General features: G+C 39.4%; 3 protein-coding genes and 2 long non-coding RNA genes across 6 annotated transcripts; 2 read left to right on the forward strand and 3 right to left on the reverse strand.

Annotated features, from left to right (window-relative positions):
* The first annotated feature begins 591 nt into the window (after positions 1-591).
* Positions 592-39999, forward strand: LOC310729368 (uncharacterized protein). The gene is made up of 9 exons (XM_083547464.1): positions 592-3711; positions 7271-7381; positions 9556-11940; positions 15273-15279; positions 22970-23068; positions 23254-25733; positions 30868-30926; positions 35301-35398; positions 37918-39999. The coding sequence occupies exons 1-9, from the start codon at positions 1276-1278 to the stop codon at positions 38175-38177; spliced, it is 7935 nt and encodes a 2644-aa protein (XP_083403590.1). The 5' UTR covers positions 592-1275; the 3' UTR covers positions 38178-39999.
* An 11310-nt stretch (positions 40000-51309) lies between these two features.
* diaph1 (diaphanous related formin 1) lies at positions 51310-190820 on the reverse strand. 2 transcript variants are annotated; one of them, XM_083546945.1, is made up of 27 exons: positions 190032-190820; positions 150134-150160; positions 146855-147016; positions 146251-146352; positions 145511-145641; positions 145255-145338; positions 144648-144717; positions 143476-143615; positions 142917-143022; positions 142572-142682; positions 142115-142233; positions 141212-141328; positions 137548-137663; positions 133770-133834; positions 128950-129129; positions 125849-126400; positions 119351-119474; positions 71346-71441; positions 71104-71198; positions 70896-70997; positions 69699-69938; positions 69421-69550; positions 68293-68418; positions 67890-68053; positions 67064-67205; positions 63294-63383; positions 51310-53553 (listed from the first exon to the last, which is right to left on the reverse strand). In XM_083546945.1, the coding sequence occupies exons 1-27, from the start codon at positions 190149-190151 to the stop codon at positions 53366-53368; spliced, it is 3699 nt and encodes a 1232-aa protein (XP_083403071.1). In that variant the 5' UTR covers positions 190152-190820; the 3' UTR covers positions 51310-53365. The 2 variants fall into 2 exon arrangements, with proteins under 2 accessions (XP_083403071.1, XP_083403072.1); XM_083546946.1 differs by lacking the exon at positions 150134-150160.
* Positions 57841-63281, forward strand: LOC310729200. The gene is made up of 3 exons (XR_014534496.1): positions 57841-58756; positions 58856-61037; positions 61101-63281. It is a non-coding gene; the product is annotated as an uncharacterized lncRNA (long non-coding RNA).
* LOC310729196 lies at positions 177998-189428 on the reverse strand. Its single transcript, XR_014534492.1, has 4 exons — positions 186309-189428; positions 183624-186061; positions 178790-180448; positions 177998-178659 (listed from the first exon to the last, which is right to left on the reverse strand). It is a non-coding gene; the product is annotated as an uncharacterized lncRNA (long non-coding RNA).
* Positions 190821-193100: 2280 nt separating the features above from the next.
* Positions 193101-195804, reverse strand: smim32 (small integral membrane protein 32). Its single transcript, XM_083547621.1, has one exon. The coding sequence runs from the start codon at positions 195077-195079 to the stop codon at positions 194741-194743; it is 339 nt and encodes a 112-aa protein (XP_083403747.1). The 5' UTR covers positions 195080-195804; the 3' UTR covers positions 193101-194740.
* Positions 195805-209155: the final 13351 nt, after the last annotated feature.

The raw sequence follows: 209155 nt of genomic DNA on the forward strand, positions 1-209155 counted from the left end.
AGAGAGGAGTTGTGGTATTGTATGAGGAAGGCAGGTGTGACAGAAAAGTATGTGAGGGTGGTGCAGGACATGTATGAGGACAGTGTGAAGGCAGTAAAGTGTGCAGTAGGAACGACAGACTGGTTCAGGGTGAACTGCATCAAGGATCAGCTCTTAGACCTTTTCTGTTTGCATTTGTGATGGACAGGTTGACGGACGAGGTCAGACAGGAGTTTTCATGAATTATGATGTTTGCGGTTGATATTGTGATTTGTGGTGAGAGTAGGGAGCAGGTGGAGGAGAGCATTGAGAGGTGGAGGTATGCACTGGAGGGAAGGGCAATGAAAGTTAGTAGGAGTAAGATAGAGTACATGTGTGTGAATGAGAGGGAGGGCAGTGAAGTGGTAAAATTGCAGGGAGAAGAGGTGGAGAAGGTGGATGAGTTTAAGTACCTAGAGTCAACAGTGCGAAGTAATGTAAAGTGTGTTAAATAAGTGAAGAAAAGAATAGAGGCAGGGTGGAGTGGGTGGAGAAAAAAGGCAGGAGTGATTTGTAATAGGAGAGTATCTGCAAGAGTGAAAGTTTATAGGACTGTGGTGAGACTTGACATGTTGTATGGTTTAGAGTCAGTGGCATTGACTAGAAGAAAGGAGGTGGAGCTGGACATAGCAGAGTTGAAGATGTTGAGATTTTCATTGGGAGTGACGAAAATGGACAGGATTAGAAACATGTTAATAACGAGTTCTAATTAGAGGGACACCACATGTAGGAAGTTTTGGGGACAAAGTGCGAGAGGCCCGATTGAGATGGTTTGGACATGTGCAGAGGAGGGACATGGGGTATATCAGTAGGAGAATGCAAAGGATGGAGCCACCAGGATGGAGGAAAAGTGGAAGGGAAAAGAGAAGGTTATTGAATGTGGTGAAGGAAGACATGCAGGTAGTGGGTTTGAAAGAGGCAGATGTAGAGAACAGACTAGTATGGTGATGGATGATCCGCTATGGGGACCCCTAATGGAAGCAGCCGATATAAGTCTTGATATAATTCGTTGTAATTACATTCTAGTTCTCTAAGAGACGCTGTTGGTCAACCCGTGCAGGTTTTAAATGTTGTTTATAAGTTCCTCCTCCGTAATACGACTCTGGCAAGACAGTATTTCGCTTCACTTTAGACTGTCTGTCGCTTAAACCAAGCATCGTGGAAATATTTTTCCAGCACTTCAACTATCATTTTATTTTATTGTATTTAATTTCGATCTAACACCCTAAATCCTTTTTGCTTCGGAATAATTGCAATATGGATTATCGTTGTTTCTTACATGCCCGTGGAAGAGACACTGCTGTTCGGGTATCGACATGGCTGACAATATTTTTGCTTAAATTAGCTTTTTTCATGGCTGTTGCGCACGGGCAGGTCCGTTATTCTATTCCCGAGGAGATGAACAAGGGATCAGTGGTGGGAAATATTGTTCAGGATCTCGGATTGGATGTAAAGAGACTGAAATCTGGCAGAGCTCGGATCTTTACGGAGGACAGTCGTGAGTACATCAGTCTGAATGTGGACAAAGGCACTCTGATAGTGAGAGAGAGGATAGATAGAGAGGAGCTGTGCGCTCAAGTGTCTCCATGCTCTTTACCATTTCAGATCATTCTGGATAATCCAGTGGAGATGCATCGAGTTGATATTGAAGTAGTGGATATAAATGATTATGCTCCTGCTTTTAACAGAAAAGAAATCAGTTTTGAAATAGCGGAATCTGTTGCCTCTGGTGCTCGATTTTCTTTAGATAGCGCGCATGATCCGGATGTTGGACTGAATGCACTGCAGAGATACACCCTTAATCCCAGTGATCATTTTAGTTTAAAAGAATTATCTCGCAGCGACGGAAACAAATATGTTCAAATGATTTTGAAAACACCTTTAGACAGAGAGATTCAGGAAGAGCATAATCTAATTTTGACGGCATTTGATGGTGGAAATCCTCAGAAATCTGGAACAGTTAAGGTAACTGTCACTGTTCTTGATGCAAATGATAATTCACCTGTGTTCAGTCAGCCAATATACCGAGTGTCTTTGTCAGAAAATATTCCAAAAGATAGTTTAGTATTGACAGTCAGTGCTACTGACAAAGACAAAGGATCTAATGGTGAGGTTACATATTCACTTTCACAAAGCACCAGCAATGAAGCCATAGATTTGTTCAGTATTGATTCGGATAATGGAAAAATCATAGTAAAAGGTGATTTGGATTTTGAAAAATCTAAGCAATATGAATTAAATGTCGAGGCGATGGACAGGGGCGGACAAGCTGATACCAGCAAAGTGCAGATTGAAATAACAGATGTTAATGATTATTTCCCTGTTATAAGTGTAATTTCATTTACCAACCCGATCCCGGAGGATTCTGTTCCAAACACAGTTATATCAATACTAAATATTAAAGATATCGACTCGGGAAACAATGGACAGATTAAATGTACAATTGACTCGAATCTGCCATTTCGCATTAAAGTCACCTCCTCGAATTTCTATAGTTTAGTCACAGACCGTATTTTAGATCGTGAAATGTTTTCTGAATACAATATAACGATCACAGCTACAGATGAAGGATCTCCATCTTTATCTACAAATAAAACACTGAGGCTTAAAATATCGGATGTGAACGACAACGCCCCTGTTTTCCAGCGTCATTCATACACCGCTTATGTGATGGAAAATAATTCACCTGGAGTTTCTATATTTTCAGTAACAGCTACAGACAGAGACTCTGGTAATAATGCGCGCATTTCTTATTTTTTAGAAGATCTTTCTGTCAACGGAGTTTCTGCTTCGTCTTATATTTCTGTTAACGCAGAGAGCGGGGAGATTCTTGCTATTCGATCTTTTGATTTCGAGCAAACAAAAGAGTTCAACATTCGCGTAAAAGCGCAGGACGGAGGAAACCCGCCGCTCAGTAGCAACGTGAGTGTGAAAATAATTATTCAGGACCAGAATGACAACGCGCCTCAGATTCTGTATCCAGTACAAACTGGTGGCTCTGTGGTGGCTGAAATGGTGCCTCGTTCAGCAGATGTGGGATATCTGGTCACTAAAGTGGTGGCTGTGGATGTGGACTCTGGACAGAATTCCTGGCTTTCATATAAACTACACAAAGCGACAGACAGGGCGCTGTTTGAAGTGGGCTTACAGAATGGAGAAATCAGAACTATGCGCCAAGTCACTGATAAAGATGCTGTGAAACAGAAGCTCACTGTTGTAGTGGAGGACAACGGACAGCCTTCTCGTTCAGCTACAGTCAATGTTAACGTGGTGGTGGCGGACACTTTCCCTGAAGTGCTCTCCGAGTATACTGACTTTACGCACGACAAGGAATATAACGAGAACCTGACTTTATATCTAGTCCTGGCCTTGGCTGTAGTTTCATTTCTCTTCATCGTGTCCATCATAGCTATAGTGTCAGTGAAATGCTACAGATGGAGACGTGAGCGGATGTTTTACAAATCCGGTGCCAATCTGCCAGTTATTCCGTATTATCCACCTCTTTACGCAGATGTAGGAGGAACAGGAACTTTACAGCATGTGTACAATTATGACCCTTACAGAACCACTGACTCTAGAAAGAGTGACCTGAAATACGCCAGACCTCCTACTGAGAGCATCATTAGTTTGGACAGCAGTGGAACACAGACGCTTATGCATGTGCAGGGAGCAAAAAACAGGGACTCTTATCAGGTGAGAGTTATTTATTATTGAGATATTTTCAGAGGACAGTAAATCTATACCGCTATACCAGCTGCATATTGACTATTTAAAAATATATACAACTTTAAATTTTATAGTTTTTTCCTTTGAGAAGATATACTTAAATGGTTGCTAAAAGGTGAGGGGTGTTCTGATATGATATAGTGTGTGTGTGTGTGTGTGTGTGTGTGTGTGTGTGTGTGTGTGTGTGTGTGTGTGTGTGTGTGTTGTGTTTATCTTCTTCTTCTTCTTTCGGCTGCTCCAGTTTGGGGTCACCACAGCGGATTATCCTTCTCCACACTACCCTGTCCTCTACATCTGCCTTTTTTAAATTAAACATTTGCATGTCTTCCCTCACCACATTCATAAACCTCCTCCTTGGCCTTTCTCATTTCATCCTTCTTGGCAGCTCCATCCTCAGCATTCTCCTATCGATATTCCTGATCAAACTCCTCTGCACATGTCCAACCATTTCAATCTAGCCTCCCTAACCTTGTCTCCAAAACATCCTACATGCGCTGTCCCTTTAATAAACTTGTTTTTAGTCTATCATCGTGGCTCCCAATGAAAATCTCAACATCTTCAACTCTGCTCCCTCCAGCTCCACCTTCTGTTTTTTAGTCAATGCCACTGTCTCTAAACCATACAACATTGCAGGTCTCACCACAGTCCTATAAACCTTCCCTTTGACTATTGCAGACACTCTTCTATCACAAATCACTCCTGCCACTCTTCATCCACTCCACCCTGCCTGCACTCTTTTTTTTTACTCCTCTAACACCCTCTCCATTAATTTTGCTTTCTTTAATTTGCTTTCTCTAAATCCACAAACACAAGATGCAACTCCTTCTGACCTTCTTTATACTTCACCAACATTCTCAAATCAAATATTGCATCTTTGGTGCTCTTCCTCTGCAAGAATCAACACTGTTCCTCACAGATGGTCACCTCTTCTCTCAGCCTGGCTTCCACTATTATTTCCCATAACTAACCATGGTGTGGCTGATGTGTGACTTTATTCCGCTATAGTTACTGCTGGTCTGCATGTCTCCCTTATTCTTAAAAATTGGTACCAGCACACTCCTTCTCCATTCCTCAGGCATCCTCTCAAAAATTTTAATTGCAGTCTCTCCCAAACATCTCCTTGCTTCTACTGGTTTGTCATCTTGGCAAACCAAGTTTCCACTCTTCATCCTCTTAATAGTTGCTCTTACTTCCTCCTTACTAATCCTATCCACTTCCTGCTTTACCATCTTCACATCATCCATCAACCTTTCTCTTTCTCTCATCCACATCCCTCGACCTTCTTAATACATTCTCCTCACTTGTCAACACAAGAACTTGCAGCACATCCTTCCCAGACTCAGCAGTAGTTGCCTATCCATCCAGCACCTCTTTACCCCAATCTTTACCCCAAACCCATATATATATATATATATATATATATATATATATATATATATATATATATATATATATATATATATATATATATATATATATATATACAGTGAGGAAAATAAGTATTTGAACACCCTGCTATTTTGCAGGTTTCCCACTTAGAAATCATGGAGGGGTCTGAAATTGTCATCGTAGGTGCATGTCCACTGTGAGAGACATTATCTAAAAAAAAAAAAGCCAGAAATCACAATATATGAATTTTAAACTATTTATTTGTATGATACAGCTGCAAATAAGTATTTGAACACTTGTCTATCAGCTAGAATTCTGACCCTCAAAGACCTGTTAGTCTGCCTTTAAAATGTCCACCTACACTACATTTATTATCCTAAATTAAATGCACCTGTTTGAGGTCATTAGCTGCATAAAGACACCTGCTCACCCCATACAATCAGTAAGAATCCAACTACTAACATGGCGAAGACCAAAGAGCTGTCCAAAGACACTAGAGACAAAATTGTACACCTCCATAAGGCTGGAAAGGGCTACGGGGTAATTGCCAAGCAGCTTGGTGAAAAAAGGTCCACTGTTGGAGCAATCATTAGAAAATGGAAGAAGCTAAACATGACTGTCAATCCCCCTCGGACTGGGGCTCCATGCAAGATCTCACCTCGTGGGGTCTCAATGATCCTAAGGAAGGTGAGAAATCAGCCCAGAACTAGACGGGAGGAGCTGGTCAATGACCTGAAAAGAGCTGGGACCACCGTTTCCAAGGTTACTGTTGGTAATACACTAAGACATCATGGTTTGAAATCATGCATGGCACGGAAGGTTCCCCTGCTTAAACCAGCACATGTCCAGGCACGTCTAAAGTTTGCCAATGACCATTTGGATGATCCAGAGGAGTCATGGAAGAAAATCATGTGGTCAGATGAGACCAAAATAGAACTTTTGGGTCATAATTCCACTAAACGTGTTTGGAGGAAGAAGAATGATGAGTACCATCCCAAGAACACCATCACTACTGTGAAGCATGGGGGTGGTAGCATCATGCTTTGGGGGTGTTTTTCTGCACATGGGACAGGGCGACTGCACTGTATTCAGGAGAGGATGACCGGGGCCATGTATTGCGAGATTTTGGGGTACAACCTCCTTCCCTCAGTTAGAGCATTGAAGATGGGTCGAGGCTGGGTCTTCCAACATGACAATGACCCGAAGCACACAGCCAGGATAACCAAGGAGTGGCTCTGTAAGAAGCATATCAAGGTTCTGGCATGGCCTAGCCAGTCTTCAGACCTAAACCCAATAGAGAATCTTTGGAGGGAGCTCAAACTCCGTGTTTCTCAGCGACAGGTCAGAAACCTGACTGATCTAGAGAAGATCTGTGTGTAGGAGTGGGCCAAAATGTGTGTGCAAACCTGGTGAAAAACTACAGGAAACGTTTGACCTCTGTAATTGCAAACAAAGGCTACTGTACCAAATATTAACCTTGACTTTCTCAGGTGTTCAAATACTTATTTGCAGCTGTATCATACAAATAAATAGTTAAAAAATCATACATTGTGATTTCTGGATTTTTTTTTTTTAGATTATGTCTCTCACAGTGGACATGCACCTATGATGACAATTTTAGACCCCTCCATGATTTCTAAGTGGGAGAACATGCAAAATAGCAGGGTGTTCAAATACTTATTTTCCTCACTGTATATATATATATATATATATATATATATATATATATATATATATATATATATATATATATATATATATATATATATATATATTATATATTTATATATATTCACACTTGTAGGATATATACACACTATATATATATGCAGAAATTGCACAGAAAGTGATGGATATGTGTATGACAGATATTGACAGAAGTACAAATTAAAGTGATCCAGTCTGATTTGTCTTTAAATTCTTAATGTGCTGGTATAAGGTGACATGAAGTGACATTGTGCTGTGCCAGTCCCGAGTTAAAGTGAAAGTGTATTCAATAGTGCAAAAATAATTGTGAAGCAAAATAAAGTGAGATGGAGAGAGAATTCCAGGTACTAGTTGCTGGGTGTTTACTGGTTTAGACACCGAATTGCCAGTGGGAAGAAGCTCCTCCTCATTCTCTCTGTTTGCTTTCAAGGAGCAGAAGCGCTTCCCTGAATGCAACAGAGAAAATAGTCCATTGTTGGCTGAGGTCCTTCACAATGTTCCTAGCCCGAGTCCGGCACTGTGTGCTGTAGATGTCCTGCAAGTCAGGGAGCTTGGTGCGGATGGCATGTTCATCTGAACGCACCACCCTTTGGAGGGCTCGCCTGTCCTGCATAGTGCTGTACCCGAACCAGGAACCACTATTAACTCCTCAGTCTTGCTGACATTCAGTAAACTAAAAGAGGAAGACTGTAGTGTAAGGTTCTGGGAAGAGGTCAGACAGGGGCTTGGTGGTGGTGAAGAGGTATTGGATGATTGTGCAACTACTGCAGAAGTGATAATTGAGACAGCTGGAATAATTGCTTTGAGAATGTTGATAGAGAAGTATAGAGAAGGTCAGAAGGAATTGCATTGTGTGTCTGTGAATTTAGTTGTGGTATTGTATGAGGAAGTCAGTTGTGTTAGAGACGTATGTGAGTGTGGTGCAGGACATGTTTAAGGACAGTTTGACAGCAGTGAAGTGTGCAGTAGGAACGACAGACTGGCTCAAGCTGGAGTTTGGATTGCATCAAGCATCAGCTCTGAGCCCTTTCTTGTTTGCAGTGGTGATGGACAGGTTGACTGACGAGGTCAGACAGAAGTCTCTGTTGACTATGATGTTTGCGGATGATATTATGATTTGTGGTGAGAGTAAGGAGCAGAAAATAGTCTGGAGATGTGGAATGAAAGTCAGTAGAAGTAAGACAATGTACATGTGTGTGAATGAGAGGGAGGGCAGTGGAGTGGTGCAGTTGCAGGGAGAAAAAGTGGTAAAGGTGGTTAGTTTAAGTACCTGGGGTCAACAGTGCAAAGTAATTGAGAATGTGTTAGAGAGGTAAAAAAAAATAAAAATGAGTGCAGGCAGGGTGGAGTGGGTGGAGAAGAGTGGCAGGAGTGATTTGTGATATCAAGGTATCTGCAAGAGTGAAAGGGTAAATTTATAGGACTGTGGTGAGACCTGCTACAGTATGTTGTATGGTTTAGAAACCATGGCAAAAAGACAGGAGGTGGACCTGGAGGTGGCAGAGATGAAGAGGCTGAGATTTTAATTAGGACTGACAAGGATGGCCTGTGGGGGATTGGTGGCTCCAGCGGTTAAGGGGCTGGGTTGCCGATCGGAAGGTCTGGGGTTCAAGCCCCGGTATCACCAAGCTGCCACTCTTGGGCCCTTGAGCAAGGCCCTTAACCCTATATGCCCTGGGGGTCCCTAACGAGGGAAATATCGAGGTCCGTGACGTTGGAGTGACGTGGGGCAGCCTTCCCGTGGGCTCACCACCTGCAGGAGGGACCGTAAGGGACGGTGCTGTGAGGATTGGGCAGCTGTCGAAGGCTGGACTGTGTTAGAAACGAGTTTTGGAGACAAGGTGAGGGAGGTGAGATTGAGATGGTTTGGACCTGTGCAGAGGAGGGACATGGGGTATATCATTAGAAGAATGCTGAGGATGGAGCATTCAGGAAGCATGAAAAAAGAAAGACCAAGGAGAACGTTTATGAATGTGGTGAGGGAAGACATGCAAGTAGTTGGGGTGAAAGAGGCAGATGTAGAGGAGACGGACGATCTGCTGTTGCGACCCCTAATGGGAGAAGCTGAAAGAAGAAGTAGAAGAAGATATATATACATACACGTGCACAGTGCATTTATTGAACCCCCTACACGTTTTTCAATTTTGTTATGTATTAGCCTGCTATTGCAATCTTTAGAATTGATTTTTACTTATTAGTCTACACTTAGTACACTCATTGAAAATAGAAATATGGAAATATGGCGCTGCTTTATCACCATATGTAAAAAAAAAATTATAAAATACTGTGACAGTATGAGTATATCTGACAATATACTTTTTCTTCAACTCATTTTACTAGTTATTATAGTATTGGAAACAATATATCTGAAATAATATATCATTTGACCATTCTTCTCTGGTTACTTAAAATTTTAACCTCATTCTCTGCAGAAATGTATATATTTTGTGTACCTGCCTATTTTTATCTATGAGTGTCGCTGTTGATTAGTGAAGTTCATTTTTCTGAAGTTTAAAAAAAAAACCAACACGTCTCTTATTGACATTTGCGCATGTCCACTGTCTTTGGATTCCATTTCAGTTGTACATCGCCTGGGTATAGGATTGCTTCTTATGCTCTTTTTTTCATAAATACTATTAAATGTTACAAATAATTCGGGCTATTCGTGAACAATTGTTTGCATATTGTACATTAATCTGGGTAAAGACTCGGTAACGCCGCTGCGTCGTCATGGAGGAAAGCATTTTTGTCTCATGGGGTTCCTGTATGGTTTTTCTCTCTTTGCACTTGCTCAATGCCGCATCCGGGCAGGTCCGTTATTCCGTGGCTGAAGAAATGTCTCCTGGTGCTTTAGTCGGAGATGTTGTGAAGGATCTGGGTCTGGAGCCTAAGCGGCTGCTTGAGGGAAAAGCTCGTATCTTCGCTGCGAGCGGGCGCGACTATTTGCAGTTGGACAGGGAGAAGGGACATATCACTGTAAAGGAGAGAATGGACCGGGAGATTCTGTGCTCTTCTTCAACGTCTACGTGTAGCATCAGCTTCGAGATCATTGTAGAAAACCCGATCGAGCTCTACAGGGTCATCGTGGAAATATTAGACATGAACGATAACAGTCCTGCGTTTCCACGAGGGGAAATGAAATTAGAGATCAGTGAATCAGCGTCTGTCGGCGCGCGCTTTGCTCTGGACAGAGCTCTCGATCCCGACCTGGGAATCAACAGCATCCAGAGCTACTCAATTGATCCTGCTGAGCATTTTACACTGAAAACCCAGAGTCGAGCAGGTAGTGGGAAAAATGTCGACCTTGTTTTACAGACGCCGTTAGACAGAGAAAAAGAAGAACATTTGTATCTAACAGTAACCGCTATGGATGGAGGCAACCCTAAACGCTCTGGCACTGTAAACATTTATGTCGTTGTTTTAGATAGTAACGACAACGCCCCCGTGTTTCAAACAAGCTCTTATAGAGTATCTGCTCCTGAATCCACAAAAAAGGGGGAGTTGTTGATTAAAGTTAACGCCACTGACGCAGATACGGTATCAAATGGGCAAATTAGCTATTATTTTGAACATACATCACCTAAAATCAGAGAGCTTTTTACAATCAATGAATCCACTGGCGAGATAAGGCTGTCTGGAGAGATGGACTTTGAGGACACGGCCGTTCATGAATTTAAAATCCAGGCAAAGGACCAGGGAGGTTTAGCCGACTCGTGTGAGGTTGTGATTGAAGTAACTGATGTGAATGATAATGTGCCTAAAATTGCCCTTATGTCCTTTTCCAACACATTGCCCGAAAACTCTCCTTCAGGTACTGTAGTAGCAGTGATCAACGTACAAGACGGCGACTCGGAGGAAAATGGAAAGGTCACATGCTGGATTATTGGTAATCTCCCATTCAGAACCGAATCGTCTCTGTCCAATTACTACAGCATAGTGACAGACTCCAGCTTAGACAGAGAGCAAACTGCGGAATATAATATCACAATCATGGCAAAAGATGGCGGTCTTCCGGCGCTGTCCAGCACAAAAACACTGCTAGTAAAGGTTTCTGATATAAACGACAATTCTCCACGTTTTGAACGGGAAACATACGATTCGCACATCCCTGAGAATAATTCACCTTCTTTAATTTTACGCGCCAACGCACGTGTTTCATACTTTATTGTCGACAAAGATGTGAACGGCAGACCAGCATCATCGTTAGTTTCGATTGATTCTGACAATGGCAGAATTTATGCGATTAACTCATTAGATTATGAGCAAATTAAGTCGTTCAGCGTTACTATTAGGGCACAAGATGGTGGTTCACCTTCTATGAGTAGCAACGCAACCGTCAATTTTTTTATTCAGGACCAAAATGACAACACTCCCCAAATTCTGTATCCAGTACAAACTGGTGGCTCTGTGGTGGCTGAAATGGTGCCTCGTTCAGCAGATGTGGGATATCTGGTCACTAAAGTGGTGGCTGTGGATGTGGACTCTGGACAGAATGCCTGGCTCTCATATAAACTACACAAAGCGACAGACAGGGTGCTGTTTGAAGTGGGCTCACAGAATGGAGAAATCAGAACTGTGCGCCAAGTCACTGATAAAGATGCTGTGAAACAGAAGCTCACTGTTGTAGTGGAGGACAACGGACAGCCTTCTCGTTCAGCTACAGTCAATGTTAACGTGGTGGTGGCAGACACTTTCCCTGAAGTGCTCTCTGAGTTTACCAATTTTAAACAAGACACAGAATACAATGACAATCTGACATTATATCTAGTCCTGGCCTTGGCTGTAGTTTCATTTCTCTTCATCGTGTCCATCATAGCTATAGTGTCAGTGAAATGCTACAGATGGAGACGTGAGCGGATGTTTTATAAATCTGGTGCCAATCTGCCAGTTATTCCATATTATCCACCTCTTTACGCAGATGTAGGAGGAATGGGCAGTTTGAAAAAAAACTATGAGATGTATGGAACCGCTGACTCTAGAAAGACCAATATTATATTTGCTCCATCTTCCACTCAGAGTCTTGTGAATGTTGACCTAGGAAACACAAGAACTGTGCCAAGACAAACCAAGCATTTCACTAATCCAGATGTTAATGCTGAGGTGAGAACCTTACCATATTTTCTATGAATGAAAGTTGTAAATTTAAATTATTAACTGTGGCAAGTCGGATTAAAAGGTAGATCTAATAAGAGAGAGAAGCTGTGTGTGTGTGTGTGTGTGTGTGTGTGTGTGTGTGTGTGTGTGTGTGTGTGTGTGTGTGTGTGTGTGTGTGTGTGTGTGTGTGTGTGTGTGTGAGAGAGAGAGAAATGTGAGTTCAGATCACTTTTCAGTCATGCTCACGTTATTAGGATAAATAAGGCCTTTTAACCCAATTTGCTTGGATTCACCCTCAGCTTCAGTTTTCACAATGTTATTATTTGTTTATAAAAATACTTGTAAATGTAAAGCCTGGTATCTTGTAAAATGTAGCAGGAAACTGGAAATAGCAATTAGGCTAATAATGTTGATGGTGCCTTTGTGTGTCTAGTTTCTTGTGTTTATTTCCCATAACCACAAGCTTCTACTTTGAAATCACCCAAATGTGCTTTGTTGCTTGGTGATTTGTGGAGACAGTGGTACATGTGGCAGACAGATGTGGAGGTAATTTTCTACAGGAAGAAACAATGTTGGTTATTTTGTGTGTTCACACTGGCTTTTATTAGTGTTATAAAGTGGATGTTCACACTGGCTTTTATTAGTGTTATAAAGTGGATGTACACATGTTTTATCTGTGTGTGTGTGTGTGTGTGTGTGTGTGTGTGTGTGTGTGTGTGTGTGTGTGTGTGTGTGTGTGTGTGTGTGTGTGTGTGTGAGAGAACTTGTGCATTCCGAGCTTTGAACTTTTTCACATCTGTTTTAATTTAGCCAGCTTCTGTACTGTACAGGTACAGTATCTATATCCAATAGCAATATAAATGTTTATGGCACAAGCCACTTTCTCTATTAAATCATAGATGTAAATAGTGTTACACTTCTTATTCAGTCGCCATGGCTGCTCATCAAGGATAAATGCACACCATTCACCTTGACTGTTGATTTCTGTAAAGCTGCTTTGAGACAATATCTGTTGTGAAAAGCGCTATACAAATAAACTTGACTTGACTTGACTTATTAAAACCGGAATTCACTAATCAGACCCTACTGAAAAATATATATGCCAACACTTCCTTTGTAACTAGATTTAATAAATGTTTTTGTTGTGCATTTCTAGAGATATTTTGAGAGGTTTAATGTAAGCAAGGTCTGCTTTTTATTAATGCATGAATGGGTTGGTGGTGGGTTTGTTGCTGTTGGTGGTGCAGTGTGTGATTCAGGAGGGCAAGGCAGGAGTAAGGCTGATCAGTAATCTGAACATAGTTAATCCAAATATATCTTCAGCAAAATAAGTAAGAAAGTCAAACTGCAAGAAAACTGTATTAATCAGGAACAAAATCCTACACATATATAGAGTCACATTTCACTGCATGTCGTACTCTGTATGTATGTGTATGTGACAAATAAAATTTGATTTGATTTGATTTTTAATAGTCTTTATTTGTCACATATACATTACAGCACAGTGAAATTATTTTTATCTTGGCGATCCACGGTCTTGTATTGCCAACCTTACGATCAGTAACACAGTGCCTTAACCACTGAACTATCACTCTCACACCATATATTCTGTGCAGCATTTTGCATATACATCATATATAGATATACAATATTTGTTTATATTGTCCAGAATTTATTGCTGTTTTATTTGCTGGGTTTTTAATTATTTAATTTGACTCTATATTTGAGTTTGCTGGCGCTGTTTCTTATGTTTATTGTACTTAAGGCTATTTTATATACTTAGAGTTAGTCAGAGTTGATATCAGAATTATATAATTTACTCTTATGTTGCTCAGTGTGAATTTGTAAATGATATTTCAGTTTTTGTCTTTGTTTTATTGAGCAAGTTGATAATACTACAAGCACATAGCACATGGTGTGAAGTATAATTCTGTTTTGCATCATGCAATTCCACTGCAGCATGTGCACGGATGGATGGATGGATGGATGGATGGATGGATGGATGGATGGATAGATTTGATGAAACTAGGTCATGGTTATTTGTACCTTAAACATCAAATTATTGCTGATGCACAAAGAGTATTAATAACATTTTTTTTATTATTATTATTTTAATAAGATGGTATTGTAATTGCTATTTATTATTTAAAGAGGAGGAGTGGTGCTTTTCCAGCTTTGATTTTACTCTTCATCCCTCCTCCCTTCCCCCTCTTCAGCTGCATCACCCTGCATTCTTTGTGCTGTACTGTGTGTGTCCAACTGCTCCTTATTCAATATCGAGAAAAACAGACAAAACACATTACATTTTTGCATCAGTTCAAACTAATAATCTCTCATGTGCAAATTCATTTCCACACTTCTCACAAAAAGGTGGTCATGAAATAATTTATACAAAATTTTCATTGTTTGGCAGGGGATTAATATTGGTACCTTACATCTTCAGTGATGAATGATGATAATGAAATATACTCATTTAAAATTTTGTTTTGAGGATTACAATTTGAGTTGCCCTGATACATAGGCCTAAGCACGTTGTGCTTTTCTGTGCTGCATGGATACCTTTTTCCTCAACCCTAGCTCAGTTTCATCCTTAGAGGGAGGTGTCGCCATAGAAACAAGCTGGCTCATGTGTAGCCTGTACCATCATGTTACAGGCCACAGGGGGGCAGTGAGAAACTCAAAGCCATGTTTAATTGGTGGAAAAGCATAGGAGATGATTTTGTGGGAGATTAAATGCCCCTGCAGTTTATAACATATTCCAGTGGCCTAGGGCTCAAGTCTAATGTGAAGGGGGAAGGGTGTGTGTGTGTGTGTGTGAGAGAAGAGAGAGAGAGAGAGAGAGAGAGAGAGAGAGAGAGAGAGAGAGAGAGAGAGAGAGAGAGAGAGAGAGAAAGGAAGAAAGAGAGAGAGAGAGAGAGAGAGAGAGAGAGAGAGAAAGGAAGAAAGAGAGAGAGAGAGAGAGAGAGAGAGAGAGAGAAAAATAGGACAAAATATGTTCTTTTTCTTATTCTCTCACAGTATGTTGCAAACAGTATAGAGCATAAACACTCTTAGAAGTACAATGTAGAAACCTTAGGGGGCTCTTCAATTATTGTTTTGGGGAAAACCACTGTAAATGCATTAAATGTAATACAAAAAAAAATAAAAATCTATCTATCTATCTATCTATCTATCTATCTATCTATCTATCTATCTATCTATCTATCTATCTATCTATCTATCTATCTATCTATCTATCCTTTGTATGTGACTCTATTATGTGTACTGTGTTTCTGGATACATGCCTTGTCTCCAAAAAATTTGAAATATGAATACATACATGTTTTGTAATTGTGCAGAGGACAGGTAAGTGTCATTTGGTTCCCAAAGTGTCACAAGAACTTAATTCCTTTGTGTTTAATCTTGTTTTCATGCTGTCCTCCTGCCTATCCTGCTGTGTTTGCCTTCCTGGTCCCCATTCAATTCCTGTCCAATGTACATGGCTCAATAAAGGTAAGAAATTATTTTATTTTTAAAATCATTATCTTCTTCTTCTTCTTTTTTTGGCTGCTTCCATTAGAGGTCACCACAGCGGATCATCCATCTCCATACTACCCTGTCCTCTACATCTGCCTCTTTCACCTCAACTACCTGCATGTCTTCTCTCACCACATCCATAAACCTCCTCCTTAGGCTTTCCTATTTTCCTCCTTCCTGGCAGCTTCATCCTCAGCATTCTTCTACCAATATACCCCATGCCCCTCCTCTACACATGTCCAACCCATCTCAATTGTGCCTCCCTCACCTTGTCTCCAAAACGTCCTACTGTCTTTTAGTTAGTGCCACTGTCTCTAAATCATACAGCATAACAGGTCTCACCACAGTCCTATAAACTTTTCCTTTTACTCTTGCAGATTTCCTTCTATCACAAATCACTCCTGCCACTCTTCTCCACCCACTCCACCCTGCCTGCACGCTTTTCTTCACTTCTCTAACACACTCTCCATTACTTTGCACTGTTGACCCCAGGTACTTAATCACCTTGAACCTGTCTGTCATTACTACTGCACACTTCACTGCTGTCACACTGTCCTCATACATGTGCTGCACCACCCTCACTTACTTCTCTGCCACACCAGACTTCCTCATACAATGCCACAACTCCTCTCTCGGCCCGCTTTTGTACGCTTTCTCTAAATCCACAAACATACAATGCAACTCCTTCTGACCTTCTTTATACTTCTCCATCAACTTTCTTAAATCAAATATTGCATCTGTGGTGCTCTTCCTTAGCATAAAATCATACTGTTGCTTACAGAACATCACCTTTTCTCTAAGCCTGGCTTCCACTACTCTTTCCCATAACTTCATGGTGTGGCTGACCAACTTTATTCCCCTGTAGTTACTGCAGGTCTGCACGTCTCTCTTTTCTTAAAAACCGCTACCAGCACACTCCTTCTCCATTCCTCAGGCATCCTCTCACCTTCCAGAATCTTGTTAAACAATCTTGTTAAAAACTCCACTGTCATCTCTCCTAAACATTTCCATGCTTCTACCGGTATGTCATCTGGTCCAACTGACTTTCCACTTGTTATCCTCTTAATTGCTGCTCTCACTTCATCTTTACTAATCCTATCCACTTCCTGAATCACCATCTTCACATCATCCACCCTTCTCTCACTCTCATTTTTCTCATTAATGATATTTTTGTAATCATTACATATGCACATTAGCCTTGTTAATTTTTAAAATCGCATTTTGTATTACATCACTAATGTAAATCTAAATTTATTTCTGGCCATTCATGCTTTAGCCTTTTAACATTCTTTTGGGTTTTATTAAGTTTTTAAGGTGTTTTGAAGCTTTAACAAGGAAGTGGGTTGTATGTAATAAAGTGGACGAAAGGTTACCAAATGAACTATTGAACTTTTCTCAACTTTTTTTTACATTCTTTCTCAATTAAGAGGTATATTGCAATTTTTTCAACATGTTTATTTCTTCTGCTTTGAATTTATGCATTCAGTAGTATAGGGTCACTTTTGTGTGTACTTATGGAGCAGTGATAAGGATCTTACTTAAAGATCCAAGATCCTTTTTTGCCAGCCCTCTGCTTTCTAAACAGTTATCTTGTCACACTGCCTAGCAATATTTTTTCTTCTAGAAGAATATAAGGGCATAATTTTCCATATTACTTATTATTGAAGCAAAGTGTGGTGCTCTCACTTGGTTGGATCTTTATTGTTTTGTTTTGTTTTGTCTTGTTTTCTTTGGTACCAAACACAGGAGAAAAAGATTAACCTCCGCTCTGAGTGGCGCTGTTCGCTCACGTGGTGCTGAAAGTCTCTCTCCGTTCACTCCAGCACCTGCTATTTCGCGCTATCATTTATGGCTTTTTTTTTTCCTGCGGGTATTTTTATTGATCGTACCCAGGGTTTAAACAAACGTTTTTATGCAAATGATAAACGCAACGCAAACAAATTCTTCGCTCAGTGTGTGTGTGTGTGTGTGTGTGTGTGTGTGTGTGTGTGTGTGTGTGTGTGTGTGTGTGTGTGTGTGTGTGTGTGTGTGTGTGTGTGTCGTGCATGTTGTGCGCCGCACCCTGGTGCTGCACTGCACCCTGTCTGTCTCGTGCACATACAAAGCACGGTGTTGTTTTTGAGTTACACCACAAGGCGGCCCCAAAAATACCTGATCCACTAGCAGACATGATTACTTAATTATTATAAATTATTATTATTATTATTATTATTATTATTATTATTATTATTATTATTATTGTTATTATATGTATACATACATACATATGTACACGCACCGGCCACTTTATTAGGTACACCTTACTAGTACTGGGTTGGACCCCCTTTTGCCTTCAGAACTGCCTTAATCCTTCATGGCATAGATTCAACAAGGTACTGGAAATATTCCACAGAGATTTTGGTCCATATTGACATGATAGCATCACGCAGTTGCTGCAGATTTGTTGGCTGCACATCCATGATGCGAATCTCCTGTTCCACCACATCCCAAAGGTGCTCTATTGGATTGAGATTTGGTGACTGTGGAGGCCATTTGAGTACAGTGAACTCGTTGTCATGTTTAAGAAACCAGTCTGAGATGATTTGCGCTTTATGACATGGCGCGTTATCCTGCTGGAAGTAGCCATCAGAAGATGGGTACACTGTGGTCATAAAGGGATAGACATGGTCAACAATAATACTCGGGTAGGCTGTGGCATTGACACAATGCTTAATTGGTACTAATGGGCCCAAAGTGTGCCAAGAAAATATCCCCCACACCATTACACCACCACCACCAGCCTGAACCGTTGATACAAGGCAGGATGGATCCATGCTTTCATGTTGTTGATGCCAAATTCTGACCCTACCATCCGAATGTTGCAGCAGAAATCGAGACTCATCAGACCAGGCAATGTTTTTCCAATCTTCTATTGTCCAATTTTGTTAAGCCTGTGCGAATTGTAGCCTCAGTTTCCTGTTCTTAGCTGTCAGGAGTGGCACCCGGTGTGGTGTTCTGCTGCTGTAGGTTCAAGGTAGCCTCAAGGTTCAACGTGTTGTGCGTTCAGAGATGCTCTTCTGCATACCTCGGTTGTAACGAGTGGTTATTTGAGTTACTGATGCCTTTCTATAAGCTCGAACCAGTCTGGCCATTCTCCTCTGACCTCTGGCATCAACAAGGCATTTGCGTCCACAAAACTGCCGCTCACTGGATATTTTCTCTTTTTCGGACCATTCTCTGTAAACCCTAGAGATGGTTGTGCGTGAAAATCCCAGTGGATCAGCAGTTTCTGAAATACTCAGACCAGCCCGTCTGGCACCAACAACCATGCCACGTTTAAAGTCACTTAAATCACCTTTCTTCCCCATTCTGATGCTCAGTGTGAACTGCAGCAGATCATCTTGACCATGTCTACATGTCTAAATGCATTGAGTTGCTGCCATGTGATTGGCTAATTGGAAATTTGTGTTAACGAGCAGTTGGACATGTGTACCTAATAAAGTGGCCGGTGAGAGTGTGTGTGTGTGTGTGTGTGTGTGTGTGTGTGTGTGTGTGTATGTATGTATGTATGTATGTATGTATATATATATATATATATATATATATATATATATATATATATATATATATATATTTATACATACATACATACATACATACATACATACATACATACAGAATCTCACAAAAGTGAGTACATCCCTCACATTTCAGCGACCATTTTATTATTATGTACAGATTATGTACAGCAGTACAGATTTACTGTCCTCTAAAAATAAATCAACATTGATTGCTGCACAAGTTGTTGCTGGGATCCTCTTCCACTCCTCTATAATTAATATCACAAAGCTGCTGGATGTTATGCTCAAAGAGCCCCAATAGGGTTCAGGTTATGGAGACATACTTGGCCACTCCATCACCTTTACCTCCAGCTTCCTCTGCAAGACAGTTGTCATCTTGCTGGTGTGTTTGTTGTCATTATTATGTTGCCAAACTGCCGCTTGGCCCAGTTTCTGAAAGGAAGGCATCATGTTCTGCTTCAGAATGTCACCGTACATGTTGAAATTCATGTTTCCCTCAATGAACCGAAACTCCCCAGTACCAGCAGCACTCATTCAGCCCCAGACCATGATGCTACCACAACCATGCTTGACTGTTGGCAAGATACAATTTTCTTGGCACTTCTCACCAGGGCGTCACCACACATGCTGAACACCATCTGAGCCAAACAAGTTCATCCTAGCCTAATCAGAACACAGGACATGGATTCAGTAATTCATGCTCTTGGACATGTTGTCTTCAACAAACTATTTGTGGGCTTACTTGTCAGTCAGCTTTAGAAAAGGCCTGAGACGATGGCCAGCAAACCGACTAGTTGCTGTGTGCAACGTATGGTCTGAGCTCTGACAAGCAGACTTTCCACTTTTCAACTCTAAAGCAATGCTGCAACACTCATGCATCTGTTTTTTGAAACCAGCTGCTGCACCTGATACACAGCACAACCCTTGCGAGGCTTGTTGACAAGTTTAACCTGTCTTGGAGAACCTTAGTATGACCCTGGCCACTGTACAGTAACAGTTTCAGGGTGTTACAGATTTTCTCTTAGCCTCGGCCATCTTTGTGGAGAGAAACAATGCTAATTCTCAAATACTCTTTGCCATGAGGTGCCATGTTGAACATCCAGTGGTCAGTATAAGGGGAATTGAACTCAAATCACCAATTTTTAACTACTCTTATACAAGATACCCAAATATGTATTGTCCTGTCAAGAAGACAAAAACATGAACATAATGAATAGAACATGTGGCTTTGCATGGTTAAACTACACACTGCTGCTATCACTTAGGGTGTACTCACTTTTGTTGGCAGTTATTTAGAAAATAATGGCTGTATGTATATTTTTGAAGGACAGTAAATCTATACTGATCTTATATATATATATATATATATATATATATATATATATATATATATATATATATATATATATTTATATATATATATATATATATATATATATAAATATATATATATATATATATATATATATATATATATATATATATATATATATATATAGAGAGAGAGAGAGAGAGAGAGAGAGAGAGAGAGAGAGAGAGAGAGAGAGAGAGGGGTGCTGAATAAAGTGCAAAGTGCAAAAGGCAATGCGCAAAGTAGTAATAAAATAATAAAATTAGAGTTAACATAAAAGTAATAAAATATAGCAATATCACAACAGAAAAATTTTAATAAAGAACTAAAACAGAAAAAAATGTGAGCATAAAAACACAAGAAATAAAATAAACCTTAAGAAGCTGAAGTCAAAGTATACACTCTACTACAGTAGAAAGTAGTGTGTATGTATATATATATATATATATATATATATATATATATATATATATATATATATATATATATATATATATATATATATATATATATATATATATATTGTGTGTGTGTGTGTGTGTGTGTGTGTGTGTGTGTGTGTGTGTGTGTGTATATATTATTCATATTGGTTTACTCACTATTAAAGAGTATCAAAACATCTTTATAGCTGCAAACTTTTTTTTGCTCATACAAATAATTATTTGTTAAAAAGTATTAACGTACAGCATTTATAAATCATAATTAATTTTAGAATATTTACATTTAAAGAAATATATATATATATATATATATATATATATATATTATTATTTTTTTTTTCTTCTTCTCTGTTTTTACTCTCTCTGCTTGAATAATATTATTTAGTTCCCATTGTGCCACCAAAAGAGCTCTGTACCAATAAGGCATGAAAAGCCTGCTTTATCAAGGCTTTTTTCATGGCTCCTTGGTCCAGTTCGAATGTCCATTTGCCCATTGTTAGCACTGTTGTTGGTGAACAGATTTCAGCATGGGCAATCTAACAGGTCTGGCCTTACATTTCAGGTTTGCCCAATAATTTTAATAGGGGATTGATAAAGTATTTTGATTCTGATAATGATTCTGACATATCCCCTTTTTCAATGCTCTCTGGGTTCTGACACTGTGTTCTTTTCATAGTCAGCATTTTTTAGCAAATTGTGCTGACAGTAGCCCTAATGTGAAACCTCGGACAGGCTTATCTTTGCTCCACATGTTCACCAGTGAGATTTAGATGCCAATGACAATGGTCCTTTTTGGACAATTTTGGTAGGAACTAACCAGTGAATACAGGAACACCCTACATGACAATGTGTAGAAAAATTTGAATTCAATGAATGTATTGTATATATTTGCATTATATAACTTTATATATTAGTGTTGGATCAGAACATAGTATTAGTTTAATATAGCAAGTTATGCTGGGATTTTGTCTATAAAGTATGTCAGTTAATGCAGTATTTTATCCTTCAGTTTGTTAAGTAAAATACCTTATAGCACCATAATAATTTCAGAAAGCTCAAACTATTAAAGATCCAAAGTAAAAATATGACATAGTGTGTTATTCTTTACATCGTTGCAGATCTTGATTTGTTTTCTTCATTGATCATTGGTCAGATGTAAAATGAAGTATTCCATGATTTGGACATCAAATTGACGCATCTATACAAGTACAGCTGAGAGCATGGATTTGGTTTCTATTCAACAGATTGACCCCCTTATCTTCCTAAAAGCTCCTGCATGCATCTGGCAGAGCTCTTGAGCTATAAACTGTGTCTAAAGTTGTAAGTAGTATTTCAGCGCAGATGTAAAACAAAATCATTTCAATATGAGAATATGCATACATCGCTGAATGCTTCCTTGAATGTTGCTTGTATACTCACTGTAGAAGTTTTATTAAGCAACTGTGAATATTTTTTAAGTTTTATATCCATCTAGTTAGCCATATGTCACTCTTTGAATTATGTCATAATAGTTTCAATGTTTTTACACAGGACACTTTGACCTATTAGTAATATGAGCCGAAAAATTATTTTATTGATTGCAATACAAAATTGATTGCACATTTCTTGTGTAACTTATGGCAAAGTGTGCATGATTTACCTTTTATTAGCTTTTAGGTACAATAGTCATCCTTAGTCCAATTATGAGCCATAAATAATTATACCTATGTTATTTATTTATGGAAAAAGATAAAAAAATTTCCCTAGTGAACGTATTCAAACTATAAAGATTTACAGATAGTCTGTATGTTCTTTGAATGGGTGCTTGTCTTAGTGGAAGTTTGAATTCCTGATTTCCAAAATGAAAATTTTAAGAAAGCATAAATATAATCACGGCCTTTGCAAACTTTGTAAATAAAAAAACGTCGAGCTAATTAAGGAACAGCGCCGTCCGGTGGATAACTGTTCACTTTGCAACAGTGGCAATAAACTTGTGGAGTGGGTTATAACCCTGGATGTGTTTTGGCTTCCACTCTTTTAGTGACGTATATAACAACAAACAAATACATGAAACAAAATCACATAAAATATGCTAAATAAAATTAAAGTCGAGTCAAAACACAAAGTGCTAAAAAGTTTTGTGTCTCCCAAAAGCGTGCGTGTGTGTGTGTGTGTGTGTGTGTGTGTAGCCTCACTCTCAACCAATCCAAATGGGACCTTTGTGGCCGAGGCTCCTCCCCTGTGCGCGCTGGAGAGGCCCCAGTCAGCGCGCAGAGGTTTGGGAGACGGTCGGATGGAGTTTTGCGTGTTTTTTTCTTTTTCTTTTCTATAATTTCCCGAAACGCGTCTGGGTGCCATGGATTGTTTAAGTCCCTCAAGTTTTCTCGCGGGCAAAAGGATTAAGTTTCGAACGCCATGAAGGATTAATATTTGACGACAAATATGGTTTGATTAAGAGGAAACTTTTGACTAGACCCGTGTGAGCTCGTGATGGAGCGGAGAAAGAGGAGCCGCTGCTCGGAATGGCACGCGCTCTGGCTCGTCCTCTCCACCCTCAGCTGCCTTTCATGCGCGTCACCAGAGCTCCGCTATTCCGTGGCCGAAGAGCTACAACCGGGCTCTTTAGTCGGGAACATAGCGAAAGACTTGGGTCTCACGGTTCAGAAGATTAGTGAAAGGAAAATGGTTTTCTCGGAACTCAGCGCTCAGAATTTTGAGATAAACTCAGTAAGCGGTGCCTTAGTCATTAAAGAGACCATCGACCGGGAGCGCATGTGTGGGCTGAGTTTAACATGTTCTTTACACCTTAAAATAGTTCTCCAGAATCCTTTAGAGATGAAGCGCGTCGTTGTAGACGTTGTTGATGTAAACGACAACTCGCCGCAGTTTCCGGCTCGTAACTCGTCGCTGGAGGTCTCGGAAGCGGCCGCGCCGGGAACCCGGTTCCGGCTGGAGAGCGCGCGCGACCCCGACGTGGGCGTTAACTCGCTGCGGACTTACCGACTCGAGCCGAACCACTTCTTCTCGTTGAACGTCGAGACGAAAAGCGACGACAGTAAGGTTCCCGAGCTTGTGCTGGAGAAGGCTCTGGACCGCGAGATGCGCGCCGGCTTTCGTCTCCTGCTCACGGCGGTGGACGGCGGACAGCCGGAGAAATCCGGAACCACACTGCTGCTGATCACCGTTTTGGATGTGAACGACAACGCGCCCGTTTTCGCCGAGCCTGTGAAACTGGTTAGCCTTTTGGAGAACTCCCCAATTGGAACTGTTGTGGCTAAATTAAACGCCACTGATTTAGACTCGGGGACGAACGGAGATATCTCTTTTTTATTTAGCAAATACACACCAGAGAGGATTCTCAAGGTTTTTGATGTGGATGCGAAAACAGGAGAACTTCGGGTTATAGGCGAAGTGGATTATGAACAGGCGAATGTATATGACATCACTATTCAGGCAAGGGACGGGGGATCTCCTGCCATGGAGGGTTCATGTCACATCAAAGTGGAAATATTGGATGTGAACGATAACAGGCCGGAAGTGACGTTAACATCCCTCACTAGTCCAATCAGCGAGGATGCACCGACAGGCACGGTCATTGCTTTGATCAGTGCAAAGGACTTAGATTCAGGTAAAAATGGAGAGGTGACATTAAAAGTTTCTCCGGGACTGCCGTTTAAACTGAAATCTGCTTTTGGGGAGCATTACACCCTCGTTACAGATGGCCCTTTGGACAGAGAAACCACCCCCGATTACACAATTGTTTTGACTGTGACGGATGCTGGTTCTCCTCCATTGTCCTCCACAAAGACTTTTGTTGTCAGTCTTTCTGATGTGAATGATAATGCTCCAGTATTCTCACAGCCATATTACTCTGTTGACATTATGGAGAATAATGCCCCCAGTACCTCCTTAGTGACAATGTCAGCCTCTGACCCAGATTTAGGTGATAATGCCCGTCTGACATACTCCATCTTGTCCTCTACAATCCATGGCAGCCCTGTCTCCTCTTATGTCTATATCAACCCAGAGAATGGCAATATCTTTACCATGCGTGCATTGGACTATGAGCAAATGAATGCATTTCAGATTGAAGTACAGGTGCAGGACAGCGGGGTCCCACCACGTAGCTCCAATATTACTGTCCATGTTTTCGTCATCGACCAAAATGACAATCCGCCCATCATACTTTATCCTGCTAACTCTGGTGACTCTGGCCTCCAGCTCACCATGCCCCGCTCTGCCCCTGTCGGCCATCTTGTGAGTAAGATAGTTGGTTATGACCCTGATAGTGGGCACAACGCATGGCTATTCTACAGTATTGCACCCGGCAAGTATTCAGAATTTTTCCGTATTGGAGTGCACACAGGTGAGCTTCGGACTTCAAGGAAACTGACTGAGGTTGAGGCAGGGAGCCATGATCGCTTATCATACAGCTTTGTGGTAGTTGTTCAGGACAATGGACAGCCTAACCAGTCCACCAGTGCTTCGGTCACCATCACCATAGAGGAGAAGAGTGTAGACCCAGATGTAGATAATAGTAAAACATCATCTCGTAAAACAGGTGGAATTCCAGACATAAGCCTGTACCTCATAATATCACTGGGCTGTGTGACTCTAGTATTTCTTGTGACCATTGTGGTGCTGCTTGTGCGGTGCCTTAGAAGCAAAGATGACCTGACCTGCTGCTACTCCAGGAAAGGCTTCCGTTCACGCCATGGCTACCAGCAGCGTTCCCATAAGGACCTTCACCTCCAGCTAAACACAGATGGGCCCATTCGGTACATGGAGGTGGTGGGGGGGCCCCAGGATCCCCACACACGCACATACAGGCCTTGTTACTCTACACTTTCCAGCAGGAGCGACTTTGTGTTTGTTAAGACTCCTCTACTGAGCCATAACAACACGTTAAATATGACTCTTACCCGGAAGCACTTATTAAACTCAGCCAATGAGGTGAGAGCTCAGCTTGGCACAGAAGCTAACATTTAAAATTCCTAATATCTCTGTCTTTCTGTTGCTCCATGATTGAGGCAGATTTCAAACCATATCATAATCAAAAAATGTTTTATTTATTGTTTTTTTTTGCAAATACCAAGTGGTATTTATCCTATACACTTTCATAATTAGCTCTAGGAATTTCAGGCTTTCTAGAAAACCAGGATATTTTTACATCAGAAATTGTACACACTTTAAAGCAAAGAAGAATTAATAAACCCAAATGTGAGATAATTTGAGACAAAATCTGTGCTGAATTTATTATAATTAGACATTCTTAATAAAGAACAGAAAAGCCAATTGTCCTGTCAGAATAAACATAAAGGGAAAGAATCAATAGTAGGAGAAAAGTTGTAGGAGATTAAAAAAGGCTAGCAGATGAAAAAAGGACATGGAAGACAGAAATTATGTTTGAGATGAGAAGGACAAATGGAGATTGGTAAATGAAGAAGGAGAGAAGGACATAGTGTTGAGATGTCTGTCTGTCTGAAAAAGAAATTGGTGGATGAAAACAGGATTCCAGAGGTCATCCTGTGACCTAGGATTTCCTGTTGTGGTGGAGGTCAGTGATTGGTTCCATACCTCAATGTGATATGACCTTCAGTAATGTGCCTGTGTGTCACCCAGGGGAAATCCCAAAATGAATTTCCATAGTAAGCAGGATTCAGACCACAATGTGATTTAAATGTAGACATTCAGCTAAACACAATGTGTATAATAACATTACGTGTGTTTATTGTATGTAGGAAATGATGAAAGTCCCTCGTCTTCCTTTTGTAATCATTATTTTAGTACTTTTTACGCTATTCTTTTTTGTTCTACTGTGGACTGAAAGCTTTTTTAGCATTCAGAATATGATATGTAAGGTGACAAGCTTTTGGGCCTCAGAACAATGTTATTTATAACTGCTGTATGTCGAAGCTGGACTTTGTTGAATTCCTTTTCTTTGTATAATGTTTTTAATGTTTTAAAAGGGGGAATAGAGAGGGAGGTAAGGCTATATAGGAGAGATTTCCCGTTCATTCTTTCATTCTTTTGATCCACCAGTATTTCCCTTGTGTGTTGTCTCTATGTCCTCTGGGAGTGCTTTTGGCCCTCAGGTCATGAAGACACCATCTGGCACCTCTGGCACGACACGTGCGATTTGTGAGTTTTGTGTTTTGCTGGGAGGTCATGTGAGCTACAATATCGACAGAAGGATGGGGTGTTATCTCAGACCTCAAAAATGCAGTCAGAGATAGGGAAGTTTCAGCCATGCGCATGGTTTTGGAAGTTCTACTACTGCTGTCTGTTGTTACTTACTGGGTTTGTTTTTTCTCAGGTTGAGCCATCATCATGTAAAGAACAGCATAGATTCCCTTTCTTGTACGATCCTGTGAATCGTAATAGCCAATTGTCCTTTTGTGGTTCCTGGCAGCCATTTCCTCTTTTACTTCATCCTTGCCGTGTGTTTTCCTGCTGAGCTTCCTGCTCACTTAAGGCAGCCATTTTACTGTCACCTCTGTTCAGATGGTAGTGTTCTGATCAAGTTTAGTGTGTATGTAGGTGTAAGCCTGCTTACATGTTTAACGTATCCATCTTATCTCTCGTTGCAATGTAAGGGCAATCAAAAAGTTAACTTATATGCAATCTAGTATTACTGATCTGGTGCATTTTATTTAGCTCACCTTTTAAAATCGTATACATCGGATAAATACTTCACTTCAAAAATGTTACGTCGATAACATCATTTACCTTCTAACATCAAATTCTAAACAGTACATTCACTTAGCTGAGCTGTAGATGCTGATTTTTGTTGTAATTTCCCTTCAGTGCAGTCTGCATTCAAATGTAACAGCTTTCAAATTGCTTACAGCTGTTAAGTTGTGTATAAAAAAAAAAACTAGCTATAGTGATTACAGGATCATTGCAGGCATATTTTGTTTCTACATTGCATAAGAAAAATGCAAAAGCATTATTAAATTGTTCATAATATCCACTCCTGCAGAAAATGTCTGTCCAGGGTTTAGGTAAGAGGAGCATCGTCAATGGTGTAGAGAATGAGTTAGCGATTTGTCTTTCATGAGCTCAGTAAGAGGATGTGTGTATAATGCAGAGAAGCAGCTGTTTTCCATGCGTTCCTTCTGTAGAGCCGAGCCTTGGCGGGAAGCCTAAACATGTATCCGGTTTCAGTGCAGTGGCACACAAAGTGTTAAGTTCCAGTTGAACTTTGTAGTTGCATTTTAATGTCATTTTATTCATGGTCATACATTAGTCACCAGCTCAGTAGCATTATGGGCGTGAACTGATCTGGTATTTTCCCAACAAGCATTTTACTTCATGAATATTTCAGTATTGTTAATATATATCTCTGGAGAATTTTAAAATGATGCACTCTGCCACCCAACTTTTTACCCAACGTCCCTTGTGAGTCGTCTGGCAGGTGGCTGTGAGCTGTTATCCCCAGTTGTTGTAATAATCTCCCATACCTCGGTAAAAACACAGTAAGCCCAGAAGAACTGAATGCTTTTACTTTAGGTTAACCTCATGTTGGAAATTTTCTACAGGTTATGTAAGACAGAGTGCTACTTTAATAGCATGCATGCCAGGCATGGGCCATGGCTGGGCCACTGTGTGTGTGGCACTGAAACCACAGCCCATTAACATTTAAGTTCCTGGTCATTGTGGCTAAACAGATGTCTTATGTGGTCATTAGTTACTATATTTATTAGTTATCAGCTCTGCTATATATTATGTCTGTCTGAGGCTGTCAAAAGCAAATGTAATGTTCAGAATAGGCAAATACCTTATATATTTTACATATTTAAAAGCAAATAAAATCCACATGGAAATATTTAACTTTTAGTGTGTGGAAACACATTTTCAAAACCATTGGCTATGTGGTAGAATTTTATTTTGTGAGTGAGTGAGTGAGTGAGTGTGTGTGTGTGTGTGTGTGTATATAAACCTTTCTTAAGAAGCATATAAGTAATTAATTGTTTGATTAATTGAAATCATAGTCCAGGACTCAAGAAATGTAAGAGCCTCCCCAAAGCCTCTACTTGAAATGTGTTGTTGTATGACCGTTCTTGTGCGCCAGAGCAGCTCTGAATCTACACAGTAAACATTGCTGAGTTGGAATGTTGGACTTCAAGGTGCGCATTGTGAAACACAAAAATGATTTCAATCTTCTTCATTTTCCTTTCCTATTTTTCATTTGAAAACTGAAAGTGAGTAGAAAGAGGAAATGCATAAGGAGATAACAAAATAGATCAGAGAAAAGGAATAAGAAGACTAAAAATAAATGAAGAGTGTAGACTTGCAGTTTCTGTCTCGTTGTGTGCTTTGGGTTTTCCCCCCCAACCTTCATTTTTTTCCCCCTTTCATTCTCCTCCAACTCCTGCTGTCTCACTCAGAGCAACTTGGTCTACAGGTCAGTGTGCATGCTGACGTGTGAGCTGCCTCTTCCTACATAACTTTCCCCATTACTGCCTTTAGTTTCAGCACACACACTCAAACTGGGATATACAGAAGTGACTTGCACACAGTCTGACCTTCAAAGAGAAATTAACAATCCAGGTCAAAGATGTTTTGTACACATTTAGAAAGAGAGGATATTTAGACTAATAATATAAAGATCTCGTGTATGCATTGGGTTTGTGACCTTTATGAAACTGCACCTGCGTGTATTTTATATTTTATTGTTTTGTTTTAGTGTACACGTCCACATATACAGTGTCACGTACACGTACAATATTACTTTAACAGTGTAGTTCTCACTGTGCAGAGTTTTAGTCGCGGGGCTGTGAACAATGCTTTATTCAGTTTTTGGTGTGTGTGTGTGTGTGTGTGTGTGTGTGTGTGTGTGTGTGTGTGTGTGTGTGTGTGTGTGTGTGTGTGTGTGTGTGTGTGTGTGTGTGTGTGTGTGTTAGGGGTGTACTACATTGTAGTTCTAAATGCTCATGTGTTTTATGTATGTAAAATGTGTAGATGTCATTTCATTTCACAGCACAGAACTTTAAACTTCCACTCTTCTTCTAAATCTTTAGGAACGCACATTGCTGAATAAAATGTTTAATTTACTATAACAATTATTAATTCAGCCATTCAAATAATTTCGAGACAAAAATGTTTTTACCATCAACATATCATTTTCATTTCCAAAGATACAGTCTGTATATTAACATGCTAATATTTTTTTTTATATAAACTTGCAAATCTTTGAAACAAAATACTGGTCCTGATACATGTAATGCTGAATATGAATAAAAGTAGACCTACAATAGAATTAATAATTGAGGAGATAAATGATGATTTTATAAAATTTGTAAGTTGCTGAATGCAGCTTATAAGTTTTTACTATTTTAAAATAAAAAAAAGCAAAGATTGCAGTCATGATTAATTTTGATTAACTACACAGCAATTGGGTCATGACTGTCCAGTTTGCTTCTTGCCCGCTGAGTATGTCCTTTCCATCCAACCTGAGAACAATGGTGGCTTTGTCTCCTAGCTGATGTTTCATAGAGTCAATCATTTAGCACTACTGCTTGTTCCAGAAACAGTCCTGGATTGAGTTGAAGACTCACAGCATGTACTACCCATAGCTCGTAGCTGTTTTATTCTTTTAGTTTGAAACAATTTAAGTGCTGAGAGGCTTTAAAAGCACTTATTTTAGAACATGATTGTTTCTGTCATTTTGAGCTTCTGTGTGTAAATGTAGTGACAACAGCTTTGGTAGACAAACACACACAATGCGATGGACTCTTCTATGTCTCTTGATAAATGAGTAAAACAAACTAAATTATTGGTCCTTCCAGATCAGTTCAAGCTGACCCTGTAGTTAATTACCTAGAAATGCATTCAGAATGTATGTTATGCATCAGTATTCTATGTCTGTGCCGTCTGTGAGTTATAATGTGACCTTACCTGTGGCCCTGCAGGTGCACAGTTCAGCCCTGTCACGACACTATATATGTCCCAGGAACCCTGTGCACTGACTGTGTATCAGTACATAACTTGAACTACATGCCATTTAATGGCTGAAACTGACAGATGTACATGTATAAAGTCTTCAGGGTTAAAACTGTTTTGTTTTTTTTCTTTCTCCCTGCAGCAAAAACCCCCCAATGCTGACTGGCGTTTCAACCAGAACCAGAGACCCGGACCCAGTGGGTAAGTTAAAGCACAGATTTGCATATTAGAAAAATGTTGTATAACTGAGTATTTGTATAATTGCAGTTATACACACACAACTGTTTGATGCCCCATATTTGCACTGCATTAATACACACTCATATATAGCAGGATTATTTATGGTATTTTAATTCTCGATCTTTCAGTTTGTTAAATGTATAAACATTCAGAGTAGTAAATAAATACATTTGGTTTAAAGTAGTTTAGGGGTGGTGTGTGTGTGTGTGTGTGTGTGTGTGTGTGTGTGTGTGTGTGTGTGTGTGTGTGTGTGTGTGTGTGTGTGTGTGTGTGTGTGTGTGTGTGTGTGTGTGTGTTTTGGATGATATCACAGAGGGCACTGTTTGAAATTAGGAGAGAAATATTGTGGCCTAGATGCAAACTAAATGCATAAATATGAAGTCAATACCACCCTATTTTGTGATGCATTAAATGTTTATGCATTCAATTATGGTCTCACAAGTAGACACATCTAAACTTTAAAAAGAATATAAAAATAGGTACACAAAGAAAGAGGAAAATCCCGTATCTCAAATCCGTCACATAACCAACACCAACACAACAGAAATGAAGGCAAAAATGAAATCAATGTTTGCACTTTGGATAAAGACATGCTTGAATAGAAGTCCAGGTCGATCACCAACACATAACAAGACACAAAATATACAAAACACATAACATAGGTTTAATATGGTGAAATATACAGTATGCAGTAAAAATACAAATAAAAATTAGTATTTCAAAATGGAAGTACTAAACTGTGTTGAAATTGTGTGAAAATTGACTGAGATGTGAAATGTGTTTAAAGGTAAGAAAGTATAATCAAGTATAGTATAAAGAAAAAAAAAAGCAGTGTTGTGGTGCTTGTAGTCATAATAATGGCGCATCTGTGGCTACAGCTATAATTGACTGTGGCAAAGGCGAGAGCGCCAGCAGGAAAACTCCCTTCTTATGCCACTGTCAGTAACTTAGTTTTCTTGTATGAAGGCCCTCAGAGCCAAAGGCATTCATCCCCTGTCTCATGCCAAGCAGCTCTGGTCCTTACACTGCACCAGATTCCCAAAAGACATTACATAACACATTCCTCCCTGAGAAAAAGCCATTTGGAAGACATTAAAGCTTTTTTTCCCCCCACTCATTTTAAACATCAGCTCCACATCTACAACAGGGGAACGACTTAAACTGCTCTGCTGCCATTCAAGGTTGTTTATAGAATTATCAAAGAAAGAAAGTGCACATTTATGTTTTGTTTAGTGAATCAGAAAGCTAGGAGATGGGATTAAAAAGAAGACTTTGCTTCACTACATTTAGCACAAGAGGCAGATTTCTCTCTCACACTCTTTCTCTCTGGATACTGGATATGTGTTATACTATTATCTTTCGCTTATTGATTCAAATGATGCATCAATGGTCTTTATTTCAGTCACCACAAGCTCAGATCTGCCTTTTTAAGATCAGCGTCCCCCCACAAGCCAAGGTACAGGGGAATAGCACAATCGTGTGTGCTCATAGACTTAGATCCCATGTAGTTGTTCCTTATTTGCCGTCTATCCTCAGAATGTGATCCTGTAGTATTTTCAGCTCTTTATAGGCATGCCACTGGCTTTGCTGCTTGCTATTTAGACGTGGTGATTTGGAGTAGGTGAGTCTTATTAGTAATGGTGTAAATAAAGTGAAAGAGACTTTTTCACAATGAATAAACGTTTTATTTACCCTTTGGAAATCTTTCCTAAAAGTGTTATAATGGATGCCACAAGGGCCCACACAATGATAATGGAATCATTTCAGCACTCTGTGAGCTTTACTTTCGGTGGAGCATTGTAGGTGTCTTAACTGCCACGTGAATTTGTAGTTATGCGTGGCCTATATTTTTCCCCCAAACCCCTTCCATAGTGTGTTTGTCGATCAAAAAACATTTTGTTTTTGTGTTTTTTTTTTTAAGCAGCAAGCAGCAATTTTTGTAATTATAATTTTTTTAACGATTGCTTATTACCATTAAGGACAGTTTTGCATTTTAGAACTTTTAGAATGTTTTGTGTGTCTGTGTGGTTGGTTTAAATTTCTCTTGCTCTGAACTTGAATCCACAATCTATAGCCTTTACCACAGGAAGTGCTAATCCAACCACAGGATATGATAATGCTGACCAAGGGAAACACTATTTCCCTTCATAAGAGCGCTACGCTAATTAGAAACAAACGAAGCATCTTATTTTCCCCAACAGACAAAATAAATGTGTGATGATAAGCATGATGAGTCATATGTCCCAAATTTTGATATGAAGCTGCTTCTTGTTATTTTGAGCCTATGCAGTGTTTTGATTTTAGTCTTATTGTCAAAGTTCGAGAATAAGGTCTGTTTTATTTGACACTGCAGTTTAGCATGTGTGCATGGTCTGGGCAGCACTGTTTCCTGTGAGCAGTTTCTGTCCTTATGTCGAGGTTTCTTATTTCTTCTTTCCTCTTCTCTCTCACTTTCCACTTTCCACTCCTCTCTTCTCCAGTCTTCAATCCAGAATCTTCTCTTGTGGCCCATTTGTCTCTCGTTTTCCTTAAGCGCTGTAATTTTTTTTTCAATGCCTTGTTGAACTTTTAAACTTGTATTTGCATTATTTCACTGTTCTTTTTATTACTCTCATAGTCTCACCATTTTCTCAGCCCTTGTAAAAATCTTCTTATTCTAGTCAATGTCATGACATCAGATTCCCAGAAAGTGTAATGCACTTTGGGTTCATATAAAGCAGAAAGTGAGACCCCATTAGTTCCATGCAGGTGTGAGAGGTGCTGGTTATGGTGCTGTAATATACATGAGTTCATGCTCAGATCATAATACACATTAATTTCCTCCTTAGCATTTCTGATGAAACCTTAAATATACTAAAACAAATGACAAATCTTAGGTGTTTCTTTAAGTTCCTTCTTCTAAGTCAACGTTAAAATATACATTTTCTCCCAACTAATTTCTTTTTCTACTTGCCTGTTTGTTTGTGTACAGCAATTATTGAATAAGTGAAAGAAGCTTCTGTGCCACCGGTATTGCTGGGGATTTTAAGAGCTGTTTGCTCTCTGTTTATGTCATTAATTAAAGCTTTCTCTTTTCCTTTGTAAATCCTAATTGTGTCATAAAGTCTGTCTGGTTTACATTGAAGCTGCATGGGTGCTTTAATCAGTTCAATGTTTAAAGCTGAGAGATTCTGTACATAAGGTAGTGACAGTAAAGAAAAATAGCCTAAAGTGAGTTATTTCCTACAAAACATTAAAAGAACTATAAATGAAGACTGAGGACTGAAGATTATGATTTTGTAATCATTATGTGATCCTTGTATGTGTGTCTCTAATGAGGTCAATGTTACAGAGACCTGGCTGACTCCTGAGTCTATAGATGCAAATTGGGTTTAAAAAGCAAAGCTTTGAAGCTCAGCTCAGGCCAGATGGAAATGATCAGTGTTTGTGTTTTTTGTGTGTGTGTGCCTGTGTGTGTGCCTGTGTGTGTGCCTGTGTGTGTGTGTGTGTGCCTGTGTGTGTGTGTGCCTGTGTGTGTGTGTGTGTGTGTGTGTGTGTGTGTGTGCCTGTGGAGGCTTACTTTCATGCAGCTGCTACCTCTCTGTTCCTGGTCTCATTAACTTTTTAGTTTATGAAATGGTCAGAGTTTGTTTGTGTATGCATGATAGTTTTATTTTTTTATTTTTTATAATGGTAGGATTCAGTGGTTTGGTCCAGTCTGGTGAAGTGGTTATAATATGACTACCCTCCAACCATTTTAACACACATTACAAATTATTAGTTAAAGTACAAATTATTGGTAGCAGATCTACCAGACGAAATGTGTAAATTTTAATGACCTATTTGGGAAACAATGAACACCAATGCACAAAAACCACAATGATTAATGACTTTGCAAATGATTTTATTATTAGTAGTAGTAGTAGCAGTAGTAGTATAATTATAATTAACTAAAATAGTTTAATTTGAGATAATTTATCAGCAATTTATCAAGGCCTTTAACCCCATAGCTGCTTGGTTGTATGAATGAGATAAATGTACGTCTCTTTGGAAAAGGGCATCTGCCAAATGCCATAAATGTAAAACTGAGATCATAATACACATATAAGATATGAATGTCGAAAGATATGTTTTTGCATGCGGGTGTGTGTGTGAATGACTAAAAGATAGATAGTAGTAAAGAAAATCTTTATTGTGCCCTATTTTGATCCTCTAGGCCATGATAGAGTGTCAGTCTTGTGACAGAACCAAAAAAGAAATAAATTATTAAACGACCCATGAAGAGAGCAGGCAAGTTCGGGGAAACAGTAGAACAAAATGGCTGCTGGATAATTCAGTCCTCTGTCTCTCCCACAGAGCTGCTGCCACTCCAGAGGTTGCCATGGCAACCGGACCCTGGCCAAACCCCCCATCTGAGGCTGAACAGCTCCAGGCACTGATGGCTGCTGCAAATGGTCAGAACCACACCTCTAAATCTCTCTCACTCACACACACACATCTCACACTCTCCATGTAATTTAATAGTAAATAATTAAACATTTTAAGTATAGTAACTAAAATGACAAAACCTAGAAAACTTTTCTAAATGTTCACAGCTTGCTCTATACATTACCTTCTTAATTAAAATAATGACACTTACATCTCTCCCTGTCTGTCCCCGCATGTCCCTCCCCTTCTGACATTTTGTTAGCTGGGGTGACAGCAGCTGCACAGGCTTGCTGATAATGCCTGCTCTGTGCTCATCAGTGCTGGTGTTTTTTTTTTATGCTACTCACACACACACAATCCTTTTTCTGTTCCTTACAGTCTTATATTTCCTGCATGGTTACAGATTAGTAGTAGCTACTTGTAAGATGCCAAAAGTTTTGTATAGATTATGCTCGTCACTTAATACCATTAGTAAAACAAATGCACAGGAAAATCAATCAAGTTATTATTAGTGCTAATTTAAACCCATCATGCTTTAAATACTACATCATAAGCAAGGAATAAAAGTGGTTGCTAATTCCATATATCATATATTATATATTATATGGTAGCATGTCAACTCCATAAATACAGATTCTAACAAAGGTTCTCATGTAGTATATCATGCAATCACCCTGAGTTTTAGTGTTCTGTCCTCACATTACATGCACGAAATACAAATTGATGAGGATATTTTGCTTTTATATTCTTTGTATGTTCAACAAAAAAAGCTGGTTGTAGAGTTCTGGATCATTGCTTAATGCTTAGTAATAGCTTTGAAGAAACATTAGTTTGCATGGATTTGGCATCGTTTGTACACACATTCCTGATTCCTGGGGAAAAAAAAATCTATCATCCTTGAAGATGGTATGTCTACAAAAAAAAAAAAAAAGTTACCACCATCAACAAGATTACCAACAGAGCACTGGGTGCAGATCTGTGGATTGCTCACATGAACAACTCCATTTCTTAGTATCATACAAATAAATGGAACTGCCGGCGGTGCAGATGTGCATTACAAATCATCAATATTTTGGTGTTTTTACAATAACATTGGGAGTTTTTCTACTATTGCTATTATCATATCTATGCATTGCCTTTAGCAATAAACCAAAGGCATTTGACACACACACACAATGTATGTTGTGTGACACAAAAACACACAACGTTCTTTGTCACAGTGATGAGGAAGACTGAGAGACACATGATAAACCCCGCCCCCACGTTTTGTACTATTATTATTATTGTGTTATTTCTGTCTCAAGACGTGATGGTCATAGTAGAAAATTAGACTGTAGAAGTACAATCATTAAGTGTTTTGTCGTAGCAGTACAGACTGCAGTAAGAAGTGCCAAGTAATGTGAGTCAGGAAGAAGGAGCAGCGATCATTATTTCCATTGTTATTGCCTCACTGTTCTCCTACAGAAAAGGCCTCCAGAGTTTCCATGAACACAGTTCTGTGAGAGGACGACATGCGCTACAGTGTGTCAGAGAGTGGAAAAGGGAGAGAGGAGGTGTGTGTGTGTGGGGGGGGGGAGTTGTAGGAATGACATTATAGCCAATGTTAGAAGAAAGAAACTGGTGCAAACACAACTCTGAATCCTGAACTGTGTCAGGGGTCTTGAACAGATTTTAGATGGCTATGTTTGGATCATGTAGCTATGCTTTTGTGTGTGTGTGTGTGTGTGTTCGTTTTGAGCATAACTGGCCATGTTGAATATTGGGGGAGGGTTTCATTCTTTTTCTGGTTCAGTTTTGCTCAGGGTGAGAGTTATGACTCAAGTACTGTATCATCCAGACAGAAACAGGAGAGAGAACAGATCCCCTTAAACACGTACAGCTGAACCTTCTCACACGCATCACGCTTTTGTCTTCAGTGTTTTGATCTCTAATTTTGACTCGGCTATGGCTTCGTTCGAACTTATACAAATAAAAGATTCCAGTATAAATGTATGAACATGTGAAGATTTTAGAGACTATTTTCCAAGGCTGTACTGTGCAGGCTTTCTATTCAGCTCTAAAATCAGAAAAAACTTTTTACTTGGCTAAGTTTTAACTTTGCTAAATCCTGTCTTTCAGGGGACATTTTATTCACCTGCACACTTGCAGTCTGTGGCTTAAGAGTTCTTTCCACATTCTGTAGTGTTACAACCTGGAGCTCTAATGCACTTAATTGGGATTGTATGTCAAGAATCCAAGGATATTCCATTCAACAAGTGATGTGAATTCTGATCATTTTGGTGCAACCAGTTACCAATGCAGTGGTTTCACACAAATGGGATGAATATTTATGCTACCACAGAAAAGACCATATTTATGCAAGTCAGTCTTAATCTAACATTGTATTTGTATCACTAGCAGCTTAGATATACTTTCAGCACTGTATATTCCTTCTCTAACACTTATCTTAACCTGTGTTTATACTGAATGAAATCGATCACTTTAATTCTTTTTTTTTTTATGTAAATAATGTATGGCCTGTTTTTTCCTTCTCTTTTCTCTACAGAAGTGAGTGAAGCCACTAACACACTGGGTCCTGGCACCATGGGCCTGAGCACACGCTACAGCCCCCAGTTCACCCTGCAGCATGTTCCTGACTACCGACAGAATGTCTACATCCCAGGCAGCACTGCCACACTCAGTGCCAACTCCCAGCAGCCTCCTCAGGCACTGCCTGCTCCACAGATCACCAGCGCCCAGGTCGAGCCACCCAAAGCACAGACCCCTGCTAGCAAGAAGAAGATCATCAAGAAAGAGAAGAAATAAAGTGTGGTGTCTAGGATGAGGTTTTGCTTTAGGTGATTTGTTAAAGGCAGAGTATCAAGGTTCTGGATGGATAAATACTTGTGTTTCTGCACACATTGGTGAGCTTTTGTGCACTTATATATAAGTATAAATAAGAAACCAGTGTGCAGCTCCAGCTTTTTTTTTTTTTTTTTTTTTAATCATCATGATATTCTTTGATATTGCATTCATTTGAAACCTACCACCGAATACTATGTAGTATAAGCACCTGTGGCTGGATTAGTGTATGTAACAAGCTCACATTGGGATTAAGTTTTTATTTGATTTCTGATCAGTTTGAATGTTCCTGAGGTTGAAAGAGTGAACTCAGATGCTGGTTGATATATATTTTTTAAGCTTTTAAAGGACAGAACTTTAGATATATCTAGTCATTACAGTATATAACAGTAGAGAAAGAACCTGTGGCCGTTATCCTAATGACAATAATGTGCTTGGATTTGCATTAAAGATATTTCATTTCGAGCTGCATTTGCTGCTCATATTGAGAAAGATGATGTGATGTTACAGGTTTTATAAAGAAAAAAAAAAGTTTATTTTTGTGCTGTGCTTTGGTTCTCATTTTTGGATTTTATGATCATATAACTTTTTTTTTCTTTTTGAATCTTTGCTGGAATTACAGGTAATCATTTTTGCATGATGCAGAACATCATAAAAAAACAGTAGGTTTAACTATGCATTGCATGCCTGAGGGAAAAAAATTAAAAAAAAAAAAAAGTAGAGATTTGATAGTATACTTTTCTTCCGTATTTGAGCTCGACTTTTATCATGGAGTTTGTCTGTAGAAATTTGCAGACAAAATAGGACTCAAATGCTAAAGAAATTGCTGCCACATACCCCACAACATCTATTATGGAAAAAACGTATACACATTTATCAGCTTTAATGGGGAGGTGTTTTGTTCTGGCAGAATAACCCATGAAACAGATGCTTATAGTGAAGAAATCTGTTTATAAAAAATTAATGTGACTGATTAGTGCTGATTAATTACCCGCGAATCACAATGTCTACAACTTCCTCTGATCACCAAATAATCCCTTCTCTTTTTAGTTTTTTCTCCCCTTTTATTATGATCGTGCCCCTAAATCTACATTTGGTAAATAATAACTTCACCTGTAAATAGGTCAGTCAATGCAGACACATCCATAAAAAACAATCAACTCTATTTTTTCTTTTTTTATTTGAGCCTGAATCACAGGCTTACTACTGGAATGTGTTACATAGTGTTGTTTTTTTTTTTTTTTTAGTAAAAATGGAAAAAATAAATAAACAAATATATAAATAAAGACAAGGAGCATAAAGAAAATGATCAGGCAAATTGTTGCTGTTGCAAAAGTAGTTATTTAGCACAAGAAGGCCGACTAACACCACTTGTAAATAAAGAGATTAACTTTTTTAAAAAGAAAAACACGTAGTCTAGATACCTGTGATGTTTGTGCATATATTTGTTTTTTTTCCCCTCTCCTTTCTCTTTTCTCTCTGATCAACCTTAAATGCATAGACACTAAAATAATAAAAGCCTTTCTAATTCCAATTCATTCTTCTTTCAGGATTTCTGTTGTGCAAGATTGTTTCCTAATGTCTATATAAAGAAACAAATATAAATATTATGTGTGTTTGTGTGTCCTGCCAATGGCATAATGCTCTGTACCCAGTTTAACACCATCCTTATAAAATGCTAATACTCCCACCTGCTCCTCAGTGTTACACTTATTTTATATGCTAATATTTATATTGCTGTTTCATTTCTTGAACACTGACATTTCAAATAAAATGTTCTGAAAAAGGGTCTTGTATCATTTTTGTACAGGATGCGCCTGTAAGAACTGGCTCGGTATTTTAAAAGATTGTCTCATACATGAAGATTAAAATGTTGTATTTTTTAGCATTTCAGTGTCAGTCAAAAGGACAGTTAATTGAGAAAACTATTTCTACAGTGTATTTGATTTTTATATATATATATATATATATATATATATATATATATATATATATATATATATACATACATACATACATACACACACACACACACTAAAATAAAAAAGACTAGAAAATTGTGCTACAGGGCTCTAAACTTCACTTCACTAGCTGCTAGTATAAGTGTAGTATCTCTAAACTATTTCCTGTTCCTGGTCTAAAAGCATGCAGAAGCTGTGCGATTCAGGCACATTTTTCCAGGCAGATATTTATGCATGCTCAGCAGCCCTCTAAGGAAAGGGAGAGACTTGCTCGCTAACACAGTGTCCCCTTTCAGACCCTCTTTCACTTGTTTTTGATTCATTCTTTTTTTTCCCCCTGAAAGGCTCTGGCCTAACTACTTCTGCCAGAATGTCAGCGTGTTTTCTCAGCTGTGAGCTTAGAATACAGATGAAGTTTCACTAGTTTTCAGGGAATACAGATAATGAAGGTGAAAATATATTTAACACAGTGACAAAGCTGCTAAAATACTCATCTAAAAACTGTCTCTAAGCTTCATTTATAGAGGATAGATTTCTTACAGACAGTTATAACAAATTCCTTCTGAGGATAGAAAGAATTGTTTGTCGTTTCATTTCTAGGAGAAATTTAAACAAGAATATAAAAACTTATTATACTTTTATTTTTATATGATAAATGTTTTTGGTCAGTCTTTATTCTTTCTTGTCTTATACGTACAATTATTTACAGTATATTAAATTATAAACCTCAAATAATAAATATAATATAAAACAGTATATACTAAGATCTTGCTGAGTTTTCATGCAGTTTGACTGTACATCAGTATAAAATAAATCTAAAAAAAAACATAAAATCAAGCAATACAGTGGGAGTAACCATGTTGCAAACAGGGACAACACTGAAAGATTACTTAAAGGTAAAATAATACAAGTTTTAAGAATCATAATCTAATTTTTCCTTCATGCTTGTAGCACAGAAAAGCACTGGTTTGTTCTTCCTGAAATGAAATTTCTACCCACCAGTAAAACTAAGACAAATCCAAGCAGGACTAAGCTGGGTGTGATCATCAGCACTGAGCACAACTCAAAGATGTTTGCAACTGTGGAATCAAAAAGCAATATGAGGACAAGAAGTTCAGAGATGTGTTAAAACAGCAGCTTACAACCAAATTTTAAACAAGAGAGACAGAGGAAGTGGGAGAATGTGAGGGAGTGTGTGTGTGTGTGTGTGTGTGTGTGTGTGTGTGTGTGTGTGTGTGTGTGTGTGTGTGTGAGTGAGTGAGTGAGTGAGTGAGTGAGTGAGTGAGTGAGTGAGAGAGAGAGAGAGAGAGAGAGAGAGAGAGAGAGAGAGAGAGAGAGAGAGAGAGAGAGAGAGAGAGAGAGAGAATCCGCATGTGAAAGCGTGTTAGTCATGCAGACTTAAGAGACAGCCATGTTCACACTTCAAGCTGACAGGTGTTTACATCTCCTGCAGCTGCTAATAGGATATACTGAGCTTCTAAATTATTTTACATACATTCATAATTATTAATTTTTTTTTTTTAACAAAGCAAAAATTATGAAAATATTACATATTGTTGATACTCAAAACATCTTTTTTAAAAGTAATTACAGCAATTACCTCATAGGTCTCACATGCAGAATGATTTATAGTATATTGATTCAAATACTTTAACAAGTCTGTTTTATAGACTGGATGTTTGATGTTTAAATATTGCTTAAAAAAAATTATATATATTTAAAAAAGATGAAAAAAATTTAAAAAGCAAAAGCAAATGTGTTTGGATTTTGGTGCTAGTTAACTAGTTATAGAATATTTGATGTAGAGGATTTTTATGTAATGCCATTTTTTATGTTAGTATTCTGAGTTTTAATGAGTGTACACAGCAATGGCTGTGTTTTTGCCCGTGTATATTGGTATATTTGTACCATGTTCAACTCACAGCACGGCTGCCATTCTTAAACTAAGCACCACTCTTGTGGCCTTCTCTGCTACATGAGACTCACCCAAACCTCAGCTCCAAACAAACACAGTCTATGGCCTCATAACAAGAAAATGTCCAGCCTCTATCTTTAGAAAATTATGTTGGATGCAGTGACGTGTGCAGTGAGTCATAAGCAGGATTTTCACAAAAGCAGTCCATGCGAAGGTTCACACATTTTAATGAAATCCAGACACTCGCAGTGATGACATTTCCCACTCACTACACACCGTGCACTTGGAGATCAGAACCAAACTTATAATAAGAGCAACGTGTGAAATCTGCTAGGTGCTAAAGACATTCCAGGAATGATTCCCCATGTGTTTACTCGACTTTCATTTCTGTGTGGATTTCGTGTTTCTACATTTATTCCACACACACACACACACACACACACACACACACACACACACACACACACACACACACACACACACACACACACACACACAGCTACTGTAAAGACAAACATCAAAGTTCACAGGAATCCACTTCCACTCCCCATCACGTCCACTCTCACAATATTTAGCTCACTACTAACACACAATATAGGGATGCTATAAACTCTGTAAGACCCCTAAAACATTGCCAAGGGCTCATGGATTATACTAAAATGCTTGTAAAACCACAGGCGAACAGTAATTTTGAAGAGCTTGTTGGTCTTTATTCTCTACTGTAAAACTGGTATCAACACTATGTTACACAACATTACACATACACACAGTTTTTCGGTAAATGTAAACTCCACAATGGTAATGAATGGACTAGATGAAGATTAAGGGAAAACACACAGACACTTTACTAACAGCAGTCATTATAAATGTGTGCTGTATATACACACTAGACCACCGAATACTGTACAATCAAGTGAGCTCAGCAGAATTACAGCATCCGTCCCAAATTCCACCTACCATGTTTCATCTTACTGGTCAAACATTTGTGGGAATGAATGGGTTTAGTCAAAAGGTTTGCTTAAATAGTTGGAATTGGTCAAACCTCTGTGGATATGAGTGGGTTTGGTTAAAAGGTTTGAAGAAGTGAACAGCATTAGACGAACCTTCCGTATATATGGGTGTAGTTTTTGTGCAGAAATGGGTGGGACTGGTCCAGTTTTCTATGACATTAACTAGGACTGCTTAAACCTAATGCAGAATAAACGTGGGTGTGGTAAAACTTCCTGTGTCACTGAGTGAGATTTTATCAAATCTTATGCAGGAATGCACTGCAAAAGAAATGGGCAAGATTTATTAAGAAGAAATGCCCTATAAGAGTAGATAAACGTAGCACAACTACAGTCTGAAAAGTAATTTTATTAAGGCATCTTTTAAAAAGACTTTTAAGGTGTTTTGCCTGCGTGTTCTTTTAGTGTATATTTTACTTTTGGATCTACATCACCATTGCATAGTGATGTATGTCCCTATAAAACAACTGTTCTAAATGTACATCTTCCAAGTTTGTAAATAAATTACAAGTACCCAAGTCTCGAAATAAATGAACTGTGGCTGAGAAAGAGAAGGAAATTGTTAAGTCTGCAAAATATTTGTGAAAGAATGTGGTAAAAAGAAGAACGCTTGTTGTATCTACCATTCTGAACTTGCTTTAGTATGACACTCGAACAGGCCTCCAACAGGCTGTAAAGGACAGTTTCACCCCCAAATCCCCCCTCCCCTTTATCGCTCTTGCTCTCTCTGACATACCCATGCACAGACAAAGAATGTAACACACACACTTAAAGTGAATGTAACTAATTAACTCTGCGTTTCCCTCACTGCTCCCTTCATCTCTGTCACATCCTTTGTGTCGCTGGTCCCCATTGCCTCCCCCCTCCAGTCTATCCCCTCTTTCTCTCTCAGATTTTAGATGGTAGAGTGAGAATTTTCAGCATGAAGACTAGGATAGCTCTTGTGTAGGAAGGAAGGCCAAGGTATTGAATGACCAGAGAAAAGTGGAATGCTGGATATGAAGGTGGTCATGGCAGGTCAGATAAGAAAACAAAATGCAAACATTTGAAGGTAATGAAAAACAGACCAATACCCAGATAAAACATGGAGTGGGTAAATTGGTGATCTCTGGGATACAGTATAATGTAAGTGACAATGCTGTTATATGATATTATAAGAAACTAAATAAATGTTTGTGCGTTAAGAGAAATAAACTACAGGATCTCATGCTAAACTCTCACAGATCAAACAAAAATACAGGGTTAGCAAGAGGAACCCTTGTGTGTTGACTGAATTTAAGGTTTTATTTTTATTTTTTTACCTTTACCACATATATACAATACAGCAAAACCAATAGTGATGCAAGAACCCATGGTGCTCCATCAACTGTAAACATATGACAGACCAAGAGGAAACAATAATATACATAGCTAGATCTAGAATAAAAACATGTAAGAAAACTGTACATCGTATCTTTTATAAATAGCAGTGCAAATGCTGGAGGGGGGGGGGTTATAAAATAAAATCTGTAAGAAAATGAGTATAGTCTGTGAAAATACATTCTCCTTGAAAATGGAGGTGCTAAGAATGGCTGTGGGACAAAACCTGATGAGGGTCTCTGTTGTTTTTACTATTTGCTGCAGAGCCTCACAGTCTAAGATGGTGTAATTCCCATGCCAGACCATAATGCAGCTGTTCCAGATGTTCTTTATGTATCTGGTATATTATCTGGAGAGTGCAAGTGTGATGAGAACTGGGTGAGAATAGTCTGTGAAAGGAAATGGAAAGGAGTATAAGATTTTTGTGGTATTGAAGCAAATTTTATTTTTATCTACATTAAGAAAGAGAAAATATTCTACTACAGTATACAACCTGAGCCATAGCTTATCCTTTTTATTCCAATTGGCCACTGATCATCACGATGTACTTTGATATATGATTCACAAAAGAAATCACCAGCATGAAAGGCAGTGGACTCTGCTTATAGGCCTGAGGACCCCAGTGATTAGTGTGGCGCTGCTGAAGCTTGTGTTGCCAGCAGGAAATCTAGGATCCAGTTACAGAGGAAGGTGTTCAAGTCCAGCAGGCCTTTCCATTAGATAGTGATGTCATCTCTTACTCGTCTAAACGTTCCCTACTCCAACACTCCAACCCCCTGATTCACTCGCTCTGCCGCCTGAACGGAAGTGAGTCAGATAATACAATGAACAGAACACTGAAGCTGTTTCATAAAGAGTTTCCTCAGTGCAACTAGAATAGAGGAGGCTTTTAAAAAAAAAAGCATGAGAGAACGCATGGAGCTGACTGACCATTTACACAGGCACTTAAATGTACAATTGCAGTTAGTAATGTCCTACTTCTGCCAGTTCCTGTAACTTTTATGACCCAGTAGAAAATTCTTCCACACACTAAGTGCAAGAGAGTAGGTCAATCAACTACTGACCATTCAACACAGATCAGCCTCTGTCTCCATTGCTTCTCAGCTGTCCTGTTACAGCCTCTACAGATGGACACCCTCAAGTACACATGCAGACAATAAACCTGCTTCAGCTGACCCTACACTGCTCCCAGAAATCCAGCCAGACATACACACAACTGCAATTATTAAGGGAAGCTACACATCTAGTGTTATGAATCTCAGCTAGCTTGCAGTTCCTGAGCAATATACTGTGACTCTCGCCTTGAGGGTTTTATCCAAAAGCAAGTTTCATTTAAGACATTTGAGACTCATTCAGTTATCATGCAGTTAGTATTATTTTTTTTTGTATCTGAATGCCCTGTGCGCATGATTTATGTTGACGTACACGATAAATAAAGCCTGAAGATCCTTATAAGACACTCATCAAAGTAGATGCCTTCATTTAATCTTTTTTTATGCATCATGATGCTAGTAATAGGCTTTAGTGGGATCAGCATTAGGATCTTAACGCAATAAAAAACTATTCTAAAAATAACTGAAAAGAATCCCCAACCTTTTTATAACACTGCCTTACCATTTACAAGAAGCTGAAAAGCCATCTTTCCTCATCTTCATGCAACATTGTCTGTGTGGTTTCAGGTTCACATCTCCAACAAACTTCCAGCAAACACGTTATTCATCCCCAATTTGCTGACCTAACAAAACTACCTGCCCGAAAATCTAACGTCTGCAATAAATAAATCCAGTTTTGGATATGAAGTATTTAATTTTTTTTTTTTTTTATCTTTTATCCAAAAACAGGAACTGAAATGTTGAGACTTACTTACAATGGATGTCTTACTGTGTTGGGCGAGTTCCATAAATAATCGTCCCACTTTACAGTGCTGTAAAGTACATGTAATAAGTATAAAGCACCTTTAATAATAAAAGATGAGGATGACATGAAAGAACACCATTCCAAAGCAGATATTATTTAGGTTCACCTGACTTTCCTGCAATACGTTTCCTGAAGGTTTTGTAGTATCCACACACAATGGTCTTTACATTTTCATGACAGCGTTCTGTTCTTTGCATAGTACGGTACAGGAAATTGCTGTCAGTGGTAACGACTTCAGCTACAGATGCATTGAAGAGAGATAATCCCATGTTCAAGCTACAAATAGAAAAGGGAGATAACTGTATGTTTATGCCCGTATGAGACACAAAGAGAGAATTTTCATCAATAGCTGCAACTTTTTAGGAAAACAATGAATGAAGTTCTGTGAAAACTTTCCAGATGCACTGTAGTTTCCCCTTCACCTCTCATTATACGTGAATTAAAAATGTGAATAGAATAAGTATGTAGAAATAAAGCTTGAAAGAAAATACCAAGCCCTTTTGGTGAGTATACAATGCTAATACAATTGACTGGCTTTGCTACTAGGTTGCTTTAAGGGATATATATTTAGGCTATTATTCAATTGAAATATTATTTGGATAAATTCTTCAGTATTACACACAAAGAACATTTAAAATGCAGCTTTACAAACAATATTTATTTTACATGTGGAAATGTATCCCTTATGAGCAAACCAGAGGTAATGGTGGTACGGAAAACCACCAAGACATCATGAGGATAAAACCTTTAGAGGAACCAGACTCCAAAGGGAACACATCCTTTTTGGGTGACACTTGATAGTGCAATTATGAATAATTTCCCTTTGATTGCTGTATACTATATAGTCAAAAAGTGCTTTTTTTTTCACTGGGATGTTATGAGTGTATGCACATCAGAAGTATTTTTGAATTGTTTACAAGTCTGTTGTGATGGATTTCTGAACTGTTCAATTATCGAGACTTCTTCATAGTAAATTCTTCATAGTAATTTCAGCTGTAAGCTTATCCAAGTAAGAACAGCCAAAATATCTATATAGCTTTCATGTACTAACATCAAAAAATGTAACCTCATGACACTGTGTCAGACTGAAACTAAAACACTGGTCAGTACACACCCAGGCAGCAAAAATGACAGTGACTCACCAGCAGTGACTGCTGGTGAGAAATCATTTCTTTAGGTAATGGTATTTGAGCTCTTCATAGCCTCCTTCATACACGAGACTTGACCAAAAAGCTAGTCAACACTCTAGAAAGTCCACACACATACAGTACACACACACACCACTGTAACCCAAAACCTACAGTGCATAATTTCTGGTAATTGTATTATGCATGGCAACAGACTGACAGTAGGATACAGCAAATTTAGCACTGGCGCAGGTTTGAAACAGAAACATGACACAAAATTAGACAAAAGGACAAGCATTTTTTTTACACACCACAATAAATCAGAACATTTTTCTACACACCAGAGAATGAGATGAAATAGATGAAGAATGAAATAGTTTCACGTTACAAAGCCGGAGGCTAAAGAGGCTAAAAGAATTCAGACCTAGAATATTGAAAAGGCTGCTACATTTGTGTTACTCTTTTTCTATTTAGTGTAGATAAAGGAATGGTAGAGTGGTGCAACCTGACATTAAGAAGTTACTTATCCCCTGGCATGTACTAACAAGTACATACTTTTTAATCATGTAATATTTACATTTAATATTGTGGATACGAGAGAGACAATATGAACAAAATGATTGGGACACCTGAATTTTCCACCCATTTGCGGTTCTTGAAGGCAAACATTTGCATAGGAATCCGATTCAGCAGCATTACATTTTTCCTTCACTTGAACTTAAAGCTCCAAACCTGTTCCAGGATGAAAATTCCTCTGTACACAAAACCAGGTCTATGAAGATATGGTTTACATGGGTTGGAGTGGGTTTTGAATGGCCTGCTTTAAAGCCTTATTAAACATTTCTGTTATGAATTGGAACGCTGACTGCACCCCAGCCCAGGCCTCCTCACCCTAGTACAATTCTTGACTTTACTAACACCTTTGTGGCTGAAGAAGCACAAATTTCCACAAGCAGACTCCAAACAGCAAATGGGGACTCAATGTGGCTCAAATAGTACATACCAATCTTATTTTTAAGTGCCACAAATTCTGTCTGTATCGTGTATCAGAAAGAGAATACTAATTAAAACCTGTGATTTGAATTAGAGCCAGTGTTACTGACAGAGCTGCTGATAGAGGAAATGAGTCAGCACTGTCTGAACAGTCTGAACTGAACAGTGGAGTGGCAGAAGAGTTTTTCATTGAAGGCATTTCTTATGTTTACCTCTAGCAGACACGTCTCACTGTTTTGAAGAAAGAATTTTAGAGGAAAGATAAAGCAAATCACATTTGTCAGGCTATTTTTGTTTTATTTTTTTTTCAAACTAAATTAAAAGACAGCAAATTAAAAGACAAAAGAGGATCAGAGAGAGGGAAATGAGAATTTAATTTAAACTGAATAAAAAAAAAAAAAAAAGACGTGTATAAATTAATTACCAAAATGGAGAACATGAAAAAGTCAGTGATGGACACCACATTAGGCACTTGTCTTTTTCTCCCTGTGTGAAATATTCTTCACCACTTACCCGGATACCTGGAAACCACAAGGACACAAAGCCAGCCAATCAGCCCACATGGGAACTGGAACCTTGGCCTCTGATTGGTCATGTGTGTCCTCTAAGCTCATTATTATATCAGCTTGTCCTTCACTGTGTCTTCTGGCCATGACCGGGCCAATTATGTGCCGGCTTGCTTCACCACAAACAACCTTTTAATGGAGGAGAGGGAGAAGAAATTAGTGACAGCTAGAGAGTAGGAAAGAGCATAAAGATGTAGAAAGGAAAAAATTGATAAACGTGCCTTAGAATAAATTCATATTCAAAACTTCGAGGTTGCAATGCATATTTGCCTAGCATGCAAATATCTGTACTGTGTCCATGCTCACAAACATTAAACACACTTCCTGCGAGGATTTACGCCTACAGCAAAAATCTAACTCAACCTCATAACTAAAACTAACCATTTTGATTTTTAATATAAAAGCTGCAAAGTAAAACAATATCTGGCAGATATTCCTCGCCTTGTGGCACTGGCGTGCACACACACACACACACACACACACACACACACACACACACACACACACACACACACACACACACACACACACACACACACACACACACACAGCTGTTGTGGTCGTCTTGAATAATGGAACTCACACACATGCTTTTATCCTTTGCCTTCTCTAAAGTAAATGAGCTACAGTAATTGTTTCATTATGACTGTCTATTGAAGTCATTTCCTTTTTTTTCTTCTCCTTCTTCCTTTGTTCTTTAGATCCGGGCTCCGTATTTTAGTCCTGTCCTGTGTTGTTTTTACTACTTACCTGTTCACCCCCTACCAGACCTCCAACACACACACACAATGCTGTCTGTAAAAGGAAATTGCAGGAGTGTGTTTGCATTTTGAACAACGTCTTAACTAACAGAACTTGAGTCACATCCTGGTTAATTATGATTTCCTCCACAACTGGATAATCCACATAAACTATATGGACAAATTTATTACATAGGACTAGAATAATCAGGTGTTCCAATGAGTTTCGTTCCAAAATTGTTACCACAATGTTGGAGGCACATGTATTGCACATGATGTCTTCGGAAGCCGTAGCATTTGATTTGCTCTCAACTTGAACTAGGAGACCCCAAACCTGTTTCAGCATGATGATGCTTTTGTGCACAAAGCCAGCTCCATGAAGACATGCTTTACTTTGGAGTGAAAGATTTTGAGTGGCCTGTTAGTAGAGCTACTAAGCATTTTTGGGATGAATTGGAACACTGAGTGCACTTCATTCCTCCTCATCCTAAAATCTGGTGAAACATCTTCCCAGAGGAGTGGAGGATATTAGAACATCGAATTACATCGTGGACTAAATGAAGAATAGAAGAATTTGTACCTATATTTTATATACAATTTATACAATAACACAATTTTGTTTTCTTCCTGCTCTAACACTACTGTCTCAGAAAAAAAGTTGAGGAACTAACTGATTATTTGAATAACGTGTGATAACGCAGGAGGAAAACAAACAAAACGTGCATACGGCTCGTCCCCACCACTTCGTCTTCACTCCGCCAGCCTTCACATCGATAATCCTCTTTTCTGCTAACCTTGAGACCACACAAGCATGTACACACAACCATATGTTTAGCACATGCTCTGGTCAGCAGGAACATAAGCGTTATTCATAGTTTAACCGCCAGCATTATAATAGTCATGAGCTTCCAATAGGCATTGGCCAAATAGATATTTTTCATGTGATTTGACATTTTTAAGACACCATACATGCATATGTCTTAAATTTTGGATTTAAAAAAGCCTGATTCTAGAATGAAACACGTCCTTACTTTTATTCAGGAAAAAAAGGGATGATTCACAACTCAAAATATTAGCTGAATATTACCTGTCTCTCGTGAAACCACAGCACCCAAAAGAGGAATTGTTATGGAAAATTGGCAACCCAGAGTGGGAAAGTGGTTATAAACAGTGAGAGAACAAACAAGAGCAGGATGAAATTAGGAGTGTAACAATACACTTTAGTCAACATTCGATTCAGTTCTCGATACGGCGTTTTCGATTTTATTCAATGCAAAACTTTTCCTTTTTTATTTCTGTATCATAAATAATGCAAAACAGTCTGCATTTTTTTCGAGGCTTACCAAGCAAGAACATAATAAGTGCGCTCTTTATGTATTTTACTTACATGTGCAGCCCAGATTGGAACATCTGATGATTAAAACCATGGTCACATTTTTGCAATGTGATAGATTGTGCCAGAACTTGTCGTTTAGAACACACACTTTCAATCACACACACAAGATGAGATATACTACTAATGTTTTTTAATGGCAAGAGTCGAACAGAATTGGAAATTCATTTATCTAAAGACAATTCAATATACACACAAATTACCAAGAGTATTTCTAATTACATTAATCTTAAAAATAAAACAATCAATAAAAATGTATTTAGAAAATGTCTGTAAAATGGAAAAAAAAAGTCTATGCACTGTATTTCTTACTGAATCCAGTGATGTAATGATGCTCTCCAGCATGTACATAAATCAATTCAGTTACCATACTGTAACAGGAATGTTTAATAAATGCCATGTGAAGCTCTAATCCATCCATCAGTGATCTACAAATAGAACCGACACTTGGCTAATAGCAGGTTCTCCGCCCACCCAAAAGCCTTCACTTTGTTGTATGAATTCGTTTGAATATTTTAATAGTTATGGTGTAAAACTACCTTTTCTCTACCCTTCCTTTAGCAGTTCACTAAATTCTACACAGAGTTCATATTCAAAATGGTTCTTTGATATTAATGTCAGATGAGTGAGAACAAATGTAGGATTGAGAGAGTCAGTTCTATGGCTAAATCTTCCTCAAATTCTTTGCGCTTCACACAAGCTAAACTGCTCGGCCCGATGTGTATAGGCTTCATGGTTGCTAAACCATCATGTCACACAGAGTCGTCCAGATAGTTCTTACTGTTTTACTAAAGACTTCGTCTCAGGACCCAAAAGAACGCTAACCTGCTCAGTATCAAGCATCAAATTGAAAGCAGCTACATATTCACACAACTGGGGCAGAACATCCAGAATGGCTTGCAGTCAATAGACGTGTGTCCAGTGTTTTAAGACCTATGATTACGCAACGCTACATTCAGGACAAAAAAGATGTCATTCAAAAACAGACATGAGAAACATGTATATGGTTTCACATTGTTGATTATATGTCTAAAAGTTGTGAGGAAGCAAGTGACCTTCAGCTACATTTGAGATCATTTCCAGAAGAAATACTAAAACTATTTTTCTGAAAATCGAGAGAGCAGTAACAATTATTCTACTGATACTTTTTCTTCCTGACAGCTAAATATTTCCCCACATGCAGAAAGTGAACTGTTTGTTCATCTGGCACAAGCAAACTCAAAATCTGTCTTGAATCAAACATGGACAGGATCGCAGGCGAAGACTGCAACATTTTCTGGGCAGTGATCAAGTGTGCGGGAACTTCGGTACATGACTATCTATAGCTTTCAGACAAACACAAAATAGAACAGGGTATGAGATGTTTATGAGTTTATCCAGTGCAGTAATTATACAGAGCAGTGTGTAAATGCGCAAACACACAGGCTCCATCATTGTGGTGATATAATAAGAGACTACCCTAGATTTAGCTATGAGATGTGCAGCTTGAGTTTTCTAAAGGACAAAAATAGACAAAAAACATCTGAACTGTTGGGGGGGGGGGGGGGGGGGGGTTCCTCACAATGAGGTACCAGACATTACAAAACAAACACACACACACACACTCGCGCACACACACACATGCCTGTCGGTGTTTGTTTCCATTTCACTTAAGGCACACACTTATTGAACAGTTTGCTGGTATGTACATATCTAACCTATCAGTTGGCACTTGTTTCCTCATGCTAAGGTAATGACTTTATACCTTTAACACTCTGTACACAGTAAGTTTTGCATAGTAGCTCAAAAAAAAAATAAAATAGATGTGTGTACAGATATGAAGTACTAATAAACAACTAACAATCAATCGAAACTAAATATAAGTGCAGAAATATCAGTGAATGTATCACCTGCTATGTGCCACAATTTAAGAACAGATCTTTGGATTTATCCAATTTTACCTTTAAGATATGTTGAGAAGAAAAAAAAAAAAGTAATGAAAAAAGGGCAGTGGATAAGTAGATACAATTATGGGCAGGGCCAGCAGAGACCCTCCTCTACAGTAAAAATTGGCCATGAAGGCTTACATGGGAATGCAGGCCAGAGAAAGATCCCCAGTATCACATTTGACCCAAAAAGCAATGTCCAACCCCCTGATTCCTTCAGCAGGAAAGAGAAGGTCAGCACATAAGTTCCTAATTAGACCGGGGTGGAGCAACGTCCAAAAGATCCTCCAGTGAGTCCGTGTCTTCTGGTGACTCTGCCTTTTTGCTCTCATTGTCCAATCGGGTCTTTTTGGTTGTGATGCTAGGCTTGGGGTCTTCCTGCAGCAGTTCTTTGGCGAGAATGTTTGTCACTGCATTTCCAGCTCCTCTCCGATTCCCTGAATGAAAGAGATAAAACAGCAATATTCTCTTGAATGTTTTTGTTCTAGATTTATAAGACCTACCACAGACTGCATTTATAAGTCCATCCTAGATGAAATTTGACAACAAACAAACAAACAAACAACAAAACATTGATTTTTGTAATTTTACTTAGTTATATATGATTTATTTTGTTTGTTTTTTTTAACTTGGAGATATTTGCTTTGGACAAGAAGAAAGTCTGCCAGGCTTTTAGCAGCCAATTTGTATAACCACTAAGATCCACAAGTATAAATTTAACAAAAAGTGCAAATAAAGCACATCAACTTGTTTTGTGTGATAATTTGCCAGTGTTCTGGACATTTTTTTTTAAATTTTAAAGTTATTCTGAACATAATTATTAATATTATAAGTAAAAATAATATTTTATATATATATATATATATATATATATATATATATATATATATATATATATATATATATATATATATATATTTATATATATTTTTTTTTACATACTTCGCCAATTTTGCATATTTGTCTCCCCCCCCGACCTAGAAATAATTTGATTCACTCAGCATATTTTGTCACCTCTGTAGAAACCCTCAAACGACTGAATTGTCAGTAGTCAAATAATGCTTTACATTCAGCAGTTACTCTGAGGCTGTAATGAAGTGTTACTAAAGGGCTGAAAGTCAAATAGTGTATGTTAAATAAAACAGAAATTAGATTAAAACATCACATTAAAAAACAGCAACACCTCAATACCACACTTGTGCTGAAAACAAACAAAAAAAGTACAATAAACCCATGCAACAGATGCTAAAACAGACACAAACAAAAGTGTGTCCACAAATGAAACAGGCTTACACAGGTTACTAGAATGAACAAACATTTTGTAAAGATGAAACGGTTCCGATTTGCTTTTGTGTACTGGAGCTCCAACAAATTCAAAATGGCTACAGGCAGATCAGGAAGCTGAATTAATGGCATCATTAATGCAGACTGCCTGAGGCCTCACTTTCACTCTGTACACACTGCCCTCATTATCTCAAAGACTAACAGCTCAGACAGTAAACGAATCCCTGAAAACCATTTCTGAGTTATGTTAATACATGTTTGTGGAGTGAAATTAATGGTAAAATTTCAGCTAGTACAAACATGTTGGTAATAGAAAGCTCAGTTCGATAATGCAGGAGGATGGTTTTAAATTCCCTGGCCGTGTTTTACTTCATGGAACAGTTCCTGTATGATATTAATGCATCACATTAATTACATGCAAGAAAAAGAAAAAAAAAAGAAAAACTATGTAAAGTCAACCATGGATGAAAATCAATGGCTGGCTGGTGTACACCGAAGCACACACCCAAACTTCCACTGATCTCCATAAACCACATGCTTCACTAAACAAATAAGACCTGCAATGAACACCGCACTGCATAAACCGGCATGCTCGCGACACACACAGGTACACACAAGTTACCGAGCAGGTGTCCAATATGAGCTGGGACAAAGACAGCACTGAGTCTGTTGGAGAAAAAAAATAAAATAAAAGCAGTTACAGGATATGCGAGTGATAAAGGAGGATGAAAGGAAAATTAAGGGAAGGAAAGAACAAACAAAAAGAAAGAAGGGAAACAGGCTGAGATTATCAGAGCTGAACTTATGGGCAGTGTTTCTCATATAGATGTGATGTTCTGTGTGAAATGAGAACATGACCTTCTCAGAGAAACTCAGGACAAAGTGTTGTGTGTATATGTTCATGTGTGGCAGTTTTTCTCCGACACCTCCAATAATAGATATAATTAACTAACAGCCCCAGAGGCAGAGCTCCCACATAACAGCAATGTTCATCGTATTCTAGACATTTTTTAACTTTTTTTTTTTTTTTTTTTTTTTACTTATTACTCCACCAAATGAGGTAATCTCTCATATTTGGATCAGGGCTCTAATATTAAAGGTGCAGAGATGAGATGTTTGAAGTGATGCTCAAAGAGCGTTTATTTTACAGAAAGTAATGTACATGATGTACTTAAACCAGACTTTTCAGTTATTATATGTGACAACTGTCAATCAGAATTACAGCTTAATCACTAAAAGGGGTGCAGGATTTCACTAAAGAATGTTTAACATCAGATAAGAGTTCAACATTTTTAATAAATGACCTCTGATAAGACAGTGGTGAATTTGTTTGCACGGTTATAGAAGGCCCCTTGGTTTTACAATGTATAAGAGCGACTTGGAACAGCGGTCTAAAAGGAACTTCCCTAACTTCAGGAAATGTGAGAGGGGATAGAAGTGAAAAAAAATAACCAAACACCTCTCTATTCCATATTTCAGTGGAATGTTCCATGATAACATTCTAGTGTAGTGTATATGCACAGTAACAGCAGTGCACATGGTACAGTATGGTATCACTAAACATGGGAGATAAGGAGCAGTTGCAATGTTTAACACTCATGTCACTCTGCTTGCTTGTCATTACCCTTGTTTTGATCTCTTTCCCACCTGTCTGTTGGCACATATTCACCTTCTGAAAATGCTCATCTCAATGCACTTTATGTAAAATTCTCCAAAAAAATAAATAAATAAAAGTAAAGCACTATTTTCAATTGCTGTTCATACAGAACAACACTGCCTAATTCTATTGCTGATATTAAGTGAGATACTGCTGCAGCATTGAAAGAATCAACAATGATTCTTTAAATGAACATTTACAATTTCTTAAAGAAAAGAAAAGAAAAAAAAAGGTGGTGTTTCTGGTTTCTCAGCCAGAGAAATGATTATTTCTGTGTGCAGAACGTGCCGCTGTGCACGGATGAGGGCTGTGCTGTGTGACACTTTTAATCTTTGTTGTGTATATATAAATATAGGACCAAATACACTTTGAATGGGTTTGTAACTGTTTACTTTGAAAATCGAGAAACACACTTTGTATGACCCAAGTTCAACCTTTTCACTTTCAGCCGGGTGTGTGTCCAAAACAAACACAACACGCAATGTGTGTATGAGGGAAAGCCATACACACAGTCCTGCATTTAAAATTTTTTTAGCAACAAAGATAATGACAGCAATCCATTCTGATGTGATCATGGCTATAAAGTGCTTCTGTCAAAAACCACATACTCCTACTTCATCAAAATTGATAGAAGTGTTTTAAAGTGCCACAAACACTCGGAAAATCCTAAACAAACTTTCTAATCTACCACAAAATTCTTTATCCAGCTACAGTCAAAATAACTGAATTTGTAACAGATTACTTGCAAAAGCAAATGGTACATCTTCCTGATTATTTCACAGAATCAGTAACATCCGCCCACCCAGGGGAGTGCTGGCTTTTATTTTGTATTATGATTGCTGCTGATTCAGTTTTGCACAACATTTTGTTTTTATATTTACAAGTACACTGTTGTATACAGTTCTTTTTTGCACATTGTACTGTATAACACATTATTAAGAAACAAGTTTATTAGAGGGACAGCGCATGTAGGACGTTTTGGTGACAAAGTGAGGGAGGCGAGATTGAGACGGTTTGGACATGTGCAGAGGTGGGACATGGGGTATATCAGAAGAAGAATGCTGAGGATGGAGCTGCCAGGAGGGAGGAAAAGAGGAAGGCCGAGGAGGAGGTTTATGTATGTGCTGAGAAAGGACATGCAGGCTGTTGGTTTGAAAGAGGTAGATGTAGAGGACAGAGGGAAATGGAAACAGATGATCTGCTGTGGCGACCCCTAATGGGAGAAGCCGAAAGAAGAAGACGACTGTATAACACATTATACAGTAGGTTAACAGTAGGCGGCGCTATTTTGTGTATGTTTTCGTGTTGTTGTTTATCTGCACTAGATTACACACGATGCACTTTATGTGGGTGGGACAACTTACTTTAGTCCTTTGCTCTGTGTTCTGTATGTAGCTTGATGTGTGATTTTCACTGTGTACTGCGTCATGTATACATTTTTGAAATGACAATAAAAGCTTCTTGACTGATGTTCTTTGTATTCTAGACATTTGTATCCTTCATGCTTTGGGAATAGTTGACAGTTTTTTATGATGTGTTTGGTTTTGTGCTGTCTGATCTACAGGTCATTATAATCAATCCATACCTAGCTCTATATTCATCCATATAATAAAGTATTACTCCACCAAATAATGTAATAGCTCTTATTCCAAACAGGGCTCTAACCAATCTCTTAAAGATACAGAGATGACAAAGTGTGTTTGTTTTACAGAAAATAATTCACATTTGTAAATATATATATATATATATATATATATATATATATATATATATATATATATATATATATATATAATGAAATTAAACTTGGCTTTCCAGTTCTTATGTGCAAAACCTGCCATTCGGATTTACAGCCTAATCACAATTGAACATAAATAATAAGAGAGTAAACACAGCTGAAAAGTGTTTCAGAATTGTAAAGTTAATGCCCATGAATACATTTCATTCATTATAATGTTTTTTTTTTTTTTTAAGATAAACTCTTGTACTCTTCAGTCCCTCAGGGGAACTCTTAAAGATTGCATGTAGAACCCTACAACAGTGTGTTTCCCCAAAAGAATGAGATCCAAGTGAAAGCTATTAAACCAATAATACACTTGAACCCTTTCCAACAAAAAAACAGGTTTATTCCCTAAACAATATTATTAAGAAGCTCAATCTGGTTTTACATGAAGCTTCGTGAGTAAAATTCCTCAGGAAGCTGGTTAATTAAAAAAAAAAAGCCTAAAGTGTGCTTTATTGGGTTAAAAAGGTAAATCAGCGTGAATGTTTTTAAAGACTTTTCTTGACTATATGAATTGATTCATAACGTTAGTCTTTTTCGCGTATTACAAATGAAATAGAAAATAGAAATAGAAAAATATACTGTTTATATAGATTATTAAATTTTAGATGAATGGATCATTAGAATTTGTTGTGAAATTTATAATTTTTGAGAGAGACAAGGCTTGTGCTGGATGGTTATGTGGTTAAGGCAAAAGGAATATAGTTCTGTGTTCAAGTAAACCTTAGGCTATAAATAACTGTTTTTGTGGGTGTGTTTAATCAAAACCGTCTGTTCTGTTAAGTGTCATGTGAGACAGTTAGCACCCCCTAGAGGAAGCAAGGTAGATGTGTTACCTCATTGTGTGAGTGAGTGAGTGAGTGAGTGGTGTTCTCAGCAGCTACAAAGTTAGAGTTTGTGGCTGCTCACTTTACTAGTGGCTACAAAGGGTGTTTGAAGAAATACTGGTTTGAATGAAGGGGGGGGGGGTCTCTGTGTGTGAGTGAGTGAATGAGAGAAAGAAAGAGTAAGGTAGATAGTCCTTTGTACTGCAGCCATTTTGGTCTTTGTTCATTCTTTTGTGTAAAAGTTTGGTGAGTGCTAGTCTTTTAGAGCAGAAGTGTGTGGTGTGTCTTCTCTTTTGTGACGTGGTGTGTATGCCTAGTCATTGATAGTAGGATCATGTTGGGCTCTTTGTGGGGTAGGTCGTGACCTGGCAGATGTGTGCAGCCTATACGACGAAAATAAATGCGAGCAATCCCGCATGGGCAGAAGTGTAGCCTTTCACAAAACTTGGGATGTTTTTTAGACTAAACACACCCTTTTTCTGATTGGCCACACCAGCTGAGTGTAAGTTTTGCCAAGTTTTGGCAAAGCTGCTGACATTAGAAAAAATATTAAATATAAACCAGGTGTTTGTTTATTTAATAATGTAAACACTTTTGGAATTGAATTAATGCATATGAACACCAGGAATGTAATCCAGCACAAACTGTTTTTAATAAAGACTATGAAAAGTGTAACAAAATGTGCAGGCGTAATCAGATCGCACCGCTTTGGAGTTCAGAGAGATTTTTCTGGCACTATTATTAGTGTTCCAGTTCACTCCCTGGTACATTTATAAAGGGGAAAAAAAAAAAAAAAAAGGAGAAATTCAATAAACATGCTGTTCTCATTATTCTGCACTGTCACTGATAACCAGGCAGAACACTTTAACTCTATCAATTTAGATAGAGACACTACATACTAACATACTTCAACAATCAATACAACAGTTATAAGCATATATAACTTTTAGACTCTAGGATTTGAATAGCTGCATAAAAAACTATAACTAATTATATAAATAATGATGTAGACAGTAAATATCAATATTGTATCTATAATAAAATGAATTGCGTTTAATCAGCTGTTGGGGGATGTAGAATGACTACACTGCTATAAATCTACACTCAGTAAAAGGGGAAAATACACTGTGAAACAGACTATACGTCTTTATTGTCTTTTGCTGGATCGGATTTACTGTTTTATGCTCAACTGTATAAATTAAATAAATAAATAGTGTGTGTGATATGCGTGTGTGTGTGTGTGTGTGTGGGGGGGGTGTCACACAGCTGTATTGCATTTCTCAAAAAGAAATAAGAAAAAACATTAATTGAAGCTTAAGACTGAAATACCCTATAAATCAAGCTAAAAAGTGCTTAGTGCCACAGAATCGGTTCCAGCTTTGACCCTAAAAGGTAAAACTGGTCCCCAGCCAGACTATAAATCGTGGTCAAGTTCTATAAATAGCAAGTACTGTAAGGGACATTGACAGACCCGGATTATATGATTTGTATTGCATGACAAGATCTCTACTAGATGTACATGGCAATCTGACCACTTTTATACCTTGAAGAAACAGTTTTTTTTTTCAGGAAGGGTTAATTCCTGATTTTGTGTGACTGAACTGGTCACTGACATTGTAAAACTAAGCTTTCAGAGTGTTTCAGCAGGCCTGATCCATGTTATAGAAAATAATGAAGCAGTAAAAATGGGACATGTGTGGCTAGCACCTCCTCCTCCACCAAAATGTCTGTGGTATTGGCCTGAACATACATGCGTGCCTCTGTGTGTGTGTGTGTGTGTGTGTGTGTGTCAGGAGCTTGGCAGCTGCTGCGAGTCTTTCACTTGATTGGTTCTAAGTCATTACTCTGGGTCAGGGGTGATAGGTGAAAGACTCCCTTCCGCATGCCTGCAGTCTCCCTCCATTTATTCAGTGTCTATTCAGTCAGCCACAAGTGTGTGTTTGAACAAACGCGCTCCTGCCCAGGATGAACATGTGGTTTGTAGGAGTCACTGTGGGTGTGGCTGGCATGTGGGGATGACTGCTCAAAAAAAGTTCGGACACACCAGAGTGAATATAGCTTGTGCAGCCTTAAATGTGATTCAAGCTGAAGTTAGAAACATATTTCTAACTTGTAGGAAATCACTTCTAAATTGTTTCCCCAAATTAGTAGTTTTCATTTAGAGAACAGGAAAACGCAGTGTTGGCCAATTGGGGAAAAGCTTTTTTGGGGATAAGATACCAAAACATGCAGAGATTGTCCTCAGGAAACAAAAATATAAATGATCAAATAAAAATATCAATATAAATCAATAATAAAAATATCCAATTTAAAATCATTTTGATTAATTTAGTTCTTTCATGGATGCTGCACCATTCTACATGCATCGATGTATTGATCGTTATATACATGCTCCATGTACATCGGTATATATCGTCACACACATGCTTCCAGGAGTTATTTATTTATATATTTATATAAATAAATAACTCCTGGAAGCATATGTGTGACTTTTACAGTAGATAGTGTGTGTTTGATGGATTGTCGGCGTTACACTCAGAGTCATGGTGTCGGGTGGAGTTCAGTAACCCCTGACAGCGTTAGTGTTTGTTCTGGATTTATTTTTTAATGTTGGGGTCATGTGTGGGTCTGAGTAATCAGGAAGAGTCTGTGCCGTCAGTGACGTACGGTACAGTCAGAGGAGGTTTAGTTACCAGGGAAACAGGCGGTTGGTCTGTCGTCATCTTCCACAGGCCAAAAATATGCACAACTATGACTCATGACAAAGGATGTATGTTGGGAGTGGGAGAGAGATTCCCATATAGATGGCAGATGGAAGTAAGCTGGATGTATGCATCTACATTTAGTCACAGTTCCCCACCTCCGCAAAAATAGACACAATAGACAATTAATCTAATAACTCGTTTCCAGCGCAGAGGTGTTTATTCCTGTGTATTATCTTGAACCACTCTGTGCTCTATGTCCTGCATAGGAGCCTCTGGCTGAATTAAAGCTTCATTGCTACAACTGTAAATACACACTAAAGGGTTTGACTTTAGACATTGAAGGTATTACACTAATTGGACATTTTTAATTTTGTTTGCTTCTTCCCAGTATTTACTTTATAACTACTGGAGCCCCATATAATGAGCTTTAAAAAAAAAAAAAAAAAAAACTATAAAAATTAATAGTCAACATAACATACTCCCAGGAACCTACATCAGTTTGCACCTAAAAATGGTGCAGTTATTTTGTGTCAATCTAGCATTTACTTCACCATGTGGTCCCTATTGTTTGTGTTTAACTGTGTCTTTAATCAGAAGCTCTGGGGGCTCACAGCTACAGTGCTAATTCTCCCTACTTCTACTGTTAATGCAGTCAAGGCTGACGAAAACATAACCCCTGTTTAGTTCTCTCGTCTCAGTCTGCCTTCTTTTTTAGCAGTCTGTGATTACCAGAGGAGGAGTAAGAGGAGCCCAAAAAGCTGCTGCGCAAAAGCAGAAGAAAAAGTGGAGACAAGGAATTTGAGACGGAGAAATTAGAAAACAGAGAGAGAGAGAGAGAGAGAGAGAGAGAGAGAGAGAGAGAGAGAGAGAGAGAGAGAGAGAGAGAGAGAGAGAGATATCAGTTTTTTCAACACATGCCGTAGTTACACATCTGGATTCTTTCAGTCAAAGATCAGGTTACAACTCACACACAGGCAAACGCACATATAAACAGTCAAATACACAGCGATGTTCCAAACCAAATCCTTAGCTAGTAAAAGTTACATTTCCAGACAGACATGGTGATGTAGACCTTATGGAGGTTTTGCTCTTGGCAGGAATTGTACCTGTATAACCCGGATAATAAATGGAAATGAGTAATCACATAGTACATTTTAAACACTGTTAATACCATAGTTAATCAAAGCTACAACCATTCTTTCTTTTTGCTTTGTTTCGAAACTTCTGAAACTAAATATCAGAGATGGGGGTTATTGACATTGCTTTACTTTTAGTCTCCAAAATATGTTTCACTTTGGCAAAGGAACTTTGTGACAGGAGTGACTGGAAAATTCTTTTGGCATCGGATTTTACTTGCAAGGTTAAAAAAAAAAAACAATAAAAGGAAAAGAATTCTATAAAAAATATACTATAAATCAAAATCTTGTTTCATTGCAATTGACACAACTGTCCAGTTTTAGACAATTTCTTCATTTATCCTCTGTTAGAAAATGTCAGTAACTTAATGATAAAGTTATAATGTACACCTCTAAGACCTCTACACTAATACTAATCACTGAAGCAAAAACTTTACTCTGCATGAAACTAAACAGAAATGGTCTGACACCAAATAAAAAAAAATAGAAATGCAATTTCCAGTCCAGAAGGATATCCTGTCCTTATAAAGAAGGTATAAAGTTTAAGTGCTTTTTTTTCTCTACTGCTCCAACAGATTCTGCAGATACGCTGTAAGACAGTCGGTGAAAATCTCTGGGAATCACTACATGATTGCATATATGACTGTGCAAACCATATAATGAATCATCTTGACTGTGCGATGAGGAAAACGTGTGGCTGTAAAAGCTTTCTCAAGATCATATATACGCTTCAATCCAATTGTGCCTTGCACTAATATGCACCAGTTGAGGTGTGTGTGTTTTACCTGCTTGCCGTGGTGCTCTCTTCCTCTTGAAAGCAGCTCCTGATTGCAGCGCTTCCAACAGGCCATCCATGATACCCGTCTCATCACCATCTAACCAACACAAACAAACAAATCTTTAATACCATGTATGCACACAAAAATCACATTAATTACTAACCACGCGCTTTATTTCCCATGCATTCACTCGTCATGGCCAGAACAAACACGCTTATCCACATGGATACAAAAACAGGAAGTCAGTCTGTGGACTCATGCAGGGTGACAACAGATTATAACAGGCTTAATAACCTTACGTACTAGAGCAGGCAAGTCCAACACACTAAATAGAGACTTTAGGATGGAAAGCAAATGCCATTCTGGTTTCTTTTATTGTCCTCTGAGGGACAGCTATGTCCCACCCGGCACTGCTTTAAGCAACAGTATAAACCCAACAAATTCTCTGTCCCACCTGCTGTCTCACCTTAGTAACTTTGCAGCAGGAATTAGTCCTGAAACTAAAATTATACTTGTGATTCTGTTTACTTTTCTGTTGGGAAAGCTTTGATTACACTGTGGGTATGATGTCTCAGTTATAAAATAAATAAATAAATAAATACTATGACTGACTGTATGACAAAAAAGAAAGATCAATCAACGAAATTAAATAAGGAAGGACTCATACAATAAGTACAATCCAGATGGACGCTGACCTACTTCAGTTGCTGCAGACATTTATTGGCACTCACATAGGAGAGATAAGGGCAAGAATTAAGAGTTAGTGTGCGCAGGGGGTAAAATTATCCCTGTGTTTTTGCTGCTTTAACCAGATGGTTTTGATCATTTCCTCTTTGAACAGGTTAGAGTTTTATGTCTCACCCTGTCTCTTTCCTACACACACACACACACACACACACACACACACACACACACACACACACACACACACACACACACACACACACACACACACACACAGTAAAATGTGATAAAGTGGGACTGATCCCTTTCCGCCTCTTTCCCCCCTGCAGCATGCTCTACTCAGGCCCAACAAGCACGCAGGAGACAAACACAGGCTATAATCTCTTGCAAAGCGGATGCCAGATGGCTTCATGTCTGAGCTGTCACACCACGCACAGAGGATCCATTCACACACACAAAGACACAGCAGACTCACACTAGACACAAACACTCCCACACCTACAAACAAACAGGAAGCCCTGCACAGTTCAAACACGCCACCAAGAGGATTGAAAGAAAAACTGCAAGAGATCTGATCTTATCATCATTCAGCAAATCTATACATTACATTTTGGAATGAGTTTTCATTCCATAACGTAAGCAATAAATTACACTAATAATTATAAAAAATCTATGGTTCTAATACTGTATCTAAATTAGTTCAGAAAATGGAGGGTCATTTGAACAACTAGGTTATAATATTACACCAAGATTATTAACACTAATTTAATATTAATGAACACAATTAACACTATATTAATATACAATATTTTATATGTAAACAGGAAATGTAACAACACACTGCATGCATGTGGAAAAGGTATTAGTGGATTAGAAATAGGTCAGCCTAGTCATCCCCTTCAGGCACGTGAGCTTCCCACACATCCCCTGCCAACACTGCATCCGCATCCTCACATCCTCTGCTCACGTAGGCACATGCAGAATCCTTCCTATTTTTCACACAAGCCTGACACCTAATGGTCAAGCTGTGAAATAACCATGGCGCAGTGTTTTATATATATATATATATATATATATATATAAAAAAAAAAAAAAAAAGCTCAAGGGCACAAAAACAATTTATCTGGTGAGCAGCGCCTCTCAGAGCCTAGCTGCATATATAACCATCTGTACTGGTCTGAATAGACAGCATAGAGAAGACCTCACATACCACATGTTCCAAAAATAATGTATCAAAGGAGCTGTTCGATTAATCCTATTTTGTTTAACAACAAAAGATTAATGAAAATTATGTATTTAAAAAAATATATAATCTTACAATGCACAACCTCAAAGCCTGTTTTGTCAGCTGATCTGAGCAAATGCAATCGTTCCAAACCTCCTGATGCTGATTATATACATGTGCTGAATTTGAATTTCATGCGATTCCTAACTCTGATTAACCTCATGTGGTCAACTGAACAGAAGCCTCCTAAACAAGATGATTTGCTATTCATCACTTTTCTGACAAACAATAATAGATCTTCTTGCTATGTATTACCCAAGTTACCCACAGTTGATCTCCTGTATGCAAATTGTACACTACACAGACTGAATTTGGGAACAGCCCAGAGCACACACAACCAGTGGTGATTCAAAAACAGAGCACTAAGACTCCCTGCTGATAAACTGTTAAACACTGCAAGTCATTACTTTACTGAATATGTGGTGGGTTTACATGCCGGGAAATGACAGGGACATTCCAAACATCCACTGACCCTAAGAGGGCACTGAACCCTGTGTGTAAAATCAAATGTGTGCGCGAGAACGAGAGAACACAAAAGTGAGAGAGCAGGAGACTCAGACACTGAGGCCTTTGTTTTGAGGTTGCTCTTTTCTCACCATGTGTATGTGTGTGAAGCACATTAGACAGTTCTCACACTGTGACAAATCATGTATATAAAGTGTACAGTGTAGAGCTGAAGGCAGTTCTGTCTGGTGTGTTAGTTAAAGAAATATGCAGCAGTTACTAGTGCTGATTCTCAAAAGTCTCGGTAGACAGAAGTTCTGGCTGTAATTGAAACCACAGCTTTAATATGACTGATAAATCTAACGCATGATAACTTCCACTGTGACAATCATTCGCAAAGACGGTGAACGCTGATACCAGTCTCTGATCTCTTTTAAATGTGTCAAATTTTGACAAAGAAAAATGTCTAATTGTTTTCTCATTTATTATAGTTGCTTAGTATTCGTGTAGAAATAGAGAAAATCTTGAATGTCAGTGCTTTTTTAGCAGTTTTTTGCCACAAAATGCTTTCCACATTTTTCAGAGTGTAACTATAAATAGTGCACAACATGCTCTTAAATAAAACCCTGGGATGTACTGCTACAGGAAACTAATCAACAGCAACTCAGCAATTTATGTCGGGAGGCATCATACCACCCTGTCATTATTTCCCTATAACAGAATGTCCAACCTTTTTTTTTTTTTTTTTGTCCTCACATTATTTTTCACTGCTGCTCAGCTTTTTCACATTACACTACATTAAATTAGTTAGAACACTGATTCTCAGTGCTAGTCCATAAACCTAACTCATTTGCTGAGCTTAGTCTGAGTGCAAGAGATGAAATACTGATTTCGGAAATTTGGCATGACAAACTGCAGCCGAATGGAGGAGAGGAGGAACTCAAAGTAGGTATCTGAGAGAAAAAATAAGTCAAAGAGTGAGCAATAATGTTTGTGTCTCTGTCTATGTGAAAAAAGTTAACGGGTGCATGTTTATTGACAGCCTTGCTTTCTTTGCCTCTTTTCTGTTCCTGTGTCTTAGCTCATACTTATATAAACTAGAATAAGAATACTTTTTTTTACATATGAAACTGCAATAGTCTTTTCCTTCTCGCACTCATACACAAACACACACCACTTCTCCATCTCTCCTTCCATCACACACACACACACACACACACACACACACACACACACACACACACACACACACACACACACACACACACACACAGGTTGGGAAAATCCTTTCATGTGGTGTGACTGCCCTCGGTGGCTGATCAACAGAACTACAGATACCCCTATTAGAAACACAAAATCATACCGTCATTGATGTTGAGTGAGTGTCCGGCAGTCATTTTCTTCTGTCTCTCCTCTTTCTCCTTCTCTGCTTTCTCTTTCGCAAGTTTGGCCTTGCGCAGTCTTTCCTCTGCTTCCTTACGTTTTTGATTCTCTTTCACAGCTTGCTGTAAAACACACACACACACACACACACACACACACACACACACACACACACACACACACACACACACACACACACACACACACACACACACACAGCAGCTATAACAAAGCCAATAAGTGACAATTCATAAGATGAGATGTTGTTTTAAATGTGTTGTGAGTTTAATGTGGAGGCTGATCTGTTGTCAGTATTGGTACATTTAAATACAAGCAGCATGAGTATGAGTGAGGATGCATTGAGTAAAAGGGGGGGGGGGGGGGGTGGTGTAAAATCAGCATCTTTATGAGGTCTGTGTTTAATGCACTGAAAAACAAACAGTGGAGACATAATGGCCTAAACACCTGCTGCTCTCTCTCTCTTCACCTCTCACACACACACACACACACACACACACACACACACACACACACACACACACACACACACACACAGCATCTGGTTATGCAGGTGTACTAATGTCTAAATACATCTTCCATCTGTGTGTTTGTTTACTTATATGACAAAAGATCTCATAATGGCCATTCTTTCACTCCTCCACTTTTTATATTCACCATAAAAGTAAATACACGTGCAAAGAAACCAATCTGTCTGAATCGCCCTCTGACCACTGCTTTTCTACAATCATGATTATAAAAAGTATTATGTTCTAGTCCCAGAGCCTAACTGTGACCTCTGCCCTTACCTGGAACATGTTTTTGAAGTTGTTGAGGTCTCCAAACATCTCCTCGGGGCTCACTTTCTTGGGGTCAAATACAAAGTACTTGCCCAGATCTTCATACTGTTTCTCCATGTTGTTGTGCATCAGCTGGAGCTTCTCGAACTGCTCTCGTGCGGTCGCCACAAAACTGTACTCGGATCAGTTAAAGAATATAAAGGGCACATCCAGAGGGGTCATTAAAAAACAACCCTCTAACTTATAATCAGCATCTCTTTTTTGATAATTTCCACCACTCATTCAACATGAAAACGATTTTAAATGTCTCAACAAAATCCATACTGTAAGAAGCATTTTATCCAGTACACACGCCTGCAAAATGGACAGTCCTGCAACCCAATATTTGAACAAAACCTATATGTGAAGGATATGGTCATCTTCTCGACAAACTTGTCCTTATCACTTTGAGGAGGAGGGAAAGTCTCAATGTCCTTCTCCAGATTCTTGATCTGCTTCCCCATTTGATCCAAATTCTTCTGGAGTGTCTCTGCTGAGACTATGAGAAAGAAAGAGGTCTCATTTTACATCTTGTATTAATAACTACAGTCCATGACCTGGAATACTTTAGCATTTTAAATCAAATCTCTATTCAGTGCATATGTAGCACAGGTGAGATTACTAGTGATAAGAACATATCTACAATGATGGTTTAACTGTGGGGAACATTATTCAGAACGCTCTTTTAATGGAGGTCTGGCATTTGCCAATGCAGTTAATGAACTTAAAACCTATTTTGTAAAATGCAGCAAAGAACACACATTAAAGAACACTTGTTAACAAGCTTTAAATGTGTAGAAGCAATTGTTTTGAAGAGTCTAAGTTTTCCACTGGCAAGAAATTCATAACACTTAACTGAAATTTAATTCATTGGTCAAACTTTGAAATGTCTAATTAAAAAAAAAAACCCTAAGCAAGACACCTTCTCATGTATGTCTCCGCCTAAAACCAACCTCATGTGCTCTGGTTTATTTAAGGTATTTTAAACTCTTGTTGATATCCCTGCTGATAAAACCAATACTTCCATTGAAAGCTAATAATTTAAGTTTATTTCTATAGCGCTTTTCACAACAGACATTGTCTCAAAGCAGCTTTACAGAATTTAACAGTTAAGGTGAACGATGTGTATTTATCCCTGATGAGCAGCCATGGCGACTGTGGCAAGGAAAAACTCCCCTTAGATGTTATAAGGAAGAAACCTTAAGAGGAACCAGACTCAAAAGGGAACATCCTCATTTATGTGACATCGAGAGTGAATGTCTGTTCTGCACTGCTTAAGTTGGACAAACTTAAGGAACAAACTTGGGCACTAAACTTATACATTCTTTTATACAACTTTATAACCTCTTATAACCTCTGTAATCCAAGTACATCTGCTTTGAGACGTCAATTGTTAAAAGCGGCATACTGATAAAAAAGAATCACTAAGGTGTGTGAAAGAGACAGAAAGTAAAGAAACGTGTATTATTGTGCTATTGTGCTAGGTTTCAGAGATACGCACCTCTACTGGCTTTCTCCAGGTGAATGAGCTCCTCAGCGAAGTGCATGACACTGGGATGTTGCTCCTGACACATATCTGCCAGAAAATGCAAGAGGGTCTGCTTCTGATCTGCAGACTTGGTGTCTCTGAGCTATGTGTGAAAAAAGAAGTATTACTCATTACAGCAAAACAGCTGCTTGCTATGCATACATGCACACTACACAACAGATGTTTGTTTGTGAGCTGATATCTGGTGGGGGTTGTGTGTACGTGTGTGTGTGTGTGTGTGTATGTATGACCTTGCACAGGTAGCTGATGCTGAAGCCAAAGGCATTGGCATTACGTGAGCCGGCATTCATGTAGTTGCCTACAAGCAGGATGATCTGAAGAAGCTGGGAAAAGTTTTCGCTATTTATTAGCTCCTCACATGCTGCGGTCACAGCGACAATGTCTGGCTTCACGTTAGTTATCTGCTCCTCAAACTGCAGCCGGAACAAGATGGCACTGAGCCGCGGCTTCAGACGCTTCACCGAACTTATCTACAGCACACACAGAGAGAGAGAGAGAGAGAGAGAGAGAGAGGGAAAAACTGTTAATGCTACGATTAGTCATAGGTCCTGCTCACGTTTATTTCCTTTCACTAACGTTTACTATTCTAACTCATTCTCCAACACATTTCATTACCTTGATATAAGACAGTGCAGGCACTGAGAACGATCAATGTTGTTGACTACAAAAACGACGAGGAGCGACAAAATGTGTAATTTAAGTAATTAAATTAATTTTATTGTAGTTTTAATGAGATTACTATTTAATCTTGCCCAAGTTCATATATAAAGACAGTTTTTTCCACTACACATGGTTTAAAAGTACACTTACATTATATATAACATCTTTTATATATTTTTTTTAATTTGGCTTTCAAAAAAACCTAAAAAAAAGTTATATTATTGTTTCTATCCATTATAAACATTATTTTCATTAACCATGTTAATTAGTCTAGTTAATGTGTGTATGGGGGATGAATGTGGTACTGGGGGACAGAATTAGCGGTAACACCAGGGACACTGGGATGGCATTGTTTTAATTAGTCACAGGTATTGCTTTGCTGATTTACTTCCCTTCGGATTACCATTTGATTAAAACCATTATCTTGCTTAACATTTTTATTTGGTTATTCCAGCAATATTTCATACTTTCTTCTCTATATCTTTTTACATGGGATAATTGTGTCACACTGCGAAACGTGTGAGTTTGTGGGATGAAGTGTGAAAACTTTGCATACATGACTTCAATTCTGGCAGGATTTTAATTCTGTTTCACAAGAATTGGACTGTGAAATCAATTCAATAGAATAATTGAAAAACAAACATACATGCAATCAAATCTTTACACATATTGTGTTGCCACTGGCATGTTAAGAGTGTGACTGTACCAGAGGATTGAGCAAGTGCGTGTGCGTGTGTTTGTGAGTGTGTGCATGGATATAAACTGACCACCACTCCAAACTGTTCAGCCTCTGCAAGGTCGTCGTATTCATCCTTCAACTCTAATAATACATTTAGCTGCTCCTCCTCCGGCAAGAGCTTCAGCAAACTCTGGAACACGTGCACACACACAAAAAAGTCAAATCAGATGCAAACAAGGCCCCATTGTGCATGCAAACTACTGACAAAATCAAAACAAACACACACACACACACACCTGCACCATGTTCTCTGTAAGCACGTTCTCGTTCACCTCCAAAATGACGTTTTTCATCTCCTCATATGGCAGTCTGTTTGAGCCAAGGAAAATAGCTGCAACACACACACACACACACACGTTTATTCACTGATTCTCAACAGCCTGGTCCTGCATGTTATATTTGAGATGATCAGAGAGAGATGTGAAATTAAAAACAGTGCATTATTCCCTGCACTGCTGATGTATGTGACTGTACTCACAGAGGTTCTGAGATGTTTTGGAATCGAGAACTTTCAGCTCCTTCACTTTCTTCTTCTGAACTGCTTTTTCTTCACCTCCATCCTGATCTTTCTTTGCTAAAAGAGAGAGAGAGAGAGAGAGAGAGAGAGAGAGAGAGAGAGAGAGAGAGAGAGAGAGAGAAAAAAGAGCCGTGTTCACATACATATACAAGTTCTTTATTTCAGACTGCCACATATACAGTAGCTAATCAGTGGTGTAAGCAAATAGAGCAGAAAGGTACAGATAAATGCGAGAGCTAGAACAAGATAGAGGTACTTGATCAGAAACAGTGAAAGAGAGAATAAACAGAAGACAAAGTAAAGAACATATAGAGTTATGAGTAGATTAGGACTACAAGAGAAAATAAGGACGGTCAGAGAGAAATTAGAATGAAATGCCCGATATCTCTGGTGTTTGTGCTTCTGGCTGAAAGGAAAAAAGAGAAACACAAATAGCAGAGCTAAATCAGAGAGGAAATGTTACTCATGTCACACCACCCTGTGACTAGACTACCACAATCTTGTAACTTTACCACCCTTCATTCATTCATTCATTCATTCATTCATTCATTCATTCATTCATTCATTCATTCATAGCAAGGTCAGTGGCCATGCTGTGCTGTGGAACATGAAGGAAACGCACACAAAGCCTCCTCGGCAAGTAAAAACAATCACAGCTTCCACGCAAATCGCTTCAGCTTGTCTGTGCGTATATATATATATAGTCATGTTAATGTAAGACCTGCCTTCCTCTGATGGAGATACAGATATGTCTGTACTCCCCTTTAATTCACTGTAGAATTTTTCTACTGTAATAAACAAAAAGTGCAGCAAAACAGCCACATGGCCTCCTCTCAATGCGCAGTGTTTACTGCCCCTTGTGCTTTCCTTTGTACCACTGTGCTTTCTTGCTTTGCCATCTGCTTGTCTTTTCTTTCATTCCTTCACCCCTCTCTCGCTTGGAGAAACTCTGTCAGTGCTCCAGATTTTTCTCTCATTTTCATTCTTTTTTTTTTAGCCTGTTCCCTCCATCCAGTCCTGCCTGCCCTGCTCCCTTTTCCCCCCTCATAAGCACTGAATATTGGATTACAGGGACATATGGAATCACTAAAGGAGGCTTGTGAGTTACACTACAAGTCGACCACGCGCCATCCCTGCTAAACATTTAACACCATCACACACAAACTTTCACACACACAAAATGCACACTAGACCCAACGGATGTCGTCTTCTCCGTCTAATCAACCACCCCGGCTAGTCTTTTCTCACCCACTCTGTCCATCTCTGTTCTTAATGAGAGCTCTGCGCTGTTTAACTCGCTCAACTGAGAACTTTTGTTTTCCTTGGCACTCACTTCCGCCCTTACGAAAGGCCTCCCTCGCTCCATTCCCGCCATTCCGTCTCTCTCCAGGCCTGCGCTCTTTCGTCTACTTACTTTGTCTGCCAATCTTTCCGTCTCTCTCTTTATTTCATTCTTTGATGTTATTCCGTCAGCTGCAGGAGATCAGCAGCAGAACCGCAGTGCCTTCGCTGCTCTCCCTTACCCACAATCTAACTATAATACATCAGACGTGTTACTGGAACATAGACATGGGGGCTTGGAGGTGAAAGATCAGGCCACATGGCAAATGTTTAAATCAAAGCCTGGCCTTCATTATCACCTTCTACACACTCTATCGACTGGAAGGGATTTTAATGCCAGAAAATAGTTCTTTTTCTGTTTAGTTTACGATTTAGTGGAATACACCGTTTTATAAATCTTACTAAGAATGTGTTTTTAACAGGCAACATATTATACAGTGATCAATTTAAATGCTCATAATACGCCTCTCCTAATGCAGAATAGCAGGATAATGTATGACCAATATATTCTTAAAGTTACCATCAATCACCTGCTGATACAAATGTCTTTCGTTCTAGCTGAAATACATCTTCTGTCTAATAGAACTTTTTAAAAAATTTTAAAAAAACCCTATCTATGAAAAGCACTAAATATAGTGTTCTTGGAAAGCAAAATTCAGTAAAAGCGGGTAAAAGGAGTCTTGCTAGGATATTGCGTCTGTTATTCCATTTTATTACACGCCATATGTACATCATAGACAAGTGTATACTGTGGATAAACATTTACAGAACAGAACAACGGAAAAACTCGGAGGAATCCTATCGATCATCTTACCAACCAAAATAAAAGTGTGTGAGAGAGAAAAGAAATAACCACACTATCCAGACCCTCTGTTGAGAGTAGACGCGTGTGGGATTTATAAAATGGGACCCATGTGCAAAATGGCTGCCGCCTGCCTCCTTCTCTCTCTCTCTCTCTCTCTCTCTCTCTCTCTCTCTCTCTCTCTCACACACACACACACACACACCACGCATAGAAGTTATTTCTCATTTATGAGCACATGGCACCTCTGGTGGTGATAATGAATACTGCAGCCACAGCTTGAGCCACATCTGGAGTACTCAACATTAACATTAACGATCCATCCATCACAGGCCGTGTGTGTGTGTGTGTGTGTGTGTGTGTGTAAAAAAAAACAACACAAGTATGAATTTTTGTAAAAGCTTCAATTTGCCTCAGATGCAGCTTCCTCTCAGACCCCACTTTTCCTTCCCTTTGCCTCAGTAAACAGCTGCCTGCTGACACCAAAGCCAGACAATGGGGTGAGAGGGGGAGAGCTGTTACCAAACACACTCACTCACACACACACTTAATTTGCAGTGGCCAGCCAGCTGTCTTACTCAATCACACTCTTACAGACACAAAGTTGCACTCACTCACTCTTTTCTAAAACAAAAACTCGAACTTAATGTGCTGAACGAACCTTTCTGAGAAACTCAGCAAGAACACACACGGTTCCTTTTAAACTTCTTATAAACACTGTAATAAAGAGAGGAAAAAACGAGGGAGAAAAAGATAGTGGAGGGGTTAATGAAAACAGTTATAAATAGTTAAAAACAATGAGTAATGAAGTGATAAAGTGACAGCAAGAACAGAGATGGAAAGAGAGAGAGAGAGAGAGAGAGAGAGAGAGAGAGAGAGAAAGCAAGAGGGGAAAACCAGACAGGTGAAAGAAACAAAGCGATCTTAGAGAGAGAGAGAGAGAGATGCAAACAAAGTGATGTGGTAAGAGTAAGACAAAGAACATGAGAAAGAAGGAGAGATGTGCAGGGTATAAATCAGCCCCCTTGCCTGATCAGCAGGCGCTACACACTTTCTCTCTGAGAGACCTGAACACTCATAAACTTTATATTCTCGTCTCTCTGTCTTTCATTACAGCTAAAGCAGCTTGTGCTTGTTTTCACTCTAAACGCTTACAGACGAGAGCCTCCATTGTTCACAAAAAAAAAAAAAAATCAGAGTTTGGTGGCGCACGTATGCCTCCGGTGGCCACATGCAGACATAGCAGGCTGAACTTTCAGCAAACTTTACTTGTTTCTAAAAACTTTTGGCTCCCTGGTGGTTTTAAACTTAGTAAAACGTTTCCAAGAACGAACAAATGGGCTTGATGATCCAGCTTCAGGATGCATGAAAGCCAGGTAGAAACCGAGTCGAGTGTTGAGATTGAAAGAATGTTTCTCTTTGTGGTGAATGGAATGTTGTTGCTGTGAAAACATGGTACTTCGACACAAACACACACTCGAATGTCTAAGAAGGCAGATGCAGCTCTGTCTGAATTTGACAGATGATTGCAGACTTTGTCCCTTTAAACTTTAAATGTCCACATGGCCACACTTCTGTGCCCCTTCAAGTGTATGTCTTTGCGTTCTTTGGGTGTTTTCACAGCTCTAGTTGCCGAGGGTATCCTTGGACCTGAAAGAATCCCTTCTTTGTGTTTTTACCCTGAAAGGAAGTGGAGAGAATGGAGGAAGTGAGGGAGGGGGACGGGGGAATGACTCAGGGCCAGATGGCAGGGTGTGGTGGTAGAAACAGGAGACTGAGGGGAGGGGCTGGACATGAAGAGGGAGGAGGATGGTCAAGGGGGTGGGTTATGGGCGGGGTTTGGGAGCTGCTCACATGCGCTCCCCTGGTGTATGAAAAATGCAACTGCAAAAAGTTAAAATTTAAGGATATAATTTGGGTTATTTCTGATTAAAACTCGGTCTTCAGGTGGCTGATCAGTGATCAGGATTTTTTTCTAGACCAATAAAGATCCAATGCATTGATCAAAAAAGCAGATGATCCAGTCTATGCAACACATCAAATGAATAAAATTATTCAAACGACTGCTGCTGCTCTTGTCCATTCTGTGTGAATGTCATAATTGAACACTTTTTAGACCAACGGCAGCAACGAGTATTTATTTATTTTTTTTCCCAAACAGAAGAAAGAATTTGTTTTCAAGGCTGCACAGCTTCTATAATTCTTTTAAAAACTACTTTTGAAGGAAAATCTTCAAATAACGAAATGAATGAAGCAAAAAAGTGTCCTTACAGAAATGGATAAATGCATAATAAAGATACAAATTTGCCTTCCTTTATCAATCAAATACATTTTAATTAAATGATTTGACTAAATGACATGATTTTTAGACATATTTCAGGTTCCTATTTCATGTATTCAATATTAAAATAGTCTTATTTATTTATCAGTGAATAAAATGATTGCATTAAGAATATGAAATATACAATTTGATTAGTGTTATCTTGTCTCACCTTGTAGGAGTCTAATAATCAAATGATATATTATTTGTCACACACACACACATTCATACTGAATACATGTACTGAAATGCTTTTTACGACTGTCCAATACAATACGTGTACATCATAGTGCACAGAAGAATGTGCATAATCACACCTCACTCCGAATGCTGAACTGATAAAGTGACAAAAAAAACACTGTCTACAGTTGGTGAACAATCGGGACTCCGACACCATGTATGACAAACCTGATCACAATAAGCTAAAAAGATCTGCTTGTCTCCCAAATGTGTGTGTTTATACAATGAGGAGGAGGAGAAGAAGAAGCATTTGTACACTACACACATACAAACAACAAATAACAGCCTATTAAGATTTCACACTTTATTTCCCATGTTTAGCACTGCATATACCCAGAGAAAAAAAATCCATGTGTGAGAACATACTGCCACCTACTGACCAATCATGTGAACTTCACCCAATAAAAACAACAGGAAATGAAGGGGCAGATAAAGACATATTTACTTGTATATCAGAAATAAAGCATCTTATTTCCATTGGTTCTGTATGTATTTAATAAAAAAAACTGTGTATGACCCGAACTCGTACACAATATGCAGAGTTAGATCTCCACATCGGTGTGATGAATGATTAACATGAATGCGTATTCTCTTTGCTCTATTTGCTGTGGAAGATTATCGTGGTGACGCATGAACAACCTACCAACAAGATGTAAAGCTGAAACAATTCCACATACTCTTTCACAGTGTCTAACAAACACACACACAAAAAAACCCCCGGCACTATTCTTATCTTGTTGGACTTCACAACACGCCACACACACAAATCCAGCCAGCTTGTTTCACAGAGAACTCTTCAACAGTAAGAACTTTCTGATCTTGCACAAGTGTCGGGTCACTTGGCATAGCACTTCTAACAATACATTAATGTGGTGAAATCCTATGCACCATCACACACACACACACACACACACACACACACACACACACACACACACACACACACACACACACACACACACACACACACACACACACTAAATGAAAGAGGACGAGATAGAGCACTGGTGTCCTGTGCCTGCAAATGGCTATTAAATCACGGTGCTATCGGCACTCTCTCAGGGAGACGAACTGAGATTTACTACTGCAATTAAAGGAACCTAATTGCGTGCGCGCGCACACAGACACACACACACACACACACACACACACACACGGAAACTGTCAATAATCGTCTCACATTCGCCTTTTAAATAATAGCTAACTAAGGTTTCACAGGGACAGTGTGTGTGAGTGTGTGAGAGAGAGAGAGAGAGAGCGAACAAAATACTCATCTATGACTCAGACTCGATCTGTTGTTCTCTCACATCTCACAGAGCCCAAGAGAGCAAGAACACATACGCACAATATACGCTCTAGCCACCATAAAAGCGTCAGTGTGTACAAAATTAAGGCCATTTGGTAAATACACACTGCATGCTGAGTATAAAAAAAATTCTAAAGTGCAAGGTTAACGCAGCACTGCCTCAAACGAATGCGCACACACTCAGCCACTGACATGCCCGTAGGTCATCTGAAGCGAGGGTGGCTTTCTGCTCAGTATAAAGAGACCAGTGCTTGTGAGGGGACATGATGAAAGCAGAGTGAATATAATGTGTATATGTGCGTGTTTGACTTGAGGGAAGGTCAGAGGCTCGGTTTGCGTGTGACACTTCCGCCAGACAGGCTATTGATGCTTGCTGACACTTTGAAACCCAGAGCAATTAGAACTAAATGCACTGCTTTAAATGCGTGTTTTAGAGAGAGTGGGTTGCGTTGATGGCGCCCTCTAGTGGAGAAGGTGGGAAGGGGGAAAGATGGGAAATCTTTTTCATGATATCTGAATGAAATGACTAATTCCCAAATGCATAAAAATCCCCATGAAATGGTTCGAGAGTCAGGATTGGAAATGTCCGTTTACACAGCAGCGTTCAAGTTAAAACACACCCCTGCCGCATCTAAACAAACCTGACAGCAGCCTAGACAACAAGCTATATATTTACAGAAAAGCGTTTTATATAACCCACTATAACCCACATGCACTACCTTTGAAAGGCGGAGGATGATATCCTAGACACAGAAAGCTTTGACAGAAAGAGAGAAAGTGAAAAGAAAAAAAAAAACACCAATAAAAGCATATTTCCTGCTAAGAAGCAGATGCTGTAGAGGGCAGGACATATTCAGTCTGGAGATCATTCCACTGAATTAACACAATAACACATTGCACATTAAAACAAGAATCCGGCCCAAAACTTGTATTTTGTACAAATATACCATGCTGTTGACCGTAAAACAAAGAAAAAAACACCATTTTTGATCTTTTCAGCATCAAACCAAGCCAGTCTCAGAAATGTGCTAAATGTCTTCTTCTTTACAGTCCAGTAAGTACATTACTTCCTGCAGTCTTCTACTTGCAAATTAGTCGCTCATTCAACCTCCGAATTATTTCAAAATCTTTTAAACAGGCCATGACGCAAATGCATATGTGAAAGTACCCCAAAAATAATTCCAAAGTTTACAAGAAAATTTTCGTATCTTGTCTGAGCCATCTGCCTGACTGGTAATGAGTTATTAGACTGTAAACACAGCTACTGAGGAGAAGATGAGAAAAGAGAAAAAAAGAAAAACGAGCGAGCGAGAGAACGAAGAAAGGAAGAGGGGAAAAGGACATGGGAACAGTGAAGACATGCCAGTGAGGGGAAAAGTGGGAGGATGGTGAGCGTCTATCACCGAATCACACGTACATTAGACCCATGCACTCAGCAGAACACACAACTCCCCCAGGACGGACACACACACACACACACACACGTTTGCTCTCTTTCTCAGTAGAGCAGCCCCAGTGGGATTGCACTGTTTCTGCTTGCCTGAAAGAGTTACAGTCAAACCCTTATCCACATTCACAGCAAACGCTCTTCCTCAAAAACAGCACTGCGACACACACACACACAAAATACGGAATGAGCAAGTTAAAAAAGCTGTAGGTCAGTGAACACACATCCAAAAACAAACACACACACACCCACCCACACTCATCTGGATTCTAACCACAGAAAGGACAATACACCTGTACCTACATGAATATTTTCAATGTTCATACAGTCCAAGTGCGCTGATTATTCACAATAAGTCACATGATCATTTTCGACATTCGTGTTAACGTGCAACACCTCTTTATACGATAGATTTCTGTGGCTCGATTCTGAAAGTGTTACCCTAAATACAGCTGTAACAGCACTTCTAATGAGAGTGTAATACACAATTGTTGCTATAGTAACACCATACACAAACACTTGCATGGCAAATGGGACATTTGTTTTATTGATTTATTACCCTTTTTTGTGTGCAGGTCCGAGACAGATTTTCTGATAAGAGTCTTTAGAGTGAAATGATTTATGGATTCGCACTGATTCGTTACTTCGTTTAAGTATGTAAAATAGAGGCTGGCAATCGCTCGAGTGTATCAAATGCGGTTACAAAAGAAATGTAATAAGCAACCCTAAATAAGTACAATGCATGAAAATGATGAGTGGTATTTGACGCAGGACATGCTGTTACAGGAAAACAGACCGTCATTGCACGATGGGCCGTTTCACACCACTAGTGATTATTCTTCTGCAGCAGCACCCCCCCAAGTGCCTTATTCCTTAGTTAGAACACACAGCCCGTCTTCTCTGGAGCCTCTTTTACACATGTACCTGTTTACTCTAGTAGAAATAATCAGGAAGAGGTTCGATGTGAATGTACGACAAGATAACTTCAGCCAAGACTGGCACATCAATCCACCCGAACAAGACCAATACAATTCTCCAAGTCCTGAGAGCAAAAAGAGTCAACAATGAAAAGCAAAAAGCCAATATATAAACGAGTGATTGGCTTTTTGGGATTCCTCCTTAAATGAACAGCAAATGAGAAGATACAAGATGCTGGTGATTAAGTTTGTAACATACACCAAAGTATTGGGACACCAGACTTTTACAGCCTTATGATTGTTTTCCCCAAACTATTATCACAAAGTTGGAGGAGACCCAAACCTGTTTCTAGAGGACAATACCTATGTGCACAATGAAGCTCAATGAAGATATGGGTAGAAGTGGAAGATCTTGAGTGGCCTGCTATAGAGCTCTGACCTCAACCCTACTGAACAACTTCAGGATGAACTGGAGCGATGACTGCACCCCAGGCCTCATCAGTACCTGACTTTACTAACACCCTTAGGGTTAAATGAGCACAAACCTCATTTAGCACACTCCAAAATCTAGGGGAACTCACCCAGAAGAGTGGAGGTTATTATTACAGCAAATGGGGACCAAATGTTGAATGGGATGTTCAAAAAGCACATACGATTCTTATGCTCAGGTGTCCACAAACCTCCTGCTATCTTCCTGTTACATCTTTATTTAAAGGCTGCAGCACATTACTGCTAAAGCAACAGAAATATTATCCTGGGCTTTATGTATGAAACGCCATGTGACATGCACATACACACACACACACACACACACACACACACACACACACTGCACTAGACCCCAATACTCTACAGAGGTACTTATTGTGTTGACAGTGTGTGTGCTGACCTTCTTTTTCACCCTGATTGTGCTTTGATCCTTCACACTCCATCACCGGTGTGGATCGATCCAATTAGCAGAAGCAGGGGAAAGTGCATGGGCCCCACTGAGCATCAGTCTACAGCTGAGCATCCCTCTCCTCAACCAGCACTTCTCATCACACCGTAAATATACTGCTCACACATCTGAACACCAAACATCACAACCAGAGAGAGAGAGAGAGAGAGAGAGAGAGAGAGGGCTCCATCACGTCCCTGCAGATTTTTATCTGTTGTTCTGCACGCTGACTTTGCGCACTGTGTCCTAATCACCTCTGTGTGTGGATGGGGCAAGATAGCAGGCAGCCCGTAGTGACGGCGAGATTAGCTGAATAGCGATTAGCACCAGCCATGCGTGCGTCAAAACAGACGAGAAGAAACACTTGGCTGACCATTTCCAGCATCGACATTTTACATGATTTTCATTTGCAGCACATTTTATTTTGCATAATAAATCCTAGACATGGGGAAAAGCCATGAAAGGAAATAAAAAGAAGAGTGCAGGGTCAGGCATTTACAGGGATTTAAGTGGGGAGAAAAAAAAAAAAAAAAAACACTTCCTGACTCAAACTTTGTAGAGGTGAGGAAGGCGGGTGCCAGGGATGGTCCTTCTAGGACAGATTTCAGTTCAGTGGGTGGGGCACAGCATGTTTCTGTTGCTTCATTGCTCTCCCTTTTGGTGCACACAGAGGTCTCGATCGAGCTTTGCTGAAGCAAATAGCAAACAGATACACCTACTGCTTTCTGCTTCTGGGCTGTGTAGAGTGCTGCGCACGCTTCAAAAACTGATCTCAGGGTCTTGTTCATCCTACTGAGCATGTACCACCTTTGCTATTTGAAACATCAGAAAGCCACGTCGTTATAGGAAACCAGAGGTAATCATCTTACAGACCAGAATAGCATGAAATTTCATTGGACTAAACCAGGTAATTAAAAAGCTGCAGTAAAATCAATGGTAAAAATAGCTGGTCGAAGTTCCAGGTTCTGCAGCAGATCCTCTGTAGGGGCTGATCATACCCACTCATGCAAATTATGTAGCCGAATGGAGCTCATTGTAGCAGAGATCTGGCTAGGGACATAAAAAAAAGTTTTTCACACTTTTAGATATTTTTTTTAATTTTATTTACCCTCTGGTCTGATTAAAAAAAATGGCAATATGGCTCATTTATAAAAAAGAAAAAAAAAGAAATTGAACTGCTGCTTCATCAGTTCTCAGAAGTATTTTGGTGTTGGAATCGAGTCAATCTTGCCAGCCAATTATTGAATCATCTTTTAAGCTGTGAAAAAAAAGTGTGAAATGGTTTGAAATTAAGCATTTATAACTCTGAGGAATGTCACAATTTGAGATCTCAAGCTTTTGTCCCCTGGCGTTGCAACTTAACCACACAGTCAGTCAAGTTCACCTCCTCATTGAGAGCAACAGCAGGGAGGATCGAATGCTACAGAAAAACACCAGTTTCTCCGTGGGTGCAGGAATGTCGGCCTCTGTAGAAGCTCAGGGGGATTTCAGATGTGTTGCGTGTGTGCATGGGATAAGAACGAAGAGCGACAGACAGAGAGAGAGAGAGAGAGACAGAGAGAGAGAGAGAGAGAGAGAGAGAGAGAGAGAGAGAGAGAGATGGACTGCTGTGGGGTTCATTCCTCTTGGATGTCTTGTCATCAGTGCATAACTCAAACCTGTCATGGTGTCTGACCAGGCCAAGCCAATGGTGTTGCCACCAGCAGTGCAAGCATCCACCCCCTCCGTCTCTTTCTCTCTCCCACACACACTACAGAAGTAGTCTGATATTTCATGCTCATGCCAAATTTGAGTACGTCATTCAAAAATGTATAAATGGCATCAGAACACACCTGTGTGTGTGTGTGTGTGTGTTTTTGTGCGTGTGTGTGCGCGTGTGTGTGTTAGAGCTGTCAACCTCCAAAAATATATTGGGATTTAGCTTTGTTGAAATATTCAACTGGGTACTTGGCTCTGCTACAGAACATTAAGTGTAACACTGTGACCATATGGCATAAAGCCAAGAAGGTGAAAAATGAAATATGCAGGCTGATCATTTAACTATGACCTTTACTGTTCCTTTATTTGATCAGGGTCACCATGGATATGAATACACCCTGAATTGGTAGTCCATCACAGGATACATGCACATGCACATATTCACAATGTCAATCAGAAACAAAAAGTGATTTAAGGGTAGCCAGTCTGCCTACTTACAAGTTTTTTTTTAGCCCTGGAGATGTGAGGCCTAATTTTCTGCATCATATTGAGTCAACAAGAGTAATGAGTTCTTGTTGATTATATTAAGTTCAAGCTTAAATAACACAATGAGGTGTCCGTCAACTACAAACTTCAACTGTGATCAGGCATAACATTATGACCACCTGCCTACTATTGTGGTGGTCCCCCTTTTTTCCTTCGAAAACAGTCCTGTTGAGTATTAACAGCATTTACTTCTTCAGCAATATGAGCTACAGGAGCTCGTCAGTTGGATCGGACCACACAGTCGAGCCTTCGCTCAGCCCACGTGCATCAGTGAGCCTTGGCCGCTCACGACCCCGTCGCCGGTTCACCACTGCTCCTTCCTTGGACCACTTTTGATAGATACTTACCACTGCAGACCGAGAACAAAAACACCCCACAACTGAATTTTCGGGGGACCTCTAACCAAGTCGTCTAGCCATCACAAGTTGGCCCTTGTCAATCTCACTTAAATCCTTATGCTTGCTAATTTTTTCTGCTTCTATCAAAATGTTCAATCGCTGGATAATATATCCCACCCACTAATAGGTACCGTGATGATAATCAGTGGTATTGACTCGCTGGTCATAATGTTATGCCTGGTAGTTGTATACTGAATTTAGGCGAGTGAACTGAACAAAAAAACTGAAATCTCTAATGGTAGCCTGGTGACACTTGCAGACTGATGCTTTACGACTAAGTCACTTATCCAAAAAGTTAAGGAAACTGTATGCAAATCCAAAAAGAACTGCGCAACACTAAAACGTTGCTATTCTGTCTTTGAAGGCATTTGAAACAAACAAATGTTCAGCAATTTGATCTTCCAGTCCCTGTATGTCAGTCTAAGGCTAAAGCATGCACTACTTACATACTCTCCTTTACATGTCTTGAAGAAAAAGTAAAACACTGCTAATAGTAGACATCCCTGTCCATCAAATACAGAGAATTCATATCTATTCTGGGACACACATTTGTCACTGTGCACTGAGATATAAAGCACACAGACAAGCTCTGCTTTGTTTTTCTCTCTTTCCATCACTGTTGTTAATATCAGCGTTTCAAACACTCGTGTCAAAGGGAATATATTTCAAAGTGCATACCTTATGTTTTAAAATCTTTGCCCCATCAAGAAGATCTCTGAAGACTTCAGGCAGGTTTGTAATACGGAAACCATCACTGTTAATACTTCAAACTATCCCGAGTGTGAGACACGGCTTTAGCTTGTGCAACACCAGTGTAAAACTTCTGTGCAAAGAAGACGTGCTGCATTAGTGCACCATACATGAGCCAGCCATTTTACTCATGTATAGACCTTGTTAAAAGTGAGCATAATCCTGGCGTATTTAAGCCTGAAGCATGCATCGGGTGAAATTTTGCAGTGTGACAGGCAATATCTACTGCCGCTACTCAACATTCTTTGGGTCAGTGTTGTAGCATTAACTGCCTGAACATGGCTAAAGCCTCCTCCTGCAGAGACACCCAGAGATTTAACTCTGCATGCTACTGTGTGTAAAACCAGGCTCTCACTCAATACATCAACACTACACATAAAACACATTAAACGCTGACTCGGTAATCAGGTACAACAGCGGAAGGAACACACAGCAGAGGTAAGTGCACTGTGGAGAGACATGTCTTGGTGAAAGCTTATGTATGTGTGTGATATATATATATAAATATATAAAAATGAATGTCTGTATTTGTGCTTTAGCAAATGTGTCAGCTCTGGTTAGGCCTCAACAGAATCACTGAGCACTGACAGATTTATTAAACTTTAAACCTGCACGTAACTGCTCTGAAAACACACACACGCTCGACTGTGCAAGTCCAGTCACGATGTTCAAGGAATGAAGAGCGATGAAGCAGAAGTGCATATGCGCTCTAAGAAAAGATCCACAGATTAGACACCCTCCAACACCTCTAAGAGTACAGATCTTTGTGTTTGGACCTTGCTCTCTCTTGCTATATACACATGGCATACAATACATGTAGTTTTCAGCTTTTATATATTTTTTTTTCATGCATTGTTTCCGACCAAGCATGAAAACTAGAACCAAGAACGGGGAACAAAAGCAGTTGTAGGTGATGAATATGTGATGTGGTACAAAAAAAATATGTTCGCACCTCACCATCACACACCCATCTGTATAATGGTATAATTCTGTAGCAGGTTAATTCCACTACAACAGGCTGCAGCATGGCAATGCCCCAATACACAATATACGGACAAAAGTATTTGGACACCTGTGTGGTTCTTCCCCAATCTGTTACCACTAAAGTCGTGCACAATTGTACACAATGCCTCTGGATTTGGCAGCATTACATTAGGAAAGCTGAACCTGTTCAAGCATGACACTGCTCCAGTGCACAGACTGCACCCCAGACCCCAGCAATAAATAAAACCCTACAGCCACGCTAGTGCCACGGAAGTAGGACAAAAAAATCTTGCCAGAAACCTTTGGTGTCTTTTAAACAGATGAGGAAATAAATCTGGAATGGGATGCTAAACAAGCAGGTGATGGACAGGTGTCCACAAACTTTTGGCCATAGAGTGTAACTTTAACCTGACAGGAGTACTTGCGCAGATTTGCTATTTAATCCAATTGAAACAATCCAGAATTCACATCCTTGTTAGAAAGAGACAAGTTTTAAATCTTTATCTTTAATGACATCATAGTTACTGTCATTTTAACTTTCTGAAAACACTGAAAATGTCCTGTTATACAAGCCGACTCAAATCCGCCTTATACACGCTTCTGCCACGCAGCTCCTGCTTGAAATTTTATTACTTTATTTCCAAGTCGAAAACTTTTCTTCATGGTGTGGATCGAGTTTACACCTCACCGCAATCCCATGATATCTCGCACACCTACTCCAGTGAACAGGTTTAGGCATGGAGTTGCACTTTCAGTGCACACGGACCCTTAAACTCTCCCTCTCCCCTCGCTGTCCTTATTTCTGTTCTTATGAGGGCACAAAGAGCAGGAGAGGAAGAATTAGTGTACGCGTGTGGGTGTGCAAGAGCAGCCAGCGGTCTCTTAATTAAGAGGCAGTCCATAACGAGGCTCTAACGAGGTTGTTCTAATGAGGTCATGGGCCAGGGGAGGATTCGCCGTCGCTCATCAGCAGAGACACAGCGGGGCGTGTGCACAACCCTCGGGCCTGAGGCTGACACACACACACACACCTCAACTCTGACAGACACAAACACCTTCAGAAGCCTAGTGCACAAACAACTACTACTCATAACTCTGACACATGCGCACACACACAAACACACCACAACCTATAATTCCTTTGTCTGCGTACAGACAAAGAAAATGTGCTCAACTGTGTGTGTGTGCGTGTGTGTGTGTGTGCGCGCGCGCGCGCGCGCGCGTGAGAGAACACCAAGTATACTGCCTTTCTATTTTGAGCATGTGCAGTAAGGGAGCGAGTAAGACAGAGAGAGATGGAGACAGAAAGAGAAAGATGGAGAGAAAGAGCAGGAACGAAGGACAGGGTGAAGTGAAGGTGACTGGGCACAGTGCTTAGTAATTGGGTACACGTACAAATGGCTTTTTTTTCTCTCTCTCTCTCTCTCTCTCTCTTTTCCAGACACTGTTCTAGCCATCTTTCTCTTTTCCATTTTCCTCCCTCTCCGGCCTACTCTCCACTTTTCTTCGTTGGATGGAATGGCGAAGGCCAAAAACCCACGCGTACAATTAAAAAAGACGCACTCGACGTGTAGGAGTGCCACTGTTGGTCCACTGAATCTTATTTTAGATGTTAGCACTCCTCCCATCTCTGCCACAATGATCGAATTAACATTCTTCCTCCAACGCTGTCTCCATCTCCTCCCTGCCTCCCCGACTTTGCAAAAACAGAGGGGACCAAAAGACAAGAAATTACCATGATGATCTCATTTCGAGGGCATCTCTCAAAAATAGGCAGCAAGTGAACAATCCGTTGTCAGAGTTCATGTGTTTTCAGAGTTCAGGCCAAATATGCAAGAGCAAGAAGTGGACACGACTAATTGAAGCATGTAGGAAGTGATTGCTAGTCCGTCTGCTCCGATCCTACAAAAGAACCGGACCCTAAAATCCTTTGTTCTTTCAAGCTTCTTATCACTAAACTTGCACTTCCCTACAGCTGAAAACATAAAATCCGTTTTTACTTTCGTGGTACAATCCAAGAGACATTCGCTCCGATAACAGAAATCTGATTGGCTGTTGCATGTGGGTCTCATTTGTTATCGTAATACAGCACATTTTATTTGGACTGTGAAAGAAAGAACTACAACCACCACAAAAAACCCTGACAAAAACATTCTAAAGTGCTGCGAAAGCATTTTAAATGTACATTAGAGGAAGTACATAGAGATCGGAAAATTAAGACTCGTTTTAAAAAGATTTAAGACCCAGAACAGTGAATTTAAGACTTTTTATGGCCTAAAATGTCTTGACTTTTTAAAAGCGTGGAGAACTCCTTCCCATGCTGCTGAATGCTGACAATGACAGAAAGGTGGCAGGACACACATCGTATTGCAGCTCGGGGCGGGCCGGTGTAGCAGCACGCTGGTCAGTACCCATGCTGACCCTTTTCCACCACCTACAATGGGCACATGGGCATCGGAACTGGATCATGGCGCAATGAAAAAGTGTGGCTTGGTTGGACGAATGACATTTTCTTTTCCATCATGTGGATGTCTGGGTGAGGTAATGTTGCAGAAGCAATGAACCAGGATGAAAAAGGCGTCTAATCAATTAACATATTGAGATTAGGCCATCATATTGTTTAATTATAACAGTGCTTTATTTAACGGTTTATAAAACATGGATGCATGTAATATAAGGAATGTCATAATTGCTATGACCGTATTAATAATAACTCAGCTTTAATAATAATCGCCAGTCAATAAATCAACCCCAGCACCAAAGCTGCAGTCTTATATCCAACAAATGTTATGACAGAAAGCCGGCTAATTAACAGCGATGATGCCGCGCGTTAATGAGGAGGCAGAGAGCACAAAGTGATGCCACAGCAACCACCTGGCCTTAAATGCCAGCCAAACAAAAGCGCTCATTACCGACTAGAGCAAGTCCAGAGAGACCTGCGGCCGGGGGGGAGGGAGGGGGGGCAGTCAGGGCTGTTAGCTGCTTCAGACTCTGCTCATTCTGGATGTGTGCTGCACTCAAAAACAGCACAGTCATCCAAAAAAGGGCACAAAAAGCTCTTTAGCCTCTGTTGTGAATAAGGAGGTGATGAGCAGCTTCTAATAGATCAGCATCGCTGCCCTTTTCAGGCTTAATCTGTGCTTGTCAGTGCTAATTATCAGCAGCTTCCACACACATTTCTGTAGAGCGCTGGTGTAAAAAGGGAGTTATTATGATGATTCTAAGTGGTGGCGTTGGCCTCCGAATCAGTAGGCAAAGAGCTACTGTTCAGTCCACAAATGGAGAGTGGAGGAGGACAAAAGAAAAGAAAAAAAAACTCATTCGAACAAGAACTCTGTGCATGAAATATTTAAATCTACCTTACGTTTTTATTTTTTTGGTGTTTTCTTATAAAATGTGTAAATAAAATTATATATGCTGCTATACTGAATATCGGGCTCATACCGACAGAGAATCATCACCAGGCTGATATCCCGTTAAGTCGCAACTGCGAGTGTGATATTACTTTTCGAGTAACTGACATTTCAGACGCAAATGATTCGCTTATTTTTGCCGGCACCCACGGTGACTGACAGCCTTTAATAAGTGGAGGAATGGGCGCAATAAACTGTTGCTCGGATTGAAATTTTATGACACAAACACAGACGAGTGGAGCGATACGCACGGTGAAATTGAGCCGTGCTGTTTTACTCGATATCAGCACTCTTGGAGCGCAGCTTGTCCAATCAAATTAGTGAAGCAGAACTAACTGTCGTATAGTGTTTGTTTGTTGTAAAATGTCAGACTCGGTTTCAGTCTGTTGCTACACTGCGGTGGACAAATCAGACGTTGATTATCACGAGCACCAGGCAAGTTAAAGCTCCAGTGTGCTGCCTGGTTCTAGGCTTTGGTTTTGCAGTAACGTAATTGAGTAGAGGATGTTCGAAAGCGCTGGCTAATGTCAGAAAATCAGTAGAATTCTGCTAGTTATTAAGTGCACTGGTACAGAGTAATGGAAATAAATGTGTACATGAAATCCGGGAGAGGACAAGGATGTGTAGCTAATCCTTATCCTCTCTTGATAAAGGTTACAATGTGGTAGGAGCTTGTCTCTAAGCTCAATAACGAGGTTTTTCCCTCTTTCTCTGGTTGTTGGATCCGTGTGTCTGATGGGCAACTAAAAATAAAAAACTAATAGTCCAGACACAATATCTGCTTGGGGCCCCTGGTTACTGATGCCCCTGTCCCCGACCTGCCCTAGACATCCATCATCGCCTGTTTGGTCCTCCATAAAGTGTTCTCAATGCTCTCTTTCCCGATAACCACAGACTTCCTCAACCCTCTCCTGCTGCACAGTGAACTGTACTGAATATTAGATCATAAGGCTTCACACCACGTTCGTCCTGCTTTCTTCTCCTGCTGTTTTGGCGGATGGGAACAGTTAATGAGTACGAAGCCGTCACAGATAAAGGAAGTTAAGCAGGAGCGTTAATTTATTACAGAGGAGAAGGGAGAAGCAGGGCAGAGTGGGTCATCAATTAGGAGATAACGCTTTCAGCATTGTAATTAGAATTTGTGTAAGTTTGGGAGTCAATAGCGGATTTAAACAAACAGCCAAGAACATTCTTATCAGCAGGCCCAGACCTTTATCTTACAAACCCATTCCCTGACCTGAGAGCGCTGAGAGAGCAGTCATTACACTGTGGCTGCGGCTGACAATGAACCGGCACTCTGCAGACACACTTAGTGACTGCGTGAATTGTGTGTGTGTCCGAGTGAGACGCAAACTGTAAATGTAGGAAGAAGGAGGTGAGAGAGAGAGAGAGAGAGAGAGAGAGAGAGAGAGAGAGAGAGAGAGAGAGAGAGAGAGCAAGTGCAAAAGAACAAACTAGTAAATACAAGCATGATGGAGAGATTTAGGGGCCAACACTGCCAACAAGTTCAAGAAACACCAGAACTGTGCTGAAAGCTATTTAGCAGTTGTTGAACTGACAAGGCTGCAGCATCAGTACACAAGAAATTCACACAATTAAAACAAACGTATCCAACAACAGGAAGCAAATAGGAACATGAAATACTGATTACATCAACAGTTTTATATATATTTATATACACACACTATTGGCAAAGGTTTGCGGACACTTGGTCATAAGTACGGTATGTGCTTTTTGAGATCTGCATTCCACATTTAATCCCAATTCTCGCTTATAATTCCCTCTTCAGGGAAGGTGATCATCTAGATTTCAGTGCGCTAATACATTTGTGTTCCTCAGCAACAAGGGTGTTAGTAAAGGCAGGTACTGATGTAGGTAAGGAGGCCTGAATATCTGCAGAATATCTTCATGGAGCTAATTTTGTGCACAGGGCATTGCCATGCTAGAACAGGTTTGGTTTTTCCAAGCTCAAGTGAAACGTACAATTGTGTGCCTCCAGCTTTGAGAAGAACCACATATGTTCTGCGAGAATATTAAATGCTGATGCACAGAACAATCAACTCCACTCTTATTACTGAACAATGTCATTTGTCAATGTAATATAAAACTTGACACAACTTCATTGCTTTCCATGCTGTCAGTAACTGCAGTTTCTCACTCAGCTCCAGCTTCATTTCCTCATCACTGGTGTTAAGAGAGTATAAGTTTAACCAAAGTCAGGTATTTTAATTCAAGGTTTTTATTCCAGGTGTGCATCTGTAACAGCAAGAAAACAGCATGCTAAAAGTTCGGTGACCGCTAATTAGCAGCTCTTCCATTTTTATAGACCAGAGACCACAGTCCCACGCACTTGTTCCTTTATTTATTCATTTATTTATTTTTGTGCTGCTCATGAGATATAGGCTCACAAATTCACAAGTTAAAGTTCAGCTAGATAAAGCTGGTGTTACGCAAAAAGCAACGTGTCTTTCAAGTCCCTATTTCTTTCTCCCTCAGTGAATCGCCTTCTCTGCCAGGTGAATTTTAATTAACTGAAAAAGCAGAAAGGAGTCGTTTCTTCGGGTGGCTCTGGTATTGCTGTAGCAAAGGGTCGACAATCGTAAATGCTGTTCCTGAGCTGCAGAGGTCGCCGATCGGTAGAAGGGAAAAAAATACACATATAAAGAATGTGATGTAGAGAAAGATTGAAAGAGGACTAGAAGGAGGGAGCAGGGGTAAGAGTGAAAGAGAGACCAGCAATAAGAAAATAAAGAGCGAGTGAGGAAAAAAAGACAGACCATGGCAGGGTGAAGAAAGGCGAAATAAGGGAGAGAACAAGTGAATAGTGGAGAAAGAAAAGAACAAATGATGGCCAAAAAAAAAGACAGATATCTAGATGGATTGATGGATGGACAGATAGACAGATGAAAACATGCATATAATTAGGTAATTAAATAGAGAGATTGATAGAGACAGAGACACTGTGGTATGTGTTAGAGTGTGTGTGTTAGAGTGTGTGTGTGTGTGTGTGTGTGTGTGTGTGTGTGTGTGTAATGGAGAGAGAGAGAGAGAGAAAGAAAGGAAGAGAGAGGGGGGGAGGGGGGGGGGGAGACTGTGGGCCCGGAGCGTATAATTAAGGCGGAAATACTCGTTGTCCTTGGAAAGTGAAATCACAGCTGAGACATTGGGAGAAAGAGAAAGACACTTTTTACTGACGACCTTTATAAAGGCACAGAATGAGAAGGAATGACTGATGAAGGAAACCAAGAACTTAGAATAAAAGGTCAAACAGTGGCCCTGAGTGGATGACAAAAAAAAAGGAGAGAGATGACAGGGAAAAAAATAAAGTGAATCAGAGAGGAACACTAAGAGCGTGCAATCAAGAGAGTGAGAAAGAAGGTGGGGGAAGAAAAAGGGAAAAGGCAGAGAAAGGGAGCGAGGGCAGAGGGAGGTCGCTTCTTAATCAGCAATCGGAAGGGACTCAATAATGAGTGCATCTGACAGTAAATGTCAGAGGAAGACAGGATACAATGACAACGGGAGGAGGGAAGGGCAGACGAAGAATAAACCAATACAGCCGTGTCCGAGATAGAAAGAAAAGAACGATGAAACATCTCGGTCAATTTTCCGATGAGAAATACAGCGATGAAGATAAGAGATAGCATACAGAGCTCACAGACTTCACACTTGACTACACCAGTCTTAGGACCTGAGCATCTTGTAGAGGCACATGACATATGAGACTTCAAAATCCAACAGCCTCTTTGTTTCTCAAAACTAGATTTCTTTTTTTTCTTTTTACAGACATGAACAAAAAACTGAAGGAGAAACAGAGACGAAATCTGCTACAGACAGATGGCTGATAAAGACACCAGTGGATTCTAAATGACAGCCACTGCAAAATATAGCGCACACACACACACACACACAAACTTTAGCTGCAATCGAAATCCAGCCAGCGCTCCCAAAGGCGTAGAGATCATAACGCTGAATGAGGCTCAAAGTGACAGCTACCTACATTTGTCCTTCAAACTGCACACACACACACACACACACACACACACACACACACACACACACACACACACACACACACGCCACCCACCCACCCACCCCTCAGGTCACACACAGGGTTCTTTTGCTTCCTTTCTCTGCCAGGGGGATGAGTAATAGTTGAAGCGAGGGATGGTGACAGAAGGCTATAAAAGTGTAATTTGCTCGTCTTTCTTTACCATGGGAAAGCAAATTCGCTGTGCCGCTCTTGCACCTATCTGAGGACACTCGCGCTAAAATGTAGCATTAGAGAGAGAGAGAGAGAGAGAGAGAGGGGGGGGGGGGGGGGAATGCAGGAGGAACGAGTGCGACAGCCAGGTGGACAGGGAGCAGAGGTGGAAGAGTGTGGGCGAGTGTGATTAAGGCAGGGAGTCGTCTCCTACTCCCTGCTTCGCTCTGCCATTAGTTCACTCCTTTGTTCCTTTGAAGTGCAGGGGAACAATATATATGTGTGTGTGTGTGTGTGTGTGTGTGTGTGTGTGTGTGTGTGTGTGTGTGTGAGTGAGAGAAAGCTTGCGTGAGCGTGTGTGTGCGTGTGCTAAGAATACACTCGGCTGCACTCGGCTGTGTGAACAAAGCGCCGCCAGGGCTGGAGTTGTTAGCAGGATAAAGGCACCGAGACCTGTGGCTGATCACTAATTACATCCTTCTCTCCACACCCTGGTATTACAGACCTGCTCTATAGTAGAAAAAGAAGAAGGCAGGCAGTTGAAAAGAAAAGAAAAGAAAAGAGAAGAAAAGACAGTGTGTGAACGGGTGAGGAAGGGCGTGGATGAAGAGGGCGGCGTGTTCTGACATTTTACGCTGATAACCGAGAGCTGAAGCGGAGCGTGAGAGAGCTGAACTGTTACTGTGTGCCAGTTTAAATCAGAAATGCCTCAGCACCTCTCACACACACACACACACACACACACACACCAGCTCCAACATTACTGAGCTCCTCGAGATCCCTCAACTTCCTCTCTGCCATGACCCGCTCTTCTCAAGCTGAATTTCAGTTCTATTAAAACTTCTCAGCATCTGCAACAACCACCAGGATACAATACAACACTCAGCACGTGTATCTATGGAATTAATGAGTTCCTGATTACTACATTAAGAAATCTTTGGCTTTCTAATAAAATGAAATAAAATAAATTGTTCGTATTTTTTAGACTCAGAATTCGCAACGAGTATAGCGCTTCTAACTTTCTCCAGAAAAAGAAAAAAAAAAAAAAGCCTTATAGAATTGCTGGGTCTGGATCCAGGTCTCTAATCAGCAAGCCAGGGACTCTAACAGTAAGAGAAAAAACTCCCCAAGACAACATGAAGAAATCTCAAGAGGCAACTGTTTCAAAAGGGAACTCTTTCACTTCTTGGAGACAGAAGATACTGGAATTGTGATCATTACAGTCGACACTCGTATACGCCCATATAGTGGAGGCTTATTGTCTGAGGTTCAGTGATTAGGGCTCTGGGTTACTGATCAGAAAGTCCCAAGTTCAAATCCCTCTGCTGCCACTGCTGGGCCCTTAAACAAGGCCTTTAATCCTCTCTGCTCCAGGGACACCATGTCATGTCTCACCCTGAGCTCTGACTCCAGTTTCCTAACAAGCTGGGATCTGTGAAGAACTGTGTGTATATGCAACAATGAAGCCCGTCTATGGCTTTGAATATGGACATGGGATGAGCAGAAATCGTGGGTTGAGCACAAGACAGTCATTGTGCTTATAACATCAATTCATAGTCAATTGAAATCTACAGGAACCAGGGGAGATTATTCACTGGAGCAGAAGTGGAAGTAGTAATATACTCGCTGTTTTATAAAGACTAGGATTTTTAGGACGTTTTTCTGCATTTCTCAGATAAATTTTTAACTTGAAATATTTTTAAGATGCACAATGTATGAGTGATTATTTAATGAGAAATCTCAGCATTTTATTTCTCTAACTAATGGATATCCTCAGCAGTCGAGGATATCAGTAAATCTGTTGCAACAGGCAACTGAATAATAATAATAAAAAAAAACAAACACCATGTTCACCTGAAAACCTGTGTCTCATCACAGCAGAACACTTGCTGACAAAGAGAGAGAGAAAGACGTTTGGAAAGAGACAAATGAGTAAAAAAAAAAAAAAAAAAAGGATGATTGATGTATAGAAAGTGAGAGACAAGGGGAGGAAAAGCAGAGAAAGTGAAAGACAAAATGAAAGATAAAGAAGTGGAGTGGGAGAGTGAAGCAGCAGTCACTCAGCTGTCAGCGCCAAAGCGTTTCTACATTAGTGCATGGCCGAGAACATGTGTTTCTCTCAGCCGCTCTAAAATATGCCGACATTATTCATACTTATCCACTGCACTCTCTCTTGAACGCAGGTGGAAAATGAGGGGTTTAAATGAAGCATGGATCTTCACCCGTGACAACGTGGCTCACTTCGGCACTTACCTAAAGAGCAGAATCGTGCGTTGATAATGGGATGCACAATATCGATCATTAATGGGACATGATGAATGCTGCTTGAAGATACTGTTGTGGTGTGTGTGTGTGTGTGTGTGTGTGTGTGTGTGTGTGTTGTGGGGGGGGGGGGGGGGGATTACACCACACAAACTTCTGTTTAACAGTTCAACTGTTTAACAGTTTTAGGAGACAGAACCCTTTCATAGTTGAAATAGTTGGGGGAAGAATAAAATGTGTTCGTGTAATTACATCATACCAGACTGGCAGCATGCTCATCCTCTGACACAGCGATGTAATTCAGCAGTTCCGTCCAAGTGCACACTCATTTCAGAATTAGCATCCAATAAATGTCAAAGAATGAATTATACTTTCACTGACTCGAACTACATAGAAGGTAGTCAGTGATAAGCAATATGGTCAAATCAATAAAAATGTTATTATGCTTGATGTCGGCACTTATTAATGCGTTCTTTACCTATAGTCGTACCGACTCCATCAAGCACATTAATGAAACCCATGCATCAAGCACTCCACCTCAGCCACCAGACACATCCCCTCCCCGCTAACATCAGAGCTGGAGTGAGAGAGCGAATGAGAGCTGCGAGAACAAAGACTGTGAGTGGGTGTTAAAAAGAAAAGAAAAAAAAAAAAGAGGAGAAGATGAAGATGGACTGACAGAGACAGATTCCTGCTGAGGACACAGAGACAGAAAGAGAGATGAAGCATGAAAAAGTAAAACAGATGAAGAAATAAAAACAGCAGAAATAAAGATAAAAAGGCCAATAAGAAGAAAGTGAAGATGGCAGAGATGAAGTGAAGAGAGGGGGAAGATTTAAGAGAGCCATAAAGCAATGAAATGAAGGCGGAAGAAGAGAAGGAGGAGGAGGAGGAGGAGGAGGAGGTGGTAGTGACGGGGTGCAAGTGTTTCGGCACCAACGGGCAGATTAGAGCTGGAGGCAAAACAACCGTAGGCAATGAGTGCCCTCGATACGCACACGCCTAAAGGAAAAGCCCACATCATACAGAATGACTATGACAGATGGCAGAGCGGCGTATCTGCCTTCTAACCAGTTCTGCTCACATGAACCGAGTCTGTAACCAGCCTGACACTTGTATCCTCGCAAACTTCTTTGCGCTGAAGTTAACAAAGCTGACCAGCCTACGACTTGGGCGGTGAGGTGATGGCGTAGTTAATCAGACCAGCGCGGTGCGTATGGAATCATGTCGCTGTGCGACGTAATCGTAAACGTGGCGACGAGATTGTAATTTTACGCCTCACAAATCCATAATCAAATTCATAAATCCGCAAAAGGGTTTCTCAATCCGCAATTTACAAGCAAGCGCCCTGCACAACGTGCGTCAGGCAACCGCGATGTAAATCACCATTTACACACGTACTACTTTCATGCTAGAGCAGGGACTGCTGATGAAATCAGCTGTTTAGCAAGTTTTTTTTTGCACTTCTATATTAAATGATGTCTCTAACTTCTTCTAAATTCTAGAGAATATTATGTATATTTATTAAATCCACTGCACTGCACCAGCTCGGATACTCGTGCCGACTGTGGTATCTACTTTCCTCCAGCGTAAGTCTGATGTCTGTGAATTTCTCTGCATTTTTACCACGGTGCACAATTACATGTTTACCTGATACATAAATATACGTAAAATAAAACTTTACTTAAATGTCATGACAGCAGTGTGTCCCGAAACACAGACAATATTCGCAACTGCTTAAATAATTAGTTATGGTTCTGTTCCTCTGCTGATTGATTTAGAAATCACTAGTGGGTAAAAGATCGATTTTAATAAACACATTGTACAATTAGAGCAGAGAGAGCAGAACACTGAGTACAGCCTCATCTCACATACCCCATGGTTTTTTTTCGTTTGTTTCAAGACTGAACAAATATATTTGGTTTTCATTGTTTCTTCTTGAGGTTCTTTGATACAACACCTATGGAGAGTAGCAGCAATTTCTTTTATGTAATTGCTGCCCAAGTGTACAGTAAATAGAACTAAACGTTTAGACTACCACTAAGAGGAGGGGAAAAAGTCACTATCAAGTTATAAAGTGAAACCTGAAGTACAAATGAAATGTGTGAATGTTTTGTTTTAAATAGCATGTTTACAAGAATGACTATTGATTTGCTGGAAAGTGATGATTACTGCTGATTCGAGTTTAACTCCACACAACCTGCTCAGATTCTTCTTCCACTAAGATTACAAAAAAATCCCTATTGCCACTGGTTAAATCATTTCATTGTAATTTGGATAAATATGAGCATAAAGGAGTTTTACATTTCTGTAATTATTAATAATCTGTTTATGCCTGCACCTACATGACTGTGTTGACCCTCAACAAAAACACTGCATCCAAAACCAAACTGCTTTTTTTTTTTTTTTTTTTTTAAGCCAACTCAATTTATAAACAGCTTCGTAACTGGTCGGTGAGATTACCCGGGTCAGTCAGACTGGAGAAACCCACCACACCGCTGCATGCAGTAAAGACACAGAATTAAGGCCGTAATCTCTTATTCAGTTGGTTATTTATAAAGATTTACTCGATCCTCCTCAAATGTTCCCATCATTACTCTTTCAACACAAAAAGCAGCAGCTTCGTTATGTTATGGGTGATTTTGTTTTGAGTTCTCATACCTCTTCTAAAAAGCATCACTGCAAGGTGATCGCCATGATCCTATTATTTCCATCCCATTGGATTTGTTCTCTTATAGAACCACAAACCCCAGATGACACGAGGGCTCAGTTTTACAGTTTCACGAGTATAAAAATGATGCACATCGTATGCCTTTGCCTTCATAGTCACCAGGGGGCCTGCGGACCATTTCACCCACGTCTGTGTGTACGCATAATTTTGTGCGATTACACTATTTGCACGTTTCTCTGTATCTTATTTCGGGACCTGAGGATGTGCGTGTATTTAGAACAACCCCTAACCATTTACATACAAAAAGCCCTAATGGCAGAGAAGTGCAATAACAAGTAAACTGATTATGAGGAGCTCCCAATTCACCTCATGTCAACAAAGTAATTGACAGTAATTGTAATAGTGCTCACAACAGAGTGGAGAGAGAGATGACAGAGGAATAATATGTAAAGTAAAATCATTTAAAAGGCACCAGGAGGCATTTAAGGACTGGATTCAGTTCATGCTGCTTTATACAGGGAACGTGCTGGTTTTAAGGGCGGAAGGAAACTCTTTGCTAAGACGCTCAGTAAATTTAATTTTACAGTAGTTCATTTCAAATTTAAACAAACCAACCAAGCAACAATGGCATCTCTGTGAGCAGTCAAGTCAATGAGTATTTCAGCCTGGAACTGGAGACAGGTCCGTCTTTTCCCAAATGGCTACGCAACGAATAATGCTAGACATCTTGCGCACTTGTATAACAATCCGATTGCAATCCATTACATTTGCTAAATACAGCAGAGGACAAACAACATGGTCTTATATATAAAATTGATGTGTTTGGCTGTGCATTAATAAAGCAAATTAGAATGTGTGTTATTTACCAATGTTCACTGAGTAGAGCTGTGTTCTGTATATGGGCTAAATGTTTTATAGTAAAGACTGGGGATTCTTACATGCAGAATTATATGATGTACAGAATGGAGTAAATAGAAAAGTAGACATGTATTAGACAGAGGGGATATCTTTTGGAAGAATGATCTTCAAACTTCAGTGGAGGTCCAAAGATGTTCTGGAGGCCCCGGGAAGCCCAACACATTCAAGATTATTTTTTTGTGTGTGCATGCGTATGTGAGACAGATATATATATATATATATATATATATATATATATATATATATATATATATATATATATATATATATCTATATCTATATATATCTATATCTATATATATCTATATCTATCTATATCTATATCTATATATATCTATATCTATATCTATATCTATATATATCTATATCTATATCTATATCTATATCTATATATATCTATATCTATATCTATCTATATCTTTATCTATCTATCTATCTATCTATCTATCTATATATATATATATATATATATATATATATATATATATATATATATATATATATATATATATATATATATCAAATGACATTCTTAAGAAAGTAAGTTAAAGTAATAAACACCTGATAGAGAGAAAGAGGCAAGACAGAGGGCTTAGGGTTCATGGTGTGAAGGAAGAGGAGGAGTGTGGCAGGGCCTGCAAGCCGAGGATAAATGTTTAATTACACATTAATAAAAACCGTATCATTAGATGCAGCCCCTGTCTGCTTGTCCAAAACGCAGACACACACGTGTACAGAGACCCACACGCAGACACACAGACAGACACAAAAGCGCATGGCACCCTGTACTAATTCAAAAAGACAAACCCATTAATGGGCAGCACCAAAAATAAAGCCATCACAAAAGCATCCAGAGCAGCGGCTTTGTGTCCGTGACCAGCAGCTGCAGCTAGCAGGAGAATGATGGACAAACAGAGAGACAGCAAGAGACAGAGGGAGAGACAGAATGAGCAAGAAAGAGACAGAGAGAGAGACCGAGAATAAGCAAGAAACAGACAGAAAGAGCAAGAAAGACAGACAGACAGAAGTAAATAATGAAAGAGAAAGAGAGGGAGAGAGAGAGAAAGACAGCAATAGATAATGAAAGCGGGGGATCGGGGGAGACAGTAGAAGAGAGAAATAGAGAGAAAGAAGGCAACATATAATGAGAGAGAGAGAGAGAGAGGAGACATAGAAAGAGAGAAGGAAAGTAAACATATAATAGAGAGAGAGAGAGAGAGAGAGAGAGAGACATTGTGGTGGAGAAAGGGAGGAGGGAAAGTGAAAGTTGCATGGTGAAGTGAGAGAGACAGCTGAATAGATCTAATACTGTGTGTATGTGAAAGGTTTGGAGCCTGAGGGCTGGATATAATGAGACTCAGTGAGCAAGTGTACTATACCTCACACATGGCCTTTAACCACCAGCCTAGAAAATGCTCTCCTCCACACACACACACACACACACACACACACACACACACACACACACACACACACACACACACACACACACACACACACACACAGATTTAACCAGCCACCATTGGCAGCAGACGATCACTCTATGTCATGCTCACGTCTAACTTAAAGCTCAAATCCCCACCCTGCACAATATTCCCAACCACAAACGCTCACAAGCATACAGTCAGTCACACTTAGCTCTATTCTATCAACAAGGTGCCAGGGGGCGCTCGGGGAACCGCCGACCCTTTTCATGAACCGGGCCGTGTATAAAGGCCAAACCATCAACTTATCATATGTCGAAGCTTTAACATCAATGGCATTCAAATAGAACATCAATGGCATTCTTTCTTTGAAAACAATGTACCAAAGCCAGAGAAATCCTTCAAGCTTTTATACACATCACAGACACACTGTCAGAGATGAGAGATTGTTTTCAGCTGCTTATTTTCAGCATGTCATTAAACAAATCAGAAAGGGAAATTTAGTTGTACAGTCTAACGTGGCTGCTGGAAAAAAACAACAACACTGTTTTTGGAGCTGCTGTTCTTCTGAAAAACAATAATAACCACCTTAAATCAGCTGCACTATAGAGCTTGAAGGGAGTCGATTTTGCCAAAAAACAAACAAACACACTAACGCTCGACATTCGGCTTTATTAAATCTGAGAGCTCTGCTTGCGTGATCAAAACGAACGAGGGGTGGCTGCTACAAGGATTTGTCCAATCAGATTATAGAATAAAATCCTAATCAATGCAGATTAAAAGGATTACGAGCAGAAAGTAAGGCCCTCGTTGCACAGCACATGACACAAACACAGACAATGAGAGACTCTGTATCCCATCTGAGCAAAACAGTTATGGTGATATGAGCTGGATAATGACTCTGAGTAATGTGTGCACTCTGAAGAGCTTACTTTGGAAGGAAACCTGTGGCACTGGTGTGCATCATACCAAGTATCATGGGTCAGGACATCTTATCATGTCTCAATGGTGCTGGGACAAGACAGCTGGAGTGATGATACACATGCTGAGCTCTCCAGTGGCCTGAGCTGCAGCCTGGATAAATGAGTTATATGGCAAAAAGAGAGAGGAGTGAGAGGGAGTGTGAGAGAGAGGGATGATCCTAGTCATTAAAGCTCATCTTAAGCTTATTGACAGAATCTAAGATATATGGTCCAGATGGAGTGTTTAGTCGAAGGACTCACAAAGATGTTCTAAATCAGAAACCTGCACACATCAGGAGTTTCCTCCATCCCCCTGTTAAACAATTTGTTTGGGCAAATATTCAATATCTTAGCTGATTGATTACATTTCAGGGAAAGGAGAAACATTTTCTGAGTATACCTATATATATATATATATATATATATATATATATATATATATATATATATATATATATATATATATATATATATATATAAAATGTCAAAACGTCATCTTTCTCAATCAGCCTACATGCTGATCACAGATGATTTCAGCTTTTCATCCAGAAAACCTTTTTTCTTTTTTTTTTTTTTCTTTTTTTTTTTTATTATTCCCACATCTTCCCTTTACAGTCTTTTCCCCACAGCCAGCAAACTGGGAATGTCAGACTGACGGACAGATGCATAAAACATGTGTTATTCGCTACCCATCTCTCCGTACGTATCACTGAAAACTTGTTCGTGTTCAGCTCTGAGTGGCATGCAGTATTCAACAGCATGTCTCTGTGGATACACAACTCGGAGCGTACGTGTGTGGGGGGGAATATTCACCACGACACCCGTATGCACATATGCCTGAATCTTTTTAACGTGTGCGTGTGTGTGTTTGGGGGTTAAGTCGAGCGCACAAGTTTGAGTCCTCCATACTTCAAAGGTAGAAAAATGCTCCTCTGTTTTACATCTGCTAAGAAAACAAAATCAAAAAATAAAAATGAAGTGTGGGTGTATCTCGACACCAGACACTCATTTGACACATAAGGCAAATAAATATGCAGTATAAACATAAAATACAGTTTTGCCACGACCCTCCATTCTCTCAAGACCTAATTTGAAAAGGGCATTTTATACAAGTTGGCACAGAGTTTTGTCCAGAAATAATGGACCAAAAAAACCCAACAATGATTTGCCAAAAATATGGCAGAGTTAGAAGAGTTGTCAAAAAGTTTCTTGAAGAGGACAAAAGTTATAACTGCAGAGGCCATAAATCTGCTGCAGGGACACGAAAGAGGTTAAAAGTTGTAATAAAAGCAAAAAATGAACAGAAAAGTTATTAGAGGCGAACATTTCTTTGGAGAATATAGAAAATGGAAGATGTACACATTCTGCTTTCTGTGAAACATGAAGCCAACATCCTCAACTGTATAAAGTGCTGTGCACGCAGTGTCGCAGGGCTGCGTAACTCGGAGGAAAGCAGTCTTTCTGCTCACGCTTTCAGCAGCAATATGGCAAAAGCTTTTCTGCTGTGCCACTTGGGAGTCTAATAACCCTATGTTTGCATTCTCTTCGAAGAATCGCTTCCACACAGAGGATCGATTGAACAATTTTGTGTCACTCCGGCACACGGGTTTGCAAAATCGTAGGGACTTATTTCATCTGTTAGTACATTTAAATGGCTTTGCTCAATATATTGATACTGTGCTTTGTCTCCATAGCAACCCTTTCCCTACCATTATGAAGCTAAAAACGAGAAATAATTCCACAAGCGGGAACAATCACAGGACCCGGCACACATCTTCCATTTTTTTCCAGCAAACCCCCACACTACTATGTTTACAAATGGACCAGTGATCCCAGGACCCAGATGAGGATGGGTTCCCTCGTGAGTCTGGGTACTCTCAACGTTTCTCCCTTATGTCATCTCAGGGAATTCTTTTAATCGCCTTACAATTAAAATGACAAAAGTATTCATTCTTTTTTTTTACTGATTTGTTCGCATAAAGATGTTTTGAAACAATGGCCATTGCTGAAAGCACTAAACAAATAAAAACTATTATAATTTAATTAATTTAACGATTCACTGGTTAAAGAAATGATAATTTTGAGAGAAAAAAAAAAAATCCATTGCCATGATAGAGAGTTATAAACACCAGTGAAACAGCTATAAATACATTACAGATGTTCCCTAAGGGGGTTGGGGGGGTACAAACTTTTGAAATCTATTCTTTTCAGGCAGCCTGATTCGTGCGCAAATCCAAATTAGATTTATAACGGTGAATGATTTGCTTAATAATCTTTCAAACAAAAAGAATAATCATCAAGTAACCTTTTGAATCCAATTACTTTTTTCAATAAGAATATTTGCATGCGGCGCGCGTGTGCGTTATTGTCACTGTGAGAAAAGGGTTCATATAAGCCATTTTAAAACATTCATGCGGTGAAAGGGGAAAATGATGAGAGCGGAATGATGAAAGGCATCAGTTAACCTGACAGCGGATGTGTGAGAAACTTGTATGCAACGCTCTCTTCTTCTCTGGCATCAATGTAGTCATGGCGTTTAAACTCTCTCGGTTGAGTATGTGGGATGGAAATTATGACTGAGGGGGAGATAAAGGAATGAACTGTCTGCTGGATTTTCCGTTGCATTTGCTCTTTATTTCGCTCCGTCGCTCCGAGTCCGCGTGCAAGTGGAAGTCAAGCCCCAAATGCGCAAGAACAATCGCAATCAGGCTGCTGCCACGGCAACGCACGTCACGCACACACCAATGAGCGGTGAGCCGTGCTCTTACATCAACTGGCAGCCTCTCTCTCTTGCTCTCTCGTGCTCAATCGCTCCATCGCTCAATCGACACCTCCTCCGATTTCTCAACCTCTTCATCACTATTGTACTCATGTGTCACTTTAATAACACTGGTGCATCTGATGTACCAGTGACACTTTTTTCCCCCCCATCTTATAATAACTAAAGGTGTATTGAGGGTGTTGGCGTGTGGAAGACCTGGTCGCCTTTATTAATGGATAACTGTTTAATAATGATGTCATTGAATTTATTTATTTTTCAATAAACTTTCTTTCGGCTTCTCCCGTTAGGGGTCGCCACAGCGGATCCTCCGCTTGTTTGATTTGGCACACGTTTTTACGCTGGATGCCCTTCCTAACGCAACCCTCCCCATTTATCCGGGCTTGGGACCGGCACTGAGAGTGGCTGGGGTGGGTTCCCTGACCGGGGATCGAACCCGGGCCGCAGCGGTGAGAGCGCCGCATCATAACCACTAGACCACCCGGGAACCTGAATTCATTTATTTTTTAATAACTACAAATAAAACCTGTCTGGTGAAGTTTGAGACATGTGAAGGAGGATTGTTGCAATAAGACGTGCTAATAACGAGCAGGTCGAGATTCAATTCATACCCTACAGACATGAAGCTCAGCAAGCTGAAAGCTTAGTCAGATACCCCAATGACTTTACTGGTACAGAGGAGATGAACTCGTTGCTTGCCCTGTCTGTGTGAACTATTGAGGAAAGAAAAACGAAGCTTTATTTAGTCTTGTTTGGTGGAATCCAATATTTCTGCTTCTCCCAGGACTTGTCTTCAGCTCACTTGTTAACATACCAGATATTCTGAACCCATTGCCGTAAAATTGATTAAAGCAAAAAAAAAAAAAACACCTGCTATTTGATTTCATAATTTATCCAAAATGTGCAATAAGATAAATTTAGTTCAGGTCTGATATTTCCATGGCTGAAATAAGATAAGTACTGCTTCGATCCTAATCAAAATTTCTCACCTAACATTGAAGAGGAAGAAGAAGTGAGAATTTTCCAAACCATGCTCCAGAGAGCAGCCAAGAAGAGTGGGGAAGAGCATGATAAAGGGGAGAGAAAAAAAAAAAGGACAGACATGCAGCATCTATAATTGAGGAGATATGGAGTAAGGGTTTTAAGAAATAAATGTAAAAATGTTTCAAAATAACATGAAGGGGAGGATACATCTCTCCCACGTCTCCCTTTCCCTCTCAGATGAACTGCTCTTGTATATTTAATTCCACCTCAGTTTAAATATTCAGAGTTTGTGGAAGGGGGAAGGAAAAAGTGCCATGTACCTGAAAATGGACAAAATGAATGAATGTTTTCAGGGGATTTAGCAACTACAAGTCTTTGATTAGAGAGATGGAAAGTGAGAGAGAAAGAGACACTGCGGCGCCACCATGGATCCTTCCCATCGCTACAATAAATGCACTGTTGTTTGTCTCGGGCGCTGCTGCGAGTCAGAAATATGAAGTTTGAGGGATATCAGGGTAACCAGCCAGCTCTTATTGCTCCTGTAGTTGAACCTCATGGTGTGGGAGACACTTTGTCCTGCTGCGTGATGCACTGCCTGATCTATTGCTTTGCACAGAGATCAGTTTTCATCCGTCCGCCACCATGTTGTGCATCGCAGATTTGGACTGATGTTTCTCAATCTTCTATTTCTGCAAAGCTACACCACAGCCAGGCTGCTTGGTGTTTCAAGGGGAATCAAAAAGTGTCTTTAGAGCAGTTCTGGGCAAAAAGGGTTCAGATTGAATGGAGTTAGTGTAATTTCTCAGGCAGGCTAAATACTAGCAGCGGAAGCCTTTATGTTTGCAATCAGAACTCTGAAGTGTCAGATCATTATATTCCAGGTAAGTGAGAGATTAGAGGTAGTTGTTGCTCCACTATCAAACACCATCATCTCTGACATAAAGACCAATGTTTTTCAAGCACCAGAAACAGAATTGTTTTAAGTACAAGTGTTTATCTGTCTATAAATTGATCATCAGTAGCATGGGCTCTAAGACAATACAAAATTGCTTCATTCAGTTTTATTTTAGCTTAATAGTCAAGATGTAGAACCTCCAATCGGAATGTCAAATCTGGGCCCTTGAGCAAGGCCCTCAGTTGGCATATAAATGAAAGAACTATGTTGCTCTGGATAAAAGCACGTCACGTTTGACGTCTGTCAAAAGCACTAAAAGTAAATTAACTTCAAATTCACTTTCTTCACCTTTTAAATTAAAATGAATAAACCTCCTGTCATGCCTGATCTTCTGTTGCTTTCAGTGTAGAAGTTAACATTTTAACTAATGAAAAACAGCCTGATTGTGGTTTTTTTCTCTCCAAATTTTAAACATCAATATCAAAGACAATATTGCACATAAATTTTTTTATAAAAAATAAAAATAAAAATAAGGCTTTCTAGTCACTATTGTGTATGCCGAGATTAACCTCAATAAAAAAGTAAAAAAGTAAAATAAAAGCCTTATAACTCAATAAAAGTGAGTTATAAAGCATAAGGAAGATTATTATTATTTTTTAAACCATTCAACCTTGGTGTGACATTGACTATTTAAATTTATTTCAAAATCTAATCGGTTCGTGTACTGGTAACAATGATAACTTCATATAAATCTTAGATATTCAGCTGCTCGTTCTTGAGATACCGTGCTAACGAGAACCAAATTACAGACAACCAGAAGTTGTCTTGAAAGAGCTGGAGACATAAAAACATGGCAAATTGCAAACAGCAAGCCTTTTTTTTTTTTTTTTTTTTTTAAAGTAAACAAAAAAAAAACAGCACATAATTTCATGCAACAGCAGGAAAACAGTGAAGAATTTAATTTTGCCTGCAGGGAAACAAGAAGCTCGAAACTGATACTAAGGCTCGCTTTCCCACACACGAACACACAGAGGGCTTTTACATTGACTTGTACACCACTGTGGCTGGTGCGCACACACACACACACACACACACACACACACACACACACACACACACACACACACACACACACACACCAATGCCTGTAAAGGGCAAAATTAGGGGCAGAAGCAAATGGAAATCACTTTAAATACCACATGTGCCTACTGTGTGCTTTAAAGGGCATGGAGTCTGGGTTTCTGGGTGCAGAGTTCAGCTCTGAGGACAGATCTGCTCCATTTACATTTCTCACCAACATACTCCAGCTCCACAGAAAGCATTTTACCTTAATCACTGTACTACAGCTCAAACAAGCTGCTCTTTAATCTGACCTGTCTATTATAGAGGGAGGAAGCACGGGGCTGAGATTTTTTCCTTTCTGTATTAGTAAACCAACAGTCACAGTGAAATGCAGGTTTAAATAAGCACTCAACTGATCTTTGAAAGTTGGCGTTTAGTTATTGTTTCTTCCCTGGACTAGAAAGAAAATGCGAGAAAGAAAAAAGTAGCTTGGGTTTAACTTTAAATGCGTCGTTAAGGAATCATCATTTCGCGGTACCCTGTCTCGTTACATTTGGGAAAGGGTTAGCTGTACCGTTATGAGCTTATAATTGCATTTAGTCTGTTTTGCCCTAAAGAGGCTTTTTCACACTACAATTACAGATGAAGAAGAGAAAAAGTAATAAAATAATACAAATACGTCTGGGAATGAAGAAAAATATGTCTGCTCTCAGCTTTAGGCAACAGAGGCTCTAATTTCTCTAAAAATGTAAATTGGTTTAACTGTTTGTGTGTGTGTGTGTGTGTGTGTGTGTGTGTGTGTGTGTGTGTGTGTGTGTGTGTGTGTGTGTGTGTGTGAGAGGGAGAGAGAGAGAGTATGAGAGAGACTGAGACTAGTGTATTACACATGAAGCAACCACACCATATCTGGTTATATCAAATAGAAAACCATCCCATAATACCAAAGCCACATCCTTTCCTTATATTCCTCTAATCGTTCTTCTTTCCTCTCTCTCGCTCCCTCTCTGCTTTAATTGCAGGAGTATCAGCACTACAGAGAAACCGTGAATCCCTCTCTCTTCCTGCGATAAGAAAGCGCAAAGCGAGCGAGGCGAAGAGCCGTTAATGCTGCTATCTTGTCATCGGTTTCTTTGAAGAAGCGTCTCCCCTCTCTCTTTCTCCCTCTTTGCGCTGTTATCAGTGCCATCAAAGAGCAGGGCATGAGAGGAGCCACGGTGCGCTTAAATCCCACGGGAGCGGCGTGGTGCGGCTAATGCTGTTAAAAAAAAAAATAATTTAAAACAATCTCATCATCAAAGAGAGCCGAGGCGAAGCCTAATCAGCTCCACGTTTCATGTTTGTACCGCTTCCCTACACGACACGCACACTTTCAGTCTTCTCTTGCTCGCTCTCGCTTTCCCCTGCTTGCCCACTTCGTCGGCTCTTTCTGGCCGCTCGGATTTTCCCGTAACCGCAACATATGCTTCATCAGAATTATTCCAATGCCCAAAAGCATTACATATGGTAGGTGGCACATACACACAACAGTGAAAAGGATTCAGGCCAAGACTGATGTGTAGGTAGGTCACATCCCCACACACACAACAGTTTACACTCATTTTTATGGCCTCTTCACTCTCCCTTTCCCTCTCTCATTGCCGTGGCAGCTATAATGGAGCAGTATTGTAAACCACAGTGGAGCTCTGTGATTAGAAGCTCGGCTTTGCTCAGTGCCCTTAACGCCATTTCACTAAATCCCTATTAAAATACCCCCCCTTCTTTTCTCTTCCTCTCCTCCTCCTCCTTAATGGTAATGAGCATTTAAAGGGTAATGGACCCCCCCCCACACACGCACACACTGTCTCTCTGTGTGCGCGTGCGTGTGTGTAACTTGTTTAAAACGTGACTAGTTCGGCAGATAAAGTTGAGATTAAAACGGCTGAGCTGCTGTAATGCATGGAAGGCGCTAGCGTTCGTTCTGAATTTGCATGTAAACGAGAGCTGGAATAGGAGCGCGCCAGTGGTACAAAAGCGCAGCCTGTTTGGGTAAATAATCTGTTGCGTTTGGCAGCGGCGCCGAGGCAAGCCAACAGATGTGTTTGAGTGTGATAAAGAGGAAATAAATGCAAGGAGACATGCTCAAACTAACGTGTTCCATAACGCTTGTGTGTGTGTGTGTGCGTGAGAGAGAGAATATGAATTACACCCGAGTACGGCAAAACACTTAAAATTACTGTCAGAGCAAACTTCACCTCTTAGCGAGATGAGAATATATAAACATTTGCTCCTTATTATTCTGAAATGAACAGCTCCTCTCATTTATACTTGGGTCTGTACTTTACTATGCAAACACATGCACATTTACAAGTTTAAACAAGACTTTATAAATCAAGTCAGGCTCAGATCTCAAAACCCTGCCAGACAGGTACATTACAACAAAAAGAAAGAAAACGGTGCAAAGCAAAAGAGGTATGTAATGTATGTGAAATTTAAAAGCAAAAACGGAAAAAAAAAAAAAAAAAAAAAAAACTGCATCATTGTCGACTACAGAGCGCACAAAAAGGAAGAGAAGCAGAAAAGCTGAAGTGGATGGATAACTGGGTGGCATTAGTGACCTGTGCATTAACCCGACAAAAAACAAAGCAAAGACAGAATGGGGGTGGGGGGGGGGGGACGCAGACAGAAAGGACTGAGATTTGTGTCCAAGAGTGATATGATTTATTCACTAGCAGGACTGTGTGCGATAAAAGCTTTTCTTTAGCTCTTCAGTTCTGCCACATAACAAACAGCAATAACACAAACTGCAAGGTCTAAGCTGATGATTCTTTACACAAACACGCTTTAAAAAAAAAACAAACTCCTGAAAAGCTTAGATAGTTCATGCACGTAATGAGAATAGATCTGTTCTCTCTTGCATATTTACTCAGCTTGAAATATTCCAAATATAATCAAAGAAACACACGGATACCCAACACAAGGAACATGCCTCAGTGCCCACGTTGCATGAAACTACTGTTGAGTCTAAACTCATTTCCTCCTCCCAAAGCAAACATAGCGGTTCACACTCCGAAAACAATGGCTGCAATTTATTACTCCATAAGCTGTTTACACAGATTTTATAACCCATCTCTGGAGAGGAAATAATACACAAACCAACACGAGACGAAATGAATCGAAACACAGAGCGTAACATTCATCGCCCTGTATTCCTCACTTTTTCCCCGCCATCAGCAAGCAAATGTTCTGAGATGAACCTCAATCGCTTCCATCATGTTCAGATGGGAATAGTGAAAACGTGCATACACACAGACAGCTGGCGGAGCAGAGTGAGAATAAATTACAAAAAGTGCAAGAAAAGGATGAGGGCAGAAATCTCCTCACACATGGGAAATCATTAAATGCGTGAGATTCACTTCACATTTCCTCCCGAAGTCTGGTGTTTGAAACTAAAAGGCATTCTGTATGTCCCATTTGGTAAAATAATATGAGCCATTAAAGCGGTGCCCTGTGTGAGGAATAGCAAAATCTAGAGAAAGAAAATCAGGGACGAGAACATCAGAGTGTGAGGAGGACAGATGGATACCTGTAGATGAAGGTTTTAAGGGGTCATTTGAAACTGGAGCAGAAGCACTGTGGGTGTGAACTGGCCATGAAGGCACACGTGTGCAGTGGGGAGTCACACAGCTGGGTAGGTGAAGTTTAGATTCACTACTGGGCATTAAAAGGACCGTAAACGTTTAGCGAAGGTGGATAAAATAAGATTTAATGAGCAAATGTATTACACGTTGAACTTTATTAAGAGATTTGGTGCGTATGATTAACACGCGCAGCACACGCGCACATTAGAAGACAGCTAAAAAACGATCATAATAACAGAACAACGTGTTTTCTGGCGTTAGTGCGTATCTGGGAAGAACGTAAAGTTTTACTCATTTGCGCATCAGGCCACGGAAGGCTGAGCTGAATAATGTCATCATTATCTCAATTCCCACACTGTTAAAACGTCTATGTTGAGTCTTATAGGGGGAAAGAAAAAAGCTACTTATTAACAAAACGATAGAGGCAGAAAATGAGGAACTCGGAGGAGACAGTGTTGGTGTCGATACACTGCAAGACCACACATACGGATCTAGATGATTATTGATCTGTATAGAGAACTAAAGAGACGCTTGCAGACAAACACTGATGCACTGTTGAAGGACATACCCACAAAAATGATTGCACACAATTCAACAGGACTAAAAGTAAAAATATTATGTGTTTTCCCACTGCAGCATGAAAGTCGCCAATTCCTACTGTGTAGATGTGAGTCACGTCTTATCAACTACGCATGCTTCACAAATAGTAACATCTTGGCATGCTGGGGACGAAAGTACTGTCATTACATACTACTATTTAAAGCACTGCTAATAATAAACCAAGTTTGTTCATTAGCGCTAGAAATGTCTCTATACAGTAATTACTGTGAAAAGATTTAGACAAATATTAGAGGAACGTGTCTACATACACCCACGATTGGCCGTTGTGGCACTGATTGTCATGGGAGTAATTCAATGCACTCAGACACACAGCCGGTGTTGTTCTTTTGGACTGCCTGGCTGTGGCAACATCATTATACAAATGCTTGAAAGAAGGATGTGTTAGGCTTCAACATCTCTAGCTGGTAGATGAGCTGATGTTAGGACAGAGCTACCTAGTGGATGAGAATAGGACAAATAACAAACCTGGGAGGAAAAAAATAACTCCAATGAAATGTTCACACAAATTTCAAGAGGACACAGTCGGCAGCCGTGTAGAACATGAGGCAAATCTAAGGTTTATACGAGTTAACTGACAATCCCAGCAATCATCATGTCATAATTGCTTTCCTCAGGTTTTAACTAAAGCCTGCTTGAACCTTGTGGTCATGTGTATTTACATTTACCTTTAGCTCATGCTTTTATACAAAGCGGCTTACAATTAAGTCTTGGGTGGTTCCATGAAATTTCAGAGTAAGAATGGGAGCTTTAAGGATGGATTTGGACTGTAGGTAATGTCAACATTCTGCTACACTGACTCAGGACTACAGTTTGCTTCTGATCACCACTGTACCCGGCAACATCGTATAGATGTGATAAATGGACATTCGGTGCAACCCAGATGAGGATTGGGTTCCCTCTTGAGTCTGGTTCTCTCAAGGTTTCTTCCTTCCATCTCGGGGAGTTTTTTCTTGCCACAGTCGTCACCGGCTCGCTCATCAGGGACAAACTTACACTTATATAGAACATATAAATTTTTTTTATCACCACATTATATTGTGTCAAGCTGCTTTGAGACAATGTTTATTGTTAAAAGCGCTGTACAAATAAAAATTAATTCATTTAAGACAGGATACAATTGAGGATTTGCTGGGTTTCTGCAGGTTTCACCAAGTCAAATTTAAGACTTTTTAGGACCTTTATAAAACCATCAAGAATGAAAATTAAGACCTAAATCACGACATAAAAAATGCACACAAATATGCTGTTAGTAACAGGACTTAACCGAGCCCTAAATCATTTTTTTCCAAACTAAGTACAGTGGTCCACTAGAAGGTAACCCCCTCGAGTTCAGAAAATCCGCAGGTTTTGAATGTACCTCCGCAGCCCCTATGGTATGAGCCCCTAGTGAATTCATATAGACATGTCGTCACTTTAATACAATAATGTGGTTTAAAAATTTTTATTAAATTTGTTAGTGAAAACGTAGTTTAAAATGTTATTCCTAACGTTCCTGAACATTCGGTTCCTGCTGCGGATTTCCCTGAATTTTAAGATAATCCGCAACTTGCTGTTAGTAGTTCCAAATTTTTTGAACCACTAATTATCAGGGGTTAACTGTATCCCTAAACTTCCACATCCCCATTGCTAAAAAGAAAAAAAAAAAAAGAAAAAAATCAGTTTTAGGTCTGTGGGACAATCCAAGAGAATCCAAATCTGATATGCTGTTAAATGTTGTCCTCGTTTTGTAGTTGTAATACAATATTTGGTCTGGCGAAAGAAAGAACTAAAACACCACAAACAACAAAATTTAAATGCAAAAGTGCTGCGGGAGCATTTCAATGTACGTTAGAGGAAGCGTTACATGGACAACGAAAAATTAAGACCTAAAGCGAATTTAAGACTAAAATGTTGATTTTCAAATTTGACACTTTTTAAATCCCTGCTGAAATCCAGACTTGGGAGCCAAGAGCCTTACTCTAGTTCCAACTCTTCCATTAAACCTGCAATTAAAAAATTAAAACAAACCTACACACAATTAATGCGATGTCATTCTAAGCTTGGGATTAAGAGGACATTTACTGCAGTAGTTATTAGGCTGGATGATCCATTGAATAGTGTTGTATCTATATCGAAGTGTGTTGTGTATCTTAAAATAAGTTTCCTTCAGGCCAGTGTTGTATCTTATAGAAAACCACAATATCTTGCTGTCTTACACATTTCTCTGATGTATCTTTCTGTTCATCATCATTGTTACCTGCAAAAGTCTGCAAATGTCTTCATTAAGGACACAAAATCAGAAAGGAGGTTTTAAAAAAAAAATAAAAAAATGTTTAGCATACAGTCAAAACTCGCTATATTTTTTTACGGACCCGAGTCCAGATTTGCAAGCAGTCCTACTTGATGGCTAATTAAGATTAGAGGGAAAAAAAGAAAAACGGACTAAACACTGATGCCACCTACAGCACTTGTAAGTTGTATAAAGCACACAGATCTAGCCACAGTCCTACTTGCACCCCCTCAGTCAATGATAGTTCAGAGCATGAGAGAATGGCGGCATATTGCACACGATCTCACAAACCTACCTCATCGTTACTCAAACAGTTGCTTATGTATGTACGCTTTACGTTTTTATCCTTTGGGTTTAAAAATCTTCATGGAAAGGTGACAGCAAACCCAAACATCAAAGGAAGCTAAAGTTAATTGCTGTCATGACTCATTATTATTTGGCATAGAGCTTCAATCAATGTAGAATAGATTTTACACAGCGTTGAATGTTAAAAACATGAAAGGATTCAGCACGCTTGTTGTGCAGTCATCGCATTGCAGCGATTATGTAGTTGTCACATGAGCCTGCACGAGTCCAGCAGTTACGGAAAAGCAAAAGTTCATATTTCTGGGAATGTCAAATTGAGCTGCATCCTATTATATGCCTAATTATGCTTCAACCAAATTGCTTAGTTTTTTCTGAGAGTATATACAGTAATCTACTCTTTAAAATTTATTTGAATACTGTGCATTCTTTCATTTTTGTTTACTTGCTATTTGCATGCCTGGCCGTGCTATTATGTCTTTTTTTTTTTCTATTTTTGCTATCAGCTTTCCCAGACTTTACTCCTACTATTAAATTGCAGTATTGGCATCTGTAATTATGAATGTTAACGTAAAAAAATATATGTAGTTCTTTTTCAAAGAACTGCCACTGTAGTTACTGCATAGTCAAAAGATTTCTCATAATAAATATTTCTCTCCCATTGTTCAAAGAATAATTGAACATGGATACTGCAGACAACCTATAAACTCCTGCTGTAATAATAAAGACTGCACAATAATGAAGCAGTTACAATGCTCATACTGAAGATCCTCTCCACACACTTGGCACCATTTGTCTTTGAAAGTCTGAATCGCCTCAAGGTTTCTTCCTCACGTCTCGGGCTCCGGCTTGCTCATTACTGTACTAACTCTACATTTGTATTTCTGTAAAGCTGCTTCTCGACTATGTCTATAGCCATGTCTATAACAGACTACACACAAAACTGAATGGATATGGACATGTGCTAAATGGTGTAAGGGTAACTGCAGGACGGTTTAATGTGGTATTAGTACCAAGGTCAAAACATTTAAAAAAAAAACTAAACAAAGTGTCAGGTTTCAGTGGTTCCTGGGCAGAAATCAGCTAGATGAGGCAGAAACATGTTAAGTTCAGGAGCAGCCATGTGGCACAGCATGCAGCTCACCACCATATTTCATTCAGCCTGTGTCTCTCAGGAACAGAATGGAATAAGAAATTAGACAGCAACAGATGGCAAAGGGGTGACAGACAACAACTAATGCCCTAGACATAACTCTCTGTGTGTGTGTGTGTGTGTGAGATATATATATATATATATATATATATATATATATATATATCAATCATACATAGTGTGTGTGTGTGTGTGTGTGTGTGTGTGTGTGTGTGTGTGTGTGTGGATACAGAGGATATAAATATGCAAGGGTAATAGATTTTTTGTGTGACAGAGAGAGAGAGAGAGAGAGCGAGAGAGAGAAAGAGACTGAGGGAGAAGGGGGGTAAGGAGAGAGGGGGAGGGAGAGAGCGGGAAAAAGTAAAAACATGAGTGATTTAGTGAGAGTCCCTGTGTTGCTGGTCAGTGCCGTAATGAAGCACACTGCTAGATGAATAACAGAAGGAGTGTGTGTGTAAAAATGTGTGTGTGTGTGTGTATGTGTGTGTGTGTGCGTGTGTGTGCTTAAGCGGAGGTGAGGGGTTGGGCAGAGCCGGCTGGCTGAGCGAGTGCCGCAGAGAGCTGCAAGCCTCAGAGGAGAGCTGAAAAGCAGGCTGGCAGAAGAAGTGAGAGCATTAAAGTATCATCGTCATAATGAGATGCAGCAGTATCAAACATCCATGCAACTTTGTGTTCGTATCCTCCCCATCTCAAACCCTCTCTGTGTATCACACTGGCTAATTGGGCTGTGGTAGGTGTAGACTTCAAACAGCAACTGACTCACTAACGGTCTGCTGGCATCCTGTGGAAACCAGCAAAGTGAGGCAAGAAAACAAGGCTACACGTTTGAAAAGCACACACGTTTGAGTGAGAATTCACAAAGCAGCCGGAGAAGCTTGGGTCAGTACAGATCACCTGGTTTAAAAAAATAATAATAAAAAAAACGGCTCTGTTCACAGTGGGACTAAAAATAAAAAAATCACAACCCACCACAATAAGCAAAGAATTCACATACACTAATAGTCTTTATTCAGCTCATGTAGATTTGATAAACATGGAGCTTTCCTGTGTCCACACCGGGGCATCATAAAACATAGGCAACTGAAGAAAAAAAAAATATCCACCTATTGGCATGTTTTCAGGAGTTGGGAGACAACTGGAGAAGCCACAGGAAACTGACACAGACTCTTAGAGAACATTTGTACAGAGAGCAACCTGAGCTGATGATTGAACCAGGTACCCAGGAGACATGAGGCAGAAACACTAACCATTGCATCCCACAGTACACAATATTTATAAAACACATACACAAACACATCCATCTTTCCATCAGGTGCATTTATAAAAGTCAGAACCTCTGCTTTTTCCTGCATTCCTGATAGAACTATTACATATAACTTTACTTTTCAAAATATATGAACTAATATGATATTTGTACTATTATTGCACAGGTTGTTGCTTCCCTATTTCCATACAGTAAATGGAGGTACAAGAGGCCAGTCCAGAGACCGTTCATTATGATGGCAGACAACAGTGTTAGTGTGTACATGGACAGCGCATGGTGCTGAAGTTTATTGTGAAACTTCTTGTGAACGAAACCCATAGATATCTACAGAAGACATTAAACACAGTGGGGCGATTAGACGACCAGCCGCAGTAAGAAACTTGAATGGTGTTAAAGAGTTCAGGCACACTGACAAATTTTTTTATGGCAAATCTTTTCGGGCATTAGTTAAACACTGGGATAAGTATATAAATCTAGCATGGGAGTAAATAAATGCAATTTCCACTAAACAGCTTTGTGTGGGGGTCACAATACATTTAAATATGGCAAGTTTCCAAAAACAATAAAGGACATCCACGACTTTGGCTTATTCTGTTTTGTCCGAGTTACACTGTGTGAATTGATTTGGTGAATTGATGAATGATGAATGAATGCTTTCTAGTCATTTCTCGATTTCACCAAAAGTGTGCACTGAAACCGTCAGTGAGCACAATCATAAATCAACAGGTTGCTTTAGAGAAGTTCACTGTCTCAGACACATGATCAATCATGTTTAGGGAAACATTGTAATCAGTCCATTTTTCACGTGTTCTTTTTCTCTGCGAGTCCCCTGAATGGTTTGACTACAAGCCCTGCATATTGACATTAAGCTTATTTAGTTTATCAGACACTTCTAAAACACGTGCAGGTTCGCAAATCCATGCTGCATGTTTGAAGCGTGTAGACAACCACTAAATAAAAAAACAGACACTGGACAGAGCCACGGGAGATGGACCACAACTCTGCATGCAAAAGCAGCAGCACTTCAGCACAAGGAGATGAGAAAATGTGGATTTCCAAAGGTCAAATTTTATTGAAATTCAATCTTAATAACTAACACAACACTTCTTTCTAATAAGCAAAGGCTTCAGTGCATTAAACACAATGTGTTACTACAATATTAGGTGCCACTTGCTGTCTTCAGGCCCGTCATTGCCTTAGCAGTCTGTGTATATGCTTACAGACTTCTCCCAAAAATGACCTTTTGATGCCAGGAATCTATTCAAGCGTTTCAAAAATTTATGTAGTTGTCTGCAGCATACTGAAACAACCAAAATAATAAAAAATAAATGATGGGGAGTGCATACAGTGTTGCATTTCTCAGTCTATATATTTCTCATCTGGGCTTAAGCATTTAATAATCAACTATGCCTGGTATATGACTAGTTTTTTAATCCAGACCTTCATGTTTTGTTTCTAAATATGGAAGTGTGAGAGAGAGAGAGAGAGAGAGAGAGAGAGAGAGAGAGAGAAAGAAATGGAGGGAAGGCCAGTATAAAAAAAAAAACTGCTACAGGGCAGTCAATGAAAAGTGAAATCAGCAATAAGCCCTACGACCTCACTGGTGACATCATCAACCTGCAACCCTGCCATCAGCATGCGGAGAGAGAGATGGGGACAATGGGACAAAGAGAAGTGAGAGGTCGCATTTGGCTGGCAGTGGTGTCCTTTCGCTTGGCTGGGTAGGAAGGGATGACCGAAGGAGAGCAAGAGGGAGGTCAAAATGTCTGACAGAAAAGAGCAGCAAAATGCAAAGTACTGCTAACACACACACACACACACAAACAAACACACAGTTTTTTACAGGCAGGATTGGACAGATGAAGAATATGAAAAGGGCAGCATTCATTTACAGACAGATATCAGAAAAGGTTATCCTGCATCAAGCCAGACAGATGAATGAATGCATACACACACATGGCTCAGATGGTCCAAGACAGCTGACAGATATGACATTTTAAGTCTTCAAACTTTTCATACCAGAATAAAAAAATCCCACAGCCATGACGGTGTGTGAGCATATAGTTGGCACACACTCCCTCGTTAAATTGGAGGTTATTGCATACTGAATCAGGTGCATAAATATGGAGGAGACGAGTACACGGAATTCTGACAGCAGAGAGAGAGAGACACAGAGAAGGAGAGAGAGAGAGAGAGAGAGAGAGAGAGAGAGAGAGAGAGAGAGAGAGAGAGAAAAAGAGAGGGAGGAGAACAGAACAGGAATAAAAAGGAGAGAGGTGATAGAGGTGACGATATAAGCAGGGGAAGAAGGCTGTGACTGCAGAATCTCACACACACATCCCACAGGGACATATGTGGCAGTAGTTTGACACTGAGTAGACTTGCACAGAGGACAAAGACACACACACACACACACACACACACACACACACACACACTTCTCAAAAGGTCATGCTCATATTAAATTCAGTATGAGAGGAGTTTTGCATATAAAGTCCTAAGAAGTGTGATGGCCGTTCTACAGAGATAAGCACCACACGCGTACACACACACACACACACACACACACACACACACACACATTTCCATTTCCACAATGCAATGCGCTTTCTCTTTGTCCTTAAACTCGTCCACCTCTCTTAGCATGCTACTATTCTTCTAAACACCCACCCCTTCACTCCTCTGTATATCCTCTATCTCAGCCATTCATCACTACATGTATCCTGATACGCCTTTTCACATCCATCTCTTTATCAATGCATCCATCCATCCTTCCCTGAAGACACCCACCTATCTCTAAACTATCCCTCTGCATCTCACAGCATCCATCCCGCCTTCTCTGAAATTATCCACATCCATCTGTCCATCCCTAAAGCCACACAAAATATCTCAGCATCCGTCCCTCTGTCCCTAAACCCATCCACGTATCTTCATGGATCTTTGTTCGACGGTGGACAAAGTGAGTGTGTAATAGAGTTTGAGCAACTTTACCAACTCCTAAGCAGTGCTTTTATAGCATGTGATTAGTAGTGCAGTCCTGTATCTCTGTATCCAGCTACCAGTCTCACCATCCATCCATCTATCAATTTCAGCATTGTGCCTCACATCCATCTATTTCTGCAACCATCCACCTGTTTCAACATCCATCCAACCTTGGAGACTTCCATTCATCCTACTAAGCATCTATACATCCGTCGTTGAAAAGCATTACACCGAGAGCAGCGATTTGCTTGAACACCCAAATACATGCGTTCGTGCGCAAACACACACACACACACACACACACACACACACACACACACACACACACACACACACACACACACACACACACACACACACACACACACAGCTTACCTTTTGAGGCTGTGAAGGTAGATGAATCATGTAGGAAAAACAGATTAAAAAAATAAAGATAATAAGTTGGATGCTTGACATGGGTGCATTTATTAATAGAAAGAAAAAAAGTTATGATAAGTTACACCACTTACTCTTGGTCTGTGAGGAGAACGCCAGAGTGAGTCTGGAGAAAAGCTCGTTACTCTCAAAACGGCCCTCTTTGGATTTTACCCAGAAGCTGCTCTCTGAAAGGTCCTCAGCTGCGATCTACAACACACAAGAGAAGTCAGTTCATTCAGTCATCCATCCATCCATCTGCCCACTCAATGTCATCCGTCAATCATCCCTCTGCCCCAAATTATCTATCCATCAACTCCAGAACCTATCCCTTCTATCGATTTGGCAAAATCCATTTATCTATTCATCCAATACGATCCATTTGTCTATTCAGTAAAATGCATTTATCCATCTACTTATCTAAAACAACCAATTTCTTAATCCGCCCAAAATATCACTTTACCCACAGACCCTCCCAAACCCTCTGTTTCTGTCTCTGTCTGTTTCATCACTCGTGCCTCACATTTATTCCTGAAAGTAAGATGTCGCGAATCAATATATAGCAAAACAGCCGTCACAAAACTGTCCATATACAAACCCATCCTTAAATGATGCACTTGGAACATCACGTGACACGGCGCTGAATCCTCAAGTAGCATTACAACATGCATCATATATAAACTCGAGTCCTATTACTCTGTTGCTGAAACAGCAGAGCTCGAGTTCCCTAACAATTTACTTCAAGCACACAATATATTACAGCAAACAAGATCAGTGCTGTTGTAGTTGCTCTGAAATCCGTTCTTACTGCAGAAATAATAACTACCCTGCCAGCTGCAGCGATTCCCAATTAGAGGTTTAATGGATTATCACGAGTGAATGCTTCATCACCAACGACATGCTATTTTAGCTCGAATGAGTTTCCCCTTTCAGAAAGACACAGCGCCCCTGAAACTTGGTCCACGCTACATGAACACAACTTTAAGTCAATTAATCTCTGTTGGCGGCAGGGTGAACAATCTGAGCTGCTGAAGGCCTCTAAGGAGCGTGTGTGTGTGTGTGTGTGTGTGTGCTGATCCTGTTGCACAGGCCACTTTTCAACAGCGATAATGCACAGGCTTACACTAACAACCATCGTTCTAGAAAAATGAATAAGTAAGCAAAAAAAAAAAACGAGCAGATAAGAATTAAAAGAAGGGGGGGGGGGCGGGTTTGAAGTGGGAGAAGAAAAAGATGACGGAGGAATGAAACTCGTTAAAATTGATCCCGGTTTTAGCCACACAAAAGATGAAAAGCGGCACAAAAAGGTTCAATATAGTCATGGAGAGAGGACATGATACACCCCATCGCACCAATCTTTTTTATTATCTGTCATTTCGTTCTTTCGTTCAGTCCTTTCTTTCTTCGGCCGTTTCTGTCTATCCTTTTTAAATCACTCAACACATACATTTCTTCTTTTCATTACATGTTTTTTTTTTTTAGGTGCATAAAACAAAATTAGGTTTTAACAGCACTAGTAATAGTAACAGCACTGTAATATAAGAAAAGCGATGGACTATGGAAGAAACAGAAAGAAGAGAGAGACTTTAGAAAGGAGGAAGAGACTTCTCTGATCCTAATTTCTTATTACTTTGCTTTCTGATGAGCGACTGTGAGCATTCCAGTGTGCATGCGCAGGCGACTTTTAGAACATGATTGTGAAAAAGCGGTGGAGGAGAGAAAGAGCGCAAAAGCAAAAGCAAAAAAAAAAAAAAGTTAGTTTAAATTACAAAAGAATGATGTCCTTTCTAGCAGCAATTTAATTATCTTTCACATGCACAGTTAAAAGAAGCAGGCTTATTAAAAAGCAATTTCACTGACATCCTCGTCAAAGAGCTCTCACCAGGAGAAGAAAGCAGGAGAGGTGGAGAGAGTGAGGGAGACACACTCATGAACCCGAATGCAGCCATTAAAGAGTAGCTTTAGGCTAACAGAGGAGACGGAACCGTTTTGATGTTTTAAGTCCTGTTGAGGATGAGGGAGAGCGAGGGAACGCGACAAAATGAAGTGAGGGAGGAGAAGAAACAGAAGAACTAATAGTCACACAAGGATTTCATATGTAGGTAAAATGCGATTAGGCACCCTGTACTTTTTTGATAACACACACACACACACACACACACACACACACACACACACACACCAGGGGCCCTGACACATCAAGCTGTCGTCAAAAAAAAAAAACCCAGCTGCAACCGAAACTGGAAATGGCCTCCTGCTGTCTTATGTTTTCTGGGAAAATGTCTATGTGACTGATGGAAAGCTCACATGTAAAACTTTGCCCTGTGCTTGAAAATGATGATCTCATTCCAAGAAGTCATAGAAATGCTTTGGTTGCTCATAACTAGCACAGCTGAACCCATTTACATTTACGGTATTTAGCAGGCACCCATATACCGAGCGACCTTCAACTGAGCAGGTGAGGGTTAAGGGCCTTGCTCAAGGGCCCAGCAGTAGTAGATTGGTGATGCTGGGATATGAACCCATGACCTTCCAATCTAAAGTGCAATGCCTTAACCACTACCACCTCCCAAGCAAGGTGGGGTTACTTTACAAGGTAAAGAAAGCAAACAGAATGCACCTGAGCTCGATCAGCAGTGTCTCGGCCAAGTGTCAATGCTAAGTATAAAAAAATGAATGGTTGCATCTCACACTGTTGCTTACTAATGTTATCATTGGAAAGGAGCACATGAATATCCAGGACATCTGTACATTTTAATTTCCATATAAAGTTGCTTAGCACATTGCAATGGTGACCCTGAAATGCAGTTACTGTTGGCAAATGTTTTCCTGTCACATCATGCGTTAAGGATATTATTTGAGTCTGGTGATAGAAAGATAGAATCTTTACTTTCTCTCAGTAGCTGAAGTAGACAATGGGATGCAGACTATTCAGTAATAGTGTTAAGGTGCAGCTTATTGCACAACCATTAAATAAATAAGTATATATATATATATATATATATATATATATATATATATATATATATATATATATATATATATATATATATACACACATATACACACATACATACACACACACACACATATATATATATATATATATATATATATATATATATATATATATATATATATATATATATATATATATATATATATATATATATATATATATACACATACATACATACATATTAGGGATGCACCGAATATTCGGCCACCGAAAAATGGCCCAAAAGTGCATTTTCGGTTTTCGGCTGAAAGACTTTGATCACCGAAAAAACGCGGCCGAAACAGTTTGTTGTGATGACGCAAACAGAAACCGCTGCCTGCACGTGCATGTCTAAAACAACATGTCTGCGGTGTGGACGTGTTTTAGTATATCTGAGAAAGACCCACGGATAGCGATGTGCAAAACATGTAATGCCGAAATTTCGTCTGCAAAGACTTTCTCCACGTCGGGTTTAATTTATCACCTGAAATCCAAACATCCGATCGCTATGCTGAATATGAGAGGAACGCGGCACAGAAAAGCAAAACCCCTCCGAGCATGCGCACTCCGTCTGTGGTGGACGTTTTTGAAAAGGCAGGAAGTTTCCCAGTGATAGTGTTGTATTGTATCTTTAAGCAGTTGCACTTGTTCTGAATGCATTTTGTTTTTATGAAAGAACATATTTAATTTTACAACCTTTTGAGCAGGCCAGAGGGCCTGTACATTATTATTTAATGTACACATGAGTGTATTTAAATTAAACATTTAAGTTTGAATTTTAATTTATTTTATTCTGTGCATTGTTGCAATGTGCTATAAATAAATATTTTCATAATTTGTAATTGATTTATTCTTTGAAACTTTAATATTTAATTTATGCAAGTTAAATGCCTTGATTTTAGTAAGTTTAGTACACAATCATAGCCATAAATGCAATAGTAATAATAATTGGCATAATTTCTTTCTGTGTTTCGGTTTTCGGCCTTGCTTTCCTCTTTTTCGGTTTCGGCCAAGAATTTTCAGTTCAGTGCATCCCTAATATATATATATACAGTGAGGAAAATAAGTATTTGAACACCCTGCTATTTTGCAAGTTCTCCCACTTAGAAATCATGGAGGGGTCTGAAATTGTCATCGTAGGTGCATGTCCACTGTGAAAGACATAATCTTTAAAAAAAAATCTAGAAATCACAATGTATGATTTTTAAACTATTTATTTGTATGATACAGCTGCAAATAAGTATTTGAACATCTGAGAAAGTCAATGTTAATATTTGGTACAGTAGCCTTTGTTTGCAATTACAGAGGTCAAACGTTTCCTGTAGTTTTTCACCAAATTTGCACACACTGCAGGAGGGATTTTGGCCCACTCCTCCACACAGATCTTCTCTAGATCAGTCAGGTTTCTGGCCTGTCGCTGAGAAACACAGAGTTTGAGCTCCCTCCAAAGATTCTCTATTGGGTTTAGGTCTGGAGACTGGCTAGGCCACGCCAGAACCTTGATATGCTTCTTACTGAGCCACTCCTTGGTTATCCTGGCTGTGTGCTTCGGGTCATTGTCATGTTGGAAGACCCAGCCTCGACCCATCTTCAATGCTCTAACTGAGGGAAGGAGGTTGTTCCCCAAAATCTCGCAATACATGGCCCTGGTCATCCTCTCCTTAATACAGTGCAGTCGCCCTATCCCATGTGCAGAAAAACACCCCCAAAGCATGATGCTACCACCCCCATGCTTCACAGTAGGGCTGGTGTTCTTGGGATGGTACTCATCATTCTTCTTCCTCCAAACATGTTTAGTGGAATTATGACCCGAAAGTTCTATTTTGGTCTCATCTGACCACATGACTTTCTCCCATGACTCCTCTGGATCATCCAAATGGTCATTGGCAAACTTAAGATGTGCCTGGACATGTGCTGGTTTAAGCAGGGGAACCTTCCGTGCCATGCATGATTTCAAACCATGACGTCTTAGTGTATTACCAACAGTAACCTTGGAAACGGTGGTCCCAGCTCTTTTCAGGTCATTGACCAGCTCCTCCCGTGTAGTTCTGGGCTGATTTCTCACCTTCCTTACGATCATGGAGACCCCACGAGGTGAGATCTTGCATGGAGCCCCAGTCCGAGGGAGACTGACAGTCATGTTTAGCTTCTTCCATTTTCTAATGATTGCTCCAACAGTGGACCTTTTTTCACCAAGCTGCTTGGCAATTTCCCCGTAGCCCTTTCCAGCCTTGTGGAGGTGTACAATTTTGTCTCTAGTGTCTTTGGACAGCTCTTTGGTCTTGGCCATGTTAGTAGTTGGATTCTTACTGATTGTATGGGGTGGACAGGTGTCTTTATGCAGCTAACGACCTCAAACAGGTGCATCTAATTTAGGACAATAAATGTAGTGGAGGTGGACATTTTAAAGGCAGACTAACAGGTCTTTGAGGGTCAGAATTCTAGCTGATAGACAGGTGTTCAAATACTTATTTGCAGCTGTATCATACAAATAAATAGTTTAAAAATAATACATTGTGTTTTCTGGATTTTTTTTTTTTAGATTATGTCTCTCACAGTGGACATGCACCTACGAAGACAATTTCAGACCCCTCCATGATTTCTAAGTGGGAGAACTTGCAAAATAGCAGGGTGTTCAAATACTTATTTTCCTCACTGTGTATATATATATATATAAAACATCTCTAGGAGTTGAACCTTGTATGTGTGGCAACTATAAATTAAAAAGAAACTCTAAATAATAAAAAAAATAAAGTATTGCAGGGAAAAAAAATCTCGGTCCTCAAATTCATAATACTGCATTCACATCTGAGGAGTATGCGACTTATTCGTATTACAATAGAAGCGTGTAATGGTGTGCTATTCCAGGGTCAAGCTCTCAATAGTGTTACATTTCCATTCAATCTCCACTTTCTGAGAGCAATCCAATTAAAAGTTAATTATTCATGTATTGTGATAAATCTCAATTTCTTAATTTTATATTAAAAGCATTACGCCTGCATTACTTTTCCCCCCAGTATAAATCCCTGTTGCCATTAAAACACATAATTTTCAACTCAGTCTAATTATTATGTTTTGCAAATGAATGCAATTCGTGCAGCTTAAAAAATAAATAAATAAATAATTCAACCTTTAAGCTACTCAGTGGTTTTAGCAGAGCCAAGAGAGCTGGTACTTACAGAGTTCTGCCATTTCACCTTACAAAATATAGCTAGCTATAACACAAATTGTTATTTTTCAAGAAGATGCTAAGAGTCAGAAATGATCAAACTGAGGCATGATCAGTAGTGGTTGTTAAAGTCGAGGAGCTGCAGGAATTTGTGAATCAGAACCAAGGCGAGGAAAATATTTGGACTAGGTTGTGGAAAGCATTCTGCGAATGGAAAGATTCAAGACTTTAAAACTTTAAAAGAACCCCTGCTTTTCTTTCCTTTTTATTTTCCAGCTATTAAAGTCGATTCGGTATATTCAAGCAGTGCTCAGTGATCAGTGCCATCAATGCTGGTAAATCAGCCAGCTGGGTTTATCAGAACTCAGGGCTGCAGTAACCCCACCCACCAACACAACCCCTTTTCCCTGAACTCACCTTACTCCAGTTGGCCCTTTTAAGCTGCACCTCTGGTTTGTACTCTTTCTTGGGCTTTAGGCCAAATGGTAATTGTGGTACAGGAGCAGCCCAGGCTCCCATCCCTCCTGGCGGTGGTGGAGGCATCCCAGGCATTGGAGGAGGGGGTGGCATTCCTGGAAATCCTGGAGGTGGAGGCGGAGGTGGGGGCATACCAGGTAATGGAGGTGGTGGAGGGGGTATCATTCCTCCCTGCCCAGGGAGAGGTGGAGGGGGAGGTGGTGGAGGGGGCATGCCTATTTGGCCAGGTAGAGGTGGAGGTGGTGGGGGAGGGGGCATGCCTATGTGGCCAGGCAAAGGAGGAGGTGGTGGGGGAGGGGGCATGCCTATTTGGCCAGGCAAAGGAGGGGGTGGTGGTGGAGGTGGCATGCCTGTTTGGCCAGGCAAAGGAGGTGGGTGGGGCAGAGAGGCTGGGGCTGATGGGTCAGTGCGGGTAGATGATGCTGGCACAGACATAGACACTGTTATGAGTTTTGTCTTGGTTTCCTTAAGATCCTTTGACAGTTTTTCAATCTGAGAGATAGAAACAGAGAAATAGATACTAATGAACAATTCTCATTATTTTGCACAATTAACTGCATTTAGTTTTTCTTCCCTTCCCCCTGATTAATCAAACGAATCTAGCTGTGATATTAAGAGCTCAAGAAAAGGTCATTGTTTTTTTTTTTTAATGACTCTGAAGCATTAAATCACAAGCGCCCCACTGATGTATTTCAAATTCTTGAGAGATAGACAATTAAATTGAATAAGAAATATACAGTTTTATAATACAATACAGCACAACAGTTTTAAAATACAAAATAATGGAAATAAGTCAATATTGGCTAATAAGGTTACATGAGAAGCAATACATCGAATTTAAACAAATTTTAAATAATAAATGAACCATATTTACTGCTTTCCTAAACCTAATAACCATTAAAAACAATCTAGGTTTAATACCGGGTGTATTTTGGTTATGATTCTCTACTAAGTCAGTCTGCACAGATCAAATTCTAATAATAATAAACACAGGGCATCAAAACAGAAATGTGATCGCAATGACTTCTTTCTCTCACTAATCAAACTCTAATCATCGCATAGTTTGCCATTTTTTTGCCACCGATGGTTCATGATTTTCACATTTCCTTCGAACAGTAATGCTGCACCAGGAGGCATAGACCGGGAAAAACAATACAAAATGCACATTCTTCGAAGTTCCACAGATCCAAATATAGTTAAAGGACAGAACGCTGTTGATGGAAGTTGCTAAATGATGTGGATTACACAGTCATACTGTTGTCAGGAGAAGTTCTCTCACAGAAGCAGAGTTTACTCAAAACCCTGGGACAAATAATGAGGTTAAACAAGGATGGGGGGGGGGGGTGATGGGGGTTGAGGAGAAGCAGCAGATGTAAAAAGGTCATAGCTGAAATTGAACAGAGATGAGCAGAGTATAAATCCATGTCTAATTAAAAGGATAATATAATTATCCAGAAGTCGACACAGCTCATTAAAAATGACCAGTCTGCTAATTTCACATCAGGGGAAAGGGGAAAACTGATGGAAAAGAGGGAGAAGTGAAAGGCAGTGGAGTCAGACGTTTCTCATGCCAATTATCTGGGGTGCACCAGTATTTGAAGTGCAACAATTCCACTGATGCTGCAAAACCCATAGTCGCTTATAAAGAGCGTGTGAGGGTGTGTGATGTGACAATGACAACGTTTCTGACGGTTGTTTATCTGTTCCACATTAAACGCAGGTCTGGGTGACAGGCTGTGTTTAGCTCAGCAAGTTTCTCTCGCGCTCCGTCTGGTTCTTTCACATCCATCTGTATATTTTGTCTATACGTGCCTCCTCCTTTGCCGCCTTTCTCCTCTTATCCACTTGAACTTCTTTGCTTTTGCTGACTCATACTTTTCTCCTATCCCCATCAACTATAATTATTCCTTTAACACACACATTCACTGCTTGGAGTGTACTGTTTGTGGGTTCCCCTGCCAACAGGCAGGTATCCGTGGAGATGCTAGAACTCTTTGAAGAAGTAAAAAGTTTGGAAACAGCGATCCAGAGCTCCACGGATAAAAAAAAATTACCTAAAACTACATGGATCCTTGATTAGTTCCCGGTCTGCATTTTCACCGCACTGCAGGAATCATTACCACGTCAAATTAGTAAGGAATAAAGCAGCTGAGCATATAAACATGCTGTTATAGAAAAATCATCAACAACAGAATGGTGTAATATGCCCCAATTACAAGCAGAGTTAATGTCATTACTCTAAAGATGATTACTTTCCAAAAACACAGTGATATGTTTCCTTCCTCTTATCACCAGACTAAGATGCAAACTATTCAAATTACATTCAATTACTGCTCAGCTGCTTACTCCAGAGCACAAATTTAAATGTTTCCGAAAGTACGGTCAATAAACAAAAAGACGTGCTCTCTCCTAGTTAACTTTTTCTACTTTATTATGTCCCACACATCGGTTTTCCTCCAGCACTCAGATCTCGGACTCGCATAGAAAAAAAGAGGTTTTAAATCTACAGTATGTTTAACAGTCATACGATGTCAGAGCATAAGATTATAACTTTTCCACATAGTTAAAGTCTGAAGACAATCTTATGATTTGACATCGTATGACTGTTAAACATAGATTTGAAACACCCCTCCCCGCCCAATCAACAAACTAATGAATTATGCATGAAACAGTCCTGGTAAACAAGATGTACATACATTTCTACATTATGTACATACGCCTAAGGCTTTTGTGCTCAGTGTGGGCTGTCGGCTGTCTGGACCTGGAAAGGGTTAATTTTCTGGTAATTGAACAGAGCTGCTTTCATGTCAGTGGATTTGTTTCTGTTTTTATCTCGGATCAAAGCTGTGGCTTTGTTGTGAGTGACTAAAGAATGGCTCATTATTTGGGTTTATTTCAGATTGTGTTCAAATATTGACATTTCGACATTCAGAAATGAAGCAGTGACAATCGTATGGTTTGCATAAAGAACCAGTTGAATACAGTGGCCTGTTAAACCCACAAGATTCCGCATGAGATGTGAATTTGGTGTGATTTCGTACCTGTTCTTTGAGCTGGCCAACTTCTCCATGCAGCCCTTGGTTCTCTTTCTCTTTGTCCGCCTTCTCATTTCCAAGAGCTTCTTTTTCAAAACTGAGATCTTGGACTTTCTGTTCATAGTTGCCCTCCATCTTCTTAAACTCCACCTGCAGCTCATGGCGTGCAGTCAACTCGGCATCCAGCTACAACACAAACACACAATCGGAGTCAGTTTAAGAATCTTGTAGAAATTTAATAGCAGATCACAGCATCCAGGCAGCTCTCAAACATATGGCTGGATGCATGCTAGAATACACCGGGCTCAATAAACCATGTTGAAAAGTGCTGAATATGGACTGTAGTCACAGGGAACATGAAGTATCTGCAGGGATTCACAGCGTTCGAGACGTGGGTCAGCAGCAACTTGATGCATCTGACAAGCTGTGTGTTCATGCTGCATCTGTCTGCCATCGCAGCCATGAAATATGAAACTGAGCAGACAGAACATTGTGGGGAAGCAGTGAAGCTTCCAGGCCTTTTTTACCTCCTGTCACAGCATTTTACCAATCTTTCTATCTGTATTCAACCATTGCACATTTGATAAATTGCTCCTTTGACTCAGAGACGCTAACTGCAGGGGGAGAAAAGAGTCTGTTTCAAACACTTTAAGCATGGGACATGGCAAAATGACTAAATTAAAAAGTTTGCTAATAGTGTTGAAGTTCTATGTCACCAATCTCTAATTGGGAAAGTCAATTATTTTCTTAGGTGATGTTCTCAGCCGACTTTCTCCTTGCTCCATCCACTGATTGATCTGTATATTGCCATTTGGCATGACAGAGTGTTTACTCGCCCAGTATCGTTGAGTTTTTTCTATATATATTCCTTCGCGGTCAGTGAAAACCTGATGGACTGGATGACCATTAGAGAAAATAAATACAGCTGTCTGTCACTAATCTGATAAGGGCCATGTGGAACATACTGATAAATGTACACAGCCTACAAACACTAAAACCTCATTCCAACTGCTTGGCGGAGGGGATATATTAATGTGAGACTAATTTGTTGCCTCTGAACCCGAGCAACTTGCAATTACCGAGGTAGCAATGAATTCTGATGAATCGGGAGCACTGAAACATACCGTCAGTGTATTTATGTAAGAAAGAGGCTTGGAAAGGACGGAAGAGTCTTGAAACATGTCAATGATCCAAAACATGAATAAAATAGACAGTATAAAAAGTGGAAATTTCAGACTCGCCTGGTTAAAATTCTTTCCTCGATCCTATCGAGATGCTACAGCGTGATCTGATTCAGTTGAGATTTCTTAATGTTATAGATTGAGGAATAAGATGATATACCTGCTAACCGCTGAGCTTTGCTGATCCGCAGCTGCACAAAGTAAACGATTAAGGTCCTCGATAAAGATGGTTTCATTAAAGCGAGGAGATTCACTCACCACCAAAAACCTTGGCATAAACCAGCTGTATTTCTTAGACATACAAGTGCTTAAGTATGACTGACAGTAAACAGCAGTCATAATAGAGACTAGACAGTATGTCATGTACTGCAAAAAAATACAGCTGCTTCTTAATGACCAAGTCTGGGCTACCAAAGAACGATGTTTTACCATAGATTATATACACTGTATACAAGTGCATTAAACTTTCCCTGCTGCAAGGAATGAGGCTACTGTATCATCAAGGTAAACTAGCTGTTAATTCTTCTTCTTTTTTCGCCTGCTCCAATGAGGGGTCACCACAGCAGATCCTCCGTCTCCATTCCCCCGTCATCTACATCTGCCTCTTTTAAACCAACTACCTGCATGTCTTCCCTCACCACATCCATAAACCTCCTCCTTGGCCTTGTTCTTTTCCTCCTTCCTGGCGGCTCCATCCTCAGCATTCTTCTACCGATATACCCCATTTCCCTCCTCTGCACAAGTCCAAACCGTAAACTAACTGTTCAAAAAATATTCTTCACAATCAGTGTAGCAAAAATGTATTTTTATGCTTAAGGGAAAGAGAAATGTGTAGGACCTCTGCTAGCTGAATGTAAGCCGAAGCCTTCTCCTAAGGAGCAAAGACTTGTAGTGAAAAAGTAAGCCACTTCTGGCCATGTCACAAACAACAATTGTGCACTGTGTCAGAGGCAAATGGAGTCAACAGTGAAATTGACTGGCATTTAATCACAGTGGCAAAGAGGGAACTCAAGCTTGTGAGGAACGCCCAGTGCTGCTCTGCTTTCAAAAGATGTGCCACTATTCTCCCCATAAGGAAAAAAATCTATCTGAACCAAGTCTTAAGGAGATTCTCACAAAATAATTCTCACAAAGAAAGCCTGACAAAAAGTGTAGCATGCACTGCTACGGTCTAAAATGTTGCTTGCTTTTGTGCTAAATCAGTTGTTGACAACTGGAGAAATCATGGTCCAGCAAAGCATTTCTGTGCATCAAGGAGGAGTGTGGATTACATAGGGGGAAAAAAACAAACAAACAACAAAAAAAAACACAACAGACCTGATTGACATACGAAAAGCCATCTCTGCTTCTATAGCAGATCCTCTGCTGTGGCCAAACACATGGATTTATGTAAATTAATATGTAAATTAGCTCAGCGAGAAAGAAAAGAATTTCCTTAATCTTTCATTGATTTCTTTTTATTTAATTTCCTCTCCGCTCTGATAACTGAAGAGAAGACATGACTATTTAAATGAGAAGTTTACAGATGACTGCACAGAGAAGCACGTGTCTGAAGCACCACTACGAGAACAAAGCATATTCAACTCATGGATCATCGTCATCAAAGGTTAAATAAAGTTGTGAAATCTGGACCTTCACAAATGTTTTTCTTTGCTGAATACTTTGACTAAATTGTCCTACAGACACCAGAAGCGAGTCATCTCACATCTTGCTTTTATGCGTTCCCTTACTGCATCCACTGATCTCTTATCTCTGGTGGATGCAGCAGAAGATTCGATGCAAATACAATGTTTGACTTGCGTGCTCGTTTCCCCTGTCCAAATCCTTGGCACTCAAAGTGACAGCACGGAGAGAACGCATACAAAAGAATGAGCTCGTTCTGTAATGTGTTCTCTGTGGAGTGTGACTGACTCCGCTAGCACACGTGAAGGGAATTCTTTTCAAAAGGGTTATGCGTTCTGAGGAGGAAGAGGTTTCTGAAGTCATGTTTAGGAAGCCAGTGACCTCTGCTCGATAACGTCATCAAGCAGAAGTCACAGAGAAGGAGCAGGCTGATTAAATCCTTCTTCTGCTGACAAGGTTTCAGTGCTGCTTCAGGGAACCAGCAAATTGGTGGTAAGAACCACTTTGAGAACTTTATCCAACATCATCTACACACAGCACAAAGATGTCACTACGGAGAACATCAAGGAGCAGAACAACTAACGCTCTTTATTGCTTTCAGCCTTTTGCTCTGAACCCTGGTTCACAATAGCAAGCTGCAGAACAAGAAGCAAGTGTTCATTTTCTGTGTATGTGCTCAGCGCAACGTCGGGTTTTCAGCACGACGAGCGACATTTACCTTGATATTCTCACTCAATTATATGCAAATTAGGTATGATGCAAAATAAAGCAACAAACCCAAACAACTGGCTTAAATGAATCCTATAGTGCAAGATCTGATATTTCTTTTGTTCCTTACTCACATCTTTATCTCCCATTTACTGTCTGGCATATAAAAATGGCAGAATGAGCCCAGCTTTTTTAGAAGACGGTTCCAAACACTAGAAACGCTTCCTGTTTAATTAAATCACTGCAACTTCCCGTAACAAAGTTTCTTGTTTTGTTACTCATCGTTTCAGTATTTTTTCTCCCACTCACACAAATATGTTTATGAAATTATCTTAAAATTTCAATGACCATATTTTAAAACCCCTGCTGTCAATGGCTCTGCTTTCCTGGAAACTAGCATCTTATTAGCACTGTCACTTTGGCAGAGGAAAATAGCTATTACGGATGCCAAAATGAGAATTTCTGAGAAGAGAACCTGCACATTTTGGTCCGGTCCAATGCCGAGTCCCTGGTAGTGTTTTTGTATTTATTTCAGATTTTTTTTCCCCCTCCCCCTCTATCTTTCACATTCACTCTCACACTCATAGACAGGGACAGAAAGGCTTCAACAATTTTTGGGGACACTGACAAGAATGTGTTTACAAGCCAGACATGTAATTATGTGGCATCAGTGGAAACTGAAGGGTCTCTCACACATTCTCTCACACACATATGCTGTCGCTCTACATGGGCTGGTAATGAGGGTCTGTTTCTCTCCTTTCCTCCTTTGCTACGCAGCTATTACTCTAAATTAGACAAGGAGGAACACGGAAGAGAGGCAGGGAAAGAGTAAACACTTGTCAGACAGCCTCCTGATAGGGGTCATCATCCACACACACTCGCAAATTGGACAGAGGGCATCTCCTTATGCCCTGATTTTGGGCACTGACAGGAAAATTGCAGTATATGAGATTGCTCTCACACACACTCTCACACACACACACACACACACACACACACACACACACACACACACACACACACACACACAGGGATAATTGTGGAGTGTGTGTGAGTGAGAGTCTTGCTGGGAGGGATTAGGAGAAAGCCTGTCAAAGAGGAGGAAGAGGAAATCTCCTGTCTGCTTCCATCTCCTCTCACAAATTACACATATCTGCCAGCTGACACACTGAGTGTGTGTATCACTGAGAAATGTGAATGTGCCGAGAAAGTTTGATATGAAACCCGGAATGATAGAAAAGTGTGTCTGTGACCTTGGGAATAAGAGAGAGAAGCTGGGTCTGTAAGAACATGCACAAGTGTGTCGGTGTTTACCTTTTTCTCCAGCTCCATGGCCTTGGCCTCACTGATCTCTACTTTTGTCTTATCCACCATGTTGTCTAGAAAGAGAGAGAGAGAGAGAGAGAGAGAGAGAGAGAGAGAGAGAGAGAGAAAGAGAGAGAGAGAGAGAGAGAGAGAGAGAGAGAAAGAGAAAAGAATGAGAGAGTGACTGAGGTTTGTGTGTATGTGTGTGTGTGTCACATTTATCTGGCTGTGAGGATAAAGTGCCCTTCACTGTGATGAGTCTGTGTCTCCTCTGATTCGTGCTCTGATTACTGAGCAACCTAATTAAAACCCCATCCTTGGTTCTTTTTCACTCACACACACACACACACATACACACACACACATCTCTTTCACAGTAAAACTAAACCTCAATCTGAATTCCACCTCAACCATGTATAAAGAATCAACCTAAGAAATCATAAAGTAATCCTAAAGGAATTTTCCAGAATAAACTTGATCTAGTACCTTTGCAGCACATGTGTGAGATTCACCCCAGACAAGAACTAACGCATTTCCCTGAACTGAGGAAAAAATAAAATAAAATAAAAATGTTTACTCAAAAGTTACTTATAATGAAAAAGTCTCAATCTGTACTATTCTTTCTTTCAGAGATGGAGGTATGCGGCGTTCTAGCTGATAAACACCAGAGCACTCTCAGGAAAGGTAACTGCTGAAATGACTTTTTAATGGACTGTTCCAGTGATGAGAAAAACTACACTGCAGTACAACTGTGGGAAGACATTCAGTCATGTCTGTCTCATCAGAAGTTATTGATTGCGGAGGTAAATTTATATTACCCTAAGCCTTATTTAGATGGGGATTAGTTTTACACAAATCTGTGGGCAACGCATTCATTCAATGAGTGCAAAATGTATTGCATTCGCCGCTTGTATATGGAAAGATTTGGCAGTGTATTTCCTTGTATAAAATTCCCAGGAAAAAAACAACAACAAGTAATATATTCTTTCAGGATTTACGTATAAGTAACAATTTCATTGGTTTATGCGGCAGAACATTACCATAAGAGACTCTCGCACAGGAAGTGTACGTCCCTCCGCCTCCCAACAGTACGCCCATCAATGCGATTCATCTGCATTAAAAGTGAGCTGTATGCAGTGCACATGGTATTTTTTTGTGTGATGAGTATCTACACTGCGATTTATCCAGAGGTCATGTCACTTAATCAAATTCATCAGAATTCAGACATCCTCCAGCAAGTGTCTGGAAATCTAATCCAGTCTGAGTAGAATTACAGCTAAACGGTGGAGCGTTAAACTTCTATTATTAGTGACTTGTGGGTGTTTTCCATATCCATTACATGCAGAAGTTCTTGTTTGTGGTAATCACACATGCGCAGCAGTGCGTAATGAAACGTCTTTGTGTTACAAGTCCCGCATCCAAACTTCTACTTCATGCCCTTAGAGATCATAGTGATAAAGTGTTCCAAATGACTTGTAGGACGAAAAATAAAAAAAAGACAAAAAAAATAATAATTTAACCTGAAACACCCTGAAGTAGTGATAGAGCTTTGGCTTGACCTGTAAGAGGTGGTTTTCTGAACAATTCCACAATTCAACAATCAACATTGAAAGTTAAAGGCCAACAAGAATAGTTTATGAGCAAATATGATAATCCAGGAGCACAGGGTGGCAATGAGAGCCTGAGGCAGACACAATGTGTGGGAGATGCCCATTTGGCATTACATACACTCTCCTTCACATTCACACACACAGACAAGAGACAAAGGCAGTTCAAATCTGAGTAAAGGACTGAAAAACAGAAGGAAACAAAAAGAAAATGTGCAAAAAAGTAACAAAGACTAGCACAAATTTCTCCAAAATCTATCTTGGGAAATGAAGACAGAAACTGAAGATAAAGTAGGGCAAAAGAACCATATGGACACAGGGACCGTTCCTCCTTTTATAACTTTTTAGAGTGCTACAAAATAGGACAAGAGGCTAATAAGAGAAAAAGAAATAGTCACAAAAAGAAAAAAATGAAGCCTAGCAGTGTTTAAAGTTCAAAGGAAATCTTTAAATAATGCAGGCAGGGCAAAATTAGGCTGTTCTCCTTCGGCTATAAGAGGACAGGAAAAAAAGGAGCAGCACATTTATGAAAGAGTTTAAAATATCACCCGCAGCATACAACCATGGAGAAGAGCAGGAGCACGAGGGCGCACACACACACACACACACACACACACACACACACACACACACACACACACACACACACACACACACACACACAGAGACCACAGATAATGGCACACCTAGTTCTTCTTTTATAGAGCACTCTCAGACTGACAGGTTTCTATATTAACTGCTAAAACTAAAAAAGCTCAGTTAATGCAGCAGACAACAGCACTAACGCTGGGAAATACAATGGTGTGAGGAAAGAGTATTAAACATTTCAGTTATCTGGACATTAAAAACTGGCGTTATGGCAAACTGTTCCAAAATGTTACAAATAAGTAACTAATGGTCCCTAAATATTTGTCAATGTTTGTGGAAGAGAACGTTTTTAATGAATGCATTTAATCCTGAAATCTTATGGTATTACGGATAAATAAACCTCAATACACCGAAATCTTTACCAATACTGAAATTATGTGTAAATAAATGCACTCTGGAATACTCATAGCTTATATTTTGTCTGTTCTGGAATTAAGTGAGTTAAGTTCCTAAACATGGCACACACTAAAGCCTGATTTATGCTTCATCACAACTGCTTCTGCGAGTTGCCAGAAACTAAAGTTGCGAAGCCCTTAGCGTTTATCTGAACTGGATCAGAAAAGGATCAGAATAAATTATCTTGTCTGTCCATCAATTAATGGGGGGCGGGTGAGAGTTAGGGTTAGGGTTTCTCTTAAAATTTCTTAAAATTTCTCTTAAAAGGAGAAAATCAATTCCACAATTTTGTGTTTTGCATCCCCCCCCGCCCGATCGTCCCAAAACTGAACCGAACCGAGGTACGAATCGAATTTTGTGTACCGTTACATCCCTACAGTTTATACATCAAATTAAAAATATATACATGTTAATAAAATAAAGCAAGGGATGAATCGGGTACAAGTCTTGGATTTTTCAAGCTGTGACGCTTCTACTCTATGGCAAATGCAGTCATACTCATGCTGTGATAAATGCATTCGATGAGATGTGGGTATGCACATCTGCCTCCCATTCATTCTCACGTCTCTATCGGCTAATCAGTGAGGAGGTGGATTCAGGAGTGCCTGCTGTTCAGATAGAAACATAAATCAGGCTTATTTCAGAAGCAGATACATCATGGAGAACTAGGCAGGGGCTGTTAGACTTCTTCTAGCCAGTAGTTAAAGAAAAATAAGATAATAATCAGAAGGTTATATAATAATCAGAAGGTTTTTTGAGTTCCTCGTTCTGCCATTACATTTCCACAGCTTTCCAACCCTCATCCTCTCAGAATAAAGTGTGCATGCGTAGCTTTAAAGCTCGTTGGATAAATGAATGAATGAATACAAATATAAGTATACAGGATAAATGGGGAGGCTTGTGTTAGGAAGGGCATCCAGCTTAAAAACGTGCCAAATCGAACATGCGGATCATGAATACGGATGATCCGCTGTGGCGACCCCTAATGGGAGAAGCCGAAAGAAAGAAAGATTTCGTAAGCACTGTAAAAACTGGTCACTCTGTGTCCTCTAACCTTGAATGCTCTGTGCTTCCCCCATGTGGAGAGAGCCTACATATACACAGTCATTAACTGTTGATGGGAGTTTGTGTATTACCGATGAGTGATTCGATGTCCAACTGCAGGTTTCTGCATTTGAAATCTGGGTCACAGCCGTTCCTGTGGAGCACGATCTGTGCTATACACTCGTCAATCAACTTGTAGTACTGTGGCCTGTGACGAGAGAGAGAGAGAGAGAGAGAGAGAGAGAGAAGCAATAGATTTAAATTGGTCTTAGAGCAACCTTGAGAGACATGGATCGCATCCCTGAGACAATGTGCAGAGGCCATTATTAAAGACGGACAGTAATGAGTGAATTAATCAATACGGAAATAAAAAGCATTCTGGCTTTGACCTTGAGCGTACTAAGAGGCTTCGAAGCACATATAAACCAAGGCTGAAGTTTATATATGGGCACAATGAGCATACAGAGCACAGCAGTGTGGTGTCTAGACGTTCATTTTGTACGCCGAGAAAAAGAGTTCAAGTCTTTTTCCACCTCTTCAACCTTTCCACAGTCTATAGGACTACATGTGCGTGTGTATGTGTCCTGATGGTCAGATATTTGATGGGCTTGCAGACACACTCCATTTGTGAAGAGTCTGGCATTGTGACCTGGTGTGAAAGTAATTCAATACTTTCATTTTACGCCAAGCGGTTTCTCTCTCTCGACTTTATTTGGTATCAGTCTTTCTACTTGTTTTTTTTTCCTCCCTCCATTTCATCCCCCCACCACCAGCTCGAATATTTCTTCGATGGAGCGAGAGAGACATCTAGTGACCGTTTTTTGCTACGGATTTCCCCATTGTCTAGGAAAAACATCCAATATCTTGTACTGCAAATTGGAAAGAAAAGAAAAAAAAAATAAAAATTTCCTCTCTTCCACTGACCTTTTTCTCTTTTAACTTCCAAGCACCCCAATTTTTTCTTTCATTACAACCCTTCTGTTACAGCTGTACATTCCTGCCAATCTATGTCCTTTTCATTTCTATTATCGATCCTTCAAAATTGTGCTCTGTTACAGCATTGTGGAAAACACAAACCTGGTGAGAGAGAAAGAAAATGTAGTAGGTGGAAAGAATGATAGAACGGGATGGACGCAGCGAGAGAAAGGGAAAAAAAAAACGGAAATACAGGCATCAACAATGTCAAAGGTGACGCTAGTCAAACAACGCGCGTGTGCTCACATTTTGAAAGTGTGAAGTGTTGTCTATGCTGTTTAACTCTTTCATCACTCATTTGCCATGAGCAACACACACACACACACACACACACACACACACACACACACACACACACACACACACACACACACACACACACACACACACACACACACACACCCCCACTGGACAGACAGAGACACTTCAATTTCCTGCCTGTCAGATCACATCAAGCTGACGAGAAAAAAGCAACAAGTCTGACAACCTAAAACCATTTACCCTCTCCCTCTATCTCTCACGCTCTCTCTCATCAAATCTTCTCTCCTCCTTTAACATCATCATCGGTTTAGATTTCTGTCTCTTTGCGCCTGTTCGTTTCAAAGCAATCTTTAGTGAAAAACGTGTGAGACTGGGATTGCAGCCACAGAAGACCTCTATAAAGCATATTTCTGCTTCAGCTTGTAATGCAGTCAAATAAGAAGTTAAATGCAATTCATCTGCTAACACTTTGTGTATGTGTGTGTGTGTTATCCAAAAATGCCACTCTCAATCAAGTATGCGTGTACGGTCGCCGATAGCAACTGTATAAGCCTACCACCACACATCAATTAAAAGCTTCGTCTTTTTCATTTCCTCTCCCTCCATCGGTATATCGATTCAATTTTTTCTTTTTGCTTATCTCACGTCGCCTCACTCAGATATGCTGCAAGTCTCGCAATCATACAATCAGCGGCGAGGAGACCATTCTGCTCCTACACCTATTCAATGCTGCGCTTTGTGGACGGGAAGATCTATATAATTAAAGCCTACATCTTTTCTTTTAATGTCTCCAACTTCTTTCAGCCAGCAGTTTACTTTGCACTTCGCATTCCTTCGTGAGGGGAAAGTGCACAGTGAACGCAAATTCATTCTCTGTAAGGCTGCTCTTTCTGTTTCAGCAAGCGTAGGATATAAAAGTGCAAAAGATCACAAGATTGCAAGTGTGATGCGTCTGAATCAAACTGTCCAAATAAAGTAGATCAGTCATCAACATGCAAATTACAGCAGCCTTCTGATAAGTAAATAAAGTCTGGTGTAGACTTCTGCCTGTCAGAATTAAAAAAAGTATTAAAAAGGAAGTTATAGCAGGATCGAGTTTCCTCAATCTGCCCAATAAGAACCATTATGATGCAAGAACAGTTCATCACTGAAGCAGGCATTAGGAGCACAGCCAGTGTGTAAGACTTTCTGACAACATATCAGAGCACACCTTTACATTTAAGGCATTTGGCAGACTATTAAAAAAAAAAGCAGCTACGGCGCTAGGGGCCTTGCTCAGGGGCCCAGGAGTGAAAGCTTTATGTGGCTGGGATTTTAACTTTCGACCCTTGGATGCCTTCACCACTAAGCTACCACCACACTGAAGATCGATATGCAGCTCGTCAGACATGTTGCACTCCATCCTGTACAAGCCATGGAGCTCACATGCACACACACCTGCACAAGGTCACGGTCACACTGGAACAGGTTTCTAGGCTCAAGTGAACATTGCGATCTATCCAAGTGTGTGCCTCTGCCACACACTGAATTTTATAGTTGGGCGTCCACATAGTTTTGACCACATCGCCTGATTCTAAGCATATATGTGTGATGCAGGGTAACCAGAGGGGGATTATGGGTAAGCATGGTATATAGATTACGCTAACCCACTTCCATCCAGAGAAATAACTACACGTTGAGAATTGGGCAAAAAAAACAGTCATATGAATCTGCAATAATAGTCATTTAAAATCTTATTTGTTTACTTTGATTTCCTGGGATGGTCACAAAGGCATTAGACAGTAATGCAATTTCTAAAAGGATTAGATAGAAATTGACTGTTTATAATTGATCGCACAGCATTTTTTTATTTTACCTCCCCCCCCCCAACACTTTTCAAAGCAAAATCATGTCCACGTAGCATTTTTTTTTAACCATTCCTACAGTGTTAGTGATACTTTTTTGTTTGGGCTTTTTTTTTTTCCATTAAAGACTCGATACAAATTCAATATGTGAAACTGGTAGTTTATGATGTTTTGATAAAGTCGCAGATGCACAAGCAAAAATCAACCCTTATGCCTCCCTTTCATCAGACTCCTGGAGAATATGTAAACCACAGAAAGAAGCAGTGCAATTACTTGGCTGGGTTACTGCACGTCAGAAAATCTCACACAGGAAATAATGAATGGGACTTGTTTTGTTAGTTATATACATTTCCCTTCAGCGAGGTGGCAGAGTTAATATATTTTACATCGTGTCATGTACTTTGAAAAGGTAAAAGTACAGCTGAATACATCATTGTTTTACTTTCCCCTGGTTGTTCAGCTTGTTTATGTTCATTAATTAAATCTCCCACTTCACTGGTAAAATAAGGATAAAGTGGGATATTGGTCATGTTGAATATACACTTCTATAACATTAGAACTTTATCCTTTATTCTGTCTACATTCCCCAGTCTCTGCAGCTCAACTCTTCGCCTCACTCACACAGCTCTCAAGGTCACAGAAAGGTCATTGAAAGGTAAAAGGCTAGAGGCCGTACCTAATCAAGTAGTCATTGCGCACTAGCAGCAGGTGCTGCATGAGGGACAGGAAGTAGCCTTCAGCTTTCGAATCCTTCACAGTATTCAGCAACACCTGGAACACTTCTGATACATCAGTAAACAACACGCTGTTAAGGAAGATGACAATACAATATAAAAACATGAAAGGTGTTCTGACAGTGAAGAGAAACGTCGCTTGCGATATAAATAGCTTTCCCCTCTGTTCTAAAGGTACTGTGGATGTAATGTACTAGCAATGTTCCCAAGAGGACCAATTACATTAACATTAATGTATAGTGTGAGAAAAGTACAGGCAGATTAGGTCACAGCTAGTCTTTTATGCACCACCTGTTGGCTAAACCATACATTTACCCATTCAAAACAATACATTTTTAAAGAATTTTTTTTTATAGTGTATAAGTGTATCATAAAAAAAAAAAAGTTAATTTGCAAAGTAAAATTGTTGTATCATAAATAATTGGCAAATGTAACAAAAAAAAACATTTAAGATTTATTTTTACATTGTTTTGGGAACCTTTGAGACACCTGGTGGTCAGTTCAAGAACTACATAAAAACAACTACTTTACACTGCACATAAAACTAGATTAAAAGACTAGATTTTATGTCGTCATTGTAAAATGTAATTCATGCCCATTTTGTTAGCACTAAAAATACAGTATAGTGTCACATCTATATCCATCTTCTTTCTTTTTGTCTGTGTGTTACAGCTAACAACAGTTGTTGACGGTGCCATTCTTCAATGCTAAATTCTATCCAACTACAAACTCTGTTACTGGTCCAATTATCCAGTATTCTGTATTGCATGGTAAAAAAAAAATCTGAATTGATCTGTTATGACCTTTGACCTATATATTTAATGCCCTTAAACCGGGAAGGATATTCCATCTCAATGCGCACATCTTCAAGGCGGGAACGCAGGTCGTCCGAGTCCTCCTCAGCCTGCTCCTCAAAGACCTGCAGCTGCACACGAAGCTCTTCATTCTCGATGTTCTTCACTTCCTGCTCACAACACACACACACATTGTAGACATACATTATGTTACATATATAATTACTTATTATATTTTGTTTTCAGAGATGAGCTAGGATTAAATCTAACAGACCAGCGAAATACTGTATATGAGAAATAATATCAAACATATCTAAAGATCGCTTTTAGAATTTGTCTGTTAACGCATGATAATAATCCATGACCTGTACAGTGAGGGTTCAGATATAGAAGTGATGCTTTACACCTGCTTGTGACTTAGGAATCATAGAGCTTCATGTTACACTCAGCACACTGAAGTGTGTGTTTGGTCTCATTAACTACAGTAGCATTTGTGAATGTAACTCACAGCGAGCAGCTCCCTCAGGCCCAGTCTCATCAACTCCGAGCGTATGTGAATTCTAAAGTCGAGCTCCTCTCCTCTGCTGATCAGAGCATTGATGAGCTGCATACAGCCAACCTGAACACACACACACACACACACACACACACACACACACACACACACACACACACACAGGTGTACAGATAACTCACAATCTAAGCATCTTTCAGTGACTTTTATTGTTCCAACAGAAAGAAAAGAAAAAAATAAAGAACAAAAGAAAACAAATGTGGGCTGCGTTCATGATAGACTTAATTACATATATATTTGTTGTAGTTCCTTGCTAATTAAAGCACATCTGTGTGTTACCTTGAGAGCTATATTGGGCTTGTGCATGCCAGACAGCAGGGGCTGGAATCTCTCAATCTCCCTCTCCTCAGCCAGTGCAGTTATAAACTCCAGCACACGCTCATGACTGCAATACAAGTCACAGACTCATCCTGTACAATTCACAACTAATTCACCATTGTAGAGACTTTTACACATTTCTTTATATTTATACAGCATTTTTCATCAAATAAAACATTCTATAAACTACTGAAACTAGTGTCCTTTTCATTTTTATATACTGACTATCAGCATTTTGAGAACATATGCAAATCTATTTATTTTAAACAATTTATGTATAAACTGTGAAATGTATAATAAACTAACACTCAATGTTTTACCAGTTTATAGTATTGTTACAGTAATGTATTATGGTACTGCTGTACTTCCATAACAAAGAATAACACTGCTGCCAGGAGTATATCCAGAAGCTTCAATCTTTATTACTTCAGTTAAATAAACTAAAGCAATAAAAAATCTTTATTACAGAGTTCCCTGTTTTCCAAAACCACCACACAGAGACAGTCTTACAGACACTTACAGATTTTCAGGGTGATCGAGAATGCAGATGGCTGACAGAAGTTTGACAGCGTCCACCATCATATGAGGGACTCTGGGGTTTATGGCTCGGACCAGGAGAGGAATTCCATCAGCTGACATCAACATGGCTTTCAAACCGTACTGAAAAACAACAGCAATTTATATGTAATACAAGTGCCCTCATCCAGCTCAGAAACAAGTCTCAGATTACAAAAAAGTTCACATTTATTGCATTTTAATTCAAACTTCATGCAATAACTTGTAGATGTACTTAGGCAGATAAAGAGCTCAATGTTTAAAAACCTAAATTTTTTAATTCAGGTGTTTAAATCAAACCCATTGTAGCAAGTGTATTATTTTTAACACTGGGATTAGCTTTTTTTTTTTTTTTTTTGGGGGGGGGGGGGGGGGGGGTCCAAAAAGCTTGGTCAATTCAAGAGTGTTACTGTGATATGATGCCATCTTTGTCAGTCGGTTCATGAAATTTCAGTCCTGCAAGATATTCCACGGTTAAATCTAAGTGCTAATTTTGAAAAATAGACTCAACCACGAATTTGAATATCATATAAAAAGCATGGTGTGTACAGGTCTCTGACACTACAAGGATGCCAAAGTTCCATTAATATCAGCACTAAACCTGTGCAGCAGGTTTAAACACATTTGTTATTACCGTTTAGTGTAAATTAATATAAATCAAATGTGTTTAACAAGACAAGAAAAACTAAATATCAAAGATAAATTTGAATTAATTAAATGTATTTAATTGTACATAATTTGGGCATCACTAATTAAACTAAATACATTGGCACACAGGACTGAAATATAGATTAAGGACGAGCTGAATGGAGCAGGTAAGGGCCATATATGAGGCAGAAAGCAGTTCAAGATCGATGCTACTTCTTTGTGCAACACCACTGTCTGTTTCGAATAGGATTTTTAGATCTACAGAGATCAGCTGGTAAAAAAGCAATATAAAAGATTTTATTTTATGTTGAACCAGAAACTTACCAGTCAAGTGCACTGGTTTCAGATTGGAGTTTAAAGACAGATTACCATAAATTCAGCCTTACACATAAATCCCTATAGCAAGTGCCTAAGCTGTGAGCTGAAGAGTTGCAGTGCATCAGTTATAGAGTCTGTAATCCACCTGCCAAGCAGAGTGTATCCTCTCACCTTGTTGTTCATGAAGGCTTTGAGGCAGCGGATGATCTCATGTTGGCACTTCACCCCAACACCAGAGTTACTGGGAGAGAGAGAGAGAGAGGGAGAGCGAGAGATCAATGACTATAAGCAACAGCATGGCAGAAGTGACATTGACAGATAAAGTGCAGAAAATAAAACAGCAGGACAGGACTAGACTAGACTAGACTAGGACTCTTATTTTACTTCTAAAACATGTACAGTACAGCAGCTTTAATTGTATTAGAGACAAACACAAATCCCACATTGTCAAAAAAGTGCTATATGCTTTGCCTATATCCAACTCTAAAGCCATAGTCCCATGCTTATTACCAGCCACTGTGCAATTCACACAGAGCTGATGTTTTAGAGGTTTTCATGCATAATCTGTTTTAGTTACCCAAAATCAATATAAAAAAAACTAAACAAATGAAATTAAAAATTAAATACTAATTATATATCAAAGAATCAAAGGTGAAAACTATCACACTGGGGTTTTGTCTGTGGTCTCAATAAGTTTCATAAATTTTAGATCTCATTCATATGAACCTGCTGCAAATAATTACACTAATAGAAGTGTGCATGTATGTGATTGTCTTACGGGTACTCCTCTTTCTCATCCTGGAGTTTCTTGAGGAAGTTGAGGAGCAAAATCAACCCCTCCTCTCCAAATGTCTGCACCCAACTGTGATCACACAGAAACATGGGTTAACATTATACTTCTTAATACGCATAATACGGTTTATACATAAGAATATGCACAGGTCTCAGTGTACACAAGTGTTTTTGTGTATGTGTGTCTGTGTGTGTGTGTGTGTGTGTGTGTGTGTGTGTGTGTGTGTGTGTGTGTGTGTTACCTGACTGGGTTGTTATTAAGGGAGATACGTAGAGACTCAAGGCAGCTCAGAAGCTGTGCGTCTCTGGGTTCAGTTTTCAACTCTTGAATGTACATCACAGCAGACTTGGAGCTCTCCTTCTGGCTCCGGCTCTGCGCACACACACACACGAACACACAATTAATATAAATAAATATCTTAGAATTACAAAGTAAACCTAATTGTTCATACACATCCAATATCCATATTAACATGACAATCTATGTCCCTTGATTTGCTTTCGAGTCAGAAATAATCAAATGAAAATCAGATAATGTGCAATCAATATGCAAAATGTACTTCTGTTATTAGAGAAACAGAGAGAAGTAAAGATTTAAAATAGATTTTCCAGTCAAACAGCAATTAAACCGCTGGACTGTTTAATTAACAAAATGTTATTTATATTTGAAATATTTACTGGTCTAAAATCTAAGTGGCTTCTTTAAATCTGAATTCTATGCAGTATTTTATCCACTTTAATATCTGACTGCTTCTGTAGCAGATAAAATCAAATAAAAATTATTACAGTAATCTTGGAAAGTTACCAATGACGTCTTTCAACTTTACTTGTAAGGGCAGTGGTACACCACAAGGGGTCTCCAGAGTGCAGGCTAGGATTGATTGACCTAGAGGTTGTCCTCAGTAACAGGCCATTTTGTGTGTGTGTGTGTGTGTGTGTGTGTGTGTGTGTGTGTGTGTGTGTGTGTGTGTGTGTTGCTTACAGTTGTAGATGTGTGTAGATACTGAGAGACCATCTCTCTCTTTATGGTGATGTCCTTCTTTCTCAGTGGCACCTGCTTCTCCTCATTCAGATTCATGTCCACCTGGGGGGGGGGGGGGGAAGGGGGGGGGGAGGGGGGGGGGAGAGGGAGAGAGAGAGAGAGAGAGAGAGAGAGAGAGAGAGAGAGAGAGAGAGCTAGCACAGCTGAAGGACTTTGTGATTAAAAAGGTCAATTGTGTGACATTTTTGCGTATAATCTGGTCAATTATTCCGATACACTAGAAAACTGTTAATTAAACTGTTTTATTCACACATAAGAATCATCATATTAATGAATTAAAAATGGAAAACAATTATATGGAAATATTTTAAATGTTAATAATGGTTAATAAGATTGTTAGCTAAAAGTAACTAAGTCTGTAGAGTTAGTTTTCACTTGTAGTTTATGTGGCATGCATGGGTGGTGTAGTCTTATTGCTAGTGTGCACACTGTCTGAAGATTTATATATGTTGTAGCTTGTTAATATTCTAATCCACAAGCCTGTTTAAAATCTAATGCTGTTTAAAGTTTCTCTCACACACATTCAGCTAAATCCACATCTCACCAGCATCTGCTCAAAGAGCTCCAGGACATAGTCATCACTGTGGTCTTGCAGCATGGCACCCTGGGATGGGATCTCGTACAGCGCAGCAGTGGAGTGTCTCTGACTCGCAGTGCTCAGCTTCTCCTTCTCCTTCTTTATCCGCATGCTGGTAAACCTCTCCAGCTGCCACACAGTTAAAAGCCGAAGGTCAGAGTGAGGGCACTTAACAGTACTCTGCAGAAGTCACTGGGTATGGAACCCGGCAGCTGCAATCACTGCATTCACCAACACATCTCCAAACACACAGCTGTGCTCCAGAGGTCTTACTTCAGCACCCACTTCCAGTGTGCATTAGGGTCAACCATGTTCCACATACAACAATAAGTACAATGAATATAATGTATTCAGATATTTACTATAGATAGTGAATATTCTAAAATATTGCCATGCTCAGTTTTTTCCGGTCTTCTCATTGTGTCGAACACTGACCTCTGAAGCTACAAAGCTAATGTAGCATGTATATAAGAGAAACATGCAGCCTCACTAAACACTAAAGTCATCACACACAAACATCAGACATTTATATATAGAAATGTTATTATCCAAAACATGACTAATGTTTGTTTTGCCAACACTGGCCAGATCCTCTACCTGAACCTGATTGTGTGTGGAATGACATAATTAGAAAGTCATTTTGATTGTTTAGGCTCCGTTACTTTTTTCCAAGCAGGTCTTCCCACAAGAACAGTTCAATTCAGCTTTACAATGAAATGTTTACTAAACGAATTACAGAATTATCATCACCTTTGCTCTCAGTAAAGAGCTACTGGTGTGTCCAGAATTGTTGGAGACTCGGCAGTAAGCACATGCTACGAAGCCTTCAGGAATTCAGTCACGCCTATCAGCATACAACTGATACAACTCTTAACTAATCATCAGTTACATTTATTTGATTTTATTGGTACACAAAATGATTCAAGTCTGAACAGGTGAAGCTCTTCGCTAGAAATCAAACATTCTACAAGACTTGGCTTGAGAATTTTTTTATTTGTTTAGTGTAATGCAGTCCCAACAGCTATACTCAGCATTAATCTTACACATGATATTGAACATTTATATTGTTACCATGACTGCTCAACTCTTTGAATACGCCGTTGTTGTATTTACCAGAAGCATGAAGTAAACATTAAGACTGCTGAGCAACCTAAAGCAGTGTAAAAAGTGTGTGATTCAGTTAATGTACCGCTAAAGTGAGGGGTACAAGATTCCTCCGCTTGTTAACTACATTAACCTTGTAACATCACAGACATCAAACACATAAAATATAACTCTAGAGTAACCAGTAGGTGGCACTACGGTCCAGCAAAACTCACCACACTGAATCTGATCCTAATCTGTATTACTAACAGAGCATTTCATTTCACATGGGGACCTAAAAACTTGAATTAAAAACATTACAGACTGAACACACAATTTGACCACTGCATGACAAGCACACAGACACACACACACACACACACAGGACATCAAAGGCTGTGCTCCGAGACACAACTCTGCTGCACAGAGGTGTAGATTAGTGTGGAGGTGCATTCTGAAAGATAATACTGAATGAAATCTGTTCCGGTTGCTTCTTACCGTGCAAATAAAAAAGATTCAGCATTTCATTTATAAAGGAATACTCCAGTGTTTTTCATTTTAATCTCTATCTATTGCTTTATAATGTCTGTATAATTCTGAATAATTTCACCTTTGGGAAATGATTTAGGTTTCCATAAAAGCTACTTTGAAGATTTAAATGTTTGGCGATATGGTCAACACAGGCACTATTCAACAATATATTTGGAACGATCCACAAACTCATTTGGTGGTTCTTCATCATCTTCTTTTGGCTGCTCCCATTAGGGGTCGCCACAGCGGATCATCCGTCTCCATACCCCCCTGTCCTCTACATCTGCCTCTTTCACACCAACTACCTGCATGTCTTCCCTCACCACATCCATAAACCTCCTCTTTGGCCTTCCTCTTTTCATCCTACCTGGTGGCTCCATCCTCAGCATTCTCCTACCAATATCCCCCATGTCCCTCCTCTGCACATGTCCAAACCATCTTAATCTCGCCTCCCTCACCTTGTCACCAAAACATCCTACATGCACTGTCCCTCTAATAAACTCATTTCTAATCTTGTCCATCCTCGTCACTCCCAACGAAAACCTCTAGTGGGGAGATTTTAAGAAAAAGAAAAAAAAAAATGAAGAAGCGCATGTTTTGCATCATGTGGCATCAAGCACGTGGCTCCACTACAATGAACCGATAAACCACCGGTGGGAATTACAGGCCATCTGTGCTGGTGATGAAATCTTTATGTCCTTCTTCATGAACATGCACAGCTTTAACTACCAGCTGTTCTCTTTAATAACTTCTGTTTCAAAGCAAAGTCCCCGTTTTATAAATCAACTGTAGATTTCATTTTCTATAAGGCATGAATAAAAATGCCCAAAGCTTTGTCTACACCTGACCATCACACCTGTATGAGCATTCTCAACATCCTATTATATATTTTGTCCTTCTCCCTAGTTATAAAATAAACTTCAGCGAAGGCTTTTCACTAGGTTTTGGAGCGTGGCTGTGGAGATTTGCTCATTCAGCCATCACAGCATTAGTGAGCTCGGGTAGTGATGTCGGATTTTCGGTTCATTCTAACAAATGTTCTCTGAGAAACAAGCTTGTTCAGCAAAGTTGACCCTCATTCTTTTTGCAATGAGTTCATAATTGTTATCTGAAGTCTGGCTAGTGCCTGATTTAAATCTAAGGAGACAGCGGTTGTGAAACCAGAGTATTCCTTTAAAACGCTGACTGGTTTGAACATGCAGAGGGGGAGGTATTGCAGCTCAGTGAGGAGATGAAAGCTGTATACAGTTTATTATTAGTAGCACACATTCCTAATCTTCCAGAATGCATCTTAAACACCGGGTGCTTCACAGGGCCTCACGACAAACATGGGCATGTTTTATCACATGAAGCAGTGCTGCTAGACACTGCGTGCGCACACACACACACACACACACACACACACACACACATGCTCATAACAATGTGTTCAGGTTAAGGGGTATGGATGAAAGGGCAACAGGAATGGTGATGGTGGTGATAGAGGTGATGGAAAGTGATGATATAAGTCACGTGTGCTGTTATATAAGGGGAGGAACAGGGTGAGGGGAGTTAGGCAAGCAACACAAACACACATACACACAGTGTGTATGCTTGTAAATGGGGTGGGAACACACTGAATAATACACCTACCTCGTCAGGAATGAGTCTTTTGAAGGTCTGTACAAAAAGGGAGGGGGGGGGGAGGAAAGGAAAAGACCAATAGAAATCATTTATCCTGAAGATTACAGGTTTTACATTATCGAACAAACCACACATCAGAGAACATTAAACCACAAGAGCAGTGAGATAACAGTCAACAAAACAATTAAGCATACATGATTAGCATCTGAACATTAATAGATAAGCAGGAAGATTTAGGTACAAATTGAAGAAATTAAATTAAATTGCAATAAAATGTAATATGTTTAATTGGCCACAAGAGGGCAGGGCAGCACAGCAAACACATTCTGTACACAATCCTGAGAAAAGAAAAGCTGCAGAAATATATATACACTGTCTGTATGTGTGTGTGTACAGAAAGTGATAACACACATTCGCTTGCTTCCTGTAATGTTCTACTAAAAAGAACATTGTGGAGCACAGTGGTGCTGAACTAAGCAGAAATGGGTGTGTAAAATGTGTCCACTCTCTCAGCACAAATCTTCTACTTAAATAAAAAGAACTTTTTATTGCCGTAAATAACACAGTCACCAAAAAACAACTATAAATAAATAAATAAGACCACAATGGATTACACAAAACAGCACTGCTCAGAGGAAAACGCCCAACAGAAAAACTTGAAATGTTAATGGTATTTAGAGGCACATGACCACTGCAGTAGTAAAGAGCTGTCAACTTATCATCTATTCTAATCAATTCTAATGCCACAAGGAGTCATCCAACTACTCACAATGAGAAAACTCATGTTTCTAAAACAGACACATAAATGAGTGTTTTGTCAGGTATGTCTCTTTTTTCCCAATCACATGCTCTTGGTATGTTTATCGAATATGTAAGAAGACTCGTTTGTTAAGATCCAGATTTATCAGTGGTTTTGACAAATGTATCAAGAGCTACTATCAAACAGCAGCATCGCAGCCCCCAAGGCAATTTTTGTGCATCATATCAAAATCTTGCTTAAGTCCACTACATACAGTATCTCACAAAAGTGAGAACAACCTCACATTTCAGCAAGCATTTTATTCTCTTCAAGAGACAATACTATAGAAATGTAGTCAAGAGGTACAGATTTAAAGTCTTGTAAAAACAACAACATACAGCCATCATTTTCTAATGCCAACAAAACTGTGAGCACATTTTTATCCATCACTGCTTTAATCCTCCTGGGCATTAAATTTATCAGAGGTGCACAGGTTGTTGCTGGGATCCTTTTCCACTCCACCATAATTGACATCACAGAGCTGCTGGATGTAAGACACATGGTGCTTCTCCACCTTGAGGATGCCCCCCACAGGTGCTCAACAGGGTTCAGGTCTTTAGACATACAGTGAGGAAAATAAGTATTTGAACACCCTGCTATTTTGCAAGATCTCCCACTTAGAAATCATGGAGGGGTCTGAAATTGTCATCGTAGGTGCATGTCCACTGTGAGAGACATAATCTAAAAAAAAAAAATCCAGAAATCACAATGTATGATTTTTAAACTATTTATTTGTATGATACAGCTGCAAATAAGTATTTGAACACCTGAGAAAGTCAATGTTAATATTTGGTACAGTAGCCTTTGTTTGCAATTACAGAGGTCAAATGTTTCCTGTAGTTTTTTACCAGGTTTGCACACACTGCAGGAGGGATTTTGGCCCACTCCTCCACACAGATCTTCTCTAGATCAGTCAGGTTTCTGACCTGTCGCTGAGAAACACAGAGTTTGAGCTCCCTCCAAAGATTCTCTATTGGGTTTAGGTCTGGAGACTGGCTAGGCCACGCCAGAACCTTGATATGCTTCTTACTGAGCCACTCCTTGGTTATCCTGGCTGTGTGCTTCGGGTCATTGTCATGTTGGAAGACCCAGCCTCGACCCATCTTCAATGCTCTAACTGAGGGAAGGAGGTTGTTCCCCAAAATCTCGCAATACATGGCCCCGGTCATCCTCTCCTAAATACAGTGCAGTCGGCCTGTCCCATGTGCAGAAAAACACCCCCAAAGCATGATGCTACCACCCCCATGCTTCACAGTAGGGATGGTGTTCTTGGGATGGTACTCATCATTCTTCTTCCTCCAAACACGTTTAGTGGAATTATGACCCAAAAGTTCTATTTTGGTCTCATCTGACCACATGACTTTCTCCCATGACTCCGCTGGATCATCCAAATGGTCATTGGCAAACTTAAGACGTGCCTGGACATGTGCTGGTTTAAGCAGGGGAACCTTCCGTACCATGCATGATTTTAAACCATGACGTCTTAGTGTATTACCAAAAGTAACCTTGGAAACGGTGGTCCCAGCTCTTTTCAGTTTATTATTAATTTATTATTATTTTATTTATACTGATTTCTCACCTTCCTTAGGATCATTGAGACCCCACGAGGTGAGATCTTGCATGGAGCCCCAGTCCGAGGGAGATTGACAGTCATGTTTAGCTTCTTCCATTTTCTAATGATTGCTCCAACAGTGGACCTTTTTTCACCAAGCTGCTTGGCAATTTCCCAGTAGCCCTTTCCAGCCTTGTGGAGGTGTACAATTTTGTCTCTAGTGTCTTTGGACAGCTCTTTGGTCTTGGCCATGTTAGTAGTTGGATTCTTACTGATTGTATGGGGTGGACAGGTGTCTTTATGCAGCTAACGACCTCAAACAGGTGCATCTAATTTAGGATAATAAATGTAGTGGAGGTGGACATTTTAAAGGCAGACTAACAGGTCTTTGAGGGTCAGAATTCTAGCTGATAGACAGGTGTTCAAATACTTATTTGCAGCTGTATCATACAAATAAATAGTTTAAAAAGCATACATTGTGATTTCTGGATTTTTTTTTTAGATTATGTCTCTCACAGTGGACATGCACCTACGATGACAATTTCAGACCCCTCCATGATTTCTAAGTGGAAGAACTTGCAAAATAGCAGGGTGTTCAAATACTTATTTTCCTCACTGTACTTCACTCATCACCTTCAGCTCCCTCAGCAAGGCAGTTGTCATCTTGGTGGTGTGTTCAGGGTCATTATTATGTTGGAAAACTGCCTTTTGGCCCAGTTTCTGAAGGGAGGGCGTCATGTTTTGCTTCAGAACGTCACGGTACATGTCGTAATCCTTGTTCCCCTTTAATGAACTGCAGCTCCCCAGTACCAGCATTACTCATGTAGCCCCAGACCATGATGCAGGCAAGACACAATTCTCTCCTCACCAGGGTGTCTCCACACATGCTGGACAGTTTGTCTTCAGCAAACTGCTTGCAGGCTTTCGTGTGAGCCAGCATCAGAAGAGGCGTGCTGGTTTCATTCAGAAAGTTTCATTTCTATAGTATCGTCCATTGAGAAGAGGAGATACTAAGATGGCTGCTGTCTTTTCCAACCTGTCATTGGCCTGTGACCAAGGACCTGAGATTCTCATATAGCAATATACTATCATTTACCATTCCTCCTTCAAAATCAGCCTACCCAAACAAAGAGTTGTTATAATTACAATCAACAATAATGGTATATTATTTCTAACCACACTGTGTAATTCTTAATTTACACACTTGTTTATCTATCATTGCTGAACAATCAATCCGTTTAATTCATTATTACATGAACACAGAAATTGCTTCGGCACGTTTATTTCCTTTTACAATAAATTAACCCCAGAAGCACTGATGTATTTCCGCTGTCATTCACAAGTTTGGTAAATATAACATGCAAAACATCTGTAGTGCAAGTTTCATATGAAGCATTAGAACATCTGTGTGTGTGTGAGCTGATATACAGCGCAGCTGTGTATGACTATTCCTGTTCATTATATCAATGTATCATGTATGATCTCATCAGGGCCTCACATTTCATGTTTCTGGGATTTATCCAATGCAACCCTGAACCACACAGAAAGTTTTGATGACTAAATGATGAATAACTGAACAGGAAAAGATTCTGTGGTACTCTGTGTCCAATAAAGTATTATTTCATCATTCTAAATATCTGTTCATTAAGTTCTACTGCTAGTCAAGTAGTTGTCATTTAGGCAAATAGTTTATTTCTATAGCGCTTTTCACAACAGACATTGTCTCAAAGCAGCTTTACAGAATTTAACAGTCAGGGTGAACGATGTGTATTTATCCCTGATGAGCAGCCAAGCAGACTGTGGAGAGGAAAATCTCCCTTAGATGTTATGAGGAAAAAACCTTGAGAGGAACCAGACTTAAACAGGGAACACATCCTCATACCAATTTAATTTCCTAATTATCATTGGGGATTATTAAGGCTATAATTATAATGTATTCGAAATGAGTAACTCCAATATGTAGCAAAGATTTACTGCAAGTGCACTGATTAACATTTAAAAACAGAATTACACTTGCATTTTAAGCTCTACTTAGAAATAACATTAATTTAGTACACACTGCATAGTGCTTTGCGCTTTTTAGTAAAACAAACACACACACACACACACACACACACACACACACAGACCTGCTCACCAGTGATCACCACAACTCACTGGCGCACACTTGCAATCCTCCCATATCAATGAATCAGTTGGAGATTTTCCCAAACACATACACTCCTATGCCACAGCCCTTAAAGCGGCACTGGTTTCACAACTATACACACAGATCAGGTTTAACAGCACATACATACATCCAGTTTCATATCCAGACAATAAACAACTACGTCACTGGCACACACCCACCCGCTCACACACAGACCTGCTGCTCTAATCAGAGATTGCCATTTGCAGTGTGTAGCACAATGCTACGGAGTGCCTGTAACACAGACGTGTCAGTTAATACATGCTAAATAGAAGACATGCTAATTACATCCAGAGTTCAATTGAGTGTTGATCAGTTAATCTGATTAATCAATGTCTATGTATTTACTAGTGGCCAAAACAATGGAAAGCAAGCTTTTATATTTTGTTTTATAATTCTGACTATCGCAAAAACATTCTATGGAGAGCTTTAAAATGCAAATGAAGCATTGAAGGAAATTTTAAAACAAAACAAGTAAGAATTCTAAAAAGAAAAAAAAAGAAGGTTCTTATGTCTGGTTGATAGAGTGATGAAGACAGTGCTAATGTAAAAGACACGACACAAGTTATGCGATTATAGATATAGCTGTAAGATCTACCATCTTCCCTCTTCCACATACACATACACAAGCTCCCAGATGCCCACGCTTAGTCAACGTGTCTGTGACCAACAGGGCACAATATTATTATTTACTCTCAGACAGTACGGATCATATCCTTCCCAAGAAGCCCTGGTCATGAATGGCTATTAATACTATCAGACAACCTTTCAGTCTTGTCACATGACGGACTGATTCACATTTCCGTAATTTGTAATAAACAATCATTTGTTTTAAATGGCTATGGTCACACAGGTGATTTGGTAGGGCATTCCTGACATAAATATTTTTATTACTACAGAGACGTCTCTATTTTCAACTAACAGACACAGTTTAATTCAAGATGTTTGCACCATACACAGGTGCATCTCATCCCAATGCATTTGCAGCATTCAGCAGACGCCCTTAAGCAGAGCGACGTACAAAAGTGCTTTAAGTCTCTAACAATAAATACATCTACACTGGATTACACACTTAAGATAAATCAGACTATAATCCTTGATTTTTACAAGCATACTTGGAAATTGTTAATTTAGGTGTTTCAGGAAGAAGTAAGTCTTCAACAGTCATTTAAAGATATTATATAGATTCATCACACACAGACTGATTTATTTCAAGTGTTTATTTCTTTTAATTTGTATGATTACGGCTTACAGCTAATGAAAACCCACATTTTAATATTACTTAAATAATAATTAAAAAAAAAAGATTTTTTACACAGAAATGTTGGACTACTGAAAAGTATAAACATATACAGAACTCAGTACTAAGTCGGGGCTCCCATTGCATGAATTTCTTCGGCAATGCGGCGTGGCATGGAGGCGAACAGTCTGTGACACTGCTGACTTGTTATGAAAGCCCAGGTTGCTATGATAGTGGCCTTCAGCTCTTCTACGTTGTTGGGTCTGGTGTCTCATATCTTCCTCTTTACAATACCCAGTAGATTCTACATGGGGTTTAAGTCGGGCGAGTTTGCTGTAAAAACTCAAACTTGATAAAACACAGAGGACCAACACCAGCAGATGACACGACTCCCTCTCTGTGCAAACTTTACACTGGACCTCAACCAACTTGGATTCTGTGCCTCTCCTCTCTTCCTCTAGACTCTGGGACTGTGATTTCCAAATGAAATGTAAAATTATTTTTTCCTTTCGTCTGAAAAATGACTTTGGCCGACTGAGCAACAGTCCAGTCCTTGTTTGTCCTTTGCCCAGGCAAGACACCTTTGACGTTGTCTCTGGTTCAGGAGTGGCTTGACACAAGGAATGAGTCAGTTGTAGCACATGGATACGTCTGTGTGTGGAGGCTCTTGAAGCACTGACTCCAGCTGCAGTCTACTCTTTGTGAATTTCCCCAAATTCTTGAATGGGCTTCGTTTCACCTTTTTCTACCACATTTTTTTCTTCCATTCAATTTTCCATTAATGTGGTTGGATACAGCAGCGTCTTTAGCAATGTCCTTTTGTGTCTTACCCTCCATGTGCAGGGTGTCAATGATCGTCTTCTGGACAACTGTCAAGTCAGCAGTCTTCCCCCATGATTGTGTAACCTGAACCCGACTGAGACACCATTTAAAGTCTCAGGAAACCTTTGCAGGTGTTTGGATTTAATTAGCTGATTAGAGTGCGACACCACGAGTCTCCAATATTCAACTTTCTCACAATATTCACATTTTTTAGATACTGAATGTTGGGTTTTCATTAGCTGTAAGCCAAAATCATCAAAATGAAAATAAATAAACACTTGAAATATATCAGTCTGTGTGTGATAAATCTATATAATATACGAGTTTTACATTTTGTATTGAATTACTGAAATAAATCAACTTCTTAATGATATTCTCATTTATTGAGATGCACCTGTATTACACAGCGGGGTTTAAAAGTCATAAACGACTAAGTCGAAAAATGAGTTTTTCCTCATTTAAAAGGAATAACAAACTTTGTTTTTATTGTTTTTAATTGACATACATAAGTAAATTAGTGCTATTGAGTATGTTAACTGCTTTGTATAAAAGGTTTTATACAAGGACTTGTATAAAAAAAAGGACTTTCCTCATCGTCATCTACAGCCATGTGTCCAGACTCTGATTCACTTGTTTTAAATGGATCATTGGGTTTTGCACGAACTTGGAGTACATGCCAACTTAAGTGCACACTGACATTAAAACAAAAATGGGACAAATCAAATGTGAATTAACTCATTAAAATATTTTAAAGATTCCACTTTTTATGTTGTTGTTAGTAACACATTTTGTAATAGAAAATTATATTAAACTAGAAAATGATGTAAATGATAAAAATGTCAATAATAGTCTCAAACATTGGGTCTCACTATAAACATTCATCAAAAGCATGAGCAAAAGTATTTGGACACCAGATTTTTCAAGCCATATGTGGTTCGTCACAAACTTTCACCACAAAGTTATAAGCAAACAATTGTATACGATTGTATTTACATGCAGTAGCATAACATTTTCCTTTCACTTGAACTAGGAGACCCAAACCTGTTTTAGCATGAAGTTATGATTTGCATGGGTTGGAATGAAAGATCTTGAGTGGCTTGATATTTAGCTCTGACCTCAACCCTTTGAGATTTGGAACACTGACTGAACCCCAGGTCTCCTCAACCTACATCAGTAAATGACTTTACTTCACCCTTATGGCAGAATGATCACAATTCTCCACAAGCACACTCCAATATCTGGTGGAACATCTTAGAATAGTGAAGTTTATTATAAAAAGCAAACGGGGACTAAATGCGGAATGTACCTGTGAAAAACGCATTTGAATCCTTTACATTGACTTCCATAAGAAGTTATAAAGTACTTATTCAACTTATATCAGGTTTTCAGTGGCATCTGTGTACGAGAATCGGTTGTGTATATAAAGCAGGGAGCAAAACTAAACAGAGTTGCAAAATGCTGTTGCTCAGATATTTATTCAAAGCCACCTGCACCATGTTAATGCACATGTTCTTGTTTTTATTTCTTATGTAAAATGTAGTGTGAGTGAGGAGTATGCTTGCCGTTGCTTGCATGTGGTGTGCAGTGTCTGTAGCAGCCTCGACAGTGTTTGTGTCCTTGGCCAAGCTAATAGAGAAGCAGTGTGCTGTGAAAAGCAATCTAATCGTGTCCATGAAGCAAAAAAATATTTTCCACTTACTATGCAACCAAATGCACATTGATTTCTTCAGCTCATCTAAACAAAGCTTCACAGCCAGCTTCAAAATGATTGGCAAAGATGGTTAATAAAATGTTTTTCAAAAATGTTTTAGTTAATTACCTTAATACACAAAAATACACCCACCCACCCACCACAGTACTTGAAGAGAGCAACAGCTTGAAGACCACTGTTTATTAAAGATACCTCCAGATCCAGAAGTCCTAAGTGCTCTACTGTAGACACTCCTCTAGAACACAGCCTTGACAGGTGCAGCTGTATTTTGCAAATCTCCCTCTCCCTTACAAAGCCCAGTAACACAATGTATCTTAAGATTTCCAGCTTATCCAGAAGGGGAAAAAAACAGCCCTAACAGATATGTTATTTTCTGTCTATAAATTCCTCTATTTCAGACCAAACAAAGCTTGGAACCTCCAGTAGCACCAAACAAACAGCAGCTTACATTTCAGGTCCATTCTAGGAGGTTGAATGAATAAGGGAATTTAGCCTGAGCTTTATATATTTATTGTCTTACATTTAAACTACAGTGAAACAGGAAGTTGTAGATGCTTAAGATCTTTTAAACACACATGAACTCAAAGAAAGTTTCATGAAAATGGGACCATAAATGAATGCATTTTGTTTAAAGAAAAAAAGAATCTCTAAGGGGGGAATAACAGACTAATGAGGTATTGATTTTCTTAGTCTTCTGTTAACCCAGCTTTACCAAGGGTGCCAGTAAATCTAGAAATGTAACTAAGTAATCACAGGTTACACATGGATACGCACAAAGCTAATTTCTCAGGCAATTTCAGAAAAGACCAGGGAAAATGAAGGTAATTCCTCTAGCCAACAGAGTAATATTACTGACTGACCTACACCACTCCACAAAGATTACCATCTGATTAACCTTTACCTTAAGGGCAAACACAAAGTAACAGGGCATGAGAGAAGGCGAGACAAACACGTTTATTTTTATACATGCATTACTACGCTGATGCTAAAAAGCCAAGACGACTTGGGGAAAACAGCAAATGACTACAGGGCAATGTAGCATGCTCTCCATCTCCATTACTCACATAAAGAGTTGGGGAAACTACCAACACACAACAAATCACAAACTAGATACACAGGACCCACTCGAGATAATCACACAGGAAACACTGAGTCCATGTTGTGAGACAGCAAATGTTGGCATTAATGCATCTGAAAGATGCATTTTGTATTAAGAGAACTGATTAATGTTTATATGTTTATGAAACTGTTAAATTACTGTGCAATTAAAATAAATCCAATCAGACTCACTGATTAATTCTTCCAACACATTTCAAATTTAAAAGAATTGTCTATTGGGATATTTGTGTTTAAAAAAAAAAAAAAAAAAAAAAGATAATTCTTGTGGCCCCTCCCGGGTGGAGACATTATACAACTCCATTTCAACACAGACGTGAAAACAGAGTTTTGCCAAATTTCTCCTGTTTTGTATCTCAATGTGCATTGCTGTGACACTTTTCATTAGGTGTTTGACCCAACAGTTTAGCTCGTGTGCAGTTCTTTGGCACTGCCTTCAGAATCATTGATCTGGACCTGGAATTTATTTTAAAAAATGGTAATAAGTCAAATGTATACGCTTATATAGTATAGTGATAGAAAATATATTATTATAGTATCATAAAGTATATTCTTGTATAGTATAATGTCATAATTTTGCATGGTATACATTATACTAGTTTTATGCCTAGCTGGTAGTGCAAATTTGGAACATTAACATGTCAGGGTTCCATATCTGGACTGGATTGGATGGATTGGACTGTTAATGTCAGCAGACTGCTACATTGATTTAGGACTACATTTCGCTTCTGATCACCATCACTGTACCCCGCAACATTGTATATCTGCTATATTGCATTCGGGTGCAACCCAGATGAGGATGGGTTCCATCTTGAGTCTGGTTACTCTCAAGGTTTCTTCCTTATGCCATCTCGGGGACTTCCCACAGTCGCCACCGGCTCGCTTATCAGGGACAAACTCATTTATAAAGAACATAACTCATTTTTAATCACCACATTATCTGTGTAAAGCTGCTTTGAGACAAAGTAGCTTTTTTGTTAAAAGAGCTATACAAATAAAAATGAATTGAATTTAATATTTACAATCCTCGTTACAACCTCCATAACATTATATGTTTTATGAAATAAATGACTTGAGTTGATATTCACATACTCCAGGTTTAGTCTCCCTTACTGTCTTTCAGTAAATCTATTCAGCGACTGCACTGGTCACACATCCTTTCTGAAGATGTTATAGCTAGCAATTGCTTACAGTTGTGCTTATCTGGAAGTCCATGTTTAATAGTTTAACAGGCTGATATCTGTTAAATGCCTCCGAGTGAACCTGATACATATCTGTTAATCAGAGCTCTTTCACTGGAAGAGTGATCTTGAAGGCAGACTTCCAACATCCAGCTGTGGATCATCACCGTTCAGGAGTGTTACATCTGGGCTGGGTTTACTCCCTTGCGGTCATGAAAACGGCTATCTTTTGTTGCAAGTGTGCGTGTGCATTTTGGTTTTGAGGTGATGTCAGGAGTCACAGCAGGACAGGCACGCCCTTATGAGCGGTAAGCCACTTCCTGTGCAAAGTTCTAACAGGATGTCTCAAACTCACTAACATGCACATTTTACAGCATCACCCAGTGCACACTTTCAACAGCTACTCAGTAGAACAGTTACAGCATTTTCAACAGGAACACGATCTGCTGCAGCTGAGCAGAACAGTACTAAAGTCACAATGACCTCATCATAACACAAAAGTCAAAAATGTCATAGAAATTAATAAAAACTAATACGAAGCCTGGCCATACAGGTTTCTGAATAACTGAAAAATCTGTCCTTTTATTCTTATCACAAATCTCAAGAGAGGGAGAATGAAACCGTGAGTGGTGGAGGAACTGCTGTTTATAGCTGCTATAGCGTTAGCATCGGAAGAAGAACTAACTTGTTCTGTGGCTGGTTTAAAACATTAAACATAAACTCAAATATAATGCATCAACTTTTCATTATTAAATAAACTGTATTTACTGGCAAATGGATGTGGTATAACGGATGTGTTTTAGTAAAAATCAATAATTAAAATAATATCACAGTTATCATCAAAATAACAGCTTAAGGAAAAAGATCAAAAGATAGTTTATTTTTTTTTTAAGGTGTAACACAGATGTCTGCACAATAACAGGGATGGACAGACAGACAGACGGACATTTTTCTCAAATTGTATAATTCATTAAACACATTTTCATTACCTTTCTGTACAAGACATGTTAGTGTTTTACTTTGTCCGTGTTCAAATGTTAAAAAATGAGTGAGTAAATAGGTGAAACTGTGGCAGAACTTTTATAGAACTGGAGGGGAGCGAGAAGGAGGGATAGGGAATAGGAAAGAGAGAAGGAGTTATAGAGATAGGGGGAAAGAGGAGGAGTAATGGAGAGAGGGGAGAGAGAAGGAGTGATAGAGAGAGGGGGAGAGGGGAGAAGTGATGGAGAGGGGGAGAGAGGAGGAGTGATGGAGGAAGTGGGAGAGAAAAGGAGTGATTGAGGGAGAGATAAGAAGCAGCTTTGCAGGCTGACAGCTGGCACATAATTGCACCAGGTGTATTCTAAATGAACGCGTGTTCAGAGATCCTTCTCTTTCTCTCTCACTCGTTTCTGTTTCATGCATTACTGACCACCTCTGCCCACACACACACACAAAACTCATTAGCAAAGCCAAAAGTGTGTTATCTAAAAATATATCGGTGAACGTCAGATAAGAGAGATATGAAAAGTGTATTAAAATTGAACATCCTGTTACACCAATGACCTGCTTTCACCCAGTAACTACACTGGTTGCTAATAAGGTTACCAAGACAACAAACACTTTGGTTAACACATCTCTCTTGGCGGTGTCTATTTGGCATAGCATGGATTTCCCACCAACTGACTGTACACCCTTTTGTCGATCCAGGAAGCTAAATAATGAGTCCGATCAGAATGATAAGTGAGTAACTGAGGCGAGGAGAAAATCTGATCGAAGTGACTGCTTTGATTCACAATTTAAACCCTGATACTGTTCTGTTGGATGTGAACTTCCTAAAACAGATAAGAAGATCTAACCTCTCCTGTCCTCACTATATTCTACACAGGCACAATCGAGAGCATTCTGACCAGCAACATATCAGTCTGGTATGGAAACACAAGACCCTACAGAGAGCAGCAAGAACTGCTGAAAAAATCATCAGAACCTCACTTCCGTCTATACATGACCTGTACAAGAAACGTTGCCTGTACAGATCTGACAGGACAGTCAAAGCTTCTACTCACCCTGCCCACAGCCAGTTTAAACTTCTGCCTTCTGAAAAATGCTACTGTAGTATGCAGAGCAAAACTACCAGACTCTACGAGAGCTTTTTCCACACATGCTATCAGGCTACTCAACTCACTGTGCCGATACAGTAAAAAAAAAAAACTACGGACCGTCACGACCATAACAGCTGAACTGATAATTTTTTTCATTATCCAGACCGGTCGGTCATGTGCTATTTATTCTTCTCATCACTTTATATTTATCACAGACACTTTACACTCTTGCCACAATTATCATGCAATAAGCCTCAATGCTGGCACAATATTTAGCCTTTTTTTTTGTGTGTGTTTATTGTGTTATCCATGTGTGTGTACAATTTATTTTGTTCCGTTTTATTCCTGTTATGTCTATTGAATTATCTACATGTATTGTCTACTGACTATTGTACTGTCTATCTGTTGTCTGTCTTGTCTACTGACTGTTATATGATCAGCTGCACATGGAGCCTTTGGAAAAACACAATTTGGTCCTGCTTTGCACATTGCTACCTGGCTGAATGACAAAGTTCACTTTGACTTGACATGTTCAATCAATCAATCAATCAATCAATCAATCAAAACACACTCTCTCTCTCTCTCTCTCATTTTAGCACCCTCTATCTTTCATTACCCACCGCTAACTCTCTCTAACATGTTCTCATTCTCTTTAACAATTACTCCATCTCTTCCGTCGACTTCTCTCTGTCTCTCTACCACTTTCTCTATCCGCATTGCTCTACGTCTGCTTTTCTCTCTCTTTACCTCTTCTTCCTTGTTACCTTTGTACTGTTCTCTGCCACTTGTTACTCTCTATATCTACCTGAGACACACATTATATACATACATACACTCAGAAATACATTATTGCACAGAGTATCTGGTTTGAGTTATTTGGAGGTTCACAATGTCTTTTTTGAAACACTTGAATTATAGACACAAATATAATTATGTTACTGCTGGGATCATAAGCAAAGCAACTACAATGTGTTTCTTAACCCTAAAAGCTTACAAAGATGTAAAAAATTGACAAACTGAAGCAAATTCTGCCATAGATGTGATCTCTGATCTGGTCAATCTATAGGTCAACCAAGTGTCTCCTCCAGTAAAATGCTGATGCCAAACAAAAATACACAAATGTTACAGAGAACAACAAAAGCTATACAAGATACAACATCAGGCTTAAAGAGGAAAAGGAAGTTAAGTAACACTGGTTGGGCAGTTTAGTTATTACTAAATAGCAATGTACTGTCTGTGTGTGTGTGTGTGTGTGTGTGTGTGTGTGTGTGTGTGTGTGTATAAGAGACAAAGAAACAAAGAGAGAGAGATAGATTTAAAAAAAAAAAAAAAAAAAAACGGCACCGTCCCTCCACACAGGCTGTGTGTGTGTGTGTGTGTGTGTGTGTGTGTGTGTGTGTGTGTGTGTGTGTGTGCGCTTGCGAGCGAGATGTCATGGGAGCTGGTCTTAAGGGTCTCAGCTGTATATTAGAAATGTAGCAGCAAAGAATCGAGTGTAAAAGTGTGGTGCACAGTTGGTTTATTTCTCCACTCACTATCCACATGCGGACTTCAGTATTACACACCAGCAGTCTGCTAAAAGTTTATGGATCAAACACATCCAACCACCCACATAAAGAAAGAGCATTGATATGAAAAATAGCCAATGCAGTGCTAAACACCAGGCACTGGGAGGCAACAGCGTTATTTAGATCTATATTTTACATGCACAGCTACTGACGTGTGCAACTTTCCTCTTCGAGCACAAAGCTGAATTTAGGAGGCCGAGACAAGATCATCATGCAGAGCACACGAATGCACTCGCACGCCACGTTCTTTGGATTTAACTACGATTTGCGGTGCACTCTGGACAGCGTGGTAAAAATCTGGGCTGCAGTGCAAGTAGAAGGTGAAGTTAGTCTAGTTATGAAGTCATAGCTACTATTGCCAGAGTCTGTCTGTCCTTTACACACAATGACATCATCTTTACACACTGCATGATAAGAGTATACCTTATAAATCTTTGCTCTCTTTTCACCCCTGATATCACCCACGTTCCCATTCCCTCTACACATTGAGGGACATGGTCATGAGAGACCAGTAATCCCAAGTCCTTCTGATCTCCCAATCTGGCTGATCAGATCCATGCTGATGCTCTTCATCTGGTTGGAATATTAATTGCATGAACTTCATTATCAGATGCTGAGGATAGCCCCACATAGAAACTATAAAGACAGCTTTAGGACCGCAATTGCCACAGGCATCAAGCTGGTTTAAATCCTACCTGTCCGATCGTTACCATTTCGTAGATTTAAATGGAGAGCTATCCAGGCTAATGCAAGTAAAAATATGGCGTGCCCCAAGGTTCAGTTCTAGGACCCCTGCTCTTCACAATATACATGCTTCCGTTAGGAAATATTATTAGAAGGCATGGAATTAGCTTCCATTGTTACGCTGATGATACTCAGCTTTATATCTCATCTAAACCAGGCGATACAGCTCAATTAACTCAGATAACTGAGTGTGTTAAGGAAATAAGAGATTGGATGACCCATAACTTTCTGCTATTAAATTCTGATAAGACTGAGATTTTGCTCATCGGCCCAAAAACTAGTATACAGAAGCTCCAGCATCTCAACTTGCATTTAGACGGATGTTCTGTAACCACTAGTTCAACAGTAAAAGACCTGGGAGTTATTTTAGACAGCAACTTGTCTTTCAAATATCATATCAACCAAGTTACAAAAACAGCCTTCTTTCACCTTAGAAATATTTCTAAGTTAAGAAACATGTTGTCTATATCCAATGCAGAGAAGCTCGTCCATGCGTTTATGACCTCCAGAATAGACTACTGTAATGCATTACTAGGTGGATGTCCTGCGTCATTAATAAACAAGCTTCAGTTAGTCCAGAATGCAGCAGCCAGAGTTCAAGGTCAAGAAAATATGATCACATAACCCCAATCTTATCGTCCCTACACTGGCTTCCTGTTAAGTTTCGAATAGACTACAAACTATTACTTCTCACTTATAAAGCACTTAATGGTTTGGCTCCTATGTATCTATCCAGTCTTTTAACACGCTACAATCCGCCACGCTCCCTGAGATCTCAAAACTCTGGGCTTCTAGTAGTTCCTAGAATAGCAAAGTCCACTAAAGGTGGTAGAGCATTTTCACATTTAGCTCCTAAACTCTGGAATAGTCTTCCTGACAGTGTTCGGGGCTCAGACACACTTACCCAGTTTAAGTGCAGATTAAAAACATATCTTTTTAGCAAAGCCTACACATAACACACATCACATCATAACCTTGTGCTCCAGAACATCTGATCACATGCACATTATCAACTTGTGCTGTTAATATCATGAACAGCAGTTACGCTAATTACTCTCCACTGCTTCTCTTTCCAGCTCCAGTCACCTCCCACCTCGTGATGATTACGGACCTTTGAAGAAGTAGATGCCGAACTCGCAAACATCCCGAACCATCTAGAGACGTACCAGTGCCATTTGGATCCCGCGACATGTGTGGAGTTTGACATTGGACCTTCTGGAGTGTTTAAAGGCTCTGGCATGGAGAAGCTGATGCTGGATCTGTGATGATCACAAATGCTGAGCTTATAAAACTAGGAGCTACTAACCATATAGACTGTATAAGACTGCAGAAAGAACATCACTTATAATCTTATACTCCAGTAAATATGTTAGTTCTCACTCTCCAGTGTTCTGTATTGTTAAAAGATTTATGATCAAACTCTTGATGTCACCCAAATGAGGATGGGTTCCCCTTTTGAGTCCGGTTCCTCTCAAGGTTTCTTCCTCATAACATCTAAGGGAGTTTTTCCTTGCCACAGTCGCCAGCGGCTTGCTCATCAGGGACAAATTCACACCATTCACCTTAACTGTTGATTTGTGTAAAGCTGCTTTGAGACAATGTCTGTTGTGAAAGCGCTATACAAATAAACTTGACTTGACTAATTGTTCCTATAATAACTGAACAGATAAGGACCTAGTCTTCAAGTGTAAAGTATAATGAACTGACTCTGATGCTCACACTAATAAATTACTACTAAGTTTAATTGTTCCGGTTTGAACTTTTTGACTATGTATTATACAGCTATAGAAGGGAAATCTATAAATCACACTATCCGATAACATCCAGATGAGGTTCTTTTTTCAGTCTGGTTTCATTGTTATATACACACTGGTTTCTCTATGTTTTCTCCAAGATTCTGTCCCTTCCAAAGTAACCTCTGGTTTGTTTGTTTTCAACAAATGATTAATTTTATATGAAGAATGAATATTTTTCTGTCTTTGTGACAATGTCTGTTTTAAAGTGAGAGATGAAGCAATGCAAATGAGAGTAAGAGGAAACTGGAATTAGACATGGTGGACTTTGAGCACTTTGTTTGAACATGAAAGGATTTTATTCATACTGTAGTTTGGTAGGAAGTTAGTGAATGCTAGTCAAATGTACCCTGTTACCCAGTTAGACGGCATGTGATAGTTGGTTACTCATTAGCAAGATGCATTATTGCAGGTTTTTTTTCTTGATTTGTGTATTTTAAAGCTCGGTCATAGTGAGAATGAGTCATCTTGGGGGTTTTCTCCTTTCTCGTGATCCCCCTTGTGCAGAATGTTTTTGACATGTTGGGGAACACAATAAAAAAAAAGATAATGGCAAAACATAAACTGAGAATATTAGCTGATAATACCAGCTGTCACATCCCTCATTTCCATGAAGCAGTAAAAAAAAAAAAAAAATGCAGCTAAAGATCAACAGAAGACAGCGAGTCTGTGGTTGTCACCTAAGTGACAGTCACATGTTGCAACTGCACAAGCATGACGACAAATAACCGTGTGTGTGTGTGTGTGTGTGTGTGTGTGTGTGTGTGTGTGTGTGTGTGTGCTCATTTGTGTCTCACTTGAATGACAGTTGAAGGAAGGAAGCATATTTTCAGCCTTGCTGTTGAAGTGTTTGCAGTGTCTACACTGTTACCACACAAGTTTTTGTGCTGTGACTGAATCGCCCTGTTCTCCAAGCTCAGCCAAACAAAGACTACTTTTTATTTAAAAACCCACAACACCACACATTTCCTCACAACTGGATGAACGCACACTTAATATTCTGCAGCCATATGCTACTGAGACAAAGGCGCTCTTTTCTAATGTTGAGGTTTCATATCTATATACACAGCTTGTACACACGCACACAAACACAAAATAGCGTGTGCGTATGTGTGTGTGCAGCTTCTACAGTCAACATTCGGACTTTGCAAAGGTCACATAGAAAGCTGTTAATCAGATTTTGAGTCAGTCAGCTGAGCGCCCACCGACACCTATACACACGGCATGCAGTGCACATGCTCGTGAACTGAGCCTCTCCCACTGTGAAACACTTAAAGTGTGTAATCACAGGGTTCCGTGTGGCTATTTGCTCACTAGTGAGACTTGGCTACAGCATTCCACCTGCTGTGAGGGGAAAGGATACATGTCTCCAATACACACTATTTTATTGAACAAAAAGCATTTAGCTCTCTTCCATTTTTCTTTAGTTAACAAACCCAGGTATCAGAAGGACTGGATTTACTTCCATCACACTGACTGGACAGAATAAAGATGAATCAGGGTGAACTTTATCACAGCCATTAAACGCATGACTCATATGAATGTAGTGTGCAAACTATTCTCTCTGTCAAATAACCATAATATAGAAACGCTGTTAATAAAAAGCAACCACACCCTCAATGGGCTTTTCTCAAGACTTTTTTTTTTTTACCCAGTCATGAATCATCATCAAAAAGAAATCAAGCATTAACATTCATGCTGCAGAGACAAGAAAACCATGTGACATTGTCCTCAAATGACATCTTTCATACAACTAGAGTTAGAGATGCTTAATGGTTTATGTTTAGACTTGTTCATGACACCGGCAAGAAAGCAGCATTAGGTCATACAGTAAGAATTAAACAGCATTGCAAGAGCACATATTTAGTAGAATCGCCCTGGGTCACCACTCCATTGTGCTCGTCACATTAAATACCACTTTCGAGTTTGGAATGTGTCCCACAGTAGTCATGAAGGTGAGGGCACCTTTACCGGAAACACCTTTAACAGGAATGTGCAAATCAGTGTGAGCTGCATGGCAGTGTGTTCTCTTTGGGACACATTTCCTCAAGCAAAGCAGCAAAACAGAATATCGGTCCATAATGCGTCCAAAATGTCACTCCAAATGAATTTTCTGTTTATAGAACAATATTGACCTCACAATTGTGCTGTTGTACTGAAGATCAGCATGTCTCCGATTCAGTGTAAACACGTTACTGTGTGATATATTGCTCAATTGTAATTAAAACTGGCTGGTCAATAAATCAGGGAATAATCTTTAAACAGTGTGTAAGTGTTTGGTGTGGCATGTTTAGTTTAATGGCTGTGAAGAAGTGAATACATAATTATATTATTAACTTCTTATACTGAACACACCTATTTATAACTGACTTAAAAGAACTATAATTAATTCATCTAATATTCCCTGTCAATAGATCGATAGATACTCCAAGACTAAGAAATTTACAGGGTTCATGTGTAGAAGTGTTGAAAAACAATTACTTCAAAGAGCTCTTTTAAATGGTTATTAGTGTTATTGAAAGAACCATTAGGTTGTGGTTTGCAGATCTTTCAGGTAATTGTGCAGCGATGGTATATGATTTATTCCACACCACTGAGTAGATTCCTTACTAATCATCAGAGTGGACATCAGCGGAACAATTTCCCTGACGTTCTCTGACCTGCGGTGATTCGTACTTTGTGCTAAAGAGCAGAGATTCTCAATCTACTGCATTTGCAGCATATGTGCAGTTATCACACAGTGTTAACCGAGAGTCAATAAATCTCCCGAAAAAAAACGTGTTTTTAAAGATTTTCAGTTTTAGTCTCTGAAATAAAAATTCTGGCTGGATTTTACCTCCTTGTTGATCAGAATGACTCAAGCCAATCCCAGGTTAATGATCTTATGTGTTATACAGAAGAGGGCAGATGGCACACCCTGCTGCAGTCTTCACATGTCTTAAAGGGAGAATGTGCTGGCTGTTCTCACATACATGAGCACTAGTAATGGGAATTCACAAACACGACACTGGGAGAATAAATAAAAATGGGCATTTTAAGTAAACTGGTGAATATGTTCATTCTTGGCCATGGCCACAGCACATTTCCTACAGGGCCAATGGACAAAAATCAGTTTGAACATATCTGGAGAATATTAAGCACAGCTCCGATGTTCCTGAGCTCAAGTTGCAATCTATGTTAAAATTCACATGCTCAGTGTGGGGTTTCACCAGAGGTCTCTGATTTTCTACTGTTTCCCAAAACATACAAGTAAGCAGACTGGATATGCTTAATTGTCTCTAGATATGAAACTGTGTATCTAAAGGGTCCTGCTATGGTCTGGCAGCTCACCCAAGAACAACTCCTACTGCAGTGTTTCCAGGATAAAGTCTCCACCATAACCCTGATCATGCCACAATCTATACTGAGGGTCAATGAACATTGACTAAATATTTTTAAACATGTAAAGATACAGATTATACATCTCTGAAAAATATACATTAAAATTACTAGCAGTTAACAAAGCAATCGCTTGTAAATGAAAGTACAGAAAAACGCAATATGAGCCAAAACCAGAAATCCTAGGAATAAAAATCTATGAGTGATGTGATGATTCAATCTTTACAGACTGAGTTCAGAGCCAATCCATGCAGATTTCACTAGAGCACTATTAGCTACATAAAGTCATACCAAACATATACACACACACACCCCAAAAGTGCTCTAAAGAAGGAATAGTGGTGAGCCGGGGACAGGGTCTTTGAAGGTCGAAATTCACTGATGTATGGTCAGGCTGGTCCGTGTGATTCAGTTTACCGGACAAGCTACTGCTTGCTCATATTGCTGAAGATGGAAATGCTGTTAATGCTCAGGGACTGAACTGTTATGGCAGCAAAATGGGGACCAACACAATATTAAGCAGTTGGTCATAATGATAAATATATACACAGTGGTGGGCGGTCAGGGCCAACAAAGCCTTCTCTGCTGGCCTAAACACTTTTAGAAGCACTGACCTACATTTACAACCTAAATTCTAATATTTGTTCCATGAAATTGTATTAATTTATTCCCAACAGTTTATTCTCGTCACTTTGTAGCGTTTCTCTTGACTGCACTGTTTCCAGTACGTGTATGTACATTTTTTTTGTCAAATCAGATTATAGCCTCTATGTGCTGCCATGTCAATTTAATCTGCCCAGGGCCTGCAAAGCGAGTACTGCTGACCCTTTTACCATTGAGAATATTATGAATTGGTCTGTTTCTTTAACCAATCAGATTTCATATTTGCCTCACAGGGCCAGCTAGCTGGCCCAGAATAGCGTCAGCATTTTTCCCTCGTCTGATTGGTTGGTCAGAAGGAAATTGTTACAGCCAAGTTCAACTGGCAAAACACGTCTGTAGCTCTGCACACATTAATACACCAGAGGTAGACTTTTTTATGCCTACGGAGAAAGACATTTATTTGGTCTCGGACATAGGGTTTCTTGCTTTAGTAAAATGGTATTCACCCTCTATATGTGAAATGCCTCACTCTTTGTAATGTCACGCATTGTAATATTGCATTTTTGTGTAGCATTGATGTTTCTATAATTATGACGTGATAGTGGTGTTAAAAGGTGAATTAAGTCGTGCAAGTCCCCACTGAAGCCCAGATACCAAGCGCACGGCCTGCCACTGAGATCTATATAAATTATTATTTTATTTAGTTTGCCCATTAGAAGGACATCTTCACAGAAGTAAGAACCAGGCAAGTAGACATTGAAGATATTAAAACTTTCCAGGGAGATATGACACAGCTGATACTGTTTGGAGAGCACAGTTTGTCTTCACAAGAGCTTCAACTTTTTACTCAGGTGTCCTGTTATTGTTTTAGGTATTTATGTCTATGATGATTACCTACAGCTGTACAAATTGTCTAACGTTAAAGCAATTGAGATTAGTAACCTTTTTTGTGCACCACAAAATACTGCAGAACACACTTGGGAATGTATACAGCTATATAAACCTAAAGAGAAATTATCATTTTGCACAGACACACAAACAGCATGGAACAGGAGTGTATGTGCGTTTAATGGGTCCAATTTATTTTCTCACAGTGTTCCCTTTTCTGGAGATAATGAGAGTAAACAGACAAACAACAACACTGAAACTGCTAATGTGACATACAACCCACACACACATCCACACACCCACACTTGCACATTCACACACTCACACAGTTCACCTGCTGCATTGTGTAGGACATCAGTAGATTAGTGGTAATCATACAGGATGAAAATGTGAGAGTCAAACTGCATGACTGACAAGATAATCCCTACCTAATCCACTGATTACCCACACACACACACGAAAAGGTATTGTCCACATATAGACAGATAACTGCATTAGTTCTTCGACAGAAAGCAAGGCACCTGGAAATCTCTTGCGCACTCTCACACTCACACACACACACACACACACACACACACAAATCAGCAAGACAGATAATCCACTAAACTGAGCAGAACAAATTGCACTTAGACTTAGAGTCTACATCAGTGGCTACCGTCAATAACACACACACCAAAACACAACAGCAAGCTGCATTAGACATTGTCTATGCTTCAAATGCACAATTTATCACATTTTCATTCTAACAATGTTTTGATATCATTAAAAATGTCAATGATCATAGTGAGAGTTGAGTCTTATCAATTCAGCTAATGCTACATATCAATAATATCAGACACTGAAGTATTAACTAATAAGCTCAGTGCTCACACTAGCAGTCTGACCAAACACGGGATGCTTGAGCTGTTCAAAGAGACGAGAAAAGAAAATGCAGTTTACTGCTAACCTTTTGAATCTGAAACAGGAAGTCATCCTGTCTAATGATTTATCCACACCAGGAACAGCACCACACATGCTTAAAAGACAACACATTTACCTGTGGGATCAAGACGTTGGACTTCTGATCAGAAAGTCGCACTAGCATACATGCACTGCTAGGCTCTTAACCCTCAACTGCTCAGTTGAATAAATGATAATTGTAAGTCGCTTTGATTAAGTCTGTCTACTAAAAGCCTGAAATATTAATTCATTATTCATGTGAAATCATGGAATAACATAAATGGTGGTGATCCTTATGGAAAAGGGAAAATCTGATGAGACTGACATAACATTTCAAACTGGCATTAGACATGAAACATGATTGCAGTCCTAAAAACTACACCGGATTACACGAACCAACAACAATTCATACCAGCCACAATTCATGCTACAAAACTAAATCTACTAACTGTCTGATTCTTAACAGCTCCATTTATTCATTTGATTAGGTATTATTTCAATTCAAAATTAAAATTAATCCGAATGCCTGAGCAAAAATGAAAATTTTTTATTATTATTATTATCTTTATTATTATGAGTCAGCTGGGAAAAAAACCTAAGGCATGCATGAACTTAGGGGGAAAAAATAATCACAATAAAAAACACGCTCAGAGTCAGAGTGCCCCTGTACCCCATCTCCTCAGCACTGAAATGTTATGCACATATCTGCGGCAAGTAGAAAATAAATCCATGCAAATGTCTAAGAAAGCAGAAAACCTGTTTAAAAACAAACTGATGCATTTTAATAAAATATGTAACATCACATTACACTTCTAGTTTGACTGTGGGCCTTCCTTATATCAATGCATCTGTTGTGGCAATAAGGCACAAAGAAGGAGGAGGGGACTGAATAAGATTCAATAGGAAACTGGCATCTGGAGCAAACATGTATTGAGAACATGTTTATGGCACAACAGAGGCCCAAGTACGTCAGAAAGAGAGCGAGAGAGCGAGAGAATAAAAATCCAAGTCAAAGAGCAATTTCCTGTACGTTTGGTCTGACATGCATGGGTTGTAACATTTCCAAAAATAGGGACGGCGGTAATACTGAGGAGGGGGGTGGGGGGTAACTTTCAGAACTGTACAGCACATTACTTTCACATTTGTTTTGCCCTAATTGCAACACAGTAGTACTATGTGCATCCTGCTGATTTTGCCCTTAAACATACCGAAAATATGGAAGATCGTTTCTGGAATCAGACTGTGTGTTCTAAAAATCGAGTTGTAGTCTGATTTATCTTAAGTTTGTAATCCAGCGTACCAGTGTAGATTTATTCGTTGTTAGAGACTCAAAGCACTTTTGTACGTCACCGTGGACAAGAGCGTCTGCTGAATGCTGCAAATGTAAATGTAAAATGATAAATAAACTATTGTTCTGTAACAAAGTGAGGCAAAAGAGCAGTGTCACATTTAAAAAGGTCTGTAAATATGGAAACACAATCCTCAATTAGCTAATTGCTGCCACAGGAGTAAAAAGAATATAAATCCATTAGCGAGCTCACCAGACAAGGACAACCCACGCCTCATATTTTAGTTTGCTCGGAAACCTAATTGACGAGGCTGATGTAATGTTAGTAGTGTGAACATGCACAGGGAATAAACTGAATTCTTGCTTATTGATGCTTGTTAGTGGGGTTCAGGCTTATGATCGCTCCATCCCAGGAATAAAGGATTTCTTCTGAGCATTTATTAAACTATTCATAACACATTACTCAACAAACACTTAAGTTACATGTACAGAATCCCAATACTTCATTTTTTTCTTATTTCTGTATAACAAGTAAAACTGAGGACAGAGCGTGTGCGTGTGCGCGCGTGTGTGTGTGTGTGTGTACCCCAATCACATCCTGCCTCATTAATCCTGTCTGAGCCTTCTCTGTGTTTATTTTAGCACAGGAGCTGGTCTAGCTGTTCCGTTAATAGACACCTACATGCTCGTGCGTGTCCAAAGACCGTGCAAATCATCAGTCCTTCCAGAAATATCACATCAAATTCATCCAAAAATGAAAAACTAAAGTAAAAACAAAGATGTGAGGCAGAAACAAACAATTGCATAACAGAGTAGCAGAGCTGAAATATTTCACTTCCAGATGAAGGGATTAGTAGCAGTGATAATAAACACACAAAACACTGCATTCAGAGTAATAAAAAAGTTTCTGCCATTAACTCCAACCAGCAGCAAACACTGACTAAAAGGAAACCAAAGCAACAAAGTTGTGGGGTTAAAAAGGCTGCATTGATCAATGTTTCTTCTCCTCTCTCTCACTCTCTCTCTGCTGAGTGCAATATTTACACATAAATGAGCCTCTCACTTGGAAATGAACCAGAAATGTGTTGCTTAGTGATAAGGTCTTTCATGCATGGCAAAAAGTCTCACAAAATCTGGAAAGACAGAGTGACGAGAGTACCAGGGCAACGAAAAAAAAACGAATAATTAATCAGCTATTTAATTGTTGTGGCTGCACTTTAATAAAAGCTGAAACTATTAAACGGTGACTCAGAGAAAAGCCTGGAGTGATTTTAAAGCAATGAAAGAAAATTGCATTTGTTTCAGTTGATCATTAGCAGAAAAATCTAGGAAATTGCAAAAAGTAAAAAAAACAAAAAAAAAAACAAGCTATTTTCTTAACATTCATGACAGTTGGGTCAACATCAGTCCTACACATTGTTTAGGTTTAGTTAAGAATTGAAAGTCAATTAGAGGTATAAAAAAAAAAAAAAAAAGACAAAAGAAAAGAAAAATGATTATTCAAAGATTCACAAGTCTCCCTCAAAACATGGGTCATAAATGCACATACATCAATAACAAATCTTTTTTTTTTTTAATAAAAAGATAATATGATTCTGGCACGACGTCTAGACTGTTACACAGCCATGAGAAATCACTCTGTACATTTCCATCTGGAGTTGGAGGTCTCCTGCTGTTCCTGCTAATCAGAAAACCCTCGACCAAGTGCCAAAGTCTGTACGTGACTCACTAAAAGTTCTAAATAAATTACCAGTCCAATTACACGTTTCATCGCAAACTCTTCATGGCTCTGTGAAGTTGAAAATGCAGGGTTTCCCTTTTAGCTAACAAATGTAGTAAGCAAGCTAGCGTGTATAGAATCAAGATATTTTGTGATGCATGGATCATCGCTTTTTAGTCGCAGTGTGGCACTTTAAATCACAACCATATTGCTTTTTAATGTCCCTAATATCAATATACTGTGGTGTCGTGTAAGCGTGTGTACAGGTGTGTCTGGAAGTGTAGGGCTACACTATAAGAACCAGGATGTTGGGACACCTGATATTTACTGCAATATGTGCGTCTTCTCAAACTGTTTTAACAAAGTTAGAGGCACAGAATTGTATAGGATGTCCATGCCTGTGGTAGCATGAGATTTTCCCTTCACTAGAACGGAGACCCAAACCTATTCCATAATGACAATGCCCCTGTGGACAAAGTAAGCTATATGAAGACATGCTTAATATGGGTTTGAGTGGCCTGCTCTAAGAAGCTCTGACCCCAACGCTCACCCTGTATAACCTTATATAGTAGATTTACTGGCAGCACTGTTTTGTTCTTCACTGTCCTGTGATGTCTGTTTGCACTGTTTGCACACGATGCACTTTATGTGGTTGGAAAACTTACTTCAGTCCTTATCACAGTGTTCTCTTAAGTATCTTTATTCAATTCAATTCATATTTGTTTGAATATCGCTTTTAACAGTGAATGTTGTCATAAAGCAGCTTTACACAGATAATGCGGTGATAAAGTATGAATAAGATCGTTCTTTATAAGTGTAAGTTTGTCCCTATGAGCGAGCAGGTGGCGACTCTTTGTGGTGTGATGAAGCTCTATGCTGTTTTATGTAGCACCAGGGTTCTGGAGAAACGTTGTCTCATTTCACTGTGTACTGTGTCAGCTATATAGGGTTGAAATAACAATAAAAGCTTCTGAACTTGACTATTGATCACCGTTGGCATGAATTGGAACACTGACTGCACCCCCAGGCCTCTTCATCATCCGACATCAGTACCAGACTTTACTAACAACCTTGCGGCTGAATGAGCACAAATCTTCACAAGCACACTCCAAAATCTAGTGGAACATCTTCAAAGAAGAGTGGAGATTATTATAACAGCAAATGAAGACTAAATGTGGAAAGCTATGTCACAAAAACACATGCAAATCTTATGTACAAGTGTCCACAGACAGCTGAGATCTGTCTAATGTCAGCCGTAGCATTAGAGCAGGAAAAAGAACGGGGTTCTCTCCAGCAGGTCATGCCGTTGTAACAAAGGATTTTACTAAAGCTGAAAAAACCTAGGATGCATTTATACAGAGGTGAAGGCCAGAAAAACAAAAACAAAGAAGCTTAAAGAGCATGAAAAACATTGAACCAACTCCAAAATATACAGTACACTGGAAAAACATGACACAGAATTCACTGGAATCGGAGTATAAAACCTCGCGCTACCCTTCACCTCACTACTCTCTCACACTGCTGTCAGCAAACGCTTCTGAATCATTCAGTGTGTTCACTTTACGCTCACCTTTATATTAATCATGATGACTAATGAGCAGATCAGTTTCATCACATTTTTAAAAACAGCTATTTTGTTTATCATTGGTATCTGTAGACTGAATTACATGTTCTAAATAGTTTAGTGCTTTATATATTGACAAAATGCTGCTGTTCGTGCTTTTACATTATACATATACATTTAAGCTCATTTAGTGACCCTGAAACCATACTTTTTAATCACATTAATTAAACAAATGTTTCAAATGCAAATCAAAAGCACAAACATCAATGAGAGTGTTTTCATCTCCAGCTGTAGCAAACTGCACAATAGAAACTCCACTTGCCTGCTTTAGACCGGATTAGTTTATCAGGTAAAACTCTTGAATCAGTAAAGCCATTAAATGACCACGAGAGGTGTGAGTTTCTAACAGGTTGTATTGTCTAGGAAAACTGATGTTTGCATCACGTGATGATCTGCTCTAATCACAACACAGTGTCCAAACAGTTGAAGAAGCACGGAAGTAGACTCATTGTCCTAGTTTCTTTCTCTTTTTTTCCAGTTTGAGGAGTTTCCAAAAACAAACTGAAAATATGTTAAAACAATGATCTTTATGTACTTTTTGGTGCTTGATAAGTGTTTGTTGGAAAGGCAATGATATGCACAATATGACACTAAATACAGGAAGACAACATTTCTTCTTTTTTTTTTCTTTTTTTTTTATTTAAATCCTTATTTCCAGAGGTTCAAGAGGTTAGCCGGAGCCACCCGCTATGTTAAAATCAGCTCCAGCTAACTTCCTCGCAGATCCACAAACTGCGGTGAGCCGAACAAATCCATCAGATCTCATAAGACCATAAGACTTAATTTCTAATGCGTTTTGCTTACTTTCTTGTTTTTTTGTAAAACATGCCTCACTTAAAATACCTCTTGCAAAATAAATCAGATAAATCAAGGCACAGAAATCGTTAGTTTCACTTCTGCGACAATTATTTTCACTTTTCCTTTTTTTTTTTTTTTTAAGATTTTTTGTGAGAACGAAAACAGGTGTAAGCACTAAGATATAAATCTGTCTGGTGTATGTGTGCGTGCGTACGTGTTTTTTCCCTCCACCTGGCTGCACCTTTTACTGTATTTACTAGGAAGTAACAACAAAAACCAGAACATGACCACAGCACGACAATCTCAGTCCTCCTCTGTCTCGTTCACTTTCCTTTCAGCTTCTTAACTCACTAGCTTCTGTAACTTTGACTAATTTCACTAGGAGTTACTCAACCACACCACAGGGAAACACCCAGCTTTATCAGCAATAGGAAAGAACACTCAACATGAGATCCGTTTTCTTTAATCACACCTTCATTTTGGATCTTGTCCTATTTTCTCTCTCCATGGCTTTGGGCACAGTAATGCTCATAAATCTCATGTAGGAACGCTTATAGTTGTAAACTCAGGTTGTATTATATGCAGCTGTTTGTATGTTTGCAAAGAGGGATTTGACACTGTTCTCCATAAACATTTTCATTATTTAAACTCAAACTCGCTTGTGTGTTTGATCTTAAGTCACATCTACATAGACACCGTGTCTACACTTGGATGAACAGTGACTGTATTGATCAAGACTGTGCATTAGGCCCAGCACTGTTTATTTCTTAATTCTGGTTAGTCAGCTAGTGTCGATTTATTTTCTATAACTGCAGGTCTCACATGCTTTAACACATTTTTCATTTATATAGTAACATTACTCAATAAAGATCTTTGAGCAGAGTTTATTTATGGAAGGAAACTCCAGTGTCACTGCTTTCTTACAGTCAGAGATAAAGCTGCAACTTTATATATCCTGCCACTGGGAAGTCTTTAGAACAGCACTTTTTTCAGATTTGTTTCTGTCAAATGACAAGCTGCTTTTTAATCATATTAATTTTAAAGGAGACAAACGATATTAAGAAATGCGGGTACGGCTTTTTATATTTTTTCTATAACGGCACATTTTATTCTTTACATAACCAATAGGTACCAGCAGTCATTTGTTAGTTGTTTTGTTTTTCAATGTCAGTAGGTAAAACTCAAAACCACAAAGGCTTTGATTATGAATTAAAAAAATATATTTTTTTTTATGCAAACATTTGTTTGAAAAAGTCAGAGAACATGAGGATGAGACGAGTAAACAGCAGTGCATGAACTTTGCCCAGGAATGATAAAAATCATAGCCTTGGGCAGAGTTTGTTGAAACGCCAACCTGTTGTCCCAGATGTTTCTGAAATATTCAACTGCTTCGAAAAAACATGTAGTTTGTATGCAGTCCATAATTCTCTGCACAGGTCATCTCTGACAATACGTGTACTCTGACTTCTGTCTGACATGATCTAGAAAACATTCTGGATCTACTGCAGCTTTTTTGTCCATGTATGTTTCAATGAATGCACCTTTAATAAATCAGTGAATTTTTCCCCAATTCAATGCAGATTCGAGCATTGAAACAACCCAATTATCTTCCAATTACTGTGCTGGTTTATATAAGTTGATGTTCAGTCAGTGCACTACTGTTATAATTTCAGAGAAGAGTTTCTTTGACATTATTTATCCATGATCTGTTACTCATCTCAGAGTGAAGCTTGACCATGACGGTGACTAAAACAACCACAATAAAACAATATCACTGGCCGTCACATAACAACATTCATTTCTAATTTGCAAAAGTTCTTCCTTGCAGCTTTCATCATTCTCACTCACTCCTTTGTGCACAAGTCTCCAAATGATGAATAGAATAGGACAGAATATGAGCTGCAATTGCTAATTGTTTCAGTGATTATCTGCCATAAAAATATTAACATTTACATGATGGATGTTTTTTCGACTTTGACAAAACTCAAGTGAATATGTTTTTGGGAATGCTGAGATACATGCTGAGATACAAATGATCTAAGTGACAAGACAATCAAAAAAGCAAAATGATAGAATGAGGCTCAATTATGGTTCATGTTTTATTATTTGACAGTTATTTATACAGTTTCTCTCACAGCTGCAAAAGTAAGACAGACTCACTCTATGTACCACAGACGCATGACTTCCAGCTATTTTTTATTTGTTCAAGCGCACTTAATGCAAAAAAAAATTACACTTAACTGCAATTAGTAACTGCACAGTATATTTCATAATTAACACCGTAAACATGACTGTTATAACCCAGCCATTAGGGGGGCACAAGCCAGTGTACTCTTAGTGCCGGTCCCAAGCCCGGGTAAATGGGGAGGGTTGCGTTAGGCAGGGCATCCAGCGTAAAACATGTGCCAAATCAAATATGCGGATCACAAATGAGAATTTCATACCGGTCGAGGCCCGGGTTAACAACGACCGCCACAGGTATCGTTAGCCGACAGGGTACCGGTGGAAATTGGGCTACTGTTGGCCGAAGGAGGAGAAGGAGAGGAGGAAGGCGTCTACAGAGACGGCAGGGAAAGGAGCAGTGTAGGAGAGTAGAGGTTCGGGTTGGTACTTTAAATGTTGGTACTATGACGGGTAAAGGGAGAGAGATAGCTGATATGATGGAGAGGAGAAAGGTAGATGTGTTGTGTGTTCAGGAGACCAAGTGGAAAGGGAGTAAGGCCAGGAACATTGGAGGTGGGTTTAAACTGTTCTATCATGGTGTGGATGGGAAGAGAAATGGTGTAGGGGTGATTCTGAAGGAAGCGTACAGTAAGAGTGTAGTGGAGGTGAAGAGAGTTTCTGATAGGGTGATGATCGTGAAGGTGAAAGTTGAAGGGATGATGATAAATGTCATCAGTGCCTATGCTCCACAAGTTGGCTGTGAGATGGAGGAGAAAGAAAGATTCTGGAGTGAATTAGATGGAGTGGTAGATGGTGTACCTAGGAAAGAACGATTGGTGATTGGGGCAGACTTTAATGGGCATGTAGGTGAAGGGAACAGAGGTGATGAGGAGGTGATGGGTAGGTATGGTTTTAAGGAGAGGAATGTGGAAGGGCAGATGGTGGTAGATTTTGCTAAAAGGATGGAAATGGCAGTGGTGAACACGTATTTTAAGAAGAAGGAGGATCATAGGGTGACGTATAAGAGTGAAAGAAGGTGCACACAGGTGGATTATCTTCTGTGTAGGAGATGCAACCTGAAGGAGATTAGAGACTGTAAGGTGTTGGCGGGGGACAGTGTAGCTAGACAGCATCGGATGGTGGTCTGTAGGATGGTTTTGGAGGCGAAGAAGAAGAGGAGGAAAGTAAGGTTTGAAAGAAGAATAAGATGGTGGAAACTGAAGGAGGAAGAGTGTAGTGTGAGGTTCAGGGAAGAGGTCAGACAGGGGCTTGGTGGTGGTGAAGAGGTGCCGGATGATTGGGCAACTACTGCAGGAGTGATGAGGGAGGCAGCTAGAAAAGTACTTGGTGTGACATCTGGAAATAGAAAGCAAGACAAGGAGACGTGGTGGTGGAATGAGGAAGTGCAGGAGAGCATAAGGAGAAAGAGGTTGGCAAAACAGAAGTGGGATCGACAGATTATGAGAAAAGTAAATTATGAGAAAAGTAGGCAGGAGTACAAGGAGATGCGGCAGCAGGTAAAAAGGGATGTGGCGAAAGCCAAGGAAAAGGCATATGAGGAACTGTATAAGAGGTTGGACACTAAGGAAGGAGAAAAGGATTTATACCGATTGGCCAAGCAGAGGGACCGAGCTGGGAAGGATGTACTGCAAGTTAGAGCAATAAAGGATGGAGAGGGAAATGTGTTGACTAGTGAGGAGAGTGTGTTGAGAAGGTGGAGGGAGTATTTTGAGCAGCTGATGAATGAGGAAAATCAGAGAGAGAGAAGGTTGGAGGATGTGGAGTTGGTGAAGCAGGATGTAGATAGGATTAGTAAGGAGGAAGTGAGAGCAGCGATTAAGAGGATGAAGAATGGAAAGTAGGTTGGACCAGATGACATACCGGTAGAAGCGTGGAGATGTTTAGGAGAGATGGCAGTGGAGTTTTTAACCAGATTGTTTAACAGGATTCTGGAAGGGGAGAGGATGCCTAAGGAATGGAGAAGGAGTGTGCTGGTACCGATCTTTAAGCATAAGGGAGATGTGCAGACCTGCAGTAACTACAGGGGAATTAAGTTGATCAGTCACACCATGAAGTTATGGGAAAGAGTAGTGGAAGCCAGGCTGAGAGAAGAGGTGACCATCTGTGAACAACAGTATAGTTTCATGCCGAGGAAGAGCACCACAGATGCCTTATTTGCTTTGAGGATGTTGATGGAGAAGTATAGAGAAGGACAGAAGGAGCTGCATTGTGTATTTGTGGATTTAGAGAAAGCGTACGACAGGGTGCCGAGAGAGGAGTTGTGGTATTGTATGAGGAAGTCAGGTGTGTCAGAGAAGTATGTGAGGGTGGTGCAGGACATGTATGAGGACAGTGTGACGGCAGTAAAGTGTGCAGTAGGTACGACAGACTGGTTCAGGGTGAAGGTTGGACTGCATCAAGGATCGGCCCTGAGCCCTTTCCTGTTTGCAGTGGTGATGGACAGGTTGAGGGACGAGGTCAGACAGGAGTCTCCCTGGACTATGATGTTTGCAGATGATATTGTGATTTGTGGTGAGAGTAGAGAGCAGGTTGAGAAGAGCCTGGAGAGGTGGAGATATGCGCTTGAGAGAAGGGGAATGAAAGTCAGTAGGAGTAAGACAGAGTACATGTGTGTGAATGAGAGGGAGGGCAGTGGAGGGATGCGGTTGCAGGGAGAAGAGGTGGAGAAGGTGGAGGAGTTCAGGTACCTGGGGTCAACAGTGCAAAGTAATGGAGAGTGTGTTAGGGAAGTAAAGAAAAGAATGCAGGCAGGGTGGAGTGAGTGGAGAAGAGTGACAGGAGTGATTTGTGATAGAAGAGTATCTGCAAAAATGAAAGGGAAAGTTTATAGGACTGTGGTGAGACCTGCGATGTTGTATGGATTAGAGACAGTGGCATGGAGTAAAAGACAGGAGGTGGAGCTGGAGGTAGCAGAGCTGAAGATGTTGAGGTTTTCGTTGGGAGTGACGAGGATGGACAAGATTAGAAATGAGTTTATTAGAGGGACAGCACATGTAGGATGTTTTGGTGACAAGGTGAGGGAGGCGAGATTGAGATGGTTTGGACATGTGCAGAGAAGGGACATGAATTATATTGGTAGAAAAATGCTGAAGATGGAGCCACCAGGTAGGAGGAAAAGAGGAAGGCCAAGGAGGAGGTTCATGGATGTGGTGAGGGAAGACATGCAGGTAGTTGGTGTAAAAGAGGCAGATATAGAGGACAGGGTGGTATGGAGACGGATGATCCGCTGTGGCGACCCCTAATGGGAGCAGCCGAAAGAAGAAGAAGAAGAAGAAACATGACTGTTATAATGAATGGGTCTAAACTCATCTTAACAGTGAAAAAAGCCTGTTTCTGAGCATATTAGAGCTTACAAGCTTGTTGTCATGGTACCAAGTCTGAAAACAGGTTTGAAGAATAGAAAATTATGTATATTAAATCAAAAACAATACATTTCATAAGCATGAGGTCCCAGCTGTGGGGAGTCAGTTATAGCGTAAACAGTATAAATACCTCAGCCACACAGGAAGTTCACTTTGCACTACCTGCCTACATCATAAATCTGTTATACCCCACAGGATTAGAGATGAAACAGGGCAGAGTATAGATCTATATAATTTGTACTAGGCAGTGCTTAGTTAGTGACCTGCCAGAAGCAAATAGGCACACCCATGGCAAAATTCCTAAGAAGCCTCGAAGAAGCACCATCAAATATCTCAGTAAACAGTTGAGAGTAAAAAATGTGTTGTAAAAGAGCGAGGAGCAGAAGTTAATCCTAGGAGTAAATCTTGAAGCAAGAAGTACGACAGATGCATCGCTGTTAATCAGCTAACCACATCCCATTTCCGCAGCCAATACGCTAAAGCAGTCACTGAAGTAGTCATGTTTGTTCCTAGTGCAAACAAATAGGAAGTTTAAAAAATAATCCATATTAAATAAGCTCCAGAGTGAACAGATAAAACACGACTTTCATTATATCCAGTTACAACTTCCCTAGTTTCATATGGACCGTTTTATTGTTTGTTTATTTATAATTCTCTCTTTCAAATACAAACCATGTCGCTAAGAGAAAGAATGAAAGCGTAAAGACTTCAATCAGGTCTAAATGCTTTCCGGGGAAGAAAGCATCCTCTTACCCGGTTACCTTGTGCACACCAGATGCATAGAAAAAAATGGTGCATGCTTTCTTTTATTTCCAAGTGCACAGCTCACTGACAGATGTTTTTATTCTGTGGCCAGTCTCTCTAGCAGGTGAGTAAATGCTGAGTAATCAATTGAAAAGAGAAGCATTTCAACCTGAAGTTTGTGTGTATTCGTGTAAGAGTCAAGAGCACATTTTTTTTCTCTAAATGAACTGAGCAACCAGATGACCATGAGCACATACGCATCATCTGAACTGGTCGTGGCTGCCCGTCATGAATGCAGTGCTCCTACAGTGATCCTTACAGTGCTGTTGGAGATATTGGATTACCAGTAAATTCCATACATATAAAAAATAACTTTTTATATTTACATTTATAAAAATTTACATTTGCGAACTCTGCACTCCGAGTGCAATCTACAATCCTCTCGCTCTCTTACACACACAAACCAAATTATACAGCTGCACTGGTGTACAACCTCTTCACACCATGCAGCCCAGAGGGGTTATTAATGTGCAGGAGTGTGTTCATGATGATAACACCAAGACTGTTCTGGCCGATTGTTCGCAGCATTATGAATGACATATGCACGCATTATTTTGCAAAGTCTCACTGCATTGTTCAGTTAATCATTTAGTACAAAATATATATTAACACCCACTCTGCTGTAATCCCCTAACTGCTGTAAAAATACAAAACCTTCATTATCTTCAGAAAGTGGACTAGGAGAGAGTTGAATATTGGTATTACATGGTCATATCACGCCACCCCATGTGAAAAAAAAACTTACACTGATCTATTATTACTAATAAAGCAAAGAATTTTTGCAGTATAGATATAAATTACAGATGTAGGTTTTGTGTAATGAATGTGACATGCCAGTAAAAACATTCTATTTTGTTAAGTTAAAAATACTTTCCTTAGATTATAAATCACAGACCATTTGGTTTAAAGAGTTGTTCAAATAATACGGCTCCGCTGCTCAGAAATTCTGAAGAAATGTCATTACTTCCAAAAAGTTCTGTGAAACACAGATTTATTTATTTATTGTGATATTTGCATAGTCACCAATCCTAAAGCACAACCTACAGCTATTACCGTATTTTCTGGACTATAAGCCGCTACTTTTTCCCCACGCTTTGAAAGTGCAGAACGGGTTCAGGTGAACCAATGAAATTCTTTATATTAAATCAGATGCGCTCCCACATCATAAATATGGATGAGGTTCCTCTGACGTTTGACCTGCCGCTCACTCGGACTGTCTACAGGAAATGCAAATCATTCGTCATGCAGAAAACAACCGGGCATGAAAAAACGCACTTCACCTGTGTTCTGCACGGCATCTGGAGTTTTTTTAAACGCACGACGTTGCCAAAAGATAAACTCCAGAGAGAAATTGTTGTGTAAGAAATGAGGAAGACGGTGAACAGTGACTTTCTTGGTAGGCTACTGTTTAGATACAAGCCGCGTAACAGGCACTGTCTTTTATTAAAGCCTGTTTAAAGTTCATTAGTTTCAATGTAGACACCTGCGGCTTATAGACATGTGCGGCGTATTTATGTTCAAAATAAAAATCTTTGAAAAATTCAGTGGGTGCGGCTTATATTTGGTCCGGCAATTACAGTAGCTACAATCCAGGGCAGGCAAAGGGTGAAGTCTGCAACGCTACACCGATTCTTGCTGCAGAATTCCTGACCAGTATAAAGCAGATCTGTGACTGATCCATGGATGACAAAGCTATCAGAATCTTCAGTATAGCCATTTATAACCACATCAATGAAGCCACAAATGACCTACTCAACATTAAGACAGTGCTGAATTTAAAAACCTGCAAAACTCAATTAACTCATAACACCAAAAAACCCAGCAAGGGAATCTTTTGAGAGTTTTCTTAGCAGTAGCATGCATGTAAATACATCAGTGAAGAAAACTCATGAACTTTTAGCTCAATACGTTATCTATGAGGTCTATAAATGAAACATGGAGGTCAAATTTTGCAAGCAGCTGGCACTAATATTCAGTCCTTACAGCCTGAAGAGCTGCTCTGTCCACAGCGACCTGAAAAGATTCACTACTTTCAGTTAATAGGAAACACTCAGTTCCTGAGGAAACAGTAAACAGTAATACAAAATATTAACCAACAAAAACACATCAGGCTACTCTTTTGTTTATGTGGAACCTTTTTCAAAATGAAGCCATGAACAGTTAAACCGCATGTGGACATTTTTACCCACTCCTTGTGTATGGTCTTGTGTAATCTATAGACTGATGCAGAAGTTTTGCACAACCATTCTTTACTCTCATGCTAAGCTGCTCAAAAGCCATCCATTCTCCAGGCACTCATGTTGTGCTTTCTGAAATTTACCACCCTTGACAGATGGAATGTGGCCCTGATACGCAGGACAGCTTGCGTCACACAAAAGAATGTGTTACAAATATGTTGTCTATGTTTGAGTGACCAGACTGTTCAAATGAATTAAATTTAATTATCAACATGTTGTTCTAGTTTCACTTTGATTAACAGCCCGTGGGATTTAGCCCTTTGGGTCATTTAGTTTATCTCTGCTTAAAGAGAGCACTTTAGTTGTGCTTCTCTGTTCATCCCCACTTTACACTACACTCTGCTCCAGCAGAACAGCCATCGCTTCCGAGCTTCAACGGAGGCTTCTCTGAGAGGCTTAAATAGCCAAACTGATTCTCTGCCAAAACTTTCCAAACTTTCCACGTTGGAATCTTCATTATATGGTATTAAACTTTGCTGGAAGATAAGAAGGTTCCTGTTGAACGTTACAACCTATATCAGAGATGGGTGGAAACGTGTTCTACATGTGCTAGCAGTAACAATGTACTTGTCAGTACAGCACACAATTGCTAACTTCTCACTGGAATAACGAAAGAAGAAATCCAACCAACAAACTAACACCAGCATTGCACCAGAAATCACTAATATTGCAATACTGAATGTGTTCAAGAGTGGAGGTTCAACCTCAGTGAAGTCTTCATTCTTCATCCACTATGTCTTTAATGCTTAAAATATTATTCTTATTACCTTACACTCTAACCAATGATCTGTAAAATTACTTCAAACAGTTGAGTATTGTGTCGAGTTTATCAAGAACTGCAAGAAAAAGCTAAGTGCCATATAAACTGTGTGGGTATTTTTTTTCCCCCCAGCCACACTATAAAAAAAGCATTCTCCTGCATTCCATTCCACTAACAATGCAGGAAACATCTGCTTCACAACCAAGCAGAAAGACAAAGCATGTCTAATGTTTACAACTTAAAGAGAGGATGGGTTTCATTACTACACCATGTCAAAGGCCAGGTGTGTTTGGGACTCTATGGTAACCTTTTCCTGGCTGTAGATCAGTTTTCTCCAGAAGGAGAGATGGGGAGATAGTGTAACAAGTTGAGCGTTGTCATCCAGAGGCTCGACGCTGTGGTGGAGCGGTTATTTTTAGCCACGCCTGACTCACCACTCCTGGAGTCTGATGTAATGGAATTCCCTCAAAATGTATTACAAATGTGACGATGATCTTGGGGGTTTATGACTGACTCTGTCTGCATCTGGATGTTAAGCTTAACCGAGTCCAAATTACTCACAACCCTGCAGAATCGGTGAAGTGGATGGACAGGAACTTCATGTGCAATGACTGCAACATAGTTTTAATTAATACATAAATAAATAGATTTTGACCATCGGTTGGGCCTGTGATTGCAGCAGTTTCTCAGGGATTCATTTATATCATCTCATCTCTTTTTCCCCTCCTCAGCTGGCTGGAGTCTTGATCTGAACTCTACCTCAATTGTGAGACACATTTTAAAAGCGTTTTAAATGAAGAAATGTAAATGGCGATGTAAATTAACTCCCATCCTGTAAGGTTAAACAGAGAAGATTTGATATTAAAATGAGATAATTTAACTGAAGAAGCAGCACTTGGCAGTCAAACAATTGTGTTCAGTGATATTCTCACTCAAAATATACTAAAAAAAAAAACAGACTATCAGTTTTCTGGGCTAACAGTTGTTTTGTTTTTGCCTGAAAGACGATCCGGTTCAGAAATCTGGTGATTTTAGAGAGACCAGCATATTTTTATCTTTTGTCCTATAAAACATTAACAAATAAATCTCTGTAATATTTTTCATGTACCTGTAATGTGTAGTGAATCTTGTTTCAGAGTGCACTACTCAACCCTGAATCTTACTACATGACCTACACATCATCCAAGGATGTGACCAGACTTCCAGGAGAAACTAAGGCTCAGACAGGCAGTCAAAATAATAAATCTGTGAAAGTACTCTGAATTCAATTATAAACTGAAACAGAAGAGCTGAAAAAGCATGTGTGTGGTGGACAGAACCTTTTCTACTACTGATGCACAATAACGCAGTGATTGTGACCTCGATTGTGTTGGTCAAATTTAATCATATGATATGAGTCAAAACCAATAGTTAGTCAGGTTAATTAAGAGCACTTAATTTATCCTAGTGGGATATTGTAATTTTTTTGTTGCATATCCCAACTTGTCCAGAAGCTGAGGTCAGAGTGCATGATCAGCCATGGCACGGTGCACCTGGAGCAAATACGGTTAAATGCCTTGCTCAGTGGATTAACAGTGGCTTTGGTGAGGCTTGAACCCCAGATCTTATGATCAGCAACCCAGAGCCTTAACCACTGAACCACTGGTTTTTAAACCTTCAGTTTTATCATTACTAAAGTAATCAGACTTCTGTCTGTGCTGCATTTTATTACTAAATAGGTGTGTATATGACATAAAGGCTGGGATCTTACTCGAGGATGAAAGTGTGTTTACTGCTCAGACCGATGCAGAAGTGTGTCACTACTGTTTACATACACCACCATACACCTAAGCACAATACTGTTTTATACAGAAAGCAAAAATGTGGCTATGTTGGTTATTAAAATGAGAATAACCTCCTAAATCCCTGGACCATTCGACACTTTTCACACAGTTTATTTGTTTAAAATATCACCCAAACACTGTTGAGTGTAAAAGTGAGTTTAAAGTGACTGATCTCGCGAGATTTGGCATGTGTCATGGGAACTGAATCGTGATGATCCATCAAGTCTCCTGTCATTCACTGGTTTACTGGCCATTCGAGTTTTCCTAGAAAGGGTTACAAATGTGCTGGGAGATGCTGACCACTTTCTCTCACCATATCTATCTCTCTCTCTCTTTCTCTCTCTCACACACACACACACACACACACACACTTACTTCCTCATTAGCCAAGTCGAGGCACGTAGGAGAAACTACACAACTCTCAGAACCTGTCCCAACACAAACACGTTTGGCTTTTGACGTGTACGAGTAAGTCTGGAAGTTTTTTGCCCTCTCTGAGACGTGTGTCCGGCTGTACACGGTCATAATTATGTAGTAGTGTTGATTTGTGCACTGAGAGTTTAATAAGGTTTACCTCACGTCTAATGACACGTTAGTTAGCACGCAGGTTACTTTTGAACTGGCGGAGTAGTTCAGCAGGAGCTCAGAGAGGCAACAGGAAACTGTTTCTCACACACACTTGTTTTAAAGTGGAGGATACTTACAAATTTCTTTTTGCTATCTCCTTCATCGTACGTCTTCTTCGCCTTTTTGTCTTTGCCGCTTTTGGAGGACGCGCCGGCTGAGGGAGCAGAAGCCGAGTTTCCGAAGTTTGAAGGATCCATAACTGGAGTCTAATCCAATAGTAACGAAGTAACCGAAAGCGCGAGCGAACTACAAACTTTTAAACAAAGTCACTAAATTAATATTTATTTAAAAATAAACAAGAACCCTTCAGAGGTAAGCGGGGTTCCGTTGCTGCCCCTGCGGCCTGAAATGTGCTAGCCCGCCGCCCTATTAGCTCCGGCTTTCCCCCTCCTCCCCTCCCCGGGAACAAAACGGAGGGAAATTTGAAAGCCGAAACCGAGCAAAAACTTCTTTTAGACGGAACCCAAACTCCTCCACAAGCGTCCCGTCCGCACTTTAAACGACATTTAATCCTTTGAGCGTCGCCTTGCCCGCCTCTCGGTGTGTCAGTGAGCAGCTTGTAATCAGTTCGCTGCGCCTCGCCTTTACTCACTGAGCTAGCTTTCTGTCGCTCGCGCGCGCACGCGCACACAAACCGCAACTGCGCGAGAGAGCTCAGTCGCGCGCGCCGAAACGCATTTTATTGTTGTTTATTGTCACTATAAAATGAATGCTCATCCTTTCGATGTCATTAGGAATGTTCCGCCTTCTCGGTCATGAATTATTTCTAAGCGAGAGGTAACTTTGTTTCTCAGCCGTGCTGCTGATCCAAGGTGCTCAGCACTTCCTGTCTTGAGTAACAGGTTAGCGCGAGGACAGGCTAAGAGGCGGAGGAAGGGCGGGGCCACGTGCGCGCTCCCTGATCACCTGAACCTCCCCTGTGCGACCTCCTCAAGCGTTCACTACATCTAATTAAATAAAACCCACTTACTCCCCGAGCACTATTAACTAATCTCATATTATTGTCTTTTTTTAAATAAATGCATGGTATTTAAGTAGCTTTTCCACACAAGCACTGTTCTTTTGCCACAATATCTTATGTCTTATTTTGTTTTGTGTATTCCTTTGTTTTGCGCTTCTTCTACACTGGTGTTTACTGTGCATGTTATGTAGTCACTGGACTGTTCTGCTACAAATTAGACTATACAAAAGTAATGACAATGCAAATGAACAATTCCTCAATTACTTAACTAGAGTTTTTCACCAGCTTTCCCACCAACAAACTAGGTCCAAGTTTACCCTAAATACTTTTTTATAAGTTACTGAAATGAAATGAATTTAATCCAGAATGAGACTACTCATCATGAAAAGTTTTTCACAGTTTTTTTTTTTTTTTTTTTTACATAAAACTGTAGGCTGCTCATTTTTGCATCACAGAATCTACAAGAGTGAAAGGAAAAGTTTATAGGACTTTGGTGAGACCTGTGATGTTGTATGGTTTAGAGACAGTGGCATTGAGTACAAGACAGGAGAGGGAGCTGGAGGTAGCAGAGCTGAAGATGTTAAGGTTTTCGTTGGGAGTGACAAGGATGGACAAGATTAGAAATGAATTTATTAGAGGGACAGCACATGTAGGACGTTTTGGAGACAAGGTGAGGCAGGCAAGATTGAGATGGTTTGGACATGTGCAGAGGAGGAACATGAGTTATATTGGTAGAAGAATGTTGAGGATGGAGCCACCAGGAAGGAGGAAAAGAGGAAGGCCAAGGAGGAGGTTTATGGATGTGGTGAGGGAAGACATGCAGGTAGTTGGTGTGAAAGAGGCAGATGTAGAGGACAGGGGGGTATGGAGACAGAGGATCCGCTGCGGCGACCCGTAATGGGAGCAGCCGAAAGTAGAAGAAGAAGAAGAAGAAGAAGAAGACTCTAATTTTAAAAACCATTGCTTCATTTAAAACCATGGAAATTGCACTACCTGCAGTTTTATTTCTTAATACAACACATACAAAGTGCATGTGTAGGTGGGTTTTGTTTTTTTATTAGTAGTATTTTAAAGATGTAGAACATAATTGACACGTTTTTCTTTCAAAGTCAATATGCAGTAAGCTTTCTCTTTTTTTTTTGACATTGTGGTACTAAGCACAACTGCAGCACTAGTGTTCTTGAGAAAAATACATCAAATGATATAAAGAAGAGGCTGGGGCTGATTTTTTTCTAGTCCAGACTCCAGATTAATGAAATCTATCAACAACAGTGAGGGGATCATACAGATTAAAATGCTCCCTAGATTTGATTTCGATTTGGATATTGAACAGCCCATTTTAATTTCACATTAAAAACATGTCATCGGATTGACAAATACAAAAAAGGTTATCTTAAATAATTATAATTCAGTTTTTGCCCTGAGAAAAGAAACCAACAGTAGACAGTGTTTTTTTGGTTGCTGTTGTTGTTACAGCTTCTCTGTTAAATGTAATATTTAAAGAAAATACATAATTAACATCTTTTCATCTCTTCCATTTACTTGTAAATGTCTGTGCATCAGTCTATTTATTATGCTATCAATTTGTTATACAGTGCACTGCTCAGCCTTAATAGATTCCTTGTCAATCTGCTGCTAGACGAGATTGTATCCTTTCTTTTTCACACTATATGAGACAAAATAAAAACAGCTTGTCATGTTACTGAAGCCAGAATGTGCAACGTTCCTGTTCTGAAGCCTTTTTTGTGTTGAAAACCTTATTGACTGTTGACATGAGACTCTTTCTATAAATATCAAATAAAACTATCTTTCCAGAAAATGTCATCATATAAAAGATTACGTTCCCCTAAATGAAAGCGTACTGTATTTAATTCATTTGTGTGAATCTTTTGCTAATACAGGATAAATGTGTTATTATAGAAACAATAAAATATATGTATGAGCACATTTATAGAATGCTGGAAATGTATATCACAACTGGCACTACTGTCAAAAGAAATCATCAACACATGTAAACAAACATGGGAATGTAAAAGCTGTGAGAAATTGACATTTTCTTACCTAACAACACCCTCAGGGATGCACAAACGTCACACATCAAACATCTCTTTGCTGACTAACTGATTTATGGATATATGGAAATGCCTTTTTTGGCTGAGGCTTGAATTTAAATGATGAGGCGATGTCAATTACTCCAACACACTGTATTTGTAGCATTCATTATGTCATAACTGATTATACAGCAGTCTGAACATATTGGTAAACCTGCATTAGATCCAAAGGGTTTAGAAAAGTGAACACATCTGTTGAATGCGCACAGCTGTTAATTACACAGTGTAGGTGTAATCACTTTTTTCGCGAACAGCTCCCCCCTGTGTAAAGGCTATGAACAGCAGCCAGTGGTTCAAAGGCCAACACAGGTTCAACTATCCTAAAGCTTCAGTGTTGTGGAATACCTCCAACAATCAGTGACACATTATTGGGATTTTTAAGTTTCTAAAGAGATTATATCATTTTTACATATTCAACTCATACTGCTCCAAAGATCAAATCATATATTTCACCCGAATTAGATTTAAGTCTGAAGAACAGTGTGCCGTTCTGCTTCTGGTTATAAATAAGTATGGGTTAATCCTGCCTAAAAGGGGTCTGGCACACTCAGAGAACACTGCCACTCAGCCCATGCAAATCCACTGACATGTTTTCCATGACGCCCTCTTCAGTGTTTGCTTGGAAGATGTGCTGACTCAAGCCTAGGTTTAATTCGGTCATCTTGCAGCTGATGTGATTCAATTGCCTATTATCATGGCTTCTGCACCCATTCCACCCACCTGTGCACAAAACCCCAGAAACATGAATGCTCACACTGGAGCACCCCTTGGCCTCAGCTGACTTCCCTCAGCAGTCAGTGTTCGGTGTTTCATCGCATTAGAAAACGTTTGGTAGGGTTTGTGAAAACAGATACCACACACACACACACACACACACACACACACACTTATGTTATTACGCATGATTGAGTGATGATTGCATGCTTCTGGTTGCTGCAAGATTTTGCCAGATTGACTGCTTCCAGGCACAGTATAGGAGTTGGCCATAAAATTCTGTATCGATTAAATGGTGTATGCACACAATGCCTGAATTTTATGTTGAAACAAATTACATTCTGCTGATGTGCATAAAGATTTTCTGTTCAGATAAATCGAATCTGCTGGGGATGTCAAGACAAGGTCAAGATAACTGAAGTGGCATTGCAATTTTATATGCATTCTATTATTATTATTATTATTATTATTATTATTATTATTATTATTATTATTATTATTTTATCCACAGTCCAGATTGAGCAAATATGCATTAGTTGTTGGTCAGAGTTGTTGGAGATGGCGTACAAATAACAGAAAAAAAAAAGTTGAGAGCTCGTGCATTATCTGTAATGATAATAATGACGATAATTAAACTAGACTGATGTTAATTGTTCACGCGTTCAGCTACAGTGTTTATTGTACAATCAGAGCCCTTGATCAACGCAGTTGATTGTACACATCAGATTTAATGATAGATTAAATGCATGCAAGAGAATAACCTGCAGTATATCGCAGTACACACAACATGAGAACAGGTTGAACAGAAACGCATTGACGTTACAGTCCGCGCGCTCATGTTCACACTGTGGACAGGGGGGGACACTTAAACAAGACCAGAGTCGCTTCTGATTCCTCCAAACGGCCGCGTTAATCCACACAGGGGGTTCCACGGTGCAAAGCGCGAGGCCCGCTTTCCGGGTCCGTCACAAGGCATGTGCGCGGGGCGCGCGGCCGGGCTTCATTTGTACGAGGTCCGGGCCTCGCGCAAAGAGCGGTCGTACGGCGTGGAGGCGAAGAATGAGTTGCGCAGCTGGCAGTTGATAAAGACCACGATTAGCAGCACGAGGAGAAAGAGAACGATGCACATGACCACGTAGGTCGTGAGGTCCGGTTTGCTGAGCTCGCCCTCGCGCAGCGCGCTCCCGCCCGTGCCTTCGCGACCCGCCGGCTTCAGCAGCGCAGACACGCTCACGGGCGCGTGCGACACGTCCAGGGGAGCCGGCGCATGCGTCTGGTTCATGGCATCCAGGTCCCGCGCCGCCGCCGCCGTCGAATTCAAGAGCATTTGCCGTAGCATGACGAAGAAGAAAGTGAAATGTGTAAGCAAATAAATCAAATTAAATAATAAAAAACAAACAAACAAAAATAACCCCCCTTTCAGGCTGTAATCTAGCAACCAAAAACAGACGCAGCAAAGTTATGCTGTGTAGTTACCCAGAAATCCTCATGCGCATTTACGCTTTAGAGATACGTGATGTTCTGCATGTTATACGTTTTCGTCTTCCACGTGTAACTCGTCTTGGGTGCGTCTCGGCCAAAAGCGCAAGGGCCAGGGGGAGTAGACGGGTCGCGGGGTGTGCGCATTTCACGCATCTCGCGCATCTCATAAAACCGGGCGTTTGTCCTTCACAGAGCAGCTTCCAGACTCGCACATCAGACGTCCAAAAAAACAATCTAGAAGAGCGCAATTTCCTCTCAGTTTCCCCGAAGCTTAAAGTCCCAGTGCGTCTCAGACTTCTGCTGGGAAAAATCCGTTCCAGTCACTCCGGGGAAGTTTGCGTGTTTCCACAGGCGCGAGCGCAGTGCAACTCAGGCTAGAGTATGAAGACTGGAAAGCACAGCTCTGACTCGAGAACATCCTCCTGGGAGAAAAAAAAATCTCAATTTCGAGAAATGTCTCGTTTTTACCTGATCCGGATCAGTAAAGGAATTATCCAGCAGCACTTGTTACGGTGCTCGCTCTGGACTCTCCGTGCTGTCAGCTGACTGTGCGCACAGGGAAGCGGAAAAACAGATTAGGGCAGAGGAGAGAGAGGGGGAGAGTGAGAGAGAAAGAGGAGGAGAGAAATGGGTAGCCTCGAGCACGTGACGCGCTTCTCTGTCCTCAAGAAAGAGCTCTTCAATTTGAGAGCGCGTGAGCAAGAGAATGTCAGCTGAGTGTGGAATGTCTCAGAAAGAAACCAAAGAATCCAGAGAGCCAGAATCAGACGTGTTTCTCAAAAGATCTGCCTTCCTGAGTTCATAATGGAGAAAGGGGTGTTTTCCCCGACCTCAGGGTTGTACTTTTCATCAAAACATTTCCACAAGACAACTGACTTGACCTCCTGCAATGAAAAAAAATTATGAAGCCGTTAAACAACAACAGAAAAATAGTCCTGTGAGGAGACACAGCAACTTGTTCAAGCTGTTGAAATATTCCTACAGTTCACCCACACACTAGGCTATTATTTCCCTGTCAGTAAAGAGGACAGCTAAAGCCACACTGGCCTCAAAGCTCTTCAGTTCTGGTTATATCCATATACTATATACTATATCCAAATACTACACTCTTTGAATTTGAATGAACAGAGGTGAGATGAGATTTTAAGGGATTCAAGTTCTGAATAACATCATGTCAAAGATACCTGAAAAAACTTTGACACGCTGTACATTATTAGCATGAAATAGCAGACATTTTCTTTATATTCCGTCTTATAAGTCAGACTCACAGTAAAAAAAAAAAAAAACCCTAACACTCAAGAGTTAAGAGTTACTTAAAAATTGAAGTAGAAACAGTTTGCAAATTTCGTGAGCAAGCAAAGAACCATTATCTCTCCAAATCTTCTTGAATCCATTTCCTCTGTTAATGTAATGCCAGAGAGTTTGTAATGTCCATAACGTAGAAATGCTACTTCTGCTACTAATGAAATTAATTGAGAGATGCCTTTATTTGTCGCATTTACATTATGTTACAGTGAAATGATTTTCCGCGATTGCGGTCAGTCATCATCACCTTTGAGGTGGACTTTTAGTTTTACTGCTGTGCTTTACATATACAGTGATCTGAAATAATTACTATAAATCATTAAAATTATATTTAATGTGATAAAAGAGAGAAAAATGTGAATAAAAAATAGGAAATTTGCAATCTTAACTTTCATAAGCACCTGTAAAGCTCATGAGCGTCCCAAATTATTCCACAGCTGTATTCCAGATGATAAAACCAGACAGTTTTTGTTGTAAAATCTGATTCTGATTTTACTCACTATACTGATTGCTTAATTTGAATGGTGATAGAATTAAAGCGTCTTCTATCAGCTGGCCTGTGAGTGGTCCTCTGGATTAACAGCAGGCCTGCAACAATGTGAATGGTTTATGGCCCATGGATGCATATACTGTCAGCCTAAAAAGAGCTGTTCCACTGTCATCTTTTCCTCACAATAACAGAGGCATACATCAGTGTCACTGGTCAATATTGCAATTCACCTGACAGGCAGCAGAGGGTACTTAAAAATTACAGACAGCCCCTTCACCCTCACAAAAAAAGTACATATCAGACGTGTTTTGGAACGAACAGTGCAAGAAGGAAGGCTTCCATCTAATGAACAGGTGGCTGGTGAAGAAAGCATGAAATGCAGCACTGTTGGAATGTCCACAGTCTATCTACATTTCCTGAAGCTGGACAACTGATGAGAAATCTGTCTGAAACTGTTAAATCTGAAGTAAAGCACCTCCGGGTGACCAGAGCACTGTGCTCCAAGTGTACAAGCACCTTGTCACGTTGTGTAAACAACTTACAGGAAAAGCTAAAGCACTGGATTAACTACAATCTCACAATGGTGCTTTCTGACAGCCTTCCTGCACTCCTATTTACAATGGGTAGTGGAAGCCGGGTTTTTATGGAAAGGTAGAAAGCTAAGAATTTCTGACACCTTTTCCTCCAAAGGTCTATTTTGCTCCAGGCGGGTGCTACCCTCCAGCACACTTGCTGCTGCATTGACCCACTTTCTCGCTCTTTTGTCCAAATCTGTCTCCTTACATTACACTTTGTGACAAACGAACTCGCTCCTGTTCACTCGCAGGCTTGTCATGGACCTCATACTTGGTGTGGGCATGGAATGAGAGTAAAACAATTAGAATCAAAAAGAGAGACAGAGAGATGAAGAGTGTTTATTATGCAAGATAAAACTGTAATCCTTTTGTTTATTAGAACCTGCAAAGTGTACGAGTTAATATCCACTTACCACTGACCAATACCATGGCATTCATTTTTTCCCCCAGGTGTCTTGTAATTGTAATGGTGTCATTTATTTAATCTCAAATGTATTATACAAGACACATTCAGTTATTGCTACTGCAACACGAGTGCAAATGTTTGCACACGCCATGTTTTAAAAAAAATTTATCTAGTTGTGTCTTATAAAAACAGAAAATCATTAAAAAGAGACCCTGGCTATTTCTGCTGAGCGACCTGATTTGAAGTAGTCTGTTTATCACACCTGGCTCAGTTGAATGTGCAATATTTAGCTGCAGGGGGCCAAATATTACAACTACAAGATGCCAAAAGCTGCTCAGAGAATACAAAGAATATTTCAAGCATTTATAAAATAAGATTATTCAATTTAGATTTCATTCACATATAATTACTGAGTATTAATGTCTTGACATATTTGACACCACAGTGGTGCTGAACTCATATCTGATTGGTGGGAAGATGTTGATTAATGTTATATAACAGCAAAGTGCTTAAAGGTGTAATTAAAATCACAGTTAGTTTTTAATTTGAATATGTTATCGTTTCTACAGTAACCGCTCATTCACAGAGACTTGTATAGCACACACTCAACATAATCTATGACTGTTAATCAAGGACTTTTAATGTGCTTTTATTTATACTAGGATACTATATCCTATTCATACTATATCTCTTTTCCAGGAAAGTATTTAGGAAAGGAAAGTCTGTACTTTCTCAGTAACAAGTGATATTCTTCTCATTATATTAACTAAAAAAGGAAGAAATCAGTGTATGTCAGATGATGAAATAAATGTTCACAGCAGGTTAATCATAAATGTAAACACAAAAGAGCTTGTTTTGCAGAAGCCCCCCAACATCAAATTGAAATACAATGGATTAAAATGCATGTTTGTTTACTGATGAATAAAAAATGATTACCAGCAAATTGCTATAGTATTAAACGCATCAGGATGTTCTGTAATTTGAAAATAACCATCTTTGGTCAAGTCAAAAGTCAAGTCAAGAGTCAGGAGGCTTTTATTGTCATTTGTACTATACACAGTGGTACACAGTACACAGTAAAAATGAGACAACGTTCCTCCGGAACCCTGGTGCTACACTAAACAACAACATAAAGCTACAACACAACACAAGCTACATAAAGTGCATCGAGTGCAACCTGGTGCAAACAGTGCAGACAAAAAAAAACAGTACAGACAGACAACACAAGACACGACACAAAACCAAGATAGTGCCGACCAGTAAACCTACTGTATACTTGGTTATACAGTACTGTGAACTGTAAAAACTATACCCGGGAGTGAATATAAGAACATGGTCCTTGGTATAGATAATGCAGATTATTTTCCTCTAACAGCATGCATCGCTGTGATTTCTCATTGTGTATCATTTTAATTTGTAATAACATGATCAGATGTTTGTAAAATACTAAAACACAAAATATTTTTTAGTTGGAAGCAAATTATTATTATTTTTTTTTAAATACCTAAATATGTTAGGGCTGCTACAATACAAACCCAAAGGTATGCAAATTACTGTGCTGTTTGTCTGTCTTTCTATCTATCTATCTATCTATCTATCTATCTATCTATCTATCTATCTATCTATCTATCTATCTATCTATCTATCTATCTATCTATCTATCTATCTATCTATCTATCTATCTATCTATCTATCTATCTATCTGCACTGTGGAGCTTTTCTTTTGTTTCTTCATGTTAAAGAAGGCTTGACTACGCAGGGTGACGGGAAATCTCAGTAAACACACAGCCCAAGAGCAGAAACCCAACATCCGCCTACTGGTGAAGGTGAGGAAGGAGAATGCAAGCAGCCGCCTACGTGACTGCCGAAGAGTGGATGAGTGTGAAAGACCTCGGTAGGGGAGCAGCATAGTGATGAGATTTTAAGTCTCAGCTGCCATAGCCTTACTCATTGGCTGGATGGGAGCCACTTGTTAGTCTCCAACTTCATTTTATAAGCATAACTCACTAACCGAAGCGGCTGACTAAATGTTTTACACATTTTAGTGGATGTCTACACCTTCCAGCCTGGAGACTGTCATGTAAATTCAAGGCACGAAAATAACTTCTAGCACTAGGCTCAATTTCCAGTCATCTACAATTCTGCCATAAGTCTTTCCGTTTGTAGGCGGAGTCAGGACAACGTGGGAAGAAAAGCAGAAACCGTTAGATATTTGGATATCATTGGACCAAGGTCCTATCGCTCAAGTGCTTCCGTTACCATCATTTGGTTCCTGAACCAATCTGACGCACAGCATGCTGTGCCAAAACGTTTAGTTTCAGGCATCACTACAGATCTCATGACAGCTTTTAACAAGACTATGCAGAGAAGACCGTGAAGGCCAAGAATCCTCTTGGCGTGTTAGTTGTTCAAACACAGCTCAGTGAAATATCACGGATAAAACAACCTTGACTCCAAGATAGTCACATCACATTTATACAGTAATAAAACTATAACTGAAGCCTGGAGGATAAAAACAATTAAATTAGACTAATAAAGTGAGGGATTGTTATAAATAAACAGGCTAGGCTTTAGGAAAAAGTGTTTCCTGAAGTGTCAAGTGCATGCATATAATTATACTCCTCAACAAACTCCTACTAAATGTACAAAAGACATCCTCTTGAGAATATCACCCAAGTGACAACAAATTTGTACTTGAGCCAAACCCTACGCTTTTGCTTAGATCACACATACATCCAAGAATACTTTTAGGTGAATAAGTATCTAATTGGAAATGTTAAATTGTGTAATAAGAAAAATATTGTAGAATCTGTAAGGCTTTTCTGAAGCCCAAATGATAAAAGATCAACATCATTAACTTATGCTAGAATAATTTGTGTCAGCATGTGTACTTTATGCTTTGTTTTTATTCTAATCCAAAAAAATAAAAATAAAAACAGGTTCCCTTCGCTTATTCGAATTATGCCCATTGTGAAATTATGCCCCTCTCTCTATTCTACACCAAAATCTTAACTTAATGTTAAAGACAATAACTATATGGAAATTATTTAGTATAAAAAAAAGGACCAGCAGTTTTCCTCTTGGGGACTAGCCAAACGTCCCCACAAGGTTATACTTGTCAGATATTCCTTCCCTTGTATGGGCAGATATTAAGCCCATGCCCACACACACAGACATATACAAATGTGTGACATATTGTAGTAGGTTTAAGTCCAACCAAGTATAATGTCTAGGGATTTTAGCCTGGTCTCAATCCTGCTCCTGAAGCTGAATGAACATGCGAATAAATCTGGGGTTGGAGATTTACGTTTCTTTCTTTTGTTAAATTGCAGTGTGTATACATGGTATAGAAGTGAGGAACTTTCTGTTACTTCATCAAAAACAATTTCATTCATGAAGATTTTTACCGCAATCTCTTTCGTGGGAAATAAGTGTAAAATGTGTTCTAGAGAATGGGCACAAAAATATTTTTGCAGTAAAATCAAGAGCAGAGCAATATTATATTTTACAGGATTACACTTTCATAACAATATATTATTAAGCAAATACTTAGCTTTTGCTGTACACCTTAAATAAATAGGCAACAGCTATCAACATAAATCCATAATCATATATCATTATTATTTGTTCTTCATAAAATTATTAGTTTTTTTTAATTTCTAGCACAGTTTGTGAGGGCGTTTGTCATGCAGTATATTATATGTAACTTTTTATATTACCCAATGCCCTATCTAGTGAGGATGCCTGACTAAAAGATTCACATGAGCTCTTAGAACATCCCATTTCATATTAGGTCCCTATTTGCTGTTATAATAACCTCCACTCTTCTGTGCTTATAAAGTTTTGTGCTCATTCAGCCACAAGGGTGTTAGTAAAGTCTGGTATTGATGTAGGGTGAGGAGGCCTGGAGTGCAGTCAGCATTCCAATTCATCCCAAAGGTGTTCAAAAGGGCAGGCGACTCAAGATCTTCCACTCCAAACCATGTAAAGCATGTCTTCATGGAGCTGGTTTTGTGCACAGGGGCATTGTCATGCTGGAACAGATTTGGGTCTCCTAGTTCTAGTGAAGGTAAATTGTAATGCTACAACATCCAAAAGACATCCAATATAAAGTCAAGTAGCTTTTATTGTCATTTCAATCCTACAGAATATAGCTGACGCAGTGAAAAGAGACAACGTTTCTCCAGAACCCTGGTGCTACATAAAGCAGCATAGAGCTTCATTGACATAGAGCTATGTGTCTCTATAGAAACAGCATCATCCTATACAATTGCGTGCCTACAACTTTGTGGTAACAGTTTTGGAATAACCACATATGGCTGGAAGAGTCAGGTGTCTCAATACTTTTGTCCATATAGTTTATAAGGAATAAGAACACACTTGGAATTTAGTTAGTGGGCTTGAGAAATAATAATAATAATAATAATAATAATAATAATAATAATAATAATAATAATAATAATAATAATAATAATAATAATTAATATTATTATTATTATTATCATCATCATCTTTGCAGATTTTAGGTAGAATAAGAATTCTAAAATTAAGCTATATTTATGTTAATAAAGTACTATGGAGCTTTTAATCCAATTAATGTTTTATGTATTATAAAAAGCCTTGTATTTATAAAAGTAAAGAAAATCTGGATTTCTGGGACTCCAAGCAGTTCACAGAAATTCAAGCAGTTTACAATATGCAGTTTGCAGAAGCACTCAGCAGCTCTACTTTATAGATAAACATAAACATGTGAAGAGCAAATGAGAATAATCTCAGTGAATCAGAAGCAGAAGCAGATCAGAGTATGGGTGGTGTTTGTAAATCACTGTAGCTTCCTAGCTGTTGGTCAGGGTTGTAGAAAGTGCAGAGAGAACCATATCTCAGGTCTACATTCCGTTACAGAGATTTGTGAGCACAGGCTATGAGAGGGAATGCGTATCTGTCTGTGATCAGTGTGAACGGGCAATTCAGTTCTTTGCCATAAAAGTCACAAGCTGACAGTTAAATCTGCCTGCTGTGCCCACTGTTCTATCCATAAAGCTGTTTACTATGTCTCCCGATGTCTTTCTCTGAGCGGCTCTTTTTCGCAGCTATAAGAAGTTGACCTTCTTTGAGGCCTCTAAAAACAGCTGAAATGCACAGACCATATCTCCTGCTGGAACACTGCTTTGTTTGATCACTTCACTGACTCACTTGCTTTATGTCTACAACATACCATGGTTGTTTTGATTTTAGTGATAAGGCCACTTTAGTTGTTCAAAGCTTTACTGTAAACAAGAGTGGCTCGGAGATGTGAAGTGTATCCCATGTTTACTTACAGGTACTTATAGTGGTGCAGACTATGACACCTACAGTTGATTCTGGGGGGCCTTTTTCCCAGATGACTAGTTCTGATAGCATTCCATCTACTGTTTGCCTTCAAATATTATGTAACCCAATGGTATTTGAATGTTAGATTTGTAAAACAAAAAATGAGCAAAAAATAAAAAATCAGCACATAATATTTCCCATTTGCATGCATCTTATCCAGACATAAACTTCGAAATCATTCAAAAAAATCTGGTTACTTTCAAAATAGGAACGAGTGAAAGTTGTAGTGAAAGACTAAATCCACTGAAATGGTCCCTGCCTTTTTTTGTTCTACATTCATAAAACTTTCTTACTTAGAAGAAAATTGTTTCTAGAATATAAATGAATACATTCTCACTCTAATTATCGAATATCGATACTCCTGAGGTAAAAGGCACTCACGTGTGACGAGTCTAAAAAATAAATCATCATTAATATCAGTTCTGTTGACTAAATTTCCTGATAATGTCTTTTTATAAGATCATTTAAACATTTTAAATATACTCCATTCGCATGTGTACACTTTACATGATACCTGATTACAAACTAAATTGATATGTTCTTTTTGCCGTATCACATATCTACTGTAAATAGCAGTGGTGGACGAAGTACACAAAGCATGCACTTGAGTAAAAGTAGAGCTGCACTTTGTCATCAAATGTAAGTATCCAAATACTATGATTTATTATGGCTCTTATGTCTTATCATTTGATTGATTAACTCATTTTATGTGGAAAGACTAATGTTATTAATATAATGATATTATTGAGTTAAACACTGTTAGATATCTAATAAACGATCATGAGCCCTAAACTTTCTTTTCAGCAACTAAAACATAATTGTGCAAAAAAGACCACGGGTGGCCGAGTTCGAGTCAGGAGTTTCTTCCATCATTTATTCCTCTCAAAATGTTCTGCTTGATGTTAAACTGATGCTGAACTGTATGTTTGTGATAAATATATAGTTTATCATAATGTGTAAAACAATTACAACCTAACAAGTTTAGTAGGATTGTAGTTGAAATACCACTTATTGATTTGGTTACCTTTAATTGAGCTGATGTCATAAAGGTTTTCTGTGATTGTACTAAATAGATCCTGAGTTCAGTAAGAGGACTCTCCAGTGCAGCTTAAAAGGTTCATTTAAAAGACATATATTATTAGGATATGGTTGTTGTATGTATCTTATGGCTACAATTAGCTAAGGAGTTGTTTGGTTCTTGGTTTTGAGAGTTTGATAAATTGTGCACAATGACATGTGAATTTAATTGTGCAATAAATGCATTTATTGTGATATTTATACAGGAATGGGATCTCCCAGAAATATATCAGTGACTGTAGCTGAAGCAGAAAGAAGCTTTTCAAAGCTGAAACTAGTCACTGGGGGAGACGTTGAGTCATGGGGTGGTTTACTCAGGGCGTCATTCAAGCTAGAACCACCATATAAAAACAAAAACAAAACATGTGTTTTTTTCTGAATTGGGCTCCTGTCATCCATAATCTTAACTCGGATTCACCGCTATTTACTGACGTGACAATACTCAGGGTCTTGTCAGTTGTTCCACTGAAAACCCTAAAGGCTGAGGTGACATCACTCAACCCCCGCCTCTTCTTTCTGAGCGTATGAGTGAGGGAACTTCTCTGGGCGGTAGGTGCACACTGAGTCCTTATCAGGTTCATTGACAGTGACATCATATAATAATTGATTAAGTACATTTCATTGTTTTAAGTGTTTTTCCCCCAAAAAGTTTGTTGCAGTGAAAGGAAAAGGTGACAAAGGAGTGTATTTGTTTAAATAATGACTATTAAATTATTAATATTTTGCCATTTTGAGCTTGGACCACCTGTTCTTGTGTTTTTTGTGCACTCTGCTGTTTATTTAGTTTTACTTTTAAGCTTTGTTTTTGATTGACTGCTTTTTTGATTTGGTTGATCACTGCAACGGGTTTAGTTTAGTTTGCTTGTTGATTTGCGTGTTTGACTACATTTAATTTACCAGATTTGCCTACAAAACATTTTTGGGAGCATGAAAACAGACAAAATGAAAAGATAGAAGAAAAAAAAAAAACTCTTCTTGCTGGGCACCTTCATGACTCTGAGTCCCTACGCAATTGCTCATATGGCTCATATTAACAAAAAGCCCATTGACAGCACATATTAAAATACTACCCTCAGTCCTTCAGACTAGAACAAGAGTAGCTCAAAGTGAGTTCAAAAATGAGAATCAAAGTAAGTTTAAAAATTAAAAAAGTTTTTTTTTTCTTTTTTTCATGTTCTCATACAGTTAAAAGATTAGCGGTAGCTACAGTGCCAGACTGCTTTTTTTTTTGTTGGTTTTTCAGCAAATGAATTCCAACCATGGTCAAGTTTTAAATGCTTTTTACTTCCATGAGATAATGTCCAAATAAACTCAAGTAAATCAACACAGACTGACTATTATTAAGAGAAAAGGTAGCGTGTAAAAGAACAAAAGATATCTAGACTGCCAACTGGAGCTCTTAGCATGTGTTTGTGTGTCTGAATAGTAATACGGGTGTTTGTTTTGTAAGTGGTGGGTGCCTGTATATTTGTTTTAGTGAAACACTATGAAAAGAAGTGACGAGCTGTGAGAGATTTGATTAACAGCACATATGGGCTCTTAACACATCACTGGTAAGGGACGTATTCCTGTTCTCAGTTTGCTCTGGAGCAAAATGGAAAGAGAAAGACAATGATGGAGGGAATGAGAGAGGAGATTGTGGGGTCTTCGGTGAACAGAGGGAGCATGAGCGAGACAGCCTTGAGGCACGTTTAGATTTCTCTTAGGACACCTACACTGGTATAAAGAAATTGGCTTGTAAAAATGCTTTGTAAACACATGCTGACCTTTCAGATACTGAAAACACTGAGCACCGCTCGTGGGTGCATTTCTTCGTGAGAATGTGTGCGTGAGCTCTCCCCCTTATATCAAAGCCTGTGTAACAAACTAAATCTGTGCCATGAGTGCCTCAGGGAAATATTAATATCTTTCCACTGAAACACAAAATATGATCAAATGCCTTGATTTCCTTCTAATACAAGCCAAGCTTTCTTTTAATATTCTTTAATGACTATAGATGATAATCCAGATGAGATTTTGAAGACCTTGATGCAATTTTACAGCTTTAATAAGAAGAGTTTTAGGAGATTTGGATGTTGCTACAGATCTTCTGTCCTTTATAGGTGAAGCAATGCGTAGACAGTTCTGAATGAAAAGAAAATTCACAGCTGAAGTTTTCCATATCAGTAATTAGATTGTAATTATAATAGTAGTTGATCATTGATCATTAAACCAGATGCAGAATAGGTATGTTGTCATGCAGTTCTATCTTATTAATCCAGCAATCAATTATCCAGATTGCATATTGTATATTGTTAAAGTTAGCCAGTGAGTGTATAATAATAGAAACTTCCAATTGATTTAATCAACCAATCAAGTAGCAAAAGAACAATAATTAAAAACATGCAGATACAGTTCATATATTCATATCAAGCATCAGGGAAAAAAAATAGATTTTTCAGACTTTGACTGTGGACTGTTTGTTCAGGTCAGATGGGCTGGTTGGAACATGTGGTCTTCTGCTATTGTGAACTATCCACCTTAATATGTTTAATGTGGGCTTTTGCTATGATGCGTTTCTGCTCACCACAGCTCTAAACAGTGGTCATTTACCATAGACTTTCTGTCGGCATGAACTAGTTCATGTTTTTACCTGCAGAACAAATACGCCAGCCAGCCTGTGTACCACCAACAATCATGTCACGAACAAAGTTAACCAGATCCCATCCACTTCGCATTCTAATGTGTAATGAGGACATTAACGGAAGAATTTCAATCTTACAGATGTGCCTGTATGAGAGCTGGATGCAAGTGAAGATGATTGACTTGATTAACTAATACACAAACAAACACAAGCAAGCAAAATTAGGAAAACAAAATCTAGGTAACAAACCAGGGCACTTACTGCATATTGGAGAAATAATTATGGGAAACACACAAACAGGAAGCTAGGCAGACAGAAATTCAATAAGAAAGACACTTCAAAACATCAATGAGGTTGCCCTCTAGTGGTCTGGTGACTTGACCTGTATGTGCAGAAACTTGGTACTGTATGACTGGCTGATTAGATAATTGCATAAATGTTCTTAATAAACTGGCTGTGGGAGAAGTGATAGTTCAGTGGTTAAAATGTTGGTCTTCTGATTAGAAGTTCAAATCCCAGTGCCACCTAACCCTCAACTACGGAAGCACATTGCATTCACAAAGAGAAAAGAAAAACACAGTAAGGATCTCAAATTTATGACTTAATATCTCATAATTATGACTTAGTATCTCATAATTATGACTTACTATCTCATAATTATGACTTAGTATCTCATAATTACGACTTATTATCTCATAATTATACATTCATACATTTTTACACACATATCTGTACTTTCTACTTCTTACATTTCGAAAAGTTTTGTTACTTTAGTTTTAATCTATTTGGTGAAATGTCAATATTTTTTCTTCTCATAGCACGCCGTTTTCAGCCAATCAACCGATTTCCTGTCATTGTGCAGCTTTTTCAATTCACTGGTATATCATTTCCTGGCTCTCACACAGCACAGACATAGACTAGTTTACGAAGCTCACAACAAGAAGTTTGGGGTTAACGTGGATGAGACAGAGGGTGTCAGTGATGTAAACATGACTGAGAACAGAGACTTTCCTGATAACATCCTCATCTTTTCTCTGCCTGTGTTCTATATGGTGGTTGTTCAGCCTGGATACATTTATTAGGTAACAACATTTTTAATTCGTTTTGTATTAATATATTAATTAAGGCTGTCAAAATGCTAATAAATTTTAACAGCTCTGGTTTTATTAATGCGTGATTAATGCAGCACACATTTCTGTTTGATTTCTATTAAAAATTAAAAAAAATATATATATAAAAGAGGTGAAATTAAAACCTTCAGCGAAACACACATTTATTTAAAATAAACTTCACAAAATTAATTTTTCAGCAGTAAACATTTGTTTTACTGATGTTACAAGTCTCAAATTAGCACCAATATGATGCACACATCCAATTAACCTGCTGGGGATTTTGTGGCATTTTTTTCCTCATAACTGCGAAACGCTTTCTGTGATTTCTGTCATCTCTCTTCACAGACACATAAATAAAACAACCTAAATATCAGTGAATATTTGCCTCACAGACATAATACATATATGTATAGTAAGCTTGAAAAGTATTAGCTGATTATGTGATCCGTATAAAAGTTATGAGGTATATTTTCACCAGTATCACCTCATTAACCTACTATGTGGAAACATAGCGAAGGTTCCGTTTGTTGTCCTGATAAGTTCCATAATTTAAAAACACCATAATTACTTTAAATCGTTTACAAGAATATTTTGACCTAATGCTCTATGTTGAGTTTGGTTTTTTACGAATAACAAACATACTGTAAATTGTGAAAAGCATCAATATTTGTCCATGTCAATGTTGATTGAAGTATAAAAAAATTATAAGTAAATAATTTAAGGTACATTTAGAACAGATAAAAATGTGCGATTAAGTTGCGATTAATCACAATTAAATATTCAAATCGATTTAACAGCCCTATTCTTAATGATGTGACATTTAGTTACCAGCATGACACTAAAGCAGGTAGTAGTAATGGCTACTTTTTACTTAAGTACATTTTAGAGCCCAAATTTGTGTGTACTTTTGCCACCTCATATAATAGTGTCTTATGATTTCAGAACATTTTAGAGGATATCCATGTATGGACTAAT

The sequence above is a fragment of the Silurus aristotelis genome (genome assembly GCF_946808225.1).
Source record: "Silurus aristotelis genome assembly, chromosome: 7".
Taxonomy (NCBI): domain Eukaryota; kingdom Metazoa; phylum Chordata; class Actinopteri; order Siluriformes; family Siluridae; genus Silurus; species Silurus aristotelis.

What these genes read in the sequence shown, in the direction of transcription:
- diaph1 (XM_083546945.1), bottom strand. Translation starts at nt 190,151, where the DNA reads ATGGATCCTTCAAACTTCGGAAACTCGGCTTCTGCTCCCTCAGCCGGC. An exon ending in AAAGACTCATTCCTGACGAG is followed by an intron (nt 147,017 to 150,133) that starts GTAGGTGTATTA and finishes ACTGTGTGGCAG; the next exon opens with CTGGAGAGGTTTACCAGCAT. An exon ending in CGCAATGACTACTTGATTAG is followed by an intron (nt 137,664 to 141,211) that starts GTACGGCCTCTA and finishes CTCTCGTCACAG; the next exon opens with GCCACAGTACTACAAGTTGA.
- LOC310729368 (XM_083547464.1), top strand. Translation starts at nt 1,276, where the DNA reads ATGGATTATCGTTGTTTCTTACATGCCCGTGGAAGAGACACTGCTGTT. An exon ending in AAAACAGGGACTCTTATCAG is followed by an intron (nt 3,712 to 7,270) that starts GTGAGAGTTATT and finishes TTTGCTTTCAAG; the next exon opens with GAGCAGAAGCGCTTCCCTGA. An exon ending in GCGCAGAGGTTTGGGAGACG is followed by an intron (nt 23,069 to 23,253) that starts GTCGGATGGAGT and finishes ACTTTTGACTAG; the next exon opens with ACCCGTGTGAGCTCGTGATG.
- smim32 (XM_083547621.1), bottom strand. Translation starts at nt 195,079, where the DNA reads ATGCTACGGCAAATGCTCTTGAATTCGACGGCGGCGGCGGCGCGGGAC.